This window comes from Mustela erminea, chromosome 5 (genome assembly GCF_009829155.1).
Source record: "Mustela erminea isolate mMusErm1 chromosome 5, mMusErm1.Pri, whole genome shotgun sequence".
Lineage (NCBI taxonomy): Eukaryota > Metazoa > Chordata > Mammalia > Carnivora > Mustelidae > Mustela > Mustela erminea.
The window spans coordinates 126,611,788-126,814,976 of NC_045618.1; the positions used below are offsets into that span (position 1 = coordinate 126,611,788).

General features: G+C 38.7%; 1 protein-coding gene, 1 non-coding gene and 1 pseudogene across 5 annotated transcripts; 1 reads left to right on the plus strand and 2 right to left on the minus strand.

Annotated features, from left to right (window-relative positions):
* Positions 1–39,486: 39,486 nt before the first annotated feature.
* TSHR (thyroid stimulating hormone receptor) lies at positions 39,487–202,796 on the minus strand. 4 transcript variants are annotated; one of them, XM_032344785.1, is made up of 12 exons: positions 202,448–202,796; positions 201,916–202,229; positions 112,748–112,819; positions 107,139–107,213; positions 82,630–82,704; positions 79,812–79,886; positions 78,323–78,400; positions 75,677–75,745; positions 66,127–66,204; positions 64,139–64,198; positions 43,216–43,404; positions 39,487–41,579 (listed from the first exon to the last, which is right to left on the minus strand). In XM_032344785.1, the coding sequence occupies exons 2-12, from the start codon at positions 202,083–202,085 to the stop codon at positions 40,166–40,168; spliced, it is 2,355 nt and encodes a 784-aa protein (XP_032200676.1). In that variant the 5' UTR covers positions 202,086–202,229; positions 202,448–202,796; the 3' UTR covers positions 39,487–40,165. The 4 variants fall into 4 exon arrangements, with proteins under 4 accessions (XP_032200676.1, XP_032200677.1, XP_032200678.1 ...); XM_032344786.1 differs by lacking the exon at positions 64,139–64,198 and having other exon boundaries at positions 201,916–202,795; XM_032344787.1 differs by lacking the exons at positions 107,139–107,213; positions 112,748–112,819 and having other exon boundaries at positions 201,916–202,796.
* Positions 94,928–97,246, plus strand: LOC116591674 (annotated as a pseudogene).
* LOC116592128 lies at positions 134,085–134,186 on the minus strand. Its single transcript, XR_004286320.1, has one exon. It is a non-coding gene; the product is annotated as a U6 spliceosomal RNA (small nuclear RNA).
* Positions 202,797–203,189: the final 393 nt, after the last annotated feature.

The following is a 203,189-nucleotide window of genomic DNA, read 5'->3' on the forward strand; positions in this document are numbered from 1 at the left end:
ACGGTTTTATTTTTTACTATATTAATTTAGTTTTTTTGGAGGGGAGGTTTGTTTGTTTACCCCACTACTCAAAGCACACACAGGTTTTTTGTTTGTTTGTTTTTGTTAATGAATCTGGGAGAAGAGAAGGGAGGGAGTGAAATCACAGAAGTCCTGTTTTTCAGTTGTCCTTCAGTTAGTTGCTAATAGGTTTGTATTTACCCAATGAAGAAGTCAACCACCTGAACTACCTATAAAAGTTTAGCAGTGCTGCAATGTTGATTGAAACCCTTTGGCTTGTTGTAGTTCTTCTGCTACTGAACCTTGAATTACTATATGATACACAGCTCATGTTTTGGGCCTTCTATGTAGACAAACATTTGTATTCATAGTAGAATTATATACAGGCCTGTTTTTATAACGTTATTTTCAAACATGAACAACCACTGCTTTCAGAGTGACTCACTAGGGTTATTTTGAAGCAGGAAATAATCATTTGTATTTGCACCTGTGTATTGCATATTAATTATGGCATACTTGGCAAATGCTTTTCTTTTACCTGTGAAAATTCTGAAAACCGGTCCAAACAACACTGCATACCAAATTGTGCTCTTATATATTACTGCATCGTGTTCCTTTTTAATCAGATAGAATGTTTTGGTTTTATTATAGTGGCTTGCTATAAGAATGCCACTTGCTTATCTTTTACTGTACTTGAATTCTTAATCATGCTTTTACATTGTATTTAACAAATCATTTCATTAGGTTCTATAAAATGTCATTCCTTTGAAAAAGGCAAGGATTCCCACTTTCAGAATTTTAAAATAAAAATAACATGTTTATTCAAAGAGGGAAAATAGTTCAGACTTGGTATTATGAAAATAAGTAAAGGTTTCAGAAGAGAATTTGTTGAGATTTGCACAGATGGTGATGGCACCTTTTACTACAAAAAAAAAAAAAAAGATTAATGTTAACAGTGCTAAGGAAAATTTACACAAAATTACTAGGTAAAGTGTGGAAATGTGTGCCTTTCAGTATATGTACTCTTTTTTGGTGGTCGTTTGGATAATCAGACCATTTGAATTGCCTGAGAGCACATTTAATTTCTGTGGAGAGCCACATTTGGCTACAACAACTTTAATGTGCAATTAGTTCCTAGAGTAAAATGTCTGTTATATGAGGGGGATCTTTATATTGGGCTTTTATATTTTTTAAATGTTCACATTTCTTTCTGTTAATTAAATGTCATCATATCACATATTGTTGCCTCTCTTAAAATCAAAGCCACCTTGATGTTATTCTTAGGAATATATCAGGATCTGCGTGGTGTGTATAGTGATTAAAATATGTTCTTGAAGAGCATATTCTAATAGATTTTGGTTTTAGCAAGAACATAAAAATATAATAGCTTTTGTATAAAGATTTTCTTTTGCTATATTGAAAATCAAAGATTTGGTCTTCTTTTTTTCTGGCTTTTATGGAGGAATAAAAAAGGGTTGTCTCCCTCTAAGTAATTTTTGGTTACCTTATAGCAATAATGTCAGCATTCTTTTCAAAAGGTAAATATGCCTTGTACAGGAAAACACATAATTTCCTCTTGGGAGTTCCCTTTATAACTTAGCATTTTCTTCCACTTGAGAAAATTCCTATATTTTCAGATTACTTCATCTTGAACTTTTTTGAACTTTTGTGCAATGGAATATTTTATTGATCCATCTTTGTACATTTTCATTTGATTTCATGTCTGTTTGCCATCTATCTGTCTGAGTCAGCTATTTCAGATTTTGAATTCATTGGTTAAAACATAGTTGCTTAAATAGTTCCTCATGAGTTTATATTAAATAGTTTTGCATTTTAATCTATTATGCTATGGAAATTATTCTGAAGTTTATAATTCCCTTTTTAAGCCTGCCTTAGCCTATCTTTTGTCATTTTTTATGATTTAAGGAAGAACACATCGAACTTAATATTTGTGATTATTTTGAGGAACAAGAGAAATGTTTTTCTTCTCTTAAGGGAAGAACCGCTTTGAATTAGTAACTACTATTTTAGTCAAGTTTCCTTAAATCGGTCCAGTATGTGTCAGGGCTACAATTTTGGGGGAGGGGCTAATCCTTTCGCTGTTCTGAGCTACTATTGTCAACTGCTGTTGTACATACTGTTATGTGTAAGGGCGTAAATATATTTATTATGTTTGTAAAATTCATTCTGTACAATTGCAGATCAAGGTTGCTCTTCTGTGATATACAGGATATTATGTTTTAAAGACCATCTTGGAATACAATTAGAGAACTTAGTATTTTGATGTACTAAGACCTATTTTAAGTTTAATATTTTACCTTTGCAAAAACTTTAATTAAAGATGTTATTTAAAAAAGTAATGTTGCTTGCTTTGCTTACTAGTGTATAAGACTGTTATATAGATAACTAAATAAAACTATACAGTTTAGAAAGGAAATTGCTTTACATTGTTAAGTTCCACTTCACAAAAGAAAAGGGTATCACTAAATCCTCTACCTTCAAAATAAATAGGGTGAGATGTAAATCTAAATATTAAACTGTTACAAGCTCTTAGTAGCTTTTAAGAAGAATTAGTTGTATTTTCCAGGCACACAGGATTTTAAATTGGGCTAAATTCACACCAACAAAATGTAACTAAAAATTGATATAATTAACATATTGTAATAAAGGAATAATTCTACTCCAAAGTATAGGTTACTTAGAATAAAATTATTTGAGGGCATATTTTAATTACTGTTTGGCTAAATCTTTTCCTTAGTTCAGAGTCTGTAAACAATTGCATAAGAGGAGAACTGGATTATTGAGGTTTTTATTACATATATATTTTGTGTTATTTTAGAAGGTGTTAATTAGGTATTTTAATTTTATAGTTAATTCAAATGAATTATTAAGGAGGGTTTTTTTGTAATTTTTTTATCCTGTTACTACTTTACCTAGGAAATAAAATTTTAACCATTAAAACAATCATAATAAAGACATTTATTGCCAGCAAATCTTGTATTTTTGCACTTTAAGCTCCTATGTTGATGATTTTAACCATTTTGGCCTCAGTTTCTTCCTCTGTAAAATGATGACTGTGGTTTTGAGTATAAAGCATGTAAAGCTCTTAGAATCGTGCTTGGTACCAGCAAGCACCCAGATGTCACAAATTACAAATTTTATAATTATTTGCATAATTTGAAATGATTAGTGGAGCTGCAATTTTTTTTTTTTTCTAATGGTGAAAAATAGAAGAAAATGTGATCTGATGAAGTTGAGGCAGTGGAAGATTTGGTTCCAGCTAAACGAATCAAGCCTGGTACTGAGTTAGTGAAGCACAGTGGCTGGAGCAGTGCCTGAGGGAAGAAAGGCGAAGGACAGGTATGGGAGAGGGTAATGAAAAACGGTTAGAAGGCTTTAAACTCTTCCCCCGCCTCCCACCAAAGTAAACATATTCTAAAGTAGAGGTCTAAAATAGGTCGAATTTTCCCAAAGCTAAAATTAGTAGAATGCGAGCATTTTTAAAAATTACACATTTTCCTAAATGTCAGTGGATTCTTGCCAATTCATTTATGGAGAAAAACACTGATACTAAAATACTATGACGGAAAGATTCTGAAACTTTGATTACCTCACCTTGAGTCTGACCTGAATCCCTCTCCTAGTGATTGTTGGCTTTTGTGTAAACCTTCCTACTCCTCAGTCAAGGAAGAGGCAGATATAAGTAGTTGCTTACTTTTGTTTTGAAATAGTTTTCTTGGTCTGAGAAGAAATTGAGCACAGAGCATATATTAAGTCTCACTCAACTCAACTCTATGGTGATCTCCCATGGTCCAGGAATTGTGACCAGTACTTTTGGAGGACTCAGAGATGAGTAAGATAGTTGCCACCTTTTCAAAAAAGTGAGGTTGAATTGTGTGGGTTCTAATTCTAGTGTAGATTGGATTAGTAATGGTGTGAACTTGGTTGTGTTGCCAAACCTGACTACCTCAGGGCTGTTGTGAAGATGGGATGATGCATACGTTTCATTTGATGCAGTCCTTGGCACATAGTAACTGCTCAATAATGGTGTATATACCCATATATTTTAGCAAGGAATAATGGTCCCGGAGAAGATCTTAGTTTGGCTAGGTTACTTATGTGTGTTCTCCTTACCTTCCTACCTTCACAGACACAGGCTAACAGCCTGTGATGATGCCTCTGCAACGGAGGGATTCAGAAGACAATAGTAGTGATTATATTGGGCACCGAGTTTGTCAATAGAAATAATTCTAGAAACTTAATTATAGTTGTGACCTTCACATTGAAATTGAATTTTGCCTTCTTGAATCAAGAACATTCTGAGTCTTCACTTACCTTCTGAAGGTTATGGAATTGAAATGACACCAGTTGCTTCCTGAGCACTTCCGGAATAGCCCTCTGTCAAACACAATGTTACAGAAACTATTCATTCCTGTTTCTATTTCCCTATCCAAACCTTGTTTATCAGTAACTACTGTTTTCCCACTTACTGGGATTTGAAGTTTAGTGTCATCTGAACCTGTTCCTTCCCTATCTAGTCTTAACCAATTTTAGTAAATAGCTCTACCGTCCACTCAAAACCCAGGAGTCATCCCTGAAGCCCTTTCTCCCCCTCATTTTACCTCTAATCTATCAGCAAGTTTTGCTGGGCCTACTGTCAATATAAACATTGACACCACTAGTAGCTAGTCTAAGTCACCCCGAAATCAGACTGCCATCAACCAGTCTGACAAAGCTGCTTTGTTGTACTTGATCTTTCTTATGAAGGGAGAAACAAAGTGAGTCAGGCTCCCTCAACTGGATCTCAAATGTGTCCATTGGAGGAGGGCCCCACCATGGCCCGTTACTCTCTTGCTGACCTGACTCAAGTAGCTATGTCTCACTAAAGCCCATTAGTCCATGTGGAATTGATTCAAAGTCCTGATGCACAAGTGGCAACCACATAGGGACCCATCTGACAGCACAAACATACAAAACTCAATTCCTAAACATGGCATTTACACCTGATTTTGCCCTTTGCCCACAACACTCTCCCTAAATTTTTTTTTAAGATTTTATTTATTTATGCACACAGAGAGCACAAGCAGGTTCCCCACTAAGCGGGGAGCCTAATGTGGGGCTCAAAGCCAGGACTCCAAGACCATGACTTGAACCAAAGGCATATGTTTAACCAACTGAGCCATCCAGGCTCCCCAACACTCTTCCTTTCGATCTTTATGGTCTCAGAGTAAAAAACATTCCTATTGCTTCTACCAAGCTTTATCTTATATTGAGACCTGATGATGATTTGTCTTTCCTTGTTCCAAGTATATTCTAACTCATTTTAAGACAAACAATTGATGTTTTTCATATATAATGGACTCATATAGATTAATAAGAGATTCTACCAGGGAAGGTGGACACATGGAACAAAAAAATCAGTTCTTCAAAGAAGAAAGGCAAATGTCAATTAATTGACCTTTTTCATAATTGAAAGAATAGGAAATAAGACAATAAACCATTTTTCTACCTATCCAATGTCATGGTCAGGGTGTGGGTAAATGGGCTTTATGATAGATTGCCTATGGAAATGTAATTTGATACAGACATTCTGGTGGACAGAGGGAGCAAGAAACACACAAATGCTTTGAGTCAGGAAAGGGAGATGGTGTGTAAAGGTACAGAAATTTACCCAAAGAACCTTGATTGTAGTGAGCATGGAAGAGTAGAGGTATTTGGGGGGAGGAAATAAAAAGATTCATTGAACACTACATCAGAAACTAACGATGTACTATATGGTGGCTAAGTGATCATAATAAGGATAAATTAAAAAAAATGAAAAAAGATTCGTATTTTATATATTTTTAAGTGCGCACTGCCCATTAAGACATCCAGGTTGAGGTATCACTATGGCAAGTTGGATATAAGTAGATGAGCTTGGCAGGGGTGTTTGAGCTAAGTAGTATCTTTGGATGGAGAGCATTGAAAGCCACAGAAATGATTCACCTAAGCCAGAAGACAGAGATGATAGAAAATTTAAGAGTGTCCAAGACCAATCCGAAAGGCGCTCCCAATGCAGAAATTTGGGAAGAGGAGGAGTCAACAGGACTGGCTACATAATCTACACAACCTAATGCAAAATGACAACGTGGGGCCCATTGTTCATACCTTCCTAAGAATTTCAAGGTGGTGACAGCAGAGCATTAAACCAAAAGTGGGGCCTTATGTGACTGCACATGTCACACATTTTTGAAGCCATCCCTGAGAATCAGTAGGGTGAATGAGGAATTAAGGCCCGGTAAACTAGGAAGAAAGGGGAGAATCTATCAATAAGACAGTATTTTCATGGGGATTGGGTTCCGGGTGCTTCAGCTATCCTACTTCTCTGGCCACAGTTATTGATTGAGGGCTGGGAGTGTGACCCAAGATGTCATTCTGTGAACTTCAGGACTCTTGCTTGAAATGCTCAGACAAAATATTTCTTTCTCTTAGCAGAGTTGAATGAGGAAGCACATAGCTCTGTTGCACCAGCAGCTATCTCATGACCTTGAGGAGAACCAAGCTTAACAGACATATGAAATAGAGAGGCAGAGCAGAAGATGGAAAGAAACAGGGTCCTTAGTTACACAGCTAAGTAGTTAATCCATTCTATTTCTAGTTATCATAGATTCTGATTTTATATTTTTCTGTTTGTCATTCTTTTTCTTTATTTCTATCCATCTTACCCCCTGTCCATTCTGCCCTTACCTTCCTATAATTGTATACAATTATGCATTTTCCCTGCTGATTTGCTGGCTTGGTTTAGGCCTAGGTGATGAGACTGTCTTTACTCTCTTGCTTCCCTAGAGTTGCAGGGGCCTGTAAGCATAGCCCTAGACACATAGTGAAAAATTCTACAGGGTAGAATATCTCAAGTTGAGTGCCAGCTATAACTACACTCTCTGGGCCTTGATTCCTCATCTGAAAAATGGACACAATAATGGTTATTTTGCATCCTTGTTGAAAAGTACAGTGTATTTAAAGTGTGGGGCACATACTGGATTCTGAAAATATTTTGTTAACATAAAGGACTTCAGGGTTCTTCTGGTTTGAGCTTTATATTTTACAGTTGAGACTTTAAGACCCCCCAAAAGTGATGCAAATTGACTAATGTTGTACAACTAATAAAAGTTACCACCGGAAGGCCGAATACCGAGGTAGGTTCCCCTTCTGTTTCTTGAGGCAGACAGCCTATAGAGAGGGATCTTACATGGCCATGTTTTGTTGTATTTGTTTTAACAGTGTACAATGGTGGTTATTTATGTTTAGTTGTAATGCAGGAATCGGACTTCTTTTCCTATACCCAGCCGACTTTATGTATTTATACCAACTGTACCTGTTCTTAGGCACTGAGTCTGTGGTCCCATGTGATAACTTGTCAGCCCCTCCTGTTGGTTTTAAGAACAGATGTGAAATGATTTATAAAAATGTCCCATTAAAAAAGATATCTATATATCTATATAGATATAGATTTAGCTATAGATATCTCCCATTAATTCAAAGTCAAGTAGTTACCCTCCTAGACCTTTCTGTTTTCTTCAGGGCCTATCAGTGAGAAGCTGCTGAAAGATTTGTGGTCTTTTCAGAAGTAAATTGTATTTTGCCACAGGGCAAGCTATGGGGGGCTAGAGTGGGGTGCCTGGGAACCATCAGAATGTCTGTGTTTGCTCAGCTTTGTACCTCCTTCTGTGAAATACGCCTAACTATAATTAGGGAAACAGGCACAGTGGGCTGCTTTGTTGTTTTACGTTTCAGGGAACTGAGTTAAAGGGAGTCATTTCCATTCCTTAATAATCATCTGTTTACATAAATTCTAAGATGTGAAAAAGCTCAACATCTGAACACTTTCATACATCCCCTAGGTTGAGGGAAGCTGAGTGGTCATTGAGGTCATCTTTATCTTTTTAGGGATAGCGGCTTGGAGGCCATGAAGCTGATCAGAATTTAGGCTGTTATTAAAAGCCTCCAGAAAAGAATATCCTATGGAGGGGGGGTGCCCAGGTGGCTCAGACGGTTAAGAGCCTGCATTCAGCTCAGGTCATGATCCTGGGGTCCTGGGGTCCTGGGATTGAGTCCCACGTGGGGCTCCCTGCTCAGCGGGGTGTCTGCTTCCCCCTCTCCCTCTGCCACTCTCCCTGACTTGTTCTCCCTTTCTCACTCTCAAATTTAAAAACAAAACAAAACAAAAAGAATATCCTATAGGGAGTTTCCTTAGGGGTGAATTTTGGGTCACTGGACTATAAATCCCATCAGGGCTGTGATGTCTTTCCATTTCACAACTGTATTTCTAGGGCCGGACTCCTTGCCAGGCATAAACACGTGTGTTGAATGAATGAGTGACGATAAATAGAAGTGATGTGCTTGTTAACTGGAAGGAAGTCAGAGGTTCGTCTCCTCCATTTTGGGAAGAGCCCACTGCCTTTCCTGCTCAGCTGCCAGCACGTCCACACGGAGGATACCCCAGGTTAGGGCGGCAACGCCGGGCAGGAAAACCAGGGATGCCATCCAGGTTAGTTTTAACAGATGATGAGAATAGAGGCTCCTAATGGTTGTTTGATTTCAGTGGGATGAATGAGAGATATTTGTTGTTTCAGGCTTCACAGCACACTCTGCCTATTTTGCTGCATGCCAAGCAGGATGGAGAACAGGGCTAGACCTCTTGTTAGGGAAATGGGATGGGGCAGGCTGTCCCTTCCCTGCCTCTTTGTCCAGAAACAGGGGCCAAAATCTCAAGGTACCCAGTCTGATGCTTGCCCTCAGACTGTGACCCCCTTTTTTTCCAGTTTTTTGTGGTAAAGGACAGAAACATAAAAACTTACCATTTCAGTCATTTTGAAGTGGGCTACCCTCATCACCATGCATCCTTGGAACTCTTTTCATCTTGTAAAACGGAAACTCTATACCCATTATACAGTAACTCCTCATTCCGCCTTTTCCCCAAACCCTGACAACCACCCTTCTACTTTATGTATGATTTAAACTAAGTAGGGTACCTTGACGGATCATACAGTATTTGTCTTTTCGTGATTGACTTCTATCACTTAGCACAATGTCCTCAGGTTTTACCACGCTGTATGCAGCCTATGTCAGAATTGCCTTCCTTTTTAAGGCTGCATAATATTATGTTATATGTATATACCACAGTTTGCTTATCTGTTTATCTGTGGATGGACCCTTAGGTGGCTTTCACATTTTAGTGACTGTGAATAATGCTGCTATGAACATAGATGTACAAATACCTCTTTGAGACCCTGCTTCTAATATTCAGGGATATACCCAGAAGTGACATTGCTGTATTGTATGACAATTCTATGTTTAATTTTTTGAGTAACTGCCATGCTGTTTTCTAACAGCTGTACTGTTTTACATTCCTACCAACAGTACACAAAGGTTCCAATTTCTCCACATCCTCATCAACAGTTGTTCTGTTTTTTGTTTCTTTCTTTGATTGTTGCCATCCTAACGAGATTATATCTCATTGTGGCTTTGATTTGCAGCTCTTTAATAATTAGTGCTGTTGAGCTCCTTTTCATGTACCTCTTCACCATCTGTGTGTCTTCTTTGGAGAAATGTCTACTCAAGTCCTTTGCCCATTTCTGAGTCAGATTTTTGTTGTTGTTGTTGTTGTCATTGTTGAGTTTTAGAAGTTCTGTAAGTATTCAGGATACAATTTCTTATCAGATAGATGATTTGCAAATATTTTCTCCCATTCAATGGTTTTCCTTTTTATTTTGTTGATACTGTCTTTTGATGTCAAAATTTTATAATTTTCATGAAGTCCAGTTTGCCAATTTTTTTCTTTCATTGCCTGTGCCTTTGGTATCACCTCCAAGAACTCCTTGCCAAATCCAATGTCAAGAAGCTTTTTCCCTGAGTTATCTTCTGTTTTTTTTATAGTTTTAGGTCTTGCCCTTAGGTATGTGATTCACTTTGAGTTAATTTTTTTATATAGTTTTAGGTGAAGGTCCAGTTTCATTCTTTTGCATATATCAAGTTTTCTTAGCACCGTTTGTTGAATAGACTGCCTTTTTCCCATTATATAACCTTAGAACTCTTCTCAAAAATAATTTGAGCAGGTATGTAAGGGTTTGTTTCTGGGATCTCTATTCCAGGATCTCTATTTTGTGTTTATACCAGTGCCACACTGTTTTATTGACTGCTGCTTTGTAGTAAGTTTTAAAATTGGAGGACTTCAAATCTTGAGGGCATGAGATGAAGTTATAGGAGCTGTCAGGGGTCTTACATATGTTCAGGTCCAGTGGTGTGACAGTGACTGTCTTGGGTAAGGGTGCCAGTGGCAGCCTTCTAAACAAATTTTTGCAGGGGCAGAACTGTGGTTTTGCTTCCCCTTGCTTGATTTCTCCCCAAGGCTGGTTATCCAGGCTTCTTGTTGATTCTGCAGACTACTCTGTCCTTTAAATCAACTCCCCTTTCTGCTCCAGTTAACCAGAGTCTATTTCTCGTATTTGCAACCAAGAACCCTAATGGTATAGCTCAGTTCATCTGGGAAGGAGCCACGTTAAGCATTCAGTTGGCATGAAAGCTTTATCATGCCAAAGCAGGATATGTTGCATGGGCCAATGGCGAGCTTCATGCTCAGTTACACGTCTATACAGCATTCACACACCTCCACACTTATCTTTTGGTAAGCCGAGGTAAACAAGGTTTGATTCAGCAAAACTGTGGAAATAACAAAGCATGGCTTAAGACTCGTCTTCCTTCCCTTGCAGAGAGGCTTCTACCTTTATATTTACCTTTTCTTTCCATTAAGCTTTCAATATCCTATAATCTTCACAGGTACACAAAACAGCAATGTATGGACATTATTATTAGTAGTAGTATTTATTGTTTTTCAGTATTGGTCACAATTGTGGTTGGCTGACTAATCATCCTTGAGCGTAAGAGTTCTAGTACATTTTAGCCCTTTAGTTATTGTTGTATTATTCCTATATTGAGTACCTACTATGTGCACAAAGACAGCGAGGCCCCAAATCCAACCCAGTGCAGTCTTAGTGGCATGGCGGGTAGGGAGGTTTGGCAGGGTCAGGTGGAGATGCTTCATCCCTCACATAGCTGCCCTCTGGAGGTCAAACTAGGGCTTATCGGGATGAAGCCACTGGAGGCCCATTTATAGGGAATGAAGGAGCATGGATTTTCCCTAGTAATCAACATCTCCCTAAACCTATTGTAGCCCAACTCTGCCTGCACTGGGACCCTTGCTCCCAAACTTTCTCTCTTTTCTTGGTTGCAAGCACATATCAAGATGCCGGGCTCTGTCCTGAGATGACATTTAGTTTTTATGTCCTGCATTATAAGGAATACGTGTATAATATATACATAATGTTATTTCAAATTCTTAAAATCTTGTTTTTGACATGCTTCACATATTCTGGAGCTTTCCCATAGCATTCTACTTCCACAGTCAAGGACCCATGTATGAGGAGTTCTTGTTTTCAAATAAAGAGGGCATTAAAGAAGGTCACTGAAGGATTCTCTGTATCTTCCTTCTACAGATGGTTCACTGAGCTTTAGGGAGGTTAAGTAATTTGCCTCAGATCCCATGGCAAAACAACAGTGAGGCCGGAGCTGGGGGGGCGAGTGAGGTCAAGATCATGCTTAGGTCTAGATAGGTCTCTCCATCCCGGAGTTTGCAGAAACAAATGGTGTCCACTCCAGCTAAGCCTGCTGATGAGACTGCGGCTTTTGCAGTAGCTTGGTCTCCTGTTCCTGTTCAGGGGAGCACTTCTGTTCTAAGAGCACTCCCCCCGTCAGTACTGTCCACACTTACCATTCTGAAACACGGGGAGACAAATACAATGGCCCAGGGCCATGGTGGCAAAGTCACTCTGGTGAGTGCTTCTGTGCCGAGCTGGGGATCCTCAAAGGGGCGGGTTCGGTTTTTTTTTTCTCTGTACTGATAGTGTCAAGTTAAATGAATTAAAGGAAAACAGTGTGTTTTCAGAAAAAAAAAATCAGTATTTTTGTTTGCTTGAGGGAGTGTTGTCTGCATTCAGCTCATACCACTTCTTTTCTGGAAGTTTATTCCCAAGTCAGCTTCCTAATGCAATCAAAGTGGGTCCTGGCTTCTGAGTGTCTCATAGCAGGATGCAGCAGGGATATAGAAACCCAGAGGCCGGTGACCTGGTCATCAGAAAACACACTTTGATTTTTTAAATTTAAATCGGCGAGCATGGTAGCCCTCATCGCCTGGAGCCTCACATGCTTGGCGTCTTGGCGTCTTCTGTAGCAGGGGTGTGCCCAAGGTGGGCAGTAGTCAGTCCCCAGAGTGGGCAAGAAGTGGGGAACTGCTGGTGCAGAGTTTAAACATGATAACAAAGCTGATTATGAGTTTAGTGTATTTCATTATATTTCATTATATTCCACCTAACAGCAATCCTCAGCAATGTTAATGATGCACACTCCCTATAAGAAATAGTTTTTTGGTATAAAGTTTTTGGTATTTTGGTATTAGTGTTGAGTTTTAATAATAATATATTTGTTAGGTTCCTTTGTGTAATTTTTTTTTAAGATTTTATTTATTTATTTGACAGAGATCACAAGTTGGCAGAGAGGCAGGCAGAGAGAGAGGGGGAAGCAGGCTCCCTGCCGAGCAGAGAACCCGATGCAGGGACTCGATCCCAGGACCCTGAGATCATGACCTGAGCCGAAGGCAGAGGCTTAACCCACTGAGCCACCCAGGTGCCCCATGTGTAATGTATTTTTTTAAAAAAACATTTTTACATTTTCTACATTTCACTTAAAATGAAGTCAGACCATCACAGAATTTACAAATACTGTATGATTCCACTGGTATGAGGTATCTAAAGGTGTCAGATACATAGAAACAGAAATTAGAAAATAGTTGCTATAGACCAGAGGGAAGGGGAATTGGGGAGTTGTTGGATGGGTAGAGAGTTTCATTTTTCGCAAGATGAAAACTTGTTCCGGAGGTTGGCTGCACAACAGCCTGAATATATTTAACACTACTAAGCTATATACTTAAAGATGGTTAAGATGATAATTTTTTTGATGTGTTTTTACCACAGCAAAAAAAAAAAAGTCTATGTATCTTTTAATAATCATTGTATTTAGTATAGAAGTCAATTGGACAACTCTTAATTATACATTCAGATCCCAACACTCAGGGCACAGCCATGTTCATTTGTTTCAAGAGTAAATTCCTGTGGGTTCAGAATTGTTCCCATTTAGGGCTAAACTCATGCGTCCAGCTCTTGTGGTATTACGTGTATTTGTGTTTAGGCAGTAGATGAGAAAGACACAGTTGGAGCATAACAATGGTAAGAACAGAAACAGAATTTAGTTATTTAATTATGTCCTTCAGTGTGACCACTGGGAGTTTTTGTGTGTTTAAATATAAAACATAGAAACAGTGCAAGGTGTGAAATGCAGTCATTTTGTTTGGTAAATGCAAATTTTAGTCTGTAAACAAATATATTTGTTGCAGTCCATGCCTATGACTGAAAATAATTGTGTCCTATAAAGGAAGAGGAGGTGTTAAAAAATAAGTTCTGGGAGTCAGAGATGCTAGAAACTGGGCATCCAGAGCAGACCCAATTCTTTCATGATTTGAAAACAAATGCTTGTACCAACTACAGAAATAGTGACATGGTGGAGAGAGCCTGGGCTTCAGAATTGGATTCAAATTTGAAGTCAGACGTCATCTTCCCTCAGCAGACTTTGGGCAAGGTTTTTAAACCCTTTGTCTGTTGCAGGGGGCTAAATTCCCTCCCTTGTAAAGATATTTTGCCATGAGTAAAGGAGAAAGTGACCGCAAAGCACCTAGAACAGCTATTGGACCAATGCTATGGGCTGGTGCATTATTCTCTCTGGACTGCCAAAATGATTTTCCACCATCCGGGGGGCTTCAAATAACAGAATTTATTCTCACAGCTCTAGAGGTCAGAAGTAAGAAGTCAAAGGGTCAGCAGGGCTGTGTTCCCCTCTGAAAGCTCCAGAAAGGAAGTCCTTTCTTACCTCCTCAGTTTCTGATGGCCTCGGTGTTTCTTGACTTACAGCTTCATACTCCAGTCTCTGCCTTACTCTTTCTTAAAATTAATTTAGTTAATTAATTTTAGAGATAGAATGTGCATATGCACATGAGCAGGGGGAATAGGGAAAGAATCCTCAAGCAGACTCCCCCTGAGCACAGAGCCCACTCGCAGGACCCTGAGATCATGACCTGAGCCAAAATCAAGAGCCAGTCCTCTAACAGACTGAGCCACCCAGGTGCCCCTGTGCCTCATTCTTATAAAGGCATTCATCACTGAATTTAGGGCCCACTAGGGTAATCTAGGGTATTCTCTTCTCGAGATCCTTATCTGCAAAGACTTTTTTTTTTTCCAAATAAGGTCACATTTACACAACCTGCAACAGCTAGCCATTAGTATGAATATTAAACGTGGTATGCACACTGGGCTCTGTGCAGAGCATATCCAAGAAACAGGGCAGGCCTCTCCACACTAGTCACAGGTCAAGGCCAAGTTTCTTCATCGTCTCTTTTTACTGTGTGGTTCAGAGAATTTGGTAAACCTTAGAAACTCCTTCATTTCAGTGTTTTCTTGCCCCTAGATCTTGGCGGGTGGAGGGAAGTTCTGGGATCGAGTCCTCTATCGGGGTCCTGCTTCTTCCTCTTCCACTCTGCCTGCTTGTGCTCTCTCTCTTTGTTAAATAAATAAATAATCTTAAAAAAAAAAAAAAAAGAAAGAAGAAAAGAAGAGGGAGAATTAGATTGAAAAGTCAGGTGGCTCAGTCAAGTGCTAAGCACAGTCAGATCAGCACCTTGCCTTGTTTCTATTGTCTGATTTTTGCTGCTTTTTGCTTTGTGTTTTCTGATGAGATTTCAAACATCCAGTATGCATTGCTCAGGCTCTGGTTTTGGCAGGAAAGATCTTTTGCAACCATCTAGGCATAACCAGCCCAACTGGTATCATTGCTTTTGTCTTTCACAGAGTGGAATAAATAAGCCAGCCATGCTCTACTCTTAGGTGTAAGATTTTGGTTTGCCTCTCTTCTGGCCACTGGGAAAGGGGGTGAGGTTGGGGGAAATGGAGAGAGGAAAATAACCATTGCCAGTGCTTTTGATGGACAGATCCCGGGCAAAGGATACTCTTCAGAGTGGGTCTGGGGTGGGAGAAAAAAATCGCACTCTGTTGACCATAAACCTTGTTCCTTGTTGCTTACCGAGTAGTGAGGGGAAGGAAAAATTGGGGTGGCATCTCAAGCAGCTTGCAGCTTCCCTGAATTGTGGGAGTAGACTTGTGGCTGCCTTTATTAAGCCCAGGTTTTAAACAACATTCAAAGATGACAGGGTCATATGCCATGGCTATTTCTTGGGGGCTGCTGTGCTGGACTGTTTCATTAGGAAAAGACAAGCAGAGGGGCTTGAAAGTTACCTGTTTAAGTACCAACTCATGAAAAGGACTTTCTTCAGCTGCGTAGCACAAAAACCCAACTCATGCTGCCTTAAGCAAAAATAGAAATTTAATGACTCGGGATTTTAGACTTTAAGCAGGACTAGAAACACAGGCTCAATTAATGTTATTAAGGTGGTTTTTTCTCTGGCTCTATCTCTTGGTAAGTTTCACCTTAAATTTTAATCTCATTCTGGTCTACCCTCGACAGAGTCTATGTCAAAGGAAGATGGTGGCTGCCAGTAGCTTTGCAAATATATCCTTAAAGCTTATATATCCCTCTTAACTTCCTATTTTGACAATTTTGGAAAAATGTACTAGTTGGCCTAGCTTGGACTAATCACTGTATCCAAAAGAATGCAGGTCCATAACTGACCCAAGCTGGGTCACATGTCCACCTCTACCCAGGGATGGCAGGGCTGTACCACTACTGACAACTCAATAAGGACCACATAGAACAGGAAAAATGTCCTCAAACAAAAGTAGGTATAGTTTCTTTCATTTATTCATTCCTCCATTCGCTCACTCGTTCAGTGTATACAGTTTATTAAGTGCCTACAATACGGCTGGGGATACAACAGGGTGTGTAACAGACCGAGTCCTTGCTCTCATTGGTGCTTACCTTCTAACTGGGAAAGACACATGACTAATAAGTACAATTTAAGGGGGCGCCTGAGTGGCTCAGTGGGTCAAAGCCTCTGCTTTCGGCTCAGGTCATCATCCTAGGGTCCTGGGATCGAGCCCCACATCGGGCTCTCTGCTCGGTGGGGAGCCTGCTTCCTTTCCTCTCTCTTTGACTGCCTCTGCCTACTTGTGATCTCTGTCTGTCAAATAAATAAAATCTTTAAAAAAAATAAGTACAATTTAAAAATTAAATACATAGATAAATGTATGAGACAGTACTGGAACAGAGATAGTATTGGAAGATAATAAGTACAATTGAAACCAAAGAAGGATGATGAAATCCACAGTGATCAAGGAAGTGGGCACCACTCCAAAGGGGGGTTGGGGAAGTCTTCTTAGAGGAGGTAACATTTGAGCTGAGACACAAAGCACGCGGAGGAGCTGGACCTTGCCAGGCTTTGGGGTAAACATATTCTAGGAGGAGGAAATAGCAGCTACAATAGCTTCTGGGTATGAAAGTGTTTCATATTTTGTTCAGTGATATACCTCAAGTATCTGGAACATTACCTGGGACCCAGCAAGCATTCACTACATGTGTCTTGAATGAAAGCATTGAAGGAAGGCCCATACACGTGGAGTGTCGTAATAAAAAGAAGAGTGCTAGGAGGTGAGGTCAAAGAACACGGAAGGGCTAGGAAGGAGAACTGTAGCCCAGGTGAGAAAGACACTGGATTATATCCTCAGAGTAGTGGGAGTCTACTGGGGAGTTGAAAGCAGGGGATAATGTGATTTATTTCCTTTTTTTTTTTTTTTTTTTTTTAAGATCACTGTGCATTTCCAAAAGGGGAGGGTTGGAAATAATGCCAGTCAAAAAATCATAGCAACCACAACGCTCTTACACTCAGTACAGATCTGCCAGTTTGCATATGCTGGTGCACATGTGTCATCCTCATGCCCACTGGAGAATGGGTATTACTCCCTGCAGTGGGAAGGGAAACGTTGCTATTTAAAACAAGAAAGTGGACTCTCTGGTTCTTCACAGGAGATTATTAATCAATCAATTAATTAATTAATTTTTAAATCACCTTAATGAGTTTCCCCTGTCAACAAGTAGGCTGCAGAAACTTTAGAGTAAGGAGTGAAGAATTGCTATACGAAAAATGGTAAGACATTGTGGGAACTTAAAGGTTGGTTTGAGAAGAAAGAAGTAGAGGGGGCTAATCCTGAGCTCCATGAAGATCCCAGAGGACAAAACCACCAGGGACAAGTTTCCATAATCAAGGATAGTTGAGGGACTTTTGAGAACAGCAGTGTCCATAGTTCAAAGTTAAGGTTCATGAGGGTCTGATTCTGTGACGTGAGACATTCCCCCACCCCATCACCACAACCCGTTTACTTATAAGCCTTCAAAAAGTTGGTTTGATAAGTTCAGAAGGCTGGTCATCATGGTGGCTTTGGGGAATCAAAGGAAAAAGGGGTTGCTTTATTGGTTGCACTACTGAGAGTGAAGGGAAGATTAAACTGGAGGGGGCAAGATGTGAGTAGAGTTGAAGATTTAGGGGCTCAGGGAAATCTGAGCAGAAAGTCATCCAGGGAAATGGATACTCTTGGGTGTCTCCATAACTATTCAAGATGGTAGCCTGTGTGCTGCTTTCTTCTCTGTGTTTGAGTGGCAGCTTATGCCATTTTAATTTAAATATTAAAGAAATGGTAACCAATAAGACTGGAGAGTTGGGGTATCATCAGGTGGCTGGCTAACACTTTGGTTGTCCCTCATTTTACAAACAAAGAGGGTTTGAGTGACCTGAATACAGCAGGTCCCAAGGTTGAGCCCTGAACTTGTCACTGATTCTCAATGGAGGGCCAGTTGAGAGACTCCAGTGCACCCCACTTCTGCTTCCGTGAACTTCTGTCACCAGGAGCCTGGGATGGGAGAGTGGAGGGGATCACGGACCAATTTCCAGATGGTTCTACCCACTATAGTTTTGCAGCTGCCAGAGAAATGGTGTAGAAAATCATAGCATGTTTTGAGCAATATTGAAATTTCACCAGTTTAAATTCTAGATGGTTAAGTTTTATTAGTATTGTTTTTACTTCCCAAAAGTCTTTTTTTATTTCTTCCTATGCACAGAGGACAATAAAAAGCTGGTTGTATCAGAAAAAGTCTCTAGCTCGACTCACTTCTTTGAAGTTCTAAGCAAAATATTTTTGACAAATATATTGTATTTTTTTCCATTATATGAAATGATCGAATGAATCTAGGAATATTATTTTTGTTTAATAATTAAGGTAGGTGATTTGGGGGAAGAGGCTAGGGATATCAGAGGTGACTTTGGGTAGCCTTTGCACATGCCCTACAGATTAGAAGTGCTTTCAGCTCAGAGGAGTGATGTGCTCTGGAAATGGCCATGGGTTGTCAGCCAGCTTTTAGAAAACTAGAGCACTCTCTCAAAGGGCATTAGGGAAGAAATGACTTCAGAAGGAACTTTGGGTATTGGAAAATGAGGCTTTCCTATCAGTGGCTTTGAATGAAAAGAGTATTAAGAATTTGATTTGCAGACTTTGGATTTTGGCAGCATTGCCAACTGTGCTAGTATGAGCCGCATTCCCCACTCCCCACCCCCTACCCCCCACTGCTCATTCCTTATTCCAACGATTCCTCCAAACCTTTTGTGTACACAAGAAGGAAAAAGATTATATCCAGATTATATGTGAAACCATATGCCTGAAGTAGTTCATATTGTAAAACAAAACCTCCCTGTGATTTAGTTTTCCTGTCTGTAAAATGAAACTAATATTACCTACCTGGTAAGGTTGCTATAAGGATTAAATGAGTTAATATAGGTAAAACATTTAGAAGAGTGCAGGGCACATACTCTGTGCTGTGTGTTAGCTGTCATTGCCATATTTCTGTGCTGTTATGTGGAGGTTTTTTGTTTGTTTGTTTGTTTGTTTGTTTTGGTGGGGATTGAGGGGTAGCGGGGAGAGACTCTTAAGCAGGATCCATGCTCAGTGCAGAGCCCAATGTGGGGCTTGATCTCACGACCCTGAAATCATGACCTGACCCAAAATCAAGAGTTGGACACTTAACTGACTGAGCCACCCAGACATCCCCGTATGTGGAGTTTTTCTAATTCCCTTTCATTGAAGGGCTCTAGACAGGTAAATTGTCACAGGGTTTTTTTTGTCTTTTTTTTTTTTTTTCTTTAGAACATGTCTGAGCTTCAGTGCTAATTACAAAGTCAAGTGAAGATTAAAACCCTGCAAGTATTTAGCGTTGGTGCTTTTAGTCTATTTCCTGTATTACCTTTCAAGGAAGCATGCATCTGTCTGCCTACAGCTCTGGGGAGACAAAAAGCCTCCCATGAAAACTCAAGGTTCTGAGCATATGTATAGAATCTAAATTTACACTAGGCATTGACTCAAGAATCTTGAAGCCAAAAAATATATTATAAAAACTGGTCCCAGAAATATATGGAGTCCGCAGCAAAAGCAGTGCAAAATTTCTGTCCAGAATGTTCCCACCACTTGGGGTACCTGGAAAAAGCCAAAGCTGGCTAAAGAGTTGCACACGGGGAAGAATGAAAAATTACAAGAGGAACCAGTTCACTGTTGAGACAGAATCAGAAGATACTACAAACAAGAGGATTAATACTCTAAAATTCAAGATAGGGGCACCTGGGTAACTCAGTCAGTTAAATGTCTGCCTTCGGCTCAGGTCCAGTGGAACCCCGCATCAGACTCTTGATCAGCGGTGCTCTGCTTCTCCTTCTCTCTCTGCCTGCCACTCCCCCTGCTTGCGCGCGCTCTCTCTCTCTCTGTCAAATAAATAAATAAAATCGTAAAAAAAAAATAAAATTCAAGATAAAAATAATATCAAAAAGACTCTAATATGTGTAAAATGACTAGATAAGTGAAGTTCTGTACTCACAAGGAAATAACTGAACACTGAAAAACAGCAGGCCTATCTGAAAATAAAACAACTAGAATTGAGACACCTGAAAATGTATATATATATATATATATATATTTTTAAGGACTTATGCCATTCTTTTTTTTTTTTCAACATCTTATTTACTTATTTGACAGAGAGAGATCACAAGTAGGCAGAGAGGCAGGCAGAGAGAGAGGAGGAAGCAGACTCCCCACGGAGCAGAGAGCCCGATGTGGGGCTCGATTCCAGGACCCTGGGATCATGACCTGAGCCGAAGGCAGAGGCTTTAACCCACTGAGCCACCCAGGCACCCCTGAAAATGTATATCTTTAAAATTAACAACAAAAATGTTCAGCAGATTAGTCATAACTGAAAAGATTATTAGTAAACTGGGAAAGCAGTCATACGGAAATTACCTAAAAAATGGCACACAGAAGTAGAGATATTAAAAGCAGGAGAGGGGCATCTGGGTGGCACAGTCAGTTAAGTATCTAACTCTTGATTTCAGCTCTGGTCATGATCGGGCACCACGCTGGGCGTGGAGCCTGCTGAAGATTCTCTCCCTCTGCCCCTCCCCACCTAAATAAAGAAATAAATAAAAGCAGGAGAGGTTGCTAGACATGGAGATGGTAGTGAGAAAGCCAGAAAGCCTAACATATATTTATCAGGAGTTCTCATAGGAAATGGTGAAGGAAATACTTTGAAGAGACACTCACCAAGACTTTTCTAGAAATAACATACGAACAATTCACAGATTCAAGAAAATGTCTAGTCCTAGGCAAGATTAAAATGATGCTGAATGCTTTTTATGTTCTGAACACTGGTCATATGTGAATCTTGAATAACTCAAAACTTTAGGTTCCACCCCCTGTCCCCAGTGTACAGATAGGGAAACTCGGTCAGAAAGATTGTGTAACCTTGTTCAAAGCCACACAGCACAGCAAGTGAGGCCAAGCTCGAACCCAGGCTGACCCTAGAGACCAACTGCTCACCCATTAAGAGCAGATTCATCCTCATAAACAAGAGCAATGATCTAGTTAGTACTCAGAGTGCTCAGAAGGGATAATTCAACCTAGAAGCTTCTAGCCAGCTGAAGCTATTATTGAATGTGGAAGAAGTAAAGATAAGCTTAGGTAAAAATGGAAAGTGATTACTATTTATTAAGGCCCAGACTGGAAAAAAAAACTACTAAATAATGAATTTCAGGAAAAAAGATTATGGAAGGATTATGGCGGGGGACTAGGGAAAAAAGGGATGGAGAGTGAGAAAATTGGTGTGGAGGGATGAATCTAAATATTAACCATGAGAAAAGCATTCATGTGGAAACTTTTAAAAGAAAATGAAACAAATATAATTAGACCAAAATTCAATTATTCTGTGACCTGTAGATAGTGGAGTTCCTCCATATAGATGAGGACAAATTTTAGGCTTGATCTCAGTTAAGTTGTCTTTCCTCAGAGGTGATAGCCCAATAAACCTCTCTTATATATAAATACAGAACAAAAATTCAAAGATAACTAAATAGTGGTGTCAAGATTTTTTTTTTTTTTTTTGTGAATGCCACTATTGTTAACCTCCTAAGTTGATTCTACTGGGAAAATGCACATTTTGGTTATTCCAGTTTTGATATTTTACCTTGGACTGGCGGAGATGTACCAGTGGTGAAGGCTATATTCCTCCCTCTTAAGCATTTTGACTTGGGTTCACTCCCGACACACACCCATCCTTGATTTAGTCCAGATACTTCGCAGGGTTTTAATGGTCATGTAGCATTACCACACGTGTCAAAAAATTTTTTCCTTTTAGGAAAGAGTTTTTTTTGAAAATCCCTTGTCCTAGACATTGGAGCAATGACAGTGACTTATTTCTTGTGTAATTTGCAGGTATTTGTTGACAGTAATGTATATTAAGGAAAAAATTTACTTTTCCATGAAATGACCTTTATAGGATGATTAATAGTGGTATTTAGCACTATTAAACAGATTTTTTCCAACTCCTTATATTTGGATTCTATGCATTTTTATTCTGAATTTAGCATCACGAGTCAACATGGTTGCTGAAGGGACTCCGTAAAAGATGATTGCACAATTTATTATTTATGCACAATTTCTCATTATTATGTCAAATTTTATTGACATGAAAGGAACTCTAGTAACATCGACAAAGAATTCAAATACATTCCGATTATGGAAAAAATAAATATGTGTTTCTCCTATATGCTCAGTTTCTGAAGTAAAGGGATAAGAATACAGTGTAAGAATGTAAATAAGTCAGGGAAGGTGAATTTAGTAATGTTCCTTAAAATCCCAAGATTTCCTCAGTAAAGGTTTATTTCTGCATGTCCCAGGACAGCTGGTAGGAGTGGTTCTTCTCCATGCAGTAATTCCGGAATGTAAGCTCCTCCCATGGAGTGGTTTTGTCTTTCCCTGGGACATTACTCTCTGCCTCTTCCCAAGATCCTTTGCATTGGTCTAACAGAGCAGGGAGGTAGAGAGCATAGGAAGATGGTATGGGAGGTTTCCTGGGTGTGTCATTCCTTGCCCCTGTCTGTATTCCACTGGCCGGATTTCAGTCACTGAAAGGAGGGCTGATGTGGAGATGTGTATATAAGTTTGTGAATTATTAGGTTAGGTGTATATAAGTATGTGAATTATTAGGTTGCAAGTAACATCCCTATCTCCTGTGATTCTTTCCTCAGAACAGCCTGCCTCCTGACAGGTCACAAGGTAACTTGGGGTCAGATTGTCTGGATTCCAGAGCCCCACCCTCTAAAGAAAGGAAGTTGTTTTCAAACCACCTGAGTGGTTCAGGGGTTCCCTGCAGGAGGAGGAGGAGGAGGAGGAGGAGGAGGAGGAGGAGGGAGAGTGACGCAATCTACCTTCATTAGCAAAATGGGACGAGCAATCTGGGAGTTTGACCTAAAACAATTCCCATACCAGTGGGGCCGTGCTAACATGTTTTGTATCAAACTCATGGCCTGTGTTACAGATAAAGGTGAAAAGGTCAAGAAGCTGAGCTGAGTTTCAGGCCCACACACTGGCTTTGGTTTTTGTATGCCCCAGTGTATAAGTCAGCAGAGCGATTGGTCATTATCATAACATGCTGGCTGAGAGAATGACATCTAAGGGTCAGGGACGCAGGAGACACGTCTGTTGGTCATACCTGGGGACAGCTGAGGGGACGTGCCTTCCTTGTGTTCCAGCTGTGCAGCCTTCAGAGGCAAAGCATGCGGTCCAGGTGAGGATTTGGTTTGTGATACCAGTCAGCTGTGAAGACCTGGACAGGCCCTGCTTCTCTGGCAAGAGGAGAGGGGAGAAACTTATTTTCAAGTAGCTCTCAGTGGGAAACTGGGCCTCACGTCTCGGCTCAAAGCTACTTAACGTTCTTCCTCCTTCGTCTCCTCTTTCTGTTCCATTGGTTGATGATAGCCCTTCAACGTGGCAAGTCCTTTACCTCACCACTGACTTGACAGACGAGCTGAGTGTCTGCAGAAAGCACACCTAGTGACGCAGGTATGTCTCATTAAGGTTTTCTTTTTTATTACTCACAACAAGCTCATTCATATTTGGCAAGGAACAGAGGAGCTTTGGTATTAGGTCATGTTGACCTTACCCACATTTGGAGAAGAGTTCATCCCTTGCCACATTTTGACTCTGAGGCTGGGTCTGTCAGACCCATTTTGGGCTGCTGGTAAAGAGTGCATTTGTCTAGCAGCTGGACATATCCAGGACACAGGTGAGAATGTAGATGTATACGTAAGGCATGTAACTAGGGCCCGTTAGCCCTGTTAACCTCAGTGTGAGAACACGAGCATATGACTCATGGGAGACCTTCCTATACTTACATTACATGAAGTAAAAACTAAAATTCTCTGTCAATTCCCTAACGAAATCAAGCTTAGATTTAAGTTGGCCAAGGAGCAGGACTTTCCACAAAGAGAAGGTACCTGAACTTTTGTGGGAAGCCACGCAGAAGCTTGAGATATGAGCCAAACCAGACCCTGACTTGCGCCTTCCTGACATTAAGGGGTTAAGCAACCTCAGCAATGGAAAGGTTGAGTAGCTCTGAGATAGGGTCTGTGCTATGAGTCTCATGATCGCCTACGTGACTCCCCATTGGGGTTTATCAGGAACAGGACAATGCAGGCCTAAGTCCTAAATCCATGCCTGGACCTTGCTGTTCTTGCATAGACCATAAAATGCACCTGGCACCCTTCTTCAGTCCCTTCATCAATAGGGAACTTATCCATAAGTAAGCAACATGCTGGCGGTAGGATGTCTGCGTGTTTAACCTAAGGGAACTGGTAAACAGGAGCCTGGAGAAACTATTTTTGGTACGTGGTGGGTGGTTAGTCTCCCCTAAGTGTTTCTGCTTTCTATATAATCGTGCACACTTCGTAATAAAGTTGGCACTGCTTGAACATCATCCACTGTGTCCCTCCTGTCCCCAGCTCTTTATGTCTCGTCTTCACCTCACCATCCTCTTACCCTCTCGACCCTGGTCGTGTTGTCGCGCTGGCCGTGACAAACTTTAAAGCTTCAACTTCTGTTTTTCCTCTCCTTACCTTCTCTATTGTCAACCTTGGCAGGCAAGGGATTGATTTTGATAAGGGTGTTGATACTCGGGATTATGTTGTTGGATTAATGGGATGAGCCCAGTTACTGGGTAGACCAGATGCAGAAGCAGGAGCAGAAACTTCAAGAAAGAAGACATAGACATGGTCCAACTTCCAGAAATCTTGGATGTTATCAAGATAGATCCTAAAACTCAGCATATGATGGGAAGATGGAAATATAGTATTTGATATGCAAGTATAGCATTCATAGAAGGTCAAGCTACCTACGGAAGAGCCAGCCAAGAGAACCAGACCTAGCTAAAAGGGTCACAAGAGCAGAGTGACTGATGGGAGAAAGCTAGAAAGGTGTGATCAAGGTAAGGAGGCAGTCAGCCTACTTGTGGGCCGCAAGTTTGTTTAGAGCAACTTGGATGTGCAAATCTGTTTTTTTCAACTGTAAATTTCAGGAACTTTTAATATGGATCAAGTATTTCTGAATAAAACTTGGTTTTCAAATTGCAGTGTGCCATAAGGATACACTGGCTTTTTTTTTTTTTTAAGTGTGATTAACATACAATGTTGTACTAGTTTCAGATGTCCAACACACTGATCTGAAAATTCTCCACATTACTGAATTCTCAACACGATCAGTGTAGTCATCGCCTGTTACCATACAGTGTTATTGACTTATTCCCTATGGTATACTTTTCATCTCTATTATTTATTTATTTTATAACTGGAAGCTTGTACCTTTCATCTCTTTCACCAACCTCCCCACCTACCTCCCCTCTGACAGCTACCAGTTTATTCTCTGTATTTAAGAGACTGTTTTTGGCAAAGGGCGCCTGGCTGGCTCAGTCTGTTAAGCATCTGCCTTAGGTCAGATCACGATCTCAGGGTCCTGGAATCAAGTCCTACACTGGGCTCCAGCTCAGCAGGCAGTCTGCTTCCCTGTCTCCCTACTGCTTGTGTTCTCTCAAGTAGATAAATTTAAAAATACTGAGGAGTTTTTTTTTTTTTTTTAAAGAGTCTTTTGTTTTTGTTTTTTTAGATTCCACATTTAAGTGAACTCTTATAGTATTTGTCTTTGTCTGAATTTACTCTCTAGGTCTATCCATACTATCACAAATGGCAGGGTTTCTTTCTTTTTTTATGGCTAATATTCCATATCTTCTTTATCCATTCATTTATAGATTGACACTTGGATTACTTCCATACTTTGGGTGTTGTAAATAATGTTGTAATGAACACAGGTGTGCACATATCTTTTCAAGTTAATGTTTTCATTTTCTTTGTTTTTTTAAGATTTTATTTATTTATTTGACAGAAAGAGAGTTTACAAGTACGCAGAGAGGCAGGCAGAGAGAGAGGGGGAAGTAGGCTCCCTCCTGAGCAGAGAATGGGGTTTGATCCCAGGACCCTAAGATCATGACCTGAGCAGAAGGCAGAGGCTTAACCCACTGAGCCACGCAGGCACTCCAGTGTTTTCATTTTCTTTGAGAAAATACTACTGGATCATATGGTGTTTCTATTTTTAATTTTTCTTTTTAAGATTTTATTTATTTATTTGATAGAGATCACAAGTAGGCAGAGAAGAAAGCAGAGAGAGAGTAGGAAGCAGGCACCCTGCTAAGCAGAGAACCCGATGTGGGACTCGATCCCAGGACCCTGAGATCATGACCTGAGCCGAAGGCAGATGCTTAACCCACTGAGCCACCCAGGCACCCCTCTATTTTTAATTTTTTGAGGATTCTCTGTATTGTTTTCCAAAGTGTCTGCACGAATTTACATTCCCTCCAGTTGTGCATAAGGGTCCCTGTTTCTCCATATCCTTGCCAATACTTACTATTTTTTATCTTTTTTGGTACTAGCCATTGTGACTGGTGTAAAGTGATATGTCATTGTGGTTTTGATTTACATTTCTCTGTGATTAGTGATGTTGAGCTTCTTTTCATGTGTCTGTTGGCTATCTGTATGTCTTTGGGAAAAAAGATCTTCTGCTTTAAATTTTTACAGTTTATTCTCTATAGTTAAGAGTCTAATTCTTAATTTGCCTCTTTCTCTCCTTTTCCCTTTGCTCATTTGTTTTGTTTCTTAAATTCCACATAGAGTGAAATCATATATTATTTGTCTTTCTTTGACTGACTTATTTCACTTAGCATAATACTCTCTAGCTCCAGCCATGTCATTGCAAAAGACAAGATTTCATTCCTTTTTAATGGCTAAGTAATATTCCATTCACTTCTTTACCTGTTCATGGACATTTGGGCTGTGTTTATAATTTGGCAATTGTCGATACTGTAGCTATAAACATTGGGGTGCATGTAATCCTTTGAATTAGTATTTTTGAATGCTTTGGGTAAATATATATTAGTACAATTGCTGGATCATAGGGTAGTTCTATTTTTAACTTTTTAAGGAGCCTCCATATTGTTTTCTAGAGTGGCTGTACCTGTTTGCATTCCCAACAGTGCAAGAGGGTTCCCCTTTCTTTACATCCTCGCCAACACATGTTATTTCTTATGTTGTTGACTTTAACCATTCTGACAGGTGTGAGGTAATATTTCATTGTAGTTCTTTTTTTTTTTTTTTTTTTTTTTAAAGGAGGTTCCACACCCAGTGTGGAGCGCAACATGGAGCTTGAACTCATAACCATGAGACCAAGAACTGAGCTGACTGTCAAGAGTTGGATGCTTAACCACCCGAGCCACCCACTGCCCCACTCTCACTGTAGTTTTTTTGCATTTCCCTGAGGACAAGTGTTGTTGAGCATCTTGTCATGTGTCTTTTGGCCAGTTTATGTCTTCTTTGGAAAAACATCTATTTAGGTTTTTTGCCCATTTTTAAACTGGATTATTTGGAGTTTTTTGGTATTGAATTTTATAAGTGCTTTATGTATTTTGGATACATCATTTGCAAATATCTTCTTTCATTCACTAGGTTGCCTTTTTGTTTTGCTGATGGATTCCTTTGCTGTGCAAAAGTTTTTTATTTGGTCATAGTCCTGAGAGTTTATTTTTGCTTTTGTTTCCCTTGCCTGAGGAGACATATCCATAAATATGTTGCTAAGGTCAATGTCTAAGAGATTATTGCCTATATTTTCTTTTAGTTCTCTGGTTTCAGGTCTCACATTTAGGTGCATAATCCATTCTGAGTTTATTTTAGTGTACCGTATACGAAAGTGGTCCAGTTTCATTCTTTTATATGTAGCTGCCCAGTTTTCCCATCACCATTTATTGAAAAGATTGTCTTTTATCCCATTGTATATTCTTGCCTCTTTTGTCATAGATTAGCCATAGAGGCATAGGTTTATTTCTGGACTCTCTATTCTGTTCCACTGATCTATGTGTCTATTTTTGTACCAATATCATCTGTTTTGATTACTATAGCTTGAAATCTGGGATTGTGATAACTCCAGCTTTTTTCTTTCTAAAGATTGCTTTGGCTTTTGAGGTCTTTGATGGTTCCACACAAATTTTAGGATTATTTATTCTAGTTCTGTAAAAAAAAAATGCTATTGCTATTTTGATAGGGATTATACTGAATGTGTAGATTGCTTTGGATAGTGTGGACATTTTAACAATATTAATTCTTTCAGTACATGAGCATGTATCTCTCTATTTGTTTGTGTAATTTTCATCTTTCATCAATGTCTAATACTTTTCAGAGCGTAAGTCTTTCACCTCCTTGGTTAAATTTATTTCTAGGTATTTTATTCTTTTGGGGACAATTGTAAATGGGATTGTTTTAATAATTTCTCTTTTTGTTCTGTCCTTATTAATGTAGAGAAATGTAACTCATTTCTTTATACTAACTTTATGTCTTGCAACTTTACTGAATTCACTTACAAATTCTAATAGATTTTTGGTAGAGTCTTTAAAGTTTTCTATATGCGCTATAATGTCATCTGCAAATAGTGATAGTTTTCCTTCTTCCTTTCCAGTTTGGATGACTTTTATTTTTCTTGTCTGATTGTTGGACTAGGATTTCTAGGACTTCTAGTATTATATTAAATAAAAGTAATGAGAATGGACATCTTTTCCTTATTCCTGATCTTAGAGGCAATGCTTTCTGTTTTTCACCATTGAGTATGATGCTAGAGACCCCTTTTTTATGTTGTGATATGTTTTCTCTAAGCCCACTTCATTGAGAGTTTTTATCATGAATGGATGTTGTATTTTGTTAAATACTCCTTCTGCATCTATTGAAATGATCATATGATTTTTATTCTTTCTCTTATTAATGTGATATATCATATTGATTGACTCGCAAATATTGAACCACCCTTCCATTCCAGGAATAAATCCCACTTGGTAATGGTAAATATCCTTTTAATGTATTATTGACTACATTTGCTCATAATTCATTGGGTATTTTTGCACTTGCGTTCTTCAGACATATTGGTATGTAGTTTTATTTTTTGTTGTATCTTTATCTGGTTTTGCATCAGGGTATTGCTGGCCTCATAAAATGAATTTGGGAGTTTTCCTTCCTGTTTTATTTTTTAGAGTAGTTTGAGAAGAATAGCTATGAACTTTCTTTAAATGTTTGGTAGAATTCACCTGTGGAGCCATCTGGTCCTGTACTTTTGTTTTTGGGAGTTTTTTGACTACCGGTTCAGTTTTGTTACTAGTAATTGGTCTGTTCAAATTTTCTATTTCGTCCTGATTCATTATTGGAAGATTGTATGTTTCTAGGAATTTATCCATTGTCTATATTGTCTAGGTTGTTGGCATATGATTTTCATAGCATTCTCTTGTAATTCTTTGTATTTCTGTGGCGTCAATTGTTATTGCTCCTCCTTCATTTGTGACTTTATTTGTTTGAGTCCTTACTCTCTTATATTCTCATGAATATCAATTTTGTTTATCTTTTCAAAGAACCAGCCCTTGGTTTCATTGATATTTTCTATTGTTTTATATTTAGTTCATTTATTTCTACTCTTGTTTTTATTATTTCCTTTTTTTCTATGAGCTTTGGGCTGTGTTTGTTCTTCTTTTTCTAGTTCCTTTAGGTGTAAGATTAGGGTTTTTTTTATTTGAGGTTTTTTGTTTCTTGAGATAGGCCCATGTCACATAAATTTCCCTCTTAGAGGGGTATGTGGGTGGCTCAGATGGTTAAGCATCTGCCTTCAGCTCAGGTCGTGATCCTAGGGTCCTGGGATTGAGCCCTGCATAGGACTCCCTGCACAGTGCAGAGCCTGTTTATCCCTCTCCCTCTGCCATTCACTCTGCTTGTGCTCTCTGGCTCTATCCCTCTGTCAAATAAATAAATAATATCTCTAAAAAACAAAACAAAACAAAACACCAAAACCAAAGCAAAACAAAAATTCCCTCTTAGAATTGCTTTTTTGTGTCTCCTAAAGATTTTGGATCATTGTGTTTTCATTTCTTTTGGTCTCCATGTATTTTTTTTTTTAATTTCTTCTTTGATTACTTGGTTGATCCATTGATTGCTTAGTAATTTGTTGTTTAGCTTCCATGACTTTTGAAGACTTAGTAAGAAGAAATAGGATGTAAAATATCTCAATAATTTTATATTGATTGCATGTCAAAATGATCTTATTATGTATATATTGGGTTAAATATAGTATATTATTAACATTAATTTTACCTGTTCCTTTTTGTCTTCCACCTGTTCCTTTTTATCTTTCCTTAATGTGGCTACAAGAAAATTTGCAGTGATGTAGTAGCTTGGGTTATATTTCTATTGGACAAAAATGTTCTATACTAACATTTAGGAACTCTTTGTAATCTTTTTTTATAGTACAATGAACACATCTGTCTTTTTCTCTAGATTATAAGTTTTCTTAAAAACTGGGATATAAAAAAATCTTTGACTTACATGTCTTACATATAATAAGTACTCAAACACGTAATGAGTTAAGTAAAAAAAAAAAGTGTCACATTCAAATCCTTTTTCTTGGGTGAGGATAACCAGTTCTCTGGGTTCTTAAAAGGGAAGTTTTAAAAATCAGGAGTTTCAGGAGTTTTAGATTAGTGATTACAAGTACTTCCTTCTGTAAGATTGATGCCTCAATAAATGGGACTCCTTGCCAAGGAAATGTGTATGGTAGAATCTTTTTCTCATGGTTTTTAAAAATTCATATAAGGCCATCTCTAATTTTTAGCACAGAGGATGCTTAACTATATCATAAAGTAGATAACTGCCAAGTAGTTGTGCTCCACCAGAGATATGGTGTTATATTGGGTAGGATTTACATTTAAGGGCCCAGGATCAATTAAAAATGTCATAGACATGAACAGTAACATATCAGAAATTCAAGTCAAATCATCAAATATTTATTGAACATCTATGATGTGCTATCTGTCTAGGCTCTTGGGATATATCAGTGGATAAAACCAACATAAAATGTCGTTCTTATGGAGCTTTTGTCCTATTATGTTTATTATAATGATAAATAAATAAATAATATAGTCTGCTATGAGCAAGTGCAACAGAGAAAAAAATATAGCAACATGGAACTTGTAATAACTCTAAGTAGAATAATCAAGACAGGACTCAGTATAAAGGTGCCATTTAGGCAAAGGCTTGATGGAGGTGAAGGATTTATCCATGGAGCTATCTCAGGCAAAGTGTTCCAGACAATGATGAGTCAATGCCAAGGGTCTGGTAAGGGTGTCTGTTGGTGTAATCAAGGAATAGAAGGGAGGCAGAGAAGTTGGAACAACATTTACAAGGAGGATTGTAGGAAAGGAAGGCAAGTGAGGCAACTGGGGCCAAATCCTATGGACTTCGGCTTTTGCTCTGAGAGAACTGGAGAGCCACTTAAGAGACTACAGAGGAATGACCTGATCTGACTGAAGTTTTAAAAGGACCACTCCGTTCTGATCTGTTGAGAATATACCACAGGTTGGCAGATTGTTCTGTAAAGAGCCAGAGAGTAAATATTTAAGACTATGTGGGCTATATAGTTTCTCTCACAACTACTCAACTCTGCTGCTGTAGCATATGTCTACCCATGCACATGAATGAGCATGGCTGTGTTCCAGTAGATCTTTATTTATAGAGACCAAAATTTGAGTTGCATGTAATTTTCATATTGCCTCAAAATATTCTTCTTCTTTTGATTTCTTTAACCAATTTTGTTCTTAGGATGTACAAAACTAGGAAGTTGGACCAATTTGGCCCATGGGCAGTAGTTTGTTAACCTCTTAAATAGACTGTAAAGGGATAAAAGGAGAACAATGGAGACTATTTAGTAATCCAAGGAAGAGGGCAATAGCAGTTAAGGTGTAAGAAGTAGACCTATTCTGTCTTTATTTTATTTTATTTTGTTTTTTTTTATTTTTAAAAGATTTTGTTTATTAATTTGACAGACAGATCACAAGTAGGCAGAGAAGCAGGCAGAAAGAGAGGGGGAAGCAGGCTCCCCACTGAGGAGAGAGCCTGATGCAGGGCTCCATCCCAGCCTGGATATAAAGGCAGAGGCTTTAACCCACTGAGCCACCCAGGCACCCCAGAAGTGGTCCTATTCTAAATACATCTAAAAGTTAAACGAAAAGGCTTGCTGATGATTTGGATGTGGGGTATGAGAGAATGGGAAGGATCAAGGAAGATCTCGGGATTTTCATCTGAGCACCTTGAAGGATGTATTATGATCAACTGAGATAGGAAAGGCTGAAGGTGAAGTGGGTTTTAGGAAGAAGATCAGAAGTTTCATTTGGGCATGTTGACTTCAAGATGCCTATTAGATATCAGAGTGGAAATTGTGAGGAGGCAGACCAGATGCACAAATTTGGAGTTTGGAGAAAGGTGTGGTGTGGAGATATTCTTTGAGGAATCATCCCAAATAGATAATATTTAAAGCCTTGTGATTGCGTGAGATCAGCCAGGGAATAAGCATTGACAGAGAAGAGAAAAGAGCCAAAGACTGAACCCCAGGTTATCCCAATATTAAAATGTTGATGCAAAGAGAAAAGGGAGCAGTCGGTGACTTAAGTGGAAAACCAGTAGTGTGGTCTCCTGGAAGCAAAGGGAAGAAAAGGAATCAGTGAGGAGGAGGTGGGCAATATGCCAGATCCTACTATAACAATATACTGCTAAGAGACCATAAAAGTGACCATTGGGTTTAACAACATGGATGACCTTAATGAGATCGGTTTTCATGCAGCTGTGGGTCTGAAAACCTAGTTAGATTGGGTTTAACAAGGAATTAGAGGAAAGCAATTTATAGCTGTGAGTAAAGGCAACTCTTTTTTGTCTAGCTTTGTGACAGAGGCGCCAAAGAAATGATTGGGGGAGAAGTGGAGTCAAGGAAAGGTTTTTTCTTTTAACGTAGGAAAAACAATGTCATGTTTATATGCTGTTGGGGATGACGATAGAGGAGGAAAATCCGGAGTATGGTAACTTTATTATTTTACAACACCTCAAAAGAGAAGATCTCTACTCTATTTACTAGAACATGGGCATCCTTGTCCATAATTATACAAGGCAAATAATGTACAGAGATAGCAAACACAATTTAATTAGAATAATTAGCTGTAAAAAGGTTTTGATGTTTAATTGATAATTTAGAATTTAGAAGGACTTTTCCTTTGGGGATAAATTTTGTGACCCAATTCTGTTGAAGAAGCTGAGCTGATGCCTTAATTTTCCTCTTTATTAAATATTCCTATAATAAAGGCATTTGATAGCATTCCACTGACCTTAGAGTTATCATCATTAGCCTTATTTACCAGTAATTTTATTATCAACAAGGTCAATGATGCTTTTTCCCTTGAAAAATGTTAAGGCTAATACCAACTTGTATACTTTGTCCTCCCTTTCTTAGCTAATTCGGAACAAGCACAATCAGAGGAAATACAGGGGACTAGGAAATAAATCAGTTGTCAACTTCCATGTTCCCATTTAACACTTAGTTGGCAACCCTCAGAAGGCTTTGTAATTGGAAACCAAAGTCATAGAAATAGTCATAAGATTTTAGCAGAGATTTTTTGAAAAAAAGTTTCCAAACCTCTCTGTGGAATTAAGACCAATATTAGATAATCTACTGATTTTCCAGCCTGCTGGTTTCTCCCTAAACTCAGACTTGGAATAAACAAGTTGAGTTTTGTCTTTCAATTAATTATCACTTAAATTAGGACATCTCTTAAAACAGAAGACAAAACTAGGGATTGTCTTAGGCATGTTTGAGATGGTTTATTTAATAACACCTTAAAGCAAATAGATAGATTAGATGCTTCCAGACATTTTTTCCGAACACTGATTTTTGTTATTATTGATGGTTGTTATTAGTATATTAAAAAATTAAAAATCTTCCTCTGAAAATGGTGGACAGTACTGCATAATTTCTGAGATAGCCATGTGAGTATGAAATTATTAGCTCTGCATTTCCTTTCCAGGTAACTGGGACAGACAATAAGAAGCACCAGCCACAGTTTTCATTTTCATTCTATAAAATTACCACCTCTAACTCTGAATCATTCAGCCATTTCTACTCCTATGCTCTGTACTGTTGCCATTACCAGTTTATGATGACTTTTGAAAAGTTTCTGAATGTATCCTAGATGGCATATCAACCATCAGGGGCCCCTTCCCCCTTTTAATCATGGCGTAGGTATTCTAGAAATGGTATTCTGAGATCTCAAGGATAGAATAGAATGAATGGTTGGAGAGAGGGTATTGGGACCAGGATAGATGAAAGAGTTGGTGTAGGTTGAAGGTCTTCCAGATGGTAGATAGAGTGTGGCTGCAGGGCGAGTGGGTTTAGAGAGAACTCACCAGGACCATATAGCTTGGCTGGTCAGTTAAAGAAACAGAAGAAAATAATTCAACTTCCTTCAGTTATTGCTCCCACTAGTGGCTCAGCTTGGATGTCTGGGAAGACCTGAGACTGCCAGAGGTGTGTGCTCACTTTTTCCCTTTCTCCATAGTTGGCCCACAGATGATGAAAACAGGTATGATGTCAGGCAGCTCCTTTTTCATCTGGACCATGGCATCAGTTGGGCGGGTATCTCATTTCTCCAACATTTGGTGAAGCTATTATACTTTCCCTAGTTCTTTTTCTGTCAGAATGCTTAAGGAACACTTGGAGAAATCAGAGAAATATCTGAGAGCATATAGAGTGAAGTGGTCCTATTTGTTTTTAGCAACAGATCCTAGGAGACCCGTATTCCCACAGATCTACAAGTCTAGTCTGACGATACCTAAGTTTGTCCACTCTCATCCAGAAGCCTCTTTCACACAATGTCCAGAGAGCTGATGTGGAATATAATAAAATTTAAACCTGGAACTTGCTAAAAAGAAACAGGGATGATATGGTTTTGTTTTTCTCAAACTTTTACCTCATCTACTTAATATGGCCCTTGCTGGGAAACTTGAAAAGCCTCCTAGAAGCTCTTTCAGACTTTTTTGCAACTCTCTCTGGGGTTAGTCCTTCAGATTCAGATGTGGTGAAAGAAAACGGAGTCATGGGAATGTTATAAATAGGCTTTTGTCAAAATATTTTCTGCTTGAGGGGCAGATCTGTAATGCTGTTTTCGATTGTAAATTTCCTAATGATTAGAATCCTTTGTTTAAATCCCATTATGGTGAATTATGAATACATCATTACATGGTTTCCATATGCCTGAGCTATTTCCATAGTGAGCTGTGACTCTACTACCCCCAAATGGGCTACAAGAATCCATATTGTCATTTAAGACTGAGAGGCGCATGACTGACATACAATTAAACTTTTTTATTGTGTGCCATCAAAGAGCAGTTGCCATCAACTTCCTAATCCCCTCCATCTAAAGTATTTCAGTAAATGAAGACAGCATTCCTAAATATTCCAAAATATTCCCCAAATAGATCCCCAAATTATACTACATGAGTGATAGAATCCAAGTTGTTTACACTATCTTGATTACCGTACTTGGTTTAAAGCTTTACTTTTTACCTACTAAATTCATATGATGGATAACAATTAGCTGTTTAGTTTTCCCGCTGTAACTTAAACAGCGATGCATTTATAGGAAACGAAAATTCTGGTTTAATGTGATGAGGCCATCCAATAGAATAAATTATAAAGGGGTTTTACTTTTTTTAGTGTTTAGTTTGCCAGATATAGCTACCAAAAAGGCACTTTAAGACTCACTGGCTTGGATTTATCACATCCTAAAAATGTAAATTTTGTAATAGCTAGATTATTGTTCAAGTCACTTTCAATGTGATATCTGACTCCCTCTCTGATCATTCTAAAGACATATTAACTCAAATATCTGATAAAATTGACCATTCTGTACCTTTTTTTAAAATGTCACATTTTTAATGTAAATTATCTTAAAGCATAATACTATTATAATAATTTGCATTCCACTGTCTTAAAAAAGTATGTATCTGATAAAAAAAAATAAGCAGTGCAGAAGAGTACCAACTGAAAATTTCCCATCTGTATTAGTCTGCTCGGGCTGCTGTAACAGTACGGCACTGGTGGCCCAAATAACAGAAATTACTTTCTCAAAGTTCTGAATCTAGAAGTCCAAGAATGAAGTGCCTGCAGATTTAGTTTCTGGGGTAGGCTCTCCTCAATGGCCACTCTCTGGCTGTGGACCTTTGTGACTTTCTGTGACCTTTTCTCTGTGAGTACATGAGAATGAAGGAGACCTCTGGTGGCGCTTCCTCTTCTCATAAGGACTCGGTCCCACCCTTATGACATCATTTAATCTTAATTACCTCCATAAAGGTCCTGTATCCAAATACAGAAACACTGGGCGTTAGGATAGTAGACGCAATTTGGTGTATAACACCTCTCAATCCCTAGTCTCAATCTCCAGAGAAAACCACTTATGGTCAATTTTTCATTTTAAATCTTCTAGTGTTTACTTTCATAATTCTGTTACACACTTAAATACATGATTTTTTAGAGTATAGATATTTAGACAATATATCTTTTCGCTGAATATAATGAAGAATAAGAAATAAGTTGACAAGCTATCTGCTAACTCCCAGCTTTAAAAAAATTTTTGCTAGTATTAATTTTAACTTTTTCAATTGGTTGCCTTTATAACCTTAGAAAAACTTTCTAAGGTTATAGCCTTAGAGACAGACCTCTATTTCTCTTCTTTTCTTTTTCTTAAAGGATTTATTTATTTATTTTAGAGAGAGAGAGAGAGCATGGAGGGAGGGGGAGAGGGAGAGACATGTCCTATTCAATTTGATCTTCTTGTGTTTGCTACTGATGTACAGTTCATTTTTCTCAAGTGTCTGGTAATTCTTGTGGTCCACTTATATTTTTGAATGAAAGTTAGGATGACTAATGTCGGGTTAATGGCATATATATATTTTCCCCAACATGCCTTTCCCTGACTGGGGAGCTGATGGTGATGCCTGTGTCAACATCCAGGCTTTGTTTTCTGATGCAAAGGCAGAGGTGGGCAAGAGGGCTGGGTCTGACCCTGCCCCAGACCAGGAGCTTGGCCCCATCTGCACTGATCACTTATTTCCTTTAAGATCACTTTCTTGATTTCAGCCTGGGGCAAACACTGAATGTGTCAGTTGTTTTAACTGATGTAGTGAGAGGCGATAGGGTGGCCATGTGAGACAGATTTCCAATTCATCACCTGAGTTAGCCCCTCAGTCATGTGATTTCAGGCTTTGGGGTCTCTCTGGGACTCTGGAGGGAAGAACACATCTCTCCACAGCTGCCTTATCCAGTCGCTGTGTTCCAGCTGCAGCCTTTTCCACTCTATTATCCATCAACTCCAGGCCATGGACTCTCCCTCTTCCAGAAAGCCACCAGAGAGTAGGTATCACTCGTCCTGTTCACAGTATAGTTTTGGCTTGGTCCCATTTTATGCTTTTTCACTGTTATTTCAGTGGAATTTGAAAGAAGAAGGTTGGTAGGTGCCAGGATTCAGCTCACTCCTCTGAGCTAGAACTTTTCTGTCTTTTAAAACAGGATGCATTGCTACCCAGTTTTTCTTGACCCCTTAGTATTCAGGATAAGAATCACTCTGTTGTGTTACAATACATTCTGCCCCCCACCCCCAAACTCTAAGCAGTTAAGAATATTTCTTCTTAAACTGTTATTGGTTTGAATTCTTGTGATTATAGTTTTCATTTTTGGTCCTCATTTTTGCCTTATTGACACTCTCATGGTGCTGCTCTGAATTATACTCTTTTCTTCTAATTGGCTCTTTCTGATATAAAAAGTAGATTATCCAACAAGCAAGAATTAATAAACTTTGAGGGTGCTTTGAGAGACACTCCTTTGGGCAACATGTATAAACTTAGGGCGTGAATTTCGTGACATCTCTGTGATTGGTTTAAGGCCATTTATTATTAGTGATTTTGATCTATCTTCAGATAGTTGAATGCTGCTAGATAAACTAAACTCTGACCAAGTAGCATAGATTTGTCATTTTCATTAGAGCTCTATTTAAATTCCCAATGTCAATACTAATCTATTTTTCTCTTAGGCATCGCTGCCTGTCAGTGAATCATAATTCAATTCATCATGAGTAAGTTTTTCACATAAAGACCTTTCATAATCAAGATGCAATTTTATACTTAAGTTACCATTAGTCAACAATTTATTTATTAATATGAATTCAATACCAAATTTACCAATTGTTTTCTTCTTGTGTTGAGTTGTAACACAGATAATGGGGACCCTAAAAGAAGCTCACAAATTGTGAAAGCATTACTATAGGACTCAGCACAATCATTTCATAGGAAGAAAATTTATTTCACATTGTGAAAGCAAATTTTAGTAATAATGGTGTTGAACTTACTTTTCTAGGATTGTTTCCAAAGTGTTATTTCAACTACTCAAGATAAAACACATTGTTTATCAGGATGTACTATATCAAAATGTCACAGGTGAGAAACACATGCCAAAAAATAACACAACTCTTTAGTTTCATTAGTCACAAGTGAATGGATGGATGAATGGTGGATATGTCATGATTTCAAGTGTGCATAATATTTCTACGAAGACGTCCAAGTCTCAGTGATAATCAGAAATGGGTATTACTATGGGGATATCCTAGGTGAGTCAGGGAACCATCTCTGGGGGCCCACTGGGCCCACTAAGCCTACTCTACAGACTTAAAACAACAAAAGCTGTAAAGCAAATGCCATCTCTGTTTGGGATGAAATTAAGGGGCTGTTTTGACAGATAATCTGGAAAGTACATCTATGGATGAAGATTGATCCTAACCATTTTAAGTAAGGGAGCACTGTTGGGGAATAGAGATTATGCCCAATGATCAAGAGGTTAGAAAGAGCTAGCAGTTTCAGAGAGAAGAAATTTCTCTTGATAGCTTTAGTGTTGCTTTATTTGAATATTTGATAGCTTTAGTGCATATTGTGGGTTGAAAACAAGTAAGTAAAGAAACCAATCCCTGAAGACAAGTTCAATGTTTTCAAGTTAATCTGAACAGTGATATAGTAACTCTGTAGAGTAAAAATTTGTAAAACCACCTTTTATCCTCTTATATGAATACCAATCTCTTTTTGGCCTAATAATTATAGCTGTGTAGATCTAGTAATTTAGTGAATGATTCAGATCCAGCCCAGTATGTTCAGACATCATAACCAAAAAAGAAACAAAGAAGAAATTTCTTGGGTCATATGTCTAAACTCTAAAGAGAAAAAGATGGCAGTCGTACAAGATAGGAAAAACAGATTCTTCTTTCTTAGCACTTTACTTTTTGGTCATGGAAACACGTTTTAAGGGCAAGGGATATATGTTGAGTTTTAAACCTGGAAGAGGCCATCAAGCTCTTTCATTTCTAGACTTAGAAGTGGCCCTGTGATTTGCCCAAGGGCCAACAGTTACCTTGTATCCAGCCTGCTTTATTAATCAGTGGGTGATTTAGTGTGCTCTGTTCATAATTCCCACTTGCAGCTACTTAGAAATTTTTAGAGTTCACATCTTTTATGCCATGAGACTAGCCAAGAAGAACAATTCTTAGTTTGCTCAGCCACATTAGCTGAAATCTTGCCAGTTTTTTTTTTTTTTTGGAAACATATAATAGTTGGGTCACATCAGGTAGATCCTTGTGAAGAGATGATTAATAGTTTCAGAGTTTGAAAAAACAACGCAAAGCTAAGCCTTTCCCCTCCTTCACCTCATATCAGCTACTCCATGCGTGTATCCTGTTGGACTTCTCAGTTTCGAGGAATTCACATTGTCTTTGGTTGTATCCAGGAACACGAAGGTAGACCAAGCCAACATGGGGCCAATTTTATCTTGTGTTCACCAACTAAGTTAATAGCATTTGCCATTTACTGAATCTTTAGTATGAAATACTGTCTACAGGTGAGAAGCTCAGTGTTGATCTGCTTCAGTTGATATCTATTGCGCATCTTATACAATGTTGTCACTGCAGTTAGCATCAAGCAAGCCTTCTAGAAAGTGTCAGTTATTTTGATATCAGCTGGGATTCAGATGTGCTGGTAGTCTCTTTTCCTTCTGGGAGGTAATGATTAGGTAATGCTATCCTCTCTCCAGAGATGAACTTTCGCCCCATGAAACATCACCTGCACAAGGGTTAGGACAGCTGTCTGGTGTATGTAATGGGTTTAGAATACATGTTCAAGAAACCAGCCTTTTAGAAGTCCCCCTACCACTGCAACTAGTGTAGGGTTAGCTTACAAAACTGTTTGGTTATACGCTTTTGGGATTTGACCCTGCTTATTTGGGGTTAGATGGGAGTTTTCAAGCAGTTCGTAGTCATCCTGCATGTTAGGGAGACTTTGCCTCATGTCCCGGGTAACCTTTTGGACCTGAATGCCGGTACTGTTCTTTGGAGAAACCCTCTGGCCCCGGTATGCCTGGGCCTGACGTTTACAGATACCAAACTTGCTGAGCAGGATAAATACATCCCTCTGGAAGGCCTTTGTGAAAATAGCATAGAGAAATGGATTGGCACAAGAGTTAAGTGGATAGAAGAGAACCAGCAAGATTTTGGAGTTGGTAACTGTGATGAGAGGCTTGTTCATCAGTGCCGACAAAGCATAGAATGAGATTGGGGCCATGCACATGAAGTCAGTGAAGATCAACACAGCCATCCTTTTGGCAATTTTGGTGTCTTTGTCCCCCGGGTTGTACTGGGGATTTCGGACTGTGATGTAGATCTTCACGTAACAAGAGCAGACAATGATAAAGGCAACTATGTTGAGCATCAGAACAAGGATAATATACGCCAGGGAAAGAGGTGTCTCAGTATCCATGGGCAGACAGATGCTGACTTTGGCATAGCTGCTTATTCCCACCAAAGGGAGCAGGGCGAGCAGGAAGCAGCAAACCCAGCCCCCAACCATGATGGCATACGCATGCCTGAGGCGGATCTTCCGGTCCAGGCGCATGGCGAAGGTAATGGCATACCAGCGCTCCAGGGTGATGACTGTCAGTGTATACACTGACAATTCACTGGCAAAGACAGTGAAGAAGCCGGCTGTGTTACATCCAGGGCCTGTCTGCCAGTCGATGGCGTGGTTGTAGTACTCAGAATGAGTGTAGAGGTCTACAGAGGCGATGAGGAGCAGATACATCCCCATGCAGAAATCTGCAAAGGCCAAGTTGCACATGAGAAAGCGTGGGACAGTGAGTTTGTAGTGGCTGGTGAGGAGGACTATCAGGACAAAGACATTGCCCAGGAGAGCCAGGAGACTCACAAACCACACCACGATTCTCAGGAACTTATAGCCCATTATGTCTTCGCAGGGGTTGAACTCATCTGACTTGGGGGTACACACCATGTCTTCATTGCCCCCACATACAGTGTAGTCATAATGGCTATCAAAGGCCTGTAGGGTCTCTTCCTGTGGATTTTTTAGCTCCTGGCCAAAACCGAGGATCTCATCTTCTTGTTCTTCAAGGAAGACATAATAATGAGAGTTGCTGTGGGTATCCTGGAACTTAGAGTTGTCCTTGTATCCGGCATGGCTGTCACCCAAATACTCTTCATACTCCTGGTCAAAGGGGCCATTCAAAGCGTTCACAGATTTTCTCTGACGCAAGCTCCGAATACTGCTCTCATTACACATTAAGGACTCAAGGATTCTGCAAGGCACAGAAATAAGTCACTGCTTGCTGAAAGCCCCTAATGGTCCCCACAACACTTAGTAAAATATGTGGACTTCCTGAGATCTCCATGATCTGACAAGATTCTACATGATCTAGTCAGACCTGTTTCTCCTACATCATTTCCTATTACCCACCACACCCCACTCAAGTGTCCCTTTCTTAGAGAGGTCTTCCCTGATCTCCCTAAATAAATTGTCCTACCTTATGTTTATTTATTTTATAGTAATATCTGGTATCTTCCTGTATGCTTCCCCTACTAGAATGTGAACAAAATGCAAGAGGGCTCTTGTCCAACCTATTCATTGCTATGGGATAGGACAGTGCCAAGCACATAGTAAGTGCTTAGTAAATATTTATCAAACATGAATAAATGTACGCTAGGATGTAGACATGCTCATGGAAGTGAGATTTAGTTTTTCCCTAGTCCCCCATACTGACATCACAAGGGATTCTTTAACTTGCTTCAACTGCTGAAGTATTGATTTATCTGTTGTGCTCTGGTTAAAATGCCCCATGGACTGCATAGTCCAACCTTTTTGGAGGCTAATGAGAAATCTGGGCCCTGACCTTGAGGTCCTCTCTAGACCTCCTACCCATCCCTTGTCCTTTCCTAGCCAGGGCCACATGGTGTCAGTATCAAGCCTCCTCGATGGCTCCTATCACCCCCCTGTACCCTGCTTCTGTCTTTCTGCAGGTGTCACGCCCATACTGGCCTTCTTTGCAGAGCCATTGAATTTTCCCTTTTGCTTCTGCCCCGACAACTAGATCTCAGTTTATTTCTGGTGCAAAAATGAGTCAGAAAGTCAGCCAGTAGATATTGTATAGACACGGAGAAGAAGTGAATACATGAGAAATGAAGGTGGTGTTAGGACAACAGGATTACATGAGACGCAAGGGGGGAATAAAGTAGAGGCAAAGTGTACGTGAAGACAAGATGCAGAGAAAGCATGGAGAGAAGAAGGCTGTCCCTTCTTTGCAGCTTGCAGGCAGTCTGATAATAAAATAACTCTTAAAGCAGCTGATATTTATTGAGAATTTAACACATTTCAGGTCATTGCAGTAGGTGTTTTCTGTTCAGTTTCTCGTTTAATCTTCTCAAAACCTCTGTGAATGATAACATTAAAATCGCCCTTCACAGAGGGTCGGGGAAGTTAAGTAAGGAGGCTGGAATAACACAACTAGAAAGTGGCAGAGCTTGGGTACAAAGCCATCTGAGTCCAAAGCCCACACACAGGCATCCAGAAAGCTGTGACAATTATCGAAGTCTTAATTGCTTGTGTTTCTAAGTTTGTCCTCATAGTTGTGGCATCTAGTATGTGTTGAGGACTTAATATGTGTTGAATCTGGAGAGTAGGAATCATGTTGTATAATCTCTACAAGATTCTACAAGATCCCTACCGCTCCCTGCTATGATGCAGTGACCTTGGTCTTACTTCTCATCTGCAGTCACTTTAAGTCTACAGGGACATTGTGTCCTATGGAGTTTATGTTTCTTATGGGTGCTTCAGTTCTTTCTGCCTGGCTTTTAAACCACGAACTTTCCCCAAACCCAGAAATTACTTCAACTTCCACCGAGACCTCTTGTCGCTTATTCCAGACACCTGCCATTTACCCTCTGATTTTCTTCTGATTCTTAAAAGCACAGCAGTGGCTTGGATATGAAAGGTCAGCCCGTGTAAGGTGAAGGACACTCAAGGAAAGTGGAAGCTTCTTTAGAGTCCATGTGTTTCTTGCGATCAGTTCCTTCAGGTTCTCCAGGCCTTTGGATGGCAGGGCAGCGACGCTGGTGTAAGAGACATCCCTGGGAAGGAGAGAACACAGAGGTGGTGAGCGGCCAGAGCCTTCTACTTCGTGACCAGAAGGTCAAGTGGGTCCGAGATTGATAGGGGCTTGCTCCTTTCTGCTCTTGATCATAGACTCAGTTCTTTAGATACTGCCACTGGTCTAAGGGGAGATATTTGGCTTCCACGTTCCTATGTTACAATGGACTCCCCATTTTTATTACTTGGAATTCCAGTATGGTTCAGTACAAATAATAGTTTAGCAGACATACTGTTTTACTCATTGCAATAAATGCAAACTCTTGGAATCAGAGACAGATAACAATTTTACTCCAGAAAATTACACCATGTAACTACTAAAGGGTCTCCAGAGACAAGAGAAATAAATTTGAACAGGCTTAGAGGGGTCTGAATTGTTCTCAGTCTCTTTGGGGACTAGGAATTTAGGATTAATAAGCTGCTCACTGATACGGACCAAAACAAGCATCATGGAAGTCTAATGAACTTGGGAATCATACCAGTTACATGGTGAATTCATGACTGAGAACAAACTCCCCAGAGTTTCTTTAGAAGGCTGTAAATGTATTTCATGGAATGAAAACTCCAATGTTTATATTAACAATCTGAGTTTATTTAGGTTATTAATCTGAGAATTGAGATTCAAGTCACTTCCAAAAACAATGGGAAGGGTAGTGAAGCTGGGGCACAGACATTAGTGTTAGTTACTAAAGTAAAATAAATTCACATTGCAGTGTGGCATTTCCTGTTCTTAGTCCCCAAAATACAGGTTATAGGTATTGCTCCATCATTTTTAAAAATAATTTTTATTATTTGCTCCATAATTTTTACTTGCACTGAATAATAGCTTGAATAACCATGAATAGTTAACCTAGCCTCTCTCATTTTATATTTTATCAATTAAAATATTCACTAAATAATCTTATATTTTATGTATTTTATAATGTTTTACATTTCTTAAAAGATAATTTATTTTAGAGAGGTGGGAGGGGGAGAGGGAGAGGAGAAGAAGCAGACCCCCTGCTGAGCATGGAGCCCAATGACAATGTGGGCCTCTGTCTCACGACCCTGACATTGTGACCTGAGCTGAAATAGAGTCTGACGCTTAACTGACTGAGCCACCCAGTTGCCCAACTTTACAGTTTTTTAATAATTACATTTAAAAATGTTTACTATAATTAGTAGTATCTTATTAGCAAGAACATTCCAATAGTTACAGCTTCTTCCTCCATATCGTAATTTGACTTAGCTGGGATTTACATTCTCAGGGTTCAAGGCTGCTAGAATTTGCTAGTCATTTTTTATCAGCATGAAGTTCTCATATTAAGCCCATTCTTAATAGAGACTTGTGATTCTCAGGGAATTCTTTTGCTGTTCTGTACTCATAAGTACATTTGGAAAATTGGCATAAATGAGCAACTTTGGTGTAGTTGCTGAGAGCTGAGGGATTTTGGAGCCAGCCATAAATGCAACTGGGAAGTAAATGAAGCTAGATGTTGGTCTCCTGCTTGAACTGTCCTTTTGATTCAGCATTTTCTCTTTTAGCTCTGCTGTCTTCGAAGGGTTGCCATCTTTCTGCCTTTAGCTTTCTGAAAGCAACTTACATGTCTTTATCCAAGGATGCTTTCATGTCAGTGAAACAAGAGAGCATCTCTTGGCTCAAAATGAGCTCAGAATGCTTTGCTGTCTGTTGCACACACTGATTGCGTGTGTTCATCTGAAAGAGTTTATCCTTCCAAGTACTGTGTTTGCATTTTAATAGACATTTCTTGAAAAAACACTTTAGGAACCATCCCAGTTACTAAGTGGCAAAACACCCCAAAACTAAGTGACATCAAACAACAATCTTTTTATTATTAGCATAGCTTTTGTCAGGAATTTGAATTTGTCCGGAATTTGATCAGGGCGTGGCAAGGACGGCTTGTCTCTGCTCCGTGATGTCTGGGGCTCGGCCGAGAACTTGAAGGCTGGGGCAAATCAGTGACTAGGGCTGATACTATCCGCAGACTCCTTCGCTTGTGTGTCTGGGCCAGAGCTGAGATGACTCAAAGCTCAGCTCAGTTGGGACTGTTAATGTGGCTTCTCCATGGCTTGGGCTTCTCATATCATGGCAGTCAAGTTCTGAGAAGTGGGCATTTTGAGAGGAAGCATCTGGGGAGTTCCAAGAGAACTGGTAGATTTAAAGGCAGGGAACATAAAACCCATCTCACAATAGGAGGAGTGTCAAAGAATTTGGGGCCTTATTTTAAAAGTGCTATAGTGATCGATGTGGTAGAGATAGATAGCAGTGAGGCAGATATTTGGTGAAAGCTGGGAATTTACCACTCTGCAAATCAGTGTTTCTTGTGGTGCCTGGACCAGCGTCAGAACAACCTGCAATACAGACTCCTGAGCCACATCCAAAACCACGTGGATTATAATCTCTGATGGTGGGGCCCGGGAGTCTACATTAAGATGCTCTCTAGGTAATTTAGAATCTCACTACAATTCTCAGAACATTTTTATGAGACATGTGGTTATTATAACTAAGATGAAGAAAAGGAGGCATGTTAGATCCAAAAAGATTCAGCAAACCAAGGGGGGGAGCCATAACTGTAATTTGGAGCTGGAGTTTGGGTTTAGTGTCCTAGGAACTTTCTCTACCCATTCTCATCAGGTCTCTGGAGTCTTTTCTGAACACAGATCCAGGTGCAACAATCCTCCAGGGACTCGTTAGGACTCTGGGAGGGAGGAACTAATTCCATGGTTTGTCTGAGTGTCTGTAACAGACGTATCGCAGGTGGCCTCCAGTTGGGTCCCAGTGGAGCTGAACTGGGAGATGGCTTAGACGGGCATGGAGAAAAGCAGTGTTGGAAAATGTGTGTAAAACTTATGATAGAGACACCAGTAACATAATGAGAACTTGGCAGATAGTAGGTATTCAGTGAATGTCAATTCTTTTCTTACCCAGTCTAGAGTTTTCTTAGCCCAAGTCAGAAGCAAGCAAATACAGCTTATTTGACGTCTTGTCCTGTATGCCTCATAGGCAACTCCAACTTAACAGGTCCATCCCAAACTTAGCTTTTAATCTTCCATCCCCACCCCACCTCCTCCATTTAATCTAGGAAGAAAACACACACACACACACACACACACACACACACACACGCATACACACACGCGCACGCGCGCGCACGCACACACACACACACACACACACACACACACACCACCTCTCTTCCCCTAAATCTCAAATTCATGTAATTGCAGCTCCAGTCCAAGCTCACATCATCTCTTGGTGCAATAGCTTTCTTGGCTACCCTTCTTCCCTTCCAGTGTACCCTCCACACAGCAGTCAGAGTAGTCAGACATAGCATAGGGGATGAATAAGGTCTCCCTCCTGCTGAAAACCTTTGAATGACTTCCCAATGTACCATGAATAACATTTACTCTTCCTACCATGTCCTTTAATGTCCTGAAGATCTGGCCCTTGCCTACATCTCCAAGATCATCTCAAGGGCCTAAAGCCACTTACAGCCCCAACTGGAATCAATCTGGAGCCATCTCACTCCCTGCTGGCGTGAGCCACTTGATGTAGCTCTAATCCATTAGGTCTGCTGTTAACCTAAAGTGCTCCTGAGCTGCTGCCCTTTCCAGATGCTGGCTGCTCCACTCATGCTACTTTGGTAATTTCCCCTCCTTTTTGGGATTTAACTTCTCTTGCAGAGATCTACAATTTTATTTTATTTTATTTTTAAAGATTTTATTTATTTATTTGACAGAGATCACAAGTAGGCAGAGAGGCAGGCAGAGAGAGGGCGGAGGAAGCAGTCTCCCTGCTGAGCAGGGAGCCTGATGTGGAGCACCATCCCAGGACCCCAAGATTATGACCTGAGCTGAAGGCAGAGGCTTAACCCACTGAGCCACCCAGGCGCCCCAAGATCTAGTTTTAATCAGAAAATCTGGCTGCTATCAGAAAGGAAGGTAGGAGTTCCTTTACACTTGAAAATGGTTGTAGTGCTGCCTCTCCACGCAAAAAATCCCAAATGGAGTGATTCTTTCCTCCAAGCCTACTGGTGTTAAGTCCTATTTTCTCTCCACCATCTTCTGGGACTTGTATTCTCATGGAGTCTCTCTTGCCCTTGCCCTATAGTTGTGCCGTGAATGTCTACAATAAGATGCATTTGAACTACACCCTCTAATCCGATAGATGTTAGCTTAGCTATTTTTATGTCTGTAACTGTCCACAGTCGCACAGTTCTCCTTACTACTACCTTAATTTAGGTCTGAATTATATTTCACCTAAGCTGCGCAAAAACTTCCTGATTGGTCTTAGAACCCACCTTCAGACTTCGGACAGAAGTTCTTTCTAAAACTTGGATCTCATTGCATGGCTTTCCAGCTTGAAACCATGGTTCTTCCAATGTCTACACAATGTATGTCAAGCTTCTTAGAAGAGTATTCTTTGTCCCCAATAGGAATGTCTTCCTGAATCTTGTGTAATGTTCTTGATTTTTTCCATTTCACTGGATCACATTTTTGAGTAATTTCTTAGAAAGGCTGCATATGAGGGAGATACTTTCTGCATCCTTGTATGTCTGAAGATGACTTTTTCTACCTTTAGATTCTGTTGATACCTTACCTGGCTATAAAATTTGGGGTGGCAAAGAGTTTTTGTCCAGAATTCTAAAGGCTTTACCAAATTCTAGCACTCATTGTAGCTTTTCCTAAGACTGATACGATTTTTGGTCTTCGACTTGTTTTTATTCACTGGAAGCTTTTATGGCTCTCTCTCTCTCTCTCGCTCTCACTCTCTCTCTAATTTCAAGGTTTCCTGAGATATAATTGATGTATAACACATGTAGGTTTGCAACGTGCAACATGATGATTTGGCACATGTCTATTTTGTGAACTGATTACATGGCACTCTCTTTGTTCCTAGTGTGAGATTTCATGAAGGTATGCTTTTGCACTTATTGTGCTGGCTCCTGGGCGTGGGGGTGAAACCATTAGTCTGGATGGATATGCTCTTTGGCTTTAGGAGAATTTTTGGTGTTATTTCCCGAATAACTTACTCCTCTCATGTTCTTTGTTCCCTCTCTGTAATGCCTAGTAAGTGAAAAAGAAACTTCCTATACTCATCAGATTTCTCTCCATTTTTTGTTTGTAATTTTTCCCGTTATTTCTTATTATTTATTTTGAAGTAGTTTTTTTTTTTTAAGATTTTATTTATTTATTTGACAGAGAGGCAGAGAGAGAGAGGAGGAAGCAGGCTCCCTGTGGAGCAGAGAGCCAGATGTGGGGCTCGATTCCAGGACCCTGGGATCATGACCTGAGCTGAAGGCTGAGGCTTTAACCCGTGTAGCCACCCATGTGCCCCTTAAGTTGTTTTTATACCCAGTGTGGGGCTCAAAGTCACAACCTGAGATCAAGGGTCACATGCTCTACTGAGTCAGCCAGGTGCCCCTTCCCTATTACTTGTTTTGAGTCTAATGGTAGAATTCCTTGACTGTATCTTCTATCTCTTCTACTGAATTAAAAAAAAATTAACTGAAAATTTTTGTTTCCAGCTTTATCAAAGTGTAACTGACAAATAAAAATTGTATAGATTTATGGTGCTCAATGTGGTGTTTTGATAGATGTGTACATTTTGACATGATTACCACAATGAAAACTAATGAAAATACCTGTCACCTCACATAATTTTTTTTTCCTTATGATCGAGAACATTGAAGATCTACTCTCTTAGCAATTTCAGATATACAAAATAGTATTATTAACTGTAGTCACCACGCTGTACCTTAGATCCTCAGACTTTATTATTCATCCTGCATAACCGAAACTTTGTACCCTTTGATCAGTATCTCTCTATTGCCCCATCCCTCAAACCTGGTAACCACCAATCTACTCTCTCTTGATGAGCTCAGCTGTTGTAGATTATGCATATAAGTGAGACCATGCAGTATTGCCTTTCTGTGCCTGGATTTGAATTTTTTAGTTTTAGTTTGAGGAAAGCTGGGACTCTGCCTGTTCTCTTCACTGCCATATTTTGGCACCTAGACTGGTGCTTGAAAGACAGAAGGTTCTGAATACATAATTGTCAAATGCATAGATACATTTTAAGAAGAGCTTTCATGTTTTACTTTCCTTTTTTTTTTTTTTTTTTTTAAAGATTTATTTATTTGAGAGAGAGAGAGCGCATGCTTGTGAGCTGGGGAAGGGGCAGAGGGAGAGAGAGAATCTCAGACTCGGTGCCGAGCTCAGAGTCCGACGAGGGCCTCGATCTCATGACCCTGAGATCAGGACCTGCCCGGAACCCAAGACCCAGACACTTAACCGACTGCTCCACCCAGGCACCCCTTCTCATCGTTTTTTATAGTATATGTGAGGAAGGACACATAATGTTTAGAAATGCTTTTAAATTCCGACTCTCTGGGTTTGACTCCTGGCTTCTGCACTTACTATCAGTCACTGAGCCCTTTTGTGTATCAGTTTCTTTGTCTTGGGTTTGTTCAACAATAGCTGACAGTATGTTCTCAATAAATATCTGTTGTTATTATTGTCATTATTACTGTGAAAAATGTCTTCTCAGATTTATCTCAGATGGTGGCCTTGTTAAAAGTTCTCTTCTGTTGGTGGCCTTGTTAAAAGTTCTCTTCTGTTCTCTGAAATGTGTATGGCTCCTCCGGACCCATTTCCACTCCGCTTATCTTTCTTGGTCTCAGTCTTTCACTCATAAGCGTTCTTTTGCTGGTGATCCTAGGTTGCGTGCTTGTGCTTAAGAACAAGACTAAAAATCTGATTGGGATATTGTCCACTGGCAGACTCTGCTTTAGGGCAATTCTGTGGGGCAGCTGGCCATTATGCTGTTGGACTGTAAAATGCCAGAATATGGAGGTCTCTTTTGTTTTAGAGGTTCTCAACTTCTTCAGAGTAACGACTTGAAGTCTCTAGCTTAGAAGGGAGGTACTCTTGGCTGCTGGAACTTTGCATGAACAAGGCAGTGGGGTAACATTTCCAGATGTAAATCTTCAATAAATCCTCTCTCTTTAGCCCCATGTCTCATTCTTGCCAGGCCACACCCATCACCTCTCTGTCCCATGCTCTTCAGATGTTCTGCTGGGCAAGGCAGCTCCCTCCCGATACACGCTTCCAGGGGCTGCTACTCTTACATCGTCTTCCTTCTCTCTGCCTTTTTCCTTTCAGAATTCTGTAGCTTGCCAGACACCCATGTATCCTCGTCTGTCCTCTCTGTCCTTATGGATTTATGTATATTAAAAATTCTGTCCCATCTTTTCTTATCTTTTCTTATGAGGGAGGGGAAATAAAAGCTTAGGTTCGATGTATCACTCTTCACCATGACTCCATTTAGCATGTATATCTGCATAAGAGCTTAGAACAAATACTCGCTGAGGCTGAGTCAGCCAGACAACTAGACAACGAGACAGTTTCGCATCCCCCAAGTTGAAGGAGAGAAAGAGTCTTGGTCTGATGAAAGCCCCAAACTCAACCAGGCAGGGATCACTTTAAGTTCTTTCGAGCTGTATCTTTCCTCATTCACCCCAATTTTTATCTGCCCACTTTGAATCCAGAATGTATTAATAGTGTACCCTTTTTTCTAAAATAAAACTTGCAAAATGTCGTAGCATTAAGAACTTTGTGTTCAGAGTGAGAGAATATGGAAAGTGGTATCAGCAATAAAGGGATCCGAAATGATTTGTGAGGGCGGCCACATGGAAGGAAACCTCAAGCTGGAGGGCTGCCCTCTCTCTTAGTGACTCGAGCACTTTTCACAAAGGGCTCATCAAATGATGGGCACTGAGCTTCCTGAGAATTTGTCTCTAGCAAGTATTTAGTCACAAAACAGAATGCAGCTGAGCTCAGCCTGGCAGACAGTTGGAAGCCTAATTGTCTAAGTCATGGGAACCATCTCAAGTTAAGTGTCTAATGAAAGTAACAGGACGTGAATTTGGAGAGGGTGAGATTTGCCGGGTTATACACAGGGCAAGAAGATCACTGAGTTTGAATGATGCCAGGAAAACAAAAAAGAGCCAATTGATATTCAATGTCATAGAAAAAACAAATTGCTCCTCAAGCAGTTATGTACCCTAACATCCCCAAACACAATTTCCATTTTTGTGAGATGTCTTGTCATTATTATTTAAGATGAACCTTTGATGAATTCAATTGCAATGAAATAAGCACTACTTAGCTTGCCAGTGTTTTTCAGCAGCAATTGGAGATTTCTTTTGTTTGCTTCTAACACATGTGGGTTTTTTCGCTAAAGATCGATAGGCAGAAGCTGACCTATTAAAGATGTGTAGTCACATTGGCAAATTGGTAGATGATATGCATCTAAAACAGAAAGATTAATTTACTGCTTAAAAGGCAGTTTAAGTAATTTATTAATACTGACTCAGAAATAACTTAAGGGCTTAAAAGTTATACATTTAAGAGAGTGACTTGATTGGTTATAAGAATTTAAAAACATGATATGCATTTTTAAAAAAATACTTACTGATTGCTTTCTATGTATTGGTCTATGTTGCTAGGAGCTAGGGCCATAGAAGTAAACAAAACAGGCAGGAATTCCTGCTCTTCTCATGCTTATGTTCTAGTGGGGAGAGAGGGACACTTAAAAAAAAAAAAAGTAAGTTTGATAATAATAAAACTGTGGGGAAAAGGAATACCAGGACGAGGAAAGGAAGAACTCAAAAGTGGGGTCATAATTGGGGATGGTGTCAGGAAAGTCCTCATGGAAGAGACAGTAGAGCAAAGGTCTAAAGGAGGTGAGGGAGAGAAACGTGTTGATATCTGAGGTAAGAACAGTGCAGGCAGAGAGACCAGCTAGTGCCAAAGCCCTGAAGAAAGAGTGTTCCTCCTATGTTTGAAGAAATAAGGAGGCCACTGTGGTGGGGGCTGAGACAGCAGAGGAGTAGGAAATGTAGAAGTCAGAGATGTAATGGGGAGCCAGATCACGTGTGCCTTGTAGGCTATCAGAAGGACTTTGTCTTTTTATCAGAGTGAGGTCAAGAGTCTTTAGAGGAATGATGTTATCTGACTTATTTTGAAACAATCAGTCTGGCTATTGCTTTGAAAGGAAACCAAAGAGCGCAAAGTTTGGAAATGAGAAGACCAACAATAGAGAGGATGGTCTCTTGGACCAGAGAGGGAGCACTGGAGATGCTGAGAATTATTGGAGTTTGAGTAAATTTAAATGGTAGAATCAATGGAACTTTCTCCTGAATTGGATATGGGTGGGAAAGGGGAGTTAAGAATGACTCTGAGATTTCTGGTCTGCAACTAAAAGAATGGAGTTGTCATTTCCTGAGATGGGGAAGATTGCAAGTGAGGGAGGTGTGGAGGGAAAGATCAGGGGCTCAGTTTTGGACAGGTTGAGTTTGAGATTCCTATTAGACATCCAGATGGGGACAGTAATAAGCATCATGGAGAAACACAGAGCAGGGAAGCATGATGAAGAATGGTGGGCAGCTTGCAAATTTAAATAGGGTGTTCAGGGAAGACCTCAATGAGAAGATAACTTTTAAGCAAAAACTTGAAAGAGGTGAAGGAGCAAACCCCATGGATATCTGGGGAAAGAGCTTTCCATATAGAGAAGACAGTGTACAACCCTTAAGTGGACTTGTTCAGTATGGCTGGTGTGGAGTGATGAGGAGGAAAGAAGTAGAAAATGGAATCAGAGAACAGGTCATGGGTAGGAAGCTGTTATAGCAAGGTCTTTGAATGCTATTTGTGAGGACTTTGGTTTTTTCCTGAGGAAGATGCTAAAGACCTGGACCGTTTTAAGCAGAGATTTAAGAAAATGATCTAGCAAAGCTGGAGAACAACAGATGCAAAAATAATCCTATGTGAGAAGAATTAACCTTGTGTGCCAGGAAGAAATGGTGTTTCTGGGTTAGTTACTACTGGGTTTGCATTCTAGAACATTCACTTATGGCCAGGTGTCCTTGGGAACTTACCTATCATCTCTGCACCTCAGTTTTTCATTTGTTAAAGAGGGATAATAACACCTGCCATTGAATAGTTAAAAAGGCTCAAGGCCATCTACTATCTGTAAAGAACCTATAACACAGCTGAAGCTCAAAAATGTCTGCCATTAATAATAAGATTATAGGCCAAAGATTCAGATGATCATAAATTACTAATCTTTCCTTGAAGTCTTTATATGTATATAAAATGGCTTTGTAGCTCAGATATCACTGCTGTCCTCTTTTTCTCCCTCTCAAGTTTATATAATTACATTTCTTTTCTTTTTCTTTTTTTTTTAAAGATTTTATTTATTCATTTGACACAGAGAGATCACAAGTAGGCAGAGAGGCAGGCAGAGAGAGAGAGAGGAGGAAACAGGCTCCCCGCGGAGCAGAGAACCCGATGCGGGACTCGATCCCAGGACCCTGAGATCATGACCTGAGCCGAAGGCAGCGGCTTAACCCACTGAGCCACCCAGGCGCCCTAATTACATTTCTTTTAAGCCTATAGCTTCCATGACCCAGAAAAATCTCACGGCGTTTACGATCTTCGCATGATGGATTCTTCAAAGAAAAACTATCCATATACTGTAATTCAGTAAGCTCAGCTCTTTACCACACAATGACGAAAGGAAATGATGGCAACTTATTGCCATTAGCCAGATAGATGCTAAACAAAAACCTATCCTTGTCTTCAGTGTTAAATCCTCTCTCCCTCCCCAACACACATACAAAATGGCCATCATCATAGTGGCTGAAGGATTGACCTCAGTGCTACCTGTGAGAAATGAAAAGCAATTTCTTTTAAGGTGTTTATTTCCTTTAGAATCAGAAGTGGAACATAATTAACAAAATGGATTTCAGTGACCTAGCAGAAATATTGCATCACAATGAAAACCCTTAACTACTTATTTCCTTCTATCTGTCCCAAGAGTAAAAATCTCAGAAGAGTCAAAGAATTTAGTCCTCATCCATACTAACTTGAGAACAGAATGCCTCATTGTTTACACCAAAAACTGCTTCTCGTGCTTATGTTTGAGGGTTATTTATTGAAAATTTTAATCCTAGGTTGATTCACCCCTCCTATCAGTACGTCTATGGCTAGCATCTTCTAATTAATTGTATAATCACGAGTAAAACTTTCTACATAACATTATATTTGCCTCAGCTGTTTGGCCCCATGCAATCTTATTTCTCTTCTTTCACCGCATACATAACTGAGAGACTTGATATGGGTGAAATCACCAAAAAATATGAGAAAAGTAGTGTTAGAAAAGTCAGAATCCTTTGGGGTTGATGGGATAAAATAAAATAATTTATATAAAAATGTTTAGCATAGAGCTAGTAGGCACTTAATAAAATGTAGATTTTTTATACTTAAAGTTACAAAGAAAAAGTGCTCCTACTTATTTCTTGTTCTTAAGATTTAGCACTGTTGAGGATTCCTAGCTAAAGAGAAGTGACTAGTTAGTAAAACTGTTCAGAATGTATATGATTTAGAACATTTTGCAAGTTTCTTTTCTTAGAACTCAGACTCAGCAAATCTTCTTTTATGTTCTATCAGTTTATCTTAATGTGACAAGCACTTACTTAAAGAATTAGCTTTAGCGAAACCGTGTTACAAGAAACAGTTAATGGGTTTGTGAGTTATTCTTTCTCAAGGGTGAAAAGTCATTCTAGTTTACTTTTCAGCTTGGCATAGATATGAAAACATTTATTCAGACTGAATCCCCTTGTAAAATGAATGATCATTTTAGGTCATTGCTCTAGAACAGTGGTTCTCAGTGCTTTGGAGAACTTCTCTTTTAATTAAAATAAAAAACTTTTGAGGATGATAGTTGTTGAACTTCTAGTCAGTTGAAGAAATACAAATGTTTGTATGACTTTGAGGACCTTTGTCATTATCCCATCATCTCTCTCCTACAAGAATCATCACTTCCAGTTTGGGAACACTCTGCAAATGATTTCTCAGTTGCTGCAGAAAGTAACCATGACAGATTGCTGGGACTTAAAGCATTAGTCCTGTTTTCTCCTATCAGTGGCCATGGTAGTAAGAGATGCTACTGGTCAATAAATTTGGATTTTTTGTGTTATCCAATTATCCTGAGTTGTTGACACAGTTCTTCCAGTCTGAAGATTCCTAGGGCTGAAGTAGACTATCCTCTTGTGATCAGCAAGAAGTTAGCATGCACACAGTTCTAGAAAAGTTGTTGTCTCCTCTTTCTCTTCAAATTCTTCTGTGACCTTCCTCACACCTCTCAAGGACTCCACAAAGTGGTTGCAAGTCACCTACTTGCCTCTGGAGACACAGGTGTATGTCTTAGGAAGGAAGGATGACCTGCTTCCATTGCTTCCCCAAACTTGGCTCCCTTGGCACAGGTCGGACTTGATGCCCAAGCCAGGAACTGTACGAGTATGTTTATCTTTGCAGTTCATTTCTCACTCTCATGAGCAGAACAACCTAGCAACAAACCTTCTCTGGTTTTCTACCATAGGAGGTTCCTTTCCTCTCAAAGAGAACTGCTCTGAAGGCTCTTCTTGGCAAGCACAGAAAGGAGACAAAGTGTGCCAGGCTGATTAAGTCTTTGGGTGCAATCTCGATGCTCTCTGAGGAGGTCCCGTGCCTGCCAAATAGCCAGGAGATGCAAACGAGTAGTCACAGCACAGTGGCTGGGACACAGGTATCCAGGACTAAGACAGGGCCAAGGATGGGCAAAGGTGAAGGAAAGAAGATGTAGGGGTGCTTTGAAGGGGGCCACAAACTGTGATGGGTTATGTAACTATGACTAATATTTGCATGGTAATTCTTCAGTGAGCCACCCTTAACTTCCTGAGTCAGGTCATGTTCCCCACAATATGATTTCGACACAACACATTTTTCCAACGCTATCCTTTGGCCGAAGTTATGTTTTGTTGTTACTGCTCTTTGAACACATCCTATGTTTTTCTAGACTTGCCTTTGTTCTTTCTCTCATAACTCCGTCTCTCTCTATTGCAATTCTACCCCTCATCTGAAGCCCATCTCAAATATCACCTTCTTTAGTGAGGCCTTTGCTGGTCACCCTACTTAGAAATGGTATCTTGATTCTCTAAATACTTCTCATGGCTCTTTTTACATTAAACTTTTAGTTACTTATGCACATTTCTCCTAAATATGACTGTAACCTCTTTAAAAGCAGAAGTTGTGTCTTAAAAAAAAAAAAAAGATTTTATTTGTTTATTTGACATACAGAGAGAGATCACAAGTAGGCAGAGAGGCAGGCAGAGAGACAGGAGGAAGCAGACTCCCCGCTGAGCAGAGAGCCTGACGTGGTGCTGGATCCCAGGACCCCAAGACCATGACCCGAGCTGAAGGCAGAGGCTTAACCCACTGAGCCATCCAGGTGCCCCCAGAAGTTGTGTCTTATCCTTTTAACACTCATAAAGTTCAGTAGGTGCTCAGTAAAAGGCCTGCAGAATAAGTAAGTAAATGAACATTGTGACAAATTTGCTTCAGATTAGCTGTTTCTCCTTAGAAAGGAAAGAGAAAAGGGAAAGAGAGGATAAACTATGGATGGTGAAGGGCTGGGAGTTAGGACTAAAGCTGATTTCATTTAGGTCTAAAATTCACTCAGGATCACAACTCAATAAAAAAAAGACAAACAACCCAATTAAATAAGATAAGGTATTTGAACAGACACTTGACAAAAGAAAATGTACAAATAGTTACTAGGTACAGGAAAAGATGCTCATCATTAATCATCAGGGAAAAAGAGAGTAAGCCCCAATAACTTTATAGCAGCTAGAATGGCTAAATCAAAAAGATTGACAATACAATGGGCTAGTGAGTGTGAAACTTTCATACCTCTCCGGTTTGAATAGAAAATGGGATTTTGGGGGGCAATATTTCCTACAAAGTTAAATGTATATCTATCCTGTGACCTGGCAGCTTTACTCCTAGATTTTTATATGAGAAAAACAAATAGATCTGTGGTTGTCTATGAAAGCTGGGGCAAGAGGGGAACTTTCTGGGTGATGAAAATGTTCTAAGCCTGGATTAGGATAGGCTAACATAATTTTGCCCAAACTCACCAATCTGCACACTGTATGTTACTGTATGTAAATTATATCTCAATAAAAAAATTTTGTCCAGGATCAACCTAGAAAATCATGTATTCAGCATACCTGTGGACTCAGACATGCCAAAAAAATCTACCACCATTTTTCAGCCATCTAATAGTATGATTTTGTGAAGATTACTGAGTAAAAAAAAGAACATAAAAAACTTATTCTTCTCTAAACCAAGATGGCAGTGCCATGACCTTTAGGTTTTAAATGATTAATTTGATCAGCTAATAACAACCAAAGTTTATTTTTGTTGAGACATGTTCTACAAACTCAAGGATATTGTTACAGAGATGTCCTCTTCTTTGGAGATACTTATAATAGTAAGTGGGACTATTAGAGTCATTTTCAAAAGTAAGTTAAGTGCTTTTTAATGTGGGTTACATAATTTAGACCTTAGAGAACTCTGCTTATTATGGAAGGCATTGCATTTCAGTGTGTTCTTTCCTTTGGGATTATAAACACCAAGAGCTTCTCTTTCAAAATAAGATTAAAAGAAAACAAGATAATCAAAAATGGAAAGCATAAAAATAGAAAATGAGATTACATATCTTGATTGAGAAAATCAATAAGTAAAAAAATTCAACTCCTGAACTAAATTTAAAAGGCATTTTAAAAAAATATATAACAATGATTGGAGAATAGATCTCACTTTAAATGTTGCACCTGTTTTGAATTAGATTCTTTTTTGAGAACTGACCTTGAAAAAAAGAGGGTAAAATGAGTGGGCAAGTTAGACTGCTTTTGTTGACTGTTAGAAATGACTGTGTTCTTTCTCAAATATCTTTATGAGGCAGAAATATATATGTCATACATTTCTATTCTCTTTAGCTGGAGCTTAAGATTTTCCAAGTTTGGCTTTTATACCAAATCACAGGCAAATCATGGCTATTTGGTATGAGGTTACAATTTATCAGATATTTATTGTACTTGCCATCTTGTCTTTTGAAATGGGGGAATTACAAAAAACGAAAGACATAATTGATTTTCTTAGATCTTAAAATCTAGTTAATGGGGAGAAAGTTTGTGGGAAATACAGTAAAAGATTTTGACAGAAGTTCAAGACAAGAATTAAGGTGATGTCATAAAGCCACCCATGGTTAGTTTATTCATGCATTTTAAGACAACTGTGCTTGAAATTTGAAGAGGGAGATTGAACTCTGTCCACTCTGTGCTTTCCTGCTACTGCCTTTTCAAATGCTGCCATCTCCATTGTTTCCTCTTCCTGTGCTTTGTGGTTTTCTTTTTAAATTCAATTCTAGTTTTCATTAAAATAATATGTGGACCTATTTTTAAAAAGCAAATTACACTGGAAGCTTGGTGATACAGCCGCAGACCCCTGTGCTATTTCTCCTCTAGTCTGCTTTCTGATGTCCCTAGAACAACTACTTTTAACTTTTAACAGGTATTTCTTTCCATAATTTCTTGATTTATTGGTTTATGATTCACCCACTGACTTCTTGTTATGGAAGATGAAGATTTAGCTCACTTCACCTCAGTTAACCCCCACACACATTCTCCAGACAATCCCTCTAATGTCCCGGAAGAGTTTTAGGACATACTTGATTAAACCTTTATTTAGTATTTTGGGTATTACAACTCTGCATATCTTGATTTTATGTCCTTTCTTGTGTAGCTTTCTGTCTTCTCTCTGTTTTATTTACATACCTTGGTTTGAGTGGACCTCTTGCTAAGTCTTTTGTGTGCTCTTAAGTTCTCTGAAACATCTAGCAAAACAGTTTTTCATACAGTCAATCTCGTATGACTATCATAGCCTATTAATCTATTTTATTTCTAGAACTCTCTCCTGGAGCTCTCCTTCAGCTCTGGGGTAGACTTCTTAGTTTCAAGATTCCAAGGACCTCTGGTCATCCTGGGAATTCCATTTATTTCTTTCTTGTATTGATCACTGTTTCTGAATTCCTTATTTTCCTCTTTCTTTTCTTCCAAGAAAAGGTGAATGGGAAATCAGGATTTTGAGACTTTTCATGTCTGAAAATGTCTTTATTTTACCTTTATCTTTGATAGTCTGGAAATAACTTTCCCTCAGAATTTGAGGGATGTACTCTGTGATTTTCTATCTTTCAATGTTACTGCTAAGAAGATTGATGGCATGCTGAGTCTTCAATCTTCGCAGGTAACATGATTTTTCTCTTTAAAAGCTTCTAGGATATTCTCCTTATCACAGCATTTTCATGACTTATGATGTATCTCCATGAGCTCTTTTTCATTCATGAGAATTCTTTACATATCTTTTTATTCTGAAAACTTATTTCCTTCATTTATGGGAAAACATCTCTCACAACTTCCTTTTTTTTTTTTTTTTAAATTTCCCCCTCCAAAAGTTTGAACTTACAATTTTCTTATCTTTTCTCTCCTCTATTCCATATATTATTTTTGAGTGTTCTCTTTTCTGGGAGCTGTTTTCCACTCTATCTTTAAAAACTGGTTAATTTTGTGTGTGTGTTGACTACCATATTTTTCCCTCACTGTAAACAAAATAAGTTGACAAAAACCAAAATGGTAAAAGGTACTTACAAATGATATCATATATAAAGATATAATTTTATAACTATGATCTATAAATAACTATGAAAATTTGGGGGCAAGGAAGCATAAAACCTATTAGGACAAATGTGGAAAAAATAAGAATAAATATACTTAACCAGACAAAGAGATTGCAAGATGTCCAACCTCACTCATAATTAGAGAAATGCAAAATAAAAACTATAGGGAGATACCATTTCTTACTTATCACCCATAAGAATGTTTGACATTAAAGCACACATAGTATATTTTGCTAGTAATAGTAATTTTTTTAGTAATTCGTTATTTTGCTAGTAATTCGTTAGTGGAACTCAGACTAGTAAAACCTTTTGGGGGAATGGGATGTCAAAATATTCTAAAGTTGGGAATACCTGGGTGGCTCAGTCAGTTGGGTATCTGCCTTTGGCTCAGGTCATTATCCTAGTGTTCCGGGATCAAGCCCCACATTGGGTTCCCTGCTCAGTGGGGAGTCTGCTTCTCTCTCTCTCAAATAAATAAATAAAATCTTTAAAAAATATATCCTAAAGTTATATATGCATTTGCCTATGGCCCTGACTACCATATTTTTCATTTCCAAGGACTCCTTCTCCCCCCGCCCAGGTTTATTGAGATATAATAGACATATAGCATTGTGTAAATTTAAAGTATATGATGTGATGATTTGCTCTCTCTTTCTCTCTCTCTCTCTATATATATATATACATAGTGATTAATATAATAAGATTAGTTAACACATTCATTACCTCACATAGCCAGCATTTCTTTTTGTATGTATGTGGGGGGAGAACTTTTAAGATCTCTTAGAAACTTTTTAGTATACAATACAGTATTATTTAAAGTATAGTCACCATGCTGTACATGAGATTCCCAGAACTTATTCAACTTATAACTGGAAATTGTGTACCCTTTGACCAACATTTCCCCATTTCCCCCACCCACTGTCCCTGACAACCACCAATTTACTCTCTGTTTCTATGAATTTGGCTTTTATAAATTCCACATGTAAGTGAGATCCTATACTATTTGTCATTCCCTGTCTGACTTATTTCATTTAGCATAGTGGCCTTAAGGTTCATCCATGTTGTTGCAAATGGCAGGATTTCTCACGATTGAGTAATATTCCATTATATATATCACACACCATCTTTTCTTTATCCATTCATTGATGAACACTTAAAAGTATTCGTCTAAGTTTTACTTATTGTAATAAGTACTTGTTTCCATGTTTTCCATATTGTAACAATTCTCCAATGAACATGGCAATGCAGATATCACTTCAATGTAGTGATTTCATTTCCTTTGTATATGCACCCAGAAGTAGGATTGCTGGATCATATGATAATTCTAATTTTAATTTTTTGAGGAACTATTACATAATTCTAATTTTAATTTTTTGAAGAACATACTGTTCTTCATAATGGCTGTACAGTTTATATTCCTACTAACAGCACGTAAGTGTTCCTTTTTCTTCATATCCTTGTTAATACTTGTTTTCTCTTCTCTTTTTGATAGCAGCTATTCTAACATATGTGGGGAGACATCTCATTATGGTTAGTGCATTTTCCTAGTGGTTAGTGATGTTGAATACATTTTTCATATTCCTATTGGCCATTTTATGTCTCTCAAATTTACTCAAATTATAAATGGAAATTGCCTCTTACTTGTAGCTTTGGAAATAAGCCTGTTCATGTTCTTTGCCCATTTTTCAATTAGATTATTTGGGTTTTTCAAAAAATTGATTTGTCAGAGTTCCTTATATATTTTGGGTATTAACCTCTTATCAGACATAAGATTTGCAAATATTTTTTCCTATTCTTTATGTTGCCTTTTCATTTTGTTGAGTATTTCCTTTGCTGTGCAGAAGACTTTTGATTTAATGTAGTCCCACTAGATTATTTTTGGTTTTGTTGCTTATGCTTTTGGTGTCATATCTAAAAAATCATCACTAAGCCTATGTCAAGAAAGTTTTCCCTATGCTTTATTCTAGAAGTCAAAAGCCTTTTCTTGTTTTCAGAATATTACTCTATAAGAAGTTAAGTTATAGATGAAAAAAACTATCTCTCTGAGGATATTTGTTATAATTTTTTATTAAAGTTTTCTGTTTCTTGCTTTATTTCTATTCCTTTAAATTTCCCTTCTCTGTTCTAGTTTTTCATGTCAACAGCTTTCCCCTACGGTTTGGGGATCTTTGATGCATGTTCATGTTTATGGGGGAGGGGAGGCTTATGGAGAGCTCTGTGTGTTTTTGTTTGTTGTCTGAAGGGTTTTACTTCAGTGTCTTTAGGAAAATATCAATGAACATTTTTGTAGATTTTTTTCTTTCCTTGGGGTTGTCAGCCTCCCCAGAACTTTAATCTCCTATCTGGAAAGTATTAACTTTGATGACAATATTCTGTGAGTTGAGTGGATAAGAAATTAGTTGGTCTTACATTTTAGTATGTGAACTTTCACATAATCCTGTTTGCAGACAGTGATTCACTTCTACCCTCAACTGTGCCTATTATCCTTCAACTATGGTGATGGCATTTTAACAGAAAGTAAATTCTAGTTTTCTTCTGGGGTTAATAAAAGTAGTTGGTCACTTGTGCAGTGTGGGAGAGGTGATCTAGGGGAACAGGTGAAGTTTTTAAAGACTTCCAAATTCAATGTCACCTATACCCCCACCTGCAGAATACTTAAGATTTAACTGATGAAATATTTCCTAGATTTAGTGATTTTGAATCAGCATGGTTAGCATGCAGTTCTCTCTTGGATTTTCAAGACCACTTATTCATGTCACTCTTCCACTCTATTACTGAGAATTTATGCTTTTTAATTTATGCTCTTTTTTCATTAAGTACTCCCATTTTAATGTTGTTTAAGGAAGGATCAGGGAAAATTACTTTGGTGGGGAGGGTTATCAGAAGTCTCCGTTCTATCAATTTTTTTAAACAATTTTATTTATATATTTGACAGAGAGAGTGAGAGAGCATAAGCAGGGGGAGCTGTAGAAGGAGGGGGAGAAGCATGCTCCCTACCCAGCAGGGAGCCCCATACGAGGCTGATCCCAGGATCCTGGATAATGACCTGAGCTGAAGGCAGTCACTTAACCATCTGAACCATCCAGGTGCTTCTCCATTCTCTCAATTTATTGAGATTTCCTCTATACTCATATCTCCCATTACCACCTACATTCCAAAGCATCTTAAATACATCTCCAACCCTGATGGCTCTTGTTACTGTCACATCTGTAGACATCACTGCTTGGATGTGTCACAGGTGCCTCATCATGTGACTGCTATTTAAACGCTATAGCATTTACAGAAGTGCGATTCAAACACTTACTGTGTACCATATTAATTTTGTAAACATTTATTAAGCTAGTACTGTGTTTCAGGCATTGTAAAATCAAGTAGAACTGTAGAAATGAAATAGACACAGTCATGTCCTGTAGGAGCTCCTGGAGAGAGACAGAAACTTATTACTGGTGCTTTGAGATGCATACATAGAGGTATTGGAGTATAGAAGAAGAAATGTTTATCTTTACCTAAGGAGAAGAAGGGTCAAGAATGACTTCAGAGAGAAGTCTTCAATGTCTAATGGTAGTACGTGTTCATCAGACAGATAAGATTGTGATAGGATTTTTCAAGCAGTATGAAAACAAGAGTTTAACATAACCACGTATGTAGGTTGGAGCATTAGGGGAGCGAATATGGATGGATCATTGGTCAGGGGTATATAGTGGTGTGAGAGACAAAGCTTAAGATTATAACAGAGTCTTGCATACCACACCATGGTCTTTATCCCAAGGGCTATGGGAGACCAACACTGCATGTTAATATCCTATTTGTACTTTAACACATAGAGGTTTGGGGAGGATGGAATTGAGAGGGAACAACATAGAAGACAAAGGGAGATATGGGGCTCTTGCCATCTAGACTAGTGCTACTCAAAGCATGGTGCCCATTGGCTAACTTACACTTATGAGTCCTTGAGAAACGTAAGAAGCTTATAGTAATATGCAAGCCAACTACTTCATAAAGCATACTGTTTAGTTGGAGCAACTTTGCTTTCATGGGAAGATTTTCTCCATAAAGGAAGCTGTATTTAGACGTAAATTCTGGGGCCAGCCATTTACCTTGTAGCCGATCTCCAATTTGAGTGGTTGTGGTCTTCATCATTGGTCTTTAAATTCTTTCTATGTCACATAGTCACAAGTAAAAAATGTTTGAGTATGTGCCTTTAACATATGTACATCTATGAGCTTTACACACATATTACTGTAATACATGTTATACACATTATAAAAAACACTAAACATACATTTCAAAAGTATAAGATAAAAATAAGCACTATTTTAAAAAAATTTCACTAAAGTGAAAGCAGTGCAATTAAATATACTTCACTAATTTTGGAAATTGCTCTTTAACTCTTTCTGATATAGTTATTCCAGAGGTCCGCTTCTGGTTTAGTTTATTTTGGCTTTGGTTTAAATGGCTGTCAATAAAAAAGTTGCCGCACAATGATAGATGGTTCCACATGGAATCAGGCAGGCTTGGCTGTACTTATTAAGTTAAGATTCTCATCTCTCAATCCAATTCAGGAATTAAATGCATGTTTTTACTGAAATTCATATTCTCAGATGTCAATCAGTTGTCCTTGTATACTAACCTGAAGGTGTTTCATTTTCATATTTTATACACATGGATTTTAAACCCCTGTAGTTATTAATTCAAAATATTTTTTCAACAGGGTAAAATTCAATTTCTGTTTTTAACAAGATGTAATTTTCCTAAGTGACATTCGCCATTCTCATTAAAAACCTGTTTTTAAAGGCCCTTTCCAAAGCAAAAATTTCTTCAGAAATACAACATTCATTAGTGAAATATCACATTTATCTTGAAGGAACAGTTAAAGTTGTCTTTAAAAGTATCTTCAAGGTTAAAAAAAATCGGAGAAAAGGTCAACACCTTTTTTTTCCCACTTGTGTTATTATGGAAAGAAAAATGCATAATGCTTTTAAGTACTTTGCCCTGAGTTAACAAAGAACCCCATGTGGTGCAGTAGATTTTCAGGGTCACTCTGCCCTCTCATATGGAGTCTATCTGTTAAGAAAATAAGGCCATGAATTCACTGAACTAGGGGCATTCAATCTGAAAGGGAGGTACAATTGTTGAAACAGAAAGAGTAGCAGATGTTAAGTCTTTGAACTGTGATCACCCCCTGTTCCCTTGGGATGCCTCCATTTCCTACCTGACACCTGAGGGACCACAGTCATCTGTGTATAAAATAGTAGCAAAACTTAATTTGTTCCTATTTTTAAAAGCTTAAGTATAAAAGAACCTGTAATATTTCTTCTTGCCTCTAATGGATTATCTTGTATGTCTCCTGGGATGCTGTGCTCTGCTTTGGCAAGGACTTGGCCAGATAAATGCTCAATGGTGAGATTTTTTTTTCCCCCCACTCATTCAAAACATGATTCAGTGTTTATTATGGTCAATGGTGATATTCTAAACAAAGGTAAAACCAGGGGATGGGCAAGATGGCACTGATAAACTTGAGGGAGGCAGAATTTACAGAACTTGGTTACCTATAAGCTGGGGGGATGCAAATCACAGAAATGCACGAGTAAATATCTTTTCATGCTGTTTAAAACTAATTATGTCCCATCGTTTCCAGTGATGGCAAGTTTTACCAGATAGGAATCAAACTGTTTATAGTCTTCCTTCTTCATGCCAGGCATTGTGCAATCCACATTCGTACACATTTTTCCCTGCATAGATTGTCTTCCACCTATTTGTAGATCCTGTGTCTCAGAATTCTGCAAATAGCAGCTGCTCAAAAATATCTTTTTTTTTCCACAAGAGTGGACACCATGAATGTCCACACTGGGGTGACTTCCTGATAGGCGTCAGGATGGCTTGGTAGAGTAGGAGATCTTCTGAGTCTCAAAGAACAAGGACCTTCTTCCAAGCAGTAGCCTGTACAGGAGGAGCTAAGCCTTTAGACAAGTCTTTAGCCAAGACATCAACATTCCCTACCCATGAACATCAGCTGCTCCTCTTAATGACCCCCTCCATTCCAAATAACATAAAACAAAGGCTGACATTCTTTTGTCTTACTTACAGCAAGGTTGGTCCACTGTACACTCCTCCAAATGCATCCTTGTCAATAGCTGTCAAGTATTTATTCTTGTTCAGGTAACTAGAGAGAGAGTGGGAGAGAGAGTTAGGTGAGGTTAAGCAAATTAATATAAATGCCAAAATGAAATGTGAGCATGATCTCCATGGCTATTAACTGCTTAAAAAAAAAAGGATTTATTTATTTATTTGAGAGAAAGAGAGAGAGAGAGGGCAAGGAGGGACAGAGTGGGAGGGAGAGGAGAGAGACTCTCAAGCAGACTCCCCACCAAACACAAAGCCTGATGCGTGTCTCGATCCCATGACCATGAGATCAGGAACTGAGCTGAAATTAGGAGTCAGATGCTTAACAAACTGAAACCCCAGGTGCCCCTATTAACTGGTTTCTAAGAATCTAGAAAACACCTTACCTTCTTCTAGCTTAAGCACTCAAAACATTCTAGGTTTTAGTTGTGCAAGGTTTATACATATTAATTATGGCAACATGTCTTTGGAAGTGAGCATGTTTAGGATATAGCTTGCATATCTAGATTTTATAAAAGTTGTCTAGTTCCCTATTTGCAGGCATACCTCAGAGATACTGTAGATTTGGTTCTCGACCACCACAATTAGGCGAGTCAGATAAATTTTTTGGTTTCCCAGTGCATATAAAAGTTATGTTACACTATATTTCAGTCTTTTAAGCGTACAATAGCTTCATGTCTAAAAAACCAATGTTCGTACCTTAATTTAAGAACGCTTTATTGCTAAAAAATGCTAACCATCATCTGAGTTTACAGCGAGTCATAATCTTTTTGCTGGGGGAGGATCTTGCCTTAGTGTTGACAGCTGCTGACTGATCAGGGTGGTGGCTGCTGAAGGTCAGGGTGGATGTGGCAATTTCTTAAAATAAGACAGCAGTGAAGTTTACTGTATTGATTGACTCTTCAGAACAATTTCTCTGTAGCATGTGATGCTGTTTAATAGCATTTCACCCACAGAGCTTTCAAAGTTGGGGCCGGTCCTCTCAAACCCTCCCTTTGGTTTATCAACTAAATTTATGTCATATTCTAAATCCTTTGTTCTCATTTTAACAATCTTCAGAGCATCTTCTCCAGGTATAGAGTCCATCTCAAGAAACCACTTTTCACCCATAAGAAGCCACTCCTCATCTGTTTAAGTTTTATCATGAGATTGCAGGAATTTAAAAGTAATAATAATGAAAGAGTTTGCAATGTTGTGAGAATTACCAAAGTATGACACACGGACAAGAAGTGAGCAAATGTTGTTGGGAAAATGGCTCCCAGAGAGCTGCTTTATGCAGGGTTGCTACAGACCTTGAATTTGTAAAATTCAGTATCTGTAATGAAGATTGTCAGGGACTCAGATCTTTTCTTGGGGGGTAGGGTTGCCAGATTTAGAAAGTAAAAATACAAGATGCCCAGAAAAACAATGAATAATTTTTTAAAGATTTTATTTATTTATTTGATAGATAGAGAGTACAAGTAGGCAGAGCAGCAGGCAGAGGAAGAGGGAGAAGCAGTCTTTCTGACAAGCTGGGAGCCCGATGTGGGACTCAATCCCAGGATCCTGGGATCATAACCTGAGCTGAAGGCAGACGCTTAAATGACTGAGCCACCCAGATGCCCCAAAATGAATAATTTTTAGCATTAGTATTCCCCATGTAATTTTTGAAACATTCTTATACTAAAGAGTTATTTGTTGTTTATATGAACAATTCAAATGTGATGGGATGGCCTATATTTTCTCTGACAATCCTATTTGGGAGGTGGGAGGGGTGTGCAGGTTACACAGATAAGATTACAGAGAATGAATATGTAAATGAGTAAATAAAAAAAAATTCTCCTACCTCTCTTCCAAAATAGTGAGGTGGGTGTCACATGAGATTGCTCTAAGGAAAAGGGAATAGAGAATGAATGAAGAGAAGGCTCAACATACAATATGGTGGACCATTGAGTCTCTTGATGGCTGTGACAAGGCAGCTGATTACAGATGTCACATGGTATGGCCCAGACATGGCTTTTTCAGGCAAGAGTGGGACATTAAACCTCTAGGACATTGATAAGTCTGAAATGGAGGGGTTCCCTTAATCCCATATATATATACCAAGACCCAACTAAGATGCTACAGGAGCTCATCCATGCCTTCAGATTGAATGACTATCATGTAAGGCTGTTGGTCACAGGCTTCTTTGGTCATTGTTTGACTGTCCCTCAACACACAGTGTCCATGGAATTCCTTTGGTCAGTGACAGCTAGAGCGGGCATGAACCACCTTGGAGAAACAATAGGAAAGAAGATCTTGAACAGCAGGATTTTGTAAAAAGACAATAAGCTGAGCATATGTGCGGCACTGGCTTGCATCTCTTCTTGTGTTCTTTGGACCATGCAGCTTGCAGATCACATTCTGTTCCCAGACAGCTGAAAATCAAGTGGGGATGGGTGAGCTCATCTCAGTTTTCCCTCTTCATCTCAGACTGCTGCAAGTAAAAATCGGCTTGCTCTAATCATTAGAAATTATTGTAAAACTAAATAATTGCTTGTCCAAGTCTGTAGTGTTTTCATCTGTTATTCAATACGCCCCCAAGGATTGGGAGAATGGTTGATAAGCATTGCAGTTTACCAGAAACACTGCAGAAGATTTCAAACTGAGAAAGCCAGCCAGAGTCCAGGGGGAAAAAAGAGGATGGAGAGAGGGTGCAGCCAGCTTGAACGGAGATGAACCGGATCTTGGGGGAGGCTCTGTTCTCTAAAACCAGCAGGGTTGTTGGGTACTTTATCTCTTAGAGATAATTAGGTGCTCAAAAATGAGACTGTCACTCCATGTGTAGCAGTTTGGAGGACTTGCTTATTATTACAGATAATGTGATAATTCCATGAAGCTTTTTACCTTGGGTTCAGATTGCTGATTCTGCTTTCCATTTGAAGCTAAGAGGATGGGATGGGGCCATATATTTACAAAACCCTTAACACCCAAGAATAAAGTGCTTCCATCATCCCCATTTATCATATAATGTTACCTGGAAATGTCGGTCTACTGATTTCTTCTCCATGATTTAGGCTGATTCCTCTAGAATCCACATTCTGTAAACCAACTTGGGTAAATCAATCACAGATCTTGGTAGGATCTATGGGTAAGCTACTCCAGACAATCATTATTTTATAGGGGTGGGGTATGTGATCATTTAAACTATATTTTTGCAAGGACATGGTAGACATAAATGAACTTAATATGCAGTATAAAGCTTTGGAGTCAGAGTTGAAAGGAAAAACTTCAAGAAAGCCAGGATTTCTAAATACACACACAGTGAAGGGCTTATGAGAAAAGAACTAGATTTCCTTTAAAAATAATATAGACACTGGTATATGTGTGTTCAGTGGCTTTGTAATGTTCATGCTATATATCTCACAGTGAAGAAAGAACAATGTGGTCAGGAAAATGAAGATGGTCAGAACTGAGTTGGGGAAGAATATCCAGTTGATGAGCTTAGTATGAGAGAGACAATATTGTAGCTCACATCTTTCTTCATTGGACTCATTCTTGGTATATAGCAGTCATTCATTAAAACTTGCTGGATGAATAAATGGAAGTCCAGCTGCTGGGTAACTAACTCCTAGCTAGAGGCACCTTCTCTATTATATTTAGGTGAGGAAGTGAGCTTTGTCAGAGGGAGGAATATGACACTATGGCAAGGAAAATTGTGGTTGCTGCTGAGCTGTGCTCTCTGGGGAGTTTTGGGATAAATTTCAGCTCCAAGGAGGAATTTCAGCTTGCATTTCCATAGGCCCATTAGGGTAAACCTGGGCTAGCACCTGTTTACATTGTGAGACTCATGGGAACACTTCTGTAAGGAAACAGGTTTCCCCCTCATAGCATTGGTTATTTGGAGGGGTTAAAGAGAGCCCCTGCCTAGCCCTCATTGTTCCATGGAAATCCTTTTGGTAGCATAAATCAGGAGACCTGTCTGTAAACAGTAACAGATGAGAAAATGCTCAAGGTTTCAACAGAGGTAAAAGCCAGTGTTGGAGCATATTCGACAAACTGTTTAAAGACTCCATGAGAAGTAATAGCCTGCTTCATCCCATAATCTTCTCTATCGTCATCTTGTCCCAGTGCTCCAAGCTGTAGTGTTTTGCTTCTAATCAGCTAATGTAGTGATGGTAATTAGCACACGAATTGTGTTGACTTCTCTGCTCATAATAATTAGGGTTTTGGTATGTTCTTAGGAGATCAAAATGGTATTTTTTTTTTCCCTGCCCAAATGTTTACTGTCAGATGGTAGCTAGTTACTAGTGTTTGACAATAGAAAATACAATACAGGCAATCAGACATTCTGAGATAAGCAACACATCCCCATGCCAGATTGTGTGGAAAGAGAGGATGGGAAAGAGGTTCCAAGGAATGAATGTGTGACTTTGCTTATGACTGGGAGCTGTTCAACTTCTGCCGAGCAAGAGATGCTTGTATTATTATTAATTTCACATCTGAGTGATGACAGTGTGCTTGGTTCCATATGAAATCACAGGACCATGTGTGTTTACACATCTGCCATAATGTTCACAAACTTTAATTACCCAACTGCTGCTGAGGCATCAGTGCTTGTTCTCATCTGGAATTTGTCCAACTTGGCTTCAGTTACATTAAAATAATGTCTAAATGAGGTTAAATCTGCTAATTTCAGTAAATTGACAGGAGATGGATGATGGGGAATCGTTGCTGTTTTGGAGGATGACACAATGTTTAAATTAGAACCTACAGATATTTGGACATAATTCTGGAGAATTTATCAAGTTGTTAACATTTTATGTGTAATTTTTGTGTGCAAATAGAATCATTATAGGATATTGATGTGTTCACATTAGTTTAAGATCACAATTAGCATTGAGACCACAGGCATCAGCCCTATGTTAAAATCACAAAGTAAATATTATTTCGTTATCACTTTTGAAACTTGACCTCTGTTTTCTGCACCTGCTACTCAGCCTTGATATTCCTGTAGTCTCAAACCTCCTAGCACCATCATCATTTGTTTTTACCTTGGATTTACACAATACTTTTTCCTGAAGTGCTTAACTCTAAGAAAAAATAAGTTTCCATCAACTAGGCTTTAAAAACTTAGGGTAGAATGATAGAACATTATTATAGGACAGAGTTTCAAGTTTGGATTCAAAATACTAATTGGAAAAAAAAGTTCTTGTTTTCTATTATGATTGGATCTGAAATTTCAAACCCTAAAATATTTTTCCGGGCATTTATCTTTATCCCATAATTGCCTTTGAACTCTACTAGGAATTGGGAGAAATAGACTACATATTTCATCACACAGTGGTCCTCCTCACTGAATACCCCTTCAAGAAAAGAGGTCCATGAACTATGACCATCTGGTCAAATCTTGCCTGCCACCTGTTTTTGTAAATAAAGTTTTATTGGACATAGTCATGCTTATTTGTTTACACATTGTCTGTGGCTGCTGCCACATTATAATGGCAGAGCTGAGTAGCTGCAACTGAGGTGATATGGCCCACAAAACCCAAAATGTTCATCTGGCCCTTTCCAAAAATGCTTGCTGATCTCTGATCTAGACTTCTAAAAGTCAAGAAACAAATGATTCTCACTTAAATCTTTCCCACATCTGTTAAATCCTTCCAAAAACATTAATATTTTGCATAAAAATGCCAAGAAAGTATAGTGAACATGGCACATTAATTTCTTTTCTATGTTCCAAGGGATCATTACAGGGACTACGAAAGGCTGTAATTCAGGGAAACAATGAATTAAAATCCATTGCTCCAAAAGAATAATTCTCTGTCATCTGTCAAACCTCTCACAGAGCCCATGATATGGTCAGAGGAGAAAGACGGTCGGAAGGTAGAGAGAATCTTCTCACATAAGCATTGAAGTGTTCTTATCCCATTCTCCTGGTTTAAGTAATAAGCAGCAGTAGCCAGAGGACTTGGATGTTCAAATCTTGGTGGTGGCTGCTAAGTCAGCAATGAAGAATCCCAGGAGGGCACAGTAAAGAGTCTCGAAACAGGGCATCTAGGTCCTGGGTTTGGCCTGGCCACAAGCTAGTTCTATCAAATTTAAAAAGCCATGGTTTAAAAAAAAAAAAAAAAAAGCCCATGTGTTTACTCTGGGCTTCATTCCCTTTATATGCAAAATGTGACTATTGGACAAGACGACGGATAACATACTCCACAGCAGTGGTTCTTGACTTTTTATTTTGTTTGCGTTTTGTTTTTATTAGTTTCAGAGGTAGAATATAGTGATTCATCAGTTGCATATCACACCCCGGGCTCATTACATCAAGTGCCCTCCTTAATGCCCATCACCCAGTTATCCCTTTCTCCCACCCACCTCCCCTCCGGCAACTCTCAGTTTGTTTCCTAGAGTTCAGCATCTCTGATGGTTTGCCTCCCTCTCAATTTTTATCTTAATTTAGTTTAGTTTCCCTTTCCCTATGGTCATCTGTTTTGTTTCTTAAATTTCACATATGAGTGAAATCATATAGTGTTTGTCTTTCTCTGACTGACTTATTTCACTATTTCACTCAGCGTAATACCCTCTTGCTTCATCCATCCATGTTGTTCCAAATGGTGAGATTTCATTCTCTTTGATGGCTGAGTAATATTCCATCTCTCTCTCTCTCTCTCTCTCTCTCTCTCACACACACACACACACACACAGACACACACATCTTCTTTATCCATTCATCTGCTGATGAACATCTGAACTCTTTCCTATTTTGGCTATGGTAGACATCGCTGCTATAAACATTGCGCGCAAGTGCCCCTTTGAAACACTATGTTTGTGTTCTTTAGATAAATACCTAATAGTGCAGTTCCTGGTTTGATTTTTGCTTTATGTTGGCTGCACCTATGGAGATTTTTTAATCCCTGTGCCCTGCCTACAACCAAACCATTAACACCAGAATATCTGGTGGTAAACCTAGACATCAGTGCTTTCAAATCTCTCCAGGTGATTTCAATTTTCAGATAATATTGAGAACTATTCTGTGTAGATCTCAAAGGCTGAATTATATACCCCTTATTGCTGTCCTTAAAAAATGACAACTGAGAGTGATTGAGGGTGAAACCTTCCAACGACAATGTATAGCAGGATAAAGAAGCAAATCATTTAAAGCCTACCTCCTCATGATGGGCTTTAACATCTTTTGCTTGTGAAAAATAAAATTTTCACTAATAAATGACCATATATCTAAGGTCAGTTTCTGGTTCTTTATCTCATCCAGCATTCTGGAAAGGGAGTTTTGGTTCAGAAAAGAGTCAGCTGGACACAGCTGAATTCAGGAGCCTTATTACCAGCTCTGATCTCCGTCGTTGAAGATTGCATATTTTGGATTTGGTTAATTTCTCCCTAATGAACCTTGACCCTTAATATTGCTGCCCTCAAGTTGACACCACTAGGATGCAAGCTCAGGGAAGGCAGGGAGCACACTTCTCCTGTTCGTCTTTGTATCACCGGTGAATAGCACAGTACCTGGCTCATTGTAGTGTTCAAAAAAATGTTGAAAAACGGACAAAGGATTATGTGAGGTTTGTATGATAAAGTTAATATGGAAGTAAGGCCTTTCCTACTGTAAACAAAATTGATGTGTAAGGATTCATGTCATCACTCTATTGAGAATTTTCAGATTTCCCCATAATTGTGCATTTTAAAAAAATGACTAATAACCAGAATGTGACAATTCAGAGAAAGGTACTCTGATCTCTATTTGATAAAGACTATGAGGAAATCCAAAAGCTTGGCAAAGAGTGAGACTCCCCTTCAAACAGAACTCAGAAAGCCATGCCAAGGTATGATTTCAAAACTTATTTGCATTTATTCTTTAAAAATGGAATCATACCAGAACTCACCACTTAACTCCTGAATCAGAATAAGACCATGTCATCTACATGTGTTATGTTTGTTTGCTTTCAAGGCCCCTGCATATGGATGTGCAGGTCATTCAGCTCACCCGGCTTAAGTGTGGTCCAATGGTCAGTAGCATTATCATCATCTGGGAGCCTGTTAGAAATGCAGAATCCTGGGGCCACTTCAGATCTACTTAACCAGATTCTGTACTTTAATAGGATACCAGGTGGCTTATATGTTCAATAAAGTTTGAGAAGCACTGTACAACAGATCTAGAACCATAGGCCCTCAGATTTTGTAATGACCACTTCTGGAATATAAAATAACCATGTGTGGAAAGTTTACAGGGGAAAAAAAAGATGGAATCACAAAAGGGAGTAAGCAATAAGACTGTCAAAAATGAGCATGCAACTTTTTTGAAAAAGCAAAGAGAAACTCTGGAATTGGAAAAAATATAATTGTTAGAGAAAATACTCAGTGATGTGTTACAAGACAAACACAAAAATGTGTTGTGTGTTCTTCTAGCTGACTCTTAACCATGGTGGGTTTTTCTTCTCCTATGTGTGGTTTTTGAAAGTGAGTGCATATTTGATTGATCAAGATCTTTAAAAAAGGTGGGGGCCTGCATTGGTATTTTTCTCTCTGCAGAGGTATGCATTTATTTCTGCCAGGAATCAGAATGTACTACTAGGGTGGTCCTACTCCAGCTCTCATCCAGGTTGCCTGGCTTAACCTAGGAGTCTCAGGTTTGTATCACTTCCATTTCTTCAGACTGCACTAAAGCCTTGTCTCCTGGCATCACTGATGTTGGCACCTGCCCCTAGCAAATCAGCCTTCTGGAAGCACCCACCACTTTGGTTTCAGCTCCTGGTTTGTTAGTTTATTTCTCTCTCTTGGAGCTATGATACAAATGTAATTTTTAAAAAATGGATGTCATAGTTGTTTTGTAGGAAGGTCCTACAAATTAACTAGTCCACCACAGTGTGGGAAACATACTCTACTAAATGTATTTTTTCACTTACTAGATATTAGGTTAAAACACAAATTAGTATGGCTGAACCAGTCCACAAGCTCTTAGACCCAAAGTATGCCCTGTTGTAGATACTGGTGGCCACAAAGATCTGGCAGGAAAATACAACAAAGGCAGAACCTCATGTAAGTGACTATCTTTTTGCCAATATCCTATTCTAGGCTTTATTTATTTGGGGGTGGGTAGGCAAAAGCGAGTGAATCAAATATAGAGTAAATCTTTCTGAAAACATATCAGAAAAAAATAAAAATAAAAACCTTACTTTCTGAACAGCTTCAGACTTAAAGACACGCTTTACTTCATGTACATATACAGTGTACTTCATTAACATTTACACACACACACAACAGACTCCTACAAGGAAATTGAAGGTGATACCATGGTTCTCCATTTTATCAAGGATAAAAGGTTTGTGATTTAGAATGGGAGTCACTGTAAGTATTTGCTAAAGCTGTCTCTTGCCAAGTTCCTTAACATCATTCCCAAATTTTGGTCATACTCATTCTGGGGTTGAGGAATGCTCTGGTAGAACCTATCTCTAACAGAATTCTGACCCATTGGATGTTCCCCCACTGGATGGGGTTGGGATTATGGAGGAAGATAGTGGTGTCCATGGCTACCCTCGACTTACACAGCATCCAGCTTTGTCCCATTGAAAGCATGTCCTTGGATTGAAGTAAATCCATTGTTGTATAATTTCCTACAATCAAAAGAGAGAGGAGAAATCAGTGGCTCATAAGAGGTGATGGTTGGGTTTCATTTCTGCAGTGTCAGAAATGTGCATGAAGGTTCTCAGGTCCCACAAGAAAACTTCACAGTATGTCTTGCTTGGAACATAGAATATTTCCAACTTTGAATCCTCTTTTACCAGACAGCTCCTAGTAACTTCAAACTATTTCTCAGAAGCAATTCATTTTAAGAAGCAAAGATTTGCCACCATTAAGAATTAAAAAAAAATATTCTACTACCTATACTCAAAAAAGAAGAGTTTGGGGTAATACTTAATACTTAACCCAATGTCAATAATGAAGGATAACTTCAGGTTTTTTTTTTTCTTTCTTTCAAATGGTTTATTTATTTATTTGACAGAGAGAGCACAAGGAGGCAGAGTGGCAGACAGAGGGAGAAAGAGGAGCAGGCTTCCTGCTGAGCTGAAAGCCCAACATCGGGCTCAATCCCAGGACCTTGAGATCCCAACCTGAGCCAAAGGCAGATGCTTAATTGACTGAGCCACTCAGGTGCCCCTAACTTCAGTTTCTTTCTTTCTTTTTTTAAAGATTTTATTTATCTATTTGACAGAGATCACAAGTAGGCAGAGAGGCAGGCAGAGAGTGAGAGAGAGAGAGAGAGAGAGAGAGAAGGAAGCAGGCTTCCTGCTGAACAGAGAGCCTAATGTGGGGCTCGATCCCAGGACCCTGAGATCATGACCTGAGCTGAAGGCAGAGGCATTAACCCATGGAGCCACCCAGCCACCCAGCCACCCAGCCCCTGAATTAGAGTTCTTTTATGTAGATGTCAGAATTATACATTTGGGATTTCTATTTTCTGAAACTTTGTTAAGAGTCCTAGACAATGAAAATATTCTGTTAGGATTACGTTTCAGAGATTAAATGAAACTCTTAATAGACAAATAGGCCTTAGAAAGGGAAAATAATGAAGGAAGAAAAAAATAGTGAAAAAGAAGGAAAAAAAAAGAAAGGACTGCAAACTTCGATTGAAACTCTATCCTGCCAGGAATATGCACATAAATTCACCTCTGGACACACACCCTCTCATGCGGTATTTTGAGCATGAGCTTCGAAGAAGCAAGGACTTTTGCAGGAATGTAAAAATGATTACCCAAAAAGATAATGGGCAACCCATGCCGTCCCCACTCTTGATTTCAGGAAGCACAGAGTTCCCTCATTCAGATGTTTATTAAATGCCTACTGTGCCCGTGCTCCTTGGGACAAGGAGCTGCTTTCACTTGAGAAGGCTGCCGGAGGCATGGGGTCCTTAGAAAAAAAGGCCAAACGGTGAAGGTAGAGAAACTGAGAAATGAGTTTAGATGCAATGAGTGGTTCAGTTGTGCAACGGAAACCTTCATAGAGGAGGCAAAAGGCCTGGAGGCTTGGGACTGAGCAGGCTAAGGCTCCAGATTTTTGCTGTGTTGTCAAATGAAATGATGGCCAAGAAGGGTCTCTCGTCTTGTCCAAAGACCTATCACCATGTTTCAAGGAGGATGAAATGCTTCACTGTGGCTAGAGACTCAGAGGCTGAGGCAGTTTCATAGGGCTTAAATGGATAGACTTAGAATGCCTTGGAAGCAGCTTCTTGTAAGAGTTGTGGGGATGCTTGCATCAATTTTACTGGGGAATAATCCAATCAAGTTTGTATCTCACAAAAACTACCTGGACTGTAGTGTGACCAGAGAAAGAGAACTGGATGACAATCCAGGCAAAAAAGCCAGGAGGCCTGAGCTTGGGCAGTGGTACTGAAGCTATAGAGAAGAGATCCTTTGGACAACTCTAGTTCGTGGCTAATTTGATGAGAGAGGGGAGTTCTCTACAAATTTGGAGAATTAACTTATCATTTATACCTCTACTAGATTTCTTTTTTAGAATACTTTATGAATTTCTCTAATAAACCTCTCCTTTTGAACATCTAAAGAGCAGAACCCATCCGAACTCTGAAAAATAATGATGTATAACAACACTGTTTTCTATTCAATAGGGTTTTGTTGGACCTTCTTAACAGTTGTGATAATGAGTTGAGTGTGAGTGCAAAGAGCATGAGAAGCTCTTAGTTGCACCTTTTTCTAACTCAGTGATCTTGGAAAAGTCACCACTCTAACCCCAGGTTCTTCCTGTATATAATGGGGATATTAGAATACAATAATATTACAAGGCCTTCAGGTCAATTCTGGTCTACTACTTGTTTTTGTAAATTAAATTTGATTTGAAAGACAGGCTTACTAATTTACGTATTGTATATGGCTGCCTTTTGCTTATAATGGCAGAGATAAGCCGTTGCCGCAAAGATTATGTGTTCTGTAAGACCCAATGGTCATCTCTAGATCAAGTGTGCTGACCATTTCTATAAGGGAATACTTGTCTTGTTACTTAAACCATTTTGTCATCGATTGGACTAACATACCATAAGGCAATCCTCTTATTTAACTCTGAAACATTTAGGAGATCATAGAGCACGTCCTATAGTATGTTTCTTGGAGTGAAAATATGGCAATGGTCCAAATAACATTTTGGTTGTTGGCAGGATTGGATGTGGCAATACTCACAGTGTCAGGGTTTCATTGCAGAGCCCCTGGAAAGCATTGGCAGGGATGGAAGTCATGTAAGGGTTGTCTGTGATTTCACTGCAAAAGAGGGACAAAAAGACACTTGGTGAAAAAAAAAAAAAAGCTTTCCTCCAGGGACTGGGCTTTTGCTCCACCCTATCCACTCAAATAAATAACCTGAAGCAATTTAGTTTAATCCTGTTTATTTTTAGGTTTCGTTGACTCCTCTTAGCTGCGGGTGGCTCAGAGGTTCAGTGAGGCGTGGAGAGCGGGACGCACACTTACAGCCTTCCAGACGTGCATAAGCAAGTGAGCTTTGGGGGTGGGCTGAAGCCCTGACTAAATCCTCATTTATAAGGGGAGCAGGCGCCTTAGAGACTTCGGTAAATCTGTGACAAATACTTGACCCATAGCAACTAGAGTTTTCTAAGTGTCTAGAACCTCTAAAAAGGGCTGGTACAATGAGATCAGTGGATTTTTTTTTTATGAGTATTACTGAAGTGTCCTATACTTGCAAACTACTGCCCGGCGGATGCTCCTGAAGAACTTTCTGTGCCAGTCTAGCTGCTAGAAGACTGCCTATTTTTGAACTGTGCTCTTCAGCAGCAAAAAAGCGTGGTCATTTTTTTTTTTTTTTCTGGCAAAATCCTGAGAGTTCCGACCACTCCACCTTTTGCTGACTGTGGTGGAGACTCACCCTCTAACGCTACATAAGTCTGTTTACTTCTATACAACGAGGTAAGACATGTGACTGTGTCACAGGTTTTGGAGAAGGGCACATGGCCACCAGTCAGAAGCCACAGGAAGTAGTTTGAACACCACTGGTTTCTGCTCCTTGGGACTCGGCTCAGACAAAATCACTTAGGTTTTCTGTTTCTCCGTTTCTTCATTTATAGAGTGGAAAAAAATTATAGCTTCCATTTACACATTATAAGGAGGTCAAGAGTAGCAAATATACGAATATATGTGTCTGAAAAGCTATTAAAATTATATGGAAGATAAAGTATCATCATTATCGTCAAATTTTCCTTCTATTTGATCACTCTCATCAGCAAACAAGCATGCCATAATTGGTCCCATCAAACAACAAGAAACAACAAAAATAGACCTTTTCTCCTGTCCCAGTGTGCTCCAACTACTGAGATATGTTTCCGCTCCTTTTTAACAGTAAGAGTTCTCAAAAGAGTTTGTAATAGTCACTTTCTCTAAGTCTTTCCTTCTGATTCTTTCTTGAGCCAACTCCAACCGGAGTTCACCCTAGAGCTCCATTGGAACTGCACTCGTCGGAATCACCAAAGTCCCCTAATACTAAACCCAGTGGTTGTTTCTCAGTTTCTGCCTAACTTCATCCGCCAGCACATTTGTCACAGCCGATCACTGCTTCCCCTTGAGACAATTGCTTCACTAGGTTTCAACCAACCCCTATGATTGCACCCTACTTCTTGACAGTGACAAAATACGGGTAAACATTGCATGTGTGCATACTTACAGTATAAAGAATACATCAGTGGAATAAACTTTGGTCAGGTCAGGGAATACTCCAAGTCCAGTGTTGAAAATGCCACTACAGTGCATGAAAAGGAAGAAGAGGGAACAGAAATAAGGTAAGAAAACCAACACATAGGAAGTAGATTAATGTACTCGTTGAAAGCATGGGTTCTGAAGTCAGACTCGAGTCAAATCCTAACTCCTTCATTAAATATCTGAGTGACCTGGCTAAGTTCTAACCCTTGGAGGAGATGTTGCTCCTTCAAGGTATAAGAATCTAATTCAATCCACCAGTGTCAATACATTTTTTTCTGTTTATAAGAATATGAAGACTGTTTCAACCAAGTAGGCTTCTTATAAATAGGAACTCAGGTCTCTTTCCATGTGTGCATGCGTGTGTGTGGTATTTCCCTGTTTTAATTGGAGGGCATTATGGGGGGGCAGTGGAATAGAGGGAAGGTGGGACAGAAAGACAATGTAATACATAATACCCAACTCCAAACCAGGCTTCTTCTTTCAACCTTCTCATTATATTGTGTTCATTGTTTTGCCAAGAATTATTTTCCCCTGGCAGTCACCTGGGCGTAGGATGGCAGCAGTGCCATTTAGAAAGTATGTCCAGAAAAGGGACAAAATCAATCAAAGACAATTGTCTTCACTTTCCAGAGTTTGTGTCATCAGGGCAAAATGTCAAGACTAAAAGATATACATCGACAGCACAAATACATCCACTTTCAGGTTCCTGGTTAATTTAACATTTGTTGTAGCTACCAGAACATAGATAGTGGAATGGAGGGTTTTTTGTTTTGTTTTGGGTTTTTTTTTTGAGAGGAATGGCACAGAGAGGAACGGGGTACAAGTTAGATAGTACCAGTAAAGCTTTAAAGAAAGTCTTCCAGCAGAGAAAACTGGTTCATTGAAATACCTTCTTAGGCAAATTCTGACCTGACTGCTTTTAGAGGGGGAGGCGTAAGATTTGAAGAGAACACAGGAGCCAGAGGTGTCACAAAGAACAAATGGGATATTCCAGATAGCAAAGGAGAGAAGGAATATTCCATAAAGAATATGTGAAGAACAGGAAACAAACAGTGAACAAACTAGTCAATTGCATAATTGCAAGAGAGGTACATGTGGAAGTGTGTGTGGCAGGGGGAGGCCCTGGAGTTAAGTGGGGACCGTATTCCATATAGCGGGGCTGGAAGTGCCAGATTAGGACAGGACCTCTCTTTTCTTCAAAGGCCCAAACAAATGCACCTTTCTGATGTGTCCTCTAATTAACTATACCCCCCCCCATAATGTATGTTACCTCTTATTTATCACTTACCATTATTCTCCAGTAGGAGAGGAACTTTTCAATTTTTTTTTTTTAAAGATTTTATTTATTTATTTATTTGACAGAGATCACAAGTAGGCAGAGAGGCAGGAAGAGAGAGAGGGGGAGGCAGGCTCCCCGCTGAGCAGAGAGCCCGATGCGGGGCTCGATCCCAGGACCCTGGGATCATGACCCGAGCCGAAGTCAGAGGCTTAACCCCCTGAGGCACCCAGGTGCCCCGGAACTTTTCAATTTTATACAGTATCTTCCCAACTAGACTGTAAGCTTCTTGAAGGTAAGAACAGTGTTTTATTACCTTATAAATTCCCTCCCAGAGGCACACACATACTAAGGGATCATCATATCAAAGAACTATTGATTGATTGAAACTTGAAGTCCACACAGGAATGACTGCCTTGTCCCATAAGTTTTTGTTATTCCCCGGATGCCTTTTCAGCCACATTTCCCAACACTATCCTCTTTACTCTCCCTGCCATCTCGCACTCCCACTTCTTCATCCTGAGCTATTTTTAGGGCCCCAAATGAGCCATATGGTTCCACACCTTTGTGTCTTTATCATGCTGGTCCATCCATCTGTATTTTTCTTCTGCCCCTCCCTCTTCTTTTCCTGGATAACTTCTATTCATTCTTAAAGTCTTAATTCATAAAGTATATATGGATGTACACTATTATTTAAAAGCCCTAGATGGAAACAAACTAACATGTTAATAATGGTTATTTCTGAGTCTTAGGATTAAGGTTGATTTTAATTGTTTCCTCTCATAATGCTTTTGTGTTCTAATCTTTCACAATGCCTGTGAATCAGAAAGAAGGGAAGAAGGGACAGTTTCTTCCAGCTGATGCCTAGAGGACCTGAGGCCAGACATACACATCAATTGAGCACATTATTATTGAGCACCTACTCTGTGCCAGCCAGTACAGAGGCAAAAGAGAGTAAAGTGCTGTGGTTCCTGCTCTCAGGGAGTTTATAATTAGCTCACAAGGTGTTGCCAAAACAAAGCAATAGTGTTGTCTCTTCCATTTTTTGTTACCCCAACCTTCAAGAGTTTGGATTTTGCCCTTTGTGGCTTTTTAATTTTCTGTGTGACAGGTCCTTTCATATTGATATTGTTGTGATACCCATTTCTCATAAAATTGACCAATGGACTCTTAGAGTTTTTTTGTTTTGTTTTGTTCTGTTATACTCCATGTAAAGGCTATGTATATATCATGGTATTTTCTCCCTCATGTCTCTTGGATCAAGTCTTTGGTCCCAGCATTATATGCTGACTTTTAAATAGGTTTTTAAAATGTGGATCATTTCACCTGACTCCTTGTCTGATGGGAAAGAGTGGGGAGTAAGTCACAGGGTGTGATTTGTCTCAGGCCATATACTCCTAAAATGACCCTGGCCCACATCATCCTAGGGAGACTTGTGGCAGACAACAACATTATAATTCTCTTTAAGGAAAAAAAAAAGTAGAATGGGGTAGGCATTAATACTTACAGGAACTTCAAGAGGGGGAGCTCTTTTAAGGCATCAGGGTCTATGGAAGTTAAGCTTCTGGTATTCCGAATCTCTCTGTAAGAGTTACAGGAAACACATTCATATAATATATCCATTTATGTTCTTACCAAAGTTAAAAACATTATGAATTAGACTTAACAAATGTTCATGAGAAAAATACACATTTGCGCAATGCCCCAGGGACTGTTTCTTCTGGGAATCAGTCCCATCAGGAGCAAACTCCTCCCAGGGACACACTGGCTGTTCACCCTCCCCATCCCTGACTTAGTTCCAGTCCATTTTCATGTATGGGAGACCTTTCTCTTGATTGTAGTCTCATAGCCTGTCCACCTGCCATCCCCAGCTTTTTATATTTAAATAGAAAAGAAAATCTCCAATGGTGTATTGAGAACAGATATCTTTATTATTACCAATAGCACATATCCTGGCCCTGGAGCGGACACTGTGCAGGCTAAACGATGGGTGATAACAAGGCAGTGAGGGCCATGAGCTGCTTCTGCCAGTTGATGTTTCAGAAGTAGTGGCTATGGTGAGTCTTAGGAGTTCCCTTGAGCTATACCAGTAACTGAAGACTTAAGTACATGCGGTGTGATACCACGTAAGTCTGCAACTTACATACTTAGGATTATCGACAGGTCAATCAAAATGCATAGTTAGCATCAGTGAAGTTCACGACAGGTAGAAAGAGGGTCTCATTGGTAAAACTGAATGTATTCAGCACATGTTGATTGGTTGAAAGAGTTTAAAGGCACTCTCTATGCTTCTGTGAACAGGACAGAAGAACCCAGCAAGACCTGTATCCTCTTCCCTTAGAGATGGTCCCTAAGGCTAAAGGAACCTGCATCTACTCACTCACAGTCACAACTAGAAGGATTAGGAAGCAGCCCTGGACTTTTTTTTTTTTTTTAAAGATTATTTATTTATTTATTTGACAGAGATTGCAAGTAGGCAGAGAGGCAGAGAGAGAGAGGAGGAGGCAGGCTCTGCGCTGAGCAGAGAGCCTGATGCAGGACTCTGGGATCATGACCTAGCTGAAGACAGAGGCTTTAATCCACTGAGCCACTCAGGCGCCCCTAGCCCTGGACTTTTAAAAATGATTTTACTGACAGAGAATTTTCATAAAATTCATGTACTGCTGGTATACAATTAGGTAATTTTTCGTAAACTTATAGAACTGTGCAACCATCATCACAACCCAGTTTTAGAACATTTCTATCAATGACAAAACCCCATTTGCCCATGTGCAGGTAATTCCCACCCTCCCCCATGCCTAGGAACCACGGATCTGCTTTCTACACTTGATCTTAGCCAAAATTTGCCCTCACTGGACATTTCATATAACTGAAATTGCAAACACGTAGTTTTCTTTATGTGGCTTCTTCCACTTAGCACGGTGTCTGTGAAGTTCATACACGTTGTAATACACAGCAGTAGTTAGCTCCTTTTAATTGCTGAATGGCCAGAGGGAACTGAGGTCAAATGTTGACTCTACCACTTCTTTCTGGCTACATAACCTTGGGCAAGTTGACCTCTCTGAGCCATAGTTCCCTCATCTATAAAACAGGGATAATACCACATCTTTCATAGAACTCTTGTGGAAATTAAATAATGTCTATAAAGAGTTTGACATGTAGCCTAGCACACAGTGAGGGCTCTATGAACAATAGTTTTATTACTGTTATTCTCCTGAGTAGAATGAAAGCTGGAACAGACATCAGAGACTTGGGGTTGGAGGTGCTGCAATGTTCATACAGAATTAAAAAAAAAGAAAAAAAAGAAAACAACACTAGGTGTGGTATCTGACTAAGGACGTGGAGTATGAAACAGATCTTGGGAAAGAGAGGATAGTATCAGAGGATAGTATCAGAAACTACTGGGGCCCAGGGCTGGCTCTGTTGGTGAAGCACTGGACTCTGGATTTCAGCTCAGGTCATGATCTCAGGGTTGTGTGAGACGGCCTGTGTCAGGCTCAGACCTCAGACCTGAGCTTAAGATTCTCTCTCTCTCCCTCTGCCTCTGTGCCACTCCCCACCCCTCCACTCAAGCACTTGCTCTCTCAAAAAAAAAAAAAGAAAGAAAGAAACTATCTTGTTTCCACCTCAACTTACTGTCTTGTTAATATAAAGTTACTGGTTTATCATCTCCATTAGTAAAACTTTGCCCAGACAGCTAACTTTATTGTTCTTTACTGAATCCTCTTGAAAGAAACGTCCATGCTTCAACAGAAAGCATCCACAATTTATATGCCAAGACCCTTAGAATCCCTCACCCCAAAATCAAATCCTGCATGGAAAGAATCACTTTAAAGTAGATTTAAAATTTTGTCCTGGTTTGAGACTAAAAACCCTGTATTTCTGGAGCTCTGTCTGTCCTGGGTAAACGGGGCTGGTTGGCTGCCTACTGCACAATCCCATAGCTGTCCCTGCCTTGCCCGTCTCAGATACTTTTAGACGCTATAGAGATCAGGTGCCCTCTCTCTGCATGTTCAGCAGTAAACTTCTTGCCAGAGCTTTCCATGGGAGAAGGGTTTGAACTGCTGTCAGTCAAATATAAACTAGTTAGGAGAGCTTGCGGTCTGGCAAACTGCTGGATGAGAGACTATTGTTGAACAAGATGGGCTTGAGAGAGTGGCCTAAGAGAATGTTCCAGTGAAAGGCAGCCCGCTGAAGGAGCTCTGGAGGTGGCGAATGAGAAATGAAGAACTGCTGTGAGTTCCAGCTGACTAAAGTAGGCCATTACCTACATGGTGGAAAGAGGTAGGAGAGACCAGGAGAGGGGAGATACAAAAGAGGTGGATTTCTTTTTCTTTCTTCCTTTTTTTTTTTTTAAGATTTTATTTATTTATTTGACAGAGATCACAAGTAGGCAGAGAGGCAGGCAGAGAGAGAGGGAAGCAGGCTCAGCGCTCCGATGCGGAGCTTGATCCCAGGACCCTGAGATCATGACCTGAGCTGAAGGCAGAGGCTTATTAACCCACTAAGCCACCCAGGTGCCCCCAAATAGGTGGATTTCTTAGGGCAAATCTAAGACAGGCAAGAGTTACCACAAGAATCATCAAGGAAAGGAAGCCGCTGTCTGAGGTAAGAAGGCAGTCAGTTGCTCACGCTCACAAGTGACTTTAAAAAAACAACAACAAAACTCTGCTGAGGGAGCGGGAAATACTGTATGACCTCACTTTTATATGGCATCTAAAAAAGCCAAACTCAGAGAAAAAGAAAGGAGAGTGGTGGTTACTAGGGGCTGGGGAGGGCTGGGGTCAAAGCGTACATCCATTTATAAGATTAACAAATTCTGGGAGTCTAATGGACAGTCTGGCGATGATGGCTAATAATATAATAAGAATACCACATTACATCCTTGAAAGTTGCTAAGAGAGCTCTTAAACTGTCTTCGCCACAAGAAAGAACTGCAATTAGGTGACAGGATGGAAGTGCTACTGTTATGGCAGTAATGTAAGTAATGTAAGTCTGTCAAATCAACACCTTGGACTCCTTAAATTTAACACAGGGTTACCTGTCAATTACATCTTTAAACCTAGAAAAACAAAATCTCTGCTGAAGTCAGAAGGGGAGGGGGCAGGAGGTGCCACCTTAGCCAAATGGAGACAGAGGTCAGAAGTGAATGCAGCTGGATAACCTTTTCTAAGAAAGCAGAGAGGACAATTAAGTGAGCACTCGCAGAGCTCTGATAAGAGGAAAAGGGTGAACAGGGATCCGAAGTCCAGTAAGTTTCAAGTCTGCATGGGAGGGTGAACTTGACTCGCTACAATTCTGAGTGAAGCAATTATAGCCCAAGAGTGCAGGCGGCTAGCTATGTTGTCAGGACACTGGGGACGCCGAGAGAAAGAAAACATATATATCACGCCAGCATGACAGGTTGACGTAGAGCTGTCCCCCAGAGTGAGGACAAGAGGTGAGGGAGGCAGGGCCCCTGGATCAGCCCCCGGGGGTCCCTGAGTGACTGCGTGGAGGAGCACCGCCCTGGCTCCCTGCCCCTCCACCCGGTTCTGTCCCATGAGCAAGAAGTAACCTTCAGTTCCCTTCAGGCTGTCACAGAGCTTTAATTTTGTCTATTTCTTAGCTCTTAGCCTACCCAAACTAATACAATAAGCATCAATAAAATTCTTAAAATACAGAGCATAGTGTTCCTTGTGGTTGTCTCTGGTAGGTAGGTTTGGAAGCTAAGAATGTGTACTTTTCACTTTTTATTCTATCTTATTTCTTAAAGATTTATTTATTTATTTTAGAGAGAGAGGGATTGCATGCACCTGTGAGGGAGGGGAGGCGCAGAAGGAGAGGGAGAGGGAGACTCCGCCCTGAGCTGAGCCCAGTGGGCACCTACTCACCCTGCCAGGGCTCAAACCCAGGACCCTGAGATCAATACTGAGGCCAAAACCAGGAATCAGATGCCCAACCAACTGAGCCACCCAGGCGCCGCTATTTTATCTTGTTCGAAGTTAAAAAAAAAAAAAAAGAAAAGAAATAAAAGGCATATAAAAAGTCCTGAATTTCAAAAAACATAAAGGAATATATATTCTATATAAAAATTTTAAAAAACATACAAAGTGTCAGATACTCTGAGTGTGGATGGGAAGGGCAAAGGGGAAGAGAATCTTAAGCAGACTCCACACTGAGCCCAGAGCCCAGTGGGGGTGAGGGTGGGGCGACTTGATCTCAGGACCCTGACATCACAACCTGAGTTCAAACCACGAGTCCGATGCTTTGCCCACTGGGCCACGCAGGTGCCCCTATTTGTTCATTCTTAACAAGAGCAAATAACAGAGAAATTGGCTTGTTCAGAGCAGCTGTCATTGTGGCAGGCACTTAGCACCCCAGCCTACACCCACACCGTCTGGGAAACCAGCAAAGTGGTAGAAGAGGGTCCCCAGGTTGGGCAGAGAGAGGCAAGCGGAGGAGAAATGAAGGCTTAAATCCTTCTACTATTAAGGAACTTTCCAACTTCTTTTTTCCTTCCATTGTCCTGTGCCCCCTTTTCCCTCTTGACTGGCATTAGGTCATAGCATTTGACTCTGCTCCTTAGTCTTAGAGATATTCGCCCACACCCTCAGTGCCCCCAGTTCATGAGGAGAAAGAGGCCAAGCTGGGAAGCAAGCAGGGCAAGAATGAAACTGACATGGCTTTTCACCTGCAAAGTAAGATGGGACCAACGGAGATGGGAAGGTTCCAGGCTTGCATGGGCAAGGACCTTGAATTGGAATAAGAGACCTGAAGAGAAGGTCTCTAGCTGGCATAGCTGGAATTTTAAGAAATACAAATGCAATTAATGTGTAAAACTACTTTGTGTAAAACAAGAAACTGAATGAGAATGAGAACCAAAAACCTAGGTATTGACCGGCTCCCTGGCTTCTTTTCAACTTACTTGCATTTGATCTTCAATTTTTTTCTAGTCTGCTTTTAAGTACCATTAGTTCAAAAAAAAGAAGGCAGGCCATTCTGTCTTTGACTAGGTTGCTCACTCTAGTGGGAAGAGGGGGAGATATTGGTTAAAACTAAAGGAATAATTATTGGACATTTATGATGTGCAACTTAACTGTGCGCTCTGGGAGTTAGAGAGAAGTAGTAACTAATTACTTAACTACTTTAAAAAGAAGGTGTGTATGTATTAGCAAAGCCATTAATTTTCATACCTTAAATGCTGCATAGTACTGAGGTGAAAACTGGGACTAAGAATTAGGTAAATTAATTTTAAAGTAACATTTTCTGATAGGTTTCCTATCACACAGTAAGTCACCCAGGTAGTATGAATTTACACCAAGTATTCATTTTAAAATTGATGTATTTTGAAAGAACTCTTAATTTTTAAAAAGTTTATTCCACCTAACTATGAAGATAATATATTGTGAAAAGTTTTAAACACATTCACATCAAAAAGATGTGAAACCTCTTATTCCATGATATAAAGAAAATCGGGTTTTTTTCCTGTCTTTAAGTATGTTTTGTGTTTTTAAAACCACACTACATCAAAAGTATTCCCTCTGGGATTAAATAGTCTGTGGCAACAGATTTCTAATGGTTGCTCAGTATTTCATATTAGACCCTTCTAGCTGAGCATTTGAGTAGCTTCCAAATTTTTGCTATTATAAATTAACTATGAGACAAATGGCTTTTATGTAAACTCACTCCTCTGTTTATTTTCTTGGGGAAAATTTACTGAAGTGGAATTACTAGATCAAAGAGTATAAAATCTGTCAAAGCGCTTGGTATATACTAGGTTCTTAGCTTCTAAAGTCCTGATTTTCAGACTGGCAGTAATTTTTCAGCAGTAGTCTATAAATTCACAGAAAAAGTTATTTCTAAATTATCAAGACTTTTCAATGAGAGAAATCTTAATTATTCTACTTTGGCTATTACCAATGAAGTATTTCAAAGCTAAGGTTCCACAATTAAGGGAAAAATATAACTGAAAGGTGATAAGCATGATGTTGATGCATCTTTTAATTTATTGATGAATTAAAAAAATAATAGATGTCAATTCAAAGAGAGTTTATATGTTCAGATTTTTAAAACAGGTTGAAGAAAATGTGAGTTTACCAGTAGATTTTCCACTGGAAATAGGACATTATAAAAATGATTCTCCAAATTTCTTGGAAGAGGCAGTCAGCTGATTGCATGATTATCTAATGATCGGGACTAAAACCGGTACTCTTGAAACCTCCAATAAATTCACTTGACTCGGTTTAATGAAGCAGCGAATATTAGATCTTATCACACTATCTGCCGTAAACCACACTTTTTATCTACCCAATTATAGAATTTTTATTTACTCGTGATTTTCAAAAAATCCACATTAAAGTAAAAACATCCTTTGAGGGTAGCATTTTCTTTATTTCCGTTTTTAATTGAAGAGATATTATGAATTGCATTAGTTTTAGAGGGACTCTTTTCTTTCAAATTCTGACTCTGAAAATTCTTAGCTGAGGAAATTTGGGCAAGAGCCCTGTGAGGTGTGTATTACCGTCTTCATTTTACATAGTGGACCTGAGGCTTAGTGAGATTAAGTGGCATAGGGTATGTGAAGCTCTTTTAGTAGAATGCTTGCCCATAAAAGGTATTCAGTAATTGGTGGCTGCTTTTAGTAGGAGTAACAATGGCAACAATCAATGTTCTATTGGCTTCTTTATAGAAAACATGAAATAGAAGATGGAAGTGATCTGTGTTTCATCATTTTACAGGTGTAAGCTTTATCAAATTTATATTTGGAGGGCACCTGGATGGCACAGTTAGTTGAATGTCAGACTCGTGGTTTCAGCTCAGGTTGTGATCTCAGGGTTGTGGGATCGAGTCCTACATTGGGCTTTGTGCTCAGTGTGGAGACTGCTTGAGATTCTCTCTCCCTTTTCCTCACTCTCAAATGAATAAATGAATCTTTGAAAAAAAAAAGTTATTTTGGGGGGTTAGACTGTATTCCAGCTGAAGTTTAAAACCCAGGAGAACTGTTTTGTTTTCATTTAGGACTCTCAGTAAGTTATAAAGAAACCTGCCATTCTTGTAATTTTCTCTTATAAATCCTCAATGTCTTTTACCCATTGCTGATATGTAATTGCTACCTCTTTTGGATGTCTGTTGTTGTATAACAAATCACCCCAAACTAAGTGGCTAAAATAACGACTATTTTATTATAGAGGTCATGATTATGTGGATTAGGATTTCAGGCAGTGCTAAACTGTACTTCTCTTCTGCTTCACGTGGCCTTCACTGGGATCACTGGTTGTTTTTTTAGCAGTGTCTGGATCAATAGAGAGGGTCTAAGATAGCTTTGCTTTCTATGCCTGGCCCCTTGAAGGTGACTGTTAGGAAACTAGGCTTAGGGGCGCCTGGGTGGTGCAGCTGGTTAAGTGACTAATTCTTGGTTTAGGCTCAGGTCTGATCTTGGGGTCATGAGATCGAGCCCAGCATGGGTCTCTATGCTCAGTGCAGAGTCTGCTTAAGTTTCTCTCTCCCTCTCTCTTTGCCCCTACCCCCTGCTCTCTGTCTCAAATAAATAAATAAATCTTAAAAAAACAAAAAACAAACAAACAAAAAAACCTCAACTAGGCCCTCTCCATCTCCATGTGATAATTCCCATAAATTATGATGGCTTGTGCAAGGGTCTTGGCAGTGGAGAGGAAGAGGGTACATTTTTTGCATATTAGGACAGTAGAATCAACATGACATGGTGAAGGATTAGAAAGAGGTGATAAGCAGGGTGCCTGGGTGGCTCAGTGTGTTAAGCCTCTGCCTTCGGCTCAGGTCATGATCCCAGAATCCTGGGATCAAGCCCTGCATCAGGCTCTCTGCTCGGCAGGGAGCCTGCTTCCTCCTCTTTCTCTGCCTGCCTCTCTGCCTATGTGTGATCTCTTGTATGTCAAATAAATGAAAAAAAAAAATCTTAAGAGAAATAGTAGGAAAAAAAAAAAAAGAAAGAGGTGAGAAGGAAAGAAGACACAGGGATACCCCTCAGGTATCTGGAATTTGCAGTAAGATAAATGGATGTGCCATGTACTGGCTCAGCAAATAATGGAGGAGTGGTAGATCAGAGGGAGAGGCTGATTTCAGTTTGGGGCATTTAAGTAGTGAGATACATGTGAGACATCTCAGAAGAGACATCAAGGAGACCAGCAGGTAAATGGCTCAATGCTAAAAAGAGGGACCTAGACTATGTGTGTAAACTTGAGAAGAATCGGTTAAGGTCACATGGAGAGAATCATAGAGGAAGAAGAGAAGAAGACACAGCCTGGGTCATATGGAACCCCAATGTTTAAAAGTGAGGAATGAGAAAGACCAGCCAAGGAGTGTGGAATCACAGAGGCCAAGGGAGAGGGTCTAGGTAAGTTTAGAATGATCCACTATTTTGAATCCTGTGGATAGCTGTAAGATGCAATGACCAGTTTTAGCACTGTGTTAAACATAACTATTTATTGACAGAATAGATAGCTATTTATCTTTGGAATGCCAGCCCTAGGTCACCAACAATTTTAGCTCATATTTTTTACCATTGTAATTCCTATCGGCACAATCTAAGCAAGAACTGGGCGCCCAACTCACAGGAAAAATATAGTGTGTTAGCAGGAGAAGGTTGAAAAAGCAGTGAAGGGATGGGTAGAAGTGGGAATGATGAGCCACGAGTCCTTCCATAGCCCTAATTCAGCCAATTGACCAAATCACACCACCAAAAAAGGCACAGGGAGAGAGGGAGGGCTGCTGAGGAAGGACATCCATGCAACCGAATGACATTATGCTCTTTAACTGCTAATGTTCTCCCTGAGCGTTTTCAGTAAGTGCTAGCAATATGCAATGACCTTGGCCATCAGCACACCTTAGTTCAGTACCTCTGCTTGCAGCAGAACCAACCTGGTGAGGGACTGACTGCTTCACAAATAAGACAGCTTTAGTTCTCTGCGGGGAGTGCTAGAGAAGTTGGGCTCACAGGAGATGAATTAGATGAGACAGATCATTCTATACTGACATTTGGTTTCATGCTTTCTATCTCAATTCTTTGAGGGAAGGAGGCGGATTTTTCAGCTTTCTTTCTGTCATGCGAATAGCATGATGCTTTGTTTATAGTCATTGCTTAATAAATGATTACAAAATAAAGGTATTAAGCATTTGTGTGGCAGGAGTCCAAAAGTCTTTACTTACCCTTTGTGCCAACTGAAACCATTTGCAGATAATAATGTAGGATATCTATTAGGCAAATCTGCAGAATGCAAGATGTATTATTCTCTTATTTTCTAAGATATTAGACTGACTACCTCATACATCAGAGAAATAGCCTTTTAAAAATCCACTTGCCGAATTATCCTCTTTTTAATTTTTGTATTTAGTAGTTTCTTTGCTCTATAAGATTAACTCTTTTGCTCATAGGGAGAAAATTGATATTCCTAAGAGAAATGTTAATGCCTACAATCTTAATGAGGAAAAGGCCATAATTATAACAAAGCAGTTGCTTTTAAGAGCTGTAGGGTGTATATAAAGCTTCATTACAAATTGGTTTCTTTGATTTTTTTTTTTTTAGCAAGGGGCAGAAAATCAAATGAATAAATGAAGACTATATTTGGATTCTGAAGATTTTGTTTTGAATTTAAACTGTTGTCCTTACTGACCTAGATTCTCAGTTCTCTTGAATATTACACTTTCTTTAGTTTCAATTTACTGTTCCTTTGTAAATTTCTGTGAAAGATATGTAAATAATTTATTTCTAGCCTTTATTTCCAACCCATTCTTTTTAAAGCTATACATTTTCTTCTGAGTGTAACTTTAACTGCATGTTATAGGTTTTGATTGTCATATTTTTATTGTCATTTAGCTGAAATTATTTTCTAGTGCCTATTGTGATTTCTTCTTTGATTCATGCTTATTTACAAGTGCATTGTTTACTGATCAGAGAACTTGATTTGAATTTTTTGCAAGCTACTGAGACTTGCTTTCATGGCCCTACATATGGTCAATTTTGATAAACTTTCTGTGTGTCCTTGAAGAGAATACGTACTCTGCAGTTGCCGGATACAATATTTTATACAAGTCAATGAGGTTGAGTTTGCAAATTATGTTGTTCAAGCCTTATTAATTTCTTATTAGTATTTTTATTTTTCTTGTATGGATGTTCTATCTGATAAAGCTCTATTGAAACAAATCCCCACTATGATGGTGGGTATCTATTTTATTTTTTCAGTTCTGTCAGTTTCTGCTTTACATGGTTTGAATCTCTGCTCCTACAGATATTCAAATTTAGAATCATTATATCTCTCTGTAGTAATCCTTTTTATCATAATAAAATTTCCATTTTTATATATAGTGATACTTCAGGGTTAATGTACAGTGGGGAATTTATATCTATTTTCTCTTGGTTATTGTTTGCATGTTAATATTTTTATCCTAATACTTTTAGTCTTTCTATATCGTTGTGTTTAATGTATGTCCCTTGTAAGAAACATACAGTTGAATTTTTTTTTATTAACCTACCTGACAATCTTTGTATTGTAATTGGAATATTAAGTCCTTTTACATTTAATGCAATTTATATAAATACTGATTATTTGAAGTGTGTAAACCTGGCGATTCACAGACCTGTACCCCTGGGGATAAAAATATATGTTTATAAAAAATTAAAAAATTAAAAAAAAAAGGGGGGAGAGGGGGGACAAATGTTCTCACAAAATAAGAAAGTGCTTAGAAAGAAATATCCCTAAAAAGAAAAAAAAAATATATATATATAAAAATACTGATTATTTGGTATTAAATTTAGTATTTGTTTTAGAAGTTCTTTATTCTAATTTCTTGCCCTTTTTGTATTATTTAATTTTTTTTTTCGATTTTATTTACTTGAGAGAGAGAGAGAAAGAGAGAGAGAGAACAAGCAGGGGGAGCAACAGTGAGAAAGCAGACTCCCCACTGAGTGTGGAACCCTGTGTGGGACTCCAGGCAGGGCTCAATCCCAGGGCCCTGAGATCATGACTTGAACCCAAGTCAGATGCTTAACCAAATGAGCCACCTGGATGTCTCTTGTATTAATTTATTTTTGTGATGATAATCCTCACTACTGTTAGCTTGTTAGTTATATGTTCTTTTACAATTATTTTAGTTGTTGCCCTATGGATTAAAACATATAATCATTATGGTGTTGCTGCTCTGAGGAACACAGGTGGCAGTGGCTAAGAAAGAAGGAAGATGGGGCAGCAAGCCAGAATGGGGGACAATGTTGGAGGTTTGGATTGATGAAACCCTCATGAGGAACACCCTCTAAACTCCCATGATAAGTGTGGATTCTTATAGGGAAAGCCCATGTTGTTGACATCTTGCAGGCTTTGGTTCTGGATCTTGAGAAGGAAGCTGTGGAATTAGTGATAGTGATGCTTTTTAGGATTTGGGGATACTCCCTACCCAAAAATTTGCTGGAAAATTGACTTGTATTAGGAATGAGAAAAAGGCCTAACAGGTTGGAATTCAGGGAAGACACAGAGGTTCCTACTGAGAGCAACCAACTAATGATTGCATTTTAAAGAGATTTCTGTGATTGAGTTGTCTTTTGGAAGACTAAACCCATTTCAAGAGGATTTAGAGCTGGTCCTCACCTTGAGGAAGCAGTGGTTTGTTTACGAGAAGCCACTTCTGATTTAAGGATCTACCCAGTCTGCCTAATCAAGGAGAAGACTGCTATTTTTTTTTTTTTTCTGTTCTACATGTACCAAAGGTGACAGCTGTCCCTCCCATCACTGCAAATTTGCACTAGGAAATGAAACTGCACATCATGGCAAGAAGGGAGATGTTTTCAATAGGTGTGCAGTGTTCAGCAAATGGAGATTGACAAAAAAATGTGAGATTCCTTGTTACTGGGAAAATCAGCCAAAGGGATGTCAGAAACTAACTGCACTTTCCATCCACAAAGGAGGGCATTATATTGATGGCCTTTTCCTGCCTCCAAGCAAAACTGTTGACCACTGTGTCTGAGTCACCAGAGGGAAAGTGAAGGCTAACCAGCTCACAGTTCAACAGAACAAATTGTCTGTCCAGTCTAATTCTTCCCTTCAGCTGCAAAGTATTAGGAGAATAGAAAGTTCGAAAATGTTCCTAGCCCCACCCATCTACCACTTATAATCAATGCTGCAGGTGATGATGGAGATGTTGATGGTCAGTTGTCTGAAAAAGGTGATGAAACCAAGACATCCATCCTGTAACTGCCTCCCAAAATTCATAATGGATTATGGACAGCCTCTGCCCAGAAACCCGGGGTCAATTTGAAGCAAGGGGAATGTTTGAATTTTGGAATAAAAACTCTTGAATTAAATCAAAGAAAATGAAGGAAAAAATACAAGAAGCAAGGTGAAATTTCTTCTGGAGTTTCCAGTCTTTTACACCAACCTCAGCCCATTCCAGGTCCTGAAAAAGAGAATGTCTGGACTGTAGTGAGGACAGTAACTTTTTCCAGCAAACAAAGGGACTGGTTTGACTGAGTCTCACCAAGAGGCTGGTAAAACAAAAATTTTCAGTAGGTGGTGATGGCAATCCTTCATTAAAGCACAGCCTTGCACAGAGGTTAAGGAAAACAGTGGAAGCTACTACTAACTCTGGCAAACCACCAAAGAAAGTTCATGTTTCCAAGTCTCAAGGAGCGTTTAGGCAAGTCAGCTGGTTTAAACATGGAGGGGAGTCAGCAGAGAGTGTCACTAAAGTTGGTGAGATCCATGTGAAGACATGAGAAGAAATTCTTTAAAAAAGCTAATTAGAAACATGTAAAATTGCAAGTTAAACTCAAGACAAAAGGAATTCCAAAAGTTGATGATTCTACTTTAGGAACAAGAAGCATCTCCACTCTCTGATTTGAAACTTTCTCTGAGATCCTGGCTGAAATGAAACATCAGCAGCAGGAAGCAGAGAGACAAAAAAGCAAAAAGGATGTGACTAAAGACTGATAGTGAAATTAAAAACAAACAAACAAACAAAAAGGAACCAAACAGTGGTTTCGCCACCTATAGTTACCAGCAAAGAATAATCAGAGGAGCCTGCAGGTAGAACAAAGTCTATGCAGGTGGTGCACATCAAGATGCTGGAGAAAATTAAATAGGGGAAGGCACTGCAGGTACAACAGAGCTCTGAGAGCAGGACTAGCTCCCAGCCTCAGCTTGAGGCCACCGGCATAAGGTAGCTTCTCTGAATCAAAAAACAAACAACAAACAAACAAAAACAGGTATAAAAGAAGACAAACTTTAAGAAGGAAGTGAAGATGCTTCTCAGAACAGTGTTTCTAGAACAGAGGCTGAAGAGACCTCAGTAGAGACCACAGGAGTTGGCATCACTGAAACTCAAGTCAAGAGAAATGAGACCATGAGATGGAAGCACATGCCAAAATAGCTGGAGAGGGGAACCTCACAGAAGGAAAAATCAGTGTTGACACACTTTTGGGGAGATGGAGACTCTTGGAATACTCAGACAACAGAAAAGCCAGTGCTCACTCCTGTGCCGGGCCTCACACAGCACCTGGCAAAGTGGCTTCCCACAAAGCCATCCCAAAAGACAGAGGTAGAAACCTCAGGCACTGGGAACGCATTACTGTATGTGAGATGTGCAGCACAGACCTTGGAAAAAAGGGGTAAAGCTAAACCCAAAGTCAATGTGAAGCCATCTGTGGTTAAAGTTGTCTCACCCCCTAAACAGCCCCCAAACACAAGGCAGTGGAGGTCCACCCTGCTGTGACTGCAGCTGTGAAGCCGCTCAGCTCTAGGCATCCTACAGGAAAGTCCCACCAAAAAAGCAGCTGTAGTGTTTATCCCACTCCTTTCTGAGGACAAGTCAGTCACTATGCCTGACATGGAAAAACCTAGAGTGATTGTATTGCCTCCAGCCCAGTCCCCTTCAGATTCCTCCCTTCTGGAAGTGTCTGGCCCTTCATCCCAGATGGCCATGAAAACCCTCTGACTCACCTTCACCTCAACAGGAAAGTCTCCCCTTTCTATGTAGGATAATTTTGAGAAACTAATGGGAAATTTCAGGAGGGAAATTGGAAGCTGAGATCGAGTTGGATCCTGGAAAAGATGAAGATGAACTTCTGCTTGACCTATCAGAAATGATTGATAGCTGAAGGTGGTAGAACCTTTAAAAAATTGGGGTGCCTGGGTGGCTCAGTGGGTTAAACCTCTTCCTTTGGCTCAGGTCATGGTCTCAAGGTTCTGGGATAGAGTCCCACATCGGGCTCTCTGCTCAGCAAGGCACCTGCTTCCCCCGTGCTCTCTCTCTCTGCCTACCTCTCTGCCTACTTGTGATCTCTGTCTGTCAAATAAATAAATAAATAAAATCCTTAGAAAATTAAAAAAAAAAAAACCAAAAACCAAAACAAAACAAAACAAAAACCTGGACTTCGTTTCATCTATTACAACATTTATCCAAGATGATCATTTCTTCAGTCTGGAATTTGTCCCAAGTCAGAAGTTTACCTCTGAATTGCCTTTATGTGTCCTGAATTCCTTGGGGTCAGATTTTTAAAGTCCCTTGATAAACAGTTTGTCCATTTGATGCCATGGTTTAACATCTATGAGAAAAATGTTCTTATACCTCTCCACAGAAAAACTGAGAGAGAGATCCAAGTTGAAGGCTGCAAGAAAACTTTGTGACTCCTTGAGGTATTTTGCCAGTTTGGGCTTTTCCCCCTGCTTTGCTACAATATTTCTTTTATGTATGTCTGTTGCCGCTAAGGAGCAAATTTCACACTATCACTAAATGAAAGATCCACTCCATCTGTATTAAGTTGTATGTCTTTTAAAGGTATTTCAAGATTCAACTAAGCTTTAGAGAATGTTGAGCAGCTCAGGAAGCTTGTAATCTGGACACAACTTTTTCAACCTGATTTCCATGCTTCTGCTGCTCTGTAAGCCTCTGAAGAGCAATAGCTAATTTACTATTATTGTAATTTTTTAAGGCTTTAAATTGCCCTCAGGGGTCTTCTGAAATGAATTTTCTATTTCTGGGATTCCCTGGATTCTTAATAAGAGATGGTGACATAATGATTAGAGGAATTTTTTTTAGTACTTGGCTCCCACTGGCACTGAATTATTACAGGAATAAAAATTGGTTAGCTTTTTATTTCTAACTCTCCCAGCAAACTCCTCTTGCTTAGTATTTATTTGATGCCCTTTAACAGCCAGTGGCGGGGGGAAATGATCTCTTCAAGCTGCCAATATTCATCTCTGGACTGTAGCAATACACTGAATTGTACTGTAGCAGGGGTGATTGAGATGCTCTGGGGGTGTATTATATACTTTCCAGTTTTCTTCATTTCTGAGTTGAATTTTCTTTTCTTGATGTCAGTCTCCTTCATATCAGCTCAAGTAAACCTTGTGAAGGACTTGTGAAGGAAAAAGAATGATGGGGATAAGACTATTGAAAGGAGACATATAGTACATAATCAGAAGGAAAGAAGGACTTTCCCATCTGGATGTTTTGCTGTCAGCTGGCCAATTTTGTTTCTCATAGGGAAATCTGATCCACCTGTCATGTTAGCTCCCAAGGAACTGCTGTTATAAGTGGCTCATCAAGAAATGAACTTCAGGGGTGCCTGGGTGGCTCAGTGGGTTAAAGCCTCTGCCTTCAGCTCAGGTCATGATCCCGGGATCCTGGGATCGAGCCCCGCATCGGGCTCTCTGCTCAGCGGGGAGCCTGCTTCCCCGTCTCTCTCTGCCTGCCTCTCTGCCTGCTTGTGATCTCTGTCAAATAAATAAAATCTTTAAAAAAAAAAAGAATTGAACTTCATGTAGCCTTTTTGGGAATATAGAAAAGGAAGAAAGCCACAAGACTGCCCATTCAGTCTTGGAAAAATATGGATTATTCTGCACAAGCAAAAATAACTTGAAACTTGTGTATAGACACCTTTTTACCAATCCATCTTCAGCTGACTGAAAGTTGTATAATAGCCCTTCTCCAAAGAAGGAGTGGAAGGTTCTGGTTTCAGCACAGATTTACTACCAGATAGACTTCACACATATATTCAAAGCCATCGATCCTAAAGCAACAGAACATACATTTTTCCTTGAGGGCACATGGAACATTCTCCAGAATAGATCACATCCTGGATCACAAATCAGGTCTCAACCCATATCAAAAGACTGAAATCATTCCCTGCATGTTTTTGGATCATAATGCTTTGAAACCTGAACTCAATCACAAGAGGAGATTTGGAAAGAACTCAAATACATGGAGGTTGAAGAGCAACCTCCTAAGAATGAACGGGTCAACCAGGAAACTAAAGAAGAATTTTAAAAATTCATGGAAACAAATGAAAATGAAAACACAACTGTTCAAAGTCTGGGGGATGCAGCAAAGGCAGTCCTAAGAGGGAAGTACATTGCAATACAAGACTTTCTCAAGAAACAAGGGAGGTCTAAAATATACCACGTAACCTTACACCTAAAGAAGTTGGAGAAAGAACAGCGCGTAAGGCCTAAATCCAGCAGGAGAAGAGAATTAATAAAGTATAGAACAGAGATCAATGAAATAGAAGTCAAAATAACAGTAGAACTGGTCAACGAAACTAGAAGCTTGTTCTTTGGGAGAATTAATAAGGTTGATAAACCCCTAGCCAGACTTATCAAAAAGAAAAGAGAAAGGTCCCAAATTAATAAAATCATGAATGAAAGAGGAGAAATCACAACCAATACCAAAGAAATACAATTATAAGAACATATTATGAGCAACTGTATGCCAACAAATTAGGCAATCTGGAAGAAATGGGTGCATTCCTAGAGATGTATAAACCAACAAAACCGAAACAGGAAGAAATTGAAAATCTGCACAGACCCATAACCAGCAAGGAAACTGAAGCAGTAATCAAAAATCCCTCAACAAACAAGAGTCTGGGGCTGGATGGCTTCCCAGAGGAATTCTATCAAAAATTTAAAGAAGAATTAATACCTATTCTTCTGAAGTGGTTTCAGAAAATAGAAATAGAAGGAAAACTTCCCAACTCAAGCATTACCTTGATTCTAAAACCAGACCAAGACCCCACCAAAAAGGAGAATTATAGACCAATATCCCTGTTGAACATGGATGCCAATATTCTCACAAAGATACTAGCCAATAGGATCCAACAGTGCATTAAAAGGTGTATTCACCATGACCAAGTGGGATTTATTCCTGGGCTGCAAGCATGGTTCAACATCTTCAAATCAATCAATGTGATATATTACATTAATAAAGGACAAGAACCATATGATACTCTCAATAGTTGCAGAAAAAGTCTTTGACAAAGTACAGCATCCTTTCTTGATCGAAACTCTTCAAAGTGTAGGGACAGAGGCTACATACCTCAGTATCATCAAAGCCATCTATGAAAAACCCACAGCGAATATCATTCTCAATGGGGAAGAACAGAGAGCTTTTCCCCTAGGGTCAGGAACATGGCAGGGATGTCCACTATCACCACTGTTATTCAACATAGTACTAGAAGTCCTAGCCTTGACAATCAGACAACAAAAAGAAATAAAAGGGGAGCACCTGGGTGGTTCAATGGGTTAAGCCTCTGCTTTCAGCTCAGGTCATGATCTCAGGGTCCTGGGATTGAGCCCCATGTTGGGAATCTCCACTCAGCAGGGAGCCTGCTCCCCCCCACCTCTGCCTGACTCTCTGTCTATTTGTGATCTCTGTCAAATAAATAAATAAAATCTTAAAAAAAAAAAGAAAGAAAAGGCATCTGAATTGGCAAAGAAGAAGTCTAACTCTCACTTTTTGCAGTTGATGTGATATTTTATGTGGGAAACACAAAAGGCTCCACTCCAAAATTCCTAGAACTCATACAAGAATTCAGAAGTGTCAGGATATAACATCAATGCACAGAAATCACTTGCATTTCTATACACCAACAGCAAGACAAAAGAAAGAGAAATTAAGGAGTTGATCCCATTTACAATTTCACCCCAAACTATAAGATACATAGGAATAAACTTAATGAAAGAGACAAGGAAACTGTACTCAAAGAACTGTAAAGTACTCATGAAAGAAATTGAGGAAGCCACAAAGAAACGGAAAAACGTTCCATGCTCATGGATTGGAAGAACAAATATTGTGAAAATGTCTATGCTACCTAAAGCAATCTACATGTTTAATGCAATCCCTATCAAAATACCATCAATTTTTTTCAAAGAAATGGAACACATAATCCTAAAATTTACATGGAACCAAAAAAAAGGCCCGAATAGCCAGAGGAATGTTGAAAAAGAAAACCAAAACTGGTGGCATCGCAATTCCAGACTTCAAGCTCTATTACAAAGCTGTCATCATCAAGACAGTACGGTACTGGCACAAAAACAGACACATAGATCAATGGAACAGAATAGAGAGCCCAGAAATATACCTCCAACACTGTGGTCTACTAATCTTTGCCAAAGCAGGAAAGAATGTCCAATGGAAAAAAGACAGTCTCTTCAACAAATGATGTTGGAAAAATTGGACAGCCACATGCAGAAGAATGAAACTGGACCATTTCCTTATACCATACGTAAAAATAGACTCAAAATGGACAAAAGGCCTTAATGTGAGCCAGGAATCCATCAAAATCATAGAAGATAACTTAGGTAGCAACCTCTATGACCTTGGACATAGGAACTTCTTGTTAGATATGTCTTCAAAGGCAAGAGAAACAAAGGAAAAAATGAACTATTGGGACTTCATCAAGATAAAATCTTCTGCACAGCAAAGGAGATAGTCAACAAAACCAAAAGACAACCGACAGAATAGGAGAAGATATTTGTAAATGACATATCAGATAAAGGGCTAGTATCCAAAATTGATAACTTATCAAACTCAACACCCAAAGAACAAATAATCCAATCAAGAAATGAGCTGAAGACACGAACAGGCTTTTCTACAAAGAAGACATCCAAATAACCAACAGACACATGTTCAATATCACTGGGCATCAGAGAAAGACAAATCAAAACCACAATGAGATACCACCTCACACCAGTCAGAATGGTTAAAATTAAGAAGTCAGGATACAACAGATGCAGAGAAAGGGGAACCTGCTTACACTGCTGGTGGGAATGCAACCTGGTGCAGACACTCTGAAAAACAGTATGGAGGTTCCTCAAAAAGTTGAAAATAGAGCTATGACCCAGCAATTTCACTACTAGGGATTTATCCTAAAAATATAAATGTAGAAGTCTGAAGGGACAACTGCACCCCACTATTTATAGCAGCAGTGTCCATACTAGCCAAACTATGGGAATAATCCAGATGTCCATTGACAGATGAGTGGATAAAGAAGATGTACGCACACACACACACACACACACACACACACACACTGGAATACTACTGAGCCATCAAAAAATGAAATCTTGCCATTTGGAATGATGTGGATGGAACTCAAGGATATTATGCTAAGCAAAATAAACCAATCAGAGAAAGAGAATTATGTGATTTCATTCATATGTGGAATTTAAGAAACAAAACAGGATCATAGAGAAACATAGGGAAAAATAAGCAAGATGAAATCAGAGAGGGAGACAAACCATAGGAGACTCTTAATCATAGGACACAAACTGAGAGTTGCTAGGTTGGGGGATGGGGTAAATGGGTGATGGATATTGGGGAGGATGTGTGATATAATGAGCACTGGGTATTATATGGTACTGATGAATCAAAGAACTCTACCTCGGAAACTAGTAACACATTATGCTTAATTAATTAAATTAAAATAAAAAAAATACTAAAAGAAAATAAAACACATATTCATTACTTATAAAAGTCTAATAGAATTTAGTACTGGTAGCATTTCTCAGACAACTCAAGGACTTTAGGACACTTTAACACCATTTATAACTCTCCCATCCTTTGTTTATTTGCTATTGTGTATTTTAATTTTGTGGATATAAGTAGTCCTCGCTTTGCATGGTCCCAATATGCATAATGTTAAATTACCATTATTTAGTTGAATTTAAATAATAGCTGGTCCCAAAAGCAGGGTTCAGGTTGTGGCTACCATTATATATTAACTGTGAATTATGAATAATTGCACAAAGTACAAGCTTTGCTTCAATGTGTGCATCACTATGTAAGTAACAAATGCATATGGTGATAGGTGACTAATTACACCACTTCTTTTAGAGTCATTAGTGACTGGTCCCTGAGCACCTGCTATTCAGTCCACAAGCAGCTTTACTGTTTGTGCAGCTGTATTGCCCCCTTGTCTTCCAGTGATAAACACATATGACACTTTATAAAAGCGAATAACTGGAAGAGGGAAATGTCCAGCAGAGATGAAGGAGCAGCAAAGAAACAAAATGTGATAATCCTGGAAATGACATTTGAATCATATGAAAATGGAGTTATAGGAAAACTAGCTGACCATGTGAATGTGATACTGCCACCATTTGAGAGACTCTAGATATTCCAAAAAAGGAATTAGTGAAGGCAAATTATTGACATCAATGAGAAAAGTGATTGTAAACAGAAGGATGAAGATGTCCCAAAAGAAATGATGCTGATAAAAAAACATGCATTAAAGGAGCTCCTAGAAATATTTTATGACATTGAAAGAACAGAGAATTAAATCATGGAAGCTGTTTCAGATCTAGAAAGAAGTATGACAATTTGCCAAAACATTGGTGTGATGCTCTTGCAAGTTACATAGCAAAGAGAAAAAAGGCAAGCACTGTTTAAGTTACTCTTGATAAGTTTTTTTTTACAAAGAAATAAAATATTTTAGTTCTAAATCCTTTTTAACATTTAAAATTACAGTGTGCTAAATATCAGTTTACAGTTTTTCCTTTCCCTATACATTTATAATCAATAGTAAAGGAAGTTTTACTGTTTTCATAAAAATTTTAAAAGTCACAAAAAACCACAATTTTTTCTCTGATTATAATGAAACTTTCCATAGTTTCAGCATGCAGTTTCATGATCCTATACTATCATGCAGTGCAAGGATTGCCGATATTTTAAACCCAGTAAGATATTTTTTATTTTGTTTTGTGCAGCCAAGGTTCATTTTTATTTACCTTTTCATTTACTTTTGTTTTTCATTTCCTTCTGTACTTCTGTACTACCATTTGGCATTATTTCCCTTTAATATTGTTAAATGAAAAATCAGCTATCAATTTTAGTGCCAGTTCTTTGAAACTCTGTGGGTCTTTCCCTGCTTTGGCTGGTTTTAATAATTTTCACTTTGTCTTTTTTTTTTTAAGATTAATTTATTTTAGAGAGAGTGCATAGGTGAGGGGAGGGGCAGAAGGAAAGAGGGGAAGCAAAATTCCCATTGAGTGGGGAGCCCAATGTGGGGCTTGATCTCAGGACCCTGAAATCATAACCCAAACCTAAAGCAAGAGTTGGACCCTTAACTGACTGAGCCACGCAGATACCACTTGTCTTTAGTTTTTAATACCTTTACCACTATGTACCTTGATATGGTTCTTTGTATTTTTTTCTGTTGGGGTTTGCAGTACTTCTTATATCTGCAAATTGATTCCCCTATGAGTTTTAGAAATTTCTCTTCAAATATTGCTTCTCTCATCCTTTCTCCTTTCTTTTTTTGGGACCCAATGTTAGGTATGCTAGATTTTTTACTGTGCCATATATTTTAAAGATTTATTTATTTATCTGGAGTGGGGAGACAGAGAGAGAGAATGCATGCATGCAAGCCTGGGGGTGAGGACAGAGGGAGAGAATCTCAAGCATGCTCCCTGTTAAATGTGGAGCCCAATGCAGGGCTTGATCTCATGACTCATGAGATCATGACCTGGGCTGAAACTAAGAGACATTCAACTGACCGAGCTACTCAGGCACCCCTACTGTGCCACATATTTTTAAATTTTCTTTTTTTTCCTTCATGCTGTAGGCTGAATATATTCTTCTGCCTTATCTTCCAGATTCTTAATTCTCTTTTGAGCTGTGTCTAATCTGTTGTTAAGCTCATGTGTTTAGATTTTCAGTTATTGAATTTTTAAATTCTTGTTTCTGATCCTTTTAATAATTTTTAATTCTATTTTGAAATTCTCTATCTTTAAAAGTTTCAATATATTCTTACAGTTATTTTAAAGTCTGACAACTTCGATTCTCAAATATTCCCATATTTGAATCTTCTGTGGGCATTTTCTCTTGTTTGTTTTCTTCTCTTGATTTTTTCCATATATTCTTGTTTTGTTTTGTTTTTATGCCTGGTTATTTTTTATGGATTCAAAGCTAGGCCTTAACCTTCATGAGGAGTGCTCTATTTCCCATTATTCCATACTTCTGGGATGAAGCTTTTCAGGGATCCCAGCCAAAATCTTGGGGTGTTTGTTTACTAAAGAGTCATCCTCCTTTATAAGCTCTGAACTCCAGTTTTTGGTTTGCTAGCCCAATGAGATTGCTTGAACTTCTATTCAACCTCAGCATCTCAGTTGTTGCTTATAATTCACAGAATTCCTCAAGAGGAAAACAATCAAATGTTGTTTTAGGGATTTGCTTCTCTCCCCTTTAGTCCCCTTGAAAGCCCTTGAAAAAAAAAAATATATATATATATTTCTACCCATCTTGTCTAGTTGCTTTCAGAGTAATGGTTGGCTTGATTTAAGCTTGCCTCCAATAGCTAGAAGTAACATTCTGAACCTCAGTGTTCTTGAAAGCAGTGTAACAATTTTTGAATAAGATATTTATGGAATACAAATTCTGCTCTTACCTCCTAATAACTGTGTGACTAAGGAAAACACATTTATCCTCTATGAATTTATGTTTTTCTTATATAAATAATAGAAAAAAATAATTTCTACTTGATAGGGTTGTTTTTTGAGACTCAAATGAGGGGGTTACATACAGAAAACAAAATGGCATAATGTCTAGAACATAGTAAGTGTTCCTTTTTAAAGATTTATTTATTCAAAGATAGAATAGGTGGAGAGGCAGAGGGAGAGAATCTTTAAAGCAGACACCCCACTGAGTGCAGAGCCTGATGTGAGGCTCAATCTCATGACCTATGAGATCATGACCTGAGCCAAAACCAAAAGTAGTAAACCTAACTGACTGAAACACCCAGGCACCCCAGAACATAGAATTTTTAGATAATAGGTATTTTTGTTTCTTCAAGAAAATAGTTCATATTTCATAGAATTTCATAAAATTAAATGGCTGCCTAGAAGACTGTGATCATGTACAACTTTTAATTGATTGTAATGTACTAAAGAAATAGACTAATTACTTACAAAGTGCACTGCCTGGTTTTAATGTGCTAGGCACTGGCTTATATGCATTATATCCTATAAAGTTACCTTTTTATTTTACAAATAAAATACCCTTATTTTACAAATAAGGAATGTGAGGCTAGGAAGATTACATGATTGTGCAAGGTCAGATGGTGGTGGGCAGAGAAGCCAGTGTTCAAACACAATTCTAACAATGCCAAAGCCAGAATTCCTAATTCTACTCCTGTTCTAATCCCATGAAGTTACATTTCTCTTTCCTTATTGAGAAAAAATGTTAGATTGCAGAATCTTGCACAGGACTGGAATCAAGTCAGTAATCAGTAAATATTTATTGACTCATTGACATCCACACCAATGAAATCTGTGACATAATAGTAATAAAAGGAAATGACAATTTAAGAGGAGAACTTCTAGTTTTGTCTCCATTTTTCTTTCTTTCTTTCTTTTTTTTTTTTTTTTTAAAGATTTTATTTATTTGACAGATAGAACATAAGCAGGCAGAGCCGCAGGCAGAGGGAGAGGGAGAAGCAGCTCTCCACAGAGCAGGGAGCCCAAGGCGAGGCTCAATCCCAGAACCCTGGGATCATGACCTGAGCCAAAGGCAGATGTTCGACTGAGCCACCCAGGTGTCCCTTGTGTTTACCTTACAACCATGGAAGTGGAATTTTAGATGGATCAACAAACTGTGAGAACCAGTTAAGGATTTAATCATAAACAGCAGTTTTGACCCATGGTAAAAAACCAAACTGTTAAAACCATCTAGAGCCCCAGAATTATCAATCAAGACTGGCTATCATGGAGTCTGAGCTGCATTTTTCATTGTACTTACATATGAGTCATTTTACTCAAATTGTAGAAGGAATGTGATTCCAGCCGCTGCAGAGTTGCATCTATTGACAAGTAGCTGAATGTCACAAAAATAGAAAGCAAAGTAGAAAGTTAGTAGGGTTGTGAATGCCTTACATATCCCAAACATATTAATCTTGGTAAGACTCCTTTGTCAGGGGCTTCCCAGATCAGGCAACATGACTTCTCTCTACTTATATTAAAATTAGTTTTACTTTTTTCAGATCCTGTGGTACCTGGAAACTTCTCAGTTCTTTAGGTCCTATTCATCTTAAGGTTTCATTCAACTCATACTTCTTCAGAAGCTTTTCCTGAATTTCCGGATTAGGTCAAATGTCCCTTAAGTATATCTCATTGCACCAAGAGCTTCTCCCTTCACTAACTACTGCAGTGCAACTTTCTTATTGTTTGGATAATATATGATTTTTATTGTCTGATTAGGCTATGCATTCTCTGAAATAGAAAACTCTGTCTGTTTTGGGTAGCCTTTGAATTTTGAGCACCTTTCATAGTGCGTGGCATGTAGTAGACTCTCAATAAATATATATTAAGGAAATGAATGAATGAGTCGATGAGTTACTCAAAATAGCAAAAATGAAAGACATTAAAAAAGAACATAGGAATTAAACAAGAAGCATTTTTAATGGAGTATGTGATAGCATGTGATTAGAAATAGTTTCAAAGATGAGAAATCAATAATTCTCTAGTGAAACATTCCATAGGGTGGTGACTGTATATCTACTCAAGACTTCTCTTTTTTATTTTGATGAAGTAGAAAATTCAAGATCTGTCCTGAACTTTGTAAGCAACAGATAACTCAAATAAAAGTTTTTAAGTATTAAAAAGAGAAAAGAGAAACTTCTAAGTACAACTTGTCAAGAATACATACGAATATTATTTCAAATAGTCTCTACAAATTCTAATCTTGTAATGAGAGGGACAAATGCAGCCAAGTTCAAGGACTGCTTTTTACTGACAGGCATCTCTAGGATATTTGGGAAAATTAAGAATTAATAGATAGTGTCCCCTTGTAGTCACAGCAGAGATTCTCAACCCTGGTCATACAGTTAAACTACCCAGGAGGCTGTTGAAATTTACATATGTCCAAGACATGATGCAGGATAGTTAAGTCAGAGTTTATGAGGGATGACGTCTAAATATTTTTATTTTTAAAAAGCTTCCTACATGATTCTAATGTGCAGATGGGGTTGAGGACCAGTCATCTATAGTTTAAATTAAGTCTCTCAGTAAAATATTTTCTTTAATACAATGTTTATGAGAGGAGTTCTGACTGTTGCCATGGTCATTGTGAATATTCTAATGGTCCTGTACTTTCTGTTTTATCTATTCTCTAAACAATTTTTCTTTATCAGGTCTCCCAAGCCATTGCCACTTGTGGAAAACATTACGTAAATTATTTTGATCCAGATATATCTTTAACAAAGAGGAAACAATGGAAGACATTGAAAAGATTAATTTATTGTGTAGGGATTGCAGAGATTTATAATGGATGAAGCTGAGCCACCTGAAGGACAAGATTAATTTTGAAGGCTGCAAACTTGTTTACTTAACTTTAGGTCATATCTTTTGCTCTAAATTTTCTCCTGAATTTCTTAGTTTAGAAGTGTGAAGCTTTCTCAAGGGGTTACTGGGATGGTCATTCTGCCCATGTCATAACAACTGAAGTTCCAGTTCTGCACCTGAATGCAACATCCTTAAAGGGCTCTTACAGCTCAGTTGTGAAGACAACATGTAGGAACCATTTTTTTTTTTAAAGATTTTTATTTATTTATTTATTTGACAGAGAGAGATCACAAGTAGGCAGAGAGGCAGGCAGAGAGAGAGGAGGGGAAGCAGGCTCCCTGCTGAGCAGAGAGCCCGATGTGGGACTCAGTCCCAGGACCCTGAGATCATGACCTGAGCCAAAGGCAGAGGCTTTAACCCACTGAGCCACCCAGGCGCCCCATGTAGGGAACCACTTATTCAGTGGGATGAAAGAAGTGATTCCCTGCTTGCTTATCCCATTTTTAAAAGCAGGAAAAATCAGATCCCACCTCTTCCTCATATATCTTCTTAGCCTATAAATCTGTGATAATGTGATCATGAGGGTGACCTATCATTTATCATCCAAACTAGGAAATTTTTATGAGTTATAAGGCTGCTATTAATAATTATACCTGGATTATAGGTGGAAATTTGTCCTGTCCCAGGCAAACCTATCGAGGATCAACCAAATGATTTCTCTCCTGCCCCCTAGACATACCAGATCTTTAACGATTACATACGTATCTGTGTGTGCTTCCATTCAAAAAATACCTGTTGAATATTTACTCTGTCAGTAAATGGGCATTGGCAAAACAGATCTGTTCCCTAGCCTCATGGAAATCACAGTAGTGGGTGATATAGGTAGGTAAATGGGATTAACATGTAGAGTGGTAAGTGCACTGATGTGGTTCAGGGAGCATTTAACTGGATTGGAGAATCCAGCATAGCCTCCATGGAGAAAGTCTCAACAGGGTCTTCAAATCTGCCTGGGTGTCCTGTGTATCTCAACCACCCCTCCTCTTTTATTACCCACCACTTTTATTTCAATACTCAGATTTCCAACTCTTCACCCTATTAGCAGATTATCTTTTATTAATTTATAGAAAAGACTGAAACCTTGAGATGAAAATTCCTTGAATTCCCCACCAATAAGCCTATTAATTTACCTGCACCTGCTTCATCTTTTACTACTACCTTCTTGTGACAGCATAAAAAAATGACAGTCTTCCTGTAGCAAGTCAATCCCTCTGTTTGGGTCCCATCCCTTGCTGTCTCAGGGACCTCATGCTCTTAAAGTTCTTTGTTCTTTACTCTCCTTAGCCTTGCTCTCTCTACTGATGCCCTTCCCTGGTCTCAGTTACATCTGCCTGTTTATGACTCTCAAATCTCAAAAAACAAAACAAAACAAACCAAAACAAACCCTACTTGTATCTTTCCCAGAGCACCCCTCATAACAGCACCTCTTGACTTCCTTACTCTACTATGCTTCTTCTTTTTATCATATCCATTATTCCCTTCTAAGCTAGTATACATTTATTATGGTTTTGGTTGATTGCCTATTTCCTTCTATTCAAATGTAAACTCCCCACAGGCATCAATCTTTGTTTCCTGATGTATCTTCATCTCTTAGAATAGTCAATGGCACATACTAGGGGCTAAATAAATATTTGCCAAATGAATGAATGAAAAATTATGTCTCTGTCTTGGTGTCTGCTGGACATAGCTTGCTTGATGCCTCAAAGGCACCTCAAATACTATATGCCCCAAACTGAACTCCTAACTTGCTCCCTGACCCTCCATAACAAATCTACAGAAAAACTGTCTAGCGGAGTGAATATGCTCATCAACTACACAGATGTCCTAGTCAGACACTTGGATGAAATTCTTCTCCATCTCCCTCCACCTCCAAGTCAATCAACTTTCCGGTTTGTTGGTTCTCTCTTATTTGTTACTCACACATGGCCACTTTGTTTCCCCTTAACCATCACCTCTCAGTTCATGATCTCCTCTTCCCAGGGACACTGCATCAACCTCCTCACTAGCTTTCTGTCTCCAGTCTTACTCCATTTGACTCCCGTTTCACAGCACAAGGAATTGTTTCTAAAACACTTGATCTGTCACTTCCCTGCTTATAACCACTTAGTGGCTTGGCCCTTAGGGAAGATTTCAACTGCTTTATATGGTTCACAAGACCCTGCACTTGCTCATTCCCTGGTTTCATTTTTCTCTACTGCCCTTCTCCCAGCTTAAGCTCTAGCCTCAACAAATTTATTTTAATTTAACTGACAACCCAGCTTTTTCCTTCTGCTTGGAACTATCTTTCCACCTCCCTACCCATCCCGCCACGTAGATAAAGCAGATCACAAGTTAGGTGTCATTTCCTCCAGGAAGGCTTCCCTGACTACACTCTCCATCCAGGTAATATGCTTCTTGTATGAGTTCTGTAACACTCTATGATTGACCCTATCATAACACTGTCACTCTCTTAGGAAGGAAAGTGGAAGCTCCATGAGTATTATTAGCTGTTTTGTGTGAAGCATCTAGCAAAGTCCCAGACACAAACTAGGGCTCAATAAATATTTGTTGAATGAATGAATAGAGTAATGGTCAAGCTATTGGGACATCCAAGTAGAGACACCAAATGGGTAATTATATAGGAATTGAGGGAAAAAGGAGAGCTAAAGGGGAATACAGTGTTTAGTTTACAGGTCATCAAATGGTCATGCCATTAAAGGGAGGAGAAGGATCAATTTAGCAGGAAGATGATGGGTTTATTTCGAATTTGCTGTTTGAAGTGACTGTGGAACATCAAGATGATGATACTTGGAAGGAAGCTTCTGAAGAAGGCCTGACCTGTAGGAACAAGACAGGGCTGGAGATACTCATTTGGGAATTAGTTGTATTATGTAATAGTGAAGCTAAAGGAGTGGTTCATTCAAGGAGTGTTCATTCAAGGAGAAGAGGGTATAAAGGAACTTGGACAAAATAAAGGATGAATTGATCTTTAAAGAATTGAATGAAATGAAAAAGGGAGCTAGGAAAGGAGACTGAGGAAGAGGAGCTAAGGTAAGATGTTAAAAAGAGGGATGAGAGCAATATCCAGGAAACCAAAGGAGATAAGAATTTGAAAAAGGAAAGGCTGGTCAGGAAAATCAAAGACTGCAGAGATTGGAAGCTGGGATGATTTCTCGACCACAGCACTGCTGACAACTGGGACTAGAAAATCCTTTGTTGTGGAAGGATATTCTGAGCCCTGGAGGGTGGTTAGCAGATCCTTCACCTCTACCCATGAGATGCCAGTAGCCCCCTCCTCTAGTAACAACTAAAAATGTCAAATTCTACTGAAATGACACAATAGACAATAAATGGTCATGAAATGAATGAATTTAGCCCAAATCACACAGGTCACTCCTGGTTGTACTGTCACTTAAAGTGCCTGAATTATCATCATTGTTTGGCAGAATCCATTAAACAAAATAAGGCCCTTATTCATTTCATATATAGTTATACTCTTGTCAACTCAATATGGAAATCCTTTTTATCCTTGCTCTTGAGTATATAGCAATTAAATTTTCTAAGGTTTAGAATTATTATTATTATTATTATTTTTTTTAAAGAGAAGTCTGAAATCATTACCTACATTTCTGACAAAAGGTAAACATTTTCCTACTGGTAAAAAGTGAACCAAGAATTGGTAAATAAGAGAGATGGACTAGAGTTCGATATATAAATCTGTTTATGGGGGAGATTCCTGGCTAAGGTTTTGCCACATCTCAAGACACATTAAAATACATTGAGAATTATTAAATTTTCAAGACCAAATTAATTTAAATTTGCATTAGGTTTAATAAATCAGTTAGGAAGTTAGGATTAGAGATGTCACAAAATCAAACAAACATCTTGCACATAAAATTTTTACATACACTGGAGATGTAGATATTGACTTATACAAGTACAATATATATCAAGTATTTGTCTTTATAGAACACATTTAAAAAATAACATGGCACAGTTGGAAACTTTTATTTACATTAAAAAATGACTTACATCCTGGAAATATTGGGCAGATTTGAAAATGCATGACTGGGAATGGTTTTCAGATGAGTCTCTGTAAACTTCCTATGAAAATAACAGTTACACAATTAGAGTTTTAATCATTGGACTTTTATAATAAGTCACCTTAATTATGAACCATACATTATTAGAAGCATGCTGGTCCTTATGATACATATTCCATAATACATAATCAACAAGATTAATACTCAAGGAAAAACAAACATACAGTTTTCCCCCAACAAAACAAGAATTGAGAATGAGATTCAAATGCAGAAAATAAAACTTCAAACAGCATCTTTGAATTTGCAGTAAACTCATATGTCTTGTTTAACATCATATTCAGATTATTAACTGGTGAGCAATATAACATAGTCATAAGATTATTAGGACTACTGAATTCATATCATGCACATGTCAATGGAAATGTCTTAGAATGCTACTAGAACACATATGAAGAATATGAAGAACATATTAAAAGCATTAAATGCATGTGATATATCTTAAAGATTAAAAATAGTGGTATGGTTACAATCTTTTTTCCCAACCAAAGTTCTCTTAAATCATTACCTTGATCTCATCCTTCACTCTCTACTGTTTGGAAATAACTGACTGACAAGGAGCTAATTCTCTTGTGACATCTTTATTGCATAATCAACTTAAAGGTTGTGGCTTTTCTTCCAGTTGACTTTTTTGGATACTTTTCAGAAGGCTGAGATTATTTTCCTTATAGGTAATAAGACATTTTCATGAATTTAAAGATGTTTGTTCACTTATTTTTAAGATTTTATTTATTTGTCAGAGAAAGAGAGAGAGAGCATGTGCTCAAGCAGGGGGAGCAGCAGGCAGAAGAAGCTGGCTCCCTGCTGAGCAGGGAGCCCAATGCAGGACTCCATCCCAGGACCATGGGATCATGACCTGAACTGAAGGCAGACACTTAACCAAGTGAGCCATCCAGGCATCCTGAAGTGTTCTATTTTTGACTTCTTTTTGTGGATATTGTGACTGCTTGATAGAATCCTATAGGAAAGAAGGTGTCCTGACTCACTTTGCAAAAAGATAATACCTCACCACACTTACCATCTTTTCCTTGGGTCTGTTTTGCCATACAAATATGGGCAATCATATATCATCTATTTAGTACCTTATTTAAAGGCACTAGACTAAAAACTGTTTCGTTTCTAGACTGCAGGGTTTTTGTTCCCCTCCCCACCTCAACTATCTATTTCCTTGATTTCTGAATGCTTTGAACTACTAATTTTTGCAGTCACTGAAATGCATTTGGAGCTTCTGGTTTCTGGTTCTGGAAGCCTGGAAGCCTCCTCTCCCTCTTAACAATAAGTGAAAAGCTGAACAGACTGAACAGACTGAAAACCGAACAACTCTTCTTGGCGAACGGAAGATGCAGGGAAAACTGCTGTTCTCAAGACAGCCAGGCAAATGACGGGAGTCCCAGACTCCCAGGGCAGAGGCCGATGTGTGGCAACCACAGGGAGAACCAGTGTCAGGGTAGGAAACCTATACTGGATTGATGAATTGCTGGAGGCGTAGTGTTGATAAATTTCCAGGGAACAAAGTCATAGGGAGCCTCCACAGTTTTGTAAGATTTACCTCCAGGAGCTCAAACAAGTTCTAATGGTAAGCATTAGGGGAAAAAAAAATCCTCTTGTGTTTCTGGCAAAGGGAAAGGGATCATTTAGAAATATACCAGAACACATAGTGCTTACCCAGGCCTGCCCTCAGGGGACACTATTAACCAGAGCCTAACTGACCTGGGTAGGGACAATACCCAACTCCAGTTCACTCTAGCAGTTCTGTGCTACTTAAGGGGAAAAAAACAAACAAACTGAGAAACACTGATAAATTTCAGAATCTGGAGCACAGGCTCACTAAAAGACCAAGACCTAATCACTAGACTATAGAACACTTCCCCACCCCCAACACCTCACCATCACATTACTAATGGCCCTATATTTATAGCAGTTCCTTTTACCCAGTACAGCATGTCTGTCTAACCAGAAATATAAATGCAGGAAGAACGAGCAAGATGGCGGAGGAGTGGGAGACCTAAATTTCATCTGCTCCCAGGAATTCAGCTAGATAGTGATTACACCATTCTAAAGAACTACAAAGTAGGCAGGAGATCAAAGAAAAGAATAGCAGCAATTCTATGAACAGAAAAGCAACTACTTTCTGGAAGGTAGGACATGTGGAGAAGTGAATCTGAGGCAATATATGGGAAGACAGACTATGGTGGGGTGGGGAAGGAAGCCTCTGTCAGCCGGTTCTTGGCAAGCGACAGAACCGTGGAGCACAAAATCAGAACTATTACAAGTCTGTTCTGGTGAGGGACATTGCTTCAGTGGCTAAGTGGTGGGTGGAATCCTCCCTGGGACAGTGGTCTCAAGACCCTCAGGATCACAGAAAGACTGGGGGTGCCCAAATGTGGCAGAGCTCCCAGATATCAGAGTGGGGAGGCTGGCTGCAGAGATGGAGCTGGGGGGGTGCCTCTCACCTTGGGGTTACCATAAATTGAGCTGTGGCACAATTGGGACATTACTCTTTTTCTTTTTTTTTTTTTTTAAGATTATTTATTTATTTATTTGACAGAGAGAAATCACAAGTAGACTGAGAGGCAGGCAGAGAGAGAGAGAGGGAAGCAGGCTCCCTGCTGAGCAGAGAGCCCGATGCGGGACTCGATCCCAGGACCCTGAGATCATGCCTGAGCCGAAGGCAGCGGCTTAACCCACTGAGCCACACAGGCGCCCCGGGACACTACTCTTTGAGCAGAGACCCCACAAGTGGCAGGTCCAGGGAGACCCCCTACTTCCTCCACTGGGAGGAGCAGTGCAGGAGTGCTCTGCAGGAATGTGTTGGGTTTGGAAACTTCAAACGGTCTGTGCACCAGAGATAGAAATGCTGGGTTACCAGCTGGGTGAGCTCGGAGTGTGGTGAGAGACCAGGAAGACAGGCATGATGACTGCTTTTCTCTGAGGGCTCACTGAAGAGGGGAGCCCTGAGGTCTCGGCTCCTCTAAGGCTGGAAATTGGGAGGCCACCATCTTCATTCCCATCCTCCAAAGCTGTATAGAAAGCATTCATGGAACAAAAGCTACCTAGAGCACACCCAAGCAGATTACTTAGCCTGTCCACTGGCAAGAGCAGTGCAATTCCACCTCAGGCAAAGACATTTGAGAATCACTGCAACAGACCCCTATGCCAGAAGACCAGCAAGAACATACTGCCAAGATCAAGTTTACCAATCAATGAGAACTACAAAACTCCAGCGCTAGTGTAATACAGCACATAGAATTCATGGGTTTTCCTCAGTGATTTTTTAGTTTCTCAAAGATAAATTTTTAAAATTTTCTGTTTTTTCTTTTTCTATTTTTTTTAAAATTTTCCTCTTTCTTATTTAACCAACATCTTATGTATACCTTTTTAAAAATCTTTTTTTAATTTTCATTTTTCCAGTTTTCATTTTTACAGTCAGATTCTTCCTAGTGAACTTCTTCCTAGAAACATCACCAAAGGCAAGGGAAGCCAGGGCAAAAATGAACTGTTGGGACTTCATCAAGATAAAAACCTTTTGCACAGCAAAGGAAATAGTCAACAAAACCAAAAGACAACCTACAAAATGGGAGAAGATATTTGCAAATGACATATCAGATAGAGGGCTAGTATCCAAAATCTATGAAGAATTTCTTGAACTCAACACCCAAAGAACAAATAATTCAATCAAGAAATGGGCAGAACACATCCAAATGGCCAACAGACACATGAAAAAGTGCTCACCATCACTCAGCATCAGGGAAAGACAAATCAAAACCACAATGAGATATCCTATCACACCAGCAAGGATGGCTAAAATTAACAAGGAAACAACAGTTGGTGAGGATATGGAGAAAGGGGAAGCCTCCTACACTGTTGGTGGGAATGCAAGCTGGTGCAGCCACTCTGGAAATCAGTATGGAAGTTCCTCAAGAAGTTGAAAATAGAGCTACCCAACAACCCAGCAGTAACACTACTGGGTATTTACCCTAAAGATACAAATGTAGTGATCTGAAGGGGCACATGCACCTGATTGTTTATAGTAGCAATGTCCACGATAGCCAAACTATGGAAAGAACCTGGATGTCCATTGACAGATGAATGGATAAAGATGTGATACACAACGCACACATAGACACACACACACACACACACACACACACACACACACACACACACACACACAGGAATACTATACAGCCATCAAAAGGGAAATCTTGCCATTTGCAACAATATGAATGGAACTAGAAGGTATTATGCTAAGTGAAATAAGCCAATCAGGGAAAGACAATTATCATATCATCTCACTGATATGAGGAATTTGAAAAACAAGACAGAATCATAGGGGAAAGGAGGGAAAAATGAAACAAAATGAAACCAGAGAGGGAGACAAGCCATAAGAGACTCTTAATATCAGGAAATAAATTGAGGGTTGCTAGAGGTGAAGGGGGTGGGAAGGATGGGTGGCTGGGTAATGGAGAATGGGAAGACTGTGTGCTATGGTGAGTGTTGTCATTTATGTAAGACTGATGAATCACAGACTTGTACCCCTGAAACAAAGAAAACATTATATGCTAATTTTAAAGATTATCAACAACAAGGAATTCAGGGAGAAATAGGAAAGGGTTAAAAATAATAATAATAATAAAAAGAAATATATCTGTAATTAGCCTAATCAGTGCATCAGCAAGACCAAGTTAATTTATATAAGGATCTGTTAACTTGAGGGAGGGGAGGTGATGTGAATGGTGAAAGTGTAAATTGTTAGCTCTTGGTGTTTTAGCATGAAACCCACTGTTGCTTTAATATCATTTCAAAAATTCAAGTCCTATAAATTACCCACTCTTCCTCATAGGTCTCCCACTTACATTCCCTTAATTTGATTGATTAAAAGCTGTTGGTCCAGATTCTGTAGTTAAAAAAAAAGAGAGAACAACAGTCATTTGATTAAAATCTCTCAGGAAAATTGGGCCATGCCAAAGGAAAACAAAGGATAAAATACACACCTGTTGGGTATCATCCAAGGAGACTGAGTTTCTCAAGCTCAAAGGTAGTCCTATGTATAAAGCATGTCCTAAGACATGGATCTTGGGGGCATACTTAATCATAAGATGCCACATATTGCTTGTAGGTAATGTGGACCTAATTTGTAACTTTCATTGATTAAACATTAGGGCATTTATTCTGTGTTCAGAAGAAAATGACCTATTTAATTGAGAAGAAAATTAGAGTAAGTTTACAATGGTATCTAAGAAGTCTGACTTGGAACAGAAATCCATCTAAATGCAATTTAATAGACTTTGAGTAAAAGATTAAAGATTCAAATAACATTTATATCCTTTCCCAATATATGAATTTCTGATATATATAATCCTTGTTTCTTGAATTCTCTCTCATTGACACACATAAACACAAAGATTTTTCCCTATTACTAAGTTACGGATAATGGAGTTCAGGGTACAGTAACCCAAACCACAGTAACTTAGCATATTGAACATTTTAAGCTGGAGGTATTTGAGAAATGGGAGGTGTAGGAAGAACTCTCTGATTCCTCTTCTCTTCTGAAAGAAATCATAAGACCCTCATGTGAGAGACGCCCTGCCTTATAGCTTTATCTCTGAAAATACCAAAGAAACCTGAATGAACAAACCTTGCAAAACTTCCTCCAGTTCATTACCCTTAGTTCATACCCTTTGGTTCTATCATGTTTTTCCATGACTTTCCATTCTTCATCAAGCTAGCATAAAAATGCTGAGGTTTAATCACTTCTTTATGTCTTCATTTCTTTGCAAAGGCCTCTGTGACACATACAAATTATAGTAAATAGATTTTTATGTTTTTCTCTTGTTAATCTGTCTTTTATTACAAAGCCCCAGCTGAGGAACTAGCAGGGTAGAAGGAAAAACATATTATTTTCCTCCCCTACAGTTTCTGGTGATGGGGATTGGATAGTAAAAGGCTGGAATACTGCCCTCACCTTGGACACTGCAATTGACGTCTGGGACAACTGACAGAAAGCCAGTAGAAGGTAAGAATTCTTTTTATTTTATTTTATTTATTTATTTGACAGAGAGAGATCACAAGTAGGCAGAGAGAGAGGGGGAAGCAGGCTCCTCACTGAGCAGAGCCCAATGCGGGGCTCAATCCCAGGACCCTGAGATCATGACCTGGGCCAAAGGCAGAGGCTTAACAAACTGAGCCACCACAGTGCGCCAGAAGGTAAGAATTCTTAACATGTCAATGTCTTCCATCTCTATCTTAGTGCTTAGTCAAGAGAGGAACGTAGACATTTCTTCTTGCCCTTTCCTTTCCAAATTCAGGTGAGCAGGAAAAAATATTTGTAAGAATTAGTTATTTGGATTGTGACACTTGTGACTTTAGTTTTGAGTACCTATTGTTTATTGATCCTTTTCTCCCGGGACAGCTATTTCTTTCCTGCTTGTTTGGGTTTTTTGTTTTGTTTTGTGTCCTGAGAGCCTTGCTTGGCTTTTTGCCTGCCAGAGTATGCAAGTCATTGGTTACCTATTAAGAAAGTTGCCTAGGAAACAAAGATTCTGTGTTTTATCAAAGTAATTTCCTATGCTTCATGTTGTCTTTATAAGGTCTTTTGATTACTTAAGAAAACCTAACTTTCTTAATACTAAAAGAACAGAGGGTTTTGTTCACAACTATGTAACCTTCTGTATTTGCCTATAAAATGTTTTATTGTCACTTTGGCTAAATAGATGACCAGGATCTTATTTAATTAAGTGTTCAAATCTTTTGACATTTTTGACAAATTTCCCCAAATCAAATTCTAAATAATATTCTCTGAACTAACTGAGTTTTTCCAGAGGATCCCTGCAAAACAGACTTTTAAAAAGAACGTATATAACCAGTTTCTTTTTCTTGTTACACTCAAATAGTTAGGCCAAGTTTAATAAGATTAGATTTATTTTTGCAAATAAAAATAGCCTTGGATTATCTTTGGTAGAAATGGAGGTGACTGTAGAGAAAAATGTTGTTTCAGTGAAACAGTACTATTTGCCATTGTAAATGTTCATTATCTTTGAGCCATTTTTCATCTCCTTTAAATCAGATCCTGCCATTTTTGCATTTTGTCAGTTGTTAATGTAGCCAACATTTCTCTCATCTTCCTGACGTGGCATCACCAGAAACGAAACTATTTCCCAAAGTCCTAAAACCTGAAGCTGGATGATGATAAAAACTTTTAGGGAGTCACAATAACAGATCATGTATGGGCACTCTTTATACCTTTGGCCATGTAGGTCACTCAAAAATTTCACCAGAATCTCCAATACTATCACCAGAGAAACTCAAACTACAAACCAAAATTTTATTAATCGTTTACTGCCTGTCCTAACTACGTTACTTAAAGATGCTTTGAGCCTATCGTCTAGAAATCTTGACGGATTGGATTCAAAAACTGAATTTATAGTTTGTTGGAACCATTAACTTTTTACTTCTATTTCCTCAGAAATGTCTCTCATTAAATGCCTGATTATTAACACCATTAGAAGCCCAACTTAGGTGGGTACCTTACTCCCATCCCTAAACTGCCTTCTGAAATGAAACAATCTGTAGGACTGACCTAGTCGTGGGATTCAGAGACTGGCTCACTGGGATACGGGATGATCTACCAACTAAGTTTCTGGACTGTCAAACTTTGGGGGGGGAAATTTCAGATGGGAGAATAATGGGGTTCAGAACGAGTTACCCCAAAATATGACAGCTTGGTTTGCAGAATATTTTAAGCTGGAGGGATCTCAGAAAGAACTCGCTGACCCCTCTCCCCTGCTGAAGCTGGTCATAAGACTCTCATAGGAGAGGTTCCTTCTCTGTACCCAAAAGAAAGGAGCAACCTTATTTCTGAAGACAGTAGGATGCTAAGGAGGAATCTGAACAAACAGGCCTTGCTATATTTCCCCCAGTTTGTCATCCTTATCTTACACCCCTTTGTCCTATGACATTTTATCACCACTTTCCATTCTTTATCCAACCTACCATACAAATGCACAGGTTTAGTTATTTCTTCAAGTCTGCCTTTCTTCCTAAACGCTCCCAGGTCACGTAAAACTTACATAAAATAAGTTGGTATGCCTTTCTCTTGTTAATCTCTTTTTGATTATTGAGCCATAGCTGAAAAGCTAGAAGGGTAGGAAAAGATGTTTTTTCATCCTCTACATAGCACAACATGTTTTACAAGACAAAAATGTTTGGACATGCTAACATTTTGCTCATTCTTTTCAGCCTGATTCTTCACCCAAGAAAGCCCACCAATACAAATAGACCAAGGAGGATAATGGGTCTCAGAACCACTGTCTTACTAATGATATACTATGCACAATCAATCCTAAACAAAAGTGAAAGGGGAAATGCTAGGCATCCCAGCCTAAGATGAAAATAAATGATCAATTATTGGATGCACTTAGTTAATATCATGATGATTATAATGTAGCCCAAGACAGAAGACTGATTTCAATAATGTTGAAAGAATGAATTATCAGAATAGCAATTGATCATAAAAAATTGCCATTTCAGTTTAGCAGCTTATATGTTTTACCTGGATATATTCATAGTAATGTATATACTATCTGGAAAAATAAACCCATTAGTGACTTAAAAAATGTAAATTGGTATAAATCATCTTAGCTGCAACTCTAAAATTCACCACATGTTAGCTTAACCCTTCCTTTACTTTCTTACCTACTTTTAAAATGTTATTAGCCGATCAACATTATGAAAACATGTAGGAAGAGTTTTCTCCAAAGTACCTATTTCTCTTCAAATAAAGAGCAAAAATAATTGACTGGCAGTGGTATCTAGCTAATTAAATAATAAAGATAGCATGTTTATTTGCTGAGGGTCATGGAGAATAAATTATTGTAACATGTGGATGTCTTGTTGATCCCTAGCTGACCCGAGAGGCATGAGACCTAAACGTTATGGAGGTTTCATGGTTGTTTTGTTAGGCAGTCACTTGGTAGCTAGAGCTAACTGATAAGTGGTTATTATCAACCTGTTTCTCTGTCCGTTCCCATAGGAGTGAGCAGCTGGATGTTCTTTCCATTATCTGCATTTTCAAAGAATCTTGTAACACTGTAATCGCTGCTGCCTTAAGAGCAGATGGGAGAGAGGAAAGGCAAATGATGTGATTATTTGGCTAGAATATTTTATTTTTCTTTCAGAATAAGTTTTGAATATTTGTGGAAAAGGAAGAATACGTACCTAAGTATATATTCTGTTGACAAAAACATCAGAAAAGCTTCAAGGTGTTATGCTATTACTCAAATAATTAGCATCAAAGTAGTAGTTATTTCATATGGAAATATACTAGGGACTGAAGAGACTCTGTTTTTTATTTGCTTTTGATGCTCAAAATGAGAAGGCCATGATTATGCTCTCTACTATAAATGAAAAAACAGAAAATGTACCTCATATGAGTAGTAACAGTATTTACTATTAGTAACAGTATTTACTATTAATGATGAAGGCATCACATACATTGGGGAAAAAAGTTTATAGTTTTATATCCTAAGTGAAGCATATACATGTAGTAGTTAAACAAGTTGGCTTTAGCATATGGAAAGAACAAATATTTAATAATAAATATTTATAATAGTAAATGTATTTTATAATAAATATTTAAGAGAGAATCAATATTTAAGCTGCTGAGGGGCGCCTGGGTGGCTCAGTGAGTTAAAGCCTCAGCCTTCGGCTTAGGTCATGATCCCAGGGTCCTGGGATTGAGCTCCGAGTAGGGCTCTCTGCTCCTCAGGGAGCCTGCTTCCTCCTCTCTCTCTGCCTGCCTCTCTGCCTACTTGTGATCTCTGTCTGTCAAATAAATAAATAAAATCTTTAAAAATATACATATATTTAAGCTGCTGATGCAATTTAATTTATTTTTCTATGACTTATTTAACAAAGGATGATCAATGAGGTACGACTTAGAATCAAATATTTCTTTTGGACTTGCCAAATGTCTGCATTTAGAAGATACAATGCAGAACTAGCAATGCATGTGAAGTGCCCCTGAACTGACTTCAAGACTTGCAGAATAAGATCCAATTTTAAGAACTGTCTTTTCTTCTTGCCATAGAAAGAGGGAGGGAAACCTGGTTAATGCTAGCAAAGAGAACAGACAGTTCTCTATGTTCCAACAAGAACAATTTGTGCTATTACATTTTCCACATGATTATCGGCTCATTTCACTGAAACTTTAGGAGCATGTAAATCGAATCAACATTCCAACATTTTGTTTTGTACAAGTTCTCTGGAATCATAAATACATAGTTTGTATGTATGTGTGCACTTGTGGGTGTGAGTTTTAGTTGATCAATGCTGCATGTTTCCCACTACAGCCCCTATTTATTAAAGAATGTAAAGTATGAATGGATGAACATGACTGAATTTTCCTGGGTTGAGAAGCATGGTTGATCTTCTTTGCCATGGCTAAGCTTGTATGGGCCAGAAACACCAACCTTCCATTTGTGTGTGACATTTTTAGTCTCTGGGCAAACAGGCTGAGAATATTTTGTGATTCTGCACCAACCTTGTTTGTTTAATATCCTCATTTGCATTTCAAAGGCCTCCTTTAGTATTAAATACTTGTGTCAGTCAATCAACCAATATTTCACTGAAATGTGTCAAGTATGCAACACTGGATTAGTCAACATTACCAAAAAAAGTACCGGTAGTAGAAAAATAAATTGGTACAAATAATCCAGATACTTAAATATTGTGAAACTGTAGATTATAAAATGGACAATATTAATATGACATTTATCATTTGCCTACTGTTTTTAACTTTGCTGAGAAGATTCTCATTGGTGAATTTTTTTTTTACTATTGTGTATTTTTTTAATATATATGCTGTGGTGAGTATGAGGAATGTAGCAAGCAGAGGAATTAAAGTCACGAATGTAGATCCAGAAGGATCATGCAGTCAAACATTTGGGACTCTTTATGCTACATATAGACTGTATTTTTAAATATGAAAAAATTTTAATCTATGCTATCTGTGATTTTGTTTCAATAGTAGGATGGCATTCTAGTCAGTGTTCCTGCTGAATTATTTACAAATAATACAAAAATACCAGGTGATGCCTAAAACTCAAGATATGATATTGCAACACACCACCAGATTCCAAAGGCAGCAATGAATCATCATTTTGAGATACTTAATTCCCATTTGGGCTTTAACTTTTGTGATTTTAAACTTAGAAACTCAAGCAATGACTTGACAGGTTTGGCTGCATGGAAATTATCTAGCTTAGGCCATCTGCGCTAGAGTTTCTACCATGGCATTTGGTTTAGTTCTCCAGATTAAATTAAAATTTCATTATTTGGGATACTTTTTGTATTTCATTATTTGGGATAATTTTTGTAATTTACATCAAGTAAGATACACATATATTTAAATGTATACTTATATACTTAAATGTGTATTTGCATGACCATTACCAGGACCTGGATCAAAATATGGGCTGTCCCCATACCATGTACCTTTTCGACAACAACACTATGAAACTAGAAGTCAAGCACAAGAAAAAGTCTGGAAAAACCACAAATACATGGAGGTTTAATAACATGCTAGGAAACAAGGAACTGGTCAACCAGGAAATCAAAAAGGAAATTTAAAACTATATAGAAACAAAGAAAATGAAAATATAACAGCCCAAAGCCTTTGGAATATAGCAAAAGCAGTTCTAAAAAGGAAGTTTGTAGCAATATAGGCCTACCTCAACAAGTGAGGGAAATCTCAAATGAACAACCTAAACTTACCACCTAAAGGAGCTAGAAAAAGAACAATAATGAAGCCTAAAGCCAGCAGAAGGGAGTAAATAATGCACATTAGAGCAGAAATAAATAATATAGAAATTACAAAAAAACAGTATAATGGATCAATGAAACCAGGAGCTGATCCATTGAAAAAATTAATAAAATTGATAAACCTCTATCCAGACTTATCAAAAAGAAAAGAGAAAGGATTTAAACAAATAAAATCACAAATGAGAGAAGAGAAACAGCAACCAGCACCACATAAATATAAACAATTATAAGAGAATATTATGAAAAACTAAATGCCAACAAATTGTGCAACCTAGAAGAAATGGATAAATTCATAGAAACGTATAAATTACCAAAACTGAAACAGGAAGAAATAGAAAATTTGAACAGACTGATAAGCAGCAAAGAAATTGAATCAGTAATCAAAATCCTCCCAATATACAAAAATTGAGGAGCAGATGGCTTCATGGGCAGATTCTACCAACCATTTCAAAAAGTATTAATACCTATTCTCAAATTATTCCCAAAAAATAGAAAAAGGAGGAAAACTTCCAAATTCATTCTATGAGGCCTGCATTATCCTGATACCAAAACTAAAGACACCACTAAAAAAGAGAACAATGTTCAGCCCTGATGAACATAAATACAAAAGTTCTCAATAAAATATGAGCAAACCAAATGCAACAATACATTAAAAAATCATTCACTACAATCAAATGGGACTTATTCCTGGGTTGAAAGGTGGTTCAATATTTGCAAATCAACGGAGGTGATCTATGACATTAATAAAAGGAAGGATAAGAACTATATGATTCTTTTTTTTTTTAAAAGATTTTATTTATTTATTTGACAGAGATCACAAGTAGGCAGAGAGGCAGGTAGAGAGAGAGGGGAATGCAGGATCCCTGCTGAGCAGAGAGCCTGATGCAGGGCTTGATCCCAGGACCCTGAGATCATGACCTGAGGTAAAGGCAGAAGCTTAAACCCACTGAGCCACACAGGTGCCCCAAGAACCATATGGTCATTTCAATAGATGCAGAGAAAGCATTTGACAAACTACAACATCCATTCATGATAAAGACCTTCAACAAAGCAGGTTTAGAGGGAACATACCTCAACATAATAAAGGTCATCTATGAAAAACCCAGAGTATAAATAAAATTTCCTCAGTGGGAAAAAACTGAGAGCTTTTCCTCTACGGTCAGGAACAAGAGAGATGTCCACTCTCACCACTTCGATTCAACATAGAACTGAAAGTCCTACCCACAGCAATCAGAAAACAAAAAGAAATAAAAAGCATCCAAATTAGCAAGGAAGAAGTAAAACTTTCACTATTTGCAGATGACATGATACTATAAATAGGAAACCTGAAAGACTCCACCAAAAACTGCCAGAACTGATAAACAAATTCAGTAAAGTTGCAGGGTACAAAATCAATGTACGGAAATCTATTGCATTTCTATACACCAATAATGAAACAGCAGAAAGAGAAATTAAGGAATCAGTCCCATTTACAATTGCATCAAACCAATAAGATATATAGGAATAAACCTAACCAAAGATGTGAAAGACCTAACTCTGAAAACTATAAAATGCTGATGAAAGAAATTGAAGATGACACAAAGAAATGGAAAGACATTCCATACTCATGGATCAGAAGAGTCAATATTATTAAAATGTCTATACTACTCAAGCAATGTGCACATTCAATGTCACCCTTTTTAAAATACTGATGATATTTTAAACCATTGAACTATGGTTTAATAGTTTAGAACTAGAACAAATAATCCTAAAATTTGTATGTAACCACAAAAGACCCCGAATAGCCAAAGTAACCTTGAAAAAATAATCATAATTCTGGAATTCAAGTTATAAAACTGTAGTAATCAAAACAGTATGGTACTGGAACAAAAATAGACACATAGATCAATGGAACAGAATAGATAATCCAGAAATGAACCCACATGTATATGGCCAATTAATCTTTGACAAGGAAAGAAAGAATATCCAATGAGAAAACACACGTTATACCTAACTAATGAATCATTGAACACTACATCGAAAACTAATTCTATACTATACAGTGGCTAACTGAACATAATTTTAAAAAAAAGAAAGAAAACAAATGTTTCTTCAACAAAAGCTTTTGGGAAAACTGGACCACTTTCTTATACCATAAACAAAAATAAATTCAAAATGGATTAAAGACCTAACTAAATGTGAGAACTGAAACCATAATACTAGAAGAGAACACAGGCAGTAACTTGTTTGACATTGTATGTAGCAACTTCTTTCTAGTATGTCTCCTGAGGCAAGTAAAACAAAATAATAAATTCTTCTCTATAGTGAAGGAAACAATCAACAAAACTAAAAGGCAACCTACTGAGTGGGAGAAGAGATATATATATGCAAATGACATAACCAATAAAGGATTTATATTTAAGATAGGTAAAGAACTTATAAAAACTATAAACATAATGCAGCTAAAAAATGGACAGAAGACATGAATAGACATTTTTCTGAAGAAAGACAAACAGATAGCCAATACCCACATGAAACAATACTCAGCATCACTCAGCATCAGGAAAATACAAATATAAACTACAATGAGATATTACACCTGTCAGAATGGCTAAAATCAATGCAAGAAAAAAGAGGTACTGGTGAGGATATTGGAGAACAGGGAATCCTCTTGCTCTGTTGGTGGGAATGCAAACTGGTGCAGCCACTGTAGAAAACAGCATGGGACTTCCTTGAAAAATTAAAAATAGAACTACCCTAGGATCCAGTAATTGCACTACTTGGTATTTACCCAAAGAATACAAAAATACTAATTCAAAGGGATACATACTCCCTGATGTTTATCAGCATTATCCACGAATTATGGAAACAGATCAAGTGTCCATCACCTGATGAATATATACATACATGTATGTATACATACATGCATACACACATACATTTATATATACACACATATGCATATGTGTATACACATGCATATACATATCCCTGCAAATACACACATATATACACACACATATACGTTTATATAGAAACACATACATACATTTATATATATACACACACAAAAATGGAATATTACTTAGCCATAAAAGAATTAAATATTGCAACAAATGGATGGAGCTAGGGAGTATTATGCTAAACAAAATAAGTCAGTCAGAGAAAGACAGATACCATATGATTTCAATCCTATGTGGAATTTGAGAAAAAACAACAACAACAAATTAGCAATAGGGATAAAAATAGAGAGAGTGAGAGAGAGAGAGAGAGGAAAACCAGAAATAGACTCTTGACTGTAGAGAACAAACTGGCGGTTACCAGAGGGGAGGTGGTGGAGGGTGGGTTACATAGATGATGGGATTAAGGAGTGCACTTGTGGTGAGCCCTGGGTGGTATTTGCAAGTGCTGAAATGCTGCATTGTACACCTGAAACTAATATTACACTGTATGTTAACTAACTGAAATTTAAAGAAAAACTTGAAAAAACAAAGTACAACTGCTTTTTCAACAAAACTTAAATATATAGACTATCTCCATCATCCCAGAAAGTTCCCATGTGCCCCTTTCCAATTACTAACTCCACCCCTCTCAGAAAATAACCCACTGTTCTGAATTCTGCCACTACAATTGCTTCTTTTTATTAACTTCACATAAATGTAATCACACAATAGCCACCATTTTCTGTCTGGCTCCTTTTGTTCAGCGTAATGTTTTTGAGATTTGTCCACATTGTTTCACCCATCAGTTGTTTCTTTTATTGCTAATTATCAATATGTGCACCTTGTTTATTCTTCTGCAGTTGTTATTTTTCCGGTTTGGGGCCATTAAGATTAAAGCTCCCATCCCCTCCAGCAACTCTCAGTTTCCTATGATTAAGGGTTTTTTATGGTCTGTCTCCCTCTCTGATTGTGTCTTGTTTGATTTTTCCCTCCCTTCTTCTATACTCCTGTTTTGTTTCTTAAATTCCACATATGAATGAAATGACATGATAATTGTCTTTCTTTGATTGACTTGTTTTGCTTAGCATAATATCCTCTGGTTCCATTTCCACGCTGTTGGAAATGGAAAGATTTCTTTTTTACGATGGCTGAATAATATTCCATCGTGTGTGTGTGTGTGTGTGTGTGTGTGTGTACACCACATCTTCTTTATTCATTCATCTGTTGATAGGCATCTGGGGTCTTTTCATAGTTTAACTACTGTGGACTTTGCCGCTATAAACTTTGGGTGCAAATGCCCCTTGGATCATTACATTTGTATCTTTGGGTTAATACCTACTAGTGCAATTGCTGGGTCATAGGGTAGCTCTATTTTTAATTTTTTTAGGAACTTTCGTACTGGTTTTCAGAGTAGCTGCACCAGCTTGCATTTCTACCAGTCAAGTAAGAGGATCCCTTTTCTCCGCATCCTCACCAACATTATCACATACAAATCTTTTCATGGACATATACAATTGTTGCTCTTGGGTAAATACCTAGGATTGGGATTTATGGATTATAGGTAAATGCAAACTTAACTACAATAGAAACTGCTAGTTTCCAAAATGATTGTGCCATGTTCACTCTTACCAGTAATGAATGGGAATTCCGGTTAACTCCACATCCCCACCAGGACCTGGTATTATCAGTCTTTTAAATTTTAGCCATACTGGTAGATGTGTATGTATAATATTCTTGATTAGCATTTTTAATTGCTAAAGGATTTAGAGAAAAGGACAGTCAAGTAAAAAAAAATATATTTGTATGAACAGTGTGATGGTTAATTTTATTTATTGACTGGACTATGGAGTGCCCCGATATTTGGTTAAAAATTATTTGTTTTTAATTAACATATAATGTATTATTTGTTTCAGGGGTACAGGTCTGTGATTCATCAGTCTTACACTATTCATAGTGCTCACCAGAGCCCATACCCTCCCCAGTGTCCATCACCCAGTCACCCTATTCCTCCCACACCCCCTCCACTCCAGCAACCCTTAGTTTGTTTCCTGAGATTAAGGGTCTCTTATCTTAATCTTGATCTCTGGTTTTGTCTTATTTCATTTCTCCTCCCCTTTCCTATGATCCTCTCTCTTGTTTCTCAAATTCTTCATATCAGTGAGATCACATGATAATTATCTTTCTCTGATTGACTTATTTCGCTTACCATAATACCCTCCAGTTCCATCCACGTCATTTTCTGTTGGCTGTATAATATTCCTGTGTGTGTGTGTGTGTGTGTGTGTGTGTGTGTGTGTGTGCGTGTGTATACACTGCTTTGGTTTTCTTTTTCAACATTCCTTTGGCTATTTGGGGTCTTTTCTTATCCTAAAAATAATTTTAGGAGTATTTGTTCCATTTCTTCAAAAAAAGTTGATGGTATTTTGATAGGGATTGCATTAAATGTATAGATTGCTCTAGGCAGCATAGACATTTTCATAATATTTGTTCTTCCAATCCATGAGCATGGAACATTTTTCCATTTCTTTGTGTCTTCCTCAACTTCTTTCATGAGTATTCCATAGTTCTCTGAGCACAGATTCTTTGCCTCTCTGGTTAGATTTATTCCTAGGTATCTTATGGTTTTGGGTGCAATTATAAATGGGATCAAAATCCTTAATTTCTCTTTCTTCTGTCTTGTTATTGGTATATAGAAATGCAACTGATTTCTGTCCATTGATTATATATCCTGACACTACTAAATTCCTGTATGAGTTCTAGTAGTTTTGGGGTGGAGTCTTTTGTGTTTTACCACAAAGTATCATATCATCTGCAAAGTGTGAGAGTTTGACTTCTTTGCTGATTTGCATGCATTTTATTTCTTTTTGTTGTCTGATTGCTGAGGCTCGGACTTCTTGTACTATGTTGAAGAGCAGTGGTAATACAGATATCTGCCGTGTTCCTGACCTTAGGGGAAAAGCTGCCACTGAGAATGATATTTGCTGTGGGTTTTCCATAGATGACTTTTATGATATTGAGGTATATACCCTCTATCCCTACATTGTGAAGAATTTTAATCAAGAAAAATGTTGCACTTTGTTGAATGCATTTTTTGCAACTATTGAGAGTATCCTATGGTTCTTGTTCTTTTTTTTTAATTAATGTATGTATCACATTGATTGATTTGCAGATGTTAAACCAACCTTGCAGTCTAGGAAATCCTACTTGGTGTGGTGAATAATTCTTTTAATGTACTGTTGGATCCCATTGGCTAGCAGCTTCATGAGAATTTTGACATCCATGTTCATCAAGGGTATTCGTAGGGTCTTTGTCTGGTTTGGGGATCAAGGTAATGCTGGCCTCATAAAATGAGTTTGGACGTTTTCCTTTCATTTCTATTTTTTGGAACAGTTTCAGAATAGGTATTAATTCTTCTTTAAATGTTTGGTAGAATTCCCTGGGAAGCTGCCTGGCCCTGGGAGAATTTTGATGATTGCTTCAATCTCCTTACTGGTTATGAGTCTGTTTAGGTTTTTTATTTTTTCCTGGTTCAGTTTTGGTAGTTTAAACGTCTCTAGAAATGCACCCATTTCTTCCAGATTGTCAAATTTGCTGGCATATAGTTGCCATAATATGTTCTTATAATTGTTTGTATTTGTTTGGTGTTGGTTGTGATATCTCCTCTTTCATTCATGATTTTATTTAGGTCCTTTCTCTTTTCTTTTTGATGAGTCTGGCCAGGGGTTTACCAATCTTATAAATTCTTTCAAAGAACCAACTGCTACTTTCGCTGATTTGTTCTACCATTCTTTTGGTTTCTATTTCATTGACTTCTGTTCTGATCTTTATTATTTCTCTTCTCCTGCTGGGTTTAGGCTTTCTTTGCTGTTCTTTCTCTAGCTCCTTTAGGTGTAGGGTTAGGTTGTGTATTTGAGACGTTTCTTATTTCTTGAGAAAGGCTGGTATAGCTATATACTTTCCTCTTAAGGACCACTTTTCCTGCATCCCAATGTTTTTGAACAGCTGTGTTTTCATTTGCATTAGTTTCCATATTTTTTAAAAAAATTATTCTTTAGTTTCCTGGTTGATCCATTCATTCTTTAGTAGGATGCTTTTTAGCCTCCATGTATTTGAGTTCTTTCCAACTTTCCTCTTGTGGTTGAGTTCTAGTTTCAAAGTATTGTTGTCTGAAAACAGGCAGGGAATGATTTTAGACTTTTGGTACTGGTTGAGACCTGATTTGTGACCCAGGATGTGATCTATTCTTGAGAATGTACCATGTGCCCTAGAAAAGAATGTGTAGTCTGTTTCTTTGGGATAGAATGTGCTGAATATATCTGTGATGTCCATCTGGTCCAGTGTATCATTTAAAGCTTTTATTTCCTTGTTGATCTTTGGCTTAGATGATCTGTCCATTTCACTGAGGAGTGTGTTAAAGTCTCCTACTATCATTGTATTATTGTCAATGTGTTTATTTCATTTTTTTAAAATAATTAGCTTATATAATTGGCTGTTCCCTTGTTAGGGGTAGAGATAATTAAAATCATTAGATCTTGATGTACAGACTCTTTATATGATATAGTGTCCTTCCTCATCTCTTCTTATAGTCTTTGGTTTAAAATCAAATTTGTCTGATAAGAGGATTGCCACTCCAGCTTTCTTTTGATGTCCATTAGCATGGTAAATTATTTTCTACCCCATCACTTTAAATCTGAAGGTTTTTTGGGTTTAAAATGAGTCTCTTAAAGATAGCATATCGATGGGTCTTATTTTTTATCCAGTCTGATACCCTGTGTCTTTTGATTCAGGGCATTTAGCCCATTTACATTCAGGCTAACTATTGAAAGATATGAATTTTGTGCCATTGTATTGCCTCTAAGATGACTGTTACTGTATATTGTCTCTGTTCCCTTCTGGTCTATGTTACTTTTAGGCTTTCTTTTTGCTTAGAAGACTCCTTTCAATATTTTCTGTAGGGCTGGTTTCATGTTTGCAAATACTTCTAGTTTGTGTTTGTCCTGGATGGTTTTTATTTCTCTTTCTATTTTCAATGACAGTCTAGCTGGATATAGTATTCTTGGCTGCATATTTTTCTCATTTAGTGCTCTGAATATATCATGCCAGTCCTTTCTGACCCTCCAGATCTCTGTGGATAGGTCTGCTGCCAATCTAATATTTCTACCATTGTAGGTTACATACCTCTTATCCTGAGCTGGATTAAGCATTATTCTGAGTGTGTCTGGGAGGGTGTTCCTGGATGAGATTTTTATTTGAATCATCGACTGAGAAAAGTAGACTGCCCTCCATAATGTAGATGGACCTCATCAAATTTGTTGAAGACCTGAATAGAATCAAAGGCTGCATAAGAAAGAATTATTTCTCTCTGCCTACCTTCAAGTTGGGACACTGTTCTTCTCCTTTGGACTCAGACTGGAACTTACTTACACAGTGGGTCTCCTCATTCTCATGCCTTTAGACTGAGACTGGAACCATATCATCTTTCCTGTGTTTCCACCTTTCTGACTGTATATCTTATATTTCTCAGCTTCTATTATCAATGAGCCAGTTCCTCATAGTAAAATCAATTTGTCTGTGTCTGTCTGTCTCCAGTCTCATTATATATGTATACAGCTCCTCTTGATTCTCTTTCTTTGGAGATCCCAGGCTAATAAAACAAGCTTCTAAACTGAAATAACAAACATCTACACAGCACTCACTATGGCAAGCACTATAAAAGTACATTATATTACTCCTTCCTAACAGCCCTATGAGTTAGGTAATATTATTAACCCATTTTACACATGATGATCTGAGATACAGAAATGTTAAATAACTTGGTGAAAGCCACACAGTGTTATGAGAGCAGGATTTCAATCAGAGAAGAAAAAGACCTCAGATTCTTTAGTATACTCTACTGCAGTTCTGCAAAGTGTAAAATGTGGATAATAATATCTACCGCAGAGACTTGCTATGAATATTTAACAAATTATTATTGGAAGTACTTAGAGAACAATGTTGGCCAATAGTGAACACTAGGTAAGTGTTTTTGTTAAAGAAACAAAAATATACAAATCAGTTGGCCAATTATTAATTGATAATGAGAAGTACAACTGTCATATGTACCAGAATATTCATGATGTCTATTTTATCTTGTGGGCAGTCTACTGTGGGGAATCAAGACAGAATCAGAAGATTGTGTAAAGGGCGTGAAATCAATCAAAACAAGGAGATAAAATGTTTTTTTAATGTTCTAATATCACCATATCTTACAACGAATGACCTTGCCTGTGGGGTTTGCCATCCACTGGTTTAAGCATCCACTGATTTAACTTTCTTTTGTCCTGGATATTGACTAGATGAAAATTTTCACAATTCTCATCTCGGACTCCACTTCTTCTTGCCTTTAGCTGACCGGTCCTCTACCTGATAGATGTTGTCTTCAGCTGCATTGCAGAGGGTCATTCTGTTTTCTCTGAGATTTTATATATCTCTAATATGACCCATTATGTGCCACTTAAGAAACTTATTCTATTTATTTCATTTTTTCCTAATTTTCTAGTGAGCATTATAGTGTGTCATCCTTATGCAGGGGCCATGCTAATCTTCTCTGTATCGTTCCAATTTTAGTATATGTACTGCCGAAGGCAGCACTCTAGTGAGCATTAGAGTGCACCCTCAATATTAGTGGGAATATTTTATTATAGACCTGCCTTTGGACTGTTGTTTAATTTGTGTTGTGTTCCTTTTAAAAGAAAAAATGGAAATGATTTCCTTTAATACTTTTCTTCAGACCTTGTGGAACCCTTTATGCCTTGAAGAACACTGTTTAAAAACTATGTATTTGGGGCATCTTTGTGGCTCTGTTAGTTTACTGATTACCTTTGGCTCAGGTCATGATCTCAAGGTCCTGGAGTTGAGTCCCACGTCAGGCTCCCAGTTCAGTGGGAAGCCTGCTTCTCCCTCTTCCACTCTCTATGCTTATGTGCGCTCTCTGTCAAATAAATAAATAAAGTCTTAAAAACAGAAACAAAAACAAACAAACAAAAAAACCCCAACCCTATGTGTTTGTCCAAATCTTGTTATTTTATGGATGAATAATCTGAAGAAAGGTTGAGTGACAAGTTCATAAAATTAAGTAACAGCAGTCTTGCTTCCTTTAAGCTTTTCATTATAAAACATATGTAGATGGTATTTTGAAGCTACATAACTATAGAGAGATTCTTTCCTTTGCTATGAAGCTGTGACCCAGACACACTTTGGGAATCAGCATGTATTAGTACTATTTATATGTTGGATGCCTAACATGTTCTGGGCATCATGCCTGGTGCAGGGAATGCTATGGTAAGCAAGTCAGATGAAGGTCCTGCCTCCATGAAGCTGAGGCCAGTGGAGGAGCAAGACATTTTTAAAAACCCACTTAAATAACTACACTATTTTTATTGTGTTAGAGCTATGAAGGAAGAGTACAGATCTATGCAAGTGTAGACAAGTCCTCTTCAAGGAATTGATTTAAGCTGTGACTTAAAGCTGCATCTGATAACAGAATCTGAAGGACTGGAAGTGTCAGTTAAGGAAACAGGGTGTTGGATTGGGCTTTTGGAACCTCAACCAAAAAAGGGTGATATTAAGGTGGATAGGAAAGTGAATTATAGATTACAAAATAATGAATGTCAGAGCTTATAATCTTTGAGGTCTTATGTACAATGATGCTGTGAACATAGCTGGCATTCAGTATGTACTTCTAGATAAAAGCAGCTTGGTGAACACTTGTCATCTGTCCAGTGTTCTAAAAGTAGGTTTTTTTTTTTTTTTCTGTTTTTGTTTTCTTGTTTTGTTTTACAAATGGCAAATGCAGGCTTTGGCAGAGAGTGACTTTTTTTTTTCCTGGCTCTTACGTGCCAATTGGAAGTTCGTAAGTTCACCGTCTCTCATTAAAATTTCAAAGTATTGTCTGTGAATTTTATCCGGGGAGAAAATATATTGGCTTAGGAAACTTTCGAATCAGTTCCCAGTTTCAGATAAGGACAATGAGCTAGACATTCAAGAGATTATGTATATATTCATCATCTGTATATTTTATTTAGGAATGTTGAATACTAAGGTTTAATATACTTGAGAAGGGGTGTATGTGTGTGTGTGTGTTATATGTTTGTTTTTGTTGTTCTTGATATGGAGAAGAAAAATAATTTTATTTGAAAAATGACCAATATACAAGTTCTTTCCATTTCTAATTTGCATTTCAGGGGTCAACATTTTTGTATGAGTTAATTCTCCTTTTTGTATTTGTATTTCAACTGTTCCACATTGATTTAAAACCTACCTTCTTCCTATCCACCATTTCTACTCTTCTTCATTCATTTAAATAAATCCAGATTTCCATTTGGTATTGTTATCTTTCTCCCTAAAGAGCTTCCTTTAATTTGGTGTGGTAACTTTTAGTGCAGGTCTGCTGGCAATGACTTCATTCAACTTTTGTTTATCTGGAAAAGTCTTTGTTGTGCCTTCAGTATAGAAAGATATGTTCATGGGGCATAAAATTATAGGTTGACAGTTTTTTCCTTTCAGTAGTTAAAGATGTCATTCTGTGGCATGGCAAACTGTGTAGTTTCCCTTTTTTTAAAGTATTCTCTATAGATGATTTTCAGCAATTTGTTTATAAGGTGCCTTGTAGTTTTCTTCATGTTTATTCTTCTTGGGGTTCATTAGAGCTTCTTGGAATTGTAAGTTTAGAGTTTTTATGAAATTTGGAAAACTTTTGGTCATTACTGCTTCAAATATCTTTTTTTTTTTTTTCTGTTTCTTTTCTCTCTCATCTCCTTTTGGAATTCCAATTACGTGTGTGTTAAATGACTCAATGTTTTCATACAGGTGATTGATACATTCTTCACTCCTTTATATCTTCTTTTTTTTTCTCTCTGTGCTCCATTTTGGATAGTTTCTATTGCTAAGTTTTTGAGTTCTTGATTTTTTTCCTTTTATAGTGTTTAATGTTTTAAAGCTCATACAGTTAATTTTTCTTTTTATATGTTATATTTTTAGGCATAAAAGTCTCACTTGGGTCTTCATTATATCTTCCATTTCTCTTTGTTATGGTCATATTTTCTTTTATTTTCTTGATTTATTTGGAGACTTTTAACAAATGTTTTAAAATCATTGCCTATTATTTCTATCATCTCTGTCATTCTGTGTCTGATGCTATTAACTGATTTTACTCTTTATTATGGATCATATTTCCTTCCCTTTTAAAATTTTCATTCCTGTTGCACAGAGAGATAAGATAATGTAGAAACTGCTACTGCAAGGAAAAAAGATTTACTGAGGTCTACTGTAGTAGTAAAAGGTGGCCACAAATTTCCCTCTCTTTGAATTTGGGCTGGACTTGGGTGCTTGACCAAAGAATGTGATAGAAGTAACACTGTTGGATTTTAAGGCTAGCTGAAAATTCTTAGTGCTTCTGCCAGGGTGTCCTGGAATACTCCCTTTAGAGCTCTGAATTTTCAAAACAGCAGTCGACTGTTCTGAAATTGTCATGTAGAGAAGCCACATGTAGCAGCTGGAGTCAAAGTCTCACCTGAGCCCAGCACTTAGCCATCTGCACCAGGGCAGCACATACGTGCATGGAGCCACTTTGATTTCCAGCCACACCCATCCGTCATCTGAATACCACTGAGTGAACACTGATGATGCCCTAAGAATTATTCATCTGTATCTTATCCCAATTCCTGACATACAATATTGTTAGATATAATAAAATGGTTTTTTAAAAGTGAAATATAGTTGACACACATTACATTAGTTGCAACACAGTGATTCAACAACTCGATACTTATGCTATGCTCACCACAAATGTGGCTATTGTCGGTCACTATACAATACTATTATAATACCCTTGGCTATATATTTTATGTATATGTATGTATACATAAAATATATATTTTATGTATATGTGCTGTATATTTTATGCCCATGACTTAATCATTCCATCAGTGCAAGCTTGTACCTCCCATTTCCTTTCATCCATTTTGCCATAAAATAGTTGTTTTAAACCTCCAAATTGTATTACTACTTTAGATAATGAAAACAACTACTATATGTTAGATATTGTTAGAATTTTTATATCTATCACATATTGCTAAGAACAGCAGAGTAGCTACATCTGAAAATAGTAAACCTCCCCAAGCTGAGATAAAATTGGTAGAATTGATATAATGAGCACCTATAGAATGATAGAAGTTAGGCTTTGAGTCCACTATTCTCTTTCTCCCTGTTATTTCTATTCTGGTTGTCATATTGCTTGAAAACTTGGATAATAATAGGTTTAGTAACTTTGAGGAGGCCATCTAAGAATGAGTCTTCTCCAGGGGCGCCTGGGTGGCTCGGTGGGTTAAGCCTCTGCCTTTGGCTCGGGTCATGATCTCAGGGTTCTGGGATCGAGCCCCGCATTGGGCTCTCCACTCAGCAGGGAGCCTGCTTCCCTTCCTCTCTCTCTGCTTGCCTCTCTGCCTACTTGTGATCTCTCTCTGTCAAATAAGTAAAAAAAAAAAAAAAGAAAAAAAGAAAAAAAAAAGAGTCTTCTCCATGTAGCAAAGTCAGTATTTATTCTACAACCTGTGTTCCATCAGTACAATGGAGAAGAGATTCTAGCTGCCTTTTGACTGGACTGGTATCTCTCAACTCTGCTAATAATTATCACTGTCATTTTAGGTCAATTATAAACTCTCCGAGCCTCAATGTTGTTGTTGTTGTTGTTTTTTAAAGATTTTATTTATTTGACAGATAGGGATCACAAGTAGGCAGAGAGGCAGGCAGAGAGAGAGGAGGAAGCAGGCTCTCCACTGAGCAGAGAGCCCGATGCGGGGCTTGATCCCAGGACCCTGGGATGATGATCTGAGCCGAAGGCAGAGGCTTTACCCACTGAGCCACCCAGGCACCCCGGGGAAAGAGAGTCTTAAGCAAGCTCCATGGGCAGTGTGGAACCTGATGTGGGGGTCTATCCCAGGACCCTGAGATCATGACCTGAGCAGAAACCAAGAGACAGATGCTTAACTGACTGAGCTACCCAAACACCTCTCTGCCTCCTTTTTAGATACTATCTTACTCTACCCATTTTCCTGAATTTGTACACAAATCATATAAGAAAATGGCTTATAGAGAGTCATCCTTGGTGGTAAAGAGGGAGGCACAAGCTAATAAATATTGTCCTGCAAATAATTTTATTCAACAAATAACATTAAGATGATAAAGATTCTTTCTTAAAACAGTTTAAAAATCAACTTCTTTTTATAAAGCTGCAAACATTCAGCTCTTGAGAGTTTCATGAGACCCTCTTAGGGGGATGTTTTTTTAATAGTCATTTTCTGAAATCATTGCAGCTGGAGGACAAAACGAGTCACCTAAAAATAGCCCGAACTCATTTTCTTCCCCATGAAATGATTTATAAGGTTTTATTGTTACTTCAACCATACCCACCACTTTTTTTTTTTTAAAGATATTATTTATTTATTTGACAGAGAGATAGAGAGCACAAGTAAGCAGAGCAGCAGGCAGAGGGAGAGAGAGAAGCAGGCTCTCTGCTGAACAGGAAACCCGATGTGGGGCTCAATCCCAGGACCCTGGAACCATGGCCTGAGCCGAAGGCAGCTGCTTAACCAACTGAGCCACGCAGGCGCCCCTTTACCCGCAACTTTTATTAGTATTATTACTATAGCAGGTATCCAATTAAGCAAACTTGAGTTTGCATGTATAGAAGAGAAGGTGCTATTAACATTGCCAAGACATCCATACACCTTGGATGAGATTTTCCTTGTTGAAAACAGTCACAGGATTTCCCCACCTTAGTTCCTGCTGCCCGTAAGCAGGCCCGGAGGCAAGGATTTGCTAAGTGCAAGTGATTTGCTAAGTAAGTGTTCCCAGGAGAAACTGTCCAGGGGCAGAGGACGGCGCTAAGAAAGAGAAGGCCAAGTTGCAACCTCGTGGGGATCTGCAGAGGAGCTCTTGAGTATAGATTATGCCTTAGCATTTGTCCTGACTCAGCCTGGGGCTTTCAGAGTCCTACTTCAGTCCTCTGTAAACTCCTCAAATCAGCTCCAGGTATTTCTTTGAGGGAGCAGGCATGATCTTCCAGAAGAAAAAAACATATTGAAGTTAGGAAGAGATTCATAGAAACAGTAAAAGGGACCTAGATTAATATGGATGGAGTACCACATTGTCCGCTATTTCTGTCTTAGTTAACGTACAGGTAAGTAACATGGGAACAGATATTGGGAGCTCACTAGGGGCCTGCTGCTGGGCTAAGTGTTTTACATTCATTAGTTTAGGCAAACCTCACAATACCCCTGTGACCCAGAGTATTCCCATTTCACAGCTAAGGAAACTGAGGATCATAAGATGAATTGAGTTTCTCAAGGTCACACAGCAAATGAATTGGCATGGGTTTGAACCTAGGCCTGCTGAAGCTATCCTGGAAAAAGGTAAGAGAAATACTTTTGTGGACTGATGGAGCTCTCTACCCCTTACCTTTTTTGCTCAAAGGGCTGATTACTGAAGAAGATGTGAGACAGTTTATACAAGGATCAAGGTCTCCTGAGAAAGAAAGATTTCACCCTTCCCCTCCTGAGCCGAGATGTTACTAGAACCTTTCTAAAGGATGGAGATGGTTTTCCGTGAAATCTACTAAAAGGAAAGACACCTAGGGTCTCCCCTGGTAGATTCTGCTGAATAGCAGGGCAATGTAGACTTCTGACCTAGATGCTGCATGGGTTTAAAGTCATGCATAAGTGCCATTAGTTAAGGCACTAATCTGTAGCTGGGTCATTCCCTTTAATCTAGTTATTATGAAAAGAAGTACTTGTCATGAGAATATATGCTAAGACATTATAATTTGAGGCATCCAAACATGGACCTTTCTTGGCTGAATGTAAGATTTTCTTTCTTTGAAGACCCTCTTCCTCCCGTGCGGGGATCTTGAAGAGTAGTGGCTTTGTTGCTGCAGCGATCTATTTCTACCTCCTCTTAGGGAGCAAACTGACATTGTGAAAAAAGTCAGTCTCTGGATTTTCAATAATTTGGGGGCAAGACAGAGGACTAAACCAATGGTCTTTGCTCCTTCCAACACCCTAGAAAGGAAGGACACTTGATGTTGATGTCTTGCATTTATGAAATTACCCTTTAGATTTCTAGCTTCCCTAACTATTCAGAAAATGAAATGAGTTTGGATTTATGTTTTCATTGAAACAGTCGTGGTGATGACTCAAATTATAACATAAAAGAGAGATTGTGTTTACCTTTATTTTCTTTCAGACTATCTACTTGGAGAAAAGGAGGAGATGATAATTGTTTTACTGTTTTCTTTCATTTGCCAAAAAGCATTTAAAATGTATTTGATCTTTAAACACAGTATGGTTTTTTGATTGTTTTATGTGCTCCTTTAGGTATACTAAAGTGAACATTTCAAAGTATCTGGACAAATCAAAAAACTATTATTAAGTTGGCTACAATTTGCAACTAACTCCCAGTTTGTTGGATTATCTATAAAACTGTTTCCTGCTGCCTCACTCCAAATATAAGTGAAACAATCCTAAAGAATAGACCCATTTGTGACAGCAAAAAAGATAGATAGATGATAGATAGATATATAGATAGATAGATAAATTGCAAAGTCCAGAAACAACAGATTGGTTAAATAAATAATTATGGTAAATCTACTACGTGAAATACTATTCTGCCATTAAAATTTATTCAGAAGATGAGGTGCCTGGGTGCCTCCGTTGGTTAAGCATCAGCCTTCAGTTCAGGTCATGATCCCAGGGTCCTGAGATCAAGCCCCCCACTGAGCTCCCCGCTCAGCAAAGAGTCTGCTTCTCCCTCTCTCTGCCCCTCCCTCTGCTTGTGCTCTCTCTTGCTCACTCTCTCTCTCTCCAATAAAATCTTAAAAAAAACTCACCCAGATGTTGCATGAAAAGAACATGGGAAGGTGTTTAAAATTTAATATTAGGTAAAAATGAACCAGTCCAAAAGAGGACATGTAAAGCCCATTTTACATACATTACACAAGAAAATTCTAAATAGATGTACAACAAAATGTTAGCAGTTCTCAGGGAGTGGGAACAGAGATACTTAAAATTTTCTTTTTGTAATCTATGCTTTCTAATTTGTCTACGAAAAACATTTAATTCATTTGTAATGAAAGTTATTAACCATTTTAAAAAGTGTGAACAGGAAGAACAGGGTTAGATCAATATTATTCATAACTATAAGTATGCTTTATAGTTCTAGAAGAGTCATTTGTTCATTAAAATGTCAAAAGCATGTGGGTTGAAAACTGGGGGTCAAGTGGAAAGAGGGAAGTACTGATTCTTTCAATCCAATAGAGTAGCCATAGGCTCTCTTCATAGAGTAGAACTGCACTATCCAATACAATAATCATAGCCATGTGTGGCTGCTTCTGAGCCCTTGAAATACAGCTAATCTGAACTGAGATGTGCTATAAGTATAAAATACTGGATTTTGAAAGCTTTAAAGTACCTCATTAATGATATTTTATTTTGATTACATGTTAAAATTATAATTTGGGGATACATCAATTTAATTAAATACATTGTTAACATTAATTTCACCTGTTTCTTTTTACTTTGTTTAATGTGGCAACTAGAAAATTGTAACATATATGTGGCTTGCATGATATTTCTCTTGAACAGCACTGGAGGTAAGAGTAATCTCAGCTTGAATGTTCTATGTCTTTTTCCGAATCACAAAGGATTTTTTAAGGAAATTTTTCCAAATACACAAGATACTAAAACAGAATTGAAAGAGAATGAGGCAATTGTAGATTTTCAAAAGACCTTTTAAGATCTGAAACAAGCTACTCTATTGATGTTCTATAGTAGCAAAGTATGAATAAATGAGAAACAATGCAGATAGAATTGCTCTTAATATATATTTCTCAAGGGGTGCGTGAGTGACTCGGTAGGTTAAGCATCTGTCTTTAGCTCAGGTCATGATCTTGGGGTCCTGGAACTGAGCCCCACATCAGGCTCTCTGTTCAGCGGGGAGTCTGCTTCTCCCTCTGCTTCTGCCCCTCCCCACTGCTCATGCTCTCTGTCTCACAAATAAATAAAATCTTTAAAATATAGATATATATATTTCTCACAATTGAAGCTTAATGTTTTTTCTCATACCACACACTTGATACTTTTACTATAATGCAAATTATTATTTTGTTAAAAATAAGTCTTTTTGATAAACATATTCATCAAAATGTTAGTGAAGATACTCAGAACCCATGCCCACTTTGCCAACTAGACGTGGATTTCCTCCAGAGGTTTGACTGTAATAAGGGATGCATACTGGATGATTAGATGCCAAGAACAGAGTAGCAGGATCGAGGGAACCTATGCTTTTCTAAGTGGAAAGCTGTGTATGTCACTGACAGGTCAGCTTTCCGTCTCCCCTGTCCCTAGTTGCAAGGGTGTGGACAGGTTTGTAAGATCCCGTTAGGCAAGATGTACCAGGATACAAAAATCTATGGAAGGAAAACCTAGAAATTTCCTGTTTTTGTTTGTTTGTTTTTTGTTTTTTGTTTCAAGTCAAGGCAATGGTCAGAACTTCCTGGTTCCCATTACAGCTTTCACAAAGAGGTCTAAAGTTTTATGATGGTACCAAAATATTTCATCCCATATCATAATTTCATATGAAAAGGGAAGCAAAACATGGCATGTACCCCTGAAAAATCTCTAATGTCATGATGGAAAAATATTATGACCAAACATGTATGGTTTGTTCCCTGCATAATGTGTACAGAAACCATTTCCTTTTGACAGTCCACTTGAATAAAACAAAAAAAGATGATAAAACCACATAAGCATTTTTTTTCCTGATGATCCTCTCCATTTAAAAAACAATAAAAATCAAACCACATGATTTTCCATTTCAAATGAAATAGCATCAATGATGGGAAATCCAAAAGCATCTGTATCTGAGAAGTCCTACTCAGATAATTCCAACCAATGGTTAGAAACACTTTTCAGTAAAGTCCTTTCTTGAGTGATGCTATTGTATTTGTAAAGCAGGCTTCACAAAACAAACAATCACTAGTAAAAAAGATTTAACATTTATCTCAGCATGATTTTTAAATTGTACTTCTTATGTATCTTAACTTATTGAGACGGAAAAGGATTAGTACCAAAATATTTCATCCCATATCATAATTAAAATATAATTTAGTTGCAGTAAAATTCAGCACAATAATTTTAGATTTTAAAGAAAATGTATTTTGATGTGATAATAACCTGGAGCTTTAATGTTTGAGATGAGAAATGAATTTAACCACAAGCAATAGAGTTTTGTTATGTTTTGTTTTGTTTCTGGAAATTAAGTGAAAGACCGTTTTCTGTGGTCTTTTAGCCAAGATACAAAGAAAAAAAAATGAATCCGGTCTATTTTGTTTAGACATCAGCGAGCAGGCCATTGAAAGTTCCCTGTGACAGTGATTTTTTTTCTTCAAGTGCTCTTGAGGATTCATGCTGGAACATGAGTAACCTTGTTTTTGCAGAGTTTGTACCAGCCATTCTCAACTGCCTTCTTTGCTGTGATGAATATTCTCTAGTAGTTGTAGGCACTAAGTTTCTAGAACCTATCAACACCATTCCTTAAACATCAAAGGACCATTCTTCATGACAAAGCAGGCTTTCTGCAGGACTCTCAGGGAACCCAACATAATTCCCAGCACATACACCCCATATTGTAATCTGAAGGACAGTGTTAAATAATTACACAGTATAAAACTATTTGGAGGGAGTTCTAGTGAATTGTTTTTATAGTGCTGAGGCTTGGAAATTCAGACAATGTTGGACAGTCTCAGCAAACCATGTGACAGACAACTGGCAGGGATACAGAGTCCCTGGTATATTTTTTTTTAAAGAGAGACCAAGTTATTATTACACCCTCTTTTCTTTAGAAAAATTGTCAAATGTTTTGATCAACTTATAGGCTACCAGGCAGCCCAACTTAGAATGTTTCCCAGAAATGCCTTACATTTAATACAGAAAATGTTTATTTCCATGAAATAATATTTTTCATTTATTCATTTTATTCATTTATTTGAGATTTTATTCATTTATTGGAGAGAGAGAGAGAGAACATGAGTGGGAGTGAGGAGCAGAGGGAGAGAGAGAAGTAGACTCCCTGCTAAGCAGGGAGCTCGATGTGGAACTCCATCCTAGAACCCTGAGATCATGACCTGAGCTGAAAGCAGATGTTTAACTGACTCAGCCACCTAGGAGCCCCTCAACAACACATTTTAAAAACATAAAATCAAATCACACATATTTTTATTTTCTTTCCATCAAAATCACAAGTAATAGCTCCTATTCATAGAATTCTTCTGGGCTCTGTGCTATTACATTTCCATGTATTTTTTAACTTTAGCTTTAGCTTTACAATGAAGTGTGAGGTGTACCATGATGATCTTTATCTTATAGATTAGGAAACTGAAATTTAGAGTGGTTACTTGTCCAAGGACCTTGCTCAGCGACTGCAAGACTACACACCCACAGGCAGCACTTAATTTCTTAAATTCAGATTCAGAAATCTTGGGGTGCCTGGGTGGCTCAGTGGGTTAAAGCCTCTGCTTTCGGCTCAGGTCATGATCCAAGAGTCCTGGGATCAAGCCCCACATTGGGCTCTCTGCTCAGCAGGGAGCCTGATTCCTCCTATCTCTCTGCCTGCCTCTCTGCCTACTTGTGGTCTCTTGTCTGTCAAATAAATAAGTAAAATCTTTTTTTTTTTTTAAAAGGTTAAGAAATCTTAATCACCGTGTCATATTGCTTCTCTGAATATGTTTTACATTAAACAACATCAGTGACCATTTATGACTACTATATGTCAGGAGGCTATAAACAGACTGTAGCGGATGTGAATGTAAAGTCATAATTCAACTCAGAAGAGTTTTCTCTTTCCTCCCTCCTTCCTTGTCTTTCTCCTGTTCTTCCTTCCCTCTTATGCCTCATATCGTCCAGTTCTATAGTTTGCAATATAATGGAGAAGTTAATACATATAATCCTCAGTAGTAAATCATAGAAGAGTTCTGATAACGTCCACCAAAATAAGATAGAAAAGGTATTCATCCTGTTTTAAATTCCTCAAACATTCCTCAAATAGCCAAAATAAGGAATGCTTTCTCAAAAAGATGAAAATAAAATTTTAAGTAGAAACAAGTGAGTGTAATAACTCTGAGGATATCACAATGTGTATTTGTCATGGTTTCTAATTCTGTTATCAGATGATTCACAGTTTTTTTTTTCTTCTTGTGTCAGTTTTGGGAAGTTACTATTTTTTTCTAGAAACATCCATTTTATCTAAATTTTCAAATTAGGACCATAGTATTGTTAATATTTATAAATGATATGATAATTTTTAAAATATCTGTAGGCTCTGTAATGATATATACCTTTTCATTTCTGATTCTTTTTGCTTGATGAACCTCATCAGGGGTTTATCAATTTCATTAGTGTCTTCAAAGACTCAATCTGGATTTTTTAAAAAGTCTCTTCAAAATTTTAAAGTTGTGTCTAATAATTCACTCTCTGAACTCTTGTGCATCCTTTTCTATTGCTGTTATTTCTCTTCATTTTTTAATTACCTTGTGTTTTCTTATGTGGTTATTTTTTATTGTGTGCAAGACATTGTGTGGCATATGAAAAAATAACTGACATAATCTTAGTCCTAGAATTTTTTTTCTTTCAAAGAGGATTTAGAGTTTCCTTTGACAGATAGTTAGGGGCACCAACAATCTTATATCCTCTTAATCCAACTATAGGGACTGAGATTATTTGAAACCACTTCAGTCCCAGGTTTTCCCAGTACTCCCTGCTCTTTGGTAGAGCCCTTTGAGATTGTAACTCCATGTTTGGGGGTTTAGCAGAGATCCCTTTTTTGACAGAACTTGGATTTGATTTTTTTTTTTTTTTTAACCATTTAGACTTTCTGGGACTGCCAAAACCTCTACTCAGTTCTTCCCTTAACCTCTTCCAGAACCATCAGCCACTCCTAGGAGTCACTGCTCCGGGTTTCCTTTTCCTGCTCTTTGTTTCATAATTCTTTGCTATCTTGATTGTGAAATTAAAAATATATATATTATTTTACCATGCTTTGTCAGTTTTTCTCAGTAGGAGTGCTTTAAATTATATGTACATTTTGTGCAAGATATTGTGAATATTCTTGGAAGCAGAAGTCCTTTATACTTTGTTTTTAATATTTTACCATTGATTTGTGATTTCTTAGGTTCATTTTACATGTGTACGTATTTCTTTTTCAAAATGTGGAAGATTTATGGTTCGATTTTAGTTCTTCAAGTAATTTTCTTATTGCTTAAAATATGACTTTATATAACATAGTAAGTTCTCTCTTTCTTTAACCAATCTATTAATTCCCTACTCTGAACGATAATATTCTCAAAATTATTTCTTTCACCTCCTTGCTTTCCTATACTGCTACACTTTTGTTTGGTTTGTACTTGATCTTAAGTTAGCCTTAAACAATACACATTGAAAATGAGAAAACCAGAAAACTTAAACTACCTCCCACCTTCTTCTCCCTCAGACCCAGAGACGTGCCCTGAGACAACAGAAATATTTTTCAGTTACAAGGTCCCAAATAATTCAAGGGTTTCCCTCTCTCTTTGTGTGCATATATAAGTATGTTAGTGGAATGATTTAGCCATAACCTCTCTTCACCCATCCATCGTTCTTAAAAATATTATGACCTACTCAGTGTCAGGTGCAGCTTTGGGTTTGGGGAATATAGCAATAAATAAAAGGGAGGGAAAAAAAAAACTTGGTTTCACGAGTTTATATTCTGTAGATGATAAAGACTGATAGCCTCAGGCTGCTTATTATTTAGTTTCTTATCCACTCTGCCAAACAGAAAGATACCTTCTTGAAGAGATAGCTTGTCTACCAATGTCCTCATGAATCATCACATCCCCTGCCGCTGCAGAGTATCTTGTGAGATTTCAGGAGCTACTTGAGATCGGCCATTTTGTTCTTTGCCTGCCTTGCCCCTTGCTATGTGCCACCTACTTCAGAGAACTCTGCTCTCTCAGCCTATAATCTAGAATAGCCCCCTTATTTCAGTTTACTTCCTTCCTCTGGTTCAATTTTCACCATATTTGACAGCTGTCCTTCATGTATATTATGGTTCAGGTTAATGAAGATTTTCTTTCTTTCTTTTAAAGATTTTATTTATTTATTTGACAGGGAGAGAGATCACAAGTAGGCAGAGAGGCAGGCAAGAGAGAGGGGGAAGCAGGCTTCCTGCTGAGCAGAGAGCCTGATGCAGGGCTCAATCCCAGGACCCTGAGATCATGACTGAGCCGAAGGCAGAGGTTTTAACCCACTGAGCCAACCAGACACCCCTAATGAGGATTTTCTAATCATCACAAATTAGAGTGTCTGCTGCTAATTCTCCTTGTTGATTTTGATTGATTTCCAGAGAGGGTAGGATCTAGATGTCTTTTCTATCCTGAAATTAAATATCCCATCTTTTTCCTTTTAAAGTGAGGGTACTTGAGTCTGGAAAGGTTCAATGATTTGGTCAAGGTCTCATATATAACTTGTAGTATGAATCCAATCCTAGAACTCAAACATCTGGATTCCCAGTTCAATCTCCTTTCCATTATACTTTATTTTACATGAAAGATAAATAAGTTTAAGTAAACAAATCAATATTCATAAAAAGAGCTTTAGATTTGTCCAAACCTAACTTTCTACCTCTTCTCACATTAAAAACACAAGTACATATTCCTACTGATTTATCTTATATTAGAGTTTCCAGATAAACAGGACCAACAGGGAAAATATACATATATATATAGATAGATAGATAGAGAGGGAGAGAGAGAGAGAGAGAGAAAGAGAGAGAGAGAGATTACAAGGAATTGGCTTGTACAATGGCAGAGACTGGGAAGTCCCAAGGTCTGCAGTGGGCAAGCTGGAGCCCTAGGAGACTTGATGGTGTAGTTCTAATTGAGTCCAAAGGCCTAAGAATCAGAGAGGGTGATGCTACAAGTTCTAGTCCAAGTAGTGGCTCAATACCCAAAAAGAGTCCATGTTTTCATTAAAGTCCAAAGATAAGAAAAGACTAACATCCCAGCTCAGCAATCAAGTGGTTGGAATTTTCTTCTACTGAAAGAAAAATATCTACTCAGACCCTCAGGTGATTGGATAAGGCCCACCCACATGAGAAAGAGCAATTTGCTTTACTCAGCCTACTTGTTCAAATGTTAACCTCATCCCAAAATAGCCAGAGTCATGTTTGATCAATTATCTGGGCAGTCTGTGACCCAGTCAAGTTGACACATAAAATTAACCATTATACCCATTCTAATAACTGCAATTTAAGAGTCCAGTTTTAAGTCCATGAATACAATGTACTAGCTTTTGAATACCATCAATCATTGAGAAAATGAGGTTGTAAACTTAGACAAAAATAAAAGTAGATCACAATTGAAATTGCAGACACATTTTTACTGATCCTGTTACCTAGAAAGTTTCTTCTTTATCATGAGTCAGATTATATATTTCACATACTTGGAAGTGTGCTAAGTGATTTCAATGAGCTGCAAAAAAATGTGATAAAAATAAAGACTTAATCCAAAGCATTTTAAAATTACAGTTTTATTCTCAAAGTGGTAGGGCAATTAATGTAACTCAACACTGTTTACTGAGTATAAGGTAGAATTAAGGTTTTGATTATCTAATAACTAGACTACCAGATCTCTCATCCACCATAATTTCCTTAGATGCAGAGAAGCATGATTTATTTCACTGTCTTCCCAGCTTTCTCCCCCTTACTGTCCTCACTTCTGTTCCTTACTCCTTTTCTTCCCTTTATTCTTTCCCCTACCATAGTCAGTAGATTTGGAGGAAAAAAAGATGGAGAAACATAGAATCTTTTTGCTCTTATCCTAGTGAGAAAGACATGCAGGTAAAACAACTAACCCAGGTTGATGGCATGAGCTCTTCAGTGCAATAGTGATTAATTATGCTGTTTGTGGACTTTTTTGGGGAGGAGACACTTCAGCTGGGCTTCAGGAATTTATCAGCAAAGAGATACATTCTAGGGAATTATTAATTAAGTGATATGAGTAACTTCATAGTTTTTTACTATTTTTAGTACATTTTTTTCTTACAAGCTTGCTTTCAGTGACTGGCAACCAAATTACTCAAATTAAGACATCTACCATTTCCTGCTCTCCGAGTCTAGCTCTTTGTTTCCATGGATTCAGACTCCCACTTCCAATACCTTTTCCACCCTTATTATTCCGACAATTTGTTTAAATAGCTCTTCTCAGGCTTCTCGTCCTTACTTCCCTTTATATTTACTTGATTTTCTGCTTTCTTATTCTTTTTTTCCTCCCAGATAATTTGTTGTTGTGATTGGACTATTATTTGAAGATTTTTATTTATTTATTAGAGAGTGAGCATGAATAGGGGAGAGGCAGAGGGAGAAGCAGACTCCCCACTGAGCAGGGAGCCTGAGGTGGGGCTTAATCCTAGGGCACTGGGATCTGGACATGAGCCGAAGGCAGACTTTAACCAACTGAGCCACCAGGCACCCTTGCATATTCTTGTTAACCATAAAGTAGCAATCAAATTGGACATTTTTCAATATTCAGATTAGTACTTACATAATTTCATGTTTACTATCTTATATTTTTTGTTTGGGAATTATTAGCTGTTGGTTAATTTTAAGACTATGACTGATGGTAACTACTCTTTGTAGAGTTATTGGCAATGGAGAGATTATAGATATTACTAGAAAAATTCTTTCTCATTCATTACTCTGTTTCTGTATGCCAGGATGTCTCTATCAGCTCTGGATCTACTAACATTATAGCAGGTATGTGTCAAGGGTAGTCTTATATACCACCCGTACTATTGAAGTACTACCAGTGGACTATAATGTGCAAATTAGACGCTAGTCTTTGGAGCCAGACTGCCTGACTTTGCAACCTCAGCCTTCCACATATTAGTGATATGACCTTGGGCAAATTACTTGTCTGGTACCTGTCTGATGGGAATTAATATACATAAAGTGCCTAGAACAGTGCTTGACACATAGTAAGTTCTCAATGAGGCTTGGCAGTTAATTGTATCTCATATTTATATTGAGGACATATTTAAGGTAGTAGGTTTTGTATAAACCTGTCATTTTTAAAGTGTGGTCTCTGAACCAAAAGCAGGACCTGGGAACTTGAACGAATTCTTGGGCCCTTACTCTGGGGTTGGGAGTCCAACATGTATTTTAACATGTCCTTTAGGTAATTCTGACACATGCTCAAGTTTGACAACCACTAGAACAGACAAAGAGCTGTGTGTAGAAATCTGAGAAACTTGGTTCCCAATTTAGTCTTCTTATAAGTTGTTTGACTTTGGGATATGCTTCTTAATATTTCTGAGCATCGCTCTGAGATCAAGGATGTTGGGTTGATGCAAATTATGATCAACATAGTAAAACAGTATAAATTCTTGATGATTCTGCTTATTACATACACACATTCAGTGGTTACTCATAGTCACATAGAAAGCTCCTCTTGTTGTCCACGAACTTTGGTGATATCAGCTTCAGATCATTATGGAATCTTCTTTAAAAAGTTCTACCTTGGGGTGCCTGGGTGGCTTAGAGGGTTAAGCCTCTGCCTTCAGCTCAGGTCATGATCTCAGGGTCCCGGGATCGAGGCCCGCATTGGGCTCTCTGCTCAGCAGGGAGCCTGCTCCCTGCCCTCTCTCTGCCTGCCTCTCTGTCTTCTTGTGATCTCTCTGTCAAATAAATAAATAAAATCTTTAAAAAAAAAAAAAGAAGTGACTTGCTGTCATTTGCTGTCTACATTTATAATTGAAGGAAGTACTCAGTTACAGTTAGAAATCTGAAAGATGAAAATTTTTCCCATCCAAGTTCATGGACCCCAGTTATTAAACCCTAAAAATCTACTTACAGGGATCCAGTGTCCCAAAGGTGAAAAGTATAGAGCAGGTGCTGGGAGGGAGAAGAGGAATTCTTCATGCAAGACAAAGTTTGAAAGGACTTGTTCCTAGAGTAGAATCTCTACCTCCCTCTCTGTTTGTGTCTTGGGTAGGGTCCAAGACCTGGGAAGGAATGGGTCCTTGGAATATTTAGGAGGCTCTATCCTAAGTACTGGGGCTCCCAGTTTTAGTAAAGCACTTCTGTGGCCCATTTTCCATGGCTTGGACAGCAGGTATTTAGTGGTATAGACTGGAGTTTAAAGGAGTCTCCCAAAGTGTTTTGCTTTGGGTAGGTGCTGGATCCCTCCATTCATTCTCTAGTTATAAACTCATGGAAAGGAAGTCACAGAGGAGCAGAAGAGAGTCTCAGAGTTCAATGAAAAAACTTTTTTCCATTGAAAATTGTAATTTTCTTTTTTTAAATTTAAATTCCAGTATAGTTAACATATGCTGTTATATTAGTTTCAGTGTACAATACAGTGATTCAACAGTCCCATGCATCATTATAGAGAACAAACTGATGGTTACCACAGGGAAGTGAGTGGAAGGATGGGTAAAATCAGTGATAGGCATTAAAGAATACCCTTGTGATGAGCACTGGGTGATGTATATAATTATTTCAAACGAATTTTTTTTTGCATACCTAGTATTTTCTTTTCTCTTTTTTTCTTTTTTAAAAAGATTTTATTTATTTATTTGACAGAGAGCATGAGTTGGCAGAGCAGCAGGCAGAGGGAGAGGGAGAAGCAGGCTCCTTGCTGAGCAGGGAGCTCAATGTGGGGCTCGATCCCAGGACCCTGAGAACATGACCCGAGCCAAAGGCAGACGCTTAACCAACTGAGCCACCCAGGTGCCCCTCTTTTCTTTTCTTTTAATTTCATTAAATACTTGACTCTTTTTCTTAATCCCCAAACCTAACCAACTGGACCATCTTTTGACCATACCCCATATGCTGGGCTATCTCTCCCATCAGCTGTAGCCTACCCCCACAACTGCAACCCTCTGCTCAGAGTTCACTCTTCAAACACTCTTCACCCTGCAACCAGAGGTGCTTGTTTTCTTTTCAAAACATAAATCTCAAAACTGTAAGTGGTTTCCTTTTCTTTTAGAATAAAGTCCCAGATTCTTAACCTTTTTGGAATAGGCCACGGTCAACTTATTCCAGCTTTGTTCTACTTGACTTTTTCCTTGCCTCTCTACAGTTCCTTAATAACATTTACTATACTTCTCTTATATTCCAGGCCATTGCATATACTGTTCCATCCTAGTCTTCCCTCCATGGCCAACTTGTATGTGAATACCAACTCCTAGGGTTGGGCAGTGCACTCACTACCTATACAGCTCTACATTGCAATCCCAACCCCTGTCTTCTCTTCCTTCCATGCTCCCGTAGAGATATTTTATCTGACCCTCTAAATTAAACCCACTTCCATGTGCTCCAATAGAAACTGGTACTTCCTTTTCTGCACATGATATTTTAATTGGTTGTCATTCCACTAGACTGTAATATTCATGAGAACAAATACCATTTGTGTCTTAGGACTATTCCTCATATCAGTCCAGCACCTGACACGAAACGAATGCTCATTCATTCATTCAATAATATTTACTAAATACCTCTTATGTGCCTTAGTGTAACACAAACACGCAAAGATTTAATAAATATTTGTTTAGTATTTGTTACTGGGTTTTAGAATTGAGATTGGCCTATACTAAGCCATCTATATTTTTAGGGGGTCTGTTTAGTCTTGTTTATATTTTGGCACAGTTTGAATCACCCTCTTTGCATATTGTTCTTACCGTTGACTCTCCAGAGTTTACCAACTCAGGTTGTATGACATAAAATCACGTGTCTCCTTTTGTATTCAGAAACTATTGGCCATGGGGCACCTGGGTGGCTCAGTTGGTTAAGTGTCTGACTTTGGTTCATGTCATGATCCCAGGGTCCTGAGGCTAGCAGGGAACCTGCTTCTCTCGCTCCCTCTGCCCCTCCCCCCGCTCATGTTCTCTCTCTCTCAAATAAATAAAATCTTTATAAAAAAGAAAATTTATGATCATTTCCTTACTATTTGTTTAAGGAATATACTTTTTTTCTTCCAATTTCTCCTGCTCCTCGGACTGCATCTAGTTTTCATCCCATAAAGTGTCTCTTGCTATGGCTCTAGAGTCCTGACCTTTGTCTTCACAAATATAACATGCTTTTATTGCTAAGTTGATTTGTAAGAGAAATGTAAACTAGGCCTTTTTCAATTTCGGAGTTGATTAGATTCCAAAAGTTTGCTTGTAAATCTGTTTTCTGGGATCTTGAATGCATCTTTCCATAGGGTGGTCAAATTCTGAGGCCAAGGTCCTCAATTTCACCTATTCATATAGTGAAACTAGGACCAGCTTGAGTTTTGTGTTAAAATGTGAGGCGACCATGGCCATCACAGGAGGAAGGTTTTCTCTCTCCATTCTGAGTGCATGGTTGTTTCTAGGTAATGTTTTGAAATGGTAGCTTACTCCCCCACCCTCCCACCCCCAAGCACCACTCTGTGGCTTTCTCTATAAGGCCTCTTTCATTGCAGGGCTATACTCAGAACCAACGTAACCCTAAAAATCCTGTGTCAAAATTACCATGTCTTCTTTTCCTCATTCTCTATGTGTAGTTCCTCTCCCATCTTTGGAAAACTAAAGGTGGAATTTATTTACTCTACTGGATAACTGATGGATTTCATTAATTAAACCAAAATTCTCAGTTACCCCCAAATGGAATCTTAGGCAATGGAAATATTCAGGCTAAGGAATGTTTTCAGACATAAAGACATTTGTCATTTGCTAATTTAAAGGACATTTGTTGAGGAGCTTTCATGAGTAAGCTCTATGTTAAGTTAAAGAAATTCATGAACTAAGCTCTATATTAAGTTTAAGAGATGATCCTGAAGGATATATGGGCTAACAGGAGGGAGATATAATTCAATATGGTGTATTAAATAGAAAACTGTAAAATATGAAATTTGGGGTGCTCAGGCTTCCTAGAGGAGGTGACATTGAACTAAGTTGTAAATGACAAATAGAAATCCACCCTAACAGTTGGACATTCTAGCCAGTGGAACAACAAATGCAGAGGCATGGAGGCAAAGGAAAGCATGGTCCATTTGGGTAAATGCAGTCATCTCAGTATGGACAGCCTATAAGGTTTAAAGAAGGGAAGCAGAGAAACATTAAACTGGCTCTGGCCATTCTTTTCCAATAAGCGATATTTATCTCCTTATTTGGCATTTTGTAATTCCTCTCTTCTACTTTTATATGAAAGCTTCTCTAAAAATATACATTTGAAATTTTCTCAATGACTCTGAAGGCAATTGCAGAGGGGAACTTGGACCTAAGGGCTGTGGAGGCATGAGCACAGCCATTTTTATGTACAGTGTAAGTTCCTTTCTTATTCTTGACTTAATCTTTGGTGAAGAGATCAAACATGAATGTGCTTAGGAATTACCTAGGCTATTTGTTTGAAACTCATATTCTCAGGTTCCATTCCCAGTGTTTTGATTCCACTGACTTGAAGTGCCATCTGGAAACTTAGATTATTTTTTTTTGAAGATTTTATTTATTTATTTGACAGAGAGATCCTAAGTAGGCAGAGAGGCAGGCAGAGAGAGAGGGGGAGGCAGGACGCTCGCTGAGCAGAGGGTTTGATGCAGGGCTCAATCCCAGGACCCTAAAACCATGACTTGGGCCAAAGGCAGAGGCTCAACCCACTGAGCAACCCAGGCGCCCCTGGAAATTTAGATTATTAACAGACCCATGGGTAATGTGGATCCAAGCTGTTCTGGGCTATCTTTTGAGAAATAACAGTGGAGTCAGGGAGACCTTTTAGTTTAAACTATGAAGTGTATAAAGTCGTGTATAAAGTGTATAAGTGTATAGAGTGTCTAAAGTAGTCCCTTTGTACACTCCCTCTCCTCCTTACATACTCCTGACACCCTCAAGCTGCCTTGGATTAGTTAGAACTCTACTGGGGTTCAACCAGCGTTACCCTGATGTCCAGTCCTGTTCCTCCACCACCTAAACTTACCATCCTGTACAATCACAGAACATTAGCAGAACATCAGAATTGGCCAACACTTGTAATGTGGATAAAAGCAAGGCGTTGCCAAAATTTATTTCGCTTCTTTGTTTACCTTGGTAATCCCCAAGTGCCCTTCATCTACCAACTATGAGAGCCTGTGCTTAAGCCTTATTCCCTTGATGTTCCCATCTCTTTTGTCATTAAAATTCAAGGAGGTAACACTCGCATGCTGGGTTTCTAGTGCACATCTAACAGTATAACTGTGTTGGGATAAAACAAACTGAAGTTTTTACCAGTCTTCACAACTGTACACTAGAAATTTAACATAAAATTTTAAATTGACAATAATGACTTTCCCCCTTCTTTTTTGTTCTCCTTCACCACAAAACAGAATTCTCTATCATTTCCCCATTCAACTATCCAACTTCTTTGCCAGCCTCAGGTTTTCCCAGAGCTATTTTTTAAAGAAGCTTTTTAGATGCAGTGCAGGACTTTATGGCAAGGAAACTCAGTGCTTACTTAAAGTTTCTCAAACAAAGGGATTTATGTTGTTTGCAAAGTCCAATTTCTAGGCTTCAAAAAATAACACGTGACTTAGAGAGGTTTTGAATTCATATCAAAACACTGATCATGATCCTAATACTCAGAATCAGACCATTTCTGTATTCATACCACATAAACAGATTTTAAGAACTCTATCCCCAGTACTCAAATCACCAGTCTAGGAAACTGAAATGAAAATTGAGATCAGGTGAAGGTTTATTTTTAAGGAACATTTGATCAAAAACAGAGTTAAACTTAAAGCATAAATTCTGTTCTTCCTGACACTAGTTTCTTCCCATCATTACAGTTGGCCAAAACTATCTGTTTGAAGAACCAGGTCTTTGGAAGGCTTTTAGGAAATAACTTTTTGAGATCTGCATTCCACTAATACACCATGACTAATTGCTGCAGAAGTTATGACCAAGCCTCTAAGTCATTTTATGTGTACTACTTGGTGTGGGAATTCTATGACAAAGTTTGTTAGCCTTATTTTGTTTGCCAACCAAAATGCTTTCATCCAATGAAATTGGGGCAATCGGAACATGTTAAAGAGTCTAGTAGCATGAACGGTATAGTGCCGTTGTTCAATCAAACCTTCAGAGCTTGCATAGACAAGTTCAGGGAGTACTAGGGATGAGATGAAGAGAAGAAGGAAGAAAGTAGAGAAGGAATCTATTAAAGACTATTTTTCAGGGATTCCTACCTGCCTTTTAATATACATTATCTCATTTGTTCTCTTTTATACCCCCAGACACAAAATCCCCATTTCCTAAACTCTGACACCAACAGAAAGATATTTATTATTTAGCATCTGGCAAACCAGCCAGTGGACCTCTAAAGTCATGGATTAGCTGTTGATACCCAACCACTTTCCCTGGTCTAATTCTTAAACTCAGTTCATCTGGTTTTCTCCTGGAGAGACAAACAGTTGCATAAAGACAGACCTTCTAAGGGCCCTGAGGACCATCCCTGCTGTTGTTTTGACTCTTCATGGCTGCAAACAAATGAGAAACAGCTCTTTCTCACAGAGGGGCTGAAAAACCTTGATATAGAACAGATCTCCAATTGGCTTTTGGGCCGAAATAACTGAGCCAACAAGATATTTTAGAAATGTTTATTTCGTTTCTCAAATTAAGATGAGTTTTATAGACCCATTTCTCATGGGTATATCCATTTTAATCCTAAATTAAGGATTAAGACATATTTTTTCCACAAATCACTCTATGAGTGGAAATAATCGCACCAATATCACGACCCAAAAGGTTAATACATAAAAATCCTTTCATCAAGAACTAGGATTATAGTCTATCCCAAATCAAGCTAAGTAAATATAGATGATGCCAGACCACTAAACAATCTTTTCTCCGACTCAGACTCTAAAAGGGCAGAATAAGTATCACTTTTAGAGTGATGGGCCATATGTGTGGTCTGGTATGAAGAGTAAGCTGTGAGGTCCAGGCCAGTCACTTACTCTCCCCCAAAACCAGTGCCCAGTGTCATGAGAATTTGGTTAATAAAGGCCTTAACTCATGACAGAGTATAGTGGACAATAAAGAGTGGCTATAAGTTTCATTGGCTTGAAAACTCCTAGAGGACAGGGAGCGGATGTTTATCTTTGTAGCAACAATGTTTATCACAGTGGTGATTATTTAATAAATCCTATATAAGCATATGTTCATCAAAAAAAAAAAAATGCCCAAAGTGTCTCTGTCGTCATGTACATCTGTTAAGATTTTCCTTGCTAGAACTATATAGGGAAAAACAATTCATATTTTCTGGGGACTTTTCAGTGTCATCAAAACAAAGAAATTAACTTTTTCCTAGAACTTTCTCCTTATGGCTAAAAATTCTAAGTACTATTCATTTTAGGCTATAAATATTATATCATAATTTTTAAAACCTGATAAAGTAATATAAAAGCTGGTTCTTTGGAAAAATCTAATGACACAGACAAACATCTAGCAAGACTGAATAGGAGAAAGGAGAAAGCATAATACATAGTTGTATTAGGAATGAAAAAGAGTTTACAACTACAAATATTATAAAAATTTATAAAAATAAAAAGTAGCTTTATCTTTATAAATTTTAAAAATTAAATGAAAATTTTGTCTCTAGGAAAAAAATAACTAAAAATAAAAATAGAAAAAACTCAATAGGCAAATAATGATTAAATTTTATCTATCTATCAATCCTCATCCCCCTAAAAGGTACCACCAGCTGGAATGCATTTATAATTTATAAAACCTTTAAGAAACTATAATATCCTATTTGTTCAAATCATTGGAGAAAAAAGGAAGAAGAATGGAAGGGAGGGAAGGAAGGAAAAAGCAAGAAAGAGAAGGAAAGAGGAACAAAAGAGTGAAAGAAAGGAAGGTGTCTTGACTCATTTTATGAAGCTCATACAATCTTGACACTAAAAGTAGACCTGAGTAGTACAAGAAAAAGCAGAACCCAATCGTGCTTAGTTCCTACCGTTGGCTAACTAGATGCTCACATTTGGGCTTTTTACTCTTTAGAGATTGACCGCAAGATGTAAGAATAGTTTGGAAGTTTTGTTCTTGTAGTGGTGGCAGTGACCTTGATAGAACTAGCACTCAGTGCCAAGAGGAAGCAATAGCTGTAATGATGTCCTAGGCAGTGTCCTTGGAAATGGATGTGTGCAACTTCAGATGAAGATAGTCAAGGTGAGCTGCTGTGACTTCTAACCTCAAATCTTGACTGATACACCTTATAACAGGGGTCTACCAAAAAAATAGCAAACTCCATACTTAATAGGGAAACTTCAGTAGCACTGTCTTTAAGGTCAGGAAGAGAAGGTGCTACTAGTTGACACTGGACTGGAGATTCTAATCAATGCACTAAGATTAAGACAAAAATTTAGCAATTAATACTGGAAAAGAAGAAACAGAATTATTGTATTTATAGATCTTTCTGTAGTGAAGATCAAAGTTCAGCAAAATTGGTGCAAACAAGATTAATAAGCAGTCATCACTAGCACTCCTATATACCTGCAAAAATCATTCAAAAATGTAATTTTTAGGGGTGTCTGGGTGGCTCAGTCATTAAGCATCTGCCTTCAGCTCAGGTCATTATTCCAGAGTCCTGGGAGAGAGCCCCACATTGGGCTCCCTGCTCAGTGGGAAGCCTGTTTCTCTCTCTCTTCCCCTGCTTGTGTTCTCTCTCGTACTGTGTCTCTTTCTGTCAAAATAAATAATTTTTATTTTAAATTTTTAAAAGCCTCATAAAAAATAAAGGAAAGACATAAAAAATAAATAAATAAATAAAGGAAAGACATAAAAGGTCTCAATGGAGAAAATTACTAGATTTGATAGAAAGGAAATTAGAGATATATTCAGCTATACCATAAATTAAATTATCTCTCTCATAAAAGATTGCATAATTAAAGTTAAATGACCAGATTATAATTTCCTAGTCAATACACATACTTAAGTTAAAAGACAAGTGGTGGACTAGGAAAAGATATTTACGAACTGTATACCAAATCATAATTACACAGGATATATAAAGAACTTCTTGAAGCAATAATAAGATAAGGCAATAATCAAACAATTCACAGAAGTTAAAATGATGAATAAACATGGAAAATACTCAACCCCGTTAGTCATCAGGAAAATAAAAGAATCCTATTTATTAGATTTATAAATATTTCATATCTTTGGATATAATTAGGATATACAAAAATAAGAATTTTCATACACTTGGGAGTGAATTCTGTTACAATTATTCTAAAAAGTAATTTGGTGATTGCTAAAATTGAAGCTAACTATAACTTACAGTCCAACAAATCCTCTTTTCTAGACATATAGCCCAAAGAAATAAGGGGACACATACAAGAATGTACAAGGATGTTCTCTTTAGCATTCTTTACCAGAGTCAGGAGCCACTTTTAAGTCCATCAATAGGGGAATGGATAAATTCTGGTGCAGTGACATAGTAAAGTACTATGCAGCAATTATAATAAACTAGACTATATGCATCAACATAATTTCTCTTGAACTCATGTTTGGAGTCAATAAAATAAGCTGCAGAATGATACACAAAGTAGGATACCATATAAATAAATTTTTACATTACAAAACCAGGGGACTCCTGGTAGTTATGGGTTAAGCATCTGGCTCTTGGTTTCAGCACAAGTCATTATTTCAGGGTTGGGAGACCGAGCCCCACCTCTGCACTCAGTGCAGTTGGCTTGGGATTCTTTCTCCTTCTCCTTCAGCCCCTCCTTCTTCTCACTCACTCTCTCTCTCACACATAAAAAAATCTTTAGAAAAAAAATTATAAAACCAGTCTATGGTATCTATGGCTATGACATATATGATGAAATTACAAAGCAAAGGTGATGTATGTCAACTGCAGCAAAGTGAGATTTAGAGAAGGAAGGAATGGAAATGGAACCAAGAGGAACTCAACTGCAATATTTCCATTTTTTTTTTTTTTTTAAGTAGGCTCCACGGCCAGCATGGAGCCCGATGCAAGGCTTGAACTCACTCTAAGATCAAGACTTGGGCTGAGATCAAGAGTTGGATGCTTACCCAACTAAGCTACCCTAACATTTTAGTTTTTTGAACACAAGTGTTAATGGCATTCCTTGGAGGGGTGTATTTGTTATAGGACACTTTGTATCTTCATGCATTTGAAATATTCCATAATAAAGAACCTATAACTAATATGTAGGGTGTAGTCAGTATGTGAAAAATGTGATTTATAAGCCAAATGATGCTACTGGGAAAACAGTTGGCAACTCAGAAACGTCATCATTTAAAACAATCTTCTCATACCCAAGACAAGATCATTTTTTTCCTCTCCCATAAATTATAAGGAGATACGATTATGTTGACATCATTTTAAAAATCTGAGAATGTGGAAGCTATTAATTATAATCAGTCTTCTAAATTAACATCATAGAACTCTCCTTTAAAAATGTGGGTATTGTGACCATGTAGTCAGGTTTTACAGGGCTTAAATTTGATTTTAATTTTTTTGTAAACAACAAAATTATGTTTCCTCTGAGGACTGTTTATGGGAAAATATAATCTTATATTGCATGGGTACACTGCTGTATATTATGGACAGATGTACTTTTATTGTCATTAAAAAAAGAAACCCACTTAAAGAACTAATTAGTGTTCTGATTATTTAAAGAGAAAAATGTCTGTTCTAGAATAATTTGAGTTTCTAAGAATCTTTTAATGCAAATAACTTTAAAGCTGATGCAGGAAATAGGAAGTCGATATGGAACAGCAGTTCTTCACCTTTTAAAATTCATTTATGATAAAGATTAAAGACTTTAATTTCCATTCAACATTCATTTGTTTTACCTTATTTTATGGACTAATGTAATTTCAATGCATGGATCATACACTGGAATAAAAAATAGAAACTACATAGAGTTTGTATCCAAGGTAATCTTTCTAATAAGTTCTACCCTCTAGTTATAGAAAATGATACTAAGAGTTTCTTGTGTTTTTCAGATGCAACTATTCAGCAATAACATAATTATTGAGTGTCAATTACTAAAAATAGTGAGTTGCATCCAACTCTCTGCCATCATGTGAAGAACAGACGTTCAGAAACTTTCAGAGTGAAAGAAAAATCTGAAAACCATGATTAAGTGATTTGTCCAAGTCCATCAATATTATTAGGGTCAACTTGCAATTAAGGTAAACCAGCACATTGCCCTACCTTCACAGTGTTCTTTTTTGTAGTCCCTCAGGCCAGAGAGCTAATGATGTTGAAATGACAAGTTTGAAACTAAAGTGGATCCTGCTCTCACCATGTTCTATGACTACAGACTTAATCACTGATTATAAGGAAAAAAAAAAAAAAACCATTGATTTAGAAATCAACTAATCCAGCCCTACTGGTTTATAGATAAAAATGTAAAGTCCATAAATCCTCACTCCTTAAGTGTGGGGTGCACATAGTGACTTCCCTTCAAAAAGCATAATATTGAAGGGAGAAAAATACTAATTTTACAATGAAGAAATCTGTAAAACATTACTTTAGCCAGGTGATCAAGCTTAATATCAACATTGACAAATCATGTTGATAGTATGTACCCTTGACACGATTTGATAAGGGCATTTACCTCTGTGGTCTTCCAAACACCCTAAACCCTAGTCTTATGAGAAAAACATCAGAGAAGTCCCAGTTGAAGGAGAATATACAAAATACCTGACCAGGACTCTCAAAACGATCAGAGTCATCAAAAATAAGAAACCTTTGAGAATGTCATAGTCAAGAGGAGCTTAAGGAGACATGATGATTGTCTCCACATGCTCAGGCTGCCATAACAAAATTCCAAACACTGACTGGCTTATGCAGACATTTATTTCTCATAGTTCTGGAGGCTGGGAAATCCCAAGTCAAGGTGCTGGCAGATTTGGTTCCTGGGGAGGACTCTTCCTGTTTTGCAGGTGGCATTCTTTTCACTCTACCCTCACAGGGTGGAGAAAGAAAGGAAACACTGATCTCTCTCTTTCTTCTACATTGTAAAGGAACTAAGCCCAGTATGGGGGCCCCACCTTTAGGACCTCATCTAAACCTATTTACCTCACAAGGACCTCTCCTCCAAATACCATCACATTAGGACTTTGAGTTTTGATACAAGAATTTGTGGTGGGGTGAGTACAACTCAATCCATAAGAATAACAAAATGTAGTGTGGTATCCTGGATGGACATTGGGTAAAAAGTTCATTAGGCAAGAATTAAGGATATGGGAATAAAGTATAGACTTTAGTTAATAATAGTGTTTCAATATTCATTTATTGATTAAGACAAATATATCATGTTAATATAAGACATTAAAAATAGAGTGTTGTGGACTGAGCTGCATGCCTCCCAAATTCATATGTTGAAGTCCTAACCCTCAGTACCTCAGGATATGACTATTAGGAGAGAAAGCCTTTACAGAGGTAATTTAGTTAAAAATAATGTCATTAGGGTGGGCCCTCCTCTAGTACAACAGGTGCCCTTGTAAGAGTTGATTAGAACGCAGACAATACACAGACCAAGGGACAACCACAGGAGGATGCAGTGAGAAGGGGGTTATCCGCAAGCCAGGGAGAGAGACCACAGAAGAAACCGATCTTGCCTGTACTTTGATCTAGGACATCTGGCCTCCAGAACTGTGAGAAGATAAATGTGTTGTTTAAGGCCCCCCAATATCTGGTGCCTTGTCATGGCTGCTCTAGCAAACTAGGACAGAGAGGGAACTGGGTGTGGGGTATCTAGGAACTACCCGTACTGTTTTCACTATTTTTCCATTAAATACTAGTATTTAAAACTTTCATTTTAAATATTGGTATTTTGTTTTTAGAAAGTGAAGCCCCAAAAGATTAGGCAAGGCAGTATATGAGACGATAAAGACACAGTGAGGCCCAGTTTTTATACCTCATACAACACAGGCAGGTTACTTGCCCTCTTTAAGCCTTTGTTCATTTATCAAATGAAGCTGCCCTACTTACTTCACAGCGTTATTATGACACCCAACGGTTTAATACATGCGAACACAATGTCATTAAAAGACTTATCATTAAATGTTTGACTCAAGTCCCATGGCTATTTTAGGCAGAGGTGAAATGACTTAGAGCTCTCGTTGGCTGTTACTTCAGTCCTCCTCCTATCATACCTAACTGACCCTATACCCCAAAACTTCTGTAGCCCAGCAGTTCCAAGGGTACGTTAGGTCATAATCTGTGGCATGTTATAATCCACTTTGCCACCTCCAACTGTGAATGCTTGTCTTTCACGGTGTCCTGGGGAATGTGACATGCAGACCAACACTACTCCTTGACAAGCAACTCCGAACAAATACTGACTGCGGACCTATGTTATTTCTGTATGTGAAGGAAAATACGTTTTCTGTTAAGTACGATATGTTACAGGTGGTTGCTAAAGTGCAGTGCCTAAGGCAATACTTTGTGGAATGGGAAAAATATTAGACCTTTGACTTGTCATTTTAAAAATTCGTACTCTGACTTTGTTTTTGTGTGTGTTTTACAATTTACATGGTATATTAACACAATAGTACATATCTATAAGACACACACAGACACATATTTTAGAGTGCTGATTGGAAACATGCACAAAAAAGGGTTTGGAGACCACTTTTTTAGAAGACAGGAGAAATCAGACCATTAGGTGGACAAGTATGAAGTGTATTCTGTCTTTATTTCCCTTAATCCAAAAGCAGAGACAAGTAACACATTTTCATCTGTAGGGATATTTTTAAATTATGGGCTCTGCTACTTATTGGTTTATGTGCCTTGCACAAATTATTCAATCTTTCTGTGCCCCAGCACTCTCTTCCTTAAAGTGGGGATCATCCTAGTACCTCCCTTGTGTTGGAGAGGGATAAGGAGGAAACCCCGAATTTACTAGGATGGAAACTCTTGATCAGGAAGCCTCCTGGTTGTAAAACCTACAAGCCACACCACTCAGATTTATCTTTCTCCTTGTTCATCAACAAACCTTGAGCCTGACTTCCAGTACTTCTGAATCAGAACAAGTCAGAGCAAAATGAGGCCCTTGTACCCAAGCTTTATGGGTGAACTGGAAGGAATGGCAGGACCCAATGCTGGGACCACTCTCACCAGGAAACAGAGCAACTGGAGAGGCACATAAACTGGGCTTACACTGTGCTGACTTGGTAAGCGATAGATTTTTTACATACATGACAAAAGGTAGATATTTGCCTGCTGAAAAGGAGCAAAAAGAGCATTCCAAGCAAGGAGAATGCAAAGCCATGGAAATGCGAAAAGGCTGGGAGTGTTCAGACCTGTGAGGACTCCAAGTAAATATGAATATAAAAGGCAAATAAAGCGTGGTTATTGGAGCCACTGCTATCTGCTTTCTGTATACAGCTAAATAAAGAGATGCTTAATAAATATTCATTATTGTTTTGATAGCTGAGAAGAACATATGGGAGCTATCAGAGCCACCTGTAGGGGGCCATTTTCTTCTTCAGATTGCAAGCTCTGCTCTTGGAGATTCTGATACACACACAGGAAGTGTTATGTGTAGAGTTACTGTTTCAGACTGGGAGGGGGTGGGGGGTAAGGTGCCATTATTCTAGGTTAGTGCTTTCTAAACTGTAGGTTGTAAGCCATTGGCAGATCATAAAATCAATATATTGTATCATGACTATCCTTTTTGAAAAAGAAATAAAGTAAAATGGAACATATACATACATAAATATGTCTGTATCCTAGGGTACAATGTAAAGTGTATTCTTTACCATGAGTCATGGTCCAAAGTGTTAAGCTACTGGTTTGCATGGTAGTTGATGGAAGCCCTGACTAAAGTATTAGGTAGATCCTGGTGATGATAGTGACAAAGAATTCATGGGATTTAGTGACTAATTGAATGTGGAAAGGAAAGAAAGGTGATGACTCAGTTTCAGAACTAGCTTAAGCTAGTACTCAAAGTGTAATGTCCTTAAAACTGAGATTAAGAATGAGGAAATAAAAAAAAAAAAAAAAAAAAAAGAATGAGGAAGTAAGGGGCACCTGGGAGTCTCAGTCAGTCAAACCTCCCACTAGTCATCTTGGCTCAGGTCAAGATCTCATGGATCATGAGATCGGATCCTGAGATGGAGCCCTGCATCTGGCTCCATGCTTAGTGGAGAGGGGAGTCTGCTTGAGGCTCTCTCTCTGCTGGTGCTCTCTCTCTCGCTCTTTCTGAAATACATAAATAATTCCTTAAAAAAAAAAAGGGAGAGAAGAAGTAAAATGTTGTGGGATTCTTTGGGGGTTGGGAGTGGAGACTGAGGGCAGGATATCAGTGAGAAGATAATGAGTTTGGGTGAGATGAGTTGAGTTTGAGATTCCCATAGGTCATCCAAGTGGACATATCTATGAAGCAATAGGACATAGTCTGAAGCATAAAGAAGAGTTCAGGGTTAATGATCAAGTATGCTAGTCATTATTACCCAGGTGATAGCTGACATATTAAATTGGATGAGATTTTCTTTCTTTTTCATTTTTCTTTTTGGTTTATCTGCCCAAAAGAAATTTACATCACAAAATTCAACTTCATTTGCACTTTAGTACTTAAAACACTTTCTGATGACTCTGTTAGAAGAGATTATTTTCCCTCAGAACTTTTAAAAATGTCTTTTAAATATGAGTCATTGATGATATGATTAACTGTAAATAGAGATTAAGTCAATCAATATAGATACATTTTATAAGACTGAAATTTCTATAAAATGCATATCAGATTTACTGAAGAACATTAAAAGAACAATGTGAAATGAATGAGAAATTTAATATGGTGGGAAGATAAATAACTAATTGTCTATATTACTTTATTATGATTGTGCCAGAATTGACCTTAAGAGATTAACTCCACTATGTGCTCATTGTTACTGAACTGCCCAATAATTTGTTCTAATGTTGTTCAAGAGAACATAAATATCTTGCACAAAAACCATAACATGCTGTTTATTTTCATTTTTAAATATGAATATTGGGCATTTTCCCCTAAAACTGCTTTTTCTTAAGAAAATGCTAAGAAAAACTTACCCCATCTAGTTGTCCATTATAGATATGCTAGTTTTTATTCTTTCTTTTAAATTATTAGGTGTTATTTCATTTTTCTTATTTTAAAGATTTATTTATTTATTTTTAGAGACAGAGCAAGTGAGGAGGGGGAGGGGCAGAGGGAGAGGAAGAGAATCCTCAAGCAGACTCCTTGCTGAGCATGGAGGCAGACGTGGGGCTCAATCTGTGGACCCTGAGATTGTGACCTGAGTTGAAATCAAGAGTTGGATGCTTCATCAACCGAGCCACCCAGTTACTCCTATTTTTATCTGTTAAATGTTAGTTTGTTGTGGTAAGAACATTAGAGATCTACACTTTTAAATTTTTAAGTGTCTGACACACTTAGTGTACAACACAGCATTGTTGACTAAAGGCAAACAATGTACAGCAGATGGATAATCTGGTGATTATTCACTTTGCTTAACTGAAACATGCCCATTGATTAGAATTCCCCATTTCCCTCCCTGCTGGCTCTTGGCAACCACCATTCCACCCTCTGATTCTATAAATTTGACGTTTTAGATATTTCACATAAGTGGAGTCATGCAGAATCTTGAGGACATTATGTTAACTAAAATAAGCCAGACACAGAAAGACAAACATTGGATGAGATTATCTAAGGAGGCTGGTAGTATTCAAAAAGGACAGAGAATGGACGTCGGGCTGTGCGTGTGCATGTGCCCCACGTCCCTCGGTGTGTGTGTGGAGGGGGCAGGTGAAAAAGACAGAGCATGGAATCCTTGGGAAGGTCCATCTTTAATGAGCAAGTCTCAAAGAACAGTGACAAGCTTGGAGAGTCTATTGGTTATAGAAATATCGTGTTACACAAATATCAAGCAGAATAGAAACTGAACCACAACCTTTAAATAGGTGGTTGAGTCATTAGGGACCTCTAGGAGAGTAAGTGATAGGAAAACTAATGAGATGTTAGCAGGTCAAAGAGTAAATGGGAACTAGAAAGTATGATCTGTAAAGAGAGTAGGGTTTTTGCATTATGATGGAGAATGGAAGGAAACTGATAGAGGTTAATTATGAGGAGGCAGAGTAGGGTAGGAATTTTTTGTGCAGATATTGGATAATATTTGTAGGTAGTGATGAAAGACAAAGGATGATGGTAATAGTAAATCATAGCAAATAGTAAATAGCAGTTACTGTAGTAAACCAAGGTGCTTACAATGTGCCAGCAATTATTCTAAACCCTTTACCTAGATTGGCTCATTTTAATCTTCATAACAACACTGTGGTAGGCACTATTATTATCCCTATTAAATGAGGAAACAGGAACAGAGAGATTAAGAAACTGAGCAAGTTCACACACAACTGTCAGAGATAGGATTTGAATCCATCCTGGGGCACCTGAGTCTTAACCGCTACACTTTGCTGGAGAGAGCAAGGTGCAGGACAGTAAGACATAATGGGCCATAATCCTTTAACCAGAAACTTTTGGAACCAGATGTATTTTAGAACTGAAATTGTCAGCTTTTAGAAAGGTAATATACACATGTTTTATTACAGCCAAGCAGGATCTGGGGCTGTACCTTAAACACAGTCACAATGGTAATTGATATTTTTGTAATAAATGTTATCAGTCAGTAAAGACTAAATAATCTCAGCTCAGTTTGGGCCAACTTCTGCTGCCATGAGTTAGCAGAAAACTGTCAAGGGTCAGAGCTGTTTGAATTTTGGACTTGCAGATTAGTCACTGCACTCCTGTAATAGCCAAGATGTCTCCAAGGGAGCGGAAGAGGAGAAGCTGGTAGTGGGGTCTTGGAAGAGGTTAGGAACACCTGCTCCTTTGTGAAAAGAGAAGCAGAGCAAAAGGAAGTCCAACAAGCTTAGGCCTTAGCTCCTTTATCCCAAGCCCCACAAAAGCTCTGTTCTGCTTTCTTAGCAAAGGTCAAATGCCAGACAAATAATTAGTTTTTTCCCTCTAAATTCTAGAATGGTCTGCCTTTGCTTTTCCTGTATTTTACCTAAACCATAAGAGGGGTCAAGGTGATTTTGCCTCTCCCTACAGGTGAGACAGAGAAGGGGGAGAGAGATTGAGGGACAGAGAATGCTGTAATATAGATTTTTTTTTTGTATAATTCCTGTTTTTCCTTTGTGTGTAGCAGTATTCATGCATTCATTCACTTATTCATTTTGCTACTGCTGAGGAAAAATCCTTAGAAAATTGCTAACACCTTGGAGAGTTTCAGGGGCAAGGGAAGCAAAATTGAGAGATTTCATCCTGAAGCCCAAGAAAAGAGAGAGAAAGGGAAAGAGAGATGGAGAATGAGTAAGAGACTGTATCAGGCTGACATGGATGAAAAGAACAAGAGCCCGAGTAGATGTAATTAAGGCTGAGAAGTATACCTGCACAGCATTATTTTTTTTTTTTTCCAGAAGGTCCATAGCATCTGTCACTGCACGTCATCTTTCCAGTTCCCACCAGGCTCAGGTTGCCAGGACCCCAGGGTTATGTGATTGGCTGGCTGATGCAGGGAATGCTGAACTCAATTGGATAGGAGAGGGGAAGCATGAACCCATTCCTGGTATTCCCAGGAGACACTTGCATATATTAATCCAGAAAAAACATTGCGAAGTATAGTGTTGGCTATGAAAGTATTTCTGATGGTGCAGTGCTTAACGCACTTGTTAAACCAAAACCCGAATCTGCACTCTGGTTTGCATGCTGATTTCCAGTATACTATTACAAGGGCAGGCATCTGAGGGGTTAAAAGGTTTTTAGTAGGCTAACCAGAAAATATAACATGCATGTAAAATACATTCCAAACAAGTGAAACAAGTGGCTTTTGGAAAACAACCCTATAAGTTGGGGACTGCTGTTTTTATGTTCCTTTTGCCAAAGTTACTAAAATTTGTAGCAAAATAGAAATTAAAAAATAATATATTCTTGTGACTCAACAGTGTGGCAAACCCAGAGGATAATTTTAGAGTCAATATTATTTTATTGGACATTTTCTAGAACAAAAGAGAATGAAATGGGAAGTCACCACATCTGGCAATATTAATGGAGAAATTCTGCCTTTATTTTTACAGTTGAAAGTGGCTTCTTGCAGTGTAAATATCAGTGTGAATGGAGGCACAGGTTGTATGTTGATCAGACCTGTTGATGTTACAAAACTGAGAGAAATAGCAGGTATGACCCATAAGAGATACAAACATTTCACTCCTCTCTCATTACCTCAATCTCCATGATCCAAAATGGTAGCAGTTTGGAAGGTCATGCACGTTGCATTTAGAATGGAGAAAAAAACCTGCTGTGTTTAGCCTAGACAAGACTTAAGGGAGGGAGGAAAATAATTAAATAGAAGTGAGGTTCTTTCTGATTTTTTTATGGGGCTCTAGTAGATACAACTAAGACCAATGGAGGTAGATTTTTTTTTTTTTTCCCAGTGTAGGAAGGAATAGCAGACTTCTTCAAAAATGAAATAGTAAGTTCCTTTTCTCATGTATTCAAAGGATAAATATCATGAATCAAGCTCAGGAAACTCTTACATTGGATGGAAGATTAAAGTAGATGGTCTCCAAGTTCCTCTTCCAGTACTAAAACTCTATAAGTCCATAAACATCATAAGTATTTCCACTTTCTTCTCCAAGCAATATGATATCTTCAAAATTAGATGCCAATGAGAAAATTCTAGTTGATGCTAAGACCCCAGTTGGTCATACAATTGTGCAATCAAGTTTTAAGTGTTCTTGATGAGCCCGCCAACCTGAGACTGCCCATTTCCTTAGTCATGGAGATGTACTTTTGGAAACCAAAATCTGTAGTAGGCAAAAAGCAATCCAAGCCATGTGGCTTTCCAACAGGGTATGATTACAAAAAAGGCCGAAATTATTATAACCCAGAAGGGGAGAAGTCAGCAGAATTCATTATCCTTATAAAATATTCTTTGATCCTTCCTTCTACCATATTGCATGCACTGTTTCTTGGGCTCTCTAGTGGTCAGCGAGGTCAAGATAATGTTGTAGATCTCTTGTTTCCTTTACACTGGCTTTAGAGAGATTGAGAGCCAAGATTATCCATTTTAGTTTCTTTTTAGAATAGTTATTATTTAAGAAGTTCAAGTTTTTCATTGTTGGAAAGCATTTGGAATTCTCTAGTATGTGGCAGTAGCTTCTACTCGATCTTTATAAGTAAGAACTTTAAGACGTTGAATAGTGCTCCCAAATAAATGTATAAGGGAAGTCTGTTTTTCTCTTCTCTTCTACCCACTAAACTTGTTTGATCAATGTTGGCCATCCATCTGGAATGCAAATTCCATGAGAATATGGACAAACTAGCTGTCTTATTCAGCATTCCATTTCCATGACCTAGCACAGTGTCAGCACCCAAAAAATACTGAATAAATAAATCTAGCAATGAAACGATTATCTGCTCTCCAACACTGTTTATATCTTCTACATCACAACACACACACGTGCACACACACACAGACACACACTTTTTTGGAACAATTTCTTAAAAGAATAGAAACGGTCTACCTCTCTGTTTCACAAATTAGAGAAAGGAAAAGTAGTTTCTTCTCCCCAGTATCCTGGATCAGTTCAAAGATTCTATTTCTTCCTTTCAAACTACTTCATTGATCTCTGTTATCAAATGATCTTGTTATCAAATGGGCACTGGGGCAGTTCATAGTGGTGTAAGGACAGCTCATCCAGTTTTCAAGATTTCCCTCTAAAGTACAACAAAACTGCTTCCATGTCCCATACAAGGCAGGTCAATCTGTAGATGGCTTCCTAAGTAGGTACATACCATCTGATGGAACAATGGAGACAAACAGCCTCATCATAAAATGTAGGCAAATATGGAAGGTTTCCTGCTGCATACATAACTTTGGATGTCTTTTCAGGCAAAATTCCTTTCTGAGAGGCAGAACAAAGTCAGCAGGAGTGTGTGTGTTACCTAGGAACTGGGAGGTGGGGAGATGGGTAGTTCTAAGCATTTGACCTGTCTTGCAATTTGGCAGAAGCTGGACAATCTAGTTTCTAACCTAGATTATTAGTTCTAATAATTATTATTAGTTCTATTAATAAAAGTTCTAATAATAAAATTTATCTTGGTTTGGATATTATCTACTTGTTCCATAAATACCTATGTATATTATTTCATCTGATCTTTGTAATAACACTGTGAGATAATTAGTGTACTGATCATTATTTTGCATATGCAAAAACTGCAGGGTTTAGATGACCATTTTAGGGTTAAAGTTAGTTAGAGGCAAACTGATTTCTTTATCTCTAGGTGACAAAGAAGGATGGTGTAGCAATCACAGGACTGAAGCCCGTTTAGTCCCAACTCCATTTACTATCTATGTGACCTTAGAAAAATCCTTTGCATTTTCTGAGCTTTGGTTTCTTTAATTATTATTATTTTTTAATGGGGGCTAAAGAGGTGTAGAGGGATAGGGAGGAACAGATGCTAATATTTGTCCTATTTACCTCATAGAATTATTCTGGTGGAGATAATAAAGATCAAAGTGCTTTGTAAGGTATAACTGTGAAATGGTATTGCTTTTTTTTAAGTTTTGATTTTAATTCCAATTAGATAACAGTGGTATATTAGTTTCAGGCGTACAATATAGTAAATCCAATTTAAAAATGGGCAGAAGGCATGAACAGTCATTTCTCCAAAGAAGACCTACAGATGGCCAAACAGACACATGAAAAAATGCTCATCAGCACTTACCATCAGGGAAATGGAAACCAAAACTATAATGAGATACCCCTTCATACCTGTCAGAATGGCTAAAATCAACAACACAAGAAACAACAGGGGTTGATAATGATGTGGAGAAAAAGGAAGCCTTGGGCATTGTTGGTGGGAATGAAAACAGGGGCAGCCACTGGTGAAAACAGTATGCAGGTTCCTCAACAATTTAAAAATGGAACTATGCAATGATCCAGCAATCATGCTAGTGGGTATTTACCCAGAGATGTGGTATTACTCTTCTTCCCAGTAGAGGCACAGAGCAAGGGGATCTGGAGGTAAACAGGTTTCATTCAAGGCCCAGGGCCACTCTTTTCTAGCTCCATGACCCTTGTCTGTATTATGAATTCTCACTAAACTTCAGTTTCCTCATCTGTAAATTAGGAACAATAAAACTTGCTTATGGGGGGACGTGAGGGTGAAATGAGATTAAGTGCAGGAGACAGAATTACCAAATGGATAACAATATTATGATTATGACACCATTATCATAATATTGTGTCTTCTTTACAATGGAAGAAACTGATGTTCAGTAGCTTACTGATTTGCTGTCAGGGGACCCAGAGAGCAGAGCAGTGAGAAATTTGGTAAACCAGTGTTTTTTGTCTTGTATTGCTGGGAAAAGCACATTTGGTAAGTGGAAGCTAGACAAGAAGAAATTTTTTTTCTTTTTCTTTCCATCCTACCACCTCACCCACTCAGTACATAGGGTCTATTTCTTTAGGATTTCAGAAAACTGGAGCCCCTGGAGGCCCAAGGAGACTAGTACAAAAGACTTTCCCTCTTCTATTGCTACAGGAATCCCAAGAAACCTTAGGCAAGAGATTGGATTCTTAGTGGTACCATTGCTTAACACCGGGTTTTCCCAATTATTAGGACAACAGTGCTTCCCAACAAAGACCAAGTCTGAATATGGAAGTTTTCTGGGCCCCTGAGGTAACTGGAAGTAAACTCCTCAGATGAAATCAGCTTTTCTCTTGGCACTGCCTCTGCTGGTTCATGACAGAGCAACGTGATTCACAAATTTTGCAATAAACAAAATATAGTCACTCACTAGGTCCTAGAAAAAAGTTTCCAAGAATAAGGAAGAATCATGGGAATGTGTAGCATTATATTGCAAAACAATGAATTTAAAATAGTTCAAATCTTCCAGAAAAGGGAGGAGATATTGGTGAAGCAGAGAGCATCTAAAAATTCATGCAAGGCTGGGTTTATGTTGGGACTTGGGGATTCAATTGAAAGTTTGAGAGAAAGGAGGAAGAATTAGCAATTCAGTTCCCGCTGATGCAATTAATTTGAATTTCTCATCTCAACAGATCACCACACAGTTACAGTTTTGAAAAATGTTTTATATTTATGAGGGAACACACCTGTTTTTGAGACACAAGATAGAAAAACTGGATCAAAAACTGGAAACTGACTTACACAATTTTTTTTAAGGCTTACAAAAAACATATACAGAAGTTCCAGAAAAGTCACTTAACCTTCCTCAAAAAGCAAAAGCAAAAGAACCCCACCTAACTAGTTTTGTCTACATGAGAAGAGGGGAATGGAAAACTTTCAGACTAATCTGTAGATAATTAACACCAGGAAAGATCCAAAATATCCAAGTATTTGAGACAGAGGTAAATTAAGCTCCTTAATTGTCCACCAGTGCTCTGCAAAGTGGTTTGGCTGAATGGAGCTATTTCATATAAAAAGAAAACACATTAACATTTCTTTTTCTTTATTTCACACCTTTACCTGTTTTTATATGTACCTTAAAAATATGTATAAGCTGTGCTGATTAGTACAGAGTATAGCATGGAATTTAGAAATGAATGTAAATATTCAGAGTACATGTTTAAAAATTTCACTGATAGGCATATACAATGAAGTAGATCTGGAGATCACTACTCTAAATGACTGGCCAACTTCTATACTCTACTGGCCACAGTAGGCACATACTCATAGTTAAATAAGATTATTTTCATTGGCATCAATCTGTGAAAAATTTGGGGACTATGGATTGTGTGCTCACCACTATGCTAGGCATGGATAAGAGCACAAGAATTATCTAAACCATAGACATTCAGGCACAGGCTGAATCCCTGAAGTCTCTCCATTTCATAGAAGAGTCCATTCCATTGTTGAAGAGCTGTTACTATTAGTACGCTCCTTGTATTGCATCTAAATTTGAGATGTGACAACACACTTTGGAATTACAATTTTGGGGGATCGAAGTTTTGCCTACAGGAGCAATACTGGATAGCATTTAAATATCCAAAGACAGCTCAAGTCTATCTTTTATTTTTCTCTTCCCTTGGACCCTACTTGGGCTCTTTCAACTCTGTAATATACGCTCTTAAATGGCAGTGACCTGAATTTACTCCAGTTTGTCAATTTCCTTTTAAAATGTGTTGCAACTTGTACTGAATGCTTGAGATTAACATTTTCTTGATTTGGATGCCATGTGCTATTGACAAAATTAATATTAATATTATTGGAAATTTCATCTGTGTCTTGGCTCTTCTTATAGTTGACTACAGCTCCCAGAGGTTTTTACCGTGAACTCTGGGCTTGGACTTCACCAGTTGACTTTTTACAGTTACCCCCAGTAACTGTGCAAATAGTTTTTAGAACTGAATGTAGAGTTTACATTGATCTCAAATATCATGCTGTGCATTTTGACTTACAGTACAGCCTACTGAGATTATTTTTTAATGTTGCCTCATTTGACAAAATCTTACTAAGCCCCCGTTAAATGCTAATCAGTGTTTTGGGTTTTGAATTCACATAAAAAAGTAAGTCACAGTCTCTTTTCTTAGGTATCTCATATTCCAGTTAGGAAACTGGACATAAACTTTTCCATCATGCAACATGTTAAACTCTGTAATAGAGGCATATGTAAAGTACAATAAACATGCAAAGAAGGAAGATATTTCAATAATTGGTAATATTTTTATATTGATTTAGAATTTGTGATTAACTTGCATATCTTGTTTAATTCTCAAAACAATTCTGATGGATTCTGATGGATTTAATTCTCAGAAAAACAGGGCTAGTAAATTGCCATCAATTTACTTAAGAACCAAAGGTTCAGAGCAGTTAAGTGACCCAGCACATAAGTATCTTTTCCCCTTTTGTGGAAAACCAGGACAATGTGATCCTATTTCTCTGGTTCATTGCTTATTTTCTAAGATTCCCCAGAAATTCTGCATAGTGCCCTCAGAGATTTCTGACTAAAGCACTTTAGCACCTAGGAATGTAATCTTTCCAGGTTTTTTGGTGTAAATTCATTTAAAGCAACTTCCCCACCTATAATGTCAACTGATCTGGGTCTGTAATATCCTTCTCAAAGTCTGAAATCCATGAGAAGACCTTCTTTAGGCTTCTGTTTGTCACCTGTTATTATTCGTTAATTTTCCATTGTCCCCTAGCAGTCTGCTGAGTCTTTAGTTAGTTAGTCTTCCCCTACTCTGAACACGGCTTTTATGTGCCCCTTTCTATTGAATTTTCTCTTCATTTGCTACAATCCTTTTCCCTCCTCTTCTCCAATATTTGACAATAAAATCTGGAAAGAGTGGTCATGTTAATAATAAAGTGAAGTAAAAGCCTTGGACCTGTCACCATTAATTGCTTTCAAATTTTGGCCCGTCTTTATGAAATTTGTTTCTTTATTCCCTCTTTGAAAACAAACCTGGGTTATTGAACGTCTGGGCTGGAATTTCTGTTGAAGAAAAATATTCAGAGGCTCTTGGAGTGTGTCCAAGCTCTCGAGTCTTTTTTGTAAGTAGGTATAACCACTTGTTTGAAAAAAAAAAAAAGAATTCTTCTCCACACTTAAGTCTTTTTTGTCATGCGCACTGGTGAGCAACTTTCATTAAGATTAAGAGTTACATATGAGGATGGAGTGACAGGTTAAAAGGATGGGCTGTTTTGTGCTGCACTGAGTAACTTAATGGGAAGAGGAGTTTATAGGTCTTTTAATTTTGAATCATAATATCAGATAAGAAAATACTAATTTTTAAGAGCTATGAATGCACTTGCCAATTATTTTTGATTTAGAGGGAAAAATCAGGACTTGTTCAATCTGCATGTCCATCTTCTTATTCACAAACATCACTGCCTACTTTTATTATAAAACATTTAAAAAATTATTCCTGTTCCAGGCCTCTGTCTAAAGAAAACTGCTGCCAATTCTGTGTTTCTAACATCAGTGTACTTCAAAAACTAACAAAGTAACAGCTGAACAGGTTGCAGTTTAGGGATATTTGTCAGACCCATATCACGTGCATCTTCTTCTAGTCTGACTCAAATGAGAAGCCTTTCAATAGGGCATGCAATCCGACTTTCCAAGGAGCCTTTGAAGGGCCAGAGATCACAACTGGAAGTGTGCGGGTGGGAATGGGGGAGACAGGAAGTGGGAGGGAGTGAGTAAGCTCCTTCTTATGAACTGCCCTAAAGCATGAATTTTCCAAATAGCCTTCCACAGATACCCAACATGGCTGTGCATAACCCGCTGGGTTCCCCGTGGCTCACTTGGAATGAAGCAGCAACCTGTGCCCTGCTTTCCAGCCGTCCCTGCCTACTTCTCCTTTTCCTCATTCTCACATCAACAAGTAACCTCTGCGTTAGACTCTGTTATCTGGGGAACCCACAATAGGATGGCTGTTGATTAAAAATACCTACTCACCAGCACTTTAGGGGTTCATTTCAATCCAGGATAAATTTGTGAGCCTCCTGTACACAAAGCACTAGATTAGGAACTAGAAGGGAAGCAAAGCTGAACAGAGTTCTGTATCTGACCTAAGGCACTCAGTCTAGAAGAGAAGACAGAACATTTGCATAGACATAGCTCTAGTGGATTCTAGTGGATCCCACTAGTGGAATCTAATGGATTTGGGAGAGTTAGTTTCCAGGTCTGTCTCAGCTAGTCCCTGGCTGACATTTAATTCTGAGTGAGATATTTATTCTCTTTGGGCCTCAGTTCTCTTGGCTGTAAAACACAAGGTTATATTAGATAACCTCAAAAGTTCCTTCCACATCTAAAATTCTGTGATTTTATAAATTCAGTCAAAGAGAAGGAAGACTCTACCCAGTTCTGTATGACAAGTGCATTCTCTGAATCCAAGGGCCGTGGTAACTGGGGCTTTAGACACTTGGGAAGTTTTTATTAAGAAGGAGGTATATGGGCTTGAAGGATTTGTGGAATTTTGATGGGCAGGTAGGAGGCAGATGGGCATTTTAAGCATGAGGAAAAGCAGGTACAAAGGAATACAAAAGGAAAAGTATAATGCGCATTCAGGAAGACCAGTGGATAGTTCAGTCTGGTTGAAATAAGGAGTGGATAGATATCTAAACTTAAGAGACTGGTTAAGTAGAAAATGGATGACCCAGCTGCACACTAAGTTTCAGCTTTATCATGTTTACTCTGATCCAACATATTTATAGAACACTTTCTATGTTCCAGGTACTGAGGGAGGCGCACAAGACACAGAAATAAATAAGATATGGCGTCCTCAACAGGCCTGTGAGCAGTGGGCAGAGGAGTGAGAAACACCTGGAAGGGAAACTAGGGTGCAGAATTCTGTAATATAAATAAAACTGAGGTGCAGAGCATGAAAGTGTGGAACATCTCAGAGGTACAGTAACAACGGAGAGGCAGAGGAGGGGTTAAGAGGATGATAAGAGGTTGGAAAGACTATAAGGATAATAGGAAAGAGAGAAGAATGAGCTGTTTTGCTGATAAGAATATGAATTTTGCTTTGATGTTAAATTTGAGGCCCTTCCAGAGGGCCAGACAGAAATGTCTAAATAGTAGAAAAAATCTCAGACTATGACTAGGTTGAAATGCTGGAGTAAGAGATTGAGGTATGAGTATATTTTCTAAGTGACTTGTGGGCCTGGGAGGGATTGTCAAGGAGGAAAATATAGATAGAAAAGAAGGCCAAAGGGAACGCCCGAGGGAATGCCCAAGTTTAGGATTCAGAAGAAGTAAGAAGCATGAACCAAGAAAAGTTAAGACTATCAGAAATGTTGGGCAACCATATGATAACCTTTATGATAACCATAAAGGATATCAAGGGAAGAAAGAATTTCAAGAAAAATGAGCATTGGACAAGATCAAAGTCTTCCCAAACTTGATGGAAGAGCTGCATTAAAATCACTTGAAACATGTATTAAAAACATGGAATGTGTGTTTTGATGAATCTCTCAGAAACTATGAACAGTAGTTGTCTTAAGGGGAGGGAACCAAAGGGAAGTGTTAAGAGCGACTTACATTTTAGCATTTTCCCACCAGCATATATAGTTTAAATTTCTACTGGATGATATTTTACTAACTGAACAAATAAATTGAAATGTGGATTTCCAGCCTCTGCTCCTACCTCTCACTTCTACTCTGTAAGGATTTTTAGGGATTGCTCAGGGACCAATATTTTTAATAAGATCTTCTGGCAATCTTAATCTGCAGTCAAATTTGAAAACCCCTGAAGTAGCGAACTTCAGATGGAGTATCCAATTCTTAGAAGAAATATGTCATGGGTATATAGTAAAGGAAAGAGCACTATTTTCAAATATCACAAAAGGCATCCTTGGAACCATGGGACGATGGGTCATGCAAGTTTTGGCAGAAGGATCGGGGGAGAAGTCAATCTGAAAAGGGATAAGGAATGAACGAACAGAGGCAATGAGGAATATGAGGGTGAAAGGAAGATACTAGAGTTTAAGAGGTAACTACAGCAAGCAATGGTAATATAAGCTAATTGAAGTGCCAGTCTGCCAGTTACCAGGAGACAATAGAGAGCTTCCCGCTGAGTGACCTGGTGGAGGACCTAGGTAAGCTGTGCTGTCAATTAAAGAGTGTGGAAGGTTTTTAAAACAAAATGAATACAAGAAGATTGAACCAAGGTTGAGGTCCCCACCCAGAAATGAGCAAGCAAAGGCTTCAGGGGGTCACCAGAAAGTAAAGGAATCAGGCAGAAGTCATAAAATGCAGGTAGAGTACCAGAGTTCTGCAGCATATTGCCTCATAGAGGACCAGTATAGCTTTGGAAATGGCAAATAGGAAGAACCAGGACTGCTTTGCCTGGCTTTTAAGAGGATTTGCAGATGCAGGAATGGTGAGTTGAATAGTACTTAACTGAAGAAGACAAATTCTATCTTGAGAGGGTGTCAAGTACTAGGGGAGGGATTATTGTTTTGCTTTGCTCTGTTTGTAAGGATAAAGGAGGCTTGAGCAAATTTATTTGCAGAGAAGAAAGAACTTAAAGGAAAGGTTGTAATGTAAGAATAATTGGGAAAAAGAAAGGCTGATAATGGAATTTTCATAAAGACACAGAGAATTTTCAAGAGCTTTCAAAAATAATTGTGTTCAACAATTACATTCTAATTCCTGTAATATGCTGGGCCTTCAAGGTGGTTTGGAACCACTAATTGAGAGGACATTCTTTACCATCTCAGAGCGTACCGTCTAATTTAGAAGATGTGCAAACACTTAAACATGCAACTGAAATAGTCTGATAGAATGAGGAAATATGCAGTGCTAGATTAGGTCTTTGTAATCTAGATTTGAGAAAGGTCCAGGAAATGTTCCTGGAGAAACTGATGTCTAATTTATATCATAAAGTTAATAACGTAGGCTCTATTTCTCCTTTTCTTTACATAATGTTTTCAATATCCAAAAGCCACTGAAAAAATAAATATCTGTAGAATCAATAATCTAGGAACTGAAAGATGGAGACTTCCTAGAGTCTGCCCAATCCAAAAGCCTCCCTATTGTGGCCACCCATAAATGCTGGATTAGACATAATTCTTTCAATGAATAGCTGTAACTCCCCAGAAGGAAGAGAACTTCTCGGGCATCCAGAGAGAACTACAAACAGAATGGTAAGCTTTGTGAAAGCTTTAGGAGCAGGAAGTTTATAGTGGGGAAGTTTTCCCCAAACTCAGTAGCCAGGCAGCTTGGCTTTTAATGCTGACTCCAGGTTAGAAGAAGAGACCTTGGCACATGTGAAAGGCAGAGGTGGTATTAAGATACTGCTATAAACTTTGGTAATGTGAAAAGGTTACATGCTTAGTGAAAATATGAGACAGAAGAGATCTGCCTCCTGCCCCAAATTTGTATATCCCTTGTATATGTTCTGTATATTCTGTTCTTGTATATTTTGAGAATCTGGAATCATGGTCCTATCCTTTGACTTGGGTGTTTGGGATAGCATTTAAACTACTCTCTGCTTGAGGCATCTCCCAAGCTGGGATAGTAACATAAAATATGTTTCACCTGAGTGGTGAAATCCCTAATGTTGATATCCTTAATGTTGGTCCTGATGACTCCTGCTCTCAACCCAGGCTGTACCAAATTCTCAAAGATACAGTCATGCTGAAGATGAGCTCATAATCCAAAATTATACATTAAGAAGGTAACAATTCACCATGGAAAAGTCAGTAGACCCAACAAATAGTGAACTGAAGTCCCCAAGAATTTCAGAAAATAGAACAATTTCATAGTGATTGTAAAGTTTATTTAAATTAATCCAGGACATAAAAGACATAAATAAAACCACAAAAAATTAAATATAAAAACACAATGAAATATAACAGAATAAATACATGCATTAATACTGGATGGATTAAGCAGAAGAGCAGTCAGCTGAAGAACAGTGAACTGGAAGTTAAGTTATGGAAATTAGACAATATGCAGCCTGTGGAATGATTCATGCTCTGGGTTTGGAAAAGATGCATGTCAAGGGGAGGCTGGGGTAAGAATGAGGGGATTGAAGAAAAGCAATGCATCCATACAATCAGCTGACTTCAATGAAGTTGTATTGAAGTTACTACAGAGAGATAATGAAAAGCCGAGACAACTAATAAACAATTGAAAACTGAATGTGAAAGCCCTTATCAGTGAAAGTCAGTGGGAAATCAGAAAAAATGAAGACCAATCTCAGGGCTCACACTTGTGCTTTTATTTATCCCTCAGTAGGAAAATAGTCAAATAAATTATAGCTTATTCATTCAGTGGAATACTGTACAAGGATGGCTCTGACCATATTTCTGTTGACATGGAAGTCTGCCAGCTTGGAGTAGGGACTGAGCAGGACTCTACACTCCAGTTGGGTTATATAACATGGTAGACTCTACTGTGTTGGAGGTATCAACAGGAAAAAGAGAGTGTGGTGTGGAGTTTAGGTAAGCCTTCATAAGAGACTAATAATGCAGTTCCACAGAGTTCTGGAACAAACCCACACATCTGCAGTGCAGAAAAACAGCTCTTGGTATGCTACTGGGCCTTCAGTCAAATGAGACAGAACATTTGACTATGGAAGCCAAGTGACCATGCATCCTAAATTGCCCATTATGAGCTGAGTTTTCTACAACCCACTTAGTCATAACATTAGGCAGACTCAGGAGCAATTAATCAGATAAAAGGTATCAAGGATCAAAGGTGAGCAGGACTACAAAACATGAATAAACTGTATAAGCTGGTATCCTAGACCTCCATGTCAACTACTAAGATTATATCACTGTCCCTTCTTTGGCTCACAGCTATGGCTGTATGGGAAGTATCCCATGTGAGCCAGCTAAAGGAAAATGACTAAAGCCAGATCTTGGTTAGTGGATCATTTTGTAAGTCGGTCAGTCCACCCAAAATGGACATGATCTGCACATGGAGGGGGGCCTTGAAAAACAGCAGCAAGAGAAAATCTTCCCAATGGGTGGATTTCATCGAAAAGTAGCCTAAGATAAGAATATATATGAACTCACCAGCAAATGGATTAGTGAGCTGGTCAGATCCTGGGAAGAAAAAAGCTAGAAGACTGTAGAAGAAAAAGTCTGGGCTAGATGCATGAGGATGAGTATGTAGGAGTAGGCATGAAATATGAAGATCTTTGTGTAAGTTATTAATGACCACCATAAAGCAGTCACCATAGATCAAATGACTTGATCTCTGGTTAAGAGCAGCTAGTCTTTGTCACTGGCCACCCCAAAACTAGCACAATTGGCACATTAACAGAGTGGAGACTACATGTCAATAGCAAGGACACCCACTAACCACAGCTTATCTGTCTACTACCACCGTTGAAAGTCCAGCCAGTTAGCAACAGAATTCAATGTGGCACTGTTATTTGAGGGTACCATATTGTGGTAAATTGACCACATTGAGCCCTTTCTTCTTAAAAGGGCCAATGGCTTATTATCATAGCAGTGGACACTTACTGTTGGTAACTGTTCACCTTTCCTGCCTCTGTAACCTCAGGCAAGCACCACTATCTGGGAGATTTCAAAGTACATGACCCAGGTATATAATCTCATATAACATAGCATATAACCATGGGACCTATTTCACAGAGAAAGAGATGGGGAGGTAAGTTCATGGTCATGGGTAAGTTCACTGGTCATATCAGGTACCACATAATCCAGAAGTAATTGGTTTTACAGAGTAGTGGAATAGCCTGCCAATGGCACAACTTGTAAGCAATACTCTGCTATGGTGGGGTATCATCAAGCAGGTTACATATTAAGTCACAAATCTCTGTTTGGATGTTGTGCCCCATTAGGAAAACTATGCAGGTCTGGAAATCAAGAAGCAAATGCAGGAGTGGCCCCAGTTGCCTTTTTTTTTTTTTTTTTTAAGATTTTATTTATTTATTTGACAGAGATCACAAGTAGGCAGAGAGGCAGGCAGAGAGAGAGGAGGAAGCAGGCTCCCCGCCAAGCAGAGGACCTGATGCGGGGCTCCATCCCAGGACACTGGGATCATGACCTGAGCCAAAGGCAGAGGCTTTAACCCACTGAGCCACCCAGCCCCCCCCCCACCCCCGCCAGTTGCCTTTATATCCAATGACTCGCTGAGGGATTTTGTGTTTCCAATCTTTACAATTCTAGGCTCTGCAGGGAACTACAAGCAATGACTCCCACCTGGGTATTTGGGACTTCTTATACCCAGGGACCAGTAGACTAAAAGAGGAGTTACTATCTGGATAGGAGTAACTTATCCTGATCAGTGGGAAGAGATAGGTCTTCTGTGACCCAATCACAGTAGGGAGGAATATATATGGAATTCATGTAAGCCACTTGGGCATGCCATGACACTTGCTCAATTATGACTAAAATGAACAATCGCAGCAATGCCCACCTTCAGATAGTATAGTTACCATGGGTTCAGACCCCTCAGAAATAAGGGACTGGATCATACCAGCAGATAAGGCATCAAGGCCAACAGTGGTAAAGCCAAGTATGAGAGGGAATTTAGAGTGGATAGTGGAGAAAGACATAAGCACCGGTTGTGGCCCTAACATCAACTACAGCAATAGGGACCAGAGTTCACCCCCCAGCCTCTCTTTTAAATTCCTGCTGCAAGACTGACCCATTGGAATCCTGGTTGCTCTGCCTGCCAAATATGTGGGGAAGTAGATCATAGCACAAGGGGTGGGCTGAGGCAGCCATGAAGGCGAGCCCCTATTCGGTAACACACTTCCATTGAATCTGTAGGTTGCTTTGGGTAGTATGGACATTTTTTTAAAAATTATTTATTTAATTATTTGACAGAGATCACAAGGAAGCAGAGAAGCAGGCAGAGAGAGAGGAGGAAGCAGGCTCCCTGCTGAGCAGACAGCCTGATGCGGGGCTCGATCCCAAGACCCTGGGATCATGACCTGAGCCGAAGGCAGAGGCTTTAACCCACTGAGCCACCCAGGCGCCCCTAGTATGGACATTTTAATAATATTGATTCTTTAAGTCCACGAGCATGGACTATCTCTCCATTAGTTTGTGTCATCTTCAATTTCATCAATGTCTTATAGTTTTCAGAGTACATGTCCTTTACTTCCTTGATTAAGTTTATTCCTAGGTATTTTATTCCTTTTAGTATAATTGTAAGTGGAATTGTTTTCCCAATTTCTCTTTCTGCTACTTCATTATTAGTGCATAGAAACACTACCAATTTCTGGGTATTGACTTTGTATCCTGCAACTTAACTGAATTTAAGAACTATAGGGGTGCCTGGGTGGCTTTGTTGGTTAAGCATCGGCCTTTGGCTCAGGTCAAGATCCCAGGGTCCTGAGATCAAGCCCAGCATTGTGTTCCCTGCTCAGCAGGGAGCCTGCTTCTCCTTTTTCCTCTGCCACTTCTCCTGCATGTGCTCTCTCTCTCTCTCAAATAAGGAAAATTTATAAAAAGAAGAACTATACTCAACTTAAAGAAAATGTTTTAAAAAGAATGCACTTGGTGCTAAGATGCAAAGGGTGCACCCAGCACTCCTAATTGGCTCATATCTCAGTATCTGCCCTCATTGTGCAACAGCTGCCCTACCTCCAAGGTGATCAGAGATGCACTTTGAGGCACCAGGCAATCAAGGAGTTCAATGTGGTGGAATCAGAGGGAAGTGGTCATCACTACAAAAGCAACCATCGGTTCAATCCAGAAAAGGATCTAAAAATGTCAGCTGGATTTTGCAATAAAGGTTGTTAGTGACTTTGGCAAGAGCCTTTTCAATTGAGTAATGGGAACAGAAGCCAGATTGCAGTAAGTGAATGGAAATAAAAACTTCAAGAGAGCAACTTGAGAAAGGTCTTTATGAACATTGCGCTGCAAAGAAAAGGAGACAGGGAAGCAGCCATGGCAGATGGACTAAGACTAAGAGAACCATGGAGGAATTTTGTTTGAGCAGGAAGAGACCTGAGTGTGTTTAGACAACAGTGGAAAGAATCTGGGAGAGGAGAAAGAGGGAAAAAGTCAAAGAAGGGGGGAGGAGAAGAGGGAGCAGGGATGCAGGTGAGGACAGTTCTCTTGCCTTGTTGGAAGAGTCGAGGACAAAAGGATGGGTGCAGATGATTTTAAATTGCTTAGTTTTTGCAGCTTGTTTGTTTTTACAGTCTCATTTTCTCAAAATCCCTGTGGCTAAATCTGTGTTCCCCCAAATATTTGATAAAGTATAACCTCCCATATTCTTACTCTGTTGAAGGATAAAGTCTATCCCTAAATAACGAAGATCACCTTGTACACTTGAACAATTACTTCTTTGGGCTTTGCAACAGTTCTCCAAAGTAGAACAGAGCGATCCTACAATTTCATTTCACAGATACAAAAGATGAGACACAGAAAGATTTAAGTGCCTTGCTAAAATGCTCATCAACAATTTCCCTATTAAGTTTGACCATGACTTTAGTTGACTTAACTTCATTCAAAATATTTCCCCTCCCTCTGTTGCTATTGAAAATGAAGATACTGGATATGATATAAAAAGAATTCATAGGGGCACCTGGGTGGCTCAGTGGGTTAAGCCTCTGCCTTCAGCTCAGGTCATGGTCTCAGGGTCCTGGGATCAAGCCCTGCATCAGGCTCCCTGCTCGGCGGGGAACCTGCATCTCTCTCTCTCTCTCTCTCTCTCTCTCTGCCTGTCTCTCTGTCTACTTGTGATCTATCTCTCTGTCAAATAAATAAAATCTTAAAAAAAAAAAAGAATTCATAGCCCCCCCAAGTTTTTTGGTCATGAGATACATACTTTATATAAAATGCCAAGTTTCTTACAAGTAAAAGGAATTCTTTGTAAGTACCTTAGAACTTCTATTGTCACAGAACTGAATCAGACAGAACCTTAATAGCTTCTTTCATGCTTCATAGCACACATTTCAGAGCTTCTGGCTTTGTTGTTTTAGATTCCAGGGATTGAGAATGATTGTGAAATGGCAACTTGGTTATGCTACATAAGAAGGTCAGCCAAGCATTAAATAGGGGCATCTGGAGAGTTTGGAAATCCTAACAGGTTTTCCAGCCAAACTCTGACACAGAACAGAGAGATCCTTACAGATTTATGGGCCCTCCTGGGACAGAAGACCCCCCTCAACTCCCAGCTAGAATTTCAGTCACTTTACTCTACTGACAGGAACTCCCCAGGGATGAACATCTCTGGAAGAAGATAAGCAATCTTAAAAATGTTTAAAATGTGCTTTTTGCACAGTGGACAAGTGTTTGGTCTTAATAGTTGTGCAATCATTAAGCCAGACAGCTGCTGAATGGTCCGTGTTGGAAGCGTGCCCTCTGCAAATCAATGCAATACCCACACCAAGGGTTAAATCAGACCAGGTCTCCCACATGCTGGACCCACTCCTGCATTTGTGATCCTAGTTAACTGTGATCAGGCTTCATTCTGGTTTACCAGGTATTTCACGTACGCACTAATAGCATCACCTCACATGATCCCCCACGATGACTCCTCCATGATGTGGGCATAACAGAGCTCACTCATTTGGTCATCCTGTGAGTTGTGCAAACAGATTCTACCACACAGTGAGTTGGTGGAGAGTTAGAATTTGACCACTCATCTTCTATCTCCAAGTGCCAGAGTGGACTGGGAAGAAATAGCTGAGAAGTCAGCTCCAGGAAGCCTCAGGGGAAGAATAATCTTTTTTTTTTTTTTTTCATTTAACCTTTTTTTTTTGTTGTTCTTAGCAAATTTTCTTTGTTGGCATTTTGGTTAAATTGTTAAATGGAGCTCTAAGATATAGAAGCCAATATGATTGTAATAAATACCATTATAATTAAGATATTGTTTGAGTTCTGCAACTCACCTATAACAGAGAAAAGCCCTTTGCATAAGTACTGGCTTTTAAAATGGTAAAACAATAATGAATAATGGCTCATGCATTGCTATTAAGTCACTACCTTCTAGAAGCATTGACTAAGATTGCCGTGGGCTCCAGAAGGGATAAGCACATGGTGTTGCTCAGCCCACTGGTTAGAAACACTCTCCTTCATAAGATGGGTACTCTCAAAACCTTTTGACATGGGAAAGTGGTTTTGTAGCTCTAAGACTCTGAGAATAACTATGAGAATTTTTGACATTCCAATGACTATGTCTAAGATGAAAGGCATTTAGACATGGAGTGGGACTGTTCTCTACAAGAGGGTGCTAGAAATGGACCTCCAGTGAAAAGTTCTGAAAGTACATAAAGCTTGACCTATTTACATCTCTTCTCCCATTGGGCCACTTGTCTGATGGCCCACATTCTTTCTAGTCCTGCAATGTGGATGAAACATGAAAACATGTGCGAGGAACCAGGCATACAGGTCACATGTTGTATGATTCTATTTATATAAAATGTCCAGAATAGGTAAATCCATGAAGACAGAAATCAGATTAGTGTTTACCGGGGGTATGGGGAGAGGAAGAATGGGGAGTGATGGGTTAATCAGTACAGATCTCCTTTAGAGATGATGAAATTAGCTTGGAACTAGAGTTGATGGTTGTACAACATTGTGAATGTACTAAATGCCCCTGAATAGTACATTGTATGAATTTTGTCATACAATGGGGGGGGGGGAGAAAAAGGAGGGGAAGAAACCAGATTAAAGAAGATAGTTATATAGTAGAGAGAGCCTTGGATTTGGAGCTATGGGTTCTGAGTTTGAATACTCTTTCATTTACTGGCTGTGACATTAAAGATAAGAGAGATGACATTTCTGGGTCTCAGAGTCCTCATCTCAAGTAGAACCAAACAGAGCTATTATGAGAAAAAAGAGCTATCATATATGAAAACACATAGCAAGGGGTCCTGTGTGGCTCGGTTGGTTAAGCGTCTGCCTTCGGCTTGGGTCATGATCCCAGTGTCCTGGGCTCAAGCCCCATGTTAGGCCACCTGCTCAGTGAGGAGTCTGCTTCCCCTTCTCCCTCTGCCTCTCCACCTGCTTGTGCTCCTCCCCCTAGCCCCACCGGTCAAATAAATAAATAAACAAAATTTAAAAAGAAAAAAGAAACACATAGCATGGGGCTGGTCACAAAGTTGACACAGTACATAATTAAGGAAAAAAAAAATCCCAACAGTGACATATTTTAAGGCAGTACACAAAACCCATTTAATTCACACTATAGTTCAACTTGTGATTATGTAATAGAACTAACAGATTAATAATTCATAGGAGATGATTATGGCAATTTTCAGAAATCCAAATACTCTAAGTAACTAGATGTTTTTGTAATTGTGGTTTATAGTTTATTATTTTGGCATCAAGGTGTTAGTTTAAACCTAAAAATTAATGCTATGGTAAATTCTTCACTCCTGGACTGTGTTTGAATTACACCAAAAGTAACTATTTCATCAATTTATGATGCAGATTTTTGAAAGAAAAAAAAAAACAGCTCTGAAATGAGAAATCCACTGATTGAAAGGGAGGCTGGATCCCTTTAAGGAAATTTTTTCAGTCTCACCCCAGAGATGACTCTCAACAACCAGGTTGCCAAGGTGACTCATTCCTGTGGATGTCTCCCAGTGCTGGTGCAATGGCTGTGAATGAAATGGCCATGGTGACAGGGATGGAAGTCCAGCACAGGCTCCTTTCCATCAAATCTCATTAAGATCCTGCCTCTGTGAGTGACCAGATTACCAGCAATAGGTCCCTAGGATGCAAGGTAAATTTCCTCAAAGAGAATAGCCCGTCAATTGCTCCAGTTTGGTTATACTGGACCCTTTCTACCTGTTGAAAGTTGTAATTCATTTTAAAAAGAACTATTACTTTGGACTTGGGATTGCCTTCTCTGACTTCCTTGCCTCCACTAGAGCCACTATTCAAGGGCGTATAGATGGCCTGAGCTACCAGTATGAAATCCTACTCAGCACTGCAAGAACCAACCATTGCATACACTGCAGCAGCACAACACTCAACCCAGAGACACATTTCTTGGGACAGAAGGTGCAATAAAGGGTGCATGACAATTGTATCCACTAATCTTACCATGTTCCTAATCATGAGTGCCTAATAGAATGGCAGAATGCCATTAAAGGCTCAGCTAAGTTTCTGACCTGGTTACAAAGCCTGCAAGGTTAGGGATCTGACCAAGGAAGTATACACACAGTACCAACAGCCAATATATGCTAGAATACCTATGGAGCTCCAATAGGACCTAGGGCTGTTGGTAGGATTGGCCCTTCTCACCATCACCACAGTGACTTATATTTAGAATCTGAACTTCTTGTCTCTGTTCCTACCATATTAGAGGTCCTAGTTTCTGGGTAGAAAGATTACTTCCTCCATAGGGAGCCTGATGCTATAATGAGTACCTGGTCATTTGGGCTCATGATACCATAGACAAAGGGCAAATAAAGGAGTGTCTGTACCGATAGGAATAAAAGAACGATGAGAAGCTAGGGCAGCCATCATACACCAGCAGTGAGGAGTATGTCTAGAGCCCAGGGATTTCATCCCAGGCTCTCGGTTCCTCTTTGGCCAGTGACAATGGTGAGTGGGAAAGAGGGCAACTACAGCTCATAAGGGCAAGGCAACCAAGGGTTTAGAACACTTGCAGTTGAAAGTCTGGGTCCTTCCACTAGGCAATCACTGGCCAAAGTCAAGCCAAGGGTAAGAGAAATCTAGAATTGGAGTTGAAGGGAGATATGACCACCAATTACAGTCTTGGCATCGGCCACAGCAGAGTAGACTTTAGCTTATTTCCTTATGTAGGCCCTCTTGCATTAATGCCTTTGCAAAGTTTGCATTTTGGAGGGAGCTCTGTGGCAGTTCGGACTTGTATCCCCCCTCTTTCTCAGAGAAGACATAAGGGCATCTTGTTTTTACAAAATAGAAGGTATCATATTTTAACATGAGAGCTAGATATAATGGAAAGCTTGGGAAGATCTGACTGGTTCAAAGGATAAACTACATTGGAGACCTTTTAATATAACACTTGAGATACTCTCAGCCTTACCTGTCCTATCGCGCCACACTCAGGCCACCAGATCTGTGTGAGTGTCGACTAGCTCCATCCAGGTGCAACTGACAGATCTGCATCTCAGCCCTGCCTTATGCTCTGCTTACCTTCCACCCTGGGTATTTCTGTTACCATCCAGAACCCCATCAACCATGCACAAGAATCCTGGAAGGGTGGTGGTACCACTCTGATCTGTGGGGTGGGGGAGAGTGGACAAGAACTCATGGATAAAAGAGGAAGGGTCCGAGATGTATGTCGTTCTCAGGTGGTCCCATGGGATCAGCAACCCTTTGCCTCTAGTAGCAGCAAACTCTCCTTCCCTCCCTGCTTTACTTCCCCTACTTACCCTTCCGCTCCCTGGAATCACAGTCCCCAGAAAGAATTCCCATACCCACTCTGCTTTCTGGAGAATCCAGGCTGAGCATTACTGGCTCCTTTCTTTCCCTTGGACTCCACACATTCTGTGAGGAAATCCTGTTGGGTTTGCCTTCATCATTACTCCGGGACTCAACCATTTTTCACCACCTTCTCTGGTAGTAAGCTGGATGGAGTTCTGGTCATTTCTCACCTCATTAACAAATAAGAGTAGCCTGGGTGCTTCTAGTAAAATGTAGGTCGTTTCATGTAATTTTGGGGGCAGGGCTCAGCATCCTTAATAGCTTCTTACCTCACTCGGGAAAAAATATACATATATAACATAACTTTTTACACTTATATATTTGTATTTATTTATTATATTTGTATTTTTAATGCCTTATAATGATCTACAAAATAAAAATGCTCTGTCCCCCATAACTACTCTGATCTCATTTCCTACAACCCTCTCTTGCTTCAGGCACACTTCTCTCCTCTCATTTAAACTTGCTCCTCCCATGTCCCCCCTGACTGTTGGTCTTTGCATTTATTCAGAATTTTCTTCCCTGACCCCCAGATGTCAACCCAGCTTAATGTTTCTGGCTCCTTCAGGTCTTTCCTCAAATGTCACTTTCTCCATGAGGCCTTCTCTGACCATCTAAAAGGCAACGCCCAGCCTTCCTTCTCCCTGTCCCTTCCTTTATTTTTGTCCATTATACTTATCACCATCTGATATTCTATGTTTTATTACTAATTTTGCTGGCTATTTCCCCCTGCTAGAAGCAAGTCATGTATTTTATCTCCCTAATACCTAGAATATCACTTGCATATATTAGGTGATCAATAAATATGGGTTAAGAAAAAAAAAAGAAGAAGAAAGGAAGGAGCAAACACTGACCACAATAAAAACGCCACCTGTCTAGAGTAAGCTTTCCTGTTATTGCAAATCTCTGTATCATGGCTGCCTGCTCAGAAATAATTGGAAAGGGTGTTGAGAGGGAAACAGAGCAGCCACAAAGCCCACAAAGACTTTGTCACAGGAGAACCCCTCATCTGTGGCCTCCCTTTAGATCCTTTATTTATTGTCATGTACAGATCTTTGCCCTAAAGTTAGCCTTCTCGTTTCCCAGCTCATAAAAAGATTAAAATAACAAAATATAAAGTGACAGTAGCTGGCAATAAGAAAAGACAGTTTCAATCCCTCTCTGGAGTTGAGTAATTACGATAATACTCGGGTGTGGGTAAAATTAAGCTAATGCTTGTGAAAATGTTAGCCAAAAGCTTCATGTATCATATAAATACAGAGATCATGTTTTTGAAAGAAAAACTGGGACACAAGGAGCCCTTTCCAGGTGCAAAAGGGGTGTGGGAAGTTTAGTTAAAATAATGATGATAAAATATTTGAATTTCTGGAATGTTCTGATGGCAAAATATTTTAAACAGGGTTGTACCAGAAAAATCCAGGTTGGATTTACATGTCACTACATGTCAGAGAACATTTATAAGATGCTTTAAAAATCACAAATGCCTGCTTTGTAATTCTAAGAAAAGGATTTGCTTTGAAAATTTTTAGAACACTCTACATATTCTTAAGGAATCATACAGAAATGAAACAAAGTAAGTACAGTCTGACATCAAAATGGAACACTTCAAAATCTAATTTGTATCCCTGAACAAATGGAACCATTTTTCCAACACTTAAAATTTCCTTCAATTATTTTTAATTGCAGTAATTGAGGGCAAAAGAATAATTAAGCATGTCAGACAGATTCAGTGAGAATAGAAGTAGGGTTGGTAGAAAGGATTTAATGTGAGATATGAGGCATAAGACACTTGCAAAATCTCTTTTTTAATGACTAACTTGAAGAATAGGCACATTTGGTGAATTTCTATGAGAAGAGCCTATTCATGGGACAGGCTCAGTGTGAGGCATAAAAATGTAATCATAGTACTGTATTCAGGAGAAAAAAAAATCACATTCAAAGGTCAGGAAGTTCCAGTTTATTTTTTTAAATATATGTTTTAATGTTCTTTGTAATAAAATAAAAATATTAAGTCATAGTTAATACTGAAGTATACTTCTTACACAAAAAAGTAAAGTTATTCCAAAAGATAATTTCTTAATTTGGAGACTGTCAAGGACACCTTTAATAATCTTAGGGAAGTTACAGATTGTCTCAGCAGTGCCCTAAGTTACCTGTCTACAAATTTTCATTTAATCGCATATTTCCAGGAGGACAACCATGGACTGCTAAGGAAGGCCATGAACTTCCAGTTAATGAATCTTAATCTGAAGGGTAGTTTATTTACTAGTGTCTCAGGTAGCCAGGAAAAATATTAAACAAAGGTAGAATTTCATCTACTTTAACCGGACAATAAAACTCAAGGACTTTGAAAAAAAAAAAAATGAAATGGTTTGAAGAACCCAATGGAATGATTTTTTTTTTTTAAGATTTTTTATTTACTTATTTGAGAGAGAGACAGTGAGCGAGAACATGAGCGAGGAGAACGTCAGAGGGAGAAGCAGACTCCCCATGGAGCTGGGAGCCTGATATGGGACTCGATCCTGGGACTCCAGGATCATGACCTGAGCCGAAGGCAGTCGTCCAACCAACTGAGCCGCCCAGGCGCCCCCCCAATGGAATGATTTAAAAAAAGGGCCTCATACCCTCATCAATGCATTAATTTATTGAACAAGTATTTACTGGCAACTAATCATATGCCAGGCTCTTTCTGGGCATTTAGGATACATAAATGAACAAAGCAAACAAAATCAAACCAAAATAAAAATCCTGCCCTGTGGGGAAAGAGATAAATACAAAATATAAAAACAAATTATGTCATATATGAAAGGCTGCCAAGCTCTATGGATTTGTTTTTTTAAAGCAGAAGTGATAATTTTTATTTTTCTTTTATTCTTTTAAAGACTTTATTTATTTGAGAGATATAATGAGTAGCGGAGGCAATGGTGGGTCAGAGGCAGAGAGAGAAGCAGACTCTCTACAGATAGGGGAGCCGGATTTGGGGAAGCCTGGCTGTGGGTCTTGAGCCTAGGACCCTGGGATCATGACCTGAGCTGACAGAGCCACCCAGGTGCCCCAGGAATGCTAACCTTGAAATAGAGTGATTATGAAAGCCTTATTGAGAAGGTACTATTTGAACAAAAACCCAAAGGAGGTGAGAAGATTAGCCATGGGGACATCTGGGAAAATAAGATTTGAGGCACGGATAAGAATCTAATGTGGAAAGCCTGATGAACATGAGGAACAGCAAGGAGGCCAATGGAGTAAAAGATGAACTATGAGTGAGAGTAATAAAAAAGAAAAAGAAAAGAAAAAAAAAAAAAAGAAGGTCTGAATCATGTAAAGCCTTTGGGACCTCTGTAAATACTCTGGTTTTTTTCCTTAAGATAACTAGGAAGACTGTTGGAAGGTTCTGAGTAAAGGAGGGGCATGACCTGACATACATCTCTCTGACAGACAGATCTCTCTGTCTGTTGTGTGAAGACTAGCCTGTGGAGGTCCAGCAAGGGTGGAAGCAGGAGACCTGCTAGGTGGCTCCTGGAATAAGTCAGAAGGGAAGACACAGGTATTTTAAGAGAGCCAAGGAAATACAAAATTCAGCTGACACTCTGAAGGAAGTTCACTACCACCTATTGGGGGTTGCATATTTTGAGGTGATACCAAGAGACCCCTGTTTAAGTTACTGACTCCCAGTTAAGATGACAATAAACAAGTCTCAGAGTGTTCCAGCATGTCCCATAGGCCTCTGGATTCAATGGTCTATTAGTAAGACCTATTAGTAATTTATTTTCCAATTTGAGACAGCTTTGAGAGTGAAAGGAAGACTATTAATTACACCTGGATAACAGTTATAAGAGGAAGTGCCTTTTAGATAGGGCAAACCTAACTATAAGGAATCCTAACTATAAGGAACCTAGGAAGCCAATGGATGGTACCATCAAGAACTGGAGTTCGTACATGGTAGAGTTCGTAAGAACCCAGCTTGCTTAATGAATAAACATCTTTTGGCTTAGGAAAATGTAGAATTATTTGTGGAGCATAACAAATAGCATGGAGGACATGGGGACTTAGAGTGGAGAAGGGAGTTGGGGGAAATTGGAAGGGGAGGTGAACCATGAGAGACTATGGACTCTGAAAAACAATCTGAGGGTTTTGAAGGGACGGGGGGTGGGAGGTTGGGGTACCAGGTGGTGGGTATTATAGAGGGCACGGATTGCATGGAGCACGGGGTGTGGTGCAAAAATAATGAATACTGTTATGCTGGAAATAAAAAAAAAAAATACTCAGGGGAAAACAGTGTAACTTTGTATGGTGACAGGTAGTAACTAAGCTTATTGTGGTGATGGTTTTGTAATGTAAATAAATATCAAATCATGTTGTATACCTGAAACTAATATAATATAACAATTATCCTTTCATTAAAAAAAAAAAAAAAAAGAAATGAAAATATAAATCAGACCTGTAATTAAATTGTGATGAGTTTAAGAATACTCAATAGGGGTGCCTGGGTGGCTCAGTTGGTTAAGTGTCCATGACTCTTGATTTCCACTTGGGTCACCATATCAGAGTGGTGAAATGGAGACCTGCATTGGGCTCCACACTCAGCAGGGAGTCTATTGGAGATTCTCTCTCTCCCTATCCCTCTGCCCCTCCCCTCCTGTCTAATATATATATACATATATATATAAACAGAACAGTCAATATATATTTGGTATTTTGAGTATTTCTGTTATTTAAACTTGGCCTATTGGAATATCTAATAGATGGGCCTTGCAATTTCAATTCAAAATGTATAACTGAGTAATTTATTTTGACTTCTGATTTAAGTTGAAAAGGAAATTATTTTTTACTGAGTTCATTTGTGGAGTGTTTACTGGCAGCTAGTAACTTTTCTAAGCATTTTATATGTACTATAAAGGAAAAAATTGTGTTTCAGTGGAAAATTATGCATTGACTAGAGCATACTCTTCCAAGATTCTGAGTCTGATTCTATGGGAGCTCTTTTATAATTCTGTAGATTGTAGGTAATTGATAGCAATGCAAATTAATTTTGTCTATAGAATGGCAAATTCTGTCCTGTCTGGTAGAGCTTCAAGTGACTCCACCTCACTCTCTGATCATGAAAGAAGTTACTTTTGCCTCCATTAGCACATTCACTTCAATACTCTTCATCATAAATGTCCATTTTGTGGATTCTTCTTAAACCTAATTGCAACATTTTGCCAGTTTCTTCACTATAGTGGGTTGAATAGTGTCTCCCCTCCAATTCACATCCACCTGGGCCTCAGAATGTGACCTTATTTGGACATAGGGTCTTTGTAGGTATAATTAGTTAAGTAGATATCATCCTCGATTAGGGTGTGCCCTATACTCAATGACTGGTATCCTTATAGGAAGTGGGGAGGACACACGGAAACACAGACACACAGAGAAGGCCGTGTAAGTAAAGACACAGAGACTGGAGTCATGCCGCTACAAGCCAAGGAAAACCAAGGATGGCAGTGATCAGAAGCTAGGAAGTGACAAGGAAGGATTCTTTCCTTGAGGGTGTGAGGTTAACAAAGCCTTGTCAGCACCTTGATTTCAGACTACAGAATACCACAACTGTCATGGCAACCTTTGGAAACTAGAACACTTAGAGTTAAATAAAATCATTAATGTGTTCAATTTATTGCTGTAGGAGAATCATGATTTTACCTTTCTTTGAAAATTGTCCTTTAACACCATTAACTCATTTATACATCCCAGCAATTGAACGAGGCAAATACTATTATTATCCTTATTTTACAGATGAAGTAACTGAGGTACAGAGCAAGTATGTAATGTTCCTGATGCAGTCTAGAATGGCACCTTGGCATACTGAATAGTTTAACGTGAAGGAATCTGGGAACTGGTAGGTGCAGATGACTATCTGACCTTCCCCTAGAGCAGAGCACAAGACCTTCACAGAAAAGGAGACTTCCCTTACACCTATACCCCTTCCCTACACCCAGAGGAAAGGAGCATCCTTCTCTCAAAGACCAAAGGAAGACAAGAGGAATCTGAAGTGACAGAACTTGTTGTTTCCCCCAGTTTTCCACACTTACATTATATTATACCCTCTTCTTGCCCTACCACATTATTTCATGACTTCCCACTCTTTATCATACCTGATATAAAAACACTTAGGTTGAATCACTTCTTTGGGTCTTCCTTTCTCTATCAGGACCTCTGAGTCCTCATTCTGTGTCCACACAAAACTTATACTAAATATATTTGTATGCTTTTCTCTTGTTAATCCTTGTTGTTGTTGTTGTCACCAGGGGCTCTAACCAAGAATTTAGAAGAATAGAAGGCAAAATATTTTTCCCTTCTCTACATTCCCAAAAGCATGCTTAGGAAATGGTAGAGCAAGGCATTCAACCAAGAGGATCTCACTCCAGAAAGAGCACTCTTTACCACTTGACTCTCTTGCCCCAATAAACAGCACTGGGATATCTAAAAACCTTAGCATTCCTGGTACTTATAAAACTTAATGTAATGGATTTTCTAGAATTTTCTAAGTACTTGGAAAGCACATTCGAGGGTTTTAAAAAAATATACTAAGTCTGTACTTAAACTATGTATTATTTTCTTAAATTATTTATTAAAATATTATTACATTATAAAATTTTCCTTGAAGTAATTATTTTTATTAATTAAATTTCAAACAAAATAATACATACATGGAAAACTGAAAAAAAGAACTAGTCTTTACATGCACTACTACTTTAATGAATCAAATATTTGTTTTTATAACAAGTTACCCTCAATAACTCTTTTCTTTGGGGGGGGGTGAGGCACAAAAGCTGCCCCCACCGACATAAGAATTCACCTTGACCTGTATTGTGTTACAAAGAAAGTAGTAACATATTTTTGTCCCAAATGAATAAATCCAACTCTTTCACTGTTCAGATGAGAATTCTTCAAAGCTCTTCAAATGAGCAGTTCCATCCCCTGGAGTACCACTTTCTTACCCTCCACTCCAACCTGCTACTCCCTATGTCCCTTACTGGTTCAGGATAAAGCTCAAAACCTTCCCTGAACCTAAGTTTAAGTCCGTTCCCACACCCATTCCCACCAAGTATACTCTCAGCATATTAACACAATTCTAATTATATGTTTATGTGATTATTTGATTAATATTCCGCTTCCACACTAGATTGTAAGATCTCCGAGGACAGGGACATGTTGATGTTATTCTCCACCAAATCTAGAGCATTTAGTACAGTGTCTGGGACATAGCCAGTGTTTAATAAATATTTGCAGAATGAAGGAAGTGATGAACAATGTTGAAGGCATATAGTCCCTCTTTAGTGGAAAATTCCCCATTGTATGGGTGTGTACTCTTAGAAGGACCTAGTTCTTCACCTCCCACTACAGACACCCAAAGTCGGGGAACAGAGACCTCCCCATCTCCTACCCCTTTGCCCCCACAGCTAGGACACAGCAGGTAACCTATGGCAGACACCAGATGCTCCCATCTAGGATATCACTTTCTGGCTGGTGATTCAAAGTGGCAGGAACAGTTGAGAAATTACGGAGGGCAGCAAACAGACAGTCCAGCAGCTACAGACTAAGGTGCCCAGCACCACAGATGTCCAGTGGCTTGTAGTTGTGGTGTTGTCTATGGAATTGTTCCAACCAGATGGTTGGCTCTGGCTCCAACTCCCTGCCTGCCCTGGGCCCTGGCTTCTTTTGAAAGCCTGGATCTACACTAATTCTGTAAATTACATGTTATTGTTTCAGAACATTTATTCCCTCCTTAAGCCAGACAGAATGGGTTTTCTGTTACTTTCCATCAAAACCATTACACACACAGAGGATAAAAAGAGAATAAATCATGGAATCTACAAGCATGAAGTGATACCACCTTTAAGACACAAAATATTGGGCTGTATTTGGCAAGCATGTAGGGGCTAAAGCAGAGGGCTTCTCTTTAGGTTGGAAATCAAGTGTTACTCAGGTTATGACTACTGATTGTGAAAAACAGTTGTGAAATATGAGATAAATCCACATTTCCCTAAGCGTGGAAAACAGGTATGACATGAGATTATTTTAGGTGGAATGCCCACATGGCATGAAACAATATTGAATCAAACAGAGAAAAAGTGATTCCCTTTTCCATGGTTTTTCAATTCTGATACCATCAAGGATAGCAGGTTGAATTGGTATCTCGTTAATAATACCTTTTTTTTTTTTTAAAGATTTTATTTATTTTATTTATTTCAACGGAGAGAGAAACAGCCAGAGAGCACAAGCAGAGGGATTGGCAGAGGGATAAGCAGGCTCCACACTAAGAAGGGAGCCCGAAGCAGGGCTCAATCCCAGGCCTCCGGGATTATGACTGGAGCTTTCAGCTCCAGTTGGTGGCCCAACTCTCTGGGCCACCCAGGCGCCCCTAATATTTCTCTAACACTTATCACTCTTCCCTTTTAATGAAAGAAAGTCAGCCTCAGGCTTAGAACGTTTACAGGCAATAGTCATGAGCTAGAATATAATTACATTTGTGTTTTCAACATATTTAGCTTTCTGGATTATCTCCTTTTTATAGCAAATCATGCTGACTTCCCATTTATTGTCATGACATAAAATTTCTAAGTATATTTCTTTCAGATAAAGAAGTGAATGACTTAGGGCGCCTGGGGGGCTCAATGGGTTAAACCTCTGCCTTCGGCTCAGGTCATGATCCCAGGGTCCTGGGATCATTGGCTCTCTGCTCAGCAGGGAGCCTGCTTCCCTTCCTCTCTCTCTGCCTGCCTCTCTGCCTACTTGTGGTCTCTCTCTGTCAAATAAATAAATAAGAATCTTAAAAAAAAAAAAAGAAGTGAACCACTTAAAGATAACAAGTGAATAATAACACAGATGGAACACAGGGCAAAAATTCTGAAGACGATGAGTGAGTGTCTTTTGTTTAGGAAAAAGAAACTGGGCTGATCCATGAAATAGAGTCACAGATGCAAAAGGCAAGGAATGAAAGCAAAATCCAGAATCTGAAAAGAACAATAGCCACAATGGCGCCTTCATAAACATTTCTGAAGGAACAAGTATGTGATGGACAAACCATCACTCCACTGGAGCTGGACAGAGTGGGAGGGGGAGGAGGTAGTGAATGCCACCATCATTAGCCTGAAAGTGGGTAGGTCAAAGGACAAGACAAGCAAGGCAGCACTTTCTTGAGGAAGAATCCATATAAATCCAGAATGACTGTCTAACCCCATCCTCCTCCTCATTCAGAGAAGGGATGGTCCTCTTGTGCACACAGGTAGCAAGTGGTAAATCTCTGAATGAGGCTCCATCTCGCTATCCTTGGTTTTGAGGTAATATGATCTGTAATTATATGCCAACATTTAAATTTTTAGTTTTATTCTACTGGCTTAATTTCCCTTAAATCAGTAATTCTCCATTAGGAGGAGCAATTTTTTTTTTTTTCAAACTACCTGTGTATCAAAGATTCTAGAATATTCCACTGGGGAGTAGGAATAGCAGTTCTCCCTTACTTCCTACCTAGTCAGAACCACTGTTAAAATAAGAGTGAATCATACTCCCTTGTAGAGGGGGGAAGTAGAGAAGAAGGTTCAGAACACTGTTCCAGTGAGTGTAACTGTCTTTCATCCATTTACCAAACCACGTGGCAAGTGTATGGCTGATGCAGAAAGGGACAATCTGTTTACGTTTCAGCACCATAATACATGGATAGAAGATAAGGCTTAGGGGGAAAAAAAAATACTCTCAGCACCATTATAATTTGTAAAACAGGCCACAGTAATAAAGCATTGAGTTTCAGAAAAATGGTTACCACCCAGAACAGGTTTTTAATGACAAAGGTCTGGTTTGTTTCAGCAGGAAATGCCCTCTACAACCTAGATATCTTCTTTTTTTCCTCCCGCTTCCCTCCATCCTCTCTTTTCCCATTCCCTCCTTCTTTCTGTTCTTTTTCCTTTCCTGCCCCTAACTTCCTATTCTTCTGAGTTCTTACATTTTTCTCTTCTTTCTTCTTCCTTCCTCTCTCCCTCCCTCTCTCCCTCTCTCTCTTTCTTTTTCTTTTTTTTTTTTTTCTTCGTTCTTTTTTTCTTTCTTCTTTCTTTCTCATGACCATACTGGGGAAAGCTGGGTGAGACCTGCTTTCATCTGAGAGCAGGGGGTTTCAGAGTGCAGCTCTGCGCTATTTCAAGTCTTAGCACCACAAATTATAAATTGCACGACATTGAACAAATTGCCTCACTTTTCATGCCCTAGTTTCCCCATCGACAAAATGAGAATAGTAAAATTATCTACTCGGCTGGATTTTGTGAGGGGAGTCAACAGATGAGTCCATGTAAAGTGCTAAGAACGGGAATAAGCACAATGTAATTGTTGTCTTTACATACTTTACTTCTCTCAGAAGCTTTCTTTTGTCAAAAGAGTTCTACTGCCCCCCAAAGATTTGCAAGTCACTTTGCTACTGTTGCAGATGGCTGTGGCCATGGTCTAAATCAGCACGCCTTTCACCCACGCTTTTCATCAATTTCTTCTCTATCTCAGAATAACTTCATTCCCCAGAACAGGGGCCCCTTCCCTGCCCCCCGCATTGTTTTCAAAGTCTCCGTGATCCAGTGGATCCCCTCACTTGCATCAAAGACATCAGAACACAACTCATTGAACCCTCTCTTTTACCCAGAAAGAATCTTGGGTTTTCCCAAATAAATGATCTCACCTAATTTCACAGTTGGTGAGAGAGGGATGAAGAGAATGCAGGTGTCCGGACTCCTAGTCCATTGCTCTTCCTCCAACATTATCCTTTCTCCTCAACATTGGGCGGAACTATAAACAGGATGACTCCAAGTTCCTATCCATGGTCAGAGCCATTTCCCGTCCATGACTTGAAATTCTGCCCCCTTTAAAGAGATCTCTGAAGGAGTGACGTCTCTGGCCTCCCCATCACACAAAGGACAACCTAAGACTAGCAGATTCACTTGTTCATTTATTCATTCAACAAGCTTCTGCTTGAGCTCAATTGAGGTCAGTTCTTGAGTTGCTTAATAGCCATATGTATTAATATGCATTATATATTAGTATATAATATATATTATCATAATATTAGTGTTAACATCTCAAGTGCAAGTCAGAGTCAGCCAGGCCTAGGCAAAGTGAAAAACAGCAGCTCTTTAGAATGAATAACTCTCACTTTCATCCTGTACCAAAGTTTTTTTTTTTTTTTTTTACCTTTTCCTGTGTTACGAGTAACTAGGGTGTCAGCAATCCCAAATTTGGTCCATTGAGTTCTTACTCGTTGCGCAGGCACACACACACACACACACACACACACACACACCCATTCTAAAGCTTTTCTGTGCAGTTCTGTCCACTTCTGCAGCTGCCCTTGGCCTCTTGATCCTACCCTCTTCTCTCCAAGGTACTCACAGAGTCTGCGTGCTGGGCGGCAGGCTGGGGATGCGGTGGATATCTTTGCAGGTGACTCTGAAGTCATCCTCCTGGTGGCACTCGCAGAGGGGAGACAGACATCCTTTCCCCGCCAGGGTACTGGGCAGGGCAAGAAGCAGCGCCAGGTGCAGCAGGGGCGTCGGCCTCATTTTCCAAGGGTCCCAAGGCTATTTCTTCATCCTCCACGATCGTCTTGGCCCTCTGCGGCTCAGGTTCCCGCAGGCTGAAGGACAGAGGGAGTGTGGGAGGAGAGAGGCCTCGCTGGGGTTGTGACTTCAGCTCCCAAGAGGAAGCTGGAGAGGGGAAAAGAAGTGGCTCTTGAATGTTCTGTTTCCCTAGGCAACTGTCCACCCCAACAAGACTAATTGCTTCACTCTCGGTGCCCTGAGCCACGCAGCCCGCTCCGTCGGTTCCAGACACTCAACACCAGTTCGACTTGTCCCTTCTCCTTTCCAGCCAGCCCCACGCCCTCCTCCCAGGAGTTCGCTCCAAAGCCTAGTTTAGACGCTACCTTGTCTCTAAACCCAGTGGTCCACCTTTTTTCGAGGGGAGCCTCCCGAGGGCACCGCCTGCCGGGACCACGTGCACGCACTCCAACCAGAGTAGGTCCCCGCAACTGGACTGTCCCAGGGCGGACGGGGATCCTGCAGAACTTCGGCTTCTCCCGACCTAAGAAGCCTCTGCGAGGAGTCGGAGACGGGCGTACCCCGCCGGGCAGCCGGAGCGCGGCCGCAGCGGAGCGCGACACCCGGGGCAGGTCCTGGCTGCCCGCCCAGTTCAGCGCAAACCAGGACCCCGGGCGCGAGCCGCCACAAGCACAGAAATCGCCGCGCGGACTCCCCCGGCTGCGCGCGGCTCCCGGGGCAGCCGAGGACTGTGCGAGGCGCGTCAGCAACTGCGCTCTGGGGCCATCTGCTGCGCGGAACAGGGAACTGCAGGAACACTTGGGTGCACCGATCGGAACTCTGAATCCCAGCTTTGCCATAGGATTGGAAGCTGGCCAGTCAGTTCTGGTGTGCCCAGGAATTTTATTGAGCCATATTCTGCTCTCCCCCAGCATCCCCCCCCCCCCCGCCCCATAAGATGGGAATAAAAAGAACACGTAAGTGGCACACTATCTTCTACTTACAGTCTTTGCGCAGTAACCAAAAACACAATTTAAAATCAGATCGTCCCAATTTCCCTCTTAGAAGCCTCCAATTGGGCGCCTGGGTGGCTAAGTCGGTTAAGCGGCTCTCTTTGGCTCAGATCAT

Coding starts and splice junctions, on each gene's coding strand:
- TSHR (XM_032344785.1), bottom strand. CDS start 202,085: ATGAGGCCGACGCCCCTGCTGCACCTGGCGCTGCTTCTTGCCCTGCCC. Junction 107,214..112,747: donor CTGCCCAATATTTCCAGGAT/GTAAGTCATTTT, acceptor TGTGACATTCAG/CTACTTGTCAATAGATGCAA. Junction 79,887..82,629: donor CTCCCCCTCTTGAAGTTCCT/GTAAGTATTAAT, acceptor CATGCACTGTAG/TGGCATTTTCAACACTGGAC.